Consider the following 288,358-nt stretch of genomic DNA (forward strand, 5'->3'; position numbering starts at 1 on the left):
GAGAGGTCTCAAGATCAACACATTCAAATCTAACAATTCAGGGACGGAACACCAAATTAAAGACCTCATAAGATGTAACAGTAAAGGGGTCATATACATAGTCCAATGCAGCTGTGGACTGCAATATGTAGGTCAGACTTCAAGGTTATTGAGAGACAGAATAAGAGAACACATTTTACAAGTTGAACACGGGAATACAGAAACCGCCATGTACAGACATTTCACCATTCACCATAGTAGTAACCTCAAAGATCTAAGTTACTATGGGATACAATTGGTGAAACCCAATTGGAGAGGTGGTGATTATGAGAAAAAACTACTTATAACAGAATCCAAATGGATCTATGAACTGGACTGTCTTTACCCAAAGGGCCTCAATAATAAACAAGACCTGTCCCACCTACTAAATCTGAAATAAATGAAATTATTAAACTGGATATAACAGACTTTGGATACATCATCATACCCCTATAAGATAAAAACATCCATCCCTACCTGGATACTTCTCCTATTAGCCGGTTCCTGTCAGTTTCCACTTAGTCTCTTTATAATTACCAATCAGACATATATCACAAGATATATCATATGGAAATTTAACACACCTTCACCCAATAGTTACTGGGTCACTAATATGAATATACATAAGGGACTAACCACACCTCTAGAAACATCAGCTAGGAGATGGGCTACTTTTGAACCAATCCCTTTTATTTATGCCCACATGCACAATTTTTACTCATTTTTATTAATTTTTATAAACTTTTATCAATTTTTATCAATTTTTATTGATGTTTTGATTTTCCCTTCCATATCTGTATCTCTTCCTGTCTAGCAGTCTGGAATTATGGACAACAGCCTAAAAATTTTTTTTTTATTTTTTTAAATCTTTTTATATGTCTAGGAAGATATATTATAGACACATCCTGATATACTCTACAAGGGACAATACACGTCAACTGTTTTATGACACACCTCCATTACCCACTTTTGGCGATATATTAATACTACTTTAAGGTCACACTCAGAATGGGGTTCTTTATATCAGAGTCATAAGTCCCTCAGAGAGGCACTAGCTGTACTTCGAATAAGATTCCCAATTAACCAGTATATAAAAATAGTTTTCATTATCTTCCCGATATACATTTTTGATAGACCAAAATTATCTAAAGTCTCTAATTTCTGATTACCCCTCTTGGTATATGTACTCCCTCCCCTTAAGCCAAAGTTTTAATGGCCCATATTTGGGAAGTTTTTAAAGTTTTTAACTTTTTAACATATGGTCGCAAATTACTGATATTCCTTTATTCACATTTTCATAGGTTACATATAGACTGATTCTCTATATCTACATATCCATTTTATATATATACATTTTCACATTTTGTTTTAACATATGATAGCATATTATCCATCACAGGCTATAGTGAGATCATAAGCTCGCAGTAGTATATTATCCCTTCAAGCGATTACCCATATCGCATTCAAAATGGAATTATCACTCCCGGACCTTGTAACACTCCTATTCCGGTTAACCTATTGCCCTTCTAACCTCCAACCCTCTAATCACCAAAATCATTCCGGATGCATCAACAGCATGACTACATCCGGTTTCTACCCCCACTTCCGGTATCGGCGAAACCAATAGACTTCCGGTTTCGGCCCAGTTCCGGTTTAGCGCTGACACTGCACTTCCGGTTTCATAGATATTAGCGGTAAGGATTTGATATGACACCTAATGGCCACAAATGGATTTAGGAATAAGGACACAGGAAACCAACGATTTATATTTATATTTATAGTGACATCTATATATTAGCATTAATTATAGGAACACAATAGTAATGCAAAGAACATTTAAGAGATATTAGGGCACATCCCCATATCCGGTTACAGCAACCACTTCCGGTTCATGGGGTCACCCTTTTTGGCGCAATTTTCTGCAAATTTGGCGCCATTATGTACAGATACTTTAGGTATAAAATTAGCATCCTCACCTACCATATATCAGTCTGTAAAAAGGCCCTATTGGTGGGCCGAAACGCGTTGGCATATATGGTGAGCTATATTCCTATTATCTAGAGTTTATTGTAAACAATACTGCTCTATGTTGTACCTTTTCTTTTTTTCACAGATTATGGAGTTATTTGAATATTATTGATTTTATCTACATTGGTCATCATCTATTACTGATTTTTACTTTTTCTCACTTTTTTCTTTTTTGGTATTTTTATTAATTTTTTTATTGTTTTATATTTTTATAATCCTTCGCACTTTCCACCATCTTGGAGTTGATCACAGCGTAGTTTTTTTTGCTTCAGTTTTGTTTTATTTTTTTCTCATCTTGGAGGATTCACCTCCCCCTTTTTTTGGATTAGTTGGATCACCTATTTTGGAACACTAGAAACATTTTGACTTATTTTGGATCACTTTAATTTGGAAGACTAGGAACCACTTACCCTTTCTTTTTCTAATTGTACACACAGACCTCACTTACACTGTTTTGAGTTTTTTTGGATTCCATTTTTTCTTTGGATTTCACTGATTGGATTATCACATAACATCTCTTTTTTGGACACATAATATAATATATTTTTTCTTGACACTATACATTATTTATTGTGCCCCAAGGGCCATACCACAGACAATTTTGCTCATAATCATACTTGTTTTTATGTTCTGAAATTTACCTATATTTTTTCTTGTATTTTATCTTGTTTCTCATTGCCTGTATTTTACCATAACTCAATTGGATTTTGTATCAGCTTATATTGTATATTGTTTTTTAGCTTATATTGTGTATTGTTTTTTAGCCAGTACTATGGATCCATGTACTTTGTTTTAATTTGTTCTAATTTGTGCTATTGATTGTTGTTGCTTTATGCACTATTAAATATATCGGACATTACAATTTTAATTAATTCTAGCACCATTGCTGTTAGACTTTTTATCAAATTGAATTCTTCTTGACCTGGCCTTTATTTTAGGCGCTCCTTATACTTCTCACTGGTCTGTTAATATCTTATCTATGGGTAACTAGAGACCCATTGTCTATAGGAGCTTAGGTTCTCAAGTTAGCGCTGTTAGATTGTCACCTTCTGATCTAGCTAACTAGTTCCACCAATCATATTTCTTGTAACAGTATTGAAAAAAATTGTAAATCATAACTTTTTTGACTGTGAATCTTCAGTCTCCTAGTGCCATTGAATTGCAGTTGCCTGCCTGCCAGCCTGTGTGCCAGGCCCACTTGCCAACTAGTTACACCAATCATATTTGTTGTAACAGTATTGTTAATATTTAAAATAAAAAATTGTTAGATTGTGAATCATCAATTTGCTAGTGCCATTGAATTGCAGTTTCCTCCTGCCTGCCAGCGTGTGTACCAGGCCCACTAGCCAAGTAGTGCCACCAATCATATTTCTTGTAACAGTATTGAAAAAAAATTAAATCATAACTTTTTTGACTGTGAATCTTCAGTCATCGCGCCGCTCATATACAAACAAGTGTATACAATCAGCAATCATTATGAACACGCTACCATTGGACATATTGCACTATAAATCTCCCAAACAACATGGCCAAAGCATCCCTTGTGAATGACATTGTATCAAATCACTTCTGTGTGTTTGCATACCTTGTTACTCCTTGTGTGTTTGCTCTGCTGTTTGGCTTTGTGCTTCTTAGCTTGGCAAATATGGATGAGGCGGCGTTGCACCAGCAGCTCTTGTGAGCTACTGGTGCAATGCTGAATACCGAGAGCGAATTTCTCTCCGCATTCAGCGAGGTCTTGCGGACCTGATCCGCAATTTCGGATCAGGTCCTCAAGACCTTTGTTAAATTGGCCTCAGAGTGTGTGTAGTTTGTGCAGATAGTAGGTTACTGTATAACTTCTATTGTGTGTATGTAGTGTGTGCAGATAGTAGGTTACTGTATAACTCACATTGTGTGTGTGTAGTGTGTGCAGATAGTAGGTTACTGTATAACTCACATTGTGTGTGTGTGTAGTGTGTGTAGATAGTAGGTTACTGTATAACTCACATTGTGTGTGTGTGTAGTGTGTGTAGATAGTAGGTTACTGTATAACTCACATTGTGTGTGTGTGTGTGTAGTGTGTGCAGATAGTAGGTTACTGTATAACTTACATTGTGTGTGTAGTGTGTGCAGATAGTAGGTTACTGTATAACTCACATTGTGTGTATGTGTAGTGTGTGCAGATAGTAGGTTACTGTATAACTCACATTGTGTGTGTAGTGTGTGCAGATAGTAGGTTACTGTATAACTCACATTGTGTGTGTAGTGTGTGCAGATAGTAGGTTACTGTATAACTCACATTGTGTGTGTGTAGTGTGTGCCGAAAATAGGTTACTGTATAACTCACATTGTGTCTGTGTGTAGTGTGTGCAGATAGTAGGTTACTGTATAACTCACATTGTGTGTGTGTGCAGATAGTAGGTTACTGTATAACTCACATTGTGTCTGTGTGTAGTGTGTGCAGATAGTAGGTTACTGTATAACTCACATTGTGTGTGTGTGTAGTGTGTGCATATAGTAGGTTACTGTATAACTCACATTGTGTGTGTGTGTGTAGTGTGTGCAGATAGTAGGTTACTGTATAACTCACATTGTGTGTGTGTGCAGATAGTAGGTTACTGTATAACTCACATTGTGTGTGTGTGTAGTGTGTGCCAATAGTAGGTTACTGTATAACTCACATTGTGTGTGTGTAGTGTGTGCAGATAGTAGGTTACTGTACAACTCACATTGTGTGTGCAGATAGTAGGTTACTGTATAACTCACATTGTGTGCAAATAGTAGGTTACTGTATAACTCACATTATGTGTGTAGTGTGTGCAGATAGTAGGTTACTGTATAACTCACATTGTGTGTGTAGTGTGTGCAGATAGTAGGTTACTGTATAACTCACATTGTGTATGTGTCTAGTGTGTGCAGATAGTAGGTTACTGTATAACTCACATTGTGTATGTGTCTAGTGTGTGCAGATAGTAGGTTACTGTATAACTCACATTGTGTGTGTGTGTAGTGTGTGCAGATAGTAGGTTACTGTATAACTCACATTGTGTATGTGTGTAGTGTGTGCAGATAGTAGGTTACTGTATAACTCACATTGTGTGTGTGCATATAGTAGGTTACTGTATAACTCACATTGTGTGTGTGTGTAGTGTGTGCATATAGTAGGTTACTGTATAACTCACATTGTGTTTGTGTGTACTGTGTGCAGATAGTAGTTTACTGTATAACTCACATTGTGTGTGTGTAGTGTATGCAGATAGTAGGTTACTGTATAACTCACATTGTGTGTGTGTGTGTAATGTGTGTGCTGATAGTAGGTTACTGTATAACTCACATTGTGTGTGTAGTGTGTATAGATAGTAGGTTACTGTATAACTCACATTGTGTGTGTGTGTTTGTAGTGTGTGCAGATAGTAGATTACTGTATAACTCACATTGTTTGTGTGTGTAGTGTGTGCAGATAGTAGATTACTGTATAACTCACATTGTGTGTGTGTGTGTAGTGTGTGCAGATAGTAGGTTACTGTATAACTCACCTTGTGTGTGTGTGTAGTGTGTGCAGATAGTAGGTTACTGTATAACTCACCTTGTGTGTGTGTGTAGTGTGTGCAGATAGTAGGTTACTGTATAACTCACATTGTGTGTGTAGTGTGTGCAGATAGTAGGTTACTGTATAACTCACATTGTGTGTGTGTAGTGTGTGCAGATAGTAGGTTACTGTATAACTCACATTGTATGTGTGTGTGTGTAGTGTGTGCCAATAGTAGGTTACTGTATAACTCACATAGTGTGTGCAGATAGTAGGTTACTGTATAACTCACATTGTGTGTGTGTGTAGTGTGTGCAGATAGTAGGTTACTGTATAACTCGCATTGTGTGCAGATAGTAGGTTACTGTATAACTCCCATTGTGTGTGTAGTGTGTGCAGATAGTAGGTTACTGTATAACTCACATTGTGTGTGTGTGTGTGTGTGTAATGTGTGCAGATGCAATGCTGAATACAGAGAGTGAATTTCTCTCCGCATTCAGCGAGGTCTTGCGGACCTGATCCGCAATTTCGGATCAGGTCCTCAAGACCTTTGTTAAATTGGAGTGTGTGTAGTTTGTGCAGATAGTAGGTTACTTTATAACTTACATTGTGTGTGTGGTAATGTGTGTGCAGAGATTAGGTTATTTTATAACTTCTATTGTGTGTGTGTAGTGTGTGCAGATAGTAGGTTACTGTATAACTCACATTGTGTGTGTGTAGATAGTAAGTTACTGTATAACTCACATTGTGTGTGTGTGTGTAGTGTGTGCAGATAGTAGGTTACTGTATAACTCATATTGTGTGTGTGTGTGTAGTATATGCAGATAGTAGGTTGCTGTATAACTCACATTGTGTGTGTGTGTGTAGTGTGTGCAGACATTAGGTTACTGTATTACTCACATTGTGTGTGTGTAGATAGTAGGTTACTGTATAACTCACATTGTGTGTGTGTGTGTGTAGTGTGTGCAGATAGTAGGTTACTGTAACTCACATTGTGTGTGTGTATAGTGTGTGCAGATAGTGGGTTACTGTATAACTCACATTGTGTGTGTAGTGTGTGCAGATAGTAGGTTACTGTATAACTCACATTGTGTGTGTGTAGTTTGTGCAGATAGTAGGTTACTTTATAACTTACATTGTGTGTGTGGTAATGTGTGTGCAGAGATTAGGTTACTTTATAACTTCTATTGTGTGTGTGTAGTGTGTGCAGATAGTAGGTTACTGTATAACTCACATTGTGTGTGTGTGTGTTGTGTGTGCAGATAGTAGGTTACTGTATAACTCACATTGTGTGCGTGTGTGTGTAGTATATGCAGATAGTAGGTTGCTGTATAACTCACATTGGGTGTGTGTATAGTGTGTGCAGACATTAGGTTACTGTATTACTCACATTGTGTGTGTGTAGTGTGTGCAGATAGTAGATTACTGTACAACTCACATTGTGTGTGTGTAGATAGTAGGTTACTGTATAACTCACATTGTGTGTGTGTGTAGTGTGTGCAGATAGTAGGTTACTGTGTAACTCACATTGTGTGTGTGCAGATAGTGAGTTACTGTATAACTCACATTGTGTGTGTAGTGTGTGCAGATAGTAGGTTACTGTATAACTCACATTGTGTGTGTATAGTGTGTGCAGACATTACGTTACTGTATAACTCACATTGTGTGTGTGTGTAGTGTGTGCAGATAGTAGATTACTGTATAACTCACATTGTGTGTGTGTGAGTGTAGTGTGTGCAGATAGTAGGTTACTGTATAACTCACATTGTGTGTGTGTAGTGTGTGCAGATAGTAGGTTACTGTATAACTCACATTGTGTATGTTTGTAGTGTGTGCAGATAGTAGGTTACTGTATAACTCACATTGTGTGTGTATAGTGTGTGCAGATAGTAGGTTACTGTACAACTCACATTGTGTGTGCAGATAGTAGGTTACTGTATAACTCACATTGTGTGCAAATAGTAGGTTACTGTATAACTCACATTATGTGTGTAGTGTGTGCAGATAGTAGGTTACTGTATAACTCACATTGTGTGTGTAGTGTGTGCAGATAGTAGGTTACTGTATAACTCACATTGTGTATGTGTCTAGTGTGTGCAGATAGTAGGTTACTGTATAACTCACATTGTGTATGTGTCTAGTGTGTGCAGATAGTAGGTTACTGTATAACTCACATTGTGTATGTGTGTAGTGTGTGCAGATAGTAGGTTACTGTATAACTCACATTGTGTGTGTGCATATAGTAGGTTACTGTATAACTCACATTGTGTGTGTGTGTAGTGTGTGCATATAGTAGGTTACTGTATAACTCACATTGTGTTTGTGTGTACTGTGTGCAGATAGTAGTTTACTGTATAACTCACATTGTGTGTGTGTAGTGTATGCAGATAGTAGGTTACTGTATAACTCACATTGTGTGTGTGTGTGTAATGTGTGTGCTGATAGTAGGTTACTGTATAACTCACATTGTGTGTGTAGTGTGTATAGCTAGTAGGTTACTGTATAACTCACGTAGTGTGTGCAGATAGTAGATTACTGTATAACTCACATTGTTTGTGTGTGTAGTGTGTGCAGATAGTAGATTACTGTATAACTCACATTGTGTGTAGTGTGTGCAGATAGTAGGTTACTGTATAACTCACCTTGTGTGTGTGTGTAGTGTGTGCAGATAGTAGGTTACTGTATAACTCACCTTGTGTGTGTGTGTAGTGTGTGCAGATAGTAGGTTACTGTATAACTCACATTGTGTGTGTAGTGTGTGCAGATAGTAGGTTACTGTATAACTCACATTGTGTGTGTGTAGTGTGTGCAGATAGTAGGTTACTGTATAACTCACATTGTATGTGTGTGTGTGTAGTGTGTGCCAATAGTAGGTTACTGTATAACTCACATTGTGTGTGTGTGTAGTGTGTGCAGATAGTAGGTTACTGTATAACTCACATTGTGTGTGTGTGTAGTGTGTGCAGATAGTAGGTTACTGTATAACTCGCATTGTGTGCAGATAGTAGGTTACTGTATAACTCCCATTGTGTGTGTAGTGTGTGCAGATAGTAGGTTACTGTATAACTCACATTGTGTGTGTGTGTGTGTGTGTAATGTGTGCAGATGCAATGCTGAATACAGAGAGTGAATTTCTCTCCGCATTCAGCGAGGTCTTGCGGACCTGATCCGCAATTTCGGATCAGGTCCTCAAGACCTTTGTTAAATTGGAGTGTGTGTAGTTTGTGCAGATAGTAGGTTACTTTATAACTTACATTGTGTGTGTGGTAATGTGTGTGCAGAGATTAGGTTATTTTATAACTTCTATTGTGTGTGTGTAGTGTGTGCAGATAGTAGGTTACTGTATAACTCACATTGTGTGTGTGTAGATAGTAAGTTACTGTATAACTCACATTGTGTGTGTGTGTAGTGTGTGCAGATAGTAGGTTACTGTATAACTCATATTGTGTGTGTGTGTGTAGTATATGCAGATAGTAGGTTGCTGTATAACTCACATTGTGTGTGTGTGTAGTGTGTGCAGACATTAGGTTACTGTATTACTCACATTGTGTGTGTGTAGATAGTAGGTTACTGTATAACTCACATTGTGTGTGTGTGTGTGTGTGTAGTGTGTGCAGATAGTAGGTTACTGTGTAACTCACATTGTGTGTGTGTATAGTGTGTGCAGATAGTGGGTTACTGTATAACTCACATTGTGTGTGTAGTGTGTGCAGATAGTAGGTTACTGTATAACTCACATTGTGTGTGTGTAGTTTGTGCAGATAGTAGGTTACTTTATAACTTACATTGTGTGTGTGGTAATGTGTGTGCAGAGATTAGGTTACTTTATAACTTCTATTGTGTGTGTGTAGTGTGTGCAGATAGTAGGTTACTGTATAACTCACATTGTGTGTGTGTGTGTAGTGTGTGCAGATAGTAGGTTACTGTATAACTCACATTGTGTGTGTGTGTAGTATATGCAGATAGTAGGTTGCTGTATAACTCACATTGGGTGTGTGTATAGTGTGTGCAGACATTAGGTTACTGTATTACTCACATTGTGTGTGTGTAGTGTGTGCAGATAGTAGATTACTGTACAACTCACATTGTGTGTGTGTAGATAGTAGGTTACTGTATAACTCACATTGTGTGTGTGTTTAGTGTGTGCAGATAGTAGGTTACTGTGTAACTCACATTGTGTGTGTGCAGATAGTGAGTTACTGTATAACTCACATTGTGTGTGTAGTGTGTGCAGATAGTAGGTTACTGTATAACTCACATTGTGTGTGTATAGTGTGTGCAGACATTACGTTACTGTATAACTCACATTGTGTGTGTGTGTAGTGTGTGCAGATAGTAGATTACTGTATAACTCACATTGTGTGTGTGTGAGTGTAGTGTGTGCAGATAGTAGGTTACTGTATAACTCACATTGTGTGTGTGTAGTGTGTGCAGATAGTAGGTTACTGTATAACTCACATTGTGTATGTTTGTAGTGTGTGCAGATAGTAGGTTACTGTATAACTCACATTGTGTGTGTATAGTGTGTGCAGATAGTAGGTTACTGTAAAAATCACATTGGGTATAGTTTGTGCAGATAGTGGGTTACTGTATAACTCACATTGTGTGTGTGTGTGTAGTGTGTGCAGATATTAAGTAGGTTACTGTATAACTCATATTGTGTGTGTGTGTGTAGTGTGTGCAGACAGTAGGTTACTGTATAACTCACATTGTGTGTGTAGTGTGTGCAGATAGTAGGTTACTGTATAACTCACATTGTGTGTGTAGTGTGTGCAGATAGTAGGTTACTGTATAACTCACATTGTGTGTGTGTGTAGTGTGTGCAGATAGTAGGTTACTGTATAACTCACATTGCGTGTGTGTGTGTGTCGTGTGTGCAGATAGTAGGTTACTGTATAACTCACATTGTGTGTGTAGTGTGTGCCGATAGTAGATTACTGTATAACTCACATTGTGTGTGTGTAGATAGTAAGTTACTGTATAACTCACATTGTGTGTGTGTGTAGTGTGTGCAGATAGTAGGTTACTGTATAACTCATATTGTGTGCGTGTAGTATATGCAGATAGTAGGTTGCTGTATAACTCACATTGTGTGTGTGTATAGTGTGTGCAGACATTAGGTTACTGTATTACTCACATTGTGTGTAGTGTGTGCAGATAGTAGGTTACTGTGTAACTCACATTGTGTGTGTGTGTATAGTGTGTGCAGATAGTGGGTTACTGTATAACTCACATTGTGTGTGTGTATAGTGTGTGCAGACATTACGTTACTGTATTACTCACATTGTGTGTGTGTGTAGTGTGTGCAGATAGTAGGTTACTGTATAACTCACATTGTGTGTGTGTGAGTGTAGTGTGTGCAGATAGTAGGTTACTGTATAACTCACATTGTGTGTGTAGTGTGTGCAGATAGTAGGTTACTGTATAACTCACATTGTGTGTGTGTGTGTGTGTGTAGTGTGTGCAGATAGTAGGTTACTGTATAACTCATATTGTGTGTGTGTGTAGTATATGCAGATAGTAGGTTGCTGTATAACTCACATTGTGTGTGTGTATAGTGTGTGCAGACATTAGGTTACTGTATCACTCACATTGTGTGTGTGTGTGTAGTGTGTGCAGATAGTAGATTACTGTATAACTCACATTGTGTGTGTGTAGATAGTAGGTTACTGTATAACTCACATTGTGTGTGTGTGTGTGTGTAGTGTGTGCAGATAGTAGGTTACTGTGTAACTCACATTGTGTGTGTGTATAGTGTGTGCAGATAGTGGGTTACTGTATAACTCACATTGTGTGTGTAGTGTGTGCAGATAGTAGGTTACTGTATAACTCACATTGTGTGTGTGTGTGTATAGTGTGTGCAGACATTACGTTACTGTATTACTCACATTGTGTGTGTGTGTGTGTAGTGTGTGCAGATAGTAGGTTACTGTATAACTCACATTGTGTGTGTGTGAGTGTAGTGTGTGTGCAGATAGTAGGTTTCTGTATAACTCACATTGTGTGTGTGTGTAGTGTGTGCAGATAGTAGGTTACTGTATAACTCACATTGTGTGTGTGTGTAGTGTGTGCAGATAGTAGATTACTGTATAACTCACATTGTGTATGTTTGTAGTGTGTGCAGATAGTAGGTTACTGTATAACTCAGATTGTGTGTGTGTATAGTGTGTGCAGATAGTAGGTTACTGTATAACTCACATTGTGTGTGTAGTGTGTGCAGATAGTAGGTTACTGTATAACTCACATTGTGTGTGTGTGTAGTGTGTGCAGACAGTGAGGTTACTGTATAACTCACATTGTGTGTGTAGTGTGTGCAGATAGTAGGTTACTGTATAACTCACATTGTGTGTGTGTGTGTGTGCAGATATTAAGTAGGTTACTGTATAACTCATATTGTGTGTGTGTGTGTGTGTGTAGTGTGTGCAGACAGTAGGTTACTGTATAACTCACATTGTGTGTGTGTATAGTGTGTGCAGACATTACGTTACTGTATTACTCACATTGTGTGTGTGTGTGTAGTGTGTGCAGATAGTAGGTTACTGTATAACTCACATTGTGTGTGTAGTGTGTGCAGATAGTAGGTTACTGTATAACTCACATTGTGTGTGTGTGTGTGTGTAGTGTGTGCAGATAGTAGGTTACTGTATAACTCATATTGTGTGTGTAGTATATGCAGATAGTAGGTTGCTGTATAACTCACATTGTGTGTGTGTATAGTGTGTGCAGACATTAGGTTACTGTATCACTCACATTGTGTGTGTGTGTGTAGTGTGTGCAGATAGTAGATTACTGTATAACTCACATTGTGTGTGTGTAGATAGTAGGTTACTGTATAACTCACATTGTGTGTGTGTGTAGTGTGTGCAGATAGTAGGTTACTGTGTAACTCACATTGTGTGTGTGTATAGTGTGTGCAGATAGTGGGTTACTGTATAACTCACATTGTGTGTGTAGTGTGTGCAGATAGTAGGTTACTGTATAACTCACATTGTGTGTGTGTATAGTGTGTGCAGACATTACGTTACTGTATTACTCACATTGTGTGTGTGTAGTGTGTGCAGATAGTAGGTTACTGTATAACTCACATTGTGTGTGTGTGAGTGTAGTGTGTGTGTAGTGTGTGCAGATAGTAGGTTTCTGTATAACTCACATTGTGTGTGTGTGTAGTGTGTGCAGATAGTAGGTTACTGTATAACTCACATTGTGTGTGTGTGTGTAGTGTGTGCAGATAGTAGGTTACTGTATAACTCACATTGTGTGTGTAGTGTGTGCAGATAGTAGGTTACTGTATAACTCACATTGTGTGTGTATAGTGTGTGCAGATAGTAGGTTACTGTATAACTCACATTGTGTGTGTAGTGTGTGCAGATAGTAGGTTACTGTATAACTCACATTGTGTGTGTGTGTGTAGTGTGTGCAGACAGTGAGGTTACTGTATAACTCACATTGTGTGTGTAGTGTGTGCAGATAGTAGGTTACTGTATAACTCACATTGTGTGTGTAGTGTGTGCAGATAGTAGGTTACTGTATAACTCACATTGTGTGTGTGTGTGTGTAGTGTGTGCAGATAGTAAGTAGGTTACTGTATAACTCACATTGTGTGTGTGTGTAGACAGTAGGTTACTGTATAACTCACATTGTGTGTGCGTGTAGTGTGTACAGATAGTAGGTTACTGTATAACTCACATTGTGTGTGTGTGTGTGTGCAGATAGTAGGTTACTGTATAACTCACATTGCGTGTGTGTAGATAGTAGGTTACTGTATAACTCACATTGTGTGTGTGTGTGTGTGTCGTGTGTGCAGATAGTAGGTTACTGTATAACTCACATTGTGTGTGTGTGTGTGTGTAGTGTGTGCCGATAGTAGGTTACTGTATAACTCACATTGTGTGTGCGTAGTGTGTGCAGATAGTAGGTTACTGTATAACTCACATTGTGTGTGTGTAGTGTGTGCAGATAGTAGGTTACTGTATAACTCACATTGTGTGTGTGTAGATAGTAAGTTACTGTATAACTCACATTGTGTGTGTGTGTAGTGTGTGCAGATAGTAGGTTACTGTATAACTCATATTGTGTGCGTGTGTGTGTAGTATATGCAGATAGTAGGTTGCTGTATAACTCACATTGTGTGTGTGTATAGTGTGTGCAGACATTAGGTTACTGTATTACTCACATTGTGTGTGTGTGTAGTGTGTGCAGATAGTAGATTACTGTATAACTCACATTGTGTGTGTGTAGATAGTAGGTTACTGTATAACTCACATTGTGTGTGTGTAGTGTGTGCAGATAGTAGGTTACTGTGTAACTCACATTGTGTGTGTATAGTGTGTGCAGATAGTGGGTAACTGTATAACTCACATTGTGTGTGTAGTGTGTGCAGATAGTAGGTTACTGTATAACTCACATTGTGTGTGTGTATAGTGTGTGCAGACATTACGTTACTGTATTACTCACATTGTGTGTGTGTGTAGTGTGTTCAGATAGTAGGTTACTGTATAACTCACATTGTGTGTGTGTGTGAGTGTAGTGTGTGCAGATAGTAGGTTACTGTATAACTCACATTGTGTGTGTGTGTGTGTGTAGTGTGTGCAGATAGTAGGTTACTGTATAACTCACATTGTGTGTGTGTGCAGTGTGTGCAGATAGTAGGTTACTGTATAACTCATATTGTGTGTGTGTGTGTGTAGTATATGCAGATAGTAGGTTGCTGTATAACTCACATTGTGTGTGTGTATAGTGTGTGCAGACATTACGTTACTGTATTACTCACATTGTGTGTGTGTGTAGTGTGTTCAGATAGTAGGTTACTGTATAACTCACATTGTGTGTGAGTGTAGTGTGTGCAGATAGTAGGTTACTGTATAACTCACATTGTGTGTGTGTGTGTGTGTGTAGTGTGTGCAGATAGTAGATTACTGTATAACTCACATTGTGTGTGTAGTGTGTGCAGATAGTAGGTTACTGTATAACTCACATTGTGTGTGTAGTGTGTGCAGATAGTAGGCTACTGTATAACTCACATTGTGTGTGTAGTGTGTGCAGATAGTAGGTTACTGTATAACTCACATTGTGTGTGTGTGTAGTGTGTGCAGATAGTAAGTAGGTTACTGTATAACTCACATTGTGTGTGTGTGTAGACAGTAGGTTACTGTATAACTCACATTGTGTGTGCGTGTAGTGTGTACAGATAGTAGGTTACTGTATAACTCACATTGTGTGTGTGTGTGTGCAGATAGTAGGTTACTGTATACCTCACATTGCGTGTGTGTCGTGTGTGCAGATAGTAGGTTACTGTATAACTCACATTGTGTGTGTGTGTGTGTGTGCCGATAGTAGGTTACTGTATAACTCACATTGTGTGTGTGTAGTGTGTGCAGATAGTAGGTTACTGTATAACTCACATTGTGTGTGTGTGTAGATAGTAAGTTACTGTATAACTCACATTGTGTGTGTGTGTAGTGTGTGCAGATAGTAGGTTACTGTATAACTCATATTGTGTGCGTGTGTGTGTAGTATATGCAGATAGTAGGTTGCTGTATAACTCACATTGTGTGTGTGCAGACATTAGGTTACTGTATTACTCACATTGTGTGTGTGTAGTGTGTGCAGATAGTAGATTACTGTATAACTCACAATGTGTGTGTGTGTATAGTGTGTGCAGATAGTGGGTTACTGTATAACTCACATTGTGTGTGTGTAGTGTGTGCAGATAGTAGGTTACTGTATAACTCACATTGTGTGTGTGTATAGTATGTGCAGACATTACGTTACTGTATTACTCACATTGTGTGTGTGTGTAGTGTGTGCAGATAGTAGGTTACTGTATAACTCACATTGTGTGTGTGTGAGTGTAGTGTGTGCAGATAGTAGGTTACTGTATAACTCACATTGTGTGTGTGTAGTGTGTGCAGATAGTAGGTTACTGTATAACTCACATTGTGTGTGTGTAGTGTATGCAGATAGTAGGTTACTGTATAACTCATATTGTGTGTGTGTGTAGTATATGCAGATAGTAGGTTGCTGTATAACTCACATTGTGTGTGTGTATAGTGTGTGCAGACATTAGGTTACTGTATCACTCACATTGTGTGTGTGTGTAGTGTGTGCAGATAGTAGATTACTGTATAACTCACATTGTGTGTGTGTAGATAGTAGGTTACTGTATAACTCACATTGTGTGTGTGTGTAGTGTGTGCAGATAGTAGGTTACTGTGTAACTCACATTGTGTGTGTGTATAGTGTGTGCAGATAGTGGGTTACTGTATAACTCACATTGTGTGTGTAGTGTGTGCAGACATTACGTTACTGTATTACTCACATTGTGTGTGTGTGTGTAGTGTGTGCAGATAGTAGGTTACTGTATAACTCACATTGTGTGTGTGTGAGTGTAGTGTGTGTGTAGTGTGTGCAGATAGTAGGTTTCTGTATAACTCACATTGTGTGTGTGTGTGTAGTGTGTGCAGATAGTAGGTTACTGTATAACTCACATTGTGTGTGTGTGTAGTGTGTGCAGATAGTAGATTACTGTATAACTCACATTGTGTATGTTTGTAGTGTGTGCAGATAGTAGGTTACTGTAAAAATCACATTGGGTATAGTTTGTGCAGATAGTGGGTTACTGTATAACTCACATTGTGTGTGTGTGTAGTGTGTGCAGATATTAAGTAGGTTACTGTATAACTCACATTGTGTGTGTAGTGTGTGCAGACAGTAGGTTACTGTATAACTCACATTGTGTGTGTAGTGTGTGCAGATAGTAGGTTACTGTATAACTCACATTGTGTGTGTGTGTAGTGTGTGCAGATAGTAAGTAGGTTACTGTATAACTCACATTGTGTGTGTGTAGACAGTAGGTTACTGTATAACTCACATTGTGTGTGCGTGTAGTGTGTACAGATAGTAGGTTACTGTATAACTCACATTGTGTGTGTGTGTGTGTGTGTGCAGATAGTAGGTTACTGTATAACTCATATTGTGTGTGCGTAGTGTGTGCATATAGTAGGTTACTGTATAACTCACATTGTGTGTGTGTAGTGTGTGCAGATAGTAGGTTACTGTATAACTCACATTGTGTGTGTGTAGATAGTAAGTTACTGTATAACTCACATTGTGTGTGTGTGTAGTGTGTGCAGATAGTAGGTTACTGTATAACTCATATTGTGTGCGTGTGTGTGTAGTATATGCAGATAGTAGGTTGCTGTATAACTCACATTGTGTGTGTGTATAGTGTGTGCAGACATTAGGTTACTGTATTACTCACATTGTGTGTAGTGTGTGCAGATAGTAGATTACTGTATAACTCACATTGTGTGTGCAGATAGTGGGTTACTGTATAACTCACATTGTGTGTGTAGTGTGTGCAGATAGTAGGTTACTGTATAACTCACATTGTGTGTGTGTATAGTGTGTGCAGACATTACGTTACTGTATTACTCACATTGTGTGTGTGTGTGTGTAGTGTGTGCAGATAGTAGGTTACTGTATAACTCACATTGTGTGTGTGTGAGTGTAGTGTGTGCAGATAGTAGGTTACTGTATAACTCACATTGTGTGTGTGTGTGTAGTGTGTGCAGATAGTAGGTTACTGTATAACTCACATTGTGTGTGTGTAGTGTGTGCAGATAGTAGGTTACTGTATAACTCACATTGTGTGTGTGTGTGTGTAGTGTGTGCAGATAGTAGGTTACTGTATAACTCATATTGTGTGTGTGTGTAGTATATGCAGATAGTAGGTTGCTGTATAACTCACATTGTGTGTGTGTATAGTGTGTGCAGACATTAGGTTACTGTATCACTCACATTGTGTGTGTAGTGTGTGCAGATAGTAGATTACTGTATAACTCACATTGTGTGTGTGTAGATAGTAGGTTACTGTATAACTCACATTGTGTGTGTGTAGTGTGTGCAGATAGTAGGTTACTGTGTAACTCACATTGTGTGTGTGTAGTGTGTGCAGATAGTGGGTTACTGTATAACTCACATTGTGTGTGTAGTGTGTGCAGGTAGTAGGTTACTGTATAACTCACATTGTGTGTGTGTGTGTGTATAGTGTGTGCAGACATTACGTTACTGTATTACTCACATTGTGTGCAGATAGTAGGTTACTGTATAACTCACATTGTGTGTGTGTGAGTGTAGTGTGTGTGTAGTGTGTGCAGATAGTAGGTTTCTGTATAACTCACATTGTGTGTGTGTGTAGTGTGTGCAGATAGTAGGTTACTGTATTACTCACATTGTGTGTGTGTGTAGTGTGTGCAGATAGTAGGTTACTGTATAACTCACATTGTGTGTGTGTGTGTAGTGTGTGCAGATAGTAGATTTCTGTATAACTCACATTGTGTATGTTTGTAGTGTGTGCAGATAGTAGGTTACTGTATAACTCACATTGTGTGTGTGTGTGTAGTGTGTGCAGATAGTAGATTACTGTATAACTCACATTGTGTATGTTTGTAGTGTGTGCAGATAGTAGGTTACTGTATAACTCACATTGTGTGTGTGTGTAGTGTGTGCAGATAGTAGATTACTGTATAACTCACATTGTGTATGTTTGTAGTGTGTGCAGATAGTAGGTTACTGTATAACTCACATTGTGTGTGTATAGTGTGTGCAGATAGTAGGTTACTGTAAAAATCACATTGGGTATAGTTTGTGCAGATAGTGGGTTACTGTATAACTCACATTGTGTGTGTGTGTAGTGTGTGCAGACAGTGAGGTTACTGTATAACTCACATTGTGTGTGTAGTGTGTGCAGATAGTAGGTTACTGTATAACTCACATTGTGTGTGTAGTGTGTGCAGATAGTAGGTTACTGTATAACTCTGTGTGTGTGTAGTGTGTGCAGATGGTAAGTAGGTTACTGTATAACTCACATTGTGTGTGTGTGTAGACAGTAGGTTACTGTATAACTCACATTGTGTGTGTGTGCAGATAGTAGGTTACTGTATAACTCACATTGCGTGTGTCGTGTGTGCAGATAGTAGGTTACTGTATAACTCACATTGTGTGTGTGTGTGTGTAGTGTGTGCCGATAGTAGGTTACTGTATAACTCACATTGTGTGTGCGTAGTGTGTGCAGATAGTAGGTTACTGTATAACTCACATTGTGTGTGTGTGTAGTGTGTGCAGATAGTAGGTTACTGTATAACTCACATTGTGTGTGTGTAGATAGTAAGTTACTGTATAACTCACATTGTGTGTGTGTGTAGTGTGTGCAGATAGTAGGTTACTGTATAACTCATATTGTGTGCGTGTGTGTGTAGTATATGCAGATAGTAGGTTGCTGTATAACTCACATTGTGTGTGTGTATAGTGTGTGCAGACATTAGGTTACTGTATTACTCACATTGTGTGTGTGTGTGTAGTGTGTGCAGATAGTAGATTACTGTATAACTCACAATGTGTGTGTGTAGATAGTAGGTTACTGTATAACTCACATTGTGTGTGTGTAGTGTGTGCAGATAGTAGGTTACTGTGTAACTCACATTGTGTGTGTGTGTGTATAGTGTGTGCAGATAGTGGGTTACTGTATAACTCACATTGTGTGTGTAGTGTGTGCAGATAGTAGGTTACTGTATAACTCACATTGTGTGTGTGTATAGTGTGTGCAGACATTACGTTACTGTATTACTCACATTGTGTGTGTGTGTAGTGTGTTCAGATAGTAGGTTACTGTATAACTCACATTGTGTGTGTGTGAGTGTAGTGTGTGCAGATAGTAGGTTACTGTATAACTCACATTGTGTGTGTGTGTGTGTGTGTAGTGTGTGCAGATAGTAGGTTACTGTATAACTCATATTGTGTGCGTGTGTGTGTGTAGTATATGCAGATAGTAGGTTGCTGTATAACTCACATTGTGTGTGTGCAGACATTAGGTTACTGTATCACTCACATTGTGTGTGTGTGTGCAGATAGTAGATTACTGTATAACTCACATTGTGTGTGTAGTGTGTGCAGATAGTAGGTTACTGTATAACTCACATTGTGTGTGTAGTGTGTGTGCAGATAGTAGTTTACTGTATAACTCACATTGTGTGTGTAGTGTGTGCAGATAGTAAGTAGGTTACTGTATAACTCACATTGTGTGTGTGTGTAGACAGTAGGTTACTGTATAACTCACATTGTGTGTGCGTGTAGTGTGTACAGATAGTAGGTTACTGTATAACTCACATTGTGTGTGTGTGTGTGTAGATAGTAGGTTACTGTATAACTCAGATTGCGTGTGTGTCGTGTGTGCAGATAGTAGGTTACTGTATAACTCACATTGTGTGTGTGTGTGTAGTGTGTGCCGATAGTAGGTTACTGTATAACTCACATTGTGTGTGCGTAGTGTGTGCAGATAGTAGGTTACTGTATAACTCACATTGTGTGTGTGTAGTGTGTGCAGATAGTAGGTTACTGTATAACTCACATTGTGTGTGTGTAGATAGTAGGTTACTGTATAACTCACATTGTGTGTGTGTGTGTAGTGTGTGCCGATAGTAGGTTACTGTATAACTCACATTGTGTGTGCGTAGTGTGTGCAGATAGTAGGTTACTGTATAACTCACATTGTGTGTGTGTAGTGTGTGCAGATAGTAGGTTACTGTATAACTCATATTGTGTGTGTGTGTAGTATATGCAGATAGTAGGTTGCTGTATAACTCACATTGTGTGTGTGTATAGTGTGTGCAGACATTAGGTTACTGTATTACTCACATTGTGTGTGTGTGTAGATAGTAGGTTACTGTATAACTCACATTGTGTGTGTAGTGTGTGCAGATAGTAGGTTACTGTGTAACTCACATTGTGTGTGTGTGTATAGTGTGTGCAGATAGTGGGTTACTGTATAACTCACATTGTGTGTGTAGTGTGTGCAGATAGTAGGTTACTGTATAACTCACATTGTGTGTGTGTGTATAGTATGTGCAGACATTACGTTACTGTATTACTCACATTGTGTGTGTGTGTAGTGTGTGCAGATAGTAGGTTACTGTATAACTCACATTGTGTGTGTGTGAGTGTAGTGTGTGCAGATAGTAGGTTACTGTATAACTCACATTGTGTGTGTGTAGTGTGTGCAGATAGTAGGTTACTGTATAACTCACATTGTGTGTGTGTGTAGTGTGTGCAGATAGTAGGTTACTGTATAACTCATATTGTGTGTGTGTGTGTAGTATATGCAGATAGTAGGTTGCTGTATAACTCACATTGTGTGTGTGTGTATAGTGTGTGCAGACAGTAGGTTACTGTATAACTCACATTGTGTGTGTGTGTGTGTGTAGTGTGTGCAGACAGTAGGTTACTGTATAACTCACATTGTGTGTGTGTGTGTAGTGTGTGCAGATAGTAGGTTACTGTATCACTCACATTGTGTGTGTGTGTAGTGTGTGCAGATAGTAGATTACTGTATAACTCACATTGTGTGTGTGTAGATAGTAGGTTACTGTATAACTCACATTGTGTGTGTGTGTGTAGTGTGTGCAGATAGTAGGTTACTGTGTAACTCACATTGTGTGTGTGTGTATAGTGTGTGCAGATAGTGGGTTACTGTATAACTCACATTGTGTGTGTAGTGTGTGCAGATAATAGGTTACTGTATAACTCACATTGTGTGTGTGTGTGTATAGTGTGTGCAGACATTACGTTACTGTATTACTCACATTGTGTGTGTGTGTAGTGTGTGCAGATAGTAGGTTACTGTATAACTCACATTGTGTGTGTGTAGTGTGTGCAGATAGTAGGTTTCTGTATAACTCACATTGTGTGTGTGTGTGTGTGTAGTGTGTGCAGATAGTAGATTACTGTATAACTCACATTGTGTATGTTTTTAGTGTGTGCAGATAGTAGGTTACTGTATAACTCACATTGTGTGTGTATAGTGTGTGCAGATAGTAGGTTACTGTAAAAATCACATTGGGTATAGTTTGTGCAGATAGTGGGTTACTGTATAACTCACATTGTGTGTGTGTGTGTGTAGTGTGTGCAGATATTAAGTAGGTTACTGTATAACTCACATTGTGTGTGTGTGTGTGTGTGTGCAGACAGTAGGTTACTGTATAACTCACATTGTGTGTGTAGTGTGTGCAGATAGTAAGTAGGTTACTGTATAACTCACATTGTGTGTGTGTGTAGACAGTAGGTTACTGTATAACTCACATTGTGTGTGTGTGTGTGTGCAGATAGTAGGTTACTGTATAACTCATATTGTGTGTGTGTCGTGTGTGCAGATAGTAGGTTACTGTATAACTCACATTGTATGTGTGTGTAGTGTGTGCCGATAGTAGGTTACTGTGTAACTCACATTGTGTGTGCGTAGTGTGTGCATATAGTAGGTTACTGTATAACTCACATTGTGTGTGTGTAGTGTGTGCAGATAGTAGGTTACTGTATAACTCACATTGTGTGTGTGTAGATAGTAAGTTACTGTATAACTCACATTGTGTGTGTGTGTAGTGTGTGCAGATAGTAGGTTACTGTATAACTCATATTGTGTGCGTGTGTGTGTAGTATATGCAGATAGTAGGTTGCTGTATAACTCACATTGTGTGTGTGTGTGTATAGTGTGTGCAGACATTAGGTTACTGTGTTACTCACATTGTGTGTGTGTAGTGTGTGCAGATAGTAGATTACTGTATAACTCACATTGTGTGTGTGTAGATAGTAGGTTACTGAATAACTCACATTGTGTGTGTGTATAGTGTGTGCAGATAGTGGGTTACTGTATAACTCACATTGTGTGTGTGTGTGTGTGTGTAGTGTGTGCAGATAGTAGGTTACTGTGTAACTCACATTGTGTGTGTGTGTGTGTGTGTATAGTGTGTGCAGATAGTGGGTTACTGTATAACTCACATTGTGTGTGTAGTGTGTGCAGATAGTAGGTTACTGTATAACTCACAGTGTGTGTGTATAGTGTGTGCAGACATTACGTTACTGTATTACTCACATTGTGTGTGTGTGTAGTGTGTGCAGATAGTAGGTTACTGTATAACTCACATTGTGTGTGTGTGTGTAGTGTGTGCAGATAGTAGGTTACTGTATAACTCACATTGTGTGTAGTGTGTGCAGATAGTAGATTACTGTATAACTCACATTGTGTATGTTTGTAGTGTGTGCAGATAGTAGGTTACTGTATAACTCACATTGTGTGTGTATAGTGTGTGCAGATAGTAGGTTACTGTAAAAATCACATTGGGTATAGTTTGTGCAGATATTGACATTGTGTGTGTGTGTGTAGTGTGTGCAGATAGTAAGTAGGTTACTGTATAACTCACATTGTGTGTGTGTGTAGTGTGTGCAGACAGTAGGTTACTGTATAACTCACACAGTGTGTGTAGTGTGTGCAGACATTAGGTTACTGTATTACTCACATTGTGTGTGTGTGTAGTGTGTGCAGATAGTAGATTACTGTATAACTCACATTGTGTGTGTGTAGATAGTAGGTTACTGTATAACTCACATTGTGTGTGTGTGTGTAGTGTGTGCAGATAGTAGGTTACTGTGTAACTCACATTGTGTGTGTGTATAGTGTGTGCAGATAGTGGGTTACTGTATAACTCACATTGTGTGTGTAGTGTGTGCAGATAATAGGTTACTGTATAACTCACATTGTGTGTGTGTGTGTGTATAGTGTGTGCAGACATTACGTTACTGTATTACTCACATTGTGTGTGTGTGTGTGTAGTGTGTGCAGATAGTAGGTTACTGTATAACTCACATTGTGTGTGTGTGAGTGTAGTGTGTGTGTAGTGTGTGCAGATAGTAGGTTTCTGTATAACTCACATTGTGTGTGTGTGTGTGTAGTGTGTGCAGATAGTAGGTTACTGTATAACTCACATTGTGTGTGTGTGTGTAGTGTGTGCAGATAGTAGATTACTGTATAACTCACATTGTGTATGTTTGTAGTGTGTGCAGATAGTAGGTTACTGTATAACTCACATTGTGTGTAGTGTGTGCAGATAGTAGGTTACTGTATAACTCACATTGTGTGTAGTGTGTGCAGATAGTAGGTTACTGTATAACTCACATTGTGTGTAGTGTGTGCAGATAGTAGGTTACTGTATAACTCACATTGTGTATGTTTGTAGTGTGTGCAGATAGTAGGTTACTGTATAACTCACATTGTGTGTGTATAGTGTGTGCAGATAGTAGGTTACTGTAAAAATCACATTGGGTATAGTTTGTGCAGATATTGACATTGTGTGTGTGTGTGTAGTGTGTGCAGATAGTAAGTAGGTTACTGTATAACTCACATTGTGTGTGTGTGTGTAGTGTGTGCAGACAGTAGGTTACTGTATAACTCACACAGTGTGTGTAGTGTGTGCAGATAGTAGGTTACTGTATAACTCACATTGTGTGTGTAGTGTGTGCAGATAGTAGGTTACTGTATAACTCACATTGTGTGTGTGTGTGTAGTGTGTGCAGATAGTAATTAGGTTACTGTATAACTCACATTGTGTGTGTGTGTGTGTGTAGACAGTAGGTTACTGTATAACTCACATTGTGTGTGCGTGTAGTGTGTACAGATAGTAGGTTACTGTATAACTCACATTGTGTGTGTGTGTGTGTGCAGATAGTAGGTTACTGTATAACTCACATTGTGTGTATGTGTAGTGTGCAGATAGTAGGTTACTGTATAACTCACATTGTGTCTGTGTGTAGTGTGTGCAGATAGTAGGTTACTGTATAACTCACATTGTATGTGTGTGTGTGTAGTGTGTGCCGATAGTAGGTTACTGTATAACTCACATTATGTGCAGATAGTAGGTTACTGTATAACTCACATTGTGTGTGTAGTGTGTGCAGATAGTAGGTTACTGTATAACTCACATTGTGTGTGTGTGTGTGTAGTGTGTGCAGATAGTAGGTTATTGTATAACTCACATTGTGTGTGTGTGTGTGTAGTGTGTGCAGATAGTAGGTTATTGTATAACTCACATTGTGTGTGTGTGTAGTGTGTGCAGATAGTAGGTTACTGTATAACTCACATTGTGTATGTGTGTAATGTGTGCAGTTGCAATGCTGAATACAGAGAGCGAATTTCTCTCCGCATTCAGCAAGGTCTTGCGGACCTGATCCGCAATTCCGGATCAGGTCCTCAAGACCTTTGTTAAATTGGCCTCAGAGTGTGTGTGTAGTTTGTGCAGATAGTAGGTTACTTTATAACTTACATTCTGCTAGATTTAGAGTTTTGTCGGTAACGACCCGCGTAGCTAACGCTGGGTTTTTTCCCCCCGCACCTTTTAAGTACCGCTGGTATTTAGAGTTCACAGAATGGCTGCGTTAGGCTCCAAAAAGGGAGCGTAGAGCATAATTTACCGCCACTGCAACTCAATACCAGAGGTGCTTACGGACGCGGCCAGCTTCAAAAACGTGCTCGTGCACGATTCCCCCATAGGAAACAATGGGGCAGTTTGAGCTGAAAAAAAACCTAACACCTGCAAAAAAGCAGCGTTCATCTCCTAACGCAGCCCAATTGTTTCCTATGGGGAAACACTTCCTATGTCTGCACCTAACACCCTAACATGTACCCCGAGTCTAAACACCCCTAACCTTACACTTATAAACCCCTAATCTGCCGCCCACGCTATCGCTGACACCTGCATATTTTTTTTAACCCCTAATCTGCCGCTCCGTACACCGCCGCAACCTACATTATACCTATGTACCCCTAATCTGCTGCCCCTAACACCGCCGACCCCTATATTATATTTATTAACCTCTAATCTGCCTCCCACAACGTCGCCGCCAGCTACCTACAATAATTAACCCCTAATCTGCCGACCGGACCTCACCGCTACTATAATAAAGTTTTTAACCCCTAATCTGCCTCACTCCCGCCTCAATAACCCTATAATAAATAGTATTAACCCCTAATCTGCCGACCGGACCCCACCGCTACTCTAATAAATTTATTAACCCCTAAAGCTAAGTCTAACCCTAACACTAACACCCCCATAAGTTAAATATAATTTCTTCTGTTATGTGTGATCAGTCCACGGGTCATCATTACTTCTGGGATATTATCTGCTCCCCTACAGGAAGTGCAAGAGGATTCACCCAGCAGAGTTGCTATATAGCTCCTCCCCTCTACGTCACCTCCAGTCATTCTCTTGCACCCAAAGACTAGATAGGAGGTGTGAGAGGACTATGGTGATTATACTTAGTTTTTATAACTTCAATCAAAAGTTTGTTATTTTACAATAGCACCGGAGCGTGTTATTACTTCTCTGGCAGAGTTTGAAGAAGAATCTACCAGAGTTTTTCTTATGATTTTAACCGGAGTAGTTAAGATCATATTGCTGTTTCTCGGCCATCTGAGGGAGGTAAAAGCTTCAGATCAGGGGACAGCGGGCAGTTGAATCTGCATTGAGGTATGTAGCAGTTTTTATTTTCTGAATGGAATTGATGAGAAAATCCTGCTATACCGTTATAATGACATGTATGTATACTCTACACTTCAGTATTCTGGGGATGGTATTTCACCGGAATTACTCTGTAAAAGTACATTAAATCTTTTAATAGGTATTTAATTCATGTTAAACGTTTTTGCTGGAATGTAGAATCGTTTGCATTTCTGAGGTACTGAGTGAATAAATATTTGGGCATTATTTTTCCACTTGGCAGTTTGCTTGTTTTGATTATGACAGTTTCGTTTCTCTCTCACTGCTGTGTGTGAGGGGGAGGGGCCGTTTTTGGCGCTCTTTGCTACGCATCAAAAAATTTCCAGTCAGTTACACTTGTAATTTCTGCATGATCCGGTTCATCTCTAACAGAACTCAGGGGTCTTCAAACTTCTTTGAAGGGAGGTAGATTCTCTCAGCAGAGCTGTGAGATTTATGTAGTGACTGTGTTTTAAAACGTTGCTCTGTGATTTTTATGTTTAAAATTTAATTAGTGTTGCTTTACTAATGGGAACAAACCTTTGCTAACAAGTTGTGTTGTTTTTAAAGAGTGATGCTATAACTGTTTTTCAGTTCATTATTTCAACTGTCATTTAATCGTTTAGTGCTTCTTTGAGGCACAGTACGTTTTTGTTAAATAAGATTGTAACCAAGTTGCATGTTTATTGCTAGTGTGTTAAACATGTCTGATTCAGAGGAAGATACCTGTGTCATTTGTTCCAATGCCAAGGTGGAGCCCAATAGAAATTTATGTACTAACTGTATTGATGCTACTTTAAATAAAAGCCAATCTGTACAAATTGAACAAATTTCACCAAACAGCGAGGGGAGAGTTATGCCGTCTAACTCGCCTCACGTGTCAGTACCTGCGTCTCCCGCCCGGGAGGTGCGTGATATTATGGCGCCTAGTACATCTGGGCAGCCATTACAGATAACATTACAAGATATGGCTACTGTTATGACTGAAGTTTTGGCTAAGTTACCAGAACTAAGAGGCAAGCGTGATCACTCTGGGGTGAGAACAGAGTGCGCTGATAATTCTAGGGCCATGTCTGATACTGCGTCACAGCTTGCAGAGCATGAGGACGGAGAGCTTCATTCTGTAGGTGACGGTTCTGATCCAAGCAGATGGGATTCAGATATTTCAAAATTTAAATTGGAAAACCTCCGTGTATTACTAGGGGAGGTCTTAGCGGCTCTTAACGATTGTAACACTGTTGCAATACCTGAGAAAATGTGTAGGTTGGATAAATACTTTGCGGTACCGGCGAGTACTGACGTTTTTCCTATACCTAAGAGATTAACTGAAATTGTTACTAAGGAGTGGGATAGACCCGGTGTGCCGTTCTCACCCCCTCCAATATTTAGAAAGATGTTTCCAATAGACGCCACCACACGGGACTTATGGCAAACGGTCCCTAAGGTGGAGGGAGCAGTTTCTACTTTAGCTAAGCGCACCACTATCCCGGTGGAGGATAGCTGTGCTTTTTCAGATCCTATGGATAAAAAATTAGAGGGTTACCTTAAGAAAATGTTTGTTCAACAAGGTTTTATATTGCAACCCCTTGCATGCATCGCGCCAATTACGGCTGCGGCAGCATTTTGGATTGAGTCTCTGGAAGAGAACCTTAGTTCCGCTACGCTGGACGACATTACGGACAGGCTTAGAGTCCTTAAACTAGCTAATTCATTCATTTCGGAGGCCGTAGTACATTTAACCAAACTTACGGCTAAGAATTCAGGATTCGCCATTCAGGCACGTAGGGCGCTGTGGCTAAAATCCTGGTCGGCTGATGTAACTTCTAAGTCCAAATTACTTAATATACCTTTCAAGGGGCAAACTTTATTTGGGCCCGGTTTGAAAGAAATTATCGCTGACATTACAGGAGGTAAGGGCCACGCTCTACCTCAAGACAAAGCCAAAGCTAAGGCTAGACAGTCTAATTTTCGTCCCTTTCGGAATTTCAAAGCAGGTGCAGCATCAACTTCCACTGCACCAAAACAGGAAGGAGCTGTTGCTCGTTACAGGCAAGGCTGGAAACCTAACCAGTCCTGGAATAAGGGCAAGCAGGCCAGAAAACCTGCTGCTGCCCCTAAGACAGCATGAACCGAGGGCCCCCGATCCGGGACCGGATCTAGTGGGGGGCAGACTCTCTCTCTTCGCCCAGGCTTGGGCAAGAGATGTCCAGGATCCCTGGGCGCTAGAGATCATATCTCAGGGATACCTTCTAGACTTCAAATTATCTCCCCCACGAGGGAGATTTCATCTGTCAAGGTTGTCAACAAACCAGATAAAGAAAGACGCGTTTCTACGCTGTGTACAAGATCTATTATTAATGGGAGTGATCCATCCGGTTCCGCGGTCGGAACAAGGACAAGGGTTTTACTCAAACCTGTTTGTGGTTCCCAAAAAAGAGGGAACTTTCAGGCCAATCTTGGATTTAAAGATCCTAAACAAATTCCTAAGAGTTCCATCGTTCAAAATGGAAACTATTCGGACAATCTTACCCATGATCCAAAAGGGTCAGTACATGACCACAGTGGATTTAAAGGATGCTTACCTTCACATACCGATTCACAAAGATCATTACCGATATCTAAGGTTTGCCTTCTTAGACAGGCATTACCAGTTTGTAGCCCTTCCATTCGGATTGGCTACGGCTCCAAGAATCTTCACAAAGGTTCTGGGTGCCCTTCTCGCGGTTCTGAGACCGCGAGGAATTTCGGTAGCTCCGTACCTAGACGACATTCTGATACAAGCTTCAAGCTTTCAAACTGCCAAGTCTCATACAGAGTTAGTTCTGGCATTTCTAAGGTCGCATGGATGGAAAGTGAACGAAAAGAAGAGTTCTCTCTTGCCTCTCACAAGGGTTCCATTCTTGGGGACTCTTATAGATTCTGTAGAAATGAAGATTTATCTGACAGAAGACAGATTAACAAAGCTTCTAAATGCATGCCGTGTCCTTCATTCCATTCAACTCCCGTCAGTAGCTCAATGCATGGAGGTGATCGGCTTAATGGTAGCAGCAATGGACATAGTACCCTTTGCACGCCTACATCTCAGACCGCTGCAATTGTGCATGCTGAGTCAGTGGAATGGGGATTACTCAGATTTGTCCCCCACTCTGAATCTGGATCAAGAGACCAGAAACTCTCTTCTATGGTGGCTTTCTCGGCCACATCTGTCCAGGGGGATGCCGTTCAGCAGGCCGGACTGGACAATTGTAACAACAGACGCCAGCCTTCTAGGTTGGGGCGCTGTCTGGAATTCTCTGAAGGCTCAGGGACAATGGAGTCAGGAGGAAAGTCTCCTGCCAATAAACATTCTGGAATTGAGAGCAGTTCTCAATGCCCTTCTAGCTTGGCCCCAGTTAAAGACTCGGGGGTTCATCAGGTTTCAGTCGGACAACATCACGACTGTAGCTTACATCAACCATCAGGGAGGGACAAGAAGCTCCCTAGCAATGATAGAAGTATCAAAGATAATTCGCTGGGCAGAGTCTCACTCTTGCCACCTGTCAGCAATCCACATCCCGGGAGTGGAGAACTGGGAGGCGGATTTCTTGAGTCGCCAGACTCTTCATCCGGGGGAGTGGGAACTTCATCCGGAGGTCTTTGCCCAAATACTTCGACGTTGGGGCATACCAGAGATAGATCTCATGGCGTCTCGCCAGAACGCCAAACTTCCTCGCTACGGATCCAGATCCAGGGATCCGGGAGCGGTTCTGATAGATGCTTTGACAGCACCTTGGAACTTCAGGATGGCTTATGTGTTTCCACCCTTCCCGCTGCTTCCTCGATTGATTGCCAAAATCAAACAGGAGAGAGCATCAGTGATTCTAATAGCGCCTGCATGGCCGCGCAGGACTTGGTATGCAGATCTAGTGGACATGTCATCCTGTCCGCCGTGGTCTCTACCTCTAAGACAGGACCTTCTGATTCAGGGTCCATTCAAACATCAAAGTCTAACTTCTCTGAAGCTGACTGCTTGGAAATTGAACGCTTGATTTTATCAAAACGTGGGTTTTCTGAGTCGGTTATTGATACCCTGATACAGGCTAGGAAGCCTGTTACCAGAAAGATTTACCATAAAATATGGCGTAAATACCTATACTGGTGTGAATCCAAAGATTACTCCTGGAGTAAGGTTAGGATTCCTAGGATATTGTCTTTTCTACAAGAAGGTTTAGAAAAGGGTTTATCGGCTAGCTCATTAAAGGGACAGATCTCAGCTCTGTCCATCTTGTTACACAGGCGTCTGTCAGAAAATTCAGACATCCAGGCCTTTTGTCAGGCTTTAGCTAGGATCAAGCCTGTGTTTAAAACTGTTGCTCCGCCATGGAGTTTAAACTTAGTTCTTAACGTTTTACAGGGTGTTCCGTTTGAACCCCTTCATTCCATTGATATAAGATTGTTATCTTGGAAAGTTCTATTTTTAATGGCTATTTCCTCGGCTCGAAGAGTCTCTGAGTTATCAGCCCTACATTGTGATTCTCCTTATCTGATCTTTCACTCAGACAAGGTAGTTCTGCGTACTAAACCTGGGTTCTTACCTAAGGTTGTCTCTAACAGGAATATCAATCAAGAGATTGTTGTTCCATCCTTGTGTCCAAATCCTTCTTCAAAGAAGGAACGTCTTCTACACAATCTGGATGTAGTTCGTGCCCTCAAGTTCTACTTGCAGGCAACTAAAGATTTTCGCCAAACTTCTTCCCTGTTTGTCGTTTATTCTGGGCAGAGGAGAGGTCAAAAAGCTTCTGCTACCTCTCTCTCTTTTTGGCTTCGTAGCATAATACGTTTAGCCTATGAGACTGCTGGACAGCAGCCTCCTGAAAGAATTACAGCTCATTCCACTAGAGCTGTGGCTTCCACTTGGGCCTTTAAGAATGAGGCCTCTGTTGAACAGATTTGCAAGGCTGCAACTTGGTCTTCGCTTCATACTTTTTCCAAATTTTACAAATTTGACACTTTTGCTTCTTCGGAGGCTATTTTTGGGAGAAAGGTTCTTCAGGCAGTGGTTCCTTCTGTATAATGAGCCTGCCTATCCCTCCCGTCATCCGTGTACTTTTGCTTTGGTATTGGTATCCCAGAAGTAATGATGACCCGTGGACTGATCACACATAACAGAAGAAAACATAATTTATGCTTACCTGATAAATTCCTTTCTTCTGTTGTGTGATCAGTCCACGGCCCGCCCTGTTTTTTAAGGCAGGTACATATTTTTTAAATTATAATTCAGTCACCACTACACCCTTGGCTTCTCCTTTCTCGTTGGTCTTTGGTCGAATGACTGGAGGTGACGTAGAGGGGAGGAGCTATATAGCAACTCTGCTGGGTGAATCCTCTTGCACTTCCTGTAGGGGAGCAGATAATATCCCAGAAGTAATGATGACCCGTGGACTGATCACACAACAGAAGAAAGGAATTTATCAGGTAAGCATAAATTATGTTTTTTATCTAACGAAATAAATTAACTCTTATTAAATAAATTATTCCTAATTAAAGCTAAATACTTACCTGTAAAATAAACCCTAATATAGCTATATAAATTATAATTATATTGTAGCTATTTTAGGATTAATATTTATTTTACAGGCAACTTTGTATTTATTTTAACCAGGTACAATAGCTATTAAATAGTTATTTACTATTTAATAGCTACCTAGATAAATAATTACAAAACTATCTGTAAAATAAATCCTAACCTAAGTTACAATTAGACCTAACACTACACTATCAATAAATTAATTAAATAAACTACCTACAATTATCTAAAATTAAACCTAACACTACACTATCAATAAATAAATTACATACAAATCCCTACAAATAAATACAAATAAATACACTAACTAAAGTACAAAAAATAAAAAAGAACTGTTACAAAAAATAAAATTTTTTTTTTCAAACATTAGAAAAATATTACAACAATTTTAAGCTAATTACACCTACTCTAAGCCCCCTAATAAAATAACAAAGCCCCCCAAAATAAAAAAAAATGCCCTACCCTATTCTAAAATAAAAGTAGAAAAGCTCTTTTACCTTACCAGCCCTTAAAAGGGCCTTTTGTGGGGCATGCCCCAAAGAATTCAGCTCTTTTGCCTGTAAAAAAAACATACAATACCCCCCCCCAACATTACAACCCACCACCCACATACCCCTAATCTAACCCAAACCCCCCTTAAATAATCCTAACACTAAGCCCCTGAAGATCTTCCTACCTTATCTTCACCACGCCGGGTATCACCAATCTGTCCAGGCTCCGAAGTCTTCATCCAAGCCCAAGCGGGGGCTGAAGATGTCCATGATCCGGCTGAAGTCTTGGCCCAAGCGGGGGCTGAAGAGGTCCATGATCCGGATGAAGTCTTCTATCAAGCGGCATCTTCAATCTTCTTTCTTCTGGATCCATCTTCATCCCGCCGACGCGGTACATCCATCCTGGCCGACGACTTCCCGACGAATGACGGTTCCTTTAAGGGACGTCATCCAAGATGGCGTCCCTCGAATTCCGATTGGCTGATAGGATTCTATCAGCCAATCGGAATTAAGGTAGGAGAAATCTGATTGGCTGATTTAATCAGCCAATCAGATTGAGCTCGCATTCTTTTGGCTGTTCCGATCAGCCAATAGAATGCAAGCTCAATCCGATTGGCTGATTGGATCAGCCAATCGGATTGAACTTGAATCTGATTGGCTGATTCCATCAGCCAAGCAGATTTTTCCTACCTTAATTCCAATTAGCTGATAGAATCCTATCAGCCAATCGTAATTCGAGGGACGCCATCTTGGATGACGTCCCTTAAAGGAACCTTCATTCTGTGTTAGGACGTCGGAAGAAGAGGATGGATCCGCGCCGGAGGTCTTGAAGATGGAGCCGCTCGTCGTCAGATGGATGAAGATAGAAGATGCCGCTTGGATGAAGATGTTTGCCGGTCCGGATCTCCTCTTCTGCCCGGATAGGATGAAGACTTCAGGACCCTCTGGAGGACCGATCGGTGATACCCGGCGTGGTGAAGATAAGGTAGGAAGATCTTCAGGGGCTTAGTGTTAGGTTTATTTAAGGGGGGTTTGGGTTAGATTAGGGGTATGTGGGTGGTGGGTTGTAATGTTGGGGGGGGGTATTGTATGTTTATTTTACAGGCAAAAGAGCTGTTTTCTTTGGGGCATGCCCCGCAAAAAGGCCCTTTTAAGGGCTGGTAAGGTAAACAAGCTTTTCTATTTGTATTTTAGAATAGGGTAGGGCATTTTTTTATTTTGGGGGGCTTTGTTATTTTATTAGGGGGCTTAGAGTAGGTGTAATTAGCTTAAAATTGTTGTAATATATTTCTAATGTTTGTAAATTATTTTTTATTTTTTGTAACAGTTATTTTTTTATTTTTTGTACTTTAGTTAGTTTATTTAATTGTAGATAATTGTAGGTATTTAATTTAATTTATTTATTGATAGTGTAGTGTTAGGTTTAATTGTAACTTAGGTTAGGATTTATTTTAAAGGTAATTTTGTAATTATTTTAACTAGGTAGCTATTAAATAGTTATTAACTATTTAATAGCTATTGTACCTGGTAAAAATAAATACAAAGTTGCCTGTAAAATAAATATTAATCCTAAAATAGCTACAATATAATTATAATTTATATTGTTGCTATATTAGGGTTTATTTTACAGGTAAGTATTTAGCTTTAATTAGGATTAATTTATTTAATAAGAGTTAATTTATTTTGTTAGATAAAAATTATATTTAATTTAGGGGGGTGTTAGTGTTAGGGTTAGACTTAGCTTTAGGGGTTAATAAATTTAATAGAGTAGCGGTGAGTTCCGGTCAGCAGATTAGGGGTTAATACTTGAAGTTAGGTGTCGGTGATGTTAGGGAGGGCAGATTAGGGGGTTAATACTATTTATTATAGGGTTAGTGAGGCGGATTAGGGGTTAATAACTTTATTATAGTAGCGGTGAGGTCCGGTCGGCAGATTAGGGGTTAATAATTGTAGGTAAGGTAGCAGCGACGTTGGGGGCGGCAGATTAGGGGTTAATAAATATAATATAGGGGTCGGCGGTGTTAGGGGCAGCAGATTAGGGGTACATAAGTATAACGTAGGTGGCGGCGGTGTGCGGTCGGCAGATTAGGGGTTAATAAAATGTATTAGAGTGGCGGCGATGTAGGGGGGCCTTGGTTTAGGGGTACATAGGTAGTTTATGGGTGTTAGTGTACTTTAGAGCACAGTAGTTAAGAGCTTTATGAACCGGCGTTAGCCTAGAAAGCTCTTGACTCCTGGCTTTTCTCTGCGGCTGGAGTTTTGTCGTTAGATTTCTAACGCTCACTTCAGCCAAGACTCTAAATACCAGCGTTAGAAAGATCCCATTGAAAAGATAGCATACGCAAATGGCGTAGGGGGATCTGCGGTATGGAAACGTCGCGGCTGGAAAGTGAGCGTTAGACCCTTACCTACACGACTCTAAATACCAGCGGTAGCCCAAAACCAGCGTTAGGAGCCTCTAACGCTGGTTTTGACGGCTAACGCCAAACTCTAAATCTAGGTGATTGTGTGTGTGGTAATGTGTGTGCAGAGATTAGGTTACTTTATAACTTCTATTGTGTGTGTGTAGTGTGTGCAGATAGTAGGTTACTGTATAACTCACATTGTGTGTGTGTGTAGATAGTAAGTTACTGTATAACTCACATTGTGTGTGTAGTGTGTGCAGATAGTAGGTTACTGTATAACTCATATTGTGTGTGTGTGTGTAGTGTGTGCAGATAGTAGGTTACTGTATAACTCACATTGTGTGTGTGTGTGTATAGTGTGTGCAGACATTAGGTTACTGTATTACTCACATTGTTTGTGTGTGTAGTGTGTGCAGATAGTAGGTTACTGTATAACTCACATTGTGTGTGTGTGTGTGTGTGTGTGTATAGTGTGTGCAGATAGTAGTAGGTTACTGTATTACTTACATTGTGTGTGTGTGTAGTGTGTGCAGATAGTAGATTACTGTATAACTCACATTGTGTGTGTGTGTGTGTGTGTAGATAGTAGGTTACTGTATAACTCACATTGTGTGTGTGTATAGTGTGTGCAGATAGTAGGTTACTGTGTAACTCACATTGTGTGTGTGTATAGTGTGTGCAGATAGTAGGTTACTGTATAACTCACATTGTGTGTGTAGTGTGTGCAGATAGTAGGTTACTGTATAACTCACATTGTGTGTGTGTATAGTGTGTGCAGACATTAGGTTACTGTATTACTCACATTGTGTGTGTGTGTGTGTAGTGTGTGCAGATAGTAGGTTACTATATAACTCACATTGTGTGTGTGTGTGTGTGTGTGTAGTGTGTGCAGATAATAGGTTACTGTATAAATCACATTGTGTGTGTGTGTGTGTGCAGATAGTATGTTACTGTATAACTCACATTGTGTGTGTGTGTGTGTAGTGTGTGCAGATAGTAGGTTACTGTATAACTCACATTGTGTGTGTGTGTAGTGTGTGCAGATAGTAGGTTACTGTATTACTCACACTGTGTGTGTGTAGATAGTAGGTTACTGTATAACTCACATTGTGTGTGTGTGTGTGTAGTGTGTGCAGATAGTAGGTTACTGTATAACTCACATTGTGTGTGTGTGTAGTGTGTGCAGATAGTAGGTTACTGTATAACTCACATTGTGTGTGTGTGTGTGTGTAGTGTGTGCAGATAGTAGGTTACTGTATAATTCACATTGTGTATGTGTGTAGTGTGTGCAGATAGTAGGTCAATGTATAACTCACATTGTGTGTGTATAGTGAGTGCAGATAGTATGTTACTGTATAAATCACATTGGGTATAGTGTGTGCAGATAGTGGGTTACTGTATAACTCACATTGTGTGTGTGTGTGTAGTGTGTGCAGATAGTAAGTAGGTTACTGTATAACTCACATTGTGTGTGTAGTGTGTGCAGATAGTAAGTAGGTTACTGTATAACTCACATTGTGTGTAGTGTGGGCAGATAGTAGGTTACTGTATAACTCACATTGTGTGTGTGTGTGTAGTGTGTGCAGATAGTAGGTTACTGTATAACTCACATTGTGTGTGTGTATAGTGTGTGCAGATAGTAGGTTACTGTATAACTCACATTGTATGTGTGTGTGTGTAGTGTGTGCAGATAGTAGGTTACTGTATAACTCACATTGTGTGTGTAGTGTGTGCAGATAGTAGGTTACTGTATAACTCACATTGTGTGCAGATAGTAGGTTACTGTATAACTCACATTGTGTGTGTAGTGTGTAGTGTGTGCAGATAGTAGGTTACTGTATAACTCACATTGTGTGTGTGTGTGTAGTGTGTGCAGATAGTAGGTTACTGTATAACTCACATTGTGTGTGTGCAGATAGTAGGTTACTGTATAACTCACATTGTGTGTGTGTGTAGTGTGTGCAGATTGTAGGTTACTGTATAACTCACATTGTGTTTGTGTGTAGTGTGTGCAGATAGTAGGTTACTGTATAACTCACATTGTGTGTGTGTAGTGTGTGCAGATATAAGGTTACTGTATAACTCACATTGTGTGTGTGTGTGTAGTATGTGCAGATAGTAGGTTACTGTATAACTCACATTGTGTGTGTGCAGATAGTAGGTTACTGTATAACTCACACAATGTGAGTTATGCAGTATCCTATATGCACACACTACACACACAAACACAATGTGAGTTATATAGTGTGTAATGTGTCTGTTTGTGTGTGTAGGGTATGTCGTGTGTGTATGGTGTGTAGTGTGTTTGTGTGTGTAGGGTGTGTGTGTAATTAGTATGTTGTGTGTGTGTGTGTGTGCATAGTGTGTGTGTGTAATTAGTATGTAGTGTGTGTGTTGTGTGTGTGTTTGTGCAGTGTGTGTGTAGTGTGTGTTTGTAATTAGTATGTAGTGTGTGTGTGTAGTGTGTGTAGTGTGTGTGTGTAATTAGTATGTAGTGTGTGCAGTGTGTGTATGCAGTGTGTGTGTAGTGTGTGTGTAGTGTGCAGTGTGTGTGTGTGTGTGTGTGTGTAGTTTGTGTGTGTAGTGTGTGTGTGTAATTAGTATGTAGTGTGTGTGCAGTGTTTGTGTAATTAGTATGTAGTGTGTGTGTGTGTGTAGTGTTAATAATAAGCTGAACTATATTTTGTGACTATTGGTCTTTCTGTATGAAGTCACTGAGGTCATGTGTTGTGCTGTCGCTATTTCTCTGTCACCTGGTTGGCAGCCGCACTCAGCACATCACATTATTAATATAAATGTCAGTGATCTGAGCTGGGAAGCAGCTTTGTTTGTTGTGTGACAAGCACAGATAGCAGTTGACAGCTCCCGGAGCTGCAAGCTCCTTGTTCAGTGATGTCACCTCGTACTGTCATGTCCTGTGTCACTCACCTGTCCTGCTGCTTCTTTAACCCATCACTTCCTGAACCCCAGAATGAGATAAAGTGATACAAGGAAGACATGTATAGGTTTGTCACTGTATAACATTGTGTATTAGTGGCACTTTGTGGGGTAAACAGTTAACCCTGCTCTTTCCCCCACTCATATCAATGCGAATTCCCTATTATCCTGTATCTGGGGGCAGGGGTCAAGTTGAACAGAGAACAGAAACGCTTCAGTAAACACTGCTGTTAGGATTTGCTGGAGTGCAGTCTGGTTTGAGAGATAGTGAGATCCTCTAGTAATGGGCAGTACCACTTTCTACAATACACTAATTGCAAGCCTGTCAGCGGTCCTGCTTTGTGATCACCCCGCACTGTGTGTAACACATGGTGCTTACATCTCTGTATGGCTTGCTCTGGGGTTATTTAGCTCCCCTTAGCAGAAATAGGACTATTGCACTTTACATGGGTGAGACTCTGTGACAGAGGAGGAGTCTGGCGTTGCTGTCAGACAGAGGTCTCAGCCCGCCCTGGAAAGGAATGAGGGGTGAGGAAGGAGGGTGTGAGGAACTGAAGCTAAGCTGGCTATGCACCATGTGAGTTTAAAACAAAGTATGGACACCCTGCATTTTGACATTAAACAACAGCCATTCATGTGTGTCTAGTTTAGTTATTTTAAAGTTGTTTTAAAAAAGGTCAATGTTTCACCAAAGAAAAAATGTGCTCATCAAGCAGGGAAGAGTCATGTCCTTCCAGCTTCCTCTATGATTGGAATTCCTTTAAGTTCTTCCAGAGATAGCTGGGATGAGGTTTGCAAGGGAAATACATGTATACACACAAAAGAAAATGATCCTTGCAATTAAAGGTGTTTGTGAAACATCTTGTAGAAGGATAAGCCCAATTACTTTATTTTATACACTTATAATATGTGCAGTCTGCTTATCTGTGTTGATGTCTGTACATCTATGAATTTATGGTCAGCAGGCCAAATTCTCTGCAGAATGCTGACCTGTGCAAGATAAAGGGGCCTATTTATGAAAGGTCTTGCGGACCTGATCTGACAGTGCGGATCAGGTCCGCAAGACCTCGCTGAATGCGGAGAGCAATACGCTCTCCGTATTCAGCATTGCACCAGCAGCTCACAAGAGCTGCTGGTGCAACGCCACCCCCTACTGACTCGTGGCCAATCGGCCGCCAGCAGGGAGGTGTCAATCAACCCGATCGTATTTGATCGGGTTGAATTGCGACAATGCCTGTCCGCCTCATCAGAGCAGGCGGACAGGGTTATGGAGCAGCGGTCTTTAGACCGCTGCTCCATAACTTGTGTTTCTGGCGAGTCTGAAGACTCGCCAGAATCACGGCCCTTCAAGCTCCATACGGAGCTTGATAAATGGGCCTCAAAGTATTTACTGCATATTCAACCTCACCAGTTTCATCCCAAAGAGCAAGGTGATCTGTTTTGCTTTCAATGTTACTGTGCCATCCTGCCTCCTGATTCCTCTGCCAGTGTTACTTGCTTCACATTTACATGGCATACGTGTTAAAGGTAAAAAAAAATGACACTCAGACGCCTTGGGACTATAATTTTACTTTAAATCACATTATCCTTGATTCCTACTGAGCCAGGGAGAGCCAGGGAGCAACATAAAAATTTCTAATGCTTACATTTTTCAAATGGGTTGTTAGCGGCATTAACAATGTACCAGTTACCTCATCATCCCCGTTAAACACCTGTCCTTCCTCTGTCTGCTCCTGCACAGTTGCCTCTTTCCCCGTCCCCTTGCCCTGCTTGGCATAAATTTTTCTGACTATTTTTAATATTCATTTTTCACCTTCCCCTTTAACATCCTCATCCTCCGAGTCTAATTCAGATGAGCTGTCTGACAAATTATTGCTTATACACATTATTTTCTTACCTTGTTCTGCCCCCCATGTCTTGTCCTTCTCCGATGCCTCTGCTTGCCCTTTTGCTGCTGCCTCCTTCCTCGGCCAATCCGCCCCTGCTGCTGGACTGCTCACTCCTCCACAGTTGCTGGCCGTCGTCCCTTCCTACGTTCTCCTTGCTTGATCCAAATGCCCCTCTTGCATTGTTTTGTTCTTCAAAGGTAATACATTGATATTAGCATTTGTCAAATTCTTATTGGTTGCTAATTCCTGTGCTTCGTCCCCTCTTTCTCTCCCTAACATTGTTCCCTGTCCTTTATCCCTTTCCTTGATCCCCCCTCCCTGCTTCACCCACTTCCTCCCCCTCCTCCTCTTCTATTAGCCTGTCTCTATTGCCCTCTGTTTCCCTAATTATTTTACCGCTTTTTGCCTCCCTCCCCTGCCCCTGCTCTTTTCTGTGGCCTGCTGTCCTCCAACCCCCATATCTAAATATCTCTATACTGCTGGGATCTCCGTAATCCCTTGTCCCGCATTCTGCATCTCTGCCCCTTTCAAGTTTCCTACCATTCCTGGCCCCGCGCTGCCCCCCCACCCAACTGGTTCTCCTTGGGCTTGTTGCCAGTACATGCTTTTTTATTTTGTTAGGGGTATTAGATTAGGTGTAATTAGTTTAAAAATCTTAAAATTATTTTATTTTCTGTAATTTAGTGTTTGTTTGTTTTGTACTTAATTTTATTTAATTGTAGTTAATTTAGGGATTTAATTTAATTATAGTGTAGTGTTAGGTGTAATTGTAACATAGGTTAGGTTTTATTTTACAGGTAAATTTGTATTTATTTTAGCTAGGTATTTATTAAATAGTTAATAACTATTTAATAACTATTCTACCTAGTTAAAATAAATACAAAGTTGCCTGTAAAATAAAAATAATCCCTAAGCTAGCTACAATGTAACTATTAGTTATATTGTATCTAATTTAGGGTTTATTTTATAGGTAAGTATTTAGTTTTAAATAGGAATAATTTATTTAATGCTATGAATATTTATTTAGATTTATTTAAATTATATTTAAGTTAGGGGGTGTTAGGGTTAGACTTAGGTTTAGGGGGTTAATAAATTTAATATAGTGGCGGCGGTGTAGGGGGGGGGGGCAGATTAGGGGTTAATAAATTTAATATAGTGGCGGCAGAGTAGGGGGGCAGAGTAGGGGGGCAGATTAGGGTTTAATAAATATAATGTAGGTGGCAGCGGTGTAGGGGGGGAAGATTAGGGGTTAATAAATTTAATATAGTGGCGGCGGGGTAGGTGGGGGGCAGATTAGGGGTTAATAAATATAATGTAGGTGGCGGTGGGCTCCGGGAGCAACAGTTTAGGGGTTAAACACTTTATTTAGTTGCGGCGGGGTCCGTGAGTGGCGGTTTAGGGGTTAAACACTTTATTTAGCTGCAGCGGGGTCCAGGAGCAGCGGTATAGGGGGTAAACAGTTTAGTATAGTGTGGATGTTTAGTGACAGGGTACCAATAAAGCTGGGAAAAAGCCGAAGAGCAGCGAGATCGATGACAGTTAACAACAGTCCGCTGCTCATCGCACCAGGGCCGGCCTTTGGGTGTGGCGGCGAGGCGGTCACCTCGGGCCCCGCACTTAGGGGGGCCCCGCAGGTTCAAACACAAACATTTTGTATTTTATTATTTTTTATAAAAAAAAAAATTGTGCGCTGATTTTTTTTTTTTTGGCGCCATTTTTTATTTTTTTTCGGCGCAATTTATTTCACAATGCAATCCCCGTGCCGGCGGGAAAGTTCAGTGAGGGCGGTCTTAATCAGAGCTGAAGCATAGGAGGAGGAGTGACAGGCAGCAGGCACTGGGAGGGAACAGGCCGGGAACAGGCAGAGAGGTACCGGGGGGCGAGTGGTGTGTAATGTATCAATCAGCACTGTGCATATAATCAGCCCCGACCCAGTACCATTACACTGTCACACCGCTTATACCACTAACAAACCTCCTACGGTCCTACCGCTACCTGCACCAGACATTCTTCCTCATCTGCAGAATGGATTGCCTTGCCTGCTTAGATAAAGGTACCAACCTCCTAAGGTAAAATGCTGCATTTTACATGGGGAGGGTTGGTACCTTTATCTAAGCAGGCAAGGCAATCCATTCTGCAGATGAGGAAGAATGTCTGGGCAGGTAGGAACTCTCCAAGGTGCTGAACTGTAGCCTGAAACTGGACATCTCTAATGCTGCTTTTAGAAAGTACTGTAATATTCGTAACTAGTCGTGAATATTATATTCATTAACTTTAATTTACTGAGACCAAAACGAGGAACAATTAATTTCCTCTGAGCCCAGGTAAAATACCAGCCAGTGCTGATCGTTATATTGCAGCCCCGCATTATTTCAATTTAAGCGCATGTTTCATTGGATTATATCTTAAGTGGTTTAAGCAACATTAACTAACATTTCTAGCACATACTCTGCAGGGATCATTTTTTATTGTATTTGTAAAGTTACAAATACAATAAAAAATGATGTGTGTGTGTGTGGGGGGGGGCTGTGTGTGTGTGGGGGGGGCTGTGTGTGTGTGGGGGGGGCTGTGTGTGTGTGGGGGGGGCTGTGTGTGTGGGCTGTGTGTGTGGGCTGTGTGTGTGGGCTGTGTGTGTGTGTGTGGGCGGGGGGCTGTGTGTGTGTGTGGGGGGGGCTGTGTGTGTGTGTGGGGGGGGCTGTGTGTGTGTGTGTGTGGGGGGCTGTGTGTGTGTGGGGGGGGGGGCTGTGTGTGTGGGGGCTGTGTGTGTGGGGGCTCTGTGTGTGGAGGGGGGCTCTGTGTGTTAACACCTGTATATGTATATCTGTGTACCTATGTATAGAAGTGTATCTGTGTGTGGCATCTCTGTAATGTTGTTATCATAATAAAAGCCATAAAAAATAAGGTGGGGGAGGGGTTAGGGGTGGGGATTGGGCGTGGTTAGGGCGGGGATAAAGGGGGCCCCATTTTTCAATCCTGCCTTGGGCCCCACAATGGCTAGGGCCGGCCCTGCATCGCCCCATACTTTTGGAGAGCGAATTCAGGTCTGCGGCAGCGATGTTAGGCGATCTTAGGCGAACGTATTGGTGCTGTCGAATGCAGGTAAGTTGACGGCTTAATAAATAGATGCCACAATGTGAGATATACAGTAACCTACTATCTGCACACACTACACACACAATGTGAGTTATACAGTAACCTACTATCTGCACACACTACACAAACACACAATGTGAGTTATCCAGTAACCTACTATCTGCACACACTACACAAACACACAATGTGAGTTATACAGTAACCTACTATCTGCACACACTACACAAACACACACAATGTGAGTTATACAGTAGCCTACTACCTGCACACACTACACACACACACAATGTGAGTTATACAGTAACCTACTATCTGCACACACTACACACACACACAATGTGAGTTATACAGTAACCTACTATCTGCACACACTACACACACACAATGTGAGTTATACAGTAACCTACTATCTGCACACACTACACACACACAATGTGAGTTATACAGTAACCTACTATCTGCACACACTACACACACACACAATGTGAGTGATACAGTAACCTGCTATCTGCACACACTATACACACACACACACAATGTGAGTTATACAGTAACCTACTATCTGCACACACTACACACACAATGTGAGTTATACAGTCACCTACTATCTGCACACACTACACACACACAATGTGAGTTATACAGTCACCTACTATCTGCACACACTACACACACAATGTGAGTTATACAGTAGCCTACTACCTGCACACACTACACACACACACAATGTGAGTTATACAGTAACCTACTACCTGCACACACTACACACACACACAATGTGAGTTATACAGTAGCCTACTACCTGCACACACTACACACACACACAATGTGAGTTATACAGTAACCTACTATCTGCACACACTACACACACAATGTGAGTTATACAGTAACCTACTATCTGCACACACTACACACACACAGTGTGAGTTATACAATAACCTACTATCTGCACACACTACACACACACACAGTGTGAGTTATACAGTAACCTACTATCTGCACACACTACACACACAATGTGAGTTATACAGTAACCTATTATCTGCACACACTACACACACACACACAATGTGAGTTATACAGCAGTGATGTGCAGTCACTAGAGGCAGGTGAGGCAGTGCTTCACCTCTCATATGGGCAAAAATATATATTTTTGTTAATGGCTTTAAAAAACAAATTGCAATTTTTTTTTCCTCAGCATTTTTTTTCACAGCTACATGTTGTGCAATGGAGAGGCACAAGCAGGTCTGCCCACCATTACACAACATGCTGTACCACCTACTGGATGAAAGTGGTTAAGATCATTGCATGGCCCATTAACTGCTTATTTGAGGCAGTCCTATTTGGGCTGACCCAATCCAGTGAGAGGCATTAGTAAGTGGAACTTAGGGTTGGTGCTGGATATTAAATCATATAAAACAAAAACGGAAAAAAACAACTTTCATTTATTTTGTTGCTGTCCTGTGAAGCTGCAAGCTTTGCTAAAGTGAAAAAGAGAGCTCTGTTCTTCCCCTCTAAGTGCAGTGGAATGTGCCACTGTCACTTCCTGAATCCTTACAGAGCAGGAAGAGAAGAGATGCAGACTTGAAGTGTTTTAGCCACATTTTATTAAAGTAAGTGCTGCAAGCGCCCCACCATCTTTAAATTTCACCAGCCCCCACTGGATCAAGACATTTTTATATTTACTGAATAATGAAAGAATCTATAAGCATAATTTGCAGCATTAAAGTAAAAAGTATGTTTTAAACATATTTTAATGGGCATGGATTTCTAGATCTCATAATCAGAGCAAGCATTGTGTTATCTGGCAAGAGTTTCTGTTACAATCCTTTTAGACTTAAATCAGATGTTTACTAAGTTGACCAGTTTTCCAAGACACCATTTAAAGGGACATGAAACCCATATGTTTTCTTTCATGATTTAGAAAGAGCATGCAATTTTAAATAACTTTCCAATTTACATCTAATATCTAATTTTCTTCATTCTTTTTATATCCTTTGTTGAAAATCATATCTAAATATGCTCAGTAGCTGCTGATTGGTGGCTGCACATAGATACCTCATGTGATTGGCTCACCCATGTGCATTGCTATTTCTTCAACAAAGGATATCTAAAGAATGAAGGCGTATCCTAGCCACTGCCTCACCAGCCTCTGATGTCACTGCACGTCACTGTTATACAGTAACCTACTATCTGCACACACTACACACACACAATGTGAGTTATACAGTAACCTACTATCTGCACACACTACACACACAATGTGAGTTATACAGTAACCTATTATCTGCACACACTACACACACAATGTGAGTTATACAGTAACCTACTATCTGCACACACTACACACACACACACAATGTGAGTTATACAGTAACCTACTATCTGCACACACTACACACACACACAATGTGAGTTATACAGTAACCTACTATCTGCACACACTACACACACAATGTGAGTTATACAGTAACCTACTATATGCACACACTACACACACACACACAATGTGAGTTATACAGTAACCTACTATCTACACACACTACACACACACACACACACACAATGTGAGTTATACAGTAACCTACTATCTGCACACACTACACACACACACAATGTGAGTTATACAATAACCTACTATCTGCACACACCACACACACACAATGTGAGTAATACAGTAACCTACTATCTGCACACACTACACACACAATGTGAGTTATACAGTAACCTACTATCTGCACACACTAAACACACAATGTGAGTTATACAGTAACCTACTATCTGCACACACTACACACACACACAATGTGAGTTATACAGTAACCTACTATCTGCACATACTACACACACACAATGTGCGTTATACAGTAACCTACTATCTGCACACACTACACACACACACAATGTGAGTAATACAGTAACCTACTATCTGCACACACTACACACACAATGTGAGTTATACAGTAACCTACTATCTGCACACACTACACACACAACGTGAGTTATACAGTAACCTACTATCTGCACACACTACACACACAATGTGAGTTATACAGTAACCTACTATCTGCACACACTACACACACACACAATGTGAGTTATACAGTAACCTACTATCTGCACATACTACACACACACAATGTGCGTTATACAGTAACCTACTATCTGCACAAACTACACACACAATGTGAGTTATACAGTAACCTACTATCTGCACACACTACACACACACACACACAATGTGAGTTATACAGTAACCTACTTACTATCTGTACACACACACACAATGTGAGTTATACAGTAACCTACTATCTGCACACACTACACACACACATACAATGTGAGTTAGACAGTAACCTACTATCTGCACACACTACACACACACACAATGTGAGTTATACAGTAACCTACTATCTGCACACACTACACACACACACAATGTGAGTTATACAGTAACCTACTATCTGCACCCACTACACACACACACACACACACAATGTGAGTTATACAGTAACCTAATATCTGCACACACTACACACACACACACACAATGTGAGTTATACAGTAACCTACTATCTGCACACACTACACACACAATGTGAGTTATACAGTAACCTACTATCTGCACACACTACACAATCCATTTAAACACTTGAAACCTTGTAAATGCCCTAATGTCATTCCAAAAATAGAGCAGGATCATGTTGGGTGACCTTGTGATTGTGCACAGACAGTGCTGATACACACGCTGAACGTTTTTTGTAACAATCATTTTGCATGGTATGTCGACTGCATGCATTAATATTAGTGTGTGTGTGTGTGGGGGGGGCTGTGTGTGTGTGTGGGGGGGGCTGTGTGTGTGGGGGGGGGCTGTGTGTGTGTGGGGGGGCTGTGTGTGGGGGGGGCTGTGTGTGTGTGGGCTGTGTGTAAAGGCTCATGAGTTGTTCTCAATTGAGCCTATACTTGTCAAAAACCTCAAAGTCGCTCATGTTCCCCAAGGTGGGCCTCATCCTGTGAACACGAGGACCTCTGATCAGACGTTTCCTACGCCTCTCTTGGAGACGCCGAGCCCATCTGATTCTGTTGTACAAAACTTGTCCAACAGCACCTACACAAGCTAACTGCGGATCATCCATATTTGCCAAGTCAAGCAGCACAAAGCCAAACAGCAGAGCAAACGCACAAGGAGTAACAAGCTATGCAAACACACAAAAGCAATTTAATACAATGTCAATCACCAGGGACGCTTTGGCCATGTTGTTTGGGGGATTTATAGTGCAAAATGTCCAATAGTAGCGTGTTCATAATGATTGCTGATTGTATCCACTTGATTGTATGTGAGCGGCGCAAATGCTTTCAAAGTGGGCGTTTTTTTAGGTGTTTGCTGAAATTTTGTTTCCCCCCAATAAATCGTAATGTGAAAGTGTAAAAAGTAACATATAGAGTGCATCTTCCTGATGTTTGTTCATATGCGTAACAAATACTTATTAAACGCGATGTTATAGTAAAAACCACACGTCCACGCTAACATGATGGAAAGTGCATACTTGTGTATAATGTGTGCATAGACATGGCATAGAATCTGATCGATCAATGTTGTTGCAATATTGTTTCAAAATGACAAACTAACGGGTGACATCTGTAATATTCTATGTATAAGTGATTGGCGAGATGTCAATATTTTACACGTCCGATTAAAATCGCAATAATAATGAAGATCTTCAGGCTGACATCTATAATATTCTATATATAAGTGATTGGCGAGATGTCAATATTTTACGCGTCCGATTAAAATCGCAATAATAATGAAGATCTTCAGGCTGACATCTATAATATTCTATATATAAGTGATTGGCGAGATGTCAATATTTTACGCGTCCGATTAAAATCGCAATAATAATGAAGATCTTCAGGCTGACATCTATAATATTCTATATATAAGTGATTGGCTAGATGTCAATATTTTACGCGTCCCATTGAAATCTCAATAATAATGAAGATCTTCTAACCTCTCGTCTACGTATATGTAATATTGAGTGAGAAACTGCTGAAAGGGGCGGTACAGTCCTAATGCTGTAATCTGTATGGTTGAAGCTTCAAATGATGTCATCATATTAGCAACATGCCTGTCTAGTTTGCAAATCTTAGTTGTGTTGTTGTATTTTGCAACATTCTTATTGTGTGATGATTAAAAAGATAAATGTGTGCTCTGCTGTTGTGTGATATGTGTAATGTACATATACTGTACGTATATATTGTGATTCTCTTCCAGATATGTTCATTTATATAAAGCAGTATAGCATTGTTGTTCCTTCCCAAAAAAGCGACAACTCTATTTTCTACTGATAACTTATTATTCTACAGAATTCCTAATGTTATATTATGTTTAAATCATGATGTTATAGTGACAGTAAAGCCATAATTTCTTTCCTGATTCAGAGAGAGAATCCAATGTTAACCAACCTTCCAATGTACTTGTATGATATAAATGTGTTCATTGTTTCTATATTGTTTGTTGAATAAAGAGCAATGCACGTGTGACGCAATGTCAAAAGGCATGTATGTGCAGACATCATTCATCATCTGGTGAGCCTATCTAGATATGCTGTTCTTCCAAGCATATGACTTGAATACATGAAATGCTATATTATTAGACGTAAATGAGAGAAGTGTTTAAAATGGCCTACTGTTTGTGAATAATGAAATCTTAAAAAGTATTTTTTGTGTCCGTTTAAATATGATTTAATTCTTGAAACCAATTTTGTATTATTGATGATCGAATTGATGTTGATTTATAGTTGATGTAAAGTAATTTCGTAAAAGATTTTGATGTTGTAGTGATGTTCACACAAGTAAAAGCCATAACTCCATTGTGAAATAGTCTATTTCTTGATCTATTTGTCATAGCGGGACCAACGCAAGAATGAATGAATTAGCGCCACAATTGTAACACTGCTACTACAAGTTTTAAAGGCGAAAAATCTGTCTTGCGGTAGTGAAATCTGCCGGTCACGTGCACGAGCACGTATTCCAATGGAGGCTAGAAATTTCCTTGAAAAAAACTTCCAACACTTGTGTTGAGTGTAAAGTGAGTGTTTTCATGTCCTTCTGTGAAAAAGTAGCTAAATCGTGTTGATTTCCTGTTTAAAATTTGTTTTGTGTACGTAATGTGCTGTATATTGTTTGTATGTATCTAATTGTGTATGTATGTGATGATATTTGTACGTAATGTGCTGTATATTGTTTGTATGTATCTTATTGTGTATGTATGTGATGATATTTGTACGTAATGTGCTGTATATTGTTTGTATGCATCTAATTGTGTATGTATGTGATGTTATTTGTACGTAATGTGCTGTATATTGTTTGTATGTATCTACTTGTGTATGTATGTGATGTTATTTGTATGTAATGTGCTGTATATTGTTTGTATGCATCTAATTGTGTATGTATGTGATGTTATTTGTATGTAATGTGCTGTATATTGTTTGTATGTATCTAATTGTGTATGTATGTGATGATATTTATACGTAATGTGCTGTATATTGTTTGTATGTATCTAATTGTGTATGTATGTGATGTTATTTGTACGTAATGTGCTGTATATTGTTTGTATGTATCTAATTATGTATGTATGTGATGATATTTGTACGTAATGTGCTGTATATTGTCTGTATGTATCTAATTGTGTATGTATGTGATGTTATTTGTACGTAATGTGCTGTATATTGTTTGTATGTATCTAATTGTGTATGTATGTGATGATATTTGTACGTAATGTGCTGTATATTGTCTGTATGTATCTAATTGTGTATGTATGTGATGATATTTGTAGGTAGATGTAGCTAAATGAGTGTATGGTCACGGATGTCTATGTAAGTCAATGTGAAAAAAATACATTCTGAAAAAAATAAAAATTGTCGAGTGTTTGTATGAGTGTTTGTATGAGTGTTTGTATGAGTGTAAGTGTACTTTGTCTAATATTTTTTTATTCGGTTTGTTTTTGTTAACAATCTATCAATAACTACTGGTCTGGGAGAGCATTGTGTATTTGAGCGTAGATGGTGATTTTAGTGGCGCTACATAAACTTGTAATAGCAGCGGTAGGGAAAATGAGGCGTTATGGCCCGTAACGATGCTATTTGAGTCATAACGCAAAACTCGTAATCTAGCTGTATGTTAGTTGCGATGTGGGGGGATGGTGGTTTAGTGGTTAATACATTTTTATTGTTATTTGTGATGTGGGGGGATGGCGGTTTAGAGGTTTATACATTTTATTGTTATTTGTGATGTGGGGGATGGCGGTTTAGTGGTTAATACATTTTATTGTTAGTTGTGAAGTGGGGGAATGGCGGTTTAGTGGTTAATACATTTTATTGTTAGTTGTGATGTGGGGGGATGGCGGTTTAGAGGTTAATACATTTTATTGTTAGTTGTGATGTGGGGGGATGGCGGTTCAGTGGTTAATACATTTTGTTAGTTGTGATGTGGGGGGATGGCAGTTTAGTGGTTAATACATTTTATTGTTGCGATGTGGGGGGATGGCGGTTTAGTGGTTAATACATTTTATTGTTGCGATGTTGGGGGATGGCGGTTTAGGGGTTAATAACTTTAATAGATACTTTGCGATATGGGGGTTGGTGGATTAGGGGTTAATACATTTATTGCGTTGGGGGGATGGCGGTTGAGAGGTAGATATTGCGCATGCGTTAGATGCTTGCTTATATCATAACAGTGAGCAACGGGTAAAATATACGTGCCGCACTTGTATGTGGCACCGAATATGTGATCGAGTGTAAGTGTAGTGTAAGGTCGGGTTACCATATTAACAAGAAATCCGGCATCGGGTGGAAGCTTTAACACAACTCTAACTTACACTTACATGAAAAGGGCGACTGCACGCAATGTGCTTAATATTTTAATGGAAACCTGGTACTAAAATGGAGCCGTAAATTACTTTTAGCTGCCAGGAACTTCGGGTAGCTTACAGCTCAATTTTTAATGGCTTAATGGAAACGAGCCCATGGTCAGTTGTATCAATTTGGGGAGGAAGTGTTTTAGTCGGTTAACTAATATCTTAGAGATGATCTTCAAGTCTTGGTTGATTAATGAGATAGATCTGTAATTTTGGTGATATTTGGGGGTTTTCCCCAGGTTTTGGGATCACTACTATTTGACCTGTAGCAAGTCAGGTGGTATTGTCCACCCCTGCATAACATAATTGCAGAATTTCTTTATATGTGGTATTAGGATATTTCTAAATAATTTATAGTATTCACCTAGACATCCATCAGGGCCTGCTGCTTTTCCAGGTTTTAACTCCTTAATGGCCAATATTACCTCATTTGTGGATATTTCTGCATTTAAGATGTCCAAATCCTCCTCTGTTAAGATAGGTAACTTTACTTCTGTAAGGAATTTATCTAGTAAATTTGTATTATGTGGTATGTGGTTAACTTTAAGACTGTCATACAGTAAGCTATAATACCGTGCAAGACTATCTACTATCTCTTGTGGGTGTGATTGGTGTGATGTAGTTGTGCCATCTAGTTTGTATATGGAGGGGATCACCATTGATTTAATTGTATTCCTAATTTTATGTGTTAGGTTTTTGTCTGGCTTATTGGCATAAATTAAATATTGTGCTTTCAATTTTTGGGCTGCTCGTTCGCTTAATGGCCTCTATTTAACAAAGTCTGGTGGACCTGATCCGACAGTGCGGATGAGGTCCACCAGACCTTGCTGAATACGTAGAGCAATACGCTCTCCATATTCAGCATTGCACCAGCAGCTCACAAGAGCTGCTGGTGCAACACCGTCCCCTGCAGACTCTCCGCCAATCGGCCGCCAGCAGGGGGGTGTCAATCAACCTGATCGTACTCGGGTTGAATTCCGGCGATGTCTGTCTTCCTGCTCAGAGCAGGCGGACAGGTTATGGAGCAGCGGTCTTTGTGACCGCTGCTTCATAACTGCTGTTTCTGGCTAGCCTGCAGGCTCGCCGGAAACACGGGGCATCAAGCTCCATTCGGAGCTTAATAGATAGGCCCCATTATGTTGTCTAATAATGTAACTTTTTTGTGTTAAAGTTTGATAGGTGACATTAGAAAGGGTCCTCTTGATGAAGACTTCCGGAGGGAGGAGCTAGGAGGAGCATGCGAATATGGCGTGCTGCTCGATAGAGCTCATCCAAGATCATCCCAGGGTCAATGTCCGTTGCTGGAGGTAACAACTAGAAGCCTCCCTAGGGCACCAACCCCTGAGTTTATGGGGTTTGACCTGGAAGTCAACAGGAGCCCCAATTGGTTCACCCGCCAGAGTCACAGCTGACTTTACCATAGGCCTCTGAACAGTAGTCTATGCTATATGGACCAGCTAACAGAGGTTGAGAACTGACCAGTTTTAGCAGAAGGAACGTCAGCAACCGGGTGTGCTAAGTGGGAACAGTATCCTAACAGACGGCTGGGTGAGAGCTGAGAAGCTGAGGAGTCGAAAGTGGTTCGCCCGTGGGAGCCGTAGCTGTAGTTTCCGTTCTCGCACCTAAACACCTGGAGGTGGAACCGATCGGGAGTCATCAGCTGCTCGTCTGCTGTGAGCTACAGCCGTAGCTCAACACAAGTGTCTGAACAGTATACACTAGCACGTTATACTTGCCGCTAGACACAGAAACGGATAGGCTGCAGGAGGAGAGGAAAGGAGAGTGTATCCTCATCTGGAGTGTGACTCGCACCTGAGAGCCAAGGGCCAGGGGTGTTTAATTCACGGCCTAGACAGAGAGCCTGTGGACAAAGCGGAGGAGTTGCAGAGATAACCGCAAGTACTGTCTAGTGTTATATTGCACTTCAAGGTGTCTAAAAATTGTTCATTTATGAAAAGATAAAAAGTGCAACATCCAACTTGTATGTCCCTCACGTACAGCAATTTTGCAGCATCAGTTTAAAGAAAGTACTGGTCCTATAAAAGGTGTTGCTATGTAATGTATACCTAAACCTGAGTGTGCCAGCTACAGAGGATTGTTCATTTCTTATCTGTCTTTTTTGCCTGATACTTTTTCCTCTAAAAACTTAGGCCCTGAACTAAGCCTTCAATAAACTTGATAAAGTATTCGTATATGCCCAGTGCAGTTTGTTATTAATTATATTCTCATACCAATTGCCTGGTTACAGTTAGGCTACTAATACACTAGAAGATCTTAAGAGTAATAGCTGTGAAAATAGAAAAAGTGCACTTCGACTGCTAACATTTCGGCTAAATTACGAGTTTTTGTCAGTAATGGTGTGCGGTGTTAACGAGCATTTTTTCTCACTGCTCACTTAAGAAAACGCTGGTATTACAGGTCTTTGTAAACCCGGCGTTAGCCGCAAAAAAATTAAGCGGAGAGCAAAATTTAGCTCCACATCTCACCGCAATACCAGCGCTGCTTACGGTAGCGGTGAGCTGGCAAAACGTGCTCATGCACGATTTCCCCATAGGAATCAATGGGGCAGATTCGGCTGCAAAAAAACCTAACACCTGCAAAAAAGCAGCGTTCAGCTCCTAACGCAGCCCCATTGATTCCTATGGGGAAACACAATTTATGTCTACACCTAACACCCTAACATTAACCCCGAGTCTAAACACCCCTAATATTACACTTATTAACCCCTAATCTGCCGCCCCCGACATTGTCGCCACCTGCATAATATTATTAACCCCTAATCTGCCGCTCCGGACACCGCCGCCACCTACATTATACTTATGAACCCCTAATCTGTCGCCCCCAACATCGCAGACACCTACATTATAGTTATTAACCCCTATTCTGCTGCCCCCAATGTCGTCGCAACCTACCTACAATTATTAACCCCTAATCTGCCGCCCCAATGTCGCTGCCACTATAATAAAGTTATTAACCCCTAAATCTAAGTCTAACCCTAACACCCCCTAACTTAAATATAATTTAAATACATCTAAATAAATATTGCTATCATTAAATAAATTATTCCTATTTAAAACAAAGGCAACTTTGTATTTATTTATTTTTTTTATTTTCTTATTGAGGTTCAAGGCGAAGCATACATGAAACATAGAACCAAAAATATAATAACATATTAACTTCATATGATATAAATCCAGAAATACATAACATATCTCAAAAGGACTCTCTAGTAATATAATACACAGATAGAATGCCTAATATTCTTGAGCGCCTCCCGAATGATATAAGAGGCCACTCTTGGACCTCAAACATGTGTATAAGGAAATATATGGGAGACTATTGTTGACAATGGGAACCACTTTTGGGTCTCCAGGGAAGAACCTCATTTTTCAATTTTAAGAACTCACTCTTAGATCTCAAATACCAGTATAGTATGATGTATAAAGATCAGGTAAAAGTGGATTACACAACAGTAAAATAAAATGGACATCCTCGTCTATAAAAATCTAAACTGCAGAGGTATATACTGTTAAAGGCTCATATTTTTATTGCTCTACATTGCTATGGAAAAGCAGGTAAATACGTTTATGGGACATAGAGGTATACGTCAGAGTGCTCTTAAGAGAAACTAGGTCAAAGCATAATTAAGTTTTAGCCTCTCAGATAGGAGTAGAGGTATGGGTGTGATAGGGATTTAAGTATTTTGCAGGGTGGATAAGTACTGCTGCAGTTAGCTAGGACAAGAACTTGACGCCCAACAAATAGGCGTACTCAGAACACAATTAGTCAGCAATAGGTATTCTACATCCATAGTACATGTATATAGTTTTACTAATATTAGAATACATAGCCTAAGCTTAAACAAGTTTGAACTCCCTAACTTGATACTTAACATCTTGTGAACCTATAAGCTAATAAGGGTCTAAAGTAATATGGGGTCCTAAGAGCATAAAGCTGGTAATCAGAGTGCTAGCCATGACTTCCGCCTCGGCCGCCGGCATGGACATGGCAACTGTTTTCATTAACATAACATCAGCTCTATAAGTAGGGTATATGATTGACTAACATTAGATGAGCTCGGTGGTCATGACTCCTATAGGGAGTTTGTACAGATTAAGCTTTGTTGACTCAATAACTAAAACAACTGAGATAACTTAACCCAGGCTAAAAGAATATAACAATCACACTAAACCAATATAACAAGGCAACTCCCATAAGCAGCACATTCAACATTTCCAGTGATCATAACCTGGTTATGGGGATAAAATGCATTGACCAAGCTCCTAGTGAGATTTACTGATATCACCAAGTCCACAGCCCCAGAGCTAGCTGGGTATACGATATCAGTCCAATGATGGGGCATCATTTACCCAATTCCAGATCTCTCCTGAAAGATGAGATGGGTGGGAAAAGTGCAACAGATAGAGGCTTCATATGTTGGAACAATCAACTGTCCCCTCCCTGTCCCATCAGTCATTTGTATTAGCGCTCGGGATGAAGTTTTTATTAAGTAATATCCAGCTTGTGAAGGGACAAGTCCCAGTGAGATTAGCGATGGCTGTGATGCGTCTCTGATAGTTACAAGAGAGACTCCGGCAAAGGTGTTTGTAAGACAAAACAGATTGGTATCAATTGACAACATGGAGGGGGAGCAGCCCGCAGATGTAAGGTTACAGCACACAAGGTCCCGTCTCAATATTGGCAATCTCGGCCGCCGCTCCGCCACACCAAGACTCCGATTCCTCTAAATCAGTCCCAAGAGCCGTCAGAGGTTCAATGCAGGTGGGTGATGGGCACTCGGGCCCTGAAGCGCCCCCACTCCCCTCACAAAGAATGAATGGCTCCGTAGTGGTAGACTGTTTTGTGACACGATCACCACCGCCATTGAGCTCACCCTGCAGAGTCGCATCAAAATCAATTAGGTATGTCGCTAACAGGCTACGTAGGTCCTCAAGGAAAGCTTTAGCGATCTCCATATTGAGCATTTGAGGATGGTATATAGCAAGTAGAGTTGTGTAATCCTACATATAGGAGAGTCTTGCAGTGCATCAAGCTTTAGGTGTATTCAGTAAGAATTGAATACTGCGTAACGACGAGGGCAGAAGCGCCTCGCTGGGGGGTGTAATGGAGGCCTCAGCCTAACAAGTTGCTCCGGGCACTGTTACCATCAGCTAATTCCATAATGTTGTTCTCATCAAGTGGTGGCACTTTAGCGGATCAGTAGTCTATTAGTATGGTTCGAAAATGAGTGAGTTAAAGGTTGTTATTGTATAAAAACGATTGGAAGGCTGGAGCAGTAAGCAGATGTGCGACTAGTCATGGCCGCTGCCCGGAAGTTCCCCCACTTTGTATTTATTTTAACTAGGTGCAATAGTTATTAAATAGTTATTAACTATTTAATAACTTCCTAGTTAAAATAAATACAAATATACCTGTAAATAAAACCTAACCTAAGTTAAAATTACACCTAACACTACACTATAATTAAATAAATTACATAAATTAACTACAATTAATTACAATTAAATAAAATAAATTAAATTACAAAAAAACCAAACACTAAATTACAGAAAATAATAAAGAAATTACAAGATTTTTAAACTAATTACACCTAATCTAATCCCCCTAATAAAATAAAAAAGCCCCCCAAAATAAAAAAAATCCCTACCCTACACTAAATTACAAATAGCCCTTAAAAGGGCTTTTTGTGGGGCATTGCCCCAAAGTTATCAGCTCTTTTACCTGTAAAAAAAAAAATACAATACCCCCCCAACATTACAACCCACCACCCACACACCCAACCCTACTCTAAAACCCACCCAATCCCCCCTTAATAAAACATAACACTACCCCCTTGAAGATCACCCTACCTTGAGACGTCTTCACCCAACCGGGCAGAAGTGGTCCTCCAGATGGTCCAAAGTCTTCATCCTATCCAGGCAGAAGAGGTCCTCCAGACAGCCAGAAGTCTTCACCCAGGCAGCATTTTCTATCTTCATCCATCCAGAGCGGAGCGGGTCCATCTTCAAGACATTCGACGCGGAGCATTCTCTTCGTTCGATGGCAACTGGAACAATGACGGGTCCTTTAAATGACGTCATCCAAGATAGCGTCCATTCAATTCCGATTGGCTGATAGAATTCTATCAGCCATTCGGAATTAAGGTAGAAAAAATCCTATTGGCTGATACAATCAGCCAATAGGATTGAGCTTGCATTCTATTGGCTGTTTCAATCAGCCAATAGTATGCAAACTCAATCCTATTGGCTGTTCTAATCAGCCAATAGGATTGAATTTCAATCCTATTGGCTGATTGGATCAGCCAATAGGATTTTTTCTACCTTAATTCCGATTGGCTGATAGAATTCTATCAGCCAATCGGAATTGAAGGGACGCCATCTTGGATGACGTCATTTAAAGGACCCGTCATTGTTCCAGTCGCCATCGAACGAAGAGGATGCTCCGCGTCGGATGTCTTGAAGATGGACCCACTCCGCTCCGGATGGATGAAGATAGAAGATGCCGTCTGGACGAAGACTTCTGGCCATCTGGAGGACCTCTTCTGCCTGGTTTGGATGAAGACTTCGGACCGTCTGGAGGACCACTTCTGCACGGTTGGGTGAAGACGTCTCAAGGTAGGGTGATCTTCAAGGGGGTAGTGTTAGGTTTTATTAAGGGGGATTGGGTGGGTTTTAGAGTAGGGTTGGGTGTGTATGTTGGGGGGGTATTGTATTTTTTTTTACAGGTAAAAGAGCTGATTACTTTGGGGCAATGCCCCGCAAAAATCCCTATTAAGGGCTATTTGTAATTTGTGTAGGGTAGGGATTTTTTTTATTTTGGGGGGCATTTTTATTTTATTAGGGGGATTAGATTAGGTGTAATTAGTTTAAACAAATTGTAATTATTTTATTATTTTCTGTAATTTAGTGTTTGTTTTTTTCGTAATTTAGTTTATTTAATTTAATTGTAATTAATTGTAGTTAATTTAGGTAATTTAATTATAGTGTAGTGTTAGGTGTAATTGTAACTTAGGTTAGGTTTTATTTTACAGGTATATTTGTATTTATTTTAACTAGGAAGTTATTAAATAGTTAATAACTATTTAATAACTATTGCACCTAGTTAAAATAAATACAAAGTTGCCTGTAAAATAAAAATAAATCCTAAGATGGCTACAATGTAACTATTAGTTATATTGTAGATATCTTAGGGTTTATTTTATAGGTAAGTATTTAGTTTTAAATAGTAATAATTTATTTAATACTAGTAATTTTATTTAGATTTATTTAAATTATATTTTTTAGGGGGTGTTAGGGTTAGGGTTAGACTTAGATTTAGGGGTAAATAACTTTATTATAGTGGTGGCGACATTGGGGGCGGCAGATTAGGGGTTAATAATTGTAGGTAGGTGTCGGCGATGTTAGGGACAGCAGATTAGGGGTTAATAAAATGTAACTATTGTTTGCAAGGCGGGAGTGCGGCGGTTTAGGGGTTAATATATTTATTAAAGTGGCGGCGATATCCGGTCGGCAGATTAGGGGTTAAAAAAATGTATTTAAGTGTTTGCGATGTGGGGGGGGGCTTGGTTTAGGGGTTAATAGGTAGTTTATGGGTGTTAGTGTACTTTTTAGCACTTTAGTTAAGAGTTTTATGTTACGGCGTTAGCCCATAAAACTCTTAACTACTAACTTTTAAATGCGGTAGGAGTCTTGACAGGAGAGGGTGTACCGCTCACTTTTTCCAAGACTCGTAATACCGGCATTAGAAAAATCCCATTGAAAAGATAGGATACGCAATTTACATAAGTAAATTTGCGGTATGCTCGAGTCGCGGAAAAAAAGTGAGCGGTACACTTGTACCTGCCAGACTCGTAATACCAGTGGGCGTTAAAAAGCAGGGTTGGGACCTCTCAACGCTGCTTTTTAAGGCTAACGCAAGACTCGTAATCTAGGCGATTGTATTTTACTTTTACTTTCCTGCTTTATGTTATATGTAATATTGATATAAGGTCAAGAAAGACCAAGTGGTTAAAGTGTTTAAAGTTGCAATTTAGAGGGCTAGAAAAAAATACTATATGCCAATTTTGAGGACTACAAAGTAAAGTAGATGCAGGGTTTATTTTTTTTCAAATAAGTTGTTCAGGGCAGTGGGCTTAATATGGTATATATGTTCTGACTGTTAAACAGTAAATTAAGTGCAGTTCTGCTAGATAGCCTAGTTCTTTACAAATGAGCCATTTTTTGATAAGATGAATTTGTGAAGGGAAATGTGTCTGTATTTTGGCTTATGTTCTTGAAGTTTATCCCCTCTAAAGTATATACGCAGATTAAATCTAGAAGTGAACATAATACAGTTATATAAGAACTTCAGGATTTATATATGTATTAAAAGCAATTAAGAGTAAGCTTTATGGGCACAGTATATGAGTTACTTGCATGTGGAGTACCTGAAGGTATAGTCAGTACCAATCATGCATTTCAGAGAAACATAGGTTAGGATTTACAAAGCAAGAGGTAATAAAGTCAATCCTGAAACTAGTATAATTACTAATTATGTCTGATAGATACTGTGGCCTCTAGTTATCAAGCCGTCAACCTCAAATATGCTGGATTTCCGCAGCGTATTTGTGGTGAGGCTGATTCGCTGTAGTTATCAAGCACTACAGCCCGGCAAAAGTAGAATATAGTGACGTAAGCAACGATCCGCCGGACTCAGTCCGACACAGATCGATTCTTACGTCACTCCAGATGTTCCGAACGCAATTCCGGCACAATCTGACTACTTTTGGGAGTTATCAAAAAACTAGCAGGTACACTCGGCACTTTTCTGGCCCAGCGTACCTGGTTTTCAATCCGCCGCCATGGAGGTGGCGGATCCCATAGGAATCAATGGGAGTCTGACCATAGCGAAAGCTTATGTTCGCTGCTGCCCGACATCCTATTGATTCCTATGGGAAGTGTGTACACCTAACACCCTAACATGTACCCTAAGTCTAAACACCCCTAATCTGCCCCCCTACACCGCCGCCACATATATTAAACATGTTAACCCCTAAACCACCGCTCCCAGACCCCGCCACAACTATAATAAATATGTTAACCCCTAAACCGCCGCTCCCGGACCCCGCCGCAACTATAATAAGTATGTTAACCCCTAAACCGCCGCTCCCGGACCCCGCCGCCACCTACATAATACCTATTAACCCCTATCCTGCCCCCCCTACACCGCCAACACCTATATTAAATTTATTAACCCCTATCCTGCCCCCCCTACACCGCCGCCACCTATATTAAATTTATTAACCCCTATCCTGCCCCCCCTACACCGCCGCCACTATAATAAAATTATTAACCCCTAAACCTAAGTCTAACTCTAACCCTAACACCCCCCTAACTGAAATATTAATTAAATACATCTAAATAAATATTATTCTTATTAACTAAATTAATCCTATTTAAAACTAAATACTTACCTTTAATATAAACCCTAATATAGCTACAATCTAACTAATAATTATATTTTAGGATTTATTTTTATTTTACAGGCAAATTTCAATTTATTTTAACTAGATACAAAAGCTATTAAATAGTTATTAACTATTTAATAGCTACCTAGTTAAAATAAAGACAAATTTACCATTAAAATAAAAACTAACCTAAGTTACAATTACGCCTAACACTACACTATCATTAACTAAATTATTCCTATTTAAAACTAAATACTTACCTGTAAAATAAACCCTAATATAGCTACAATGTAATTAATAATTACATTGTAGCTAATTTAGGATTTATATTTATTTTACAGGTAACTTTGTATTTATTTTAACTAGGTAGAATAGTTATTAAATAGTTATTAACTATTTAATAACTACCTAGCTAAAAGAAATACAAAATTACCTGTAAAATATATCCTAACCTAAGTTACAATTAAACCTAACACTACACTATCATTAAATAAATTTAATCAATTAACTACAAATACCTACAATTAAATACAATTAAATAAACTAACTAAAGTACAAAAAATAAAAAAATAAAAATTGCAAAAAATAAAAAAATATTACAAGATTTTTAAGCTAATTACACCTAATCTAAGTCCCCTAATAAAATAACAAAGCCCCCCAAAATAAAAAAAATGCCCTACCCTATTCTAAATTACAAAAGTTAACAGCTTTATTACCAGCCCTTAAAAGGGCCTTTTGCGGGGCATGCCTCAAAGTAATCAGCTCTTTTGCATGTAAAAAAAATACAACCCCCCCAACATTAAAACCCACCACCCACATACCCCTACTCTAACCCACCCAAACCCCCCTTAAAAAAAAACTAACACTAACCCCCTGAAGATCTCCCTACCTTGAGTCGTCTTCAGCCAGCCGACCACCGATGGAACAGAAGAGGACATCCACAGCGGCCAAAGTCATCATCCAAGGGGTGCTGAAGAGGTCTTCCATCTGATAGAAGTCTTAATCCATGCGGCATCTTCAATCTTTATCCATCCGGAGCGGAGCCTTCTTCAAACGAGCCAAAGCGGAGCCATCCTCTTCCAACGACGCCTACCCGACGAATGAATATTCCTTTAAGTGACGTCATCCAAGATGGCGTCCCTCGAATTCCGATTGGCTGATAGGATTCTATCAGCCAATCGGAATTAAGGTAGGAAAAATCTGATTGGCTGATGCAATCAGCCAGTCAGATTGAGCTCGCATTCTATTGGCTGATCGGAACAGCCAATAGAATGCAAGCTCAATCTGATTGGCTGATTGGATCAGCCAATCGGATTGAACTTGAATCTGATTGGCTGATTGCATCAGTCAATCAGATTTTTCCTAAATTAATTAGGGTTTATTTTACAGGTAAGTATTTAGTTTTAAATAGGAATAATTTAGTTAATGATAGTGTAGTGTTAGGTGTAATTGTAACTTAGGTTAGTTTTTATTTTAATGGTAAATTTGTCTTTATTTTAACTAGGTAGCTATTAAATAGTTAATAACTATTTAATAACTATTGTACCTAGTTAAAATAAATTGAAATTTGCCTGTAAAATAAAAATAAATCCTAAAATAGCTACAATATAATATTTAGTTCAATTGTAGCTATATTAGGGTTTATTTTAAAGGTAAGTATTTAGTTTTAACTAGGAATAATTTAGTTAATAAGAGTAATTTTATATAGATTTATTTAATTAATATTTAAGTTAGGGGTGTGTTAGGGTTAGGGTTAGAATTAGGTTTAGGGGTGAATAATTTTATTATAGGTTGCGGCGGTATAGGGGGGCAGGATAGGGGTTAAAAAATTAAATATAGGTGGCGATGGTGTAGGGGGGGCAGATTAGGGGTTAATAAGTTTAATATAGGTGGCGGCGGGGTCCGGGAGCGGCAGTTTAGGGGTTAAACAATTTATTTAGTTGCGGCGAGATCCGGGATCCGTAGGATAGGGGTTAATACATTTATTATGGGTGGCGGCGGTATGGGGGGGGCAGGATAGGGGTTAATAGGTATAATGTAGGTGGCGGCGGGGTCCGGGAGCGGCGGTTCAGGGGTTAATACATTTATTATAGTTGCGGCAGGGTCTAGGAGTGGCGGTTTAGGGGTTAATAACTTTATTTAGTTGCAGGGGGCTCCGGGGGCGCTGGTATAGGGGGTAGAACAGTATAGTATAGTGTGAGTGCTTAATAACAGGGGTATTAATAAAGCTGTAGAAAAGCCGAAGAGCAGCGAGATTGATGTGTGATAACTATCACAGTCCGCTGCTCATCGCCCTGTACTTGGGGCGCGGCTTTTGGACAGCTTTTTTAATAACTTTGGCGAGCGTATTCAGGTCCGCGGCCGCCATGTGAGGCGAGCTTAGGCGGGCGTATTGGGCCGGCGAATGCAAGCAAATTACAGAGCTTGATAACTAGAGGCCTGTGTCTTTGCTAGCTGGGTGCAAATAAATCTTATAGATCGGGTCATGGTCATTTAATTTTCATGATAACACAGATATATTTCTTTATTAGATCTTAGGATCTCACATACACATCCCTACACTCCCCCTCCTATTATGTATTACTTATTTAAAACAATACACCCACTCTCTTGTTTAAATTAGTAGATATAATTCACATATATTTTGTTCACATGGAAAGGTTTCTTTCCAACACTAATATCACTTCTCAGACCATGCCTCCGAAAAGCAAGGATAAGAAGCGCTGACTGTCTGAGGCACTAAGTGAGACACAGAATGAAGGGGTAATCACGAAAGCAGATATGCAACTAATGGTGAACCAACTCTCAGATATCTTCTTACCCCAATTTGATTCCCTGAAAAATGAAATGTTTATTGGCAGAAGTTAGACAATTTGCTAGTAGATTAACAGAGGCAGAGGATAGAATATCAGTATTGGAGGATACGCTCAATAATCAATTAGAGATAGTAACAACACTAGACAAAAAAAACTACTAAATGCTAGAATAGATGATCTGGAAGATTGTTCCAGACGAAATAATGTTAAGATTATAGGCATTCTAGAAGCAGAGGAATTTAAAGACATACTACTACGCTTTGCTGCATTCACACTACCTCAGATGCTAGGGGTTGAGCAACAGATTCTCCCATTAAAGATAGAAATAGCCCACAGAATGGGCCCTCCTAGGGGCAGTGCCACTGGAAAAAACCTTAATACACCAATTATGGTCAGATTTTTAGATTTTCAAGATAAGATAAATATTTTGCGATTATATAGGAAAAAGGAAAATCTGACAGTGGGGGAAAGCAGAATCCGGCTTTTTCAAGACTATTCTAGCGACACTGCCGCTAGGAGAAAGGAAATGGCCCCATATTGTACTAAACTAATACAAATGGGTTATAAAGCCAGGCTCCTACATCCTGCAAAAATTGTGATTCAAGAAGAGGAGGGTTCCATTAAGTTGGGTAATGTAACAGAAGCTAAGGATTTTTTTAATACAAAAAAAATAGCACAAGAGTGAGTTTTAGTACATAAATAAAATGAGTATAAGAAAGATACCTGAAATAAGAAGTTGTAACATAATATAATGACAGGTGATGGACAATTTCGATTGAAAGGAGTTTGTTTTCCTTTTTTTTTTTTTTTTCTTTCTCTTCCCTCTCACCCCTGTCTCCGTCTCCCCTCTCCACACATAATTAATTAGAAAGCACTAGTAAAGAATAATATTAGATGCCTCTCCTGGAACGTGGGTGGCATCACCTCCCCAATTAAAAGGAAGTTAATAGTAAGACAACTTGGGAAACTTAAACCTGACATAGCCTTCATACAGGAAACCCATCTAAAAATGGAAGAAGTGATTAAACTTAAAAGTAAATGGGTTGGGGAGGTGATAGCCACCCATTGCTCCAGGAGAAAGAAGGGAGTAGCGATATTAATAAATAAAAAAATGGCATATAATATCATAAAAACTGATATAGACCCGGATGAAAGGTGGTTGATAGTAGAATTACAGGTTAACGGAACTAAGTTCATTTTATGCAATGTTTACGGTCCCAATAAAACAGATGCAAATTTTTGGAACAACCTAATTTTCCGCTCATCTGCATATATTGGACAAAAGGTAATATTGGCAGGGGATTTTAATTTAATACCCACCAAATTAGATAAATTCAGCCCCAAAGAAGTTGCTTTCTCTAAACAAAAGGCTAAAATATTCAAACAAATATGTAAAACTCTTAAGTTGCACAATATATGGCGTACACAACATCCTGATATCAAAATGTTTACCTGTGATTCAAAAGCTTTTAGTTCTCTTTCTAGGATTGATTTTTTTTTTAATATCAAATTTACTCTTTAATCTAGAAATAAAAACCAAAATACATGATATAAGTATCTCCGATCATGCGATCATAGCATTAGATATAGGCTTAAGATCAAGCCCAAGAAATGGAGGGGCAGACTTTTTCTTCCTCAAATTTCTAGAAAATAATGTGGAGTTTTGTAATTGGTTGATACAAAAATGGAGGGATTTTAACGTATTTAACAAATCTTACAGAGAAAAAGTTGAGATTTTTTGGGAATCGGCTAAAGCCTGGTTTAGAGGCGAGATTAAAGCATATATGATAGTTAAAAAAAAGGTAAAGGCTAGTGAGATCCAGCTGTCTAGTCAGGTACGGAATGTATACCGTAAATATACGAATGAGCCTAGTAAAAATGTATGGGATAAAAATAAACAAGCAAAACTTGACAGAGATTTGTTCATTAAACAGAAAAGTGTGTGGGAGGAGCTGAAATTGAATGCAATTCATAAAGGTCACCATGGCAAATCAGCAAAATTTTTAGCTAGATTAGACAAAGGTAGAAAAAATAAATTATACAATAGAAGCCCTGGTAAGTGAGCAAAACAGATATACAGACCTCTCTAAGATCAAAGAGATCTTTCTGAAATACTATCAAGAGCTCTATAAATCTGTAGATGTGGATATAAATAATAAATGTGCCTTCTGGCATGGAGTGAAACCACCTAAAGTTCCACAAGATCTTATAAATGACCTAAACAGTCCTATTAATAGAGAGGAAGTGATAGAAGCGATAGATCATGCTAAAGGCAATAAAGCTCCGGGTCCAGATCAGATCCCTGTAGAACTGTATAAAATCTTAAAAACAGAGATAGTGGACACTTTAATTTGTTTAACTATTATTATATTAATGCACATAAAATGTCCAAATATTATGCAGCATCCATTATAATGCTAATATTAAAAAAAGATAAAAATCCCCTAGAGCCAGGGTCTTATAGACTCATGTCTTTGCTGAACACAGACTATAAGCTAATAACATATTATTGCTAACAGATTAAAGCTGTGTCTTAGTCATGTTATTCATACAGATCAACCTGGTTTCATGACCGGAAGGTCCGCTATTAAAAATATGCGTAAAGTTACACTTGTTCTGGAATATTATAGGGATTTATTAGATGGGAAAGCTCAGATCAAACAAGACATGGCATTGATTGCGGTGGATGCTGAAAAAGCTTTCGATTCAATAATATGGGACCACTTATACACATCCCTAGAAAAGTTCAGATTCACCGGACATTTTATTCAGTTTATCAGGATAATATACGATTATCCAAGCTCGTCTATACTGATTAATGGTAGCCAGACAGATAACTTTGCACTGAATAGGGGAACTAGGCAGGGTTGTCCACTCTCGCCTTTATTGTTTAACATTTCTATAGAACCCCTGGCTATTATGCTACGGGAAGAGCTTAAAGGTATATGCCTAGGAGATTGTAATATATCCCTACTATTATATGTAGATGATTTGTTGCTTTTTCTAGAAAATACCAAAAAGAACATACTTAAGGCACTAAATATTATGAAGACATTTGGTTCTTTTTCAGGGTACAAAGTTAATAATAGTAAATCGGAAATATTATGGATCCACAAAAATAGGAATAGTATTAAGGAGTGTCCATTTAAAGAAACTCTATCCATCAAATATTTAGGAATACATTTACATGTAGACCCAAAACAATGGTATAGGTTGAATTTTACTCAGTTTTTTAGAAAAGCTGCTCTGAAGTTCGAGAGATGGAAAACTTTCCCTATATCCCTCTCAGCTAAGGTCCTAATTATTAAAACTATTTTATTTCCGCAACAAATGTATATTATACAGAATGTCCCTCTATTTATACATAATCAAGACATTACATTTTTTTATAAAGAGTGCACTATATTTTTATGGGGTAAGAGGAGACATATGTTGTCCATAGCAATATTAACATGCAATTTAGAAGACGGAGGACTAGTCCTTCCTGACATTAAAAAATACAATATAGCGGGGGGCAGAGCGTGGCCCCGCAGGGAGATGGCTGCTTTAATCCTGCCTCCTAAGCCTTACACCTGATGCTAACTTAATAACAGGGCAGAATTTATCCCAAATCTTGGGTACTACCTCAGGAGCATAACACAAATAACCCAAAACAAATTTAGTAGCCTCTGTGGGATCTGCTGTGGGGTGCGCCATCGATTGAGACTGAGGCCTAAACGGCCCAGCTACACCTCTGATACTGAGCAGCGCCGTGTTCTCCTAAAACGCGACCACTTTGGACATCACTCCCAAAAACAGCAATCTGACTTTCTGGCTATAGGGGAGAGTATAGTTCAGCTGTTAGGGCTCGGATTATACATGACCCGGGAAGAACTTACCCACTAGCTACCACAGGCCTTTGCTGATACTCCAAAGGAGTCCCATGATGCATAGACGCTGATCCTCGGTAAGAGAAGTGCTCTCTGAACACAAATAATAACAGAGAAGATAAGAGTGAGTGGAGAAAGGGGGTCATCTTATGAAATAAGACTGCCACAAAACTGCCATACTCATAGAGAGCTTAGCTGGACGGAGTAGAAAAGATCCGGCCTGTGTTGCTTAGACGCACCTTTCTTTTTTTGACTGGGTGCTGAAAAAGATTCTCCTCCTTGCCCTGACCCAATTAACATTTGGCCAATATTGTAAAGAAAAGCACCTGGGGGCTGCTGCATCTTAGGTCATATGGTGTAGGCAGATACAAGGCAGAGGATTATGGTCGGAGAGGTTCCAAAGAATAAAACCCATGCTAAAATACCCATGACCTCATAAAATAGATAAAGGAGGATTGAAGCCTGAACGGAGTTTGGCATATAAAAAAGTATTTATCCTCACTCCCAATATGTCTAACGGAAAAAATAATAAGGGGAAAAAGGCCCTAAAAGCGCAAACCTTACCAGCTATCTCAAACCGGTCATGACTGGGCCTGACATAATGCACATTGAGGCTTCACCCATTAACCCTCTGCAGCCCACAACGGAATCCAATTCTGACTCACAACTACAAGAACCTCTTACCAGAGGGGACCTTAATGTTATCTCCTCAAAGCAGACATTAATGCTGTACTGACAGAAATGAGATCATTATTTGGAGAACTGAAAAAAGACTTCCACCAGGTCAACCAACAAGTTCAAACTCTAGAAAAAAAACAGGAGACCCTGCTAAAACAAGTAACATCTAACTCTCAACGCATGTATGATCAAGAGGGAGACATACAGTTTCTGTTGTCCGGGGTAGAGGACCTGGACAACAGAGGAAGACGGAACAACCTGCTAATTAGGGGGGTCCCAGAGACGGTTGGCAACACTGCTCTGGGGGGCCACTTACAAGCCCTATTTCTTCTGTTATGTGCGATCAGTCCACGGGTCATCATTACTTCTGGGATATAACTCCTCCCCAACAGGAAATGCAAGAGGATTCACCCAGCAGAGCTGATATAGCTCCTCCCCTCTACGTCAGTCCCAGTCATTCTCTTGCACCCAACGACTAGATAGGATGTGTGAGAGGACTATGGTGATTATACTTAGTTTTTATGACTTCAATCAAAAGTTTGTTATTTTACAATAGCACCGGAGCGTGTTATTACTTCTCTGGCAGAGTTTGAAGAAGAATCTACCAGAGTTTATTACTATGATTTTAACCGGAGTAGTTAAGATCATATTGCTGTTCTCGGCCATCTGAGGGAGGTAAAGGCTTCAGATCAGGGGACAGCGGGCAGATGAATCTGCATTGAGGTATGTAGCAGTTTTTATTTTCTGAATGGAATTGATGAAAAAATCCTGCTATACCGTTATAATGACATGTATGTATACACTTCAGTATTCTGGGAATGGTTTTTCACCGGAACTACTCTGTTAAAGGTCACTAATCCTTTTAATAAATATTGTCATGTTAAACGTTTTTGCTGGAATGTAGAATCGTTTACATTGCTGAGGTACTGAGTAAATAAATGTTTGGGCATTATTTTCCACTTGGCAGTTGTCTGCTTTAAATTGTGACAGTTTCGTTTCTCCTCACTGCTGTGTGTGAGAGGGAGGGGCCGTTTTGGCGCCCTTTTGCTACGCATCAAAAAATTCCAGTCAGCTACTATTATATTTCCTGCATGATCCGGTTCACTGACAGATCTCAGGGGTCTTCAAACTTCTTTGAAGGGAGGTACATTCTCTCAGCAGAGCTGTGAGAATTGTTATTGACTGTGAATAAAAACGTTACTCTATAATTTTTTATGTCAAATTTAGTTATTTACTAATGGGAACAAACCTTTGCTAAAAGTTGTGTTATTTTAAACTTGATGCTATAACTGTTTCAGTTCATTATCTCAACTGTCATTTAATCGTTAAAGTACCTCTTTGAGGCACAGTACGTTTTTGCTAAAAAAGATTATAACCAGGTTGCAAGTTATTGCTAGTGTGTTAAACATGTCTGACTCAGAGAATATCTGTGTCATTTGTTCCAATGCCAAGGTGGAGCCCAATAGAAATTTATGTACTAACTGTATTGATGCTACTTTAAATAAAAGTCAATTTGTACAATGTGAACAAATTTCACCAAACTGCGAGGGAAGAGTTATGCCGACTAACTCGCCTCACGCGGCAGTACCTGCATCTCCCGCCCGGGAGGTGAGTGATATTATGGCGCCTAATACATCTGGGCGGCCATTACAGATAACATTACATGATATGGCTACTGTTATGACTGAAGTTTTGTCTAAATTACCAGAACTAAGAGGCAAGCGTGATCACTCTGGGGTGAGAACAGAGTGCGCTGACAATACTAGGGCCATGTCTGATACTGCGTCACAGCTTGCAGAGCATGAGGACGGAGAGCTTCATTCTGTGGGTGACGGTTCTGATCCAAACAGATTGGATTCAGATATTTTAAATTTAAATTGGAGAACCTCCGTGCATTACTAGGGGAGGTCTTAGCAGCTCTCAATGATTGTAACACCGTTGCAATACCAGAGAAAATGTGTAGGTTGGATAAATACTTTGCGGTACCGGCGAGTACTGACGTTTTTCCTATACCTAAGAGATTAACTGAAATTGTTACTAAGGAGTGGGATAGACCCGGTGTGCCGTTCTCACCCCCTCCAATATTTAGAAAGATGTTTCCAATAGACGCCACTACTCGGGACTTATGGCAAACGGTCCCTAAGGTGGAGGGAGCAGTTTCTACTTTAGCTAAGCGTACCACTATCCCGGTGGAGGATAGCTGTGCTTTTTCAGATCCAATGGATAAAAAATTAGAGGGTTACCTTAAGAAAATGTTTGTTCAACAAGGTTTTATATTGCAACCCCTTGCATGTATCGCGCCGATTACGGCTGCGGCAGCATTTTGGATTGAGTCTCTGGAAGAGAACCTTAGTTCGTCTACGCTAGACGACATTATGGACAGGCTTAGAGTCCTTAAACTAGCCAATTCATTCATTTCGGAGGCCGTAGTACATTTAACTAAACTTACGGCTAAGAACTCTGGATTCGCCATACAGGCACGTAGAGCACTGTGGCTAAAATCCTGGTCAGCTGATGTTACTTCTAAGTCTAAATTACTTAATATACCTTTCAAGGGGCAGTCTTTATTTGGGCCCGGGTTGAAAGAAATTATCGCTGACATTACAGGAGGTAAGGGCCACGCCCTACCTCAAGACAAAGCCAAAGCTAAGGCTAGACAGTCTAATTTTCGTTCCTTTCGGAATTTTAAACCTGGAGCAGCGTCAACCTCCACTGCACCAAAACAGGAAGGAGCTGTTGCTCGTTACAGACAAGGCTGGAAACCTAACCAGTCCTGGAATAAGGGCAAACAGACCAGGAAACCTGCTGCTGCCCCAAAGACAGCATGAACCGAGAGCCCCCGATCCGAGACCGGATCTAGTGGGGGGCAGACTTTCTCTCTTCGCTCAGGCCTGGGCAAGAGATGTTCAGGATCCCTGGGCGCTGGAGATCATATCTCAGGGATACCTTCTAGACTTCAAATTATCTCCCCCAAAAGGGAGATTTCATCTGTCAAGGTTGTCAACAAACCAGATAAAGAAAGAAGCGTTTCTACGCTGTGTACAAGATCTGTTATCAATGGGAGTGATCCATCCAGTTCCGCGGTCGGAACAAGGACAAGGGTTCTACTCAAACCTGTTTGTGGTTCCCAAAAAAGAGGGAACTTTCAGGCCAATCTTAGATTTAAAGATTCTAAACAAATTCCTAAGAGTTCCATCGTTCAAAATGGAAACTATTCGGACAATCTTACCTATGATCCAAAAGGGTCAGTACATGACCACAGTGGATTTAAAAGATGCTTACCTTCACATACCGATTCACAAAGATCATCAACGGTATCTACGGTTTGCCTTCCTAGACAGGCACTACCAGTTTGTAGCTCTTCCATTCGGATTGGCTACGGCCCCAAGAATCTTCACAAAGGTTCTGGGCGCCCTTCTGGCGGTACTAAGACCGCGAGGGATTTCGGTAGCTCCGTACCTAGACGACATTCTAATACAAGCTTCAAGCTTTCAAACTGCCAAGTCTCATACAGAGTTAGTTCTGGCATTTCTAAGGTCGCATGGATGGAAAGTGAACGAAAAGAAAAGTTCTCTTTTTCCTCTCACAAGAGTTCCATTCTTGGGGACTCTTATAGATTCTGTAGAAATGAAGATTTACCTGACAGAAGACAGGTTAACAAGGCTTCAGGATGCATGCCGTGTCCTTCATTCCATTCAACACCCGTCAGTGGCTCAATGCATGGAGGTGATCGGCTTAATGGTAGCGGCAATGGACATAGTACCTTTTGCACGCCTACACCTCAGACCGCTGCAATTGTGCATGCTAAGTCAGTGGAATGGGGATTACTCAGATTTGTCCCCTACCCTGAATCTGAATCAAGAGACCAGAAATTCTCTTCTATGGTGGCTTTATCGGCCACACCTGTCCAGGGGGATGCCATTCAGCAGGCCAGACTGGACAATCGTAACAACAGACGCCAGCCTATTAGGTTGGGGCGCTGTCTGGAATTCTCTGAAGACTCAGGGATTATGGAATCAGGAGGAGAGTCTCCTTCCAATAAACATTCTGGAATTGAGGGCAGTTCTCAATGCCCTTCTAGCTTGGCCCCAATTAACAACTCAGGGGTTCATCAGGTTTCAGTCGGACAATATCACGACTGTAGCTTACATCAACCATCAGGGAGGGACAAGAAGCTCCCTAGCAATGATGGAAGTATCAAAGATAATTCGCTGGGCAGAGTCTCACTCTTGCCACCTGTCAGCAATCCACATCCCGGGAGTGGAGAACTGGGAGGCGGATTTCTTGAGTCGCCAGACTTTTCATCCGGGAGAGTGGGAACTTCATCCGGAGATTTTTGCCCAAATACTTCGACGTTGGGGCAAACCAGAGATAGATCTCATGGCGTCTCGCCAGAACGCCAAACTTCCTCACTACGGGTCCAGATCCAGGGATCCGGAAGCGGTTCTGATAGATGCTTTGACAGCACCTTGGAACTTCGGGATGGCTTATGTGTTTCCACCCTTCCCGCTGCTTCCTCGATTGATTGCGAAAATCAAACAAGAGAGAGCATCTGTGATTCTAATAGCGCCTGCATGGTCACGCAGGACTTGGTATGCAGATCTAGTGGACATGTCATCCTGTCCGCCTTGGTCTCTACCTCTGAGACAGGACCTTCTGATACAGGGTCCATTCAAACATCAAAATCTAACTTCTCTGAAACTGACTGCTTGGAAATTGAACGCTTGATTTTATCAAAGCGTGGTTTTTCTGAGTCGGTTATTGATACCCTGATCCAGGCTAGGAAGCCTGTTACCAGAAAGATTTACCATAAAATATGGCGCAAATACCTATACTGGTGCGAATCCAAACGTTACTCCTGGAGTAAGGTTAGGATCCCTAGGATATTGTCCTTTCTACAAGAAGGTCTAGAAAAGGGTTTATCGGCTAGTTCATTAAAGGGACAGATTTCAGCTCTGTCCATCTTGTTGCACAGGCGTCTGTCAGAAAATCCAGACGTCCAGGCTTTTTGTCAAGCTTTAGCTAGGATCAAGCCTGTGTTTAAAGCCGTTGCTCCGCCATGGAGTTTAAACTTAGTTCTTAACGTTTTACAAGGTGTTCCATTTGAACCCCTTCATTCCATTGATATAAAATTGTTATCGTGGAAAGTTCTATTTTTAATGGCTATTTCCTCGGCTCGAAGAGTCTCTGAGTTATCAGCCCTACATTGTGATTCTCCTTATCTGATCTTTCACTCAGACAAGGTAGTTCTGCGTACTAAACCTGGGTTCTTACCTAAGGTAGTTACTAACAGGAATATCAATCAAGAGATTGTTGTTCCATCCTTGTGTCCAAATCCTTCTTCAAAGAAGGAACGTCTTCTACACAATCTGGATGTAGTTCGTGCCCTCAAGTTCTACTTGCAGGCAACTAAAAATTTTCGCCAAACTTCTTCCTTGTTTGTCGTTTATTCTGGACAGAGGAGAGGTCAAAAAGCTTCTGCTACCTCTCTCTCTTTCTGGCTTCGTAGCATAATACGTTTAGCCTATGAGACTGCTGGACAGCAGCCTCCTGAAAGAATTACAGCTCACTCCACTAGAGCTGTGGCTTCCACTTGGGCCTTTAAGAATGAGGCCTCTGTTGAACAGATTGCAAGGCTGCAACTTGGTCTTCGCTTCATACTTTTTCCAAATTTTACAAATTTGACACTTTTGCTTCTTCGGAGGCTATTTTTGGGAGAAAGGTTCTTCAGGCAGTGGTTCCTTCTATATAATGAGCCTGCCTATCCCTCCCGTCATCCGTGTACTTTTGCTTTGGTATTGGTATCCCAGAAGTAATGATGACCCGTGGACTGATCGCACATAACAGAAGAAAACATAATTTATGCTTACCTGATAAATTCCTTTCTTCTGTTGTGCGATCAGTCCACGGCCCGCCCTGTTTTTTAAGGCAGGTAAATATTTTTTAAATTATACTCCAGTCACCACTTCACCCTTGGTTACTCCTTTCTCGTTGATTCTTGGTCGAATGACTGGGACTGACGTAGAGGGGAGGAGCTATATCAGCTCTGCTGGGTGAATCCTCTTGCATTTCCTGTTGGGGAGGAGTTATATCCCAGAAGTAATGATGACCCGTGGACTGATCGCACAACAGAAGAAAGGAATTTATCAGGTAAGCATAAATTATGTTTTTGCACAATAAAGGGCACACCAAAGTCACCTGATATACTGATGGAAAGAACCCACCATGCCCTCCGACCGAGGCCCTCCCCAAAGCACCCCCAAGAGACATTATAATTAAATTTTTAAGCTACAAAGATAAGGACACTATATTTCAGAAAGATTGAGCCATTAAGGATCTGACTCATGCAGGAATTCCTATACAGGTCTTTTCGGACCTGAGCCCACTCACTTTGCAGAAGAGGAGAAACCTTCGATTCATTACCAGTGAACTCCAGACACACAAGATTCAATATAAATGGGGCTTCCCGGTGTGCATAATAGCCACCCGAAATGGAAAACAAGCAGTATACAGAACTCAGCCAGACCTACCTGAATTTTGTAGGATTTTGGAGATAGACATCCCATCCCCTGCCAGGGATGATATCCCTCAGCAGGACCAAAACATACAAGAAGACATCCCTACTAAGTGACTGCTATATATTGGATAGACTTTTTACTTTCCTTTAATGCTATTTCACTGGTCCCCTCACAGGAACCAGATAAGTATTGAATGCTTACTGACAAACTTGTTTATTTCCATGTAAAATGTTTTTTTTATTTAACACTAAGTTTATTGAGGGTTTGTTTGATGGGTGACACCTATGACTCATACTTACTGTATGAGGAGCTAACTCAGGGCTTAGCGTAGCTCCTTGTCGATACCTAGCTATAGTCTATGTGGCTGGAGGGAAATTATAACACATCCAAGAGATTTTGTAAGACTAACACACAGGACCACATCTACATCCACGTAGGCGGCTACGTCAGAAAAAGCGCTGATCAGAACATCAAACACCAGCTTTTGCAATGTACATAGAACACCCAACATTAGCTGGGGATTCTACAAGATGTAGAACTATGTGGGTTAACATTCGGCTATCTTAGCACGTTGCCACACACTTGCATATCTCACCAGCCAAGGTCACGGATTATAGCTTTTACCATAAACAATACTCTCACTCAAAGCTACCTGTAGTTGCCATGTGTGCTTAAAATGTTAAATTATAGCACTCAAATTACACACAGGGAGCCCGCCATTAGCTAGGAAACCTATAGACATAGGAAAATGAGGGCTTATATTTAGGTTTAATCACACGTTGAAGTGCACTTACATATCTCAAGGGCTGGGGATAGGTATGGCAACCCTCTTCATTGTTAAGGTTTATGATTAGAGTTATATGTTATTGTTGAATATGTTGAATATGTATTGATGGTTTAGTCTAAGTTATGCTCTTTGCACTTGAGAGATTCCCAAGGCACCTCTCAGGACCCGACTAGCTCGGGCGCAGACTACTGTCTATTATACTACACTTTTGTTTCTACCAACTGCATCAGGTGTTGGGATACTGATCCCACACTTTTATATTCTTTTTCACCTTCTTTCATTTGACTGCAGCTGAACAAGTTGCACTCTGCTATGATTTAACTAAATTATATCTGCACTAGATACTGTCGCCAAGCTTGAGCGACATTGTACATACCACACTTTACTATTAATAGAAGACTACTAGTCTCGGCACTAGAGACTAGATCTCATCTCAGTCACTTTTCTCTCTTGCTTTTCCTTTACTTTCTCTTTTTAACCCCCACTCTTCCTCCCTACCCCTTCTACTGTCCCCCTACCTCTTCTTACCCCTCCCCCCCCTTTTTTTTTCTCTCCTCCCTCTCTCCCTCCATCATACAAATATGCCTACACACTGTGAGCACAATCTGTCATTGATGACTATAAATGCAAAAGGCCTTAATATTCCTGAAAAAAGAACTCATTTGATCAGGGATGCCACTTGGACACACTGTGACATAATATTTTTGCAAGAAACCCATTTTAAAAGAGGTAAAGAACCTAACTGGACCAACTCCAAATTCCCGATCTCATACTTTGCATCTGGCACCACAAAAAAAACGGGGTGGGAATTCTGATTAAGCACTCTGCTCCCTTCTCCCTAGCACACATAGAGAAGGACCCTGAGGGACAATATTTAATAATTGTGGCCACCTTACACAACAGAATGGTCACCCTAGTCAACGCTTATTTCCCAAACCAACAGCAAAACAAATTTATGACTATACTCACTAATAAAATATTGGAACTTTGTAAGGGGGCGCTGATTTTGGGAGGGGATTTTAATTTTCCCCTTGATCCTGTATTGGATACGTCTAGGACAATAGCCTCTATCCCAAAAAAAAATTATTAAACAATGTAATTCTAGACTTGAAGAGCTAGCAGTTCATGATACATGGCGCACCCTATACCCCACCAGACGGGAATATACATTTTTCTCACATCCACATGATTTGTTCACAAGAATTGACTACATATTCACAGACCAATCTACTTTAGCTTGGATCACGAGCACTCAGACACTTCCCATGACGTGGTCTGATCATGCCCCAGTTATTTGTAAAATTAAATAGCCCACCGTACCGGACCAACCTTTTATATGGAGATTTGATGACTTCATGATTAATAATCAAGTAATAAAAACCCAAATAGAGAACACGCTTTTAGAAAATGTTCAAAATAATGACTGCAGAGAGTTACCGGAACATGTAGTGTGGGAGGCACACAAGTGCATCCTTAGGGGTGAATTAATCAAACGGAAGGCCTTACAATCCAAACAAGTAAGAATTAAATATACATCCCTTCTCCCTAAAATACACTATCTAGAAATTAAACATAAAAAAACGCCCGCAGACACCCCAGTTAGGTTAGAGCTTCAACTGGCCAGGAAGGAGATACAAGATCTCCATTCAGCAGAACACCAGAAAATGGCCTTAAAATTACAGCAGAAATATTTTGAATTTGGAGATAAACCCGGCAAACTCTTGGTGAGAGCCAATAAGAGGAAGCAATTAAAGTCCCATGTTCACTCGATTATAAACCGAAACAATCAAACATGCACAGAAAGCCCAGCAATCGCGGAAGTGCTGAGATCGTATTACCATGACCTGTATAACCTACAAGACAGAGTAAACCTCTCAGGAAAAAAAGATAAAGCTCTGTCCCTGTCTGATATTTTCATGCTTTATGCCTTTAAGTAAGGGTTGGACTTTGTTTTCTCTCTAGCCTATAAAATGTCAACCCTCCCTTTTAGCAAATTGCTTGGTAATTTGTTACGTTGCTCTGATTTACTCAGCAGTTCTCTTTTGCCTCGCCTTCACTGGGAAGTGAAGTTACTCATTCCTAGGATTTCCAAAATACTTGTCGTCTAAATCAAAGTGAACTTACTCCTTTATCTCTGGAGTTTATGCTCTCAAGTTGTCCCGTCTGCAAGGGGTAATTCTGACCACAGTATTGACTCGCTGTATGCCTCGCCTGGAATCCTCTCTCAGCTGTTAATTACGTAACGGCTCTCTGCTGTCAGTGCGAACCAGCTCATACTACGCTATTACCGCTCCATTCCACGCCAAACATTTAGTAAGTACCGGTCTTACTGTCTCTCCTTTTGCTAACCAGGCACTACTGTGATATATCTCGATTCTCACATTTGTTATGTCTTACTTCAGACTTGCCAGCTCACGTACTCCTGTAATTATTGTTTCACCTATTTCTCGCAACTTATGTGAGTACCTTGTTACAGTTCTGTTCTTTGTGTGACAATTGTTACCTATTAATCAGTAAGTGGCCAGGGGTTTTTTTGTTAAATAGCATATCATACCACCTTAAGTTACTGTTTATACATTAATGCTTGTAACAAACTACTGCATATTCCTCAGTAATATACAGGAACTGTTTAAAGCTACACAATATAAGCTATATCTCAGTAGAAATTGAATATATTATCTCTTTCTATTTTCTGCAAAACAGATCCATTCCAAAAACTCTGTCATTATATACTGTATTAAATGAAAAAGAATTACAGTTTTTGAAACAGCACACCCCCATCACACCCATATTTTACTATTTACTAAAAATCCATAAATCCCTAATTAAACCCCCCGGTAGACCCATAATCTCTGGAATCAATTCCCTCACATCGAACCTCTCCCAGTATGTTGATATGTTCCTACAACCTTTTGTGAGGAAACTTCCTACATATCTTAAAGACTCAACTGACTTTCTGAATAGTCTCAAAGAAATAGATGGGGAGGAGAATTTACTACTAGTAACTTGCGATGTAAGTTCCTTGTATACGAATATCCAACATATCTTTAATTAATTAAAGAAGCATTGATTAATGCTAAATCATGTGATAGAGAGGGCCTACTATTTAACCTCTTAAGGACATATGACGGAATTTTTCCGTCATAAAACAATTGAGCAAACTGAAAGCTGTGTCCTTAAAAGGTTAAAAATAAACAAGCTCCCCGAAAACAAGAGACATTAAACGACACTGTATTCATCACTCAATATAATTCAGATTTTAGAATCATTAAAAAAATTATTCACAAACATTGGCATTATGTTCAAAAAGATCCCTTTCTAAGTGAAATTACACAATCAAAGCCACAAATCATATATCAAAAATCAAAAAATCTCAAATCCATATTATCTCCCAGTGAATTCAACAAGGGAAATCTGAATAAAGATGTATTAGGTAATACCCTTGAAGGTTTTTATCCGTGTCACAAATGCAAGGCGTGCAAGTTTAGTAATAGATGTAAACTGGTGGAATCAACCAATTCAGATTTTAAATAAAAAATTAGGGACATCATCAAATGTACAGATACGAATGTGGTCTACCTAATCCAATGTCCCTGTAAGAGACAATATTTAGGTCAAATGGGACAACCCCTAAGGGATAGAATAAGACAGCATTTAAATAATATAGAAAGAGGATTTGAAGACCATCTATTGTCTCTCCACTTTAAGAAAGCCCACAATCAAGATACAAAAGGATTGTTATTTTGGGGACTTAGGAAAATAATCTCCAAGAGAGGTGGCAATCTTACACTTAAACTTTTACAGATTGAAGTAGAATTTATTGTAAATTTCACTTCCCTTACCCCAGGAGGGCTTAATGCGGAATTAGATCTTAATCCTTTAACTATTGTTATGAAATATTTGTCTATTCCCCTATTACCATATGGACCTTTTAAATGGACTTGGTTATATAAGGGAACATTTTTAATACATTTTTTTATATATGATTCTCTTATATGAATCTTTATATTATTTTTTTATATTAATTCTTTCTATATATGATCATTTTTTCATATTCTATATGTACAAATTTTTCATACCCTTTTCTATATGAATGTTTATATGAATTTTTTAGATGAACTCTTAATGATAATTTTTAATATGGTTTTTTGAATATGGATTTTTAACGTGAATTTCCCATAAGTTTTTTTCATTAACATTTTTAATCCATTTTTAACATTTTCCCCCTTTTTTTATTTAAATCATATCCCTTATTAGAGAACCCTTTATTAATTTTATTAATTGGTTATGTATCACCTTTGGCTATTAGGATATATTTGTATAATAAATGCAGAATAATGCTACTACCCTAGGAATATAGTGTGATTTAGATAGGAGGACTGAATATCATTTAAACTCAGATATATATATATATATATATATATATATATATATATATATATATATATATATATATATATATATATATATCTATTAGTTGTATACCAAGTTACTCCCTCTGTTATTAGTATAGTTATAATTAGGTATAAACATTCTAAGAAACAGACCTTTAAGACCCAGCTGTATCATACGGGTCCTAAATATGGGGATTTGGAACCATTTAAAAGGAACATTTCTACTCAACTGAAAACATCTTGATAAAGGCACTACTGGTGCTTAAACACGTATAAAGGAGATTTTTGTGGAGTCATCAAACTTTTCCAACTGACAAACCAACCTCAAAGACCCGGATGACTCGTAACCGGGAGGATTAAGGAAACGACATTCAAACCTCATATACAGAAAAGCTAGCGCTAAACATACGGACTGAGGCTGTTAAAAGCAGTGAAGCAGCTGTGAGTACTTCCACCAATGCTGGTCAGGGAACACAGCCAGTTAAGTCAGTCTAACAGCAGAAGTACCGGTCTTACTGTCTCTCCTTTTGCTAACCAGGCACTACTGTGATATATCTCGATTCTCACATTTGTTATGTCTTACTTCAGACTTGCCAGCTCACGTACTCCTGTAATTATTGTTTCCCCTTTTTCTCGCAACTTATGTGAGTACCTTGTTACAGTTCTGTTCTTTGTGTGACAATTGTTACCTATTAATCAGTAAGTGGCCAGGGTTTTTTTTGTTAAATAACATATCATACCACCTTAAGTTACTGTTTATACATTAATGCTTGTAACAAACTACTGCATATTCCTCAGTAATATACAGGAACTGTTTAAAGCTACACAATATAAGCTATATCTCAGTATAGAAATTGAATATATTATCTCTTCCTATTTTCTGCAAAAACAGATCGATTCCAAAAACTCTGTCATTACAGATATTGACTTGTATCTAAATTCTCTGACACTCCCGTCATTGTCCCAGGAGGAGAGGGAGGAACTAGACGCGTGTATCTCAACAGAAGAAGTAGATAATACTATAGATAATCTACCGGTTGGTAAAAGCCCTGGCCCGGATGGTTTTAGTGCCAAATATTACAAATTGTTCAAAACCATTCTGTCACCAAACCTAGCTTCACTGTTTAATACGATAGGGGACACACAGGGATTTCCCCCTTCTATGCTCTTGGCGCACATCACTACTATCCCAAAACCTGGGAAACCGGCAGACCATCCGTAGAACTTTAGGCCAATATCCCTCCTCAATGTGGACTTAAAATTTTTTGCAAAAATACTCTTGTCCAGATTGAACAAATTTTTGCCACAACTAATATCCCCCGATCAGGTGGGATTTGTCCCTGGCCAGAAGAAGGGAATAGATTTAAAAAAAAAAAAAAACAAGGAGGAAAAATGTTTAGAAAAGGGATAGGTGAATTGTCTAATATTTTCTCTGCTTTTGCCAAAGAAGGTACTTTTGTGTTGTATGGTATAAAGTTTAAAGTGTGTCTCCATAACCCAATGTTATTTTGTGTTGTCCTTCCTTCTTAACACATCCTGCGTGGTGTGAAGTATCTATTTCTGATGTTTTTGTACCTATTGTTGGATATATATACAAAAAAAGAAAGGGTCTTCTTATGTTCTTTCTCTAGTTGGTTGATATCAGTCCATAACTGTGTTGTCTTTTTACATACGATTGTCTGATAGACTGCTTTTTCTCTAATTAAGAGTCCTTTAATATAAGTTTTGTAGTATCAATGTTAATATTCCAACACTCCCTCATAGCTTTTAGCATATTGTCTTTAATAGTCAGTTTGGCCAGCAAGAGCGGATCATAGGTCCACATTTTAGAGGGGTCCCATATAAGGGGCCTCTCAGTTCCGTTAGCACTATCAAATGGTCAGACCAGACACAGCTATGAGGCCCATTTATCAAGCCGAATGGAGCTTGAGGGCCCGTGTTTCTGGCGAGCCTGCAAGCTCGCCAGAAACAGCAATTATGAAGCAGCGGTCTAAAGACCGCTGCTCCATAACCCTGTCTGCCTGCTCTGATACCATATCAAATCCAATACCATAACCTGGCTCAAATATATATATATATAATCTAGTTTTGAGTAGCTCTTGTGAGCTGTTGAGTAGTTTAGTCTCTAGTGTTTCCATATAATGTTGTCCAGGAATCTAAAATATTGAGTGATGATAAGTTGTCACCAATATCCTTAATTGCTCTATTATGGCGAAGTTGAGGAGTGTTTAGTTTTTTGTTGGCATAAGGTAAATTGGGAGTCATGGAGAAATTAAAATCTCCTGCAAGAAATATACATATCTGAGACCATGTAATCAGCAGGTGGGTAACATGTCGAAAAATCTGTCTTGTTTGTCATTGGGATCATAGATATTACATAATAAAACCTCAGTGCTCGGTATTCAGCGTTTAACTATTAAGTATCTGGCACTTGTTGGTGTGAGATAGAAATTGTGAGGTAGGAGACTTCCGGCTGGGGGCGGAGCGAACAGATAGCTTGCAGGTAACTGCCGTCAGCTTTGTCTCTCCAATATAGGAACAAAGTTACTCTCCAGCCTACCGAGGGGTGCCTTGCCCTAGAACCACCCTCTAGGGCTGGCACAGGATCTTAAGGATCGCAGAGGAGAAGTCTCTACAAGGCATAAATTGCCCTTTTGCTAAGTGCACTCCTGTACACCCTCCATTCATGGGGGGCAATACGAAGCTGCCTGAATTATCCTGAAACAGTTAGTGGCTCTCTAATACAGATGAAGCACCCAGGAGAGGACCTTAAACAAAGAGGAATCGCACCAGGCTTTAACACGAGCTATAATGCTCCCACTTAATTGCTGAAGTAGCGTTGTTTGAAGTGTCCACGGACATGCTATACTAGTCTAAAGAACCTATATACAAGAGACTGGTGGCGGCAGTAAAAGTGGAAGGTTTGGTAAAGCCCACGGCCCTCCAGATATCCACCTCTGAAAACAACGCCCTCCTACATCAGAGAAAATACTGTTTCAGTCCGGGAACTAGGCTGCTGGGTGAAGAAGGTGCGAGCCCGGCTTTTTACTCCAACCCAGTCAGGACCTGCTGTTACACCCCTCCATACTGGCAGTGTGGTTCGTGGGGCTGTGAGTCCGGTTAGGTGGTATCCCGGCCGGAGGTAGCTGAATCCCAGTGGTGGGGCTATTTGGAGCTTCTTGTGATTTACTATAACGCTCCCAACAGAATTTGCTATGACCCACAAGTGAAACCCCTTGCCAGCCTGAGAAGTACCCCTGAAAGCAATCTCCTACCTTATGGGAGAAAGCACTGATGCAGTGCGGGAGCTCAGCTGGTGTGAGAAGAAGGTGTGAGACCGGCATTGTCATCCTGCTCCAATTTGATTAGGACCGGCGAACACGCCTCCCATTCTGATAGTACGGTTTGTGGGACTGTGAGCACGGCAGCTTGAAACTCTGGCTGGTGATGTCCGTTTCCTAGTATTAGGGCAATTACAGCTTTGGGGGTGCGATATCGCTACAGTTTGGAAATTCGCTTTCTGTTTAAGGCATACTTAGGTGTGGTAAACACCGTGAATCTTGGAAGAGGTTCCATCAGAGTTGCGGACTGGACTATTCGAAAAGGAAACGGGAGGCCGGCAGTAACCCTCTGCCCCGAGAGGGTAATTCTATAGAGATTTATGCTCCCTTGGTGACAACACGGCCTTGTGTGCCTATTTGAATATCAGAAATTTTGGCAGGAGCCACAAACTTTTTCACCTTCTCGAGTACATCGGTGGTGGTACCGTAAGTGATCCCGGTAAAGTCCTTAAGGGAATCTTTTTGTTAAACTGTCGCTATACGTTCATATAAAGGAGCAATTAGATCCTATATTTTAGTGGGGCATCTACAAGTATATTTCTATCGATGATAAGTATGACAGGATTGTTCTGAAGTTGGGACTTATTATGGACAAATATATTTTTGTATTTTTCTGACAAAATGCGATATATCTGTTTGCTGGTTTAATGCTTTTTTTGGTTTGCAGGTGCTGAGAAAATAGAAAGCTTGTTTAAATTACGTGCTGGTTTGGGGATAAAACCGCTTTATTAGACTGGATTAGTCTAGGAGTTGGCCCAATTAAGTAGGTGAAATGGGGAGTAGGAGTTGAGGTGTACAATAAGCAGCACATTGTTATGAAATTATGGTTTTCAATCATCGTACTAAGTATAGGATTTTAAATAGAGAATGCTAGTTAATCCATAGAGAACGGATAGTATCTCTGTTATGACATACATAAAGTAAGAAGTTAAGGGATACTGGTGTTAAATCAATGTCCTTTAAATTATATCACAAACTGACCATTATTGATGCGCATCAGGTAGTATTACAAACATAATCTTTGGTATCTTAGATACTTATTATTTACGTAAATTATTTAGGGGTATTAAAGATTTAATGTTAGTCTGTATGCTCAAGATACTATATAATCGCTATACACTGTAAGGTATTTAACCCCCGCTTATATCACCTGTCTGTATAACTGGCATAAAACGCAAGGAAAGAGAGGGAGGGGGCAGGTCTGACTGGAAGATATTCAGAAGGAGTTAAGGATGATAACGTACAACAGAGTATCTGGATATAAGTGTTTCAAATAAGTATCTATCCTCAATTGACAAGCTCTAAACATGTTTCAAATTATTGAAATTATTGAATTTAATTTCAAAGTGTAATTAGGGGTACTATGTCTTAAGAAACTTAAAGGTTAGGCCAGAGCCTCCTACTTTAAAAACTTAAAAAAACGCGTTGAGCGGTACTATTAGGTAGAACCGCAATGTTTGTTCTTTTTATGTAGGTGTTTATTCTTTTCTCACACGATACACAGGGTCTAAATTTAGATACACTTTTTTTTCTTTTCTTTTTGTTGTTTCACCATTAAAAACTTCACCTCACTTGATAACTTTTTGCTGTATATTGACAGTAGTCACTTTTTTTTTTTCTCTCTCACGCACGGACACATAGTCTTTCATTATCTTTGGGGCTTATTATTATTATAATCTAAAATCACTATATATTACTAGTACTTACACATTAATTCACAACCTTATTGTGGTGAATGGATAGATTTATCTCGCACCAGAAAGGTTCTTACCTAAAATGCAGCTGAAGCAAAAAGATAAGCGAGGCAACACTAAAAACACAGAAGTGCCTTTTGATACCTCACAAGACCGTGGGGCAACTAACTTCTGCTTTAACGATATGACAGAATTAGCTGCGGAAGTGGTCAAATTGATGACACCGCACTTGGATTTAATTAAACAAGAAATAAGGGCAGACATATCTAATTTGACGGATGAGATTAGGCAATTCACAGTTAGAATGGAGGAGGTGGAGTCAAGGGTGTCTGATGTTGAGGACAAATTAAACAGCTACATCTGGCTCAGCTACATCTGCTCAGGGTAAGGCCATTTCCCAGTTACAAGATCGGATTGAGGACCTAGAGGACAGGTCGAGGCGTAACAATTTGCGGGTTATTGGCCTACCTGAATCAGTAGAATTTCAAGATTTGTTGCTCTTTGTTTCGGTTACCCTGCCTCAGGCGCTCTTGATACCCCTTCCTCCTACGCCATTCTTGATCGAGAGAGCACATAGAATGGGTCCATTTAGAGAAAGCAATACTTTGCTTAAACCAAGACTCATCATTTTTAAATTTGTGAACTTTCAGGATAAGGTGTTATACCTGAAACACTATAGGAAACTTAACTCCCTATATATTGATACACACAAAATTTTGATCTTTCAAGACTTCTCCACAGAGACTTCGGCTAAGAGAAGAGAGATGTCTCCTTTTTTTTCTAAATTTTTGAAAGCAGAGTGCAGTGTTAGACTGGTGTATCCGGCTAAACTCTTAGTTGACAAGGCAGGTACCTCAAACGTATTAAATAATAGTAGCGAAGCAAGAGCTTTGTGTAAATAGATGGGTATCCGATGATTATGTATCACGCAGTAGGCAGGATTTAATGGTGTACCGTTATTTTCTGATAATAGTTTGGAGTATGGTGATATTTTTAAGGATCTATATTTGTTCAGGAATGTGAAATTGTTTTTCACTGTGGAAAAGATAATAAATATATCCTTTTTTTTTTTTTTTTCCTTGCCTCCTCTCTTCTTTCCTTCTCCTCCTCTCCCTGTCCCAAGCTATCTAGGGATGTTGTGCAGATTGGGAGAGTTAGACACATTACGCTATAAGGCAGATGTCGGATATTCTTAAATTGGCCTCCTGGAATGTAGGGGGCATAACGTCCCCAATAAAAAGGAAAGCGATAATTAAACATCTGGCGAAAATGAAACCAGACATAGCTTTTCTCCAGGAGATACATTTAAAAGTATCTGAAATTCCGAAACTACAGACCAAGTGGGTGGGTGAAGTAGTTGCTGCCCCATATAATGCACGGAAGAGAGGAGTGGCGATCCTCTTCAGTAAAAACATAGAATACAAAATAGAATCTTCGGTTATAGATCCGGAAGGTCGATTTATAATTATAGAATTAACGTATAATAAAATACAATATGTGCTGTGTAATATATATGGACCAAATAAAGTGGATAAGGAGTTCTGGGATAAGATGATAGTAAACTTACATAAATTAACAGGCCAAAATCTGATAGTTGTGGGGGACTTTAATTTAATAGCGGACCCTATCCTGGAAAGAGCTAATAGATCTCCTAGGTTTATACGGGATAGGAAAACTCATACTTTACAGAAAATATGCTCACAATTGGGTTTAATAGATATTTGGCGCACACAGAACCGGGATTTGAGATCGTATACTTGCTTATCGAAGGTCCAACATTCCTTGTCCAGGATAGACTTTTTTTTATTGCGGAGCCCCTGATTGGGTTAGAGTGGAGAGCGGACATTGGAGACATACTAATTTTGGATCACGCAGTGATTACTTTAGTAGTTAACGCTTCTAGGTCGGGAACTTCGGCCAATCAGACCATTTTTTTCCCCAAATATTTGCTGAATAATACCAAATTTCATAATTGGTTGGATAATCAGTGGAGAGAGTATTACAAGTTCAATAATGCCTATAAAGATAGACCTGAAGTGTTTTGGGAAGCAGCGAAAGCTGTCTTGAGGGAAAATTAAGGCATATATGTGTAAGCTTAAAAGAAAAACTAGACTACAGGAATTCCAGTTGTCTAATCAAGTAAAGAATACATACAGAGCATATGTGGGGGATCGGACTACTGATAATTGGCGGAAATACATAAACGCCAAATCCGCATTTGATGTATTTATTAAACAAAAGACCACATTAGAGGCCCAAAGACAAAAAGCCATTTATGGCGGTTTCGCTGGTAGATCGGCGAAATTCTTGGCCAGACTAACTAAAGCTACTAATAGAAATAGTATAACAGCTATTAGAACAAATAATGAAAGATATACTAACAACACTGATATCACCAAAGTCTTCTATATTTTTTTTAGTGAGCTCTATAGAGTAGAAAAACAAGAGGTAGATAAAGAGTCAATCTTTTGGGATAAAATTGAGGTTCCTAAAATTTCCACTGAAATACTGGCAGAGATCAATGGCCCTATTACGACAGAGGAGATTCTTACTGCTATTGTGGCAGCTAAAACTAACAAGGCAGCGGGTCCAGACTGCCTTCCTATTAAGTTTTATAGGATTCTTCAACAGCAGATAGCTCCATCGCTAGTGGAATTATTTAATTTCTATTTTATTAAGAATAATAAATGCTCCCCCTATTTTGCAGCTGCAGTAATATTCTTAATACCTAAAAAAAATAAAGACCTAGAACTCCCAGATTCATATAGGCCTATCTCCGTATTAAACATGGATTATAAGTTATTAACATCTATCTTAGCAAAAAGATTGAGGCCGCATCTAGGTCAAATAATTCATGAAAACCAATCAGGTTTCATGGCTGGGAGGAATCCAGCTAAAAATATACGTAAGATTATGACTTTATTAGACTTCTTTTGGAATAAATTTAGAAGATCGAAACAGAAAGACATGACTGATTTAGCTCTATTAACAGAAACAGGGGGACAGAAACTGGTATTATTAATGTATGCAGATGATATACTGTTATGTTTGAGTAGTATAAAGAAGAGCCTCCCTCTTGTTTTGGATATGATTGAAACTTTTGGTTTAATTTCGGGATATAAAATTAATTTGGCAAAATCTGAGCTTTTATGGTTAAACAAAAAAGATTAAGGCTTCAAGCATCCTTTTAGTGAAGCTTCCCGAATAACTTATTTAGGTATTAATCTTAGTTCAAATCCAGACAACTGGTATAATTTGAATTTTACCAAATTTTTTTAGACTGCAGAGAAAAAATGGAAGACTGGGTAAAGCTTCCCATCTCTCTAACCACTAGAGTCATGCTTATAAAAACCATTCTCTTCCCAAAGTTATTCTATCTTATACAGAATGTTCCAGTACCTATTCATAAAGCAGATATAAATAAATCTAATAAGGCATGTTCCAAATTTCGTTGGAAAGGAGCAAAAGCTTGTATCTCGGTTTCTAGCCTTATGAATAGTAAAGAAGCAGCAGGGCTTACTCTCCCTAATATACACCTCTATAGTGTGGCAGCACGGGTTAAGATCGCAGTGGATTGGTTAACAGAACAAGAACAAGTTGCCGCTGTGGCCTGGGAGGCTTCAGTGACAGCACCTTTTCGCTTAGATGCTATTTTACACTGCCCAATTACCGCTCTTCCCTCGACAATTTTTTCATTGATTACCTTTAGATATATAATTACAGCATGGCAAGAATTTTGTATGGTAGTGGGTTGTTCTCCACATGTTTCTAAATATCTACCTATTACAGGTAACCCAATTTTTCCACCAGGGTTGTCAGATGAAGTCTTCAGAAAATGGTCTTCTAAGGGCATGGTATTTGTCAACCAATTGGTAGATTCAGATTTAATTCCTGTAACCTTTTGGGAATTAAGCTACCAATTCGGGTTTTCGAATAAAGATTTTTATGCTTATTTACAACTAAGGCATCTTGTGTTTGAATTAAAGCAAAGATATGGGGCGGATTGGTCACTACGTGAGTTACAAATGAGGATTAATATCTTTCAAAGGGGGTTATGCTCCATTGCTCCGTTCTACTCTCTTCTCAATCAGGGGCCCTCTGCAGAGCAAGTTGATTACATAATTGCAAAATGGAGTAAGTTTTTTCCAGAGATAGATAGTCAAGTCATAGTGAATGCCTTTAAAATAACATAGAAAAATTGGGTTCTGACCACATGGAGAGAACATATAGTGCAAAGGAGAATCCCCATATGTAGGCTATATCATGTTTCCTCAATATTGTCGTGATAGGTTTTAATGCACTTCGTCTCTGAAGAGTTCGGAGACAGAGGTCTTGAAAAAATTGTATAATGTTTCCTTGGAACTTGAACGTAGGGTTCTTTTTAGCAGCTAATATCTCATATCTATCTCTAGATGTCAACAGGGAGGTGTGTCATCTTTCGGTTTTGGCCTGAGGGCCCGATGTGCCCTCTCTATTTGAATTTCTGTATTTTCAGCTTCACCTTTAACTGTGCGAAACAGCTGTTGCAGTTAATCAGATAGGTCTTTGGATAAGATGGGATCTCTGGGATCCCTTTAAGGTGGATATTACTACCCTGTTGTGTTTGCCATGTGCTGCTGGCAGCCATTTTACTCACCTCTCTTCCTGTCTTGGTGCATTGTGGGGGATGCTGCTCATTGCCTGCACTTCCTTTTATGGCCAGACTGCTGTGCATCATCCATGTGAGACAGGATGTGGTCTCAGAATTGTGATGTCATCACTTATTATTTAAAGGGTCTCTGTTCAGTATGCTTTGCCCTTGTGTTGTCTCAGACCTGTTTGTGAGAGTTCCTGTGTTTTACCTGGCTGCCTGACTGGTTCCTGATCCCTGGCTTGTTCCTGACTCCTGACTGCTGTTTTCCTTGTTCCTGATTCCGGCTCGTCTAACTATTCGCTTTGGCTCCTGACTCGGCTCGTCTGACTACCAGCTCTGGTTTTGACTCCTGGCTTGTTATTTGACTTGTGGACTTTTTATTATTTTTTGCTATTAATAAAGGTGTGATTATTTTTGCACTTCTCGTCTCAGTCTGATTCCTGGCACCCTGACATTACGCAAGGGCCATGAATCCTGATGGTGCTAATAATCCACCTTTACCTGCCATCATTTCCAGGATGGATGAACAGGATCACCGCTTGGATCAATTTGCACTAGCCCTGCAAACCCTGCTGACTCGCACTGCACATTTGGACCAAAGTGTCCTGCAAGTTATGGCTGCTCCTGTTTCCGCTGCTGCATCTATGCCTACCAGGAGCATGTCCGGTTCTGCACCTCTACCTCAGCGATATGGAGGAGATCCTATTCAGTGCAGAGGGTTTTTGAACCAGGTGGGCATTTACTTTGAGATGTTACCTCAGGCGTTTCCCTCTGACAGAGCTAAGGTTGGATTTCTCATCTCGTTACTCTCTGACACAGCTCTTGCCTGGGCTAATCCCTTGTGGGAGACTAATAAACCTGTGATTTCAAATTACCCTGAATTTGTGGCCTCCTTTCGAAGGGTATTTGATGTTCCGGCTCGCTCCTCCTCTGCTGCTAAACGACTCATGTCCATTCAGCAAGGTACAAGATCTGTTGCTCAGTATGCTATTGAGTTCTGTACGCTTGCCGCAGAGGTAGGTTGGAACAATGAAGCCCTTGTTGCCGCCTTCTTTCATGGGCTCTCTGATGCGATCAGAGACAAAGTAGCTGCCAGAGATTTACCAGAGGATCTCGAGGCATTGGTGTCTTTTTTTTATCCTAATTGACATCAGACTCAGAGAGAGGCCCTCTTTCAAGGAGCGCTTGCGGAAGCCTCCTGTTCCATTGTCTCCTACGTGTTCGTTCCCACCCATGCCTCCCTCTCCTCCCATGCCTCCTGGTCCCGAGTCACCAGGTACTGCTGCGGCGATGCAGCTGGGATTCACGCATCTCTCCACGGCGGAGAGGGCCTTTAGGAGGAGGGAGGGGCTCTGCCACTATTGTGGGTTACAGGGCCACCTTTTGAAGTCTTGTCCTACACGGCCGGGAAACGCTCACACCTAAGGTCCTGTCGGGGGCAGACCTTGGGTGGTTTATCCTCGTCCCCGGAACCACTTAAGGAGAAACCTTTGGTCACGGTTGTCCTTTCCTGGGTGGACTCCTCCATAGTCACCCAGGCTCTTGTTGACTCCGGTGCTGCGGGCTATTTCATTGACAGTGCTTTTGTATCAAAGCATTCCATTCCTGTTTTGCCTCGATCCGTTCCGCTTGCTATTGAGGCCATTGATGGCAGGCCCCTTCAGCCCACACTCGTTACTCACGAAACTGCTCCGTTGTCCATGGCTGTTGGGGCTCTCCATTTTGAAACCCTCCAGTTCCAGGTGATAAAATCTCTGCATTTTCCTGTTGTTCTGGGTTATCCCTGGCTCCAAAAGCACAATCCCAGTCTCGACTGGCGCAGGTCCGAAATTTTGTCATGGTCCCCGCAATGTATTTCCACTTATCTTGGGAAACCAGTTAAAGTCTTGTGCACTTCTTCAGTATCTCAATTGCCAGAGGAGTACCGAGAGTTCCTAGACGTGTTTGACAAGGTGCGTGCCGGTACGTTGCCTCCTCACTGGTCTTACGATTGTGCCATAGACCTGCAACCCGGAGCCATTCCTCCTCAGGGCTGGGTGTACCCTCTGTCTGTTGCAGAGAATTGTGCTATGGAGGAGTATGTTGCCGATGCTCTGTTGCAGGGATCATCCGCAAATCCTGCTCTCCTGCAGGGGCTGGCTTCTTCTTTGTGAAGAAAAAGGGTGGCGAATTAAGACCATGTATCGATTATAGGGGTCTTAATTGTCTTACCATTAAGAATGCTTACCCTATTCCGCTTATCACGGAACTCTTTGACCACCTTAAGGGAGCTACGGTCTTTACTAAACTTGATTTGAGAGGAGCGTACAATCTCGTTAGGATTAAGGAGGGCCACGAATGGAAAACAGCATTTAACACCAGGAGCGGGCATTATGAGTATCTTGTAATGCCCTTTGGCCTATGTAATGCTCCTGCTGTTTTCCAGGAATTTATTAATGATGTCCTACGAGATATGTTGCAACAGTGTGTTGTGGTGTACTTAGACAACATCCTCATACACTCACCCACACTTGAGGCTCATCGTTCTGATGTTACACGGGTACTTCAGAGACTACGTGAGAACGGCCTGTTTTGTAAACTAGAGAAATGTGAGTTCCATCAGACTAAAGTAACCTTCCTAGGTTATGTTATCTCCGTTGCAGGGTTCTCCATGGATCCTGACAAGTTATCTGCAGTTCTGCAGTGGCCTTGCCCAGTTGGTCTTCGGTCTATTCAACGTTTTTTGGGGTTCGCCAATTACTATAGAAAGTTTATTAAAAACTTTTCTTCCTTGGTCAAACCTAACACAGACATGACCCGTAAAGAGAATGATCCACTCCATTGGTCACCTACTGCCATTAAGGCCTTTGATAGTCTTAAGACTGCCTTTGCTGCCGCTCCAGTTCTGGCTCATCCTAACCCTGTCCTGCCTTTTGTTCTTGAGGTCGATGCGTCTGAGACTGGAGTAGGTGCCCTCTTGTCTGAATGTCCTACGCATCTGTGTGGTTTCTTCTCTAGGAAATTGTCTCCAGCGGAGTGCAATTATGAAATTGGCGACAGGGAATTACTGGCTATAATTTTGGCACTTAAGGAATGGAGGCATCTTCTCGAGGGTACTAGCGTGCCAGTGCTCATTCTTACTGACCACAATAATTTAACTTATCTTTCTGAAGCAAAACGTTTGTCACCCCGACAGGCCAGATGGGTGCTATTTTTGTCTCGGTTTAATTATGTGGTCTCCTACCTGCCTGGTAGTAAGAATGTTAGGGCTGATGCCCTCTCTCGACAATTTTCGCCTCTGTCCAAGGAGGAGTCTGTACCTACTCCTATTATACCTCCTAACCATATTTTGGCTACCATACATACTAATTTGACTTCTCCCTTGGGAGAGGAGATCCTGGCTGCACAAACCAATTCACCTCCTGAGAAACCTAGTGGTAAGTGTTTTGTTCCTGAGAATCTTCAAACTAAACTTTTGCACACTTACCACTATCCTAAAGTCGCAGGTCACCCAGGCAAGAACCAAATGATTTGGTCTGTCACTCGACAATTCTGGTGGCCAGATCTTCGTTCTGATGTTGCTGCGTATGTTGCCTCCTGCTCAGTTTGTGAACAGAATAAGACTCCTCGACATCTTCCTGTGGGTCTTCTTCAACTTATTGCTAATGGTGAGCGTCCTTGGACACATCTTTCCATGGACTTCATTGTCGAGCTCCCTGTTTCCAATGGCAATACTGTTATCCTTATGGTGGTTGACCGTTTTTCTAAAATGTCACATTGCATTCCCTTGAAGAAGCTGCCTACCCCTCAGGAGCTTGCTTCAATTTTTTCCCGGGACCGGGAGGTCTTCCGTTTACATGGGTTACCCAAGGAGATAGTGTCGGACCGGGGTAGCCAGTTTGTCTCCAGATTTTGGCGTTCCTTTTGTGCTAAAATGGGGATCCAGCTTTCCTTCTCCTCGGCATATCACCCTCAATCCAATGGGGCTGCGGAACGGTCTAATTAAGCTCTGGAACAGTTCTTCCGTTGCTATGTCTCAGATCACCACAATAATTGGTCTGAACTGTTACCTTGGGCAGAGTTTGCTCGTAATAGTGCTATTAATGCTTCCTCCAAGTTATCCCCGTTCATGGCGAATTATGGGTTTCAACCATCCTTGTTGCCCGATTCATTCATGTCTCAGGGTATTCCGGCTTTGGAGGAGCATCTCTGGCAACTCCGTTCCATGTGGGTGCAGATTAACGATTGCCTTCATCGTTCTATGCAGCGCCAAAAGTTCCAGGCTGATCGTAGGCGTCTCCCTGCACCTTTCTACCAGGTTTGTGAGAGAGTTTGGCTGTCCTCCCACAACTTGAACCTTCGTGTGCCTTCCAATAAATTGGCTCCCCGTTATGTTGGTCCTTTTTGAATACTCCGACGGGTTAATCATGTGGCTTATGCTCTTGACCTTCCTCCTGCTATGCGCATCTCCAATGTTTTTCATGTCTCCCTCTTGAAACAATTGGTTTGTAATCGGTTTACCACTGTGTTGCCTCGTCCCCATCCTATCCTTGTTGACAACCAGGTCAGCAGCATTATTGACTCTCGTATGTCCAGGGGCCGTGTACAGTACTTGGTTCACTGGAGGGGCTATGGTCCGGAGGAGCGTTCTTGGGTTCCCTCCTCTGATGTTCATACTCCATGCCCGTTTCCCCAATAAGCCTTTTCTCCTCCCGCGGGGGAGGGGTCGTTGAGGGGAGGGTACTGTCAGGGTTTTTTCCCTGTTGTGTTTGCCATGTGCTGCTGGCAGCCATTTTACTCACCTCTCTTCCTGTCTTGGTGCATTGTGGGGGATGATGCTCATTGCTTGCACTTCCCTGGCTTGTTCCTGACTCTGCTGTTTTCCTTGTTCCTGATTCCGGCTCGTCTGACTATTCGCTTTGGCTCCTGACTCAGCTCGTCTGACTACCAGCTCTGGTTTTGACTCCTGGCTTGTTATTTGACTTGTGGACTTTTTATTATTTTTTGCTATTAATAAAGGTGTGATTATTTTTGCACTTCTCGTCTCAGTCTGATTCATGGCACCCTGACAGTTCCAAATCTTCCATATCTTCCTGACTCTTTAAGTCTTGTGATTTATCTATATGAGCCAGTTTGAAGTACATGTTGACAGATGTTGATTTGGCGCTTCTGTCCATTTTCCCTATCTTTCTGGCGGACATATTGTACGGTTAATAACAATGATTTGTGGGAACTCAATTAAGAGCTATACTATGTGGATTTGTTGAATTATAACCTGCAATATAGATAGATCTGAAAAGTATATTTCTCTCCAAATATATATATTTCAAGCGGTGGTGGTCACTCTTTTTTAAAATATTTTATTTATTTGAAGGCATGCAGTGAAAAGGAACATTTCAACAAGATTTAACATGCTTTTAAAAAGGAAGACTTAGATGATATCCCAGTTAGTTCTGGGACTCTAGTTATACTAACAATACAACAAATATCCCCTGTCTTACTATGGATAGACATTGAGGTGTATAAATTAGTGTTTATTACCTCTACAACATCTCACTGTTTAAAATACTCCTCTATGCCCACATTTTCCAGTTTTGTTACCTACAATCCACCACTTCCTCCATTGTAGTCTCTCCCCTCCCTTCCCCAGCCGGGTAAGGAGTGAGGAACACAACAGTCAACAAATGATATCAACAGTCCTGCTGACATCTCTGACGACTTACCACCACCTCTCCGGTTCTGAAGGTCAGCTCCCCAGGGCACCAGTGACCAAGCAAAACATAACTCTAGCTTGGTATCATGATGCCCCTACCCCCTATCAAAGTTGAGGTTCCATTCCCCCCTTAGTTGTGCCTCTAGGATGTAGTTCGTGTTTCTGAGTGGGAATAATATCTGGATTTGTTGTGTTGTAGTTAGTGTTTTGTTATATTTTCCCCATTTCTTCATAAAGTGCGTGGACCTGTTTTGCAGATCTCCCAGAGCATCAGCCTGTTCGTAGACCATCTGCTGGTGTATCTCTCCTTTAAGATGGGCAAGACCGGGTGACTCACCCCTCAACCAGTATTTTAGGATAAGCTTCCTAGCCTGTAAGACTATAATATGTAAGGTTACCCTGACTTCACGGGGTTGGCCATGGTAAACCAAAAAGACTATATCCTGAGGCGAGAGAGACAAAGTAGTGTCAAACACCCTACTTGCCCAGAAGGCCAGCATACCCCAGAATCTATACAATTTTGGGCTGGACCAGATCATATGCAAAAGATCCGCTCTTGGCGCTGCATACTTTGGGCAATTACCTGCTGAATTCAGGTCCCAAACTTTATACAGCTTAGGTGTAATGAATGCCTGATTGAGGAGTTTAATGTGTGCCTCCCTGATAGCTGACGCCAGAGAGGATTTCCTGACCATCTGTATGCTATTCTGTATTAATGGGACTGGGATTTCCGTATTCAAGGAATCTGACCACCGTTCACTAATTCTCTTTAGCTGAGTGTTGTTGTCCTCCCTTCCCAGCACTCTATAGATTGGTGATATGGAAGTATTAACTTGTTGAAAAGAAGAGGTCATTGTATAAATAGGGCTATCTATCCCTGGCATGTCTCCCGTCGCATGCAAAGAGACTATGTAGTGTTTTATTTGTAAATAAGCAAAGTGATGCGAACGCGGAATATTATAGAGCAATTGTAGGTTTACAAATGTATATACCGTTTTGCCGTCGGGCTCCAGAAGTTTCGAAACAGAGTCAATACCCCTATCTCCCCACTCCCTAAAGGTTTTAGAGGTAAGGCCCGGGACAAAGTTGGGATTTCCCTGTATTGGTAGAAACTTCGTTAATTCATTTTTAATATTAAGTTTTTTGCATATTTTCCTCCAGGCATAACGTGGCTGTTGCATGAGGGGATATTTAGCCAAGAGTTTATCTGCTTGTACTGCATTTAAGTGAGGTAAGGCATGAAGGGCCCATGGTATTATAGCCTGTTTCTCCAGTCCAGAAATCATGAAGCTCTGCCTACCCGTGAGCCAATCCAATACATATTTTGCCTGAACTGCCCAGGCATATTGTTCCAGATTCGGAACCGCCAACCCTCCCGCTTCAGTTGAGTTAAACATCTTTTGCCTCCTAATTCTATGGTTTTTATTAGCCCATATAAAGCTAAAAATTAAAGAATTCCAGAATTTTAAGTCACTTCTGTTCAAGACATAAGGTATCTTTTGTAGGAGGTGGAAGAGAATCATCTTTATAAGTCCAATTCTGCCTGACACCGAAAGCGGGAGCTTGGCCAAGTGTTTCACTAGGTCCTGCGCCTCTTTCTTCAAAGGGGTATAATTAGCCTCATACCACAAATGTGGATCCGCCGAGAGTTTAATGCCCAGGTATTTGAAGGTTTTTTGTACTATCTTAAAATTAAATTGTGTGACACATTCAGCCTTGTGTGGAGTCAGCCAGACCAATTCTGATTTGTCCGTATTAACCCTATATCCCGATACTTTCCCAAAATCTGTTAGAATGGACATTACCTTATTAACATTCTCTGCTGGGTTAGACATGTACAATAACATGTCGTCAGCGAAGAGAGCCAGATGTCTAGTTTCCTGACCTATTTTAAGTCCTTCAGTTTCCCTCCTAATCTTAATGGCCAGGGGTTTGAGCGCTATATTGAACAAGAGGGGAGACAGGGGACACCCCTGTCTCGTTCCTCTTTCAAGGGTAAATGGTTTTGAGGGTATTTTGTTTACTATAATCGACGCTGCCAGGGAAGCATAAATGGCTCTTAAACCTATTGCAAAGTTGCCTGTTATGCCAAGCTTGGTAAGTGTGAAAAAGAGATGGTCCCATAGGATCAAATCGAAATCTTTTTCTGCGTCTACAAGTAGAACGCAGGCTTCTATTGGAATCTGATCTCTATCTAAGTTTTTATCATTCCAAAAGTGTGTCATCACAAACTGTAGAGTACGCAGGTTAGTAACCGCAGACCTACCTTTCACAAACCCTGTTTGGTCGGGATGAATGATACTGGGAAGAGTGACCGCTAGCCTATTTGCCATCATTTTAGTGAATAATTTGTAGTCCACATTCATCAACGAAATGGGATGATATGACGCTGTGCTAAGGGGATCTATGTCCGGTTTCGGGATCAGGCAGACATTTGCTTCTGTATATCTGGAAGAAAGGTTAACTTCACCTATCAGAATACCATTAAAGAGTTTAGTTAGTATCACTATAACTTCTTCTGTGAGGATCTTATAGAATTCAGATGGCAAACCATCTGGGCCTGGCGTTTTTTACAGAGGGGCCTTCCCAATAGTTTTAGATATTTCCTGAGCATCAATGGGGGCATTTAGTGAGCCTAGCTGTTGATCAGTCAATGCTGAGAGCTCCAAGGAGGACCAGAAATTCTCTCTGTCAGAGTCAAGAACTACCTTCCCTTTGTATAGTTTAGTGTAGCAGTCCCTAAAAGCTTCCTGAATGTCTTCCTTAGCTGTAAGAATTCTCTGTCCCTGCTTAATAGCTAAGATAGGAGTTATGGGTTTTGTAAGTTTGGTAATTCTGGCCAATAGTCGACCCGTCTTATTGCTGTGTCTGTAAAATTTTGCATGATTTATGTTCAAGTCTCTTTCTGCGTTTTGTGCTAGGGTAGTGTCTCTCTGAAATTTGATTTCTTTGTATGTATCTTTGTTTGAGTTCGAGGGGTGCCTAAGATATTTATTCCTTGCATTAAGGAGTTGTTTAAGGAGCATTTCCTCTCTAAGCTTCTTTTTCCTCCTAACTCCCGCTACGTATGACATTATAGCACCTCTGAGGACTGCCTTACATGTCTCCCAGTAAAGAATGGGGTTCCCCAAATGCTGTTGATTAGTGATTTTAAACGTCAGCCACACCCCAAGGAGGTAGTTCTTAAAGTTTGTATCTCGATATAGATATTTTGTGAATGACCATGTGCCTGGGGGGATCCCTCCCTGTCCCACCCTTCATTTCAACACAATCGGGACGTGATCTGATAAAAGTGGGGCTTCTATTTTAGTATCCTCAATTCTAGAGTGTAGGACAGCCGAGACTAGAAATAGGTCTATTCGTGAGTGCGTGTCTTTAGCTGGTGTAGTGCAGGTAAAGTTCCTAACCTCTGGGTTCATTTGCCTCCAGATGTCTACTAAGGAAAGGGTGCCAGCAAACCTCAACAACACAAGGGAATCTCTTTTCAAGTTTCTATACGAGCCAGTGTGTTTTTGAATTAGCGTGGGATTTTTATATCTGTCCGCCGGGACCTTTGGGGCTATGTTTAAAGTCTCCTCCTACAATAAGAGGAGCATCTGCCATACGAAGAAGTTTAACTCTTAAGGAGCTCCAAAATTCAGCCTTATGTGTGTGGGGTCCGTATACTCCTCCCACAATCAGCGGGGTTCCCTCCACTTTAATTTTGAGTAGGACATACCGCCCCTCTGGGTCTAATACCGTGTGTGTGATTTGATATTTGAGATTTTTCCGGAAGAGGAAAGCTACCCCCCTCGCCCTACTTGCCTCGTATTGGGTAAAAACCACTTCCCCCACCCAACCCTGTTTAAGTTTTAGGTGTTCAGCAGGTTTCAGGTGAGTTTCTTCCAAAATGGCAATATCCGCCATTTTGGAATTGAGGTATTTCAGAATAGCCTTTCGTTTAATGGGGGACGTAATTCCCCCCACATTCCATGAGATAACACGAATACTCATATTAAGACTAAACCCTGACAATAACTCAGGCCTTATAGTATTCTGTGAAACTGAGATGAGCCCCTGGAAGCGTGTGATGTTATGTGTACTAGACTGGTAATTTACTAAAATCTGAAAAATAAATTTACTGTACTTACCATCTGGCACCCCGGGGAAGACCAACAGAACCTTTTCACTCTTTGCTAAAGACTCAGAAGACTCCGAAAAATTGGAAAGAAGAAGCCAAAAGGAGATCAACACTTGTATCAACATTAGTGGTGTCTTGAGTATACTCCTTGGAGAAACAGACAAATTATGTGGCAACTTGTAGAAGAAAACACAACTGTACTATGCATTCAAATACAAAACTATAAAAATAATTAAAAACTGTAGAAATACTTCAAAGAACTCTTCAAGAAAAGAACCCCCCCCCCCCCCCACACACACACACACTTTCAAAAGGATATATGTCCTGTACTACAACTCAAGCAGTATTTAAGATATTTAAATAGTGTTCTCAGTCCAGGTAAGTAGATAATCCAGTCCCATCAAAATTTCCAGAATGTGTAACATCATCCTCTGTGGGCCTTGATTTTCAAGTTTCTTCATCGTTTGCTATAGGATTCTCCTCTCTCTGTGCTGCCTGATGCTGAGCTTCTGATTGTAGGAAGATCTGTAGTTGCTTCGGTGAATCGAATAACTTTGGCCCCTTTCTTGTCTGCAGCTTCAGACGGGCTAGATAAAGCAATGAGACCATTTCTCCCTTTTCAAGAAGATCCTTGCAGTACGGGGAAAATTCACGTCTCTTCTTTGCGACATCCACAGAGTAGTCTTGGAGCAAAAGGATCTTCTTCCCTTCATAGGAAAGACCTTGGTTCTGCCTGTAAGCTTTTAGCAGAGCAGTTTTGTCCTTGAAACAAAGGTATTTAATCATGATCCCTTCGCTGTTGCGGTCCTATTCTGTGGGCCCTCTCCACTATACAAGGGATTTGAGCCTGTGGGAGATGCAGCAGTTCTGGCAGAATCCTTTGCGCAAAGTCCACTAGATCAGAGCCCGGGACTGACTCTGGGACCCCTACTACCCTGACATTGTTTCTCCGTGACCTATTCTCTAGGTCATCTATTTTCTCCTGGAGCGCCTTATTTTGCTTTTGCAGAGATAGTATGCCTGAAGAAGATTCTCTTTGCTGCACTTCAGTGTCAGCCACTCTCTGTTCTACCCTATTTAGCCTTGCTGAGAAAGTTTTAAATTCAGAGGTAAGAGAGTTGAGCCCCGTTTGCAGTTGCTCAATTTTCAGGAGAAATAAGGCAGAGAGCTGAAAGACAATAGGGTGTGTGTCTTGAGGTGAACTTTCAGACGCCTCTGTTGGCTCGGACTGTGACCCCGGCGCCTCTGCTTGCTGTTTGAGTCTCCTCTCTTGTTGCCTCTGTTTAGACATGGTGACTGTTTTTTTTCTGAAAATAGTAATAGAAAATGTTACCGGACTGTCTTTTAATACATTAGATAGGGCAATAAACAGTGTACAAGAAAGCAGTGATACAATGAGTCATGCCACTGATAAAATTGCGTGAAGCCTTATCCAGTATGAAACAAACTGTGTAATCCTGTATTAACTGCTGCACGCTGAAATAAGATCAATCTTCATTTACCCCTTACATATGCAAGATACTTTATTTCGGTCAGTAATCAACCTAGAGCAATCAACAGTGTATATGTAGATAAAACTCACTTGTATCCAGTAGCGGTTGTACTCCACAGAAAAGTTTCAGGTAAACCAGCGATGATCCTAATCCTCCATCGAGTGCAATGCAACAATGCAGACACTGAGAAATTCAAACAGCGTCCTGGCTTGCGATCCAAGGTGCGGTAAGGGCTCCCCTATGCTGCCCTCTTCAAACAAACAAATGTAAGATACAAAATTTATGACACCATTGCGGATGGCATTAACCCATAAAGTGATAACAGATAGGCTGGTGAGATATGATTAAAACATCCACTTTATTGGTATATTGTAGATAAAAAGTAGCAAGGCACAGTACACACAGACCTGAATTTACTGCTGACGTGTTTCCTGCCACATTCAGCACTTCATCAGTCTCTGTTTCTCCTTCCCCCATATCGTGGTGTATAGATGTTCCTCTCACAAGAGGTTCCTGTATTTTGTGCCCTACGCAGAAGTGCATTTCCGAATAACACGGGGAGCCTTGTGTTGCTGTACTCACTGCATATCTGTTTTGGTGCCTTGTATGTCCTGTACAAAAGCTTTTCTAGGATTTCAGCTGACAAATCAGCTGCAAGTCAAGTGGATGCTCAGAAGCGCAGGAGCTGGCCGTGTGGTGTTGTTTGCTCGGTGGTCCGATCACGTGATCAGTACTGCTGTTTCTTGTTACAGTATTTCGGATCTTCAAAATACTGTTATCGCCCAAAACCTTCAATCTCTAGGGTCGCCTGGCTCACATGTCACCGCTGTATATCTTTTTTTGTGCCGGTCAGTGACAGTTTATATTACCATTAACTGTGCATCGGTCAGAACTCTCTAGCTATGTGGCCATCTCGGGGCATCTTCCCCCTCCACCAATTTCAGCTCTTTTAGATTGCTAAGTTTCCGCATAGTCAAATTTTTGTTCAGGCTTACGTCAGGATTAAAGGGACAGTCTACACCAGAATTTTTATTGTTTTAAAAGATAGATAACCCCTTTATTACCCATTCCCCAGTTTTGCATAACCAACACAGTTATAATAATATACTTTTAACCTCTGTGATTATCTTGTATCTAAGCCTCTGCAAACTGCCCCTTTTTTCAGTTCTTTTGACAGACTTGCAGTCTAGCCAATTATTGCCTGCTCCCAGATAACTTCTCGTGCACGAGCACAGTGTTATCTATATGAAATACGTGAACTAACACCCTCTAGTGATGAAAAACTGTTAAAATGCAATCTGAAAGAGGTGGGCTTCAAGGTTTAAGAAATTAGCATATGAACCTCCTAGGTTAAGCTTTCAACTAAGAATACCAAGAGAACAAAGCAAAATTGGTGATAAAAGTAAATTGGAAATTTGGCCTAGACTGTCCCTTTAAGCCAATGATTAAACCAATTTCTCTTCCATGGAATCTTAATTTTGTTTTAAGAGCTTTGCAGGGTCCTCCTATGCATGATTGGGATATTCAACTTTTGTCTTGGAAGGTTCTGTTTCTTTTGATCATTTCTTCTGCTAGAACAGTTTGTGAATTGTCTGTTTTTTGTTGTTTATCTTGTTGTTCAACAGGATAAGGCAGTTTTGAGAACTAATTATGATTTTGTTTTGCCTAAAGTCGTTTCTTCTGACAATATCAATTGGAAGATAAGGCTTATTTGGATGTGGGACAGTCTCCTCCTAAATGTATTACTGCCCAGTCTACTAGGTGTCAGGAATATGTCTTCCAATCATTTATGGAATTACACTTCCCCTTTAAATATTGTCACATGACCAGATTACCATATATAAGGGTCATTCACCATCTTACCTTTGCTAGGTAATTTGATTCATTTGGATAATCTATCTGATGTCTCTCAGCGCTCTCCTAGCCTGCCCTGTTAACTCAGGATTCACAGTAGTTACTCTAACTTACAGTACTCTTCTAATTCTGGCTTCAGACTTACAGGCAAACTCTATCCCGGGTTGGATCCATTACACTCACAGCAACGGACTTACTGTTACTGCAGTTCCTAAAGACACAGCCTCCTGGAACACGCTCGTTGCGTGTGATGTCACTACTCAAGCCGAAAACAATTCAGCAGAGCAGCAGACCTAGTACGGCACAGACCTACAAACTTTGTACGGTAAAGTGTAAATCTTTTACCATCCACTATACACATTGTGTGCGTACACCGTGTGCCAAGTTCTCTCCTGAACTATCCTTTGCTTACTGCTTGTTCTTGCTACGCAGCTGCATATCCAATTACCTGTACTGACGATATTAATTGCTATGCTTGCAAAGACTGTGTGTCTTCCTATGACGCTTAAGCCTCTACTGTAGTGTTTTTCTCATAAGTCAATACTCATCCAGTTGCTACTGCTACTTTCTCCTTTTATATGCAAGATCAATCTCAAGGATATAACTTACTTATATTACTCTACTAGTATATCCAAAACATAAACCTTCACCTGGAGTTTATTCAAGTCCTATGTCCTGACTACCATAATCTGTGTATATATATATATATATATATATACAAAACACGGAAGGGAACTGCACTCTCATACCGGACCGGGTACACATCCTATGACCCTGCAACATGCTCAGCCCTGGGTGCCACTGGCACTCACAGGAAGCTGTGCTGTCCCCAGAGCCACAAGCAGTTAACCCCAGACAGGTCTGGGTGCAAGAACCATAGGGAAAATTACAAAACAAATTAATACAACACACAGAGAAAACCCAGCACTCACTTACAAGCTCTCAGCTAAGATTTAAAAGCAAAAATGGAAAGGTTAGTCACCGCATCTGGCCAAATGGGACAAGCTCAGGTACCACGTCAAGGTCCTTTCCAATACCTGAGACCCTAAAACAGCCACACAATGCAAGCTTTCAAATCCAAACAAACTGAAAACAAGGGAAGGGTGCACAGGAATATGTAATGACCCCAGACATATACAAAACACGGAAGGGAACTGCACTCTCATACCGGACCGGGTACACATCCCATCACCCTGCAACATGCTCAGCCCTGGATGCCACTGGCACTCACAGGAAGCTGTGCTGTCCCCAGAGCCACAAGCAGTTAACCCCAGACAGGTCTGGGTGTAAGAACCATAGGGAAAATTACAAAACAAATTAATACAACACACAGAGAAAACCCAGCACTCACTTTCAAGCTCTCAGCTAAGATTTAAAAGCAAAAATGGAAAGGTTAGTCACCGCATCTGGCCAAATGGGACAAGCTCAGGTACCACGTCAAGGTCCTTTCCAATACCTGAGACCCTAAAACAGCCACACAATGCAAGCTTTCAAATCCAAACAAACTGAAAACAAGGGAAGGGTGCACAGGAATATGTAATGACACTAGACATATACAAAACACGGAAGGGAACTGCACTCTCATACCGGACCGGGTACACATCCCATGACCCTGCAACATGCTCAGCCCTGGGTGCCACTGGCACTCACAGGAAGCTGTGCTGTCCCCAGAGCCACAAGCAGTTAACCCCAGACAGGTCTGGGGGCAAGAACCATAGGGAAAATTACAAAACAAATTAATACAACACACAGAGAAAACCCAGCACTCACTTACAAGCTCTCAGCTAAGATTTAAAAGCAAAAATGGAAAGGTTAGTCACCGCATCTGGCCAAATGGGACAAGCTCAGGTACCACGTCAAGGTCCTTTCCAATACCTGAGACCCTAAAACAGCCACACAATGCAAGCTTTAAAATCCAAACAAACTGAAAACAGTAAATAAATAAAGTGAAAGAAAGCACTCACAGGACTTCTTACTAGTGGGTTAACCAAAAGGCAACTTAACTTTAATTTGACGTTTCGAGGTTCAAACTGACCCCTTCCTCAAAATAAACAAAAGTGACAAATACACAGAGTTATATACTGTGAACAATACTGAAGGGGACAGTACCCGACACACTGATACAGTTTCCACTCCAAATACCCCTAATTATACTGAGCATACACGTGGGCAATATAGAAGCCCCCATTTTTTAGGGGTTACCACGAGGTCAAGGGGAAACATCCCAGGCCCCACATCAGGAGGGCGAAATATAAGACGCAGACCTCCACGCAGGGGACATTAGATAACATTGTGATTAATTTAAGTTCACATACCCTCACTACAGCAGAAAATAAACTTTTAAACAAAGGTCTATCATTCATTCCCAGTTAAAAAATTTGAAAATAAATATCTATGGTCAGATCTGAATACGTCCATTATTTTTTATAAACGTTTTTATAAACGTTACATAGATGACGTTATTCTCATTTGGAGAGGGGGTAGAGACACACTTATTACATGGTTTGACAAACTAAACAGTACAGATACAACAGTTAGGTTCAAAATTAACATTGAGGAACAGGACTTGCACTTTTTAGATCTTTCCATATTTATTTGTGGTAATAAACTGGGTACTAAGCTATATTCCAAACTCACAGACCGTAATTCTCTTTTGAGGGCTGAGAGCTGCCATCCTCCCTCATTAAGGGCATTGTTAAATCTCAATTCTTGAGAACGGCCAGAAATAACTCAGACAAGGTAGTGGGGGCCTCCCAGTTGGAAGAGATGAAGGATAAATTCCTCAACAGAGGATATGGGAGACGAATGCTGGACGGCATTTTGGAGGAGGTAACGAATACAGATATTTCCGAGAAAAAGGGAGGAAGTGAAGACCCTAGGACACCATTGATTATGAGCACTACGTTCGCTCCAAATAACAAAAGGGTAGGTAGCATACTAAACAAACATTGGACTATCTTATCATCAGATCAAAAAACTACCCTTCACTCAGTTTGTTAGATCCATGGTGGGTTACAGAAGAAACACTAACCTCAGAGATCTCCTAGTAAAATCAGACCCCGAAAGCCAGTTATGCAGTTCCACAAAAATCTCGAAATAAGGGATGTTTCCGATGTCTGGGGTGCATCACCTGTAATGCCATGATCACAACAAGAACTTTCCACCATCCACACAATAACAAAGTTTACAATATACATCATTCAATTACGTGTACCACTACACATGTAGTGTACCTCTTGGTGTGCCCATGTTCTGCTTTCTACGTGGATAAGACCCAGGGCACCGTGAGAGAGAGGATGGCTAACCATCATCTGGCCATCAGGCAGGCCTTTGATAACGGACAGTCCGAACAACCAGTGGCACAACACTGTCTTGCTGAAGGTCACTCTGTTGCATCCATAAGGATCATACTTATTGATCACATTCCGAAGTTGGAGAGAGGGGGTGATAGAAACAAACTGTTGCTCAAACGTGAAGCAGAATGGATCTATCAACTGGGAACCATACACCCAGGAGGACTGAACTCAGTTCCAGATTTCAAGGTCGTGATCTAAGTGATGGCACCAGAAACCTACTAGGGTGCGGGAGCTGGGTAGGGTTGTGTACATGTGGTGTGAGGGCGGTCATACACCGTTGGGTGCAGACATCCTTCTTGGGCAACATGTTATTGGAGTATTGAGCAGGGTGCCATGAGAGTGGGCCTGGCCCATACTCCTACCACCCCTATTCCAAGGCGAGTCACTCGCTAGTTCGGTGCCCACTAGTAGCCCTGATCTATATAGGATCCACTGGATCTCTCCCAGGACGATATGTGAAATTATGTACACAATATCCAGTAACATATTTAAAGTGGTGCCTGTTATTAGGGCACACTGACATCTGATTCCATTGGGAATAGAGATGAGATTTCTATAATGCAAGTTATACTTTTCATGTGCATTTGATTTTGTTTCTTTGTTAGATGTGGATTTTATAGATGTGGAACACATTTATTGGATTTGGAATTTATTCCCTTCTGTCATTTTCTTATAACATATTCAGGCCAAAGTATGCTTTGAAGTTTAAGCCAGAAAGATTTGACATATTATTTATACACCATACTACAATAGTGTAACATATATTTATTTAGGTTGCACGGTTTTTGTGATTTATTGTTTTTAAGACACATGTCTCTCAGTGGTGATGGTTGGCATCTATGCAATTATTAGTATCCCAAGCCATGATACTGAGAGACATATATAATCAATATTGAAGGGCTATATAAAGGGTCTAAAGTATATCTAATAACCTTCACTTCACTGACACATTATGACAACATATTTTCCTTATGCACAAATTTTAGCTGTTTTAGATTTATCTTTGTATGACGATATTTATTAAGTATAGTGATTGAATAGCTGCATTTGTACAGCATATCGCAACCAAGTAGGATTTATGTGTACACCAAGCTGTATTTATTTGACAGTAAGTACTATATACACTGTTGTGTTGACATCATTGGTTGCTAAGCAATCACTATAGATGCAGCCACTTCCGGTTTGGCGATATAACAAGAGGTGACCTTACTGGACGCCCACCTACCCACGTTGCATAACATATTGAGTCACAGGGTTAGCAACACAAGGGTCCGGTAGATGTAACAAATATTGTGCATAAATGTGCCACTCGATGCATTCGCCAAAGTCACTTCCGGTCTTTTGAGACGCATATGCGTTCCACTTACCCTTAGTGCCACGGACAGATAGATACAAAGCAAGTAAGATATACTATATTTACACAAAACCAAGAGAGGTGTAAGTTGCACTAAAGCAAATACAAATGTTTAATTTATAAGCCCTAAAGCTGTCTTCTTTGTTATAAACAGCAGTAAAGAGATGATTTATTTTTCACAATACCGGAAATGGAATCTACCTCCGGTTTTCGACATGCACAGTGTGCGTTCCACTCACACACTTCACAATACACTATAGGACACAGGTGTCATTTGTAAGTATTGTTATTTGATTATTGTTCACAGTATATAACTCTGTGTATTTGTCACTTTTGTTTATTCTGAGGAAGGGGTCAGTTTGAACCTCGAAACGTCAAATTAAAGTTAAGTTGCCTTTTGGTTAACCCACTAGTAAGAAGTCCTGTGAGTGCTTTCTTTCACTTTATTTATTTGGTACATGTTAGCACCCAGGCTGGTGTCATATATTAAATATATATAATGTCAAATAGCCGGTGTCCCAGCACTCCATCCTATGTGTCCAAATAGTGACCTGGTTGCAATCCTCAAATTTCAGATACACAACGTAGTAATAAAGGAGGGCACTCACAGGATTTGAAATAGTCAGTAAGAATTTTTTAATGTGTGTACATCAAGCGTTATGCGTGAAATGTCATGGTTGACGTTTCGGCTCTTACAATGAGCCTTCTTCAAGACTAATTTTAAATCTTAATACGGCTAACCAGCCGTGCTCCCGACGGAGAATGAAAAACACACACACACATATATATATATATCAGATAGGCCAGCACTCTCGTATAATCAATCAACTACTCAGGGTGCTTCCAAAATAGTGTATAATCAATAAAGAACGGATGCACTCTTCAGGATTTTTAAACTGGTCACTTTTTTATTCCAACTGAATAAAGAAGTGACCAATTTAAAAATCCTGGAGAGTGCATCCGTTCTTTATTGATTTTATATATATATATTTCAAATTTGTGGCAAGAGTCCATGAGCTTGTTACTGATGGGATATACATTCCAACCTGGAGGAGGCAAAGTTTCCCAAACCCCAAATGCCTATAAATATGCCTCCCACCTAACTCATACCTCAGTTTAAAAACCTTGCTTCTTTAGGAAGTGGTGAATCACGATGTGCTTGATTCTTCAGTGATAGGCGCTTCTAAGCATATTGAAGCCCAGTTCCTCTCTAAGTGCAGTGTTTGTCTGAGGGATGTGAGGGAGTATTGCCTGATGATACCATGTTGTCACCTATGGGAAATCTTTTCATGAGCCTCTCTGTAAATTTGGTTGCAGGGATTCATTTGCTGCTTCCCTTTACAGATTGACTTTATTTTACTCTACCATTACCTCTGCTGATATGTTTCAGTACTGGTTTGGCTGTCTGCTATATACTCTTGTACCATTACATCAGCTGATACGTTTCAGTACTGGTTTAGCTGTCTGCTATATACTCTTGTACCATTACCTCTGCTGATATGTTTCAGTACTGGTTTAGCTGTCTGCTATATACTCTAGTACCATTACCTCTGCTGATATGTTTCAGTACTGGTTTAGCTGTCTGCTATATACTCTTGTACCATTACCTCTGCTGATACGTTTCAGTACTGGTTTAGCTGTCTGCTATATACTCTTGTACCATTACCTCTGCTGATATGTTTCAGTACTGGTTTAGCTGTCTGCTATATACTCTTGTACCATTACCTCTGCTGATATGATTCAGTACTGGTTTAGCTGTCTGCTATATACTCTTGTACCATTACATCAGCTGATACGTTTCAGTACTGGTTTAGCTGTCTGCTATATACTCTTGTACCATTACCTCTGCTGATACGTTTCAGTACTGGTTTAGCTGTCTGCTACATACTCTTGTACCATTACCTCTGCTGATATGTTTCAGTACTGGTTTAGCTGTCTGCTATATACTCTTGTACCATTACCTCTGCTGATATGTTTCAGTACTGGTTTAGCTGTCTGCTATATACTCTTGTACCATTACCTCTGCTGATATGTTTCAGTACTGGTTTAGCTGTCTGCTATATACTCTTGTACCATTACCTCTGCTGATATGTTTCAGTACTGGTTTAGCTGTCTGCTATATACTCTTGTACCATTACCTCTGCTGTTATGTTTCAGTACTGGTTTAGCTGTCTGCTATATACTCTTGTACCATTACCTCTGCTGATACGTTTCAGTACTGGTTTAGCTGTCTGCTATATACTCTTGTACCATTACCTCTGCTGATATGTTTCAGTACTGGTTTAGCTGTCTGCTATATACTCTTGTACCATTACCTCTGCTGATATGTTTCAGTACTGGTTTAGCTGTCTGCTATATACTCTTGTACCATTACCTCTGCTGATATGTTTCAGTACTGGTTTAGCTGTCTGCTATATACTCTTGTACCATTACCTCTGCTGTTATGTTTCAGTACTGGTTTAGCTGTCTGCTATATACTCTTGTACTATTACCTCTGCTGATATGTTTCAGTACTGGTTTAGCTGTCTGCTATATACTCTTGTACCATTACCTCTGCTGTTATGTTTCAGCACTGGTTTAGCTGTCTGCTATATACTCTTGTACCATTACCTCTGCTGATATGTTTCAGTACTGGTTTAGCTGTCTGCTATATACTCTTGTACCATTACCTCTACTGATATGATTCAGTACTGGTTTAGCTGTCTGCTACATACTCTTGTACCATTACCTCTGCTGATACTTTTCAGTACTGGTTTAGCTGTCTGCTATATACTCTTGTACCATTACCTCTGCTGATATGTTTCAGTACTGATTTAGCTGTCTGCTATATACTCTTGTACCATTACCTCTGCTGATATGTTTCAGTACTGATTTAGCTGTCTGCTATATACTCTTGTACCATTACCTCTGCTGTTATGTTTCAGTACTGGTTTGGCTGTCTGCTATATGTGGATGGGTGTCTTATGGTATGTATATATCTATTTGTTTAACCCCTTAACGGCCGAGGACGTGCAGGGTACGTCCTCTAAAAAAAAAGTCAGTAAACGACCAAGGACGTACCCTGCACGTCCTCGGTGTGGAAAGCAGCTGGAAATGATCCTGCTCACTTCCAGTTGCTTTCCGGTTATTGCAGTGATGCCTTGATATCGAGGCATCCTGCAATAACCTTTTTTAGCCATCCGATGCAGAGAGAGCCACTCTGTGGCCCTCTCTGCACCGGACATCAATGGCTATCTTCGTTGGTGGGTGGGAGCTGGTGTGGGAGGCGGGTGGCGGCCATCGATGGCCCTGGTGATGTGGAGGGGGCGGGATCATGGGCGGGGATGACCGGGGAGGCGGAGGCGGGCGCGTGCACGGGGAGGGAGCGGGTGGGAACCGCTACACTACGGAAAAATTAATATTAAAAGTGGGTAAAAAACAAACATCAGTTAGGGGGTGGGGGTTGGTCTGTGGGGGGAGCTACACTATAGAAAAAAACATAAAAACTAATAATATTTTTTTTGCAAACTGGGTACCCAAGATGGCCCCCAATAAGGCAGAGGGGGAGGGTTAGAGAGCTGTTTTGGGGGGGATCAGGGAGGTTGGGGCTAAGGGGGGGATCCTACACAGCAGCATATGTAAATATGCTAAAAAATAATTAAAAAAAATCAAAAATACCTTTTTATTTTATTACTGGCAGACTTTCTGACAGACAATTGTGGGGTGGGGGAGGGAAGGGAGCTGTTTGGGAGGGATCAGGGGGTGTGATGTGTCAGGTGGGAGGCTGATCTCTACACTAAAGCTAAAATTAACCCTGCAAGCTCCCTACAAACTACCTAATTAACCCCTTCACTGCTAGCCATAATAAATGTGTGATGCACAGCAGCATTTAGCGGCCTTCTAATTACCAAAAAGCAATGCCAAAGCCATATATGTCTGCTATTTCTGAACAAAGGGGATCCTAGAGAATCATTTACAACCATTTGTGCCATAATTGCACAAGCTGTTTGTAAATAATTTCAGTGAGAAACCTAAAATTGTGAGAAATGTAACGTCTTTTTTTAATTTGATCGCATTTGGTGGTGAAATGGTGGCATGAAATATACCAAAATTGGCCTAGATCAATACTTGGGGTTCTCTACTACACTGCACTAAAGCTAAAATTAACCCTAGAAGCTCCCTACATGCTCCCTAATTAACCCCTTCACTGCTGGGCATAATACACGTGTGGTGCGCAGTGGCATTTAGCAGCCTTCTAATTACCAAAAAGCAAAGCCAAAGCCATATATGTCTGCTATTTCTTAACAAAGGGGATCTCAGAGAAGCATTTACAACCATTTATGCCATAATTGCATAAGTTGTTTGTAAATAATTTCAGTGAGAAACCTAAAGTTTGTGAAAAAATTTGTGAAAAAGTGAACAACTTTTTTTATTTGATCGCATTTGGCGGTGAAATGGTGGCATGAAATATACCAAAATGGGCCTAGATCAATACTTTGGGATGTCTACTAAAAAAAAATATATACATGTCAAGGGATATTCAAGAATTCCTGAAAGATATTAGTGTTCCAATGTAACTAGCGCTAATCTTGAAAAAAAGTGGTTTGGAAATAGCAAAGTGCTACTTGTATTTAAGGCCCTATAACTTGCAAAAAAAGCAAAGAACATGTAACCATTGGGTATTTCTAAACTCAGGACAAAATTTAGAAACTTTTTAGCATGGGTGTTTTTTGGTGGTTGTAGATGTGTAACAGATTTTGGGGATCAAAGTTAGATAAAGTGTGTTTTTTTCCAATTTTTCCTCATATTTTATATATATTTTTTATAGTAAATTATAAGATATGATAAAAATAATGGTATCTTTTGAAAGTCCATTTAATGGCAAGACGGTAAAAACGGTATATAATATGTGTGGGTACAGTAAATGAGTAAGAGAAAAATTACAGCTAAACACAAACACCGCAAAAATGTAAAAATAGCCTTGATCCCAAACGGACAGAAAATGGAAAAGTGCTGTGGTCATTAAGGGGTTAAAAGGACACTCTCAGCTATGGAAGGCACTTTAATTTGTAAAGTTCTTAATGTATATATATATATAATACAAAATAGAGTGCACTCCCACTTAAGTGGCAGCTACCAGGGTGCAAGCGAATATTGAATACAGGATTGAAAAGGCAAATGTCTAATTGTTCACCACTTCCCACACTAGAGGCAGGGTAGTGAATAGACATGGGATGCCCATATCACCAATATCCCAGCATAGTGTTGATCATCTAGTGCAGTGCTTTCCAAACTGTGTGTCGGGACACACTAGTGTGTCGGCAGCAGTGTGTAGGTGTGTCCCTGCTTCAGCACAAATTTTTTTAATTTTTTATTTTTTTTATTTTTTGGTTTCTGACTTTCTGCCTGCCTGCTACGCATATCACATGGTTGACACGTGATTGATACCTAGGGGGTCACAGATCAACTTAACCTATTGGCACAGCTCTGTGGGAACTGAAACTATTCCCATTGGCGGCACATTGGCTCCTGACTGCACTTGTAGTCTCCTTAATTGGCTCGTGACTGCACGTGTAGTCAGTGAGTGGGACAGCAGTGTGTTTGCAGTGCGGGCAGTAGTCAGTAGGGCTCGCGGAGCTCTGAGGGCGGCAGCTTAAACGCTGAGCTGAAGTCAGATGTCAGTGGAGTTTTTTTTGCAGCTAGCTCCCAGTAGTGCATTTCTGCTCCTGCTCTTGGTATATGGATAGGAAGTGGAAGCTTAAAAATGCTTGATGATAAAATGCGAGTGTCTTTATCTAATATTCCACCAAATATTCAGAAACTGTATTCATCCCATCAACCTCATACATCCCATTAAAATTGTAAGTAGCTATTGGTGTTATTAAACTTTTTTTTAATTCTTGCACATACTTACTGTTACTTGTAAATACATTTCATTATTATATCATTTATGTATTTGTCTGTATCTCTTAAAACAAGTTAGTTTAACCTCCTGTTTGCTAGTACAACTGCATTACTGTGTCGCGAAATGATGTAGGTCTAAAAAGTGTGTCACCAACATGAAAAGTTTGGAAAGCTCTGATCTAGTGGATCCTCACAAACCATAATCTCAGCTAGTGCATAGATATAATCTCCTAGGGTATAGAGATGTCATACATGATGGTGAACTAACTAATTTGTAACTATACAAAGTTAAAAACTGTGACACCAGATCGATTTTTGACAAGGACAACAATTGGTCCTCCACTTGGAACGATACCAAAACCATAAATTACAGAAAACATTGCCGATCCAACTGATGATTCAGGCCATTGGGGTACAGGGTTTCCAGTTTGTAGATCCATTTGAGTTCAATTTGTAGTAAACACTGATCTCTATCCCCTCCCTCTTCAGGGGTGGCACGTGGTCAATCAGAATGAACCTCAAATCGCTGACTGTATGTTTCAGTTTCATGAAGTTAAATGGTAACTTTAGTGCCAATTAATTGTACCTAGTAGCCTTAGTGTGGTGACTCCTAGCTGTCTCCAATGTGAATATAAAGAATGTGTATGAATAACCAAGGCGCCTATCCTAATGGAGACAAAGGTACTTCTAGTAAAAACGTTTATTCAAGCATATAAACACCTAATAACAAATTCATGGATCCAGCTAAAAACACTTTACAAATACAAAAATAATACAATAGGAAATAAATGCAATCCTGGATATACAATTAAAATGTACAATAACAATACAGTGAAAATGTATTGTATAAAAACTGGAATAAAAACTGGAATAGTCCTTGAGATATAAGTCCTCAGCAAAAAGATCTTCTACTTAATTGGGTGAATGTCCGTGACTCAAATAGTGGTGACCTCTGATTCCAATTGGTGATAGACAAGTGCTAAAAAATATATTTTTTACCACTTATATATTTTTTATCACTTATATATTTTTTACCACTTGTCTATCACCTATTGGAATAGGTGGTGGTTTCTAGTTAAGCCTCTGCCTAACACCCTAACATGAACCCCAAGTCTAAACACCTCTAATCTTACACGTATTACCCCTAATCTGCAGCCCTAGACAACGCCGACACCTACATTATATTTATTAACCCCTAATCTGCCGCTCCGGACATCGCCGCTACCTACATTATATTTATTAACCCCTAATCTGCTGCCCCCAACATCGCCGACACCTACATTATATTTATTAACCCCTAATCTCCCTCCACCAATGTCGCCGCTACCTACCTACATTTATTAACCCCTAATCTGCCACACCAACGTCGCAGCCACTATTCTAAATTTATTAACCCCTTAACCTAAGTCTAACCCTAAACCTAACACCCCCTAACTTAAATATAATTAAAATAAATCTAAATAAAATTCCTAACATTAACTAAATTATTCCTATTTAAAACTAAATACTTACCTATAAAATAAACCCTAAGCTAGCTACAATATAACTAATAGTTACATTGTATCTAGCTTAGGGTTTATTTTTATTTTACAGGCAAGTTTTTGTATTTATTTTAACTAGGTAGAATAGTTACTAAATAGTTATTAACTATTTAATAACTACCTAGCTAAAATAAATACAAATTTACCTGTAAAATAAAACCTAACCTAAGTTACACTAACACCTAACACTACACTACAATTAAATAAATTCCCTACATTAAATACAATTAAATAAATTAAATTAAATTAAATTTGCTAAATCACAAAAACAAACAAACACTAAATTACAGAAAATAAAAAACAAATTACAAGATCTTTAAACTAATTACACCTAATCTAATAGCCCTATCAAAATAAAAAAATGCCCCCCCAAAATAAATAAAAAAAAAAAAACAAGCCTAAACTAAACTATCAATAGCCCTTAAAAGGGTCTTTTGCGTGGTATTGCCCCAAATAAATCAGCTCTTTTACCTGTAAAACCCCCCCAACAGTAAAACCCACCACCCACACAACCAACCCCCCAAATAAAAGCCTAACTAAAAAAAACTAAGCTCCCCATTGCCCTAAAAAGGGCATTTGGATGGGCATTGCCCTTAAAAGGGCATTTAGCTCAATTGCTGCCCAAAGCCCTAACCTAAAAATAAAACCCACACAATACACCCTTAAAAAATCCTAACACTAACCCCCGAAGATTCACTTACCGGGAGAAGTCTTCATCCAAGCGACAAGATGTCCTCAAGGAAGCCGGCAGAAGTGGTCCTCCAGACGGGCAGAAGTCTTCATCCAGACGGCATCTTCTTTCTTCATCCTTCCAATGCGGAGCGGCTCCATCTTCAAGACATCCGGCGCGGAGCATCCTCTTCAATCGATGTCTTCTTCGGAATCAGCCAATAGAATGTGAGCTCAATCCTTCTGGCTGATTGGATCAGCCAATAGGATTGAAGGTCAATCCTATTGGTTGATTGCATCAGCCAATAGGATTTTTTCTACCTTAATTCCGATTGGCTGATAGAAATCTATCAGCCAATCGGAATCTAAGGGACGCCATCTTGGATGACGTCACTTAAAGGTACATTCATTCCGAAGAAGCCGTCATTTGAAGAGGATGCTTCGCGCCGGATGTCTTGAAGATGGAGCCGCTCCGCGTCGGAAGGATGAAGATAGAAGAGGCCGTCTGGATGAAGACTTCTGCCTGTCTGGAGGACCACTTCTGCCCGTCTGGAGGACCACTTCTGCCAGCTTCGTTGAGGACATCTTGCCGCTTGGATGAAGACTTCTCCCGGTAAGTGAATCTTCAGGGGTTAGTGTTAGGATTTTTTAAGGGTGTATTGGGTGGGTTTTATTTTTAGGTTAGGGCTTTGGGCAGCAATAAAGCTAAATGCCCTTTTAAGGGCAATGCCCATCCAAATGCCCTTTTTAGGGCAATGGGGAGCTTATGTTTTTTTAGTTAGGCTTTTATTTGGGGGGTTGGTTGTGTAGGTGGTGGGTTTTACTGTTGGGGGGGGTTGTTTGTATTTCTTTGTCAGGTAAAAGAGCTGATTTCTTTGGTGCAATGCCCCGCAAAAGGCCCTTTTAAGGGCTATTGATAGTTTAGTTTAGGCTTGGTTTTTTTTTATTTTGGGGGGGCTTTTTTATTTTGATAGGGCTATTAGATTAGGTGTAATTAGTTTAAAGATCTTGTAATTAGTTTTATATTTTTATGTAATTTAGTGGGGGGATTTTTGTGATTTAGCTAATTTAATTTATTTAATTGTATTTAATGTAGGGAATTAATTTAATTGTAGTGCAGTGCTATTGTAACATAGGTTAGGTTTTATTTTACAGGTCAATTTGTATTTATTTTAGCTAGGTAGTTATTAAATAGTTAAAATAAATACAAACTTGCCTGTAAAATAAAAAATAAACCCTAAGCTAGATACATTGTAACTATTAGTTATATTGTAGCTAGCTTAGGGTTTATTTTAAAGGTAAGTATTTCGTTTTAAATAGGAATAATTTAGTTAATGATAGTAATTTTATTTATATTTATTTAGGGTTAGGGTTTGACTTAGGTTTAAAGGGTTAATAAATTTAGAATAGTGGCGGCGAAGTTTGGGACGGCAGATTAGGGGTTAATAAATGTAGTAGGTGGCAGCAATGTTGGGGCAGCAGATTAGGGGTTAATAAATATAATGTAGGTTGCGGCAATGTTAGGGGTGACAGATTAGGGGTTAATAAGTATAATGTAGGTGGCGGCGATGTCCGGAGCAGAAGATTAGGGGTTAATAAGTATAATGTAGGTGGCGGCAATGTTAGGGGTGTCAGATTAGGGGTTAATAATATTTAACTAGTGTTTGCGATGCGGGAGTGCTGCGGTTTAGGGGTTAATATGTTTATTCTAGTGGTGGCGATGTCCGGAGCGGCAGAGTAGGGATTAAAAATTGTATTATAGTGTTTGCGATGCGGGAGGGCCTAGGTTTAGGGGTTAATAGATAGTTTATGGGTGGTTAGTGTACTTTTTAGCACTTTAGTTATGAGTTTTATGCTACAGCTTTGTTATGTAAAACTCATAACTAAAACTTTACGTAAGTCGGTTTGCGATAAGGCCAAAAAAGTGTGCAGTGCCCCTAAACCTGCAAGACTCATAATGCAAGCGGAGGGTAGTGAAAAAGCAGCGTTAGGACCTGTTAACACTGCTTTTTCAGTTTACCGCGAAACTCGTAATCTAGGTGTAAATTATCCAGAACAATAACATTATTCCTATTCTAATACCACCCCCCAAACCCACAAAATAAAAATAAAGTTAAACCTTATCTACCCATTGCCCTGAAAAGGGCATTTGTATGGGCATTGCCCTTAAAAGGGCATTCAGCTCTTTTGCTGCCTAAAAAATAAAAAAATGACTATTCTAAAAAAAAAAAAACACCCCAAAAAGAGAAAAAAACATTAAACAAAATAACAAACAAATTATACAAAAAAAAAACTCACTCCAAAATAAAAGAACCCTAATCTATAATAAACTACCAATAGCCCGTAAAAGGGCCTTTTGTAGGGCATTGCCCTAAAGAAATCATCTCTTTTGCTACAAAATGAAAATAAACACCCTCTAACCCCCCAACCCCCAAACCCACAAAATAATAAACCTAACTAAAAAAAAACTAATCTACCCATTGCCCTGAAAAGGGCATTTGTATGGGCATTGCCCTTAAAAGGACATTCAGCTATTTTACTTCCCTTAAAAGGGCATTCAGCTCTTTTAAGATTGCCCAATAGCCCTAATCTAAAAATAAAGCCACCCCAAAAAAAAACTTAAAAACAAACAAACACTAACCCCTCTTTAGGTACAGTTGCTGAAGTCCAGCTTGAATGATCATCATCCCAGTGGCTCCATCTTCATCCATTGAGGGACCGGCATCTTCTTCATCCCTGCGGAAGCGGAGCGGTCGATGTGCAGAGGCGGAGGTCCATCTTCATCCATCGAGGGACCGGCATCTTCTTCATCCCTGCGGAGGCGGAGGTCCATCGATCCGACGTGGAGGTCCTCTTCATGCGATTGTCTGCCGCACACTGAGGATTCAAATGCAAGGTACCCCTTTTATACTGGGGTTACCATTGCATTCCTTTTAGCTGAAAATTTTAAATCAGCCAATAGGAATTAGAGCTGCTTAAATCCTATTGGCTGATTTAAACAGTCAATAGGATTTAAGCAGCTCTAATTCCTATTGGCTGATTTCAATTTTTCAGCCAATAGGAATGCAATGGTTGCTACTGTATTACCATCTCAGTCTAGTGCAAAAGGTATTCCTGCAGAAATTAAAGATTTTATTGCTGCAGCCATAGAGACGGCTATAACTGCTATTCCACCTTCAAATAAATGTAAAATGACTTTACAAAGTTTTCGTAAGTCTAGTGAATTTTGTACTGCCTGACAGCATACTAATATATCTTCTACTGATGGGGGTTCCTCTGATTTAGGGGATCCTACATCAGAAAATGAAATGTATCATTCTTTTTTATTTAAAATTGAACATATTTGCTCTCTTTTGATGGAATTGTTATTTACTTTGGGTATTGAGGAGCTTAAACCTCCTGATGATAAAGCTAGTAATCATATAAATTCTGTATTTAAAACTACTGTTACTACACCTGAAGTTTTTCCTATTCCAGACGCTATCTCTAATGTGATTGCTAAAGAATGGTATAAACCTAGTACTTCTTTTAGGTTTAAACAAAATGTATTCATTATCTGTTGCTAATCTAGATCTTTGGGAAACATTCCCTAAGGTTGATGGAGCTATTTCCACTCTTGCTAAACGTACTACCATTCATATTGAAGACAGTACTTCTTTTAAAGACCCTCTAGAAAGAAAGCTTGAATCTTATCTTAGAAGGGCATATACATACTGAATATATTCTTAGACCAGTTATTTCTATGGCTGATGTAACTGATGCATCTGCTTTTTGATTGGACAGTTTAGCTCAGCAGTTGTCTTCAGATCCTGAATTATCTAACATTATCCTTTTACTTCAACACACAAATCATTTTCTTTGCGATGCAGTTTTTGAGCTTGGAGTACAACTTAATATCTAGGTTTATGAGGGAAATTGGTCTAAAATTCGATGGGATTTTTACCGGGTTTGGGAATAGGTATAATAGAGGCTTCAAGAAATTCCCTAAGTATATGGCCTCCTTCTACAATTTTATTGAAAAAAATTCTGCAAGGGTACTATAAGTAAGGGACTTAGTTTTTTTATAGAAGGTCCTGGTAAAACCATCCGGACCCGGGCTTTATTGCTCTGTATTTGTTTCAGTACCAACATGATTTCTTCCAAGGAAAAAGACTGAGTCAAAGTTGTCCCATCCTCTTCTGAAAGGGTAGGCAAATTTAGTCCCCTAAGAAAATCAGAGATTTCTGACTGTGATATTTCCATCAGTAGTTAACTATTTGTAATGTCGTATAATTTGGCATAATACGAGGCAAATAGTTTCCCTATATCTGCAGGTGTATATGCTGTTTGTCCTCAATGAGTAAGGGATGGAATTCTAGCGGTTGCAGCTCTGTCTGAGTTTTTTTGCCAAGAGGGAGTTAGCTTTATTACTTTTAGAGTACAATAGTTGTCTGAAACGTAATGCTGCCTCTTGTACTCTCTCCATCTCACTTGCCTTTAATGCGATCTATGAGACGGACTATCTCTGCTGTTAAGGCTGGAGTTGGATTATTTTTATTAAGTCTAGTCACTTGTCTTTAATCAAAAGCTAGTTTACCTAGGGGTGTCCCTCGTTCCTTCCTCAGACTTGCTACTTTTCCAATGCAGAAACTTTGAACACAGGACCTAAGGGCTGCCCATCTAATTTGATGAGACATCGTGTTTGTTGGATTATTTTGAGATAAATTTGAGATTATTTTTGAGATAATCTGTAACCATCTCTTGGATGGAGTTTAAGAATGTTGGATCAGACCATAAATAATGAGGGAATTTCCACATTGGCCTATCTGAGAGTGTAGTGTGTCCTGGAATAGAGCTAGAAACAGCATCATGGGCTAACCATGTACAAGGGATGATCTTTGCGGCTCGTATTTCGTTTGCTTCAATCATCTACAAAGAAATGATCGAAGCATGATTAAGAATGGTGAGTCGGGGAAAAGTACGTAAAGCCCTTCTTAGTGGGGTGGAGGGACTGCCACACGTCAAAGAGCTGATATTGATAAGTGAGATCCCTTTAGAGGCTGAAGTCTTAGTAAAGGCGTCAATACCTCCAGGTTTCGAAGTACATTTGTCTAGGGTGGGTTCCCAAATTAAATTGAAATCCCCTCCTAGGATTAACGTACCTTGTTTAAGTTTATCAATTAGAGAGTAAACCTTCCGTATATATTTCAATTGGCCTTGGTTGTGGCGTACACATTGGCGAGGGTGAATAAGGTATTGTTTAGTTTACAAACAAGTATGAGGTATCGTCCCTCTGTGTCTTGTTATAGATGAATGGGCTGGAATAAAATATTTTTACTAATTAAGATGGCTACTCCTCTACTTTTCACAGTGTATGAAGAGGTAAATAGTGTAGGGAAATAATGGGACTTTAGTCTGATTTGGTCACCGTTAATCCAATGAGTTTCCTGTAGGAACGCGATTTCTGTTTTAAAATATTTAAGATAATTTGTGAGTAAACTATGTTTTGTTTGTGAGTTTAAGCCCCTAGTATTGAGGGTGGTAAATGTAATGTTAGTAACATAAGTCATGGTGGCAGGAGGATTGTGCAAGAAGTAGGGTTAGTAGTAATGGGGGAAATTATATTCTGATAGTAAATGGATGAGAGAGGATTGGTTAAAAGGATTGATTAGAGGAGGAGATAAAAAAAAATAAAAAAAATATATATTTAAAATTAGAGGGGAATAGGTTAATTCAGTTACAACTAGTCAATGAAGGTATTGGATCTTATATTTATGCCACCCTATAACTAAATGCAAATAAGAACCATTTCCTTATTTAAACAATATCGGCTAGATTTAGAGTTTTGCGGCTAAAGGGTTGCGTTAGCTACGCGTGTTTTTTCCCCCCCGCACCTTTTAAATAACGCTGGTATTGAGAGTTCTCTGAAGGGCTGCGTTAGGCTCCAAAAAGGGAGCGTACAGGCATATTTACCGCCACTTCAACTCTCAATACCAGCGTTCCTTACGGTAGCGGCTAGCTGGAAAAACATGCTCGTGCACAATTCCCCCATAGGAAACAATGGGGCAGTTTGGGCTGAAAAAAAAACCTAACACCTGCAAAAAAGCAGCGTTCAGCTCCTAACGCAGCCCCATTGTTTCCTATGGGGAAACAGTTTCTAAGTCTGCACCTAACACTCTAACATGTATCCCGAGTCTAAACAACCCTAACCTTACACTTATTAACCCCTAATCTGCCGCCCCCGCTATCGCTGACCCCTGCATTTTATTATTAACCCCTAATCTGCCGCTCCGGACACCGCCGCAACCTACATTATACCTATATACCCCTAATCTGCTGCCCACAACATCACCGACCCCTATATTATATTTATTAACCCCTAATCTGCTACCCCAACGTCGCCGCTACCTTACCTACACTTATTAACCCCTAATCTGCCGACCGGACCTCGCCGCCACTATAATAAATGTATTAACCCCTAAACCACCACACTCCCGCCTCGCAAACCCTATAATAAATAGTATTAACCCCTAATCTGCCCTCCCTAACATCTGCGACACCTAACTTCAAGTATTAACCCCTAATCTGCCAACCGGACCTCGCCGCTATTTTAATAAATGTATTAACTCCTAAAGCTAAGTCTAACCCTAACCCTAACACCCCCCTAAGTTAAATATAATTTTATTCTAACGAAATAAATTAAATCTTATTAAAAAAAATTATCCTATTTAAAACTAAATACTTACCTGTAAAATAAACCCTAATATAGCTACAATATAACTAATAATTACATTGTAGCTATTTTAGGATTTATATTTATTTTACAGGCAACTTTGTATTTATTTTAATTAGGTGCAATAGCTATTAAATAGTTATTTACTATTTAATAGCTACCTAGTTAAAATAATTACAAAATTACCTGTAAAATAAATCCTAACCTAAGTTACAATTAAACCTAACACTACACTATCAATAAATTAATTAACTAAACTACCTACAATTACCTACAATTAAATCAACTAAACTAAATTACAAAAAAAACAAACACTAAATTACAAAAAAAAAAAGATTACAAGAATTTTAAACTAATTACACCTACTCTAAACCCCCTAAAAATAACAAAGCCCCCCAAAATAAAAAAATGCCCTACCCTATTCTAAAATAAAAAGTTAACAGCTCTATTACCTTACCAGCCCTTAAAAGGGCTTTTTGCGGGGCATGCCCCAAAGAAATCAGCTCTTTTGCCTGTAAAAAAACATACAATACCCCCCCAACATTACAACCCACCACCCACATACCCCTACTCTAACCCAAACCCCCCCCTTAAAAAACCTAACACTAAGCCCCTGAAGATCTTCCTACCTTGTCTTCACCTAGCCGGGTACCATCCGATCCATCCAGAAGAGGGTCCGAAGTCTTCATCCTATCCGGCCAGAAGAGGTCCTCCAGAGGGTCCAAAGTTTTCATCCAGGCGGCATCTTCTATCTTCTTCCATCCGGAGCGGAGCGGGTCCATCTTGAAGCAGCCGGCGCGGATCCATCCTCTTCTTCCGCCGTCCTAACACCGAATGAAGGTTCCTTTAAATGACGTCATCCAAGATGGCGTCCCTCGAATTCCGATTGGCTGATACGATTCTATCAGCCAATCGGAATTAAGGTAGGAAAAATCTGATTGGCTGATTGAATCAGCCAATCAGATTCAAGTTCAATCGGATTGGCTGATCCAATCAGCCAATCAGATTGAGCTCACATTCTATTAGCTGATCGGAACAGAACGCGAGCTCAATCTGATTGGCTGATTGGATCAGCCAATCCGATTGAACTTGAATCTGATTGGCTGATTCAATCAGCCAATCAGATTTTTCCTACCTTAATTCCGATTGGCTGATAGAATCCTATCAGCCAATCGGAATTCGAGGGACGCCATCTTGGATGACATCATTTAAAGGAACCTTCATTCGGTGTTAGGACGGCGGAAGAAGAGGATGGATCTGCGCCGGCTGCTTCAAGATGGACCCGCTCCACTCCGGATGTTAGGGTTAGGGTTAGACTTAGCTTTAGGGGTTAATACATTTATTAGCGTAGCGGCGAGGTCCGGTCGGCAGATTAGGGGTTAATACTTGAAGTTAGGTGTCGCAGATGTTAGGGAGGGCAGATTAGGGGTTAATACTATTTATTATAGGGTTTGCGAGGCGGGAGTGAGGCGGTTTAGGGGTTAATACATTTATTATAGTGGCGGTGAGGTCCGGTCGGCAGATTAGGGGTTAATAAGTGTAGGTAAGGTAGCGGCGACATTGGGGGGGGCAGATTAGGGGTTAATAAATATTATGTAGGTGTCAGCGATGTTAGGGGCAGCAGATTAGGGGTTCATAGGGATAATGTAGGTGGCGGCGGTGTGCGGTCGGCAGATTAGGGGTTAAAAAAATTTATTAGAGTGGCGGCGATGTGGGGGGACCTCGGTTTAGGGGAACATAGGTAGTTTATGGGTGTTAGTGTACTTTAGAGCACAGTAATTAAGAGCTTTATAAACCGGCGTTAGCCCAGAAAGCTCTTAACTCCTGACTTTTTTCTGCGGCTGGAGTCTTGTCGGTAGAGGGTGTACCGCTCCCTTCAGCCAAGACTCTAAATACCGGCGTTAGGAAGATCCCATTGAAAAGATAGGATATGCAATTGGCGTAAGGGGATCTGCAGTATGGAAAAGTCGCGGTTGAAAAGTGAGCGTTAGACCCTTTCCTGACTGACTCTAAATACCAGCGGGCGGTAAAAAGCAGCGTTAGGACCCCTTAACGATGGTTTTGATGGCTAACGGAGAACTCTAAATCTAGGCGTATTTTAGGTGTGCAATCTAATTTGTGTTTTCAGCATTAAGGTATATAGGTATTTGTAATGTGAAAGGTTTCTATATTATATATTTTCCTAAGCTTACTAAGTAAGCTCTGTGGGGGGGCTGTTTAGTTAAATCAAAGGGGTGTAGAATTAGCGGAAATGTGTAGAGGAGCTAAAAGTTAGGAGAGATATCCCTCCAGGAGACTTTTAGGAACATGTTAGTTATAAATGTATGGGGAGAAGTATAGAACTTAATGTGGAGACCGGAAGGAGGAGAGAGAAGGAGAAAAAAAAAATACATAAAAGTGAAAAAAAAAAATATGAACCCCTTAATGGACAGGAGATAGGTCTAATCTCCCTCCTGGGGTGTGTCCTCCGTCCAGTCTCAACATAATGTAGGGGATCTAGTTAGTTTTGTGGTAGGAGAACTGTCTATATCAAGTTCTCCTTTTGTAATCCTAGAATTAAAATAGAGGTGAGTTTGGGGACAAAGGTGTAATACGTTATAAATCAGAATAGAGTTAGTACAGCTTAAAACATTGCAAGAAAGTAAGAAAACCATAAACAATATATTAACAGTAAACATTGAATAAACATATAACATTAACATTTTGTCTAATTGTAAAATCCTTTGGGGTGCTACTAGTGGATGTATATGAGTGAGAATTGTGATTGTATTGGTTGTAGCATATGGTATAGGGGTCTAGTTTCACGTTGTTGGAGTGTAAACCCTAGGCAGTGTTGTGAAGCTGCAAGTTTTTTTGCCTAATAAGATGTTGATGGGCCATATGAAAAGAGGGTATCAGCCCAGATTATTAAGTATAATAAGACTCAAGGGAGTTTTCTTATATTGTAGACTAGAGTGTTATACCTGATAGTATAGTATGTGGAAAAAACTCTGATATAAGACCAGGACTTCCATTTAACTACATTCATACTGGGGTAAGCAAGTATATGTAGGGTATGTGAAAGAGTATATTCCTTTTCAGGTGAATGTTGTTGGAATAAGAAGGTTTTTCTTATTGCAAAAAGAACAAGAATACCATAAACAATATATTTAACAGTAAACATTGAATAACAATATAAAAATAACATTTATCTTATTGAAAAATCTTTTGGAGTACAACTGGTCAAGGTATATGAGTCAATGGTATGATTGTTTGTAGCATATGGTATAGGGGTCTAGTTTCCCCTTGTTAGAGTATAAACCCTCAATAGTGTCGATAAACTGCAAGTTTTCTTGCCCCATATTAGAAAATATAGTGAAATAGTGGATACGAGGAAGACAGTGAATCAATGTGTCATTAGTGGAAAGGATAACAAGCCGTGAATCTGTCTCCTCTTTTAGATATTTAGGTGAGAAAAACATAGAAAAACATGTGTATAGCGTGGTAGGTAGATTGTAATATGTTAATGATCCATGTGGGAAAGGGGCATTAGTCCAGATTATTGAGTGCAATAAGACTCAAGAAGGCTAGAGTGCGTGACGTAGAGTATGTGGGAGAATCTCTAATATAGGACCAGGACTTCTAATTACCTACCTCCACATTATGGTAATCAGGTATGTGTAGGTTATATATAAGAGCATATGGCTCTGTAGGTGAATAATGTCGTATAAGGATATCTCATGTTGGTACTGAAGTAAAAGTAGGGTGACCCGATTGCCGCTTTAAACAGGGACACATATGAAAAATACACGTCAGGGCTGTTTTCAGGGCTGTTTAAAGAAATGTTTTGTGTAAGAACCCTGACATATGTATTTTTCATATGTGTTCCTTTTTAAAGCAGCAATATTGTCACCCTAAGTAAAAGATATCATTGAAAATGATTTAGTCTAAAAGATTTTCACATAGCAAGTTTTAAGTGGGTAGAAAACTGTAAATAACAAATAGTTAGAATCAGTAGTCAGTAATTGAAACCACAGAGTCCCACCTGAATGGAAAAACAAAATAGAAGGATTAAACAAATATATACTTCATGTTAAAATATATGTTACTGTAAGTAAAATGTCCAAATTGAGATGGGGATCAAGGGAGTCCAATGGAAAAGAAGGGTCTCTTTTTTTTCTTTTTTTCTTCTCTCTCCTCCTTTTCTTAGAGTCTACCCTCATTCGTGAGATCTTCCTCTAGATTTTGTCTTTTGGGTGGTTGGGGTCTCTGAGGAAGTGGATTTCAATCTCTTTCTGTGGGACTCAGTCTATCTCGTCTTGGAAATATAGAATCACGATTGTCTCTTTGGATCCATTGAAGAAGAACTTGGGGGCTGGGTGGGTTTCGAGAACCAGTGGAGCCTTGTGGCATGATAGTTGTGTATTAGGCCCAATCAGGGCAAGCAGCGAGCGTCAGGTCCCCTCTCAGGGTCTATTGTCCCCACTGGACAAAGTCGATGGAAGGGAAGTGGATATGACCCGCTCTAGATAAATAGGGTGGGAAAGGAGGAGAGGGGAACCTAGCAACTCACACCTTGGATGTAGATATTCAAAGCAGAAGTCCCTTGTGGAGTGTAAACACCCAAAGCACCATGAAACTCAAATATGTCAGAGTCTTAGAGCAGCAACAAAATATGATTACATTTCTGCAAACTTTGGTGAGATAAATCTAGTGACTCGTGGCGCTAGATTATGCTAAAGTTACTTTTTTTGTACATATTGAGGACTAATTAGGCCTACTTTAAAGAGCTAAAATATGTAGGTATACAAGCGCTAAAAAATCTGGGGAAATCCTCCAGGGATATACAAGTTTTCTGTTTGGTACTCTATTTTGGTTTTCTTAAAGGGACACTGAACACAATTTTTTTTTCTTTCATGATTTAGATAGAGCATGACATTTTAAGCAACTTTCTAATTTACTCCTATTATCAAGTTTTCTTCGTTCTCTTGCTATGTTTATTTTAAAAGCAGGAATTTAAATCTTAGCAGCCAGCCCATTTTAGGTTTAGAATCATGGACAGTGCTTGCTTATTGGAGACTTACATTTACCCACCAATAAGCAAGCATAACCCAGGTTCTCAACCAAAAATAGGCCGGCTCCTATGCATCACATTCCTGCTTTTTAAATAAAGATAGAAAGAGAATGAAGAAAATTGATAATAGGAGTAAATTAGAAAGTTGCTTAAAATGGCATGCTTTATCTGAATAATGAAAGAAAAAAATTGGGTTTAGTGCCCCTTTAATATTGGCACAAATACAGATATTCCAACCCCAAAATGGTTAAAAATTGGTTAAAAAATGGTCAAACAAACGTGGTAATATAAAATATATATTTAATTTGGATGCGATGTTAAAAAGTATAGTAAAGTATAATATATACTATGCAATAAAAAGATTTGGATGTCCAATCTAAAATAGTACTCGAATCATCATCAAGGTGGAAAGAGAATATTCACAAATCTCAATTCCTAAGGATACGAAAGAACTGCTCTAGGCTATTAGAAGAACAGGCAAATATTTTAAGAAAAAAGTTTTATGATAGAGGGTATGATAACAAAATCATAGAACAAGCATAAAAGAACACAAAGAAAGAAAGAGCCTACTTGAACAAAGACAATAATGAGAAAGCTGATGTCGAACCGAGTATCAAGGTCCCTTTTCTCACTAACTACAACGGACTGCATAACAAAATGGAATGAATATTTAAAAAACACTGGCACCTAATTAGAGAGAACCCCATTATAGGAGACAGAATAACCATCAACCCTGTTTTATATATAAAAGATCCCAAAACCTGAAAATGCTGCTAGCCCCGAGCGAGTTCATAACTAAAGATAAAGACAATAAGCAATTCGATCTGAAAGGGAAAGAAATAAATGGTTTCTTCCCCTGCTTTTGTTGCAGATCTTGCCACTACAGTAGAAAAGTCAAAAGATTTACTTCAAGCCAAACCGGGGAAGCCTTTGATACCATACGATGCACAGATAGAGGGGTTATTTACCTAATTGAATGCAGTTGCAAAAAACAGTACTTGGGGGAAACCTCAAGGACCCTTAGAGATCAAACACGGGAGCATTTGTGCATCATAGGGAAAAAAGAAACACATCTGTACAAACATTTGTCTAAAGTCCACAACAATAGACTTAAAGATCTGACGTTCTGGGGGATAGAAAAAGTAAAACCAGAATGGAGGGGAGGAAACTTTGTAAGAAAACTATTAAGAACAGAAGCAGAACTAATATATAGGATGAAAACTTTACACCCCCTAGGTTTGAACTCCGAAATAGATGTCACTCCGTTTATATATGACTAAGGTATAAACAACTAAGTCCCCTCATGTGACAATAACATTTTGTAACAAATAGTATATACAAAGCATTGTGCCTTTTTCTACTTTTTTCCACTTTTTAACTGTTTTTTACTGTTATAAAATTGTCAAACATGGTTGATATAAATGTATCTAGGAATGTATGTTTATATAGGACTACAACTTCCTAAACGGTGCCTAAATTATATGGTAAATGGACATTAATAACACCTGAAGGTAAACAACTCCTCTTTTCTATCAATTAACCAATGGAAGCTGAGGAGGATGTATAAAGGAAGGATTTCATACATCTTGAAAAAGCCCTGTGAAAGGGCGAAACCGGTCGATAGTGTGAATTGTTATTGCAATTGTGGTTATAGATACACCTGAAGAGACCCCTACATGTGCAAAGAAGCAGAGGTTGATACCACCCTTAGAATGAGACAAGAGGTGTTTTTGGGCATTAAAACTTCTAAACAAAACAGAGGAATCACTGATTCTGACAAGCAGGCTTTTTAAACTGCCAGAGAGGAACAGGCAAAAGGACACCAAAGTTACTTTGAAGACTCCGTTAACACATACTTATAAAGTGTGTTAGAAACTTGGGATCTACATGATAATCTCAGTGGGGTACTAGGTCAACCCACAGGAAATCAGACACCTAACCTACAAAACCTACGGAACATACAGCTGTAAAAGAATATGGAGACTTCTGCCGAAATACTGAGTCACGTGGGACACAAGCCACACCCACTGACGTAAGACGCCACTCGAGCAGACAGGAGACCTTACCTTTTACTTTCCGTGGAAAAAGAGGATTTAGAGCCGAGAAAACAGACGAATTAAGGTAAGCGTCAAGCCACTATTAGAAACACTATACTGAATACATAAAGCTACCAGCGGAGGCCAAATACACAGAGGGTTGAGACATTTGGTTATATTCGGGTGCCGCCTAGCATCCCGTTGCATACTTGAGACTGTCTTTCTAAACCACCAACTGTATTTTAGTTGCTTTGTTAGCATTTTATTGTATTACATTTGATACGATTTGAAAATGGCTTATTGAATTGCACTGATATGATTCGAGTACTATTTTAGATTGGACGTCCAAATCTTTTTATTGCATAGTATATATTATACTTTACTATACTTTTTAACATCGCATCCAAATTAAATATATATTTTATATTACCACGTTTGTTTGACCATTTTTTAACCATTTTGGGGTTGGAATATCTGTATTTGCTCAAATATTAAGATAACAAAAATAGAGTACGAAATAGAATAATTGTATATCCCTGGAGGATTCCCCCAGCTTTTTTAGCGCTTGTATACCTACCTTTTGTACTTACTTTGAACTCTGGGATTTTTGTTAGAGGGAATCCCATTATAGCAAGCAGAGGGGTGAGGGTCCTAGCACAGGTCTAAGCCCTTTTCTTACACACTACTTTAAAGAGCTGCCACTCTCCAAGGAGGTTCAATTCAGTGGGCAACAGTTGGACTCAGTAGCCTTGATTATCAAGAGTGTTTTGCTCTTTTTGAGTCTGCAGGTATGTTAGACTTTAATAGCAGTGTCTCTTCTCCTCTTAGTAAGGTGTAGTAAACCCCAGTAATGTTAAGAATATTTGCAGGGTATGAGATGACGCACTTAGGTCTTGAGTGTCACATCTACTTCACCACTTCTAGTTCTATTCATACACGGTAGCACTGAACCATCCTTAGGCTATTTGTGAATATCTTCACTTTTCACTAGTCTGGTGTATGGGATTCAACCCTTATTATAGTCCTGCAATGGTTTGGGCCCTATTATAATCGTGTCAGTCACTACTGAGGTCTTAGCTCGTGTGTGTCATGAGATCTTCTTACCTAAGGACTAGCTGTAATGCTGTAGCCGCTGGATTCGCAAGCAGGAAATGGTTAGGCCTGCGGCGTTAGGGTAATCGTCATTTCTAAGGTACCTCGTAGCATTGGCTGTGCAGTCTAGAAATGGAGCCGGAGCTGGTTAGGTAATATCTCCTCTGCACCTTCGGTAATTGTGAGTTGTCGCTTGCTTACAAGTCCGATGTTTGGCAAGCCCGATGGTGTGACGTTCTGGATCATGGGGTAATTATCCGCTATGCAGGTGAAGTGTACACCGCCGGGATGGGCCGCAGCCTGTTCAGATCCTGTGAGCTCTTTACCGGAGTCGACTGTAAGTAGAGCTAGTATCTCTGAAGTCTGAGTTGTTGTGGTGGGTACTTGGCTTAAAGGTATCACCCAGCTGTCGATCTGGTAACAAGGCTGTTTTCGGCTTGCTGCTGATCTCTCCACGTAGTTGGTGACTGTCGAGTCTGATGTATGTGTTGGTGGTTAGCCGATTTAATGTTCGGCAGATCTTATAGTTGCAGAGGATCTCCAGACAACTGATCATAGGAACACTAGCATAATAAGCTAATTTAAGCCAGAAAAGTTTACATTATTAGGATTTATAGATGGAGCTCATATGAGACACGTCTGCTTGCTCTGACGGTTAGCGCCATCCCCCAACTAGAAGAGCTTTATGACTTAAATCTTCGTATGCTGACGGTGTCTAAAACAAGATTACTGTCTCTCTATCTTAAGGGAAAAATCTTTTTGGTTCTCAATTGGATTCTATTATCTCCAATATTACTGGGGGAAAGGGAGTTTTTCTTCCCCAAGACAAAAAAAATCTATGGGAAAAGTTTTCGTTTTTGTTCCTTTCATCAGAATAGGGAACAGAAAACTGCTCCCTCCCCTAAAGCCTCTGGCTCTAATTGGAGACCATCTCCAAATTAGAATAAATCCAAGCCTTATTAGAAACCGAATCCAGCCCCTAAGCCTGCATGAAGGTGCGACCCCCAATCCAGTTCTTCTGGTGGGGGCAGACTAAAACTATTTCAAGAATTTTGGGCAGACTGTCCAAAATCAGGAGATTCTGAATATTATTTCTCAGAGGTATCGAATTGGATTCAGAATAAGACCTCCCAAGGGAAGATTCTTTATCACCCATGTACCAAAAAAAACAGTAAAGGCCCAAGCATTTCTGAAATGTGTTTCAGATCTAGAACTCTTGGGGGTAATCATCTTAGTTCCTCTACAGGACAAGGGTTAGGGATATTCAAATCTTTTCATTGTTCCAAGATTAGGAAAAACATTTCAGACCAATTTTAGATCTGAAAACTTTAAATCGATTTGTAAGAGTCCCAACTTTTAAGATGGTGACTATAAGGACTATTCTGCCTTTTGTTCAGCAAGGTCACTTTATGTCCACAATAGACTTACAGGATGCTTACCTTCACATCCCAATCCACCCAAATCATTATCTATTTCTGAGATTCTCTTTTTTAGACAAGCATTACAAATTTGTCGCTCTTCCATTTGGCCTTGCAACAGCTCCAAGAATATTCTCAGTGCCCTTCTATCTGTATTCAGAAAGCAGGGTATTGCAGTGTTTCCTTATTTGAACAATATCTGGGCACTAGCTAAATCTTTTCATTTAGAAGAATCTCACACAAAACAACTATTGTTGTTTCTTTAAAGACATGGTTGGAAGATCAATTTACCAAAGAGTTTCTTGATTCCTCAGACAAAGGTCACCTTTTTAGGTTTCCAGATAGATTCAGTGTCCATGACTCTATCCCTAACAGACAAGAGACAATTGAAATTAGTTTCAGCTTATCTAAACCTTCAGTTTCTATCATTGCCTTCAGTGGCCATGTGCATGTTGCACCAATGGTGCATGGATTACACTCGGATATTACAACTGATATTCCTAAATCCCAATTCTCAACGCTCTCTAACTTGTTGGTTAAACCACCACTTTATTCTTCAAGTGGCCTTCTTTGTTCCTCCTACCTGGTCTGTGGTCACCACAGGTGCAAGTCTTACAGGTTGGGGAGCTGTCTGGGGGTCACTGACAGCACAGGGTGTTTGGAATCCTCAAGGGGTGAGGTTATCAACCAATATATTGGAATTCAGAGTTTTTTAGGCATGGCCTCTATTAAAGAGAGAACCTTTAATTTGTTTTCAAGCAGACAATATCACAACAGTGGCATATGTCAATCATCAAGGGGGGACTCGCAGTCCTCTAGCAATGAAAGAAGTATCTCAAATACTTTCTTGGGCAGAATCCATCTCTTGTCTTATCACTGCGATTCATATCCCAGGTGTAGACAACTGGGAAGTGGATTATCACAGCCGTCAATCTCTACATCTGGGGGAGTGGTCTCTCCATCCAAATGTGTTCTATCAAATTGTACAGATGTGGGTCCTTTAAGAATAGAATAGATCTGATGGCCTCTCGTCTGAAAAATAAACTTCCCAGGTACCTTTCTAGGTCAGGGGATCCTCAGGCAGAAATAATGGATGCTCTAGCAGTACCCTGGTTTCACCAGTCTGCTTACATTTTTCCCCCTCTGGTTCTACTTCCAAGAGTGATCTCAAAGATCATCATTGAACAATCTTTTGTGTCTCTGATAGCGCCAGCGTGGCTTCACAGGATTTGGTATGCAGACCTTGTCCAAATGTCCAGTTGCCATCCTTGGCCTCTTCCTCTAAGACCAGACTTCGTATCTCAAGGCCCGTTCTTCCATCCAGATCGCAAATCTCTACATTTGATGGCATGGAAATTGAACGTTTAGTCCTCAGTCATAGAGGTTTCTTTGACTCTGTGATTAACACTATGATTCAGGCTTGCAATCCTGTTTCAAGGAAACCCTACCACAAGGTTTGGAAAACCTATATATCATGGTGCTCTTCACATGATTTTTCCTGGCATTCTTTTTGCATTCCTAGGATTCTTCAGTTTCTTCAGGATGATTTAGACAAAGGTTTGTCTGCCAATACCTGGAAAGGACAAATCTCTGCTCTTCTGTTTTATTTCACAGAACAATTGCTAATCTTCCTGATATTCACTGTTTTGTCCAGGCTTTAATTAGAATTAAACCTGTTATTAAATCTATTTGTCCTCCTTCGAATTTTAAATTGGTTTTAAAGATTTTGCAAGCTCCTCCTTTTGAGCCTATGCACTCTTTGGACATTTAACTTCCTTGGAAAGTGTTGTTTCTATTGGTCATCTCTTCTGCTAGAAGAGTCTCTGTCTGCTCTCTCTTGGGAGTTTTCTTATAAAGCTGTTTTGCAGACTTCTTTCAAATTTTAGCCTAAAGTTGTGAATTCTAACGACATTAATAGGGAAATCATTGTTCCTTCTTTGTGTCCTAATTCTAAGAATAATATTGAAAGATCTTTACACTCATTGGATGTAGTAAGAGCTTTGAAATACTGTGCGGCCATTGCTGCGCTACTTACCCCCTTCACTGTGCTTAGGTTCTGATGCCGTCTCTAACAGCATCAGAACGAACGAGGCTCCCATTGGAGCCTATAAAGTGCTCTCTCATGAGTACAATGTTTCCTAGCAATGTGAACGCAAGCTCGTGGTCGCATTGCAGTTAACTTGTAATTCTAGCGCACATTAGAGTGCGCTGGTATTACTCAGTGGAGCGATATCGCTTGCACGCAATCAATATTTAGCGCTCCACTTGTAATCTTGCCCATAGTGGGTATTTGTGATATTTCTGACAGAAAACAGGTTAAAAGGTTTGTTGAATACATGTTTCATTGCTACTATATTTGAAGCTCTAAACAGTTTATTGCTAATAGAAATGACAGCAAAATGATTATTCTAATTGATTATTTTTTGTATTTATTTATCTAAACTGCCCTTGTGATTCATTAGTTCCTGTTATAAAGGCACAATAAGTACTAAACTTCTGCTGGAAGGATCTATGATTATTAATTTAATAAAATATGTGCAATGAGATGAGTTGTATTACTATAAAGTGATCAGACTGGTTAACAAGAAATTAAATACAATTTTCACAGATAACAATTATCAGCAATTAAAAGTTTTACATTTATCAGTTGTCTTAACAGAATGGTAATAGGGTGGTCTTGAGAATTTGTAACTGAAAATTATAGAAGAAAAGAAGTTTTTTTTTAAAAAACAATAATTTTACAAAATCGTTCTATTTTTGTTTAGTTTTATTAATTTTAATTTTTTTAGAAACACAGCTTGGTAAGTATTAAAATATCTATGCTAAATAAGGTTTAAATATATTTTTTCAAAAAATGACATCACTAGTGACATCACCTAAAAATATAATTTCTCTGATCTGTAGGATGATGTCATGGGTTATGTCACTACTGGTGTCTTTGATGATATCATAGGTGATGTCACTAGTAAGGTCATTGATGTTGTCATCAACAGTATCATGTGTGATGTAATCAGTTATGTCATTGATGATGTCATGCAAAGAACCCAGGATGGGGGCAGATTAAGTTTGGAATTTCCTTGCTTTTTAACATTTGATTTACAACTTAAACTTGAGGCATTAATGTAATTATTTTGCCAATGAATAAATATAAATTATTAATAATTAAGGGGAGGTGAAAAGTGAGTTTATATAGACAAAATGTAGGGAGAAAATCTCATTGTGCAGCTCATTAGCAAATCTAGACAAGTAAGAAGCCTTACAGAGTTAAGTCGAAGAAGTTTCACCAAAAAGTATGCACATATTTAGCACTTTTGTCTCCCCTTATATTGAATACATCATTGTGCGGGGGGTAGAAAACCTACTCTATAATTAAAACATAGCTTTTATTCAGATGTGTGACGTTAAAGACACAAATGAGATTCTGAGATGCGCTATCAGGATGTTATTTCTGCATCACTGGTGAGCGAATGATACCTATAGCGGATTACCAAGTGGAGTATTTGATGGTGTATGTAAACTAATATACTCTGGGGGGAGTGACAATCGACACTGGGCCAATCAGAGTTGGAATATCAGGGTGTTGAGGAGTGGCAGCAACCACTGGGATTCTCTATACCAGATGTTTAATAACTATACGCTGGCATAAATAGCTAATATGTAAAATGCGAGAGTTATTTTTGTTACCAGTTAGGTATAATATCAACCTGTAAGGTGTATAGTTTCAGGTAGAAATAAGTATCGGTGAGGGATAAATATTGGGTTCCTATGTTGTGTCAGTAGAATAAGTCTGACCTAATAAAGGGTTAATAGATATAATTGCGATAGGCAGATTGCTATTGCTCACATAAAGTGAGTATATAATATTAGAAAAGCCTAGTGAATATATAAATCAACCTTTTGTTAATCCGCTATTGCCCTAGTACACCTGTGGGTGTATTATGTTATAGAAAGCTTCCAATGAAATTAGAAGCTGATACCAAAATCAACTTTTTAGTAATCCGGTGTTAGTCCTATACAGTTCTGACAGGGTTAATAATACTAGGAATGCCTGCAGAAAAATAATCACTGCTTAAATGGTAATTCCGGTTTGGTTTATATTGGCGTTTTATTTGTGGTTGTATAGTTAAACCTCAGCCATTCAAATCTCTATGTTCTCAGCGTGTCCTAGATATTGTTGTAATATTGCTGCACAGTGACAGAGTGTGTATCACTAATGGTTAGTACACAACACACAATATGTGGAGCTAATAAATGAGTGAATAGATCTGTCTTTGTTACTCCAGTGATACTTCTGATGTTGTTGTAATATTGCTGCACAGTGACAGAGTGTGTATCACTAATGGTTAGTACACAACACTATACAAACACACACAATATGCAGAGCTAACAAATGAGTGAATAGATCTGTCTTTGTTACTCCAGTGATACTTCTGATGTTGTTGTAATATTGCTGCACAGTGACAGTGTGTATCACTAATGGTTAGTACACAACACACAATATGTGGAGCTACTAAATGAGTGAATAGATCTGTCTTTGTTACTCCAGTGACACTTCTGATGTTGTTGTAATATTGCTTTACAGTGACAGAGTGTGTATCACTAATGGTTAGTACACAACACACAATATGCAGAGCTAATAAATGAGTGAATAGATCTGTCTTTGTTACTCCAGTGATACTTCTGATGTTGTTGTAATATTGCTGCACAGTGACAGAGTGTGTATCACTAATGGTTAGTACACAACACTATACAAACACACACAATATGCAGAGCTAACAAATGAGTGAATAGATCTGTCTTTGTTACTCCAGTGATACTTCTGATGTTGTTGTAATATTGCTGCACAGTGACAGTGTGTATCACTAATGGTTAGTACACAACACACAATATGTGGAGCTACTAAATGAGTGAATAGATCTGTCTTTGTTACTCCAGTGATACTTCTGATATTGTTGTAATATTGCTGCACAGTGACAGAGTGTGTATCACTAGTGGTTAGTACACAACACACAATATGTGGAGCTAATAAATGAGTGAATAGATCTGTCTTTGTTACTCCAGTGATACTTCTGATATTGTTGTAATATTGCTGCACAGTGACAGAGTGTGTATCACTAATGGTTAGTACACAACACTATACAAACACACACAATATGCAGAGCTAACAAATGAGTGAATAGATCTGTCTTTGTTACTCCAGTGATACTTCTGATGTTGTTGTAATATTGCTGCACAGTGACAGTGTGTATCACTAATGGTTAGTACACAACACACAATATGTGGAGCTACTAAATGAGTGAATAGATCTGTCTTTGTTACTCCAGTGATACTTCTGATATTGTTGTAATATTGCTGCACAGTGACAGAGTGTGTATCACTAATGGTTAGTACACAACACTATACAAACCCACACAATATGCGGAGCTAATAAATTAGTGAATAGATCTGTCTTTGTTACTCCAGTGATACTTCTTGTCAGAGTATATGAATATTATGATGAATATTACATATGTGTACATATATATATATATATATATATATATATGTATATTTTATACACTGTATATGTTAGATGAGAACTCAGGATTAATTAAACATGAGTTTGTTGAACACAGCTTCTAATACACGTCTATCAGGATTGACGATCAGTAGAGCCTTTTTGAAACACAAACATTTCTTTTCTAAAGGAAATAGCTCAGTGACCCTATTCATTTGACTATATATGCAGATTTTTATAACCTCAGAACATTTGGTGAGGTGAGAAAAGAATGTGTTCAAGGACCCCTTTGGAATTTGACACGTGTGATACAACAGTTCTATCTCACTGAATCTCTATTTGAAGACTTACTGCAAAAACCCCTCTTGGGGGAAGGTGACACAAATAAAATCAAATACTCATCTGCACTTCTGGCTAAACAGGAAATATGCTGTTTTAAAGACTCTTACAACTCCTCATGGATTGACCCCATGTGATCTACATAGACAGGATTCACTTGGAATACAGTACAATACTGAATTAAAAATAAGCTATTATTCACATGTAAATGCCAGAATACTGATAAAATTATAATGCATTTTAAGCTAATAATTAGCAGTGTTAAATTACCTTAATATAATAAAATGTTAATAATATAACATATTTGGTATCAGAATAATCAGAAAAAATAACCTAATATTAACCATCTGTAATTGGGGTTATATATGATTAATGCAGAGAGTGTGATCTGATTAAATAACCATTTTATAAAAAAAAAAATTAACTTGCTTAAAAATGTCAGAAATGCTGTATTGTATTGCTATGTTGTACTGTATGCTGCCACCTGGTGTTATGTTGCGAGAACTACAGCCAGAAGGTTCTTTCTGGCTGTTAAAAATGAAATTTCCAAGGGCCAATCCGATTTAGACTTCCCAGATAACCAATGGGAAGGTCAGCTCCCGTAGTGCCACCCACATGATGTCATCAATGATTATATAATGGGAGTGTTGAATGCACAAGGGAGAGTTGTCTGTAACTTGTTGAAAATTAGTGATCTGATTTTGGCTGCGATATACCTGAAAAAAAAAAAAAAGTTCACTTCAGCAAGGAGCTTAAAACTTATCCTTGATTTGTGCAAAAACCTTCTTTCAAATGAGATGACCTAAAGACCGCTACGAATTGGTTCAAAATTGGTGAAGTATATTGTATTTTAAATTGGTAGTTATAAGCCTAGGTATTGTTCAAATCTGTGTCTGAATTGACCAAGTAACTCATCTATGCAAGTTCTGATATTGTCAGTTAATTTTGTATTAGGATAAATTGCAGTTAAATAGCAGAATATATATATTATCCTATTGTTTTATAAACACTGTTTAGAATTGTATTGCTTGGATGTTAAAGGTTTTTAGTCCCATTGTGTTAAATAAATAAAAGGCTGAATTGTGAAGGTATATTTTTCTGGGTTTTGTAAGAAGGATAGCATATCTTAAGAGTTGATTTTAACGCATATAAATTTTATTTAGTTTCCTTTTATTGCAAATATAGTTCAATATGTTCATGGATATTAACTAAATAAAAGAATTCAGGTATTTATATTAATTGTATGGTCTAGTAGATGCATGGTTAATTAGGGTTTCTATTTCTTTGTATTGTGTTTATAACCCTGCCATAAACTTATATATATTATTTGGATAGCACTGCTAAGATTTTCATAAATATACTGACATAATAATTGGAGGCACTTTTTCTGAGATTTATTAATATTCCATCATAATTGATATAATATATTTGTAAGTAAATAGAAATTATTATAAAAGAGAAAAAAAAATAATTCATATTTCGATATTAATATTTTGAAGATATAATTTTTTTTTTTTGAAAAGTTGAAATATTAATTTTCATATTTCGAGATTGACATTAATATCTTGAAATATTATTAAAGATTAATTTTGAAAAATTAATAAAAATATTAATTTTTCATATTTCAAAATTAATCAAAAATATTAATTTTTCATATTTTCAAAGTTAATCAAAAATATTAATTTTTCATATTTCGGAATATTAATTTTTTTCATATTTCAAAATTAATTAATATATTTTTTTTTTGAAATATAAAATTTTTCTCTCTTTTTATTGGCAAAAATTGTATTAGCATTTTATTTAAATAAATACTAAACCAATACAATAATGTCTGTAGCCAGAAGTGACTCATTTAATTCTATACATAGCAATGAAATTGGTCCCATTACAATACCCATTACTAAAGGTCAGGTCCTTAAGAAAGATATCTTAAGTTACATTAAAGGGAAGTTAAATATTGCTGGTGAATTAAATGATTTTGTGGATATGCTTGAAACTAGGGCTAAAAATATTACCGTTAATAATAATATGTGGAATGAAGAGAATGAATTCTTCCAGGAATTATTAATGATTAATCAATGCAAAGATCCCAAAAAGCGAGAAAAACTAATACTAAAATCTTGGCCCCTTCTAATATGCATAATTGACGAAATGTCGTTTTGTGTCACAGACAAACGATTGCAAATACAGGAGCTAGAAAATAGTATTCGTTCCTCGCGCAGACGCGAAGAGGGTTTAAAAATAGCCAAAAATAAAATGGATGAATTTGCCCAAAACCTAGCCACCTTAGATAAGCACAATATGGACTTAATCGCGCAGATACAAGATTTAAATAAACAGCTTGCGCAAAGCCAGAGAGAATTAAGCGATTTAAAAAGGTCATATCGCCATAATGAAAACCCCTATATTAGCAATGAGAATAATACAGATAATGCTAACTCCTTTAGCGAACGCGTCAGGGACGAGGTACGAAAATATATAGAACAACATAGACAAATGACCCCTAACGGGTCAGAAGTAGATTTCCCAAATAGACAATCCCCTCAGGATGTAAATCCAGAGGACAGCTGTAGCGCAGCTGATGCAGGGGAGGGAAACTCTAACAGAGAATCCCAAAATAAGTCTGATAAAGTCTATGATTCACATAAAATACTCACCTTTGTACAACGCGCAGTACCTATATTCTCCAATAAGGGAACAACATCTGTAATTGATCATTTACAGGCTTTTGAAAATGCGTTAGCTATAATGAATGTTACAAGTGAGAAATTGAAAATTGAATTTCTGCCTTGGGTATTTGACAGTAAGCATCACAAATTCTTTGCTTCACTAAAGGATATGAATATTCATTCCTGGAATGGGGTAAAACAACAATGCAGAAAAGAATTCGGGCAATATCGCACTAAAACTGCCGCGAAAATAGCGGTATATGGTTTAAAGTGTCGTGCGAATCAGAGTCCAGTCGAATTCCTTTCTGTATTGAAAAATGCGTACAGTATGGCTGAAGATAATCCCAGATTTGATGGCTCAGAATTTGTAAATTTATTTTTTGAAGCATTGCCTACACCCATCAAAATTAACTTAGCTAGAGATTTTGATGAGGACTGCTCATTGGAATGGCTGATCAAAGAGAGTACAAAATTATACTCTATTCAGCAGTCCAGTGAGCAGAGGGTTAAAAAGGAATCAAAACCCAAAATTGTAGCAGAAACTAGGGTGTCACCTAAACCCCTCAATTTGGAGTCTAACAAGAGAACTTATGCAGAGGTGGCCAGTCAAAACAGGCCATCTCCACAGAGGTTTAATTCTGCCCCTCCCCCTACACAGGTTGAGGCGCAGGGAGACTATAACCAAAGTGGGGGACATAATCAGGTGAATAATTACTCACAAAGAGAATACTCACCGAATAATTGGTATCCGCGCAAGGGTAGATACAATAGACGGCGAAGATATTCTCAGGGTAACCAGACACCCCAGGTATATAATGCTCCCCAAAGTACTAACGCTGAACAAGCTGAACCCCAGGGGCAACCACGCCAGAATAGAAATAGTGGCCCTGATTCTGAGGGAACCCAATGGTCCAGGAATCAGTACAATGGGGCACCAAGAGATAGGCCCAGGGGTAGAGGTAATTTGTACAATCAGGTAGATATGCTGTTTACCCAATTAAATCGGTTGAGTGAACAAATCGCTAATATGAGTCAAAAATCTACGGCTCAGCAACCGAACAATACTTTTTTAGGGGTACAGCCAGTGGTCAGCAGTGGACCACAGGCACAGTCATAAATACTGCAGTATCACCTGAAGGGGAGGGGAGAGATATACAAAATGTAGTAATAAATATCAATGATACTAATTATGTTATCTCCCCACAGACCGGAAACGGACAAATTAGCTGTGACAATGAGCGACATCAGCCGGAAAAAGTTAACAAATCTCTTCCTTTGCAGCTCTCTCTTAACCTTGTTTCCACAGATGCAGTACAAAAGAATCCAGCCGACCCTGTCATAGAGGAAACAGGTAGGTATGAAGCTTCTTCTGCATCGGAAAGCATGGCAAACTCAGGTAATACGTGGCGAAGCCCACAAATGTATGAGAATGCAAATTTTATGTGTGAAATGATAGAAACTGCAGGAAGATATTATGTACTAGTTGAGCTGCAAGATTCAGTCTCCAACCCTATCAGGGGATTAATTGACACTGGGTCACAGGCAACTATCCTATCCCACAGATACTACACACAGCTAAATGAGCTAACACCCCACAAACCTAAAATAAAAGAATTTGACGGTTCTCTAATAGGTGTTGGGGGTGACTCCCTAAAAGTTTACGGTACTGCCTGGTTAAAATTTAAATTGGGGAACAGGGTCATAAGACACCCTGTCATTATAGTGGATCTACCAACTGATCGTTTAATTATTGGTAGTGATCTCCTGAAACGATTAAGCACCATAATTGATTGCATAAATAATGTAATTTGGTCGCAAGTTAAACGGCCTATCAATTATGAAAAATCTGGTATATCTCACGCCCGACATAGCTGTCACGTGGTGGAAGAGAAACCAGATGCTGTGGAGATTCATTTCAGGAATAACTCTGCACCTGAAATCACTATTCTACAAATAGACGATCAGACTCCTTTTAGTGGCTCTGATGGTAATACTTTTAAAATTTCGCCTGGAAAGATAGCGAATATTTCCCTAGATGGCGATGTATTAACCATATCACTCCACAAGGGGGATCATAAAATCCCTAAGGGGGGAGGCCACACTCAATACCTCACAGGGATTGAGAGAGTTAAAGAGGATCTATTTATCCTTATACAAGTGCATGACCTTGGTAAAACCGAGTATGCTAAAATAAACTTAAAACAGGAAGCTAGCTATATAAGCGAAGGTTTATTAGCGCAGATAGCTGAACCTAAAGTGATTAAATATCTTTCTCCCCAAGACCACAGTGTCAGCAACCTGGATGACAGGTCTGAAAGCTATAACATCACCGCTAAGTGCTTATTATCTATCTCTATAGGAAATAAGTCAGTGAAGCACCTGTTTTTAGTTTTAAATACTCCCCATAATCAAATATACATTGGCAATGATATCTTACATAGATATGCCATACAAATAGATTTGATTAATTCTTGCCTCTGGAGCAGGTTAAAGGGGGACCCTGAAGTATTTCAGGATGAAAATGCAGCCCTGAAATCAAACCAGCAATTGCCATATGCTGTGAATATGCAGGTATCTAGCGATGTCATAATTCCTGCTGGGGCTGATAAATTTCTTTTACCCTTACAGGTAAAGAGAGGTCAGAAATTAAAAACTTCTGAAACACTGATTTGCCTCTCCCATAGAATACAAAATCTGGGTGTCTCAGTAACCTACACTCCTATGGTGAATATTGGAACTGTTCCAATAAATATTATTGTGCATAACATGACCCCACAGGATATAACATTATCCAAGGGAACTACCATAGGATATGCACTGGAATCAAGTTATTACACTTTTGGATTCCAGAATAATGTAATTGGGCTAATACCTGAAGGATACCTAACTGAAGAACAATTAATAGAACAATCCTTTGCATCTATGCCAGAGGGTCTATTTAATATTCAGTCTATTTATCCCTTCAGCTCAGAGGAAGGCATCTGTAAAATTGAAGAAGCCTCTCTAGTGTTTGATCAGCCAATCAAACAGCAAGATTACCCCAATACCCAGAGTCATGGGAGCAATGTAAATTATAATCAAGGGGATCTCACCTCTAGACTGGAAGAAGCCTATGAAATAGGACAGCCTGAAATCTTTCCAGGATTTCAGCAAATAGTCGAAGAGCAAATATCCTTAGCTAATGGCTGTTCCAGCGATGATGAACGCCAACAGCTGCGAGAACTCCTGATGGAGTACAAGGATATTTTTGCTAAGGATTCTTATGACTGTGGTACTACAGACTTGCACATTGCAAGAATACAAACAGATCCCGATGCACCACCTGTATTTGTCAAACAATACAGACTTCCCTTAGCCTCATATGATTCTCTTGCAGAGATCATAAGGAATTTGGAAGAAAGAGGTATTATCAGACAGGTGCACAGCTCTTATAATAATCCTATTCTAGGTGTCCTTAAGCCCAATGGACAATGGCGTTTGTGTGCTGACTTAAGACAGCTAAACAAACGAGTATACATGTCTGGCTGGCCTGTACCATACATTGACCAGTGCCTAGCACAAATGCAGGGATCCAAAATATTCACTGCCATTGATTGTGCACAGGGATATTGGACCATAAAGGTACATGAAGAGGACCAATATAAGCTAGCATTCTCCTTCCAAAAGGTTCAGTATGCATTCCAGAGACTTCCATTTGGATACATAAATTCTGGACATGAATTTGCTGTATTCATGCATAAGGCTATGCCTGACGCACTGGAAAGGGGGACCTTATCTTATGTTGATGATGTTTTAATCAAAAGCACAGACTTTGAAAAACACATCGCAGAGCTTAAACACGTCCTCAGCCAACTTAAAAGGGCAGGTGTCAAATTATCCCTGCAAAAAGCTCAATGGTGCCGCACTCGTGTAAACTTCTTGGGACATGAAGTTACTTCTGACGGATTAAATCCCCAGAAGAAAAAGGTAGAAGCGATAGTGAATTCTAAAAACCCAACTAACTTAAAGGAATTGAGATCATTCCTGGGTATGACAAATTATTCTCGCAAATTCATTGATAATTATGCGGAATTAACTAAACCACTACTACTTCTTCTGAAGAAAGATGTGAAATGGCACTGGAGTGAGTCTCAAGAGACAGCCATCAGAGAGCTGAAGAGAAAACTCACTCAAGCACCTTGCTTAGTGTACCCTGAAGGTGGTAAACCTTTCTACTTAGAAACAGGGTACACAGATGTAAGCATGAGTGCTGTGTTATACCAAAAGCATGATAATTTGAACAAAGCCATTGCTTATGCGAGCAAAAATCTATCCCCAGTAGAAATAAAGTTTAACGATTGCGAAAAAGCCCTCTTATCTACTGTATGGGCTCTACAAAATTTCCGCAGCTATATACAGGGCGAGAAAATTATTGTAGAAACGGCCCACCAGCCTTTGCTATATTTGCAAAGTGAGAGAATAAGAGATGGGAATTTGTCTAATAGCCGCATAACAGCGTGGACTCTTTCCTTACAAGGCTGGCCCTTAGAAATTCGCTACAAGCAGAATAAAAAGAATCCAGTCGCGCAAGGGCTTGCTGAGCTCCACGACTGTACTGCTAGAGATCCTGGGGAAGAATTATCAGAAGATGATTTTCTGGAAGAACAATTGCTTTCCCCATATAAAATGTACAATGAGGACCATTGTCAAACATTACCTTGGGTATATGTTGATGGTTGTTCTTACCATGCCACTATTGATAATGAGCGCAGATTAGTCGCTGGCATTGGTATAACTGGGGCAAACGGATTCTCAAATATATCTGTAGGTTTCAACATTGGACCAAGATCCAGTCAAGTTGCAGAACTAACTGCTGTTTTCAAAACCATTGAAATGGCTATTGAACATGGTATTCATGAATTTGTGATCATAACTGACTCAAATTATGTGCGTGACAGTTTTGTTGAATACCTGCCAACTTGGAAAAGAAATGGCATGCAGAAAAGCAATAACAAACCAGTCAAGCATGGCAAATTGTTCTGCGAGATTGATAATCTGGTAGTATCCAATGATTTAACCATACACTGGAAAAAGACCAAGGGTCATTCCAGAGTTTTAGGTCCTGATAAGGAAGGCAATGACCTTGCGGACTCATTAGCCAAACAAGGAGCCATAACTGGAGAACTCCTTAATATTGAACACTTAATGGGTGCAATTCAGGTAGAAGCCATTACCAGAAACCAGGCAAAACAACAGAGTGAGCCTAACTTGGTACAATGGAGTCAGGATTCTCCTAGTGAGGACCTGATCACTAGTCAAAAAGAAGACCCCATTGTAGGCATCTTCTATAAACACATAGAAGATCCTGAAAGCAACCCCATCTCAAAAGATGATTATATTGGCAAAGAAGATCTGAGAATCTTAATAAAATCTAAATCACAATTCAAATTACAGGATGGTTTGTTAATTAGAACCTCCAAAACTGGCATCCAACAGTGGGTAGTACCCACCAAGTTCAGAGGTCTAATGCTTCAACATGCCCATGATGCTCCCACATCTGGTCATCGCGGTGCCAAACTCACGTACGAAATATTGCGTGACTACGCTTTTTGGCCACACATGTTGAAAGATGTTCAAACCTACTGTCAAGGGTGTTTAATCTGTCCACAGTTCCAACCCACTGCACCAACGCATAGAGCGCCATTGCAGAAAAGGGGGATGGTAATGCCATGGTCAGATATACAAATTGATTTTATTGGTCCGGTAACAAGGTCATCAAGAGGTAACAAGTACATGTTAACAGTGACATGCCTGTTCACTAAATGGGTAGAGTGCATTAGTGCACCTAACAATAGTGCTGAAACATGTGCAGCATTGCTCATCAACCATGTATTTTCCAGATTTGGTCTGCCCCAAAGAATCGAGTCAGATCGGGGGACCCACTTCACTAGCGAAGTGATGACAAAAATGTGGAAAATACTAGGGGTTAAAAGAAAGCTCCATATTGCTTATAGAGCTGCCTCAAGTGGTGGTGTAGAGCGTTACAACCAATCCATTGTTAAAATCCTCAAAAAGTTTGTGAGTGAAACAGGTAAAGACTGGGATATAAAACTACCTCTAGTCTTAATGGCATTAAGAGCAACTCCAAGTAGTGCTACCAAGATGTCACCTTTTGAGCTGATGACTGGTAGAAGAATGGTTCTACCTCAGCATCTGCTGTACCGTACATCAGACCAAAATTTGATAAACGCTGCCAATACACATCAATATGTGGAAAACTTAAGAAAGCACCTGCAATATGCCTTTGCATTTGCTCAAAGGAATTTAGAAAGAGCCGCAACTGCCACTAAAACCTATTATGATCTCAAAACATCCAAAAAGGAATATGAAATAAATGATAAAGTTTATCTTTATAACTTTGGAAGAGATCAGGTTAGGGAGAAGAAATTTCTTCCCTCATGGAAAGGTCCTTTTGTCATTACTGACAAAATATCTCCAGTGGCCTATAAAATACGGATCCCCAAAAATGAAGGTTTCATAGATAAATGGGTACATATAAATCAACTGCGGGCATGTCATCCCAGGTCCCAACTACAAGTCATAGAGGGAGAATGAAGTGTCATATCCCCAAATGCACTAAAGACATACTGTAATTTAAAGATGCCTAACTGATAAACATGAAAGCTCAAAATAACAAACTTTCTTCATAAGAGACTGTCTATGAGGTATACGGTTGATCCTCATCAAATACCACTGACTTTAAGCCAATTCAAATACATGTGTCCTACATCTATTTGAAGTTGGAAGGGGGATTTATGTCAGAGTATATGAATATTATGATGAATATTACATATGTGTACATATATATATATATATATATATATATATGTATATTTTATACACTGTATATGTTAGATGAGAACTCAGGATTAATTAAACATGAGTTTGTTGAACACAGCTTCTAATACACGTCTATCAGGATTGACGATCAGTAGAGCCTTTTTGAAACACAAACATTTCTTTTCTAAAGGAAATAGCTCAGTGACCCTATTCATTTGACTATATATGCAGATTTTTATAACCTCAGAACATTTGGTGAGGTGAGAAAAGAATGTGTTCAAGGACCCCTTTGGAATTTGACACGTGTGATACAACAGTTCTATCTCACTGAATCTCTATTTGAAGACTTACTGCAAAAACCCCTCTTGGGGGAAGGTGACACAAATAAAATCAAATACTCATCTGCACTTCTGGCTAAACAGGAAATATGCTGTTTTAAAGACTCTTACAACTCCTCATGGATTGACCCCATGTGATCTACATAGACAGGATTCACTTGGAATACAGTACAATACTGAATTAAAAATAAGCTATTATTCACATGTAAATGCCAGAATACTGATAAAATTATAATGCATTTTAAGCTAATAATTAGCAGTGTTAAATTACCTTAATATAATAAAATGTTAATAATATAACATATTTGGTATCAGAATAATCAGAAAAAATAACCTAATATTAACCATCTGTAATTGGGGTTATATATGATTAATGCAGAGAGTGTGATCTGATTAAATAACCATTTTATAAAAAAAAAAATTAACTTGCTTAAAAATGTCAGAAATGCTGTATTGTATTGCTATGTTGTACTGTATGCTGCCACCTGGTGTTATGTTGCGAGAACTACAGCCAGAAGGTTCTTTCTGGCTGTTAAAAATGAAATTTCCAAGGGCCAATCCGATTTAGACTTCCCAGATAACCAATGGGAAGGTCAGCTCCCGTAGTGCCACCCACATGATGTCATCAATGATTATATAATGGGAGTGTTGAATGCACAAGGGAGAGTTGTCTGTAACTTGTTGAAAATTAGTGATCTGATTTTGGCTGCGATATACCTGAAAAAAAAAAAAAAGTTCACTTCAGCAAGGAGCTTAAAACTTATCCTTGATTTGTGCAAAAACCTTCTTTCAAATGAGATGACCTAAAGACCGCTACGAATTGGTTCAAAATTGGTGAAGTATATTGTATTTTAAATTGGTAGTTATAAGCCTAGGTATTGTTCAAATCTGTGTCTGAATTGACCAAGTAACTCATCTATGCAAGTTCTGATATTGTCAGTTAATTTTGTATTAGGATAAATTGCAGTTAAATAGCAGAATATATATATTATCCTATTGTTTTATAAACACTGTTTAGAATTGTATTGCTTGGATGTTAAAGGTTTTTAGTCCCATTGTGTTAAATAAATAAAAGGCTGAATTGTGAAGGTATATTTTTCTGGGTTTTGTAAGAAGGATAGCATATCTTAAGAGTTGATTTTAACGCATATAAATTTTATTTAGTTTCCTTTTATTGCAAATATAGTTCAATATGTTCATGGATATTAACTAAATAAAAGAATTCAGGTATTTATATTAATTGTATGGTCTAGTAGATGCATGGTTAATTAGGGTTTCTATTTCTTTGTATTGTGTTTATAACCCTGCCATAAACTTATATATATTATTTGGATAGCACTGCTAAGATTTTCATAAATATACTGACATTCTGATGTTGTTGTAATATTGCTGCACAGTGACAGAGTGTGTATCACTAATGGTTAGTACACAACACACAATATGTGGAGCTAATAAATGAGTGAATAGATCTGTCTTTGTTACTCCAGTGATACTTCTGATGTTGTTGTAATATTGCTGCACAGTGACAGAGTGTGTATCACTAATGGTTAGTACACAACACACAATATGCAGAGCTAATAAATGAGTGAATAGATCTGTCTTTGTTACTCCAGTGATACTTCTGATATTGTTGTAATATTGCTGCACAGTGACAGAGTGTGTATCACTAATGGTTAGTACACAACACACAATATGCGGAGCTAATAAATTAGTGAATAGATCTGTCTTTGTTACTCCAGTGATACTTCTGATGTTGTTGTAATATTGCTGCACAGTGACAGAGTGTGTATCACTAATGGTTAGTACACAACACACAATATGTGGAGCTAATAAATGAGTGAATAGATCTGTCTTTGTTACTCCAGTGATACTTCTGATGTTGTTGTAATATTGCTGCACAGTGACAGAGTGTGTATCACTAATGGTTAGTACACAACACACAATATGTGGAGCTAATAAATGAGTGAATAGATCTGTCTTTGTTACTCCAGTGATACTTCTGATATTGTTGTAATATTGCTGCACAGTGACAGAGTGTGTATCACTAATGGTTAGTACACAACACTATACAAACCCACACAATATGCGGAGCTAATAAATTAGTGAATAGATCTGTCTTTGTTACTCCAGTGATACTTCTGATGTTGTTGTAATATTGCTGCACAGTGACAGAGTGTGTATCACTAATGGTTAGTACACAACACACAATATGTGGAGCTAATAAATGAGTGAATAGATCTGTCTTTGTTACTCCAGTGATACTTCTGATATTGTTGTAATATTGCTGCACAGTGACAGAGTGTGTATCACTAATGGTTAGTACACAACACACAATATGTGGAGCTAATAAATGAGTGAATAGATCTGTCTTTGTTACTCCAGTGATACTTCTGATATTGTTGTAATATTGCTGCACAGTGACAGAGTGTGTATCACTAATGGTTAGTACACAACACTATACAAACCCACACAATATGCAGAGCTAATAAATGAGTGAATAGATCTGTCTTTGTTACTCCAGTGATACTTCTGATATTGTTGTAATATTGCTGCACAGTGACAGAGTGTGTATCACTAATGGTTAGTACACAACACTATACAAACCCACACAATATGCAGAGCTAATAAATGAGTGAATAGATCTGTCTTTGTTACTCCAGTGATACTTCTGATGTTGTTGTAATATTGCTGCATAGTGACAGAGTGTGTATCACTAATGGTTAGTACACAACACACAATATGTGGAGCTAATAAATGAGTGAATAGATCTGTCTTTGTTACTCCAGTGATACTTCTGATATTGTTGTAATATTGCTGCACAGTGACAGAGTGTGTATCACTAATGGTTAGTACACAACACACAATATGTGGAGCTAATAAATGAGTGAATAGATCTGTCTTTGTTACTCCAGTGATACTTCTGATATTGTTGTAATATTGCTGCACAGTGACAGAGTGTGTATCACTAATGGTTAGTACACAACACTATACAAACCCACACAATATGCGGAGCTAATAAATTAGTGAATAGATCTGTCTTTGTTACTCCAGTGATACTTCTGATGTTGTTGTAATATTGCTGCACAGTGACAGAGTGTGTATCACTAATGGTTAGTACACAACACACAATATGTGGAGCTAATAAATGAGTGAATAGATCTGTCTTTGTTACTCCAGTGATACTTCTGATATTGTTGTAATATTGCTGCACAGTGACAGAGTGTGTATCACTAATGGTTAGTACACAACACACAATATGCGGATCTAATAAATGAGTGAATAGATCTGTCTTTGTTACTCCAGTGATACTTCTGATGTTGTTGTAATATTGCTGCACAGTGACAGAGTGTGTATCACTAATGGTTAGTACACAACACTATACAAACCCACACAATATGCAGAGCTGACAAATGAGTGAATAGATCTGTCTTTGTTACTCCAGTGATACTTCTGATGTTGTTGTAATATTGCTGCACAGTGACAGTGTGTATCACTAATGGTTAGTACACAACACACAATATGTGGAGCTACTAAATGAGTGAATAGATCTGTCTTTGTTACTCCAGTGATACTTCTGATATTGTTGTAATATTGCTGCACAGTGACAGAGTGTGTATCACTAATGGTTAGTACACAACACTATACAAACCCACACAATATGCGGAGCTAATAAATTAGTGAATAGATCTGTCTTTGTTACTCCAGTGATACTTCTGATGTTGTTGTAATATTGCTGCACAGTGACAGAGTGTGTATCACTAATGGTTAGTACACAACACACAATATGTGGAGCTAATAAATGAGTGAATAGATCTGTCTTTGTTACTCCAGTGATACTTCTGATATTGTTGTAATATTGCTGCACAGTGACAGAGTGTGTATCACTAATGGTTAGTACACAACACTATACAAACCCACACAATATGTGGAGCTAATAAATTAGTGAATAGATCTGTCTTTGTTACTCCAGTGGTACTTCTGATGTTGTTGTAATATTGCTGCACAGTGACAGAGTGTGTATCACTAATGGTTAGTACACAACACACAATATGTGGAGCTAATAAATGAGTGAATAGATCTGTCTTTGTTACTCCAGTGATACTTCTGATATTGTTGTAATATTGCTGCACAGTGACAGAGTGTGTATCACTAATGGTTAGTACACAACACTATACAAACACACACAATATGCAGAGCTAACAAATGAGTGAATAGATCTGTCTTTGTTACTCCAGTGATACTTCTGATGTTGTTGTAATATTGCTGCACAGTGACAGAGTGTGTATCACTAATGGTTAGTACACAACACACAATATGTGGAGCTAATAAATGAGTGAATAGATCTGTCTTTGTTACTCCAGTGATACTTCTGATATTGTTGTAATATTGCTGCACAGTGACAGAGTGTGTATCACTAATTGTTAGTACACAACACACAATATGTGGAGCTAATAAATGAGTGAATAGATCTGTCTTTGTTACTCCAGTGATACTTCTGATATTGTTGTAATATTGCTGCACAGTGACAGAGTGTGTATCACTAATGGTTAGTACACAATACTATACAAACCCACACAATATGCAGAGCTAATACATGAGTGAATAGATCTGTCTTTGTTACTCCAGTGATACTTCTGATGTTGTTGTAATATTGCTGCACAGTGACAGAGTGTGTATCACTAATGGTTAGTACACAACACTATACAAACCCACACAATATGCAGAGCTAATAAATGAGTGAATAGATCTGTCTTTGTTACTCCAGTGATACTTCTGATGGTGTTGTAATATTGCTGCACAGTGACAGAATGTGTATCACTAATGGTTAGTACACAACACACAATATGCGGAGCTAATAAATGAGTGAATAGATCTGTCTTTGTTACTCCAGTGATACTTCTGATGTTGTTGTAATATTGCTGCACAGTGACAGAGTGTGCATTACTAATGGTTAGTACACAACACACAATATGCAGAGCTAATAAATGAATGAATAGATCTGTCTTTGTTACTCCAGTGATACTTCTGATATTGTTGTAATATTGCTGCACAGTGACAGAGTGTGTATCACTAATGGTTAGTACACAACACACAATATGTGGAGCTAATAAATGAGTGAATAGATCTGTCTTTGTTACTCCAGTGATACGTCTGATATTGCTATAATATTGCTGCACAGTGACAGAGTGTGTATCACTAATGGTTAGTACACAACACTATACAAACCCACACAATATGCAGAGCTAATAAATGAGTGAATAGATCTGTCTTTGTTACTCCAGTGATACTTCTGATGTTGTTGTAATATTGCTGCACAGTGACAGAGTGTGTATCACTAATGGTTAGTACACAACACACAATATGTGGAGCTAATAAATGAGTGAATAGATCTGTCTTTGTTACTCCAGTGATACTTCTGATATTGCTATAATATTGCTGCACAGTGACAGAGTGTGTATCACTAATGGTTAGTACACAACACTATACAAATCCACACAATATGTGGAGCTAATAAATGAGTGAATAGATCTGTCTTTGTTACTCCAGTGATACTTCTGATGTTGTTGTAATATTGCTGCGCAGTGACAGAGTGTGTATCACTAATGGTTAGTACACAACACTATACAAACCCACACAATATGCAGAGCTAATAAATTAGTGAATAGATCTGTCTTTGTTACTCCAGTGATACTTCTGATGTTGTTGTAATATTGCTGCGCAGTGACAGAGTGTGTATCACTAATGGTTAGTACACAACACACAATATGTGGAGCTAATAAATGAGTGAATAGATCTGTGCTTGTTACTCCAGTGATAGTTCTGATGTTGTTGTAATATTGCTGCACAGTGACAGAGTGTGTATCACTAATGGTTAGTACACAACACACAATATGTGGAGCTAATAAATGAGTGAATAGATCTGTCTTTGTTACTCCAGTGATACTTCTGATATTGTTGTAATATTGCTGCACAGTGACAGAGTGTGTATCACTAATGGTTAGTACACAACACTATACAAACAAACACAATATGCAGAGCTAACAAATGAGTGAATAGATCTGTCTTTGTTACTCCAGTGATACTTCTGATGTTGTTGTAATATTGCTGCACAGTGACAGAGTGTGCATCACTAATGGTTAGTACACAACACACAATATGCAGAGCTAATAAATGAATGAATAGATCTGTCTTTGTTACTCCAGTGATACTTCTGATATTGTTGTAATATTGCTGCACAGTGACAGAGTGTGTATCACTAATGGTTAGTACACAACACACAATATGTGGAGCTAATAAATGAGTGAATAGATCTGTCTTTGTTACTCCAGTGATACGTCTGATATTGCTATAATATTGCTGCACAGTGACAGAGTGTGTATCACTAATGGTTAGTACACAACACTATACAAACCCACACAATATGCAGAGCTAATAAATGAGTGAATAGATCTGTCTTTGTTACTCCAGTGATACTTCTGATGTTGTTGTAATATTGCTGCATAGTGACAGAGTGTGTATCACTAATGGTTAGTACACAACACACAATATGTGGAGCTAATAAATGAGTGAATAGATCTGTCTTTGTTACTCCAGTGATACTTCTGATATTGTTGTAATATTGCTGCACAGTGACAGAGTGTGTATCACTAATGGTTAGTACACAACACTATACAAACCCACACAATATGCGAAGCTAATAAATTAGTGAATAGATCTGTCTTTGTTACTCCAGTGATACTTCTGATGTTGTTGTAATATTGCTGCACAGTGACAGAGTGTGTATCACTAATGGTTAGTACACAACACACAATATGTGGAACTAATAAATGAGTGAATAGATCTGTCTTTGTTACTCCAGTGATACTTCTGATATTGTTGTAATATTGCTGCACAGTGACAGAGTGTGTATCACTAATGGTTAGTACACAACACACAATATGTGGAGCTAATAAATGAGTGAATAGATCTGTCTTTGTTACTCCAGTGATACTTCTGATATTGTTGTAATATTGCTGCACAGTGACAGAGTGTGTATCACTAATGGTTAGTACACAACACTATACAAACACACACAATATGCAGAGCTGACAAATGAGTGAATAGATCTGTCTTTGTTACTCCAGTGATACTTCTGATGTTGTTGTAATATTGCTGCACAGTGACAGTGTGTATCACTAATGGTTAGTACACAACACACAATATGTGGAGCTACTAAATGAGTGAATAGATCTGTCTTTGTTACTCCAGTGATACTTCTGATATTGTTGTAATATTGCTGCACAGTGACAGAGTGTGTATCACTAATGGTTAGTACACAACACTATACAAACCCACACAATATGCGGAGCTAATAAATTAGTGAATACCTGTAGATCTGTCTTTGTTACTCCAGTGATACTTCTGATGTTGTTGTAATATTGCTGCACAGTGACAGAGTGTGTATCACTAATGGTTAGTACACAACACACAATATGTGGAGCTAATAAATGAGTGAATAGATCTGTCTTTGTTACTCCAGTGATACTTCTGATATTGTTGTAATATTGCTGCACAGTGACAGAGTGTGTATCACTAATGGTTAGTGCACAACACACAATATGCGGATCTCATAAATGAGTGAATAGATCTGTCTTTGTTACTCCAGTGATACTTCTGATGTTGTTGTAATATTGCTGCGCAGTGACAGAGTGTGTATCACTAATGGTTAGTACACAACACTATACAAACCCACACAATATGTGGAGCTAATAAATGAGTGAATAGATCTGTCTTTGTTACTCCAGTGATACTACTGATGTTGTTGTAATATTGCTGCACAGTGACAGAGTGTGTATCACTAATGGTTAGTACACAACACACAATATGTGGAGCTAATAAATGAGTGAATAGATCTGTCTTTGTTACTCCAGTGATACTTCTGATATTGTTGTAATATTGCTGCACAGTGACAGAGTGTGTATCACTAATGGTTAGTACACAACACTATACAAACACACACAATATGCAGAGCTAACAAATGAGTGAATAGATCTGTCTTTGTTACTCCAGTGATACTTCTGATGTTGTTGTAATATTGCTGCACAGTGACAGAGTGTGTATCACTAATGGTTAGTACACAACACACAATATGTGGAGCTAATAAATGAGTGAATAGATCTGTCTTTGTTACTCCAGTGATACTTCTGATATTGTTGTAATATTGCTGCACAGTGACAGAGTGTGTATCACTAATTGTTAGTACACAACACACAATATGTGGAGCTAATAAATGAGTGAATAGATCTGTCTTTGTTACTCCAGTGATACTTCTGATATTGTTGTAATATTGCTGCACACTGACAGAGTGTGTATCACTAATGGTTAGTACACAATACTATACAAACCCACACAATATGCAGAGCTAATAAATGAGTGAATAGATCTGTCTTTGTTACTCCAGTGATACTTCTGATGTTGTTGTAATATTGCTGCACAGTGACAGAGTGTGTATCACTAATGGCTAGTACACAACACACAATATGCAGAGCTAATAAATGAGTGAATAGATCTGTCTTTGTTGCTCCAGTGATACTTCTGATGTTGTTGTAATATTGCTGCGCAGTGACAGAGTGTGTATCACTAATGGTTAGTACACAACACACAATATGCGGAGCTAATAAATGAATGAATAGATCTGTCTTTGTTACTCCAGTGATACTTCTGATGTTGTTGTAATATTGCTGCACAGTGACAGAATGTGTATCACTAATGGTTAGTACACAACACACAATATGCGGAGCTAATAAATGAGTGAATAGATCTGTCTTTGTTACTCCAGTGATACTTCTGATGTTGTTGTAATATTGCTGCACAGTGACAGAGTGTGCATTACTAATGGTTAGTACACAACACACAATATGCAGAGCTAATAAATGAATGAATAGATCTGTCTTTGTTACTCCAGTGATACTTCTGATATTGTTGTAATATTGCTGCACAGTGACAGAGTGTGTATCACTAATGGTTAGTACACAACACACAATATGTGGAGCTAATAAATGAGTGAATAGATCTGTCTTTGTTACTCCAGTGATACGTCTGATATTGCTATAATATTGCTGCACAGTGACAGAGTGTGTATCACTAATGGTTAGTACACAACACACAATATGCGGAGCTAATAAATGAGTGAATAGATCTGTCTTTGTTACTCCAGTGATACTTCTGATGTTGTTGTAATATTGCTGCACAGTGACAGAGTGTGTATCACTAATGGTTAGTACACAACACACAATATGTGGAGCTAATAAATGAGTGAATAGATCTGTCTTTGTTACTCCAGTGATACTTCTGATGGTGTTGTAATATTGCTGCACAGTGACAGAATGTGTATCACTAATGGTTAGTACACAACACACAATATGCGGAGCTAATAAATGAGTGAATAGATCTGTCTTTGTTACTCCAGTGATACTTCTGATGTTGTTGTAATATTGCTGCACAGTGACAGAGTGTGTATCACTAATGGTTAGTACACAACACACAATATGCAGAGCTAATAAATGAATGAATAGATCTGTCTTTGTTACTCCAGTGATACTTCTGATGTTGTAATATTGCTGCACAGTGACAGAGTGTGTATCACTAATGGTTAGTACACAACACACAATATGTGGAGCTAATAAATGAGTGAATAGATCTGTCTTTGTTACTCCAGTGATACTTCTGATGTTGTTGTAATATTGCTGCACAGTGACAGAGTGTGTATCACTAATGGTTAGTACACAACACACAATATGTGGAGCTAATAAATGAGTGAATAGATCTGTCTTTGTTACTCCAGTGATACTTCTGATATTGTTGTAATATTGCTGCACAGTGACAGAGTGTGTATCACTAATGGTTAGTACACAACACACAATATGTGGAGCTAATAAATGAGTGAATAGATCTGTCTTTGTTACTCCAGTGATACTTCTGATATTGTTGTAATATTGCTGCACACTGACAGAGTGTGTATCACTAATGGTTAGTACACAATACTATACAAACCCACACAATATGCAGAGCTAATAAATGAGTGAATAGATCTGTCTTTGTTACTCCAGTGATACTTCTGATATTGCTATAATATTGCTGCACAGTGACAGAGTGTGTATCACTAATGGTTAGTACACAACACTATACAAACCCACACAATATGTGGAGCTAATAAATGAGTGAATAGATCTGTCTTTGTTACTCCAGTGATACTTCTGATGTTGTTGTAATATTGCTGCGCAGTGACAGAGTGTGTATCACTAATGGTTAGTACACAACACACAATATGTGGAGCTAATAAATTAGTGAATAGATCTGTCTTTGTTACTCCAGTGATACTTCTGATATTGTTGTAATATTGCTGCACAGTGACAGAGTGTGTATCACTAATGGTTAGTACACAACACTATACAAACCCACACAATATGCGGAGCTAATAAATGAGTGAATAGATCTGTCTTTGTTACTCCAGTGATACTTCTGATGTTGTTGTAATATTGCTGCACAGTGACAGAGTGTGTATCACTAATGGTTAGTACACAACACACAATATGCAGAGCTAATAAATTAGTGAATAGATCTGTCTTTGTTACTCCAGTGATACTTCTGATGTTGTTGTAATATTGCTGCGCAGTGACAGAGTGTGTATCACTAATGGTTAGTACACAACACACAATATGCAGAGCTAATAAATGAGTGAATAGATCTGTCTTTGTTACTCCAGTGATACTTCTGATGTTGCTATAATATTGCTGCGCAGTAACAGAGTGTGTATCACTAATGGTTAGTACACGACACACAATATGCAGAGCTAATAAATGAGTGAATAGATCTGTCTTTGTTACTCCAGTGATACTTCTGATATTGTTATAATATTGCTGCACAGTGACAGAGTGTGTATCACTAATGGTTAGTACACAACACACAATATGCAGAGCTAATAAATGAGTGAATAGATCTGTCTTTGTTACTCCAGTGATACTTCTGATGTTGCTATAATATTGCTGCGCAGTAACAGAGTGTGTATCACTAATGGTTAGTACACAACACACAATATGTGGAGCTAATAAATGAGTGAATAGATCTGTGCTTGTTACTCCAGTGATAGTTCTGATGTTGTTGTAATATTGCTGCACAGTGACAGAGTGTGTATCACTAATGGTTAGTACACAACACACAATATGTGGAGCTACTAAATGAGTGAATAGATCTGTCTTTGTTGCTCCAGTGATACTTCTGATGTTGTTGTAATATTGCTGCACAGTGACAGAGTGTGTATCACTAATGGTTAGTACACAACACTATACAAACCCACACAATATGCGGAGCTAATAAATTAGTGAATACCTGTAGATCTGTCTTTGTTACTCCAGTGATACTTCTGATGTTGTTGTAATATTGCTGCACAGTGACAGAGTGTGTATCACTAATGGTTAGTACACAACACACAATATGTGGAGCTAATAAATGAGTGAATAGATCTGTCTTTGTTACTCCAGTGATACTTCTGATATTGTTGTAATATTGCTGCACAGTGACAGAGTGTGTATCACTAATGGTTAGTGCACAACACACAATATGCGGATCTCATAAATGAGTGAATAGATCTGTCTTTGTTACTCCAGTGATACTTCTGATGTTGTTGTAATATTGCTGCGCAGTGACAGAGTGTGTATCACTAATGGTTAGTACACAACACTATACAAACCCACACAATATGTGGAGCTAATAAATGAGTGAATAGATCTGTCTTTGTTACTCCAGTGATACTACTGATGTTGTTGTAATATTGCTGCACAGTGACAGAGTGTGTATCACTAATGGTTAGTACACAACACACAATATGTGGAGCTAATAAATGAGTGAATAGATCTGTCTTTGTTACTCCAGTGATACTTCTGATATTGTTGTAATATTGCTGCACAGTGACAGAGTGTGTATCACTAATGGTTAGTACACAACACTATACAAACACACACAATATGCAGAGCTAACAAATGAGTGAATAGATCTGTCTTTGTTACTCCAGTGATACTTCTGATGTTGTTGTAATATTGCTGCACAGTGACAGAGTGTGTATCACTAATGGTTAGTACACAACACACAATATGTGGAGCTAATAAATGAGTGAATAGATCTGTCTTTGTTACTCCAGTGATACTTCTGATATTGTTGTAATATTGCTGCACAGTGACAGAGTGTGTATCACTAATTGTTAGTACACAACACACAATATGTGGAGCTAATAAATGAGTGAATAGATCTGTCTTTGTTACTCCAGTGATACTTCTGATATTGTTGTAATATTGCTGCACACTGACAGAGTGTGTATCACTAATGGTTAGTACACAATACTATACAAACCCACACAATATGCAGAGCTAATAAATGAGTGAATAGATCTGTCTTTGTTACTCCAGTGATACTTCTGATGTTGTTGTAATATTGCTGCACAGTGACAGAGTGTGTATCACTAATGGCTAGTACACAACACACAATATGCAGAGCTAATAAATGAGTGAATAGATCTGTCTTTGTTGCTCCAGTGATACTTCTGATGTTGTTGTAATATTGCTGCGCAGTGACAGAGTGTGTATCACTAATGGTTAGTACACAACACACAATATGCGGAGCTAATAAATGAATGAATAGATCTGTCTTTGTTACTCCAGTGATACTTCTGATGTTGTTGTAATATTGCTGCACAGTGACAGAATGTGTATCACTAATGGTTAGTACACAACACACAATATGCGGAGCTAATAAATGAGTGAATAGATCTGTCTTTGTTACTCCAGTGATACTTCTGATGTTGTTGTAATATTGCTGCACAGTGACAGAGTGTGCATTACTAATGGTTAGTACACAACACACAATATGCAGAGCTAATAAATGAATGAATAGATCTGTCTTTGTTACTCCAGTGATACTTCTGATATTGTTGTAATATTGCTGCACAGTGACAGAGTGTGTATCACTAATGGTTAGTACACAACACACAATATGTGGAGCTAATAAATGAGTGAATAGATCTGTCTTTGTTACTCCAGTGATACGTCTGATATTGCTATAATATTGCTGCACAGTGACAGAGTGTGTATCACTAATGGTTAGTACACAACACACAATATGCGGAGCTAATAAATGAGTGAATAGATCTGTCTTTGTTACTCCAGTGATACTTCTGATGTTGTTGTAATATTGCTGCACAGTGACAGAGTGTGTATCACTAATGGTTAGTACACAACACACAATATGTGGAGCTAATAAATGAGTGAATAGATCTGTCTTTGTTACTCCAGTGATACTTCTGATGGTGTTGTAATATTGCTGCACAGTGACAGAATGTGTATCACTAATGGTTAGTACACAACACACAATATGCGGAGCTAATAAATGAGTGAATAGATCTGTCTTTGTTACTCCAGTGATACTTCTGATGTTGTTGTAATATTGCTGCACAGTGACAGAGTGTGTATCACTAATGGTTAGTACACAACACACAATATGCAGAGCTAATAAATGAATGAATAGATCTGTCTTTGTTACTCCAGTGATACTTCTGATGTTGTAATATTGCTGCACAGTGACAGAGTGTGTATCACTAATGGTTAGTACACAACACACAATATGTGGAGCTAATAAATGAGTGAATAGATCTGTCTTTGTTACTCCAGTGATACTTCTGATGTTGTTGTAATATTGCTGCACAGTGACAGAGTGTGTATCACTAATGGTTAGTACACAACACACAATATGTGGAGCTAATAAATGAGTGAATAGATCTGTCTTTGTTACTCCAGTGATACTTCTGATATTGTTGTAATATTGCTGCACAGTGACAGAGTGTGTATCACTAATGGTTAGTACACAACACACAATATGTGGAGCTAATAAATGAGTGAATAGATCTGTCTTTGTTACTCCAGTGATACTTCTGATATTGTTGTAATATTGCTGCACACTGACAGAGTGTGTATCACTAATGGTTAGTACACAATACTATACAAACCCACACAATATGCAGAGCTAATAAATGAGTGAATAGATCTGTCTTTGTTACTCCAGTGATACTTCTGATATTGCTATAATATTGCTGCACAGTGACAGAGTGTGTATCACTAATGGTTAGTACACAACACTATACAAACCCACACAATATGTGGAGCTAATAAATGAGTGAATAGATCTGTCTTTGTTACTCCAGTGATACTTCTGATGTTGTTGTAATATTGCTGCGCAGTGACAGAGTGTGTATCACTAATGGTTAGTACACAACACACAATATGTGGAGCTAATAAATTAGTGAATAGATCTGTCTTTGTTACTCCAGTGATACTTCTGATATTGTTGTAATATTGCTGCACAGTGACAGAGTGTGTATCACTAATGGTTAGTACACAACACTATACAAACCCACACAATATGCGGAGCTAATAAATGAGTGAATAGATCTGTCTTTGTTACTCCAGTGATACTTCTGATGTTGTTGTAATATTGCTGCACAGTGACAGAGTGTGTATCACTAATGGTTAGTACACAACACACAATATGCAGAGCTAATAAATTAGTGAATAGATCTGTCTTTGTTACTCCAGTGATACTTCTGATGTTGTTGTAATATTGCTGCGCAGTGACAGAGTGTGTATCACTAATGGTTAGTACACAACACACAATATGCAGAGCTAATAAATGAGTGAATAGATCTGTCTTTGTTACTCCAGTGATACTTCTGATGTTGCTATAATATTGCTGCGCAGTAACAGAGTGTGTATCACTAATGGTTAGTACACGACACACAATATGCAGAGCTAATAAATGAGTGAATAGATCTGTCTTTGTTACTCCAGTGATACTTCTGATATTGTTATAATATTGCTGCACAGTGACAGAGTGTGTATCACTAATGGTTAGTACACAACACACAATATGCAGAGCTAATAAATGAGTGAATAGATCTGTCTTTGTTACTCCAGTGATACTTCTGATGTTGCTATAATATTGCTGCGCAGTAACAGAGTGTGTATCACTAATGGTTAGTACACAACACACAATATGTGGAGCTAATAAATGAGTGAATAGATCTGTGCTTGTTACTCCAGTGATAGTTCTGATGTTGTTGTAATATTGCTGCACAGTGACAGAGTGTGTATCACTAATGGTTAGTACACAACACACAATATGTGGAGCTAATAAATGAGTGAATAGATCTGTCTTTGTTGCTCCAGTGATACTTCTGATGTTGTTGTAATATTGCTGCACAGTGACAGAGTGTGTATCACTAATGGTTAGTACACAACACACAATATGCAGAGCTAATAAATTAGTGAATAGATCTGTCTTTGTTACTCCAGTGATACTTCTGATGTTGTTGTAATATTGCTGCGCAGTGACAGAGTGTGTATCACTAATGGTTAGTACACAACACACAATATGCAGAGCTAATAAATGAGTGAATAGATCTGTCTTTGTTACTCCAGTGATACTTCTGATGTTGTTGTAATATTGCTGCACAGTGACAGAGTGTGTATCACTAATGGTTAGTACACAACACACAATATGTGGAGCTAATAAATGAGTGAATAGATCTGTGCTTGTTACTCCAGTGATAGTTCTGATGTTGTTGTAATATTGCTGCACAGTGACAGAGTGTGTATCACTAATGGTTAGTACACAACACTATACAAACCCACACAATATGCAGAGCTAATAAATGAGTGAATAGATCTGTCTTTGTTACTCCAGTGATACTTCTGATGTTGTGGGTGCCTCCGTATAAACTATCACTAATCCAGTGGTTGTTCCGGTTATTTTATATTAGAGTATTGTGAATAGGGGTATAGTATAGCTATATGTCTGCCCTATACAGCAGATTGTTCCACGGTTAACTGTTACATACACCTTAGCTTGAGTAGCTACATTTAGGCTATATAGTAAGGTATATTCCCATATGGATCCACAGAGTGCATATCTTAAAAAAGGTTTATCTTAATCAAAATTAGCATCGAGTCTCATTGCATTGATTAAAAAGTGCAAGCGTGTTTTCCATCTAACAACCCTCCCTAGTATTATTAACCCTGTCAGAACTGTATAACACCGGATTAATAAAAGGTTGATTCATATATTCACTAGGCTTTTCTAATATTATATACTCACTTTATGTAGGCAATAGCAATTCCCTTTGCAGTAACTGCACAATATTGTCAAACAACTATATCTATTAACCCTTTATTAGGTCAGACTTATTCTACTGACACAACATAGGAACCCAATATTTATCCCTCACCGATACTTATTTCTACCTGAAACTATACACCTTACAGGTTGATATTATACCTATAAATGGGAAGCTCACCAAATCTAAAGGCCCCTAATACAATTGTTTTAATATAAATAATATTTTCTATTATATATTAGTCAGATTGTCTGATTCTAATCAATTAGGTTTTGCTAATAATAATTGAAAATAGGGGGGTGCTAACTGTCTGAAATGAATAAAGGTAATGAGGAAAGAAAAGTGACAGTATACTAGCACTCTTGTGGATGCCAATAATTACATATAAATATATGACATGGAGGGCCACCTGTATTAGGAATCTAATAAAACATAACTTTTATTAAGATAAATTAATTAAAAAATAATAATATATACATATGAATGCATAGTGTGTGCTTTAAACAGATTAAGAAAATTGTATATGGGCGACAATTGTCCACTTGAAGCACTATCAATTTATACGCAATCTATTATACTGCAACTCACACAGTTCAGTGCAAACTCAAAGTCTACAAATCCCCTTTGTAGATAATTGTTTATGCAATTCTGGGCGACTTTGAGTTTGCACTGAACTGTGTGAGTTGCAGTATAATAGATTGCGTATAAATTGATAGTGCTTCAAGTGGACAATTGTCGCCCATATACAATTTTCTTAATCTGTTTAAAGCACACACTATGCATTCATATGTATATATTATTGTTTTTTAATTCATTTATCTTAATAAAAGTTATGTTTTATTAGATTCCTTATACAGGTGGCCCTCCATGTCATATATTTATATGTAATTATTGGCATCCACAAGAGTGCTAGTATACTGTCACTTTTCTTTCCTCATTACCTTGATATTATACCTAATAATATATATAGAGAATCCCAGTGGTTGCTGCCACTCCTCAACACCCTGATATTCCAACTCTGATTGGCCCAGTGTTGATTGTCACTCCCCCCAGAGTATATTAGTTTACATACACCATCAAATACTCCACTTGGTAATCCGCTATAGGTATCATTCGATCACCAGTGATGCAGAAATAACATCCTGATAGCGCATCTCAGAATCTCATTTGTGTCTTTAACGTCACACATCTGTTTTAAATGAAGCAATAAAAGCTATGTTTTAATTATAGACTAGGTTTTCTACCCCCCGCACAATGATGTATTCAATATAAGTGGAGACAAAAGTGCTAAATATGTGCATACGTTTTGGTGAAATTTCTTTGACTTAACTCTGTAAATTTTGGGGGCGGAGCCTACTTCCAAAGCGGCAAGACGCATCTTGACGAAGCTCCAGGAAAATTACAGTTTTTCACTAAAATTCATTACAATAAACCTTCAGTATTTTATACCACTGAGATAACTATTGTGCTAAGAGGGAATAAATCCTATGAGCGGATGTTCTGATCGTGTTTGGCCTATGCTCTTTAGGACAGCTGCGTTGCAGACTTTATCACAGGAATGGAGGACATTTTGCCATCTGAAGCACTTGAGTCGTGGGTTAACCACAAGAAAACAAGTCCTGTTTAGGGAAAGCAACACAGGTCTGGGGCCGCCGTACAAAACCCCTCCTCCGATCTCCGGGGTTACAATATCCTGCTACAAGTGGGAGTCTAAAGTGATAATCGCATTGATGCAAAATGGACCCCGATGCAAACATGGAGGCACAGAACCTCAAAGTAACTTTGATAAAGCTGTTGGAGGAACATTTTGCAAAGCTCTATCGACTGATCAGCGGATGTTTTAACAAAGAGTATGCCTTACCTGAGCAGGAAGATGCTGAACCCCCTGTTTCTCAGCGGAGTATAGGGCGAGCTGCTGATAACGACTTCCCGGTTCTTGAATCTATTGTGCTGAGAGATACATGCGGCGAGATCAAGTGTGACGTTGCCACACTGCAAAGAACGGATTCAGCGGCCGTATCGGATGCTTCCCTTCCACCAAGCCTCAAGCAGGCCCCAGCTATTACCTTCGGGTCTCCGACCAAGCCTAGGCAAGTAAGTGAAGCAGAGATTCTCAAGACACGTGGTCCTATCCATCATACTAAGATCCCTCCACAGATGTCAGGAGCTGTCCTCCGCAGAGATAGGGATGTCAAGCTGAATAGGGCCAAATATGAGGGCGTGAACATTAAATTCAGCTCAGGTCCTCATCAGACCACAGTCTGGGATATTAGTAGGGACAATAAAAGACACTTTGGCTCTTTCAGTTTCCTATGCTGCTGAAAAACCGGTATAGGATGAGTACTTAACAAGGACACCTGCAGCAAAATCATATCCCACTAGAGACTGATTGCGCTGACGGCAGCTGAGCCTGATATTTGGGTGACTGCTATTAACGATGTGGGCTAAGTACACGATTTTCCCCTTTTTCTTTTTTTTTTGCTCAGACACAAAGCTTAAGAAAACATTGCATAATTTCAGATATTGTTGTGGAACTCTCTGTGCTTACAATTACACATTCACATAGAATTTCTATTGAAGCCTGCATAATCTGAAGTTCATACCCCTTTGTTTTGTGAGATATATTATGAGGGTAAATTACTAAACCGTGAGTTTCACACTAATATGATCTAAATATATTAAGCATTTCTGTCACACTATCCGGTAGTTACTTGCTATTACTGTCTCCTAGAGTTAATCATTAACAAAGCTAGTTATACCATAAGTTTGTTATTAGTACTGCATTTGCTTAATTCATTGTTGTTACAGAGTAAAATGTATTGTTTATTTCAATGACCGTTAAGACGAGCGTTAATAGTAGCTTTTCACTATTTAAAATGGGTCTCTAACTTTAAGTTTACTTAAAAGGATAGTAAGCCCAACATTTTTCTTTCATGATTCAGATAGAGCAACAATTTTAAGCTTTCTAATTTACTCCTATTATAAATGTTTCTTCGTTCTCTTGCTATCTTTATTTGAAAAAGCAGGAATGTTAAAGTGATGGTAAATTTTAGACTATGGGGCCCATTCATCCATGTGGGCCGGCATAAGATTGTAATAGAAGCATTACTATATGCACTAATTTAACCCTTTCACAGATGGATTTAAAAAAAAGGTACACATATACTTTTTTTTAATGGGAAAGATTACATTTATGGCATTTGATTATATAAAGTTTACTATCACTTTAAATGTGTTACATTATATTCCTTGCTAAATATGGGATGGCCGGCGGTGGCCGAGACAGCACAATGCACTTCGCCTTGGTCAAATATGTTAGGCATCCTATTGCTCTAGCTTGATGGGACTCTGGCTTAGTATTTTAAGATAGATGCCACTGATATCTTACACTAATAGACCCTCTATCACCCTTAATATCAGCCACAATAACTAATTGTACTTTCTTCTACTTAATATCTAGCCCGTTGATCTTATGGAAAGATTTCCTTTTTGTCCTCCAATTTTACCTTTACCAGAAATGTTACTGCTAAAAGCCTTTACAATAGTCCCCACCACTGCCTAATGGTTCTTATAATATAGTTTAGCTATAGTAGGTCACTGGTTTGAGGGTATGCTCCCCACTTCAATAATGGTTTACTTATGTTTTAATTAATATTAGAACTCCGGGATGTAACATATGGTCCTATTCTTCTGGGTGTTTCTATGGTTTAGCATATTGGTTCCACTAGAACTCCTTTAGACTCCCACCCCCCTTTATATACTCCCCATATATTATAGTTGCGCAATATGATCTACTATACATTTGTTAGTTTGTCATAAGCTAAGATGTCTGTTTGTTTTTATTCTTGAGTTATTTACCTATTGAGCTATAAACAGACCCAAACACGGTCTACTATTTCCTACCTTCTAACAATTATTTTTACAGGCGGTCAAGGGTCCAAGAGTGACCGAACATAATACAAAGTGAAGGTTTCTTTAAAAGAAAAATCCTGAGGTTCTGCACAATAGTCCATGTTATGATAAAGCAAGCGCTCCTGTGTAACTATATTTATACAACGTGTACTGCATTGTAAGGTTTCTATACTCTGTATGTTTAAGAACCTCAATAACAATATATAAAACAATGCACGAGCACTCTAGCCTGAATGCACACTATAATATAAACTATATAGGGCATCCCCACATTATCTGTGTAGTGCTATTGCCACCCGTTGTTTGTACATAAAAGTAAGAAGCCTTATTTACCATAGAACAGTCATTTTCCACCAGTGTGCCGTGAGAGATCCTCAGGTGTGCCGCGGCAGACTGACAACAGTGTGACATTTTTTATAAATTGTTGCTCATTTTTGTTTTTTACTCTGGGACATTTTTTTATTTTGAATGAGATGATCAGTCGTGGCGAACATTGCGTAGGAATGCAGCCTTCCCCCCCTACCACAGCACACAGCTACCCATGCAATACATTCTCAGGTCTCTGTAACCTTGTGTCTGTCAATGGCTCCTCCTGCAGGCACCGACCCGCATTAAATGACTGCACGGCTTTCATTTAATGCGGGCAGAGAGTCTCTGTGCGGTGCCTGCAGGAGGAGCCATTGACAGACATAAGGTTACAGAGACCTGAGAATATATTGCCTTTGCACGAAGACTCAAATACAAAAGCCACCGATAATAATTCAGCGCCTTCCTTTACTTCTACGAGCGCTCCCATAACAACTGCAGCCTTTTCCGATCCAAAGTTCAAAACAAAGTTATCCTCCGCCTGCTCTCGGTGAGCTGCACTAGCAACTCTCGCGAGACCCCTGACTGACTGTGCTAGATGCCGAGCAGCGGGAGGAGGGTGGTGTGTTGTTACCATGGTGACAGCTTATAGGTACTGTCTGGTCTAAAACGAGTAGTGATGACAGTGCTGCAGCAGGGCCAGAGCCTGCTTTGATGCAGGTATTTGGCAAACTAAGCGACTGCATTGCTATTGTGTGATCTGAGTGCATGTTGCATGACATTAAAGATGTGTCTGCAAGAATGTTGGTGACAAAGGGTCGCCAGGGGTCAAAACCAGAGATCCCATCTAAAATCTGTTGTTGACATGTGACTTGTCGAGAAACTACAGTAAAAGGAGAACTGATGTTTGACAAAGAGCCAAAGCACATGAACAGATTGTAGGCTTCCCTTAGACTGAGTGGGTAAAAATAAAGGGTTGGGCAACCACTGGCTGGAGCAGGGTAGTTGCAACCCATAAACTAAACAGCAGTGGCCATGCAGGCCCCTTTAACCCACATACAAAATTTGTCTGTGGCTTAAAGGGGCCTGCATAGCCACTGGTGTTTAGCTTATGGGGTGCAACTACCCTGCTCCATCCAGTGGTTGCCCCAACCCTTGATTTTCACCCTCTTGTCTGTGGCTTAAAGGGGCCTTCATGGCCAATTGTGTTTAGCTTATGGTGTGCAACTACCCTGCTCCAGCCAGTGGTTGCCCCCACCCTTGATTTTCACCCACTTGTCTGTGGCTTAAAGGGGCCTTCATGGCCACTTGTGTTTAGCTTATGGGGTGCAACTACCCTGCTCCATCCAGTGGTTGCCCCCACCCTTGATTTTCACCCACTCTGCCCATTATAAGGGAAACTCCTACAATCTGCTCATGTGCTTTGGCTCTTTGCTGACTTGGTTTTGGGAGCTTGGAGTTGGCTTTGTGTTGAGGATCAGTCCCTACCCTGGGCACAACTGCCCCCTGCAGGATGAGGCGCTCAGGATCCTGGGGTATCTGGTATGTCTTGAGTGTAGTCCTGTCCCTGCAAGGTAAATGCTGGATTTTATTTAACTTTGCACATTTAATGACATTTCTGTTACTAGACTCTGTGTAGTTAAATGTTGTGTCCTTTAGATGTGAAATGTAATTCAGGATTTTAGAATATTGTTATATTCCTAATGTAAAGTATTCATCATATACCAGAACTGCAGTCTGCTAGCCTTTCTTTGTCTCTGATTCTGATTTTCCTGGCACGTGCACAGTGTACCAGTCATGCACTTGTTGCTGTTTTGTTGTTGTTCTCAGTGATATTTTGATTATCTAGCTTTGGCAATACAGTTGTAGTGACTGTTATGCTAATAAAGATTAATTGAATTGAATTGACTAAAATTTACTAAATTGTCATATATATATATAATGTGTGATTTTGTAAAATTTTGGGATGGTGGTGTGCCGCAGGATTTTTAATGTAAAAAAATGTGCCACAGCAAATAAAAAGGTTGAAAATCACTGCCATAGAAGACCTACAGATACACTGTTTCCAATGCAGCTAAGGATTCTGGGTAAGACATACAAATGAGGTTCACAATGACTCACTTTTTACTTCAGTCAGCTTATACGCAGATGCCCTGTAAGCCATAGCATTGCTGAATACACAGGTTTTAAGCTTAGCCAGGGTTAGTACAGTGATTCAGAACCATCCCAGGACAGCTGTTTCAGGGTTTATAACACTCATCAGCTGGGAGTAGGTTGAGTCACTTCGGGTGAAGTTGATTTCCTTGTGAAAAACAACAGCTTCTAAAATTATGGTTAGGAGAAAAGGGAGTTAAAAATCCTCCACTAAGCACAAAATGTAGAGAGAAACTCATTGTGCAGCCCATTAACAAATCTAGACCAGTCAGAGGACTTGTTTTTCCCATAGGAGACCTCTGGATACACTTTTTCCAATGCTGAAGTAAAAAAGTAAATCATTGTGAACCTCATTTGCATATCTTACCCAGAATCCTTTGCACCATTGGAAATAGTGTATCTAGAGGTCTTCTGTGGGAAAACAAGCCTTCTGACGGGTCTAGATTTGTTACTGGGGTACACAAGGAGTTCTTCTCTCTCTCTTTCTTTCTCTCATATTTGTTCTGTTTCCCAGGAGTAATGGATTGTGGACTCCACCTGTATGAAAGAAAATATAATTTATGTTTACCTGATAAATTAATTTCTTTTTTGGTGGTGAGAGGCCATGACACCCCATCCGTTTTGTTTTGTATTTTTTTCTGGTGGCAGTTTAAGTATGCATCTCTTTTTTCCCTGATACTTTTTTTATTTTATTTAATCCTACCTTTCTGTCTATATGTCAGACTTGTTTCCACTAAGGTGGGAGGATTTTAAGGGCTCTTGGAGTTTTGGGAATCTTTGACTCCTCCTAGTGGCCAGGAATGTAATTCCCAGGAGTAATGGATCATGGACTCTCACCACTATGAAAGAAATTAATTGATCAGGTAAGCATAAATTATATTTTTAATTTGTGACTGTCTCACAGTGTCAGTGAGAGAGTGGATTCATTGGGCTGTCTATGCAGTTCTCTCTCAGCTCTCACAATATCCACTAAGCCTTTTACCCCTGCAGTTCTCACTGATTTATCTCACTTTTACTGTGTTGGAGAGGTTGTAGTCACAATACACTAAATAAATTGATATTATGGACATAAAACTAGAAGCTAAAGTGCTAAAGCTGCTGCAAATAGATAGTTTTTATCAGTACAGGCTGCTCCAATGTTAATCCCTCAATCCTGCATCTCAGAGAGCCTCATTAACTGCAAGAGTATTAGTTAATAATCATTTATCATCATACTGTAAATAGAGAAGCCCCTCCCCTTTATTAAGCACCACCCACGACAAATATTACAGCATAAATACCAGAGCTGCAATTAGAGGTATCAGTGTCTGGTTGCTGAGCTCACAGTTCTGTAACAAGGTGAGTTATCATAAGGCAGCTAGAGGCATCAGTGACTGATGATTTACTGGTTTATGCCAGGGGGTCACAGACTGAGATTAGGGGTGATGGGTAAACACAAAGGAGGGGCACAACTTTATAATGGGACAGAGCCTAGAACTAGAGGTGCTGGGTGGGGGAAAGATCTTTATCTGGGAAGAAAGGGTTAAAGCCTTATACTGGGGGTAACAGCCTTATACTGGGGGTAACAGCCTTATACTGAGTGTCACAAACTTATACTGAATGTTGCAGCCTTATACTGAGTGTCGCAGCCTTATACAGAGTGTCACGGCCTTATACTGAGTGTCACAGCCTTATACTGAGTGTCACAGCCTTATACTGAGTGTCACAGCCTTATACCGAGTGTCACAGCCTTATACTGAGTGTCACAGCCTTATACTGAGTGTCACAGCCTTTTACTGAGTGTCACAGCCTTTTACTGAGTGTCACAGCCTTATACCGAGTGTCACAGCCTTATACTGGGGGTCACAGCCATATACTGAATGTTGCAGCCTTATACTGAGTGTCGCAGCCTTATACAGAGTGTCACAACCTTATACTGAGTGTCACAGCCTTATACTGAATGTATAAGGCTCGCTGACTCCCCCACTGTCTCCTTACTTCTGCCCACCTTATATTGCATGTTACAGCCTTGTACTAGGGGTCGCAATCTTATACTGGTGGTTACAGCAATATACTGAGGTCACAACCCTATTTATACTGGGTGTGACAGTTTCATCTGGAGACCAAATCCTTCTATGGGGGTCATAGCCTTATACTGGCAACACAGTCTTGTACTGGGGGTCACAGCCTTATACTGAGGGTCACAGCCTTATACGGGGGGGGGGTCAAGGCCTTGTACTGTCTCACCTTCCTGTACACACGTGTCATGTTCTGTGAATTCTTGTTTATTAACTGATCATTTCTCCATTACTATTTTCCATTTTTCAGTTTCACTTCCAGCTCTGATAATGAGACTGTGGTTCTGTCTAAGTTTCCTCATCGCCCTGTGCCTGGAGCATTTTCCAGGAACCCTGGCAGCTGAAAGGTAACTGCCCCCTGACTCCCCCACTGACTCGTTACTTCTGCCCACTGACAGGTTATTGCTCACTGACCTCCCCACTGTCTCCTTACTTCTGCCCACTGACAGGTAACTGTCCGCTGACCCACCACACTGTCTCCTTACTTCTACCCACTGTCAGGTAATTTCCTCCCGACTCCCCACTGTCTTCCTACTTCTGCCCACTGACTAGTAACTGCTCCCTGAACCCTCCCTGTCTCCTTACTGCTGCCCCCTGTCCCCCCACTGTCTCCTTACTTCTGCCCTATGACAGATAATTGCCCCCTGACCCACTCACTGTCTCCTTACTTCTGCCAACTGACAAATAATTGCCCCCTGACCCACCCCACAGTCTCCTTACTTCTGCTGTCTGACATGTAACTTTCCCCTGATCCACCCACAGTCTACTTACTCCTGCTGTTTGACAGGTAACTGCCCCCTGACCCACCCATTGTCTGTGTCAGTATCAGCCTCTAGTGTATATATTAGTATTACAGTATTATCTCATATTGTAACAAACAGATGTTACTAGTGTATATATTAGTATTACAGTATTATCTCATATAGTAACAATCAGAGGTTGATAGTGTATATATTAGTATTACAGTATTATCTCATATTGTAACAAACAGATGTTACTAGTGTATATATTAGTATTACAGTATTATCTCATATTGTAACAAACAGATGTTACTAGTGTATATATTAGTATTACAGTATTATCTCATATTGTAACAATCAGATGTTAGTAGTGTATATATTAGTATTACAGTATTATCTCATATAGTAACAATCACATGTTACCAGTGTATATATTAGTATTGCAGTATTATCTCATATTGTAACAATCACATGTTACTAATGTATATATTATTATTACAGTATTATCTCATGTTGTAACAATCAGATGTTACTAGTGTATATATTATTATTACAGTATTATCTCATATTGTAACAATCACATGTTACTAGTGTATATATTATTATTACAGTATTATCTCATGTTTTAACAATCAGATGTTACTAGTGTATATATTAATATTACAGTATTATCTCATGTTGTAACAATCAGATGTTACTAGTGTATATATAAGTATTACTGTATTATCTTATATTGTAACAATCACATGTTACTAGTGTATATATTAGTATTATAGTGTTATCTCATATTGTAATAATCAGATGTTACTAGTGTATATATTAGTATTACAGTATTATCTCATATTGTAACAATCACATGTTACTAGTGTATATAATATTATTATTACAGTATTATCTCATGTTTTAACAATCAGATGTTACTAGTGTATATATTAATATTACAGTATTATCTCATGTTGTAACAATCAGATGTTACTAGTGTATATATAAGTATTACTGTATTATCTTATATTGTAACAATCAGATGTTAGTAGTGTATATATTATTATTACTGTATTATCTCATATGGTAACAATCAGATGTTACTAGTATATATATATATATATATATATATATATATATATATATATATATATATCTATATATATATATATATATATATCTTAGTATTAGTTTATTATCTTATATTGTAATAATCAGATGTTATTAGTGTATATATTAGTATTACAGTATTATCTCATTATATAACAATTAGATGTTACTAGTGTATATATTAGTATTACAGAATTATCTCATATTGTAACAATCAGATGTTACTAGTGTATATATTAGTATTACAGTATTATCTCATAGTGTAACCATCAGATGTTAGTAGTGTATAAATTAGTATTATAGTATTATCTCATAGTGTAACCATCAGATGTTAGTAATGTATATATTAGTATAACAGTATTATCTCATATTATAATAATCAGATATTAGTATTGTATATATTAGTATTACAGTATTATCTCATATTGTAACAATCAGATGTTACTATTGTATATATTAGTATTACAGTATTATCTCATATTGCAGTGATTTTCAACCTTTTTTTTGCCGTGGCACACTTTTTTACATTAAAAAATACATTTTACAAAATCACACATTGTAGCCTAATACAGGATATATACAGTATATATATATATACACACACTGTACTGTGCTGTCATGCCATGCCTCCTACAAACTATACATGACATATTGATATTCATTCACAAAAAATCGTAATGATTGTCTGTGAATGAATGTCAATGTCATGGTTGTAAATGATGCCTGATGAGCCTGTCACATACCTCCCAATATTTCAAAATTTGAAAGAGGGACACCCCGCACTTTTGTCAGTCTGCCCCGGCACACCTGAGGATCTCTCACGGCACACTAGTGTGCCACGGCACACTGGTTGAAAAACACTGTCATATTGTAACAATCAGATGTTACTAGTGTATATATTAGTACTACAGTATTCTCTCATATTGTAACAATCAGATGTTACTAGTGTATATATTAGTATTACAGTATTCTCTCATATTGTAACAATCAGATGTTACTAGTGTATATATTAGTATTACAGTATTATCTTATATTGTAACAATCAGATGTTACTAGTGTATATATTAGTATTACAGTATTCTCTCATAGTGTAACAATCAGATGTTACTAGTGTATATATTAGTACTACAGTATTCTCTCATATTGTAACAATCAGATGTTACTAGTGTATATATTAGTATTACAGTATTCTCTCATAGTGTAACAATCAGATGTTACTAGTGTATATATTAGTACTACAGTATTCTCTCATATTGTAACAATCAGATGTTACTAGTGTATATATTAGTACTACAGTATTCTCTCATAGTGTAACAATCAGAAGTTACTAGTGTATATATTAGTACTACAGTATTCTCTCATAGTGTAACAATCAGAAGTTACTAGTGTATATATTAGTATTACAGTATTATCTCATATCGTAACAATCAGATGTTACTATAGTATATATTAGTATTACAGTATTATATCTTATTGTAACAATCAGATGTTACTAGTGTATATATTAGTATTACAGTATTATCTCATATTGTAACAATAAGATGTTACTAGTGTATATATTAGTATTACAGTATTGTCTCATATAGCAACAATCAGAAGTTACTTGTGTATATATTAGTATTATAGAATTATCTGAAATTATAACAATCAGATGTTACTAGTGTATATATTAGTATTATAGTATTAACTCATATTGCAACAATCAGATGTTACTAGTGTATATATTAGTATTACAGTGTTATCTCACATTGTAACAATCAGATGTTATTAGTGTATATATTAGTATTACAGTATAATTTCATATTGTACAAATCAGATGTTAGTAGTGTATATAAAAGTATTACAGTGTTATCTCATATTGTAACAATCAGATGTTACTAGTATATATATTAGTATTACAGTGTTATCTCATATTGTAACAATCAGATGTTACTATTGTATATATTAGTATTACAGTATTATCTCATATTGTAACAATCAGATGTTACTAGTGTATATATTAGTATTACAGTATTATCTCATATCGTAACAATCAAATGTTACTAGTGTATATATTAGTATTACAGTATTATATCTTATTGTAACAATCAGATGTTACTAGTGTATATATTAGTATTACAGTATTATCTCATATTGTAACAATCAGATGCTACTAGTGTATATATTAGTATTATAATGTATTACAGTATTATCTCACATTGTAAGAATTAGATGTTACTAGTGTATATATTAGTATTACAGTATTATATCTTATTGTAACAATCAGATGTTACCAGTGTACATATTAGTATTACAGTATTATCTCATATTGTAACAATCAGATGCTACTAGTGTATATATTAGTATTATAATGTATTACAGTATTATCTCGCATTGTAACAATCAGATGTTACTAGTGTATATATTAGTATTACAGTGTTATCTCATATTGTAACCATCAGATGTTACTAGTGTATATATTAGTATTACAGTATTATCTCATATTGTAACAATCAGATGTTACTAGTGTATAGACATGTGCATGGCGAAAAAATTCGGTTTGGTTCGGATCGATTCGGAATTTTTCAAAGTTCGGTTCGGATCGATTAAAAAAATTTCGAATCGTTTCGTTTCGGATTCATTCGGATTCGAAGAAATTCGGCTGGATTCGGTTCGATTCGGTTCGATTCAGTTCGTAAATTCGCCAATTTGGTAAGTGTTAGGTGTGATTAGACTAGTATTATACTGTATATTAGGTGTTAACCTAACATACTGTATAATACTAGTGTAATCCAATGGCCATCCGAATTTACGAATCGATTCGATTCGATTCGGAAAATTCGGCAAAATTTGAATTCGGAAAATTCGGCAAAATTTGAATTCGGAAAATTCGGCAAAATTTGAATTCGGAAATTCGGTTCGATCCGAATCGCCGAATTTGCCGAATTTCCGAATCGCACATGTCTACTAGTGTATATATTAGTATTATAGTATTATCTCATATTGTAACAAATATATGTTACTAGTGTATATATTAGTATTACAGTATTCTCTCATATTGTAACAATCAGATGTTAGTAATGTATATATTAGTATTACAGTATTATTTTATATTGTAACAATCAGATGTTACTAGTGTATATATTAGTATTATAGTGTTATCTCATATTGTAACAATCAGATGTTACTATTGTATATATTAGTATTATAGCATTATCTCATATTCTAACAATCAGATGTTACTAGTGTATATATTAGTATTACAGTAGTATCCCATATTTTAACAATCAGATGTTACTAGTGTATATATTAGTATTACAGTATTATCTCATATTGTAACAATCAGATGATACAAGTGTATATATTAGTATTACAGTATTATCTCATATTGTAACAATCAGATGTTACTAGTGTATATATTAGTATTACAGTATTCTCATAATGTAACAGTCAGATGTTACTAGTGTACATATTAGTATTATAGTATTATCTCATATTGTAACAATCAGATGTTACTAGTGTATGTATTAATATTACAGTAGTATCCCATATTGTAACAATCAGATGTTACTAGTGTATATATTAGTATTACAGTATTATCTCATATTGTAACAATCAGATGTTACTAGTGTATATATTAGTATTACAGTATTATCTCATATTGTAACAATCAGATGTTACTACTGTATATATTAGTACTACAGTATTCTCTCATATTGTAACAATTAGATGTTACTAGTGTATATATTAGTATTACAGTATCTCATATTGTAACAATCAGAAGTTACTAGTGTATATATTAGTAATACAGTATTATCTCATATCGTAACAATCAGATGTTACTAGTGTATATATTAGTATTACAGTATTATATCGTATTGTAACAATCAGATGTTACTAGTGTATATATTAGTATTATAGTGTTATCTCATATTGTAACAATCAGATGTTACTAGTGTATATATTAGTATTACAGTATTATCTCATATTGTAATAATCAGATGTTACTAGTGTATATATTAGTATTATAGTGTTATCTCATATTGTAACAATCAGATGTTACTAGTGTATATATTAGTATTACAGTATTATCTCATATTGTAATAATCAGATGTTACTAGTGTATATATTAGTATTATAGTGTTATCTCATATTGTAACAATCAGATGTTACTAGTGTATATATTAGTATTACAGTATTATCTCATATTGTAATAATCAGATGTTACTAGTGTATATATTAGTATTATAGTGTTATCTCATATTGTAACAATCAGATGTTACTAGTGTATATATTTGTTACAATATGAGATAATACTGTAATACTAATATATACACTACTAACATCTGATTGTTACAATATGAGATAATACTGTAATACTAATATATACACTAGTATTATCTGATTGTTACAATATGAGATAATACTGTAATACTAATATATACACTAGTAACATCTAATTGTTACAATATGAGATAATACTGTAATACTAATATATACACTAGTAACATCTGATTGCTACAATATGAGATAATACTGCAATACTAATATATACACTAGTAACATCTGATTGTTACAATATGAGATAACACTGTAATACTAATATATACACCAGTAACTTCTGAGTGTTACAATATGAGATAATACTGTAATACTAATATATACATTAGTAACATCTGATTGTTACAATAAAATATAACACTGTAATACTAATATATACACTAGTAACATCTGATTGTTACAATATGAGATAATACTGCAATACTATCAGATGTTACTAGTGTATATATTAGTATTACAGTGTTATATTTTATTGTAACAATCAGATGTTACTAATGTATATATTAGTATTACAGTATTATCTCATATTGTAACACTCAGAAGTTACTGGTGTATATATTAGTATTACAGTGTTATCTCATATTGTAACAATCAGATGTTACTAGTGTATATATTAGTATTACAGTATTATCTCATATTGTAACAATTAGATGTTACTAGTGTATATATTAGTATTACAGTATTATCTCATATTGTAACAATCAGATAATACTAGTGTATATATTAGTATTACAGTATTATCTCATATTGTAACAATCAGATGTTAGTAGTGTATATATTAGTATTACAGTATTATCTCATATTGTAACAATCAGATGTTAGTAGTGAATATATTAGTATTACAGTATTATCTCATATTGTAACAATCAGATGTTACTAGTGTATATATTAGTATTACAGTATTATCTCATATTGTAACAAGTTAGTAGTGTATTTAGTTTCTCTTTTCTACACTATTGTAAGAACATTTTATCCTCTCCCTCAAAAGGAATAATCGTGACTACCCCATAAGAACCCACTTACATGGCCATCATATACCAAGGTATACCACCGGTTTCCGGCTGGGTGAACACGGTTTAAGGTAAGGTGATCTTCAAGGGGGTAGTGTTATTATTATTATTATCGGTTATTTGTAGAGCACCAACAGATTCCGCAGCGCTATAAGCAAAGGGGGAGTACAACAAAACAATTATAGGGATCAAATGGGTAGAGGGCCCTGCCAAGAGTTGCACTGTTGTAGTCAGCTCTTATGAAGGTGATCTACAAACAGCTGGACTTTAGGCTTACATGCTAAGGGGGTTCAGGGGATAGCAGTGGAGGAGAGGAACTGGTATTAGGAAAGGTTAGCGTAGGTTGTATGCATCCCTGAACAGTAGAGTCTTTAGGGAGCACTTGAAGCTTTTAAAACTAGAAGAGAGTCTTGTGGAGCGAGGCAGAGAGTTCCACAAGATGGGAGCCAGTCTGGAGAAGTCCTGTAAATGGGAGTGTGATGAGGTGACAAGAGAGGAGGAGAGTAGGAGGTCATGAGCAGAGCGAAGGGGACGGGAGGGAGAGTATCTGGAGACAAGGTCTGAGATGTAGGGGGGAGCAGTGCAGTTGAGGGCTTTGTATGTCAGAGTGAGAGTTTTGTGTTTGATCCTAGAGGCAAGAGGAAGCCAGTGAAGGGATTGGCAGAGAGGCGCAGCAGATGAAGAGCGACTTGTAAGGAAGATGAGTCTGGCAGAGGCATTCATTATGGATTGTAAAGGAGCTAGGCGGCAGGTGGGGAGACCAGAGAGGACAGGGTTGCAGTAATCAAGGCGGGAAATAATGAGAGAGTGGATTAAAATCTTAGTTGTGTCTTGTGTAAGGAAGTGTCTAATTTTAGAGATGTTTTTAAGGTGGAAGCAGCAGGCTTTAGCCAAGGACTGAATGTGAGGAGTGAAGGAAAGATCTGAGTCAAATGTGACCCCGAGACATCGGGCATGCGGGGTAGGGGTAATGATGGAGTTGTCGACAGTTATAGAGATATTGGGGGTGGAGATTTTGGAAGAAGGGGGGAAAATGAGGAGCTCAGTTTTGGAGAGATTTAGCTTGAGGTAGTGAGAGGACATCCAGGAAGAGATGTGAGAAAGACAGTTAGTGACACGGGTTAGCAAGGACGGAGATAGGTCTGGTGCAGAGAAGTAGATTTGAGTGTCATCGGCATACAAATTATATTGGAAACCGTGGGACTTAATTAGGGTACCTAGTGATGATGTATAGATTGAGAAGAGAAGGGGACCGAGGACAGAGCCTTGCAGTACTCCGACAGAAAGTGGTGACGGTGCAGAGGAGGCCCCAGAGAAGGCTACACTGAAGATACGGTTTGATAGGTAGGAAGAGAGCCATGAAAGGGCTGTGTCACAGATGCCGAAGGATTGGAGGGTTTGGAGCAAAAGAGGGTGGTCGACAGTGTCAAAGGCTGCGGACAGATCAAGGAGGATAAGCAGAGAGAAGTGGCCTTTTGATTTAGCTGTAAGTAGGTCGTTGGTGACCTTAACAATATCTGTCTCTTTGGAGTGATAGGGACGAAATCCAGATTGCAGTGGGTCAAGAAGGGAGTTTAACGTAAAGAAATGGGATAGGCATGCATATACTAGTTTTTTGAGAAGCTTTGAAGCAAGAGGGAGGAGGGAAATAGGGCGGTAGTTGGATGGGGAGGTAGGATCAAGGGAAGGTTTTTTGAGGATAGGTGTGACCAGTGCATGTTTCATCGATGAGGGAAATGTACCAGTGCTGAGGGAGAGGTTGAAAATGTGTGTTAGTATAGGGGTAAGGGTAGCAGAGAGGAGGGGAGTAGCTGTGAGGGGATAGGGTCAAGGGGACAGGTAGTGAGGTGAGAGCGCAGTATAAGTGCCGAAACTTCTTCCTCAGTAACAGGGGAGAATGAACTAAGTTTCAGGTTATGAGGGTTGTGGTTGAGTTAGAGCATTTGAGGGGGGGAGAGAATGAAATTATGTTGAGAGCTGATTTCATGTCTGATGGAGTTAATTTTGTTAGTGAAGTGACTGGCAAAGTCTTGAGCTGACAGAAAAGTTGTATTAGGAAGTGGGGGAGGGCGGAGGAGAGTATTGAAAGTGGAGAACAGACATTTTGGGTTTGAAGAAAGATTAGAGATAAGAGTAGAGAAGTAGTGTTGCTTGTGGAGATTAAGGGCAGAGTAGTAGGAGTTCAAGATGAATTTGTAATGAAAAAAATCAGCTGAACTCCGTGATTTTCTCCAATGCCGTTCAGCAGTACGGGAACATCTGCGTAGGTACCGTGTCAGAGGAGTATGCCAGGGCTGGGGATGAGTGTGTGATTTCCGAGCAGTGGTAAGAGGGGCGAGATTGTCAAGGATGGATATAAGGGTGGAATTATAGTGGCAGATAGATTGTTCAGGGCAGGAAAAGGAGGAGAAGGATGAGAGGAGCGGTTTAAGGGAATTAGCAAGTTGTTGCTGATCTAAAGACATAATGCTTCTGTGAAGTTTGGTGTGAGGAGTAGAAGGTGGGAGAGTTGTAGGAAGGGATGATATGTTGCAGTTAAGGAGATGGTGGTCGGAAAGAGGAAAAGGGGAGTTTGAGAAGTTTGAGAGAGTGCATCGATAGCTAAAGATCAGGTCAAGAGAGTGACCGTCTTTGTGAGTGGGAGAATCAGTCCGTTGTGACAGACCGAAAGAGGAAGTGAGTTGCAGAAGTTGTTTAGCAGATGAGGCAGTGGGATTGTTAAGGGGGATGTTGAAGTTGCCAAGAATGAGGGCAGGGGTGTCTGAGGAAAGGAAATAGGATAGCCAGGCAGCCAAGTGATCTAGAAATTGAGTTGAGGAGCCAGGGGGCCGTATATGACTGCAACACGTACAGAGAGAGGGGAGAATAAGCAAATCATGTCCGTTTCAAATGAGGGAAAAGTGAGGGAAGAGATAGGATGTATTTGTTGAAAGTTGCAACGAGAGGAAAGTAAAATACCTACACCACCTCCTTGTCTATTACCAGACCTAGGAGTGTGGCTGAAGTGGAGACCCCCATGTGACAGAGCAGCAGTGGATGCTGTGTCTAGGGGAGAGAGCCAGGTTTCTGTTAGGGCCAGAAGGTTGAGGGAGCGGGAGATAAAGAGGTCATGTATAGAAGTGAGCTTGTTGCAAACAGAGCGAGAGTTCCAGAGTGCACAAGTGAAAGGGGTAGTGGCTTTAGATGCAAGAGGAATGTGAGTAAGGTGTGCAGAGTTTTGTTTTCTGAGTCTATGGGATGGTACACATGGATGTGCACGGTTTGTCAGTGGTTGGGGGGATCGTATGGGTTTTAGAGTAGAAGTGTGTGGGTTGTAATGTTGGGGGGGTCTCGTATTTTTTTTTACAGGTAAAAAAGCTGATTACTTTGGGGCAATGCCCCGCAAAAAGCCCTTTTAAAGGCTAGTAAAAGAGCTGATTACTTTTGTAATTTAGTTTAGGATAGGGAATTTTATTATTTTGGGGGGCTTTTTTATTTTATTAGGGGGCTTAGATTAGGTGTAAGTAGATTAAAATTCTTGTAATATTTTTTTATTTTTTTTTAATTTAGTGTTTGTTTTTTTTGTAATATAGTTTAGTTTATTTAATTGTATTTTAGTTTAGATCATTGTAGTTCATTTATTTAATTAATTTATTGATAGTGTAGTGTTAGGTGTATTTGTAACTTAGGTTAGGATTTATTTTACAGGTAATTTTGAAATTATTTTAACTAGGTAGCTATTAAATAGTTATTAACTATTTAATAGCTATTGTACCTAGCTAAAATAAATACAAAGTTGCCTGTAAAATAAATATAAATCCTAAAATAGCTACAATGTAACTATTAGTTATATTGTAGCTATCTTATGGTTTATTTTATAGGTAAGTATTTATTTTTAAATAGGAATAATTTATTTAATTATAGTAAATTTATTTAGTTTTATTTAAATTATATTTAATTTAGGGGGGTGTTAGGGTTAGATTTAGGTTTAGGGGTTAATAACTTTATTATAGTAGCGGCGACGTTGGGGGCGGGAGATTAGGGGTTAATAATTGTAGGTAGGTTGCGGCGATGTTAGGGAGGGCAGATTAGGGGTTAATAAAATTTATTATAGTGTTTGCGAGGCGGGAGTGCGGGAGTGCGGCAGATCAGGGGTTAATACATTTATTATAGTGGCGGCGACGTCCGGTCGGCAGATTAGGGGTTAATAAGTATAGGTAGGTGGCGGCGACGTTGGGTGCGGCAGATTAGGGGTTAATAAATATAATATAGGTGTCGGCGATGTTGGGGGCAGCAGATTAGGGGTTCATAGGGATAATGTAGGTGGCGGCGGTGTCCAGAACGGCAGATTAGGGGTTAATAGTATAATGCAGGTGTCAGCGATAGTGCGGGCGGCAGATTAGGGGTTAATAAGTGTAAGATTATGGGTGTTTAGACTCGGGGTTCATGTTAGGGTGTTAGCTGTAGACTTAGAAAGTGTTTCCCCATAGGAAACAATGGGGCTGCGTTAGGAGCTGAACGCTGCTTTTTTTGCCAGCCAGCTCAGCCCCATTGTATCCTATGGGGAAATCGTGCACAAGCACGTTTTTCCAGCTTACCACTACCGTAAGCAACGCTGGTATTGAGGGTTGAAGTGGAGCTAAATTTGGCTCAACGCTCACTTTTCTGAGGCTAACGCAGCCATTCAGAAAACTCGTAATGCCAGCGTTGGCTTAAGGGAGCACTGGAAAAAAAGGCTCGTTAGCCCCACAAGTTTTTACCGACAAAACTCGTAATCTAGGCGATAGAAAGGACATTAGGAGAGGCTTCTCTTTGTCTGGTCTAATATACTAGTGTATATATTAGCATTACAGTATTATCTCATATTGTAAGAATCAGATGTTACTAGTGTATATATTAGTATTACAGTATTATCTCATATTGTAACAATCAGATGTTACTAGTGTATATATTAGTATTACAGTATTATCTCATGTTTTAACAATCAGATGTTACTAGTGTATATAGTAGTATTACAGTATTAATTCATATTGTAACAATCAGAAGTTACTAGTGTATATATTAGTATTACAGTATTTTCTCATATTGTAACGATCAGGAGTTACAAGTGTATATATTAGTATTACAGTATTATCTCATGTTGTAACAATCAGATGTTACTAGTGTATATATTAGTATTACAGTATTAATTCATATTGTAACAATCAGGAGTTACTAGTGTATATATTAGTATTACAGTATTATCTCATGTTGTAACAATCAGATGTTACTAGTGTATATATTAGTATTATAGTATTAATTCATATTGTAACAATCAGATGTTACTAGTGAATATTTTAGTATTACAGTATTATCTCATATTGTAACAATCAGATGTTACTAGTGTATATATTAGTATTACCGTGTTATCTCATATTGTAACAATCATTGGCGGGATTACATACACGGCGCACTCCTAATCCGCCATTAACCCACAACGCAATAAACCTATTAAACTATTAACCCCTAATCCGCCAAACCCACACAACGCAATAATGCTAATAAATCTATTAACCCCTAAACTGCCAAAGCCCACAATGCAAATAACTAATCACTAAGCTCCCTAACACCCCTAAATTAACCCCATTACATAAATTAAAATAAAACTAAATTACAATTTAAATTAAAAAAATAGCATTACTTTAAAAATAAAAAAAATAAGTTTAAATTAAGCTAAAATTACAGAAAATAAAAAAGTCTAACATTACAGAAAATAAAAAACTAACGGCTTGATTACGAGTTGTGCGTTAAGGTAAAAAAGCAGCGTTAACAGGTTCTAATGCTGCTTTTTTACGCCTGCTGCTATTACGAGTCTCGAAGGTTTAGGGTCACCGCACACTTTTTTGGCCTTACCGCAAAACGACTTACGTAAACTTTGTAAAGTCTTTTTTCTATGGGACTTCCATAGCGCCGGTATTACGAGTCTGTCCTGGGAGGCCAAAAAGTGAGCGGTACAGCCTACCCCGTCAAGAGTCCTAACGCATTATAAAGTCAGTAGTTATGAGTTTTACACTACAACGCCGTAACATAAAACTTATAACTAAAGTGCTAAAAAGTACACCAACACCCATAAACTACCTATTAACCCCTAAACCGAGGCCCTCCTACATTGCAAACACTTAAATTAAATTTTTAACCCCTAATCTGCTGCTCCGGACACTGCCGCCACCTACATTATATTTATTAACCCCTAATCTGCTGCCCCCACTATCACCGACACATACATTATATTTATTAACCCCTAAACTGCCAACCCCAATGTCGCTGCAATCTACCTACACTTATTAACCCCTAATCTGCCGCCCACAACGTCGCCGCCACTATAATAAACATATTAACCCCTAAACCGCCGCCCCTAACATCGCCGCCACCTACCTACATTTATTAACCCCTAATCTGCCGCCCCAACATCACCGCCACTATACTAAATGTATTAACCCCTAAACCTAAGTCTAACCCTAATCCTAACACCCTTTAACTTAAATATAATTTAAATAAATCTAAATAAAAATTACTATTAGCACCTAAATAATTCCTATTTAAAACTAAATACTTACCTATAAAATAAACCCTAAGCTAGCTACAATATAACTGATAGTTACATTGTATCTAGCTTAGGTTTTATTTTTATTTCACAGGTAAGTTTGTATTTATTTTAACTAGGAAGAATAGTTATTAAATAGTTATTAACTATTTAATAACTACCTAGCTAAAATAAAGACAAAAGTACCTGTAAAACAAAACATAACCTAAGTTACAATAACACCTAACACTACACTATAATTAAATAAATTAACTAAATTAACAACAATTAAATAAACTATATTAAATTAGCTAAAGTACAAAAAAAAAACCCACTAAATTACAGAAAATAATTAAACAAGATATTTAAACTAATTACACTTAATCTAATAGCCCTATCAAAATAAAAAAAGCCCCCCCAAAAATAAAGAAACCCTAGCCTAAACTAAACTACCAATAGCCCTTAAAAGGGCCTTTTGCGGGGCATTGCCCCAAAGTAATCAGCTCTTTTACCTGTAAAAAAAAAAATACAAACAACCCCCCCAAAGTAAAACCCACCACCCACACAACCAACCCCCCAAATAAAATACTATCTAAAAAAACCTAAGCTCCCCATTGCCCTGAAAAGGGCATTTGGATGCGCATTGCCCTTAAAAGGGCGGTTAGCTCTTTTGCGGCCCAAACCCTATCCTAAAAATAAAACCCACCCAATACACCCTTAAAAAAACCTAACCTTAACCCCCTGAAGATCAACTTACAGTTCTGAAGACCAGACATCCATCCTCAAGGAAGCGGCAGAAGTCTTCATCCAACCGGGCCGAAGTCCTCAACGAAGCTGGAAGAAGTCTTCATCCAAGCCGGGCGAAGTGGTCCTCCAGACGGGCAGAAGTCTTCATCCAGACGGGCAGAAGTCTTCATCCAGACTGCATCTTCTATCTTCATCCATCCGGCGCGGAGCGGGTCCATCTTCAAGACATCCGACACGGAGCATCCTCTTCATCCGACGACTACCCGACAAATGAAGGCCCCTTTAAGTGATGTCATCCAAGATGGAATCCCTTAGATTCCGATTGGCTGATAGAATTATATCAGCCAATCGGAATTAAGGTATAAAAAATCCTATTGGCTGATGCAATCAGCCAATAGGATTGAAGTTCAATCCTATTGGCTGATCCAATCAACCAATAGGATTGAGCTTGCATTCTATTGGCTGTTCCAATCAGCCAATAGAATGCAAGCTCAATCCTATTGGGTGATTGAATCAACCAATAGGATTAAACTTCAATCCTATTGGCTGATTGCATCAGCCAATAGGATTTGTTCTACCTTAATTCTGATTGGCTGATAGAATTCTATCAGCCAATCTGAATCTAAGGGACGCCATCTTTGATGACGGCACTTAAAGGAACCTTCATTCATCGGGTAGTCGTCGGATGTCTTGTAGATGGACCCGATCCGCGCCGGATGGATGAAGATAGAAGATGCCGTCTGGATGAAGACTTTTGCCCATCTGGAGGACCACTTCGTCCGGCTTGGATGAAGACTACTCCCGGCTTCGTTGAGGACTTCGGCCCGGTTGGATGAAGACTTCTGCTGCTTCCTTGAGGATGGAGGTTCGGTCTTCAGAACTGTAAGTCGATCTTCAGGGGGTTAGTGTTAAGTTTTTCTAAGGGTGTATTGGGTGGGTTTTATTTTTAGGTTAGGGTTTGGGCCGCAAAAGAGCTAACTGCCCTTTTAAGGACAATGCCCATCCAAATGCCCTTTTCAGGGCAATAGGGAGCTTAGGTTTTTTTAGATAGTATTTTATTTGGGAGGTTGGTTGTGTGGGTGGTGGGTTTTACTGTTTGGGGGGTTGTTTGTATTTTTTTTTACAGGTAAAAGAGCTGATTACTTTGGGGCAATGGTGGGTAGTTTAGTTTAGGCTGGAGGGGGTATTTTGGGGGGCTATTAGATTAGGTGTAATTAGTTTAAACATCTTGTAATTTGTTTATTATTTTCTGTAATTTAGTGTTTTGTTTTGTTTTGTACTTTAGCTAATTTAATTTAATTTATTTAATTATAGTGTAGTGTTAAGTGTTATTGTAACTTACGTTAGATTTTATTTTACAGGTACTTTTGTATTTATTTTAGCTAGGTAGTTATTAAATAGTTAATAACTATTTAATAACTATTCTACTTAGTTAAAATAAATACAAACTTGCCTGTAAAATAAAAATAAACCCTAAGCTAGATACAATGCAACTATTAGTTATATTGTAGCTATCTTAGGGTTTATTTTATAGGTAAGTATTTAGTTTTAAATAGGAATAATTTAGTTAATGATAGGAATATTTAGTTAAATTTATTTTAATTATATTTAAGATAGGGGGTGTTAGGGTTAGGGTTAGACTTTGGTTTAGGGGTTAATACATTTAGTATAGTGGCGGCAGTGACGTGCGGTGACCTCAGATGCTGGTGAGGCACTGGCTGTGATACCCCCAAGAAACACACACATATATATATATATATAGTACCTTATCTAACTGTTAACCTAAGGACTAAGGGATTCAAAGATTTTTCGGTAAGGTACTACTTTTCTGATCTTATGTGTCAGTGTGCCATGTGGATTAATTTTGAATCCCTTAATCATTAGGTTAATTATTAGATAAGGTACTAGTACTATTCTGATCTTATGTGTCAGTGTGCCATGTGGATTAATTTTGAATCCCTTAATCATTAGGTTAATTATTAGATAAGGTACTAGTACTATTCTGATGTCTCTCAGTGGGCCATGTGGATTAATTTTGAATCCCTTAATCATTAGGTTAACCATTAGATAAGGTACTAGTACTATTCTGATGTCTCTCAGTGGGCCATGTGGATTAATTTTGAATCCCTTAATCATTAGGTTAACCATTAGATAAGGTACTAGTACTATTCTGATGTCTCTCAGTGGGCCATGTGGATTAATTTTGAAATTTGATCAATTCAAAATTAAATTAATCCACATGGTACACTGACACATCAGATCAGAAATGATTAGTCCACAGTTAGGTTAAATAAGGTTAGACGTGCCTGGCTGCTTCAAATTTTTATGACATGCAATTGCAGACATGCACAGAGTGCGAGTGTACACTATATAGTTGTTGCACAAAAAAAAATAAACTTTTTGGTCACTGACCAAGGTAAAGGAGACGAGTGCTCATTGCTCAGAGTAATTCAAGTAGTTAGTAACCAACCAAACCGTTATGACGCTATCCCATCCCCTGACCCTCAGTAACATACAGGCTTCTGGCTTATATTTTATTTTTTACAAAGTTGTACAACAATAATCATGTCTAAGTACCTGCCAGAGTGCCACTGTGCCAAATAACTTTTTGAAAAGTGTGAGAAAATTAAAGTTAGCAGCTCCTGGCAGCCTGGCTGCTTCAAATTTTCATGCACAGCTCAAGCACAGCCAAAGAGCACAATTTAGGTAAGTTAGTAGCCATGTGCTGCTAACCTTAATTTTCTCCCTCTTTTCAAAACAATATTTGGCACAGGGGCACTAGCCTGGCAGCAGCAGACAAGATTATTGTTGTACAACTGTGTTTGTAAAAAATATGAGCCTGTCATGTTACTGAGGGTCAGCAGGGAAAGGCTGGGATTATGGGATAAGAATGTGGCTCTTGGATGCCAGTGAGAAGGAGAGCTGAAGTGCATACCTGCTCAAATAAATATTCTAGTTGCTATCAAACACATTACAACTTCTACTACAGTCAGTCACAGATCAGTCATGGTTAGCTAAATTTAATATAAGCACCCCACCATTATTTCACTTTGCAATGAAAATCTAAAGGAAATGCAACCTGAATTACTGTGTACATGTAATTTCATTATCAGAAGCAAGAACACCATGTGACTAAAATGTTTAGTCCAGTTACAGAACCACAGTAAAGTCTGGGTTGAACACAACACACTGCACAGTAAATTAAATTAAAAGTATATTAATCTCTAAAAAGTACTATAACAGTCATAGAGTACTCTAACTGTAATAATAATTAATTGTATTGTAAGCCCTGCCAAACCCCATTATATTGATACGTTGCAACTTGAAATGCAGTCAAGAAATGGTTAATTATCAGAATCACAGGAATTATCATCATAAAATTACTATATTATAAACGTTATGTCATGGATGGTAAATTTTATGATTATAATTCCTGTGATTCTGAATTAATTAACCATTTCTTGACTGCATTGCAAGTTGCAACTTATCAATATAATGGGGTTTGGCAGGGCTTACAATACAATTAATTATTATTACAGTTAGAGTACTCTATGACTGTTATAGTACTTTTTAGAGATTAATATACTTTTAAATTAATTTACTGTGCAGTGTGTTGTGTTCAACCCAGACTTTACTGTGGTTCTGTAACTGGACTAAACATTTTAGTCACATGGTGTTCTTGCTTCTGATATTGAAATTACATGTACACAGTAATTCAGATTGCATTTCCTTTAGACTTTTTTCATTGCATAGTGAAATAATGGTGGGGTGCTTATATTAAATGTAGCTAAGCTGACCCTAAAGCCTTTATCTTGATCCTTAGAAAAAAAAAGTCCCTCAGGGAAAATATATAGTAGATATAAATATCACCAGTGAGACTGGGCTTATTTAACCTCACAGCATTAACCATTTTATACAATGCAGACTATGTATCACATATATAATCATTTATACTGTACATCTGTACCTGTGGTTATCTCTGCAGCCTATATAAATATCACCAGTGAGACTGGGCTTATTTAACCTCACAGCATTAACCATTTTATACAATGCAGCCTCTGTATGACATATATAATAATGTGTACTGTACATCTGTACCTGTGGTTATCTCTGCAGCCTATATAAATATCACCAGTGAGACTGGGCTTATTTAACCTCACAGCATTAACCATTTTATACAATGCAGCCTCTGTATGACATATATAATAATGTGTACTGTACATCTGTACCTGTGGTTATCTCTGCAGCCTATATAAATATCACCAGTGAGACTGGGCTTATTTAACCTCACAGCATTAACCATTTTATACAATGCAGACTATGTATCACATATATAATCATTTATACTGTACATCTGTACCTGTGGTTATCTCTGCAGCCTATATAAATATCACCAGTGAGACTGGGCTTATTTAACCTCACAGCATTAACCATTTTATACAATGCAGCCTCTGTATGACATATAAAATAATGTGTACTGTACATCTGTACCTGTGGTTATCTCTGCAGCCTATATAAATATCACCAGTGAGACTGGGCTTATTTAACCTCACAGCATTAACCATTTTATACAATGCAGATGACAGAGCAACCTCTGTATGACAGGAATTTTAAACAAATGTCTGCTCTTAGATGACATAATAAAATAGCCGTCTCCCTTATTATTTTCATAAGTTGTGTAAAGCAATCTAAAAAATAAAGCTATTACACCCTGTCCCTAATTACAATTAGTTTCTAAGAATAAATCATCAGTAGTTTTGCCTTGTTTTGCTTATGAGCCTGATATATATATTATGACTACATGTGGGCCTCACATATGCAGGAGGATAGTGCTTAGCATAAAGGGACGTGCTGGCTTGCTGTTCTCATCAGTACGTGGCCGTACCACTATGTGAGGCTTATTCTACCTTTAGATTTGGGTGTAGCACAGTGCAAGCCTTGCTTGTACATGTACTGTCTGTAAAAAATAATGGCTTTATATATAGATACTGAGTGCTTTACTAGCAATGATAAGGAAAAAAAACAGCTTTCAGTGATACAAAAGCAAAGCTAAATCAAACACTGCAAAGAAAAAAAAACTACTACTGCATGATAAGCCACATCTCACATGATTTTTTTTTCCTTTCATTCTAAAATACAAACTTGTGAGCGTTTCATCTCGGAGCTTGAACAAATACCCTCTATTTTAATTGTAACTAACAATGTGTTTATTCATTAATCACCATTATTTTATCAAAATACTCAAAAAGGAACAATGCCTACAGGACATTAATTTCACAATATGCAAACACAAATACTGCTGCCTCAAATAAGTTAAAAAAACAAAACAAAGCAACAAACAAAAAACCCACACCTTTAGATTTAGTTTGACAAGCTTTGTTACTAATTATTATTATTATTCACTGCAGCTTTTTGTTTTTTTATTATAAATCATGAAGCACATTTCCTTTTCATCAGTGGATATGATCTAGATAATGTTTAGTGGGGGGGGGGTATCTGTAGGATAGTGATGTACACAAAAAGATGTATAACAGCGATTAAACTCTAGCATCAAAATGTGGCTTTGCAATAGATGCGTAGAGTGTTTCTGTCACTGTAAGCTGTGTATTCTCTTCTGTCACTGTAAACTGTGTATTCTCTTCTGTCACTGTAAGCTGTGTATTCTCTTCTGTCACTGTAAACTGTGTATTCTCTTCTGTCACTGTAAGCTGTGTATTCTCTTCTGTCACTGTAAACTGTGTATTCTCTTCTGTCACTGTAAGCTGTGTATTGTCTTCTGTCACTGTAAGCTGTGTATTGTCTTCTGTCACTGTAAGCTGTGTATTGTCTTCTGTCACTGTAAACTGTGTATTCTCTTCTGTCACTGTAAGCTGTGTATTCTCTTCTGTCACTGTAAACTGTGTATTCTCTTCTGTCACTGTAAGCTGTGTATTGTCTTCTGTCACTGTAAGCTGTGTATTGTCTTCTGTCACTGTAAACTGTGTATTCTCTTCTGTCACTGTAAGCTGTGTATTCTCTTCTGTCACTGTACGCTGTGTATTCTCTTCTGTCACTGTAAGCTGTGTAGTCTCTTCTGTCACTGTAAGCTGTGTATTGTCTTCTGTCACTGTAAGCTGTGTATTCTCTTCTGTCACTGTAAGCTGTGTATTCTCTTCTGTCACTGTAAGCTGTGTATTCTCTTCTGTCACTGTAAGCTGTGTATTCTCTTCTGTCACTGTAAGCTGTGTATTCTCTTCTGTCACTGTAAGCTGTGTATTCTCTTCTGTCACTGTAAGCTGTGTATTCTCTTCTGTCACTGTAAGCTGTGTATTCTCTTCTGTCACTGTAAGCGGTGTAGTCTCTTCTGTCACTGTAAGCTGTGTATTCTCTTCTGTCACTGTAAGCTGTGTATTCTCTTCTGTCACTGTAAGCTGTGTATTGTCTTCTGTCACTGTAAGCTGTGTATTCTCTTCTGTCACTGTAAGCTGTGTATTGTCTTCTGTCACTGTAAGCTGTGTATTCTCTTCTGTCACTGTAAGCTGTGTATTCTCTTCTGTCACTGTAAGCTGTGTATTCTCTTCTGTCACTGTAAGCTGTGTATTCTCTTCTGTCACTGTAAGCTGTGTATTCTCTTCTGTCACTGTAAGCTGTGTATTCTCTTCTGTCACTGTAAGCTGTGTATTCTCTTCTGTCACTGTAAGCTGTGTATTCTCTTCTGTCACTGTAAGCTGTGTATTCTCTTCTGTCACTGTAAGCTGTGTATTCTCTTCTGTCACTGTAAGCTGTGTATTCTCTTCTGTCACTGTAAGCTGTGTATTGTCTTCTGTCACTGTAAGCTGTGTATTGTCTTCTGTCACTGTAAACTGTGTATTGTCTTCTGTCACTGTAAGCTGTGTATTGTCTTCTGTCACTGTAAGCTGTGTATTGTCTTCTGTCACTGTAAACTGTGTATTCTCTTCTGTCACTGTAAGCTGTGTATTCTCTTCTGTCACTGTACGCTGTGTATTCTCTTCTGTCACTGTAAGCTGTGTATTCTCTTCTGTCACTGTAAGCTGTGTATTCTCTTCTGTCACTGTAAGCTGTGTATTCTCTTCTGTCACTGTAAGCTGTGTATTCTCTTCTGTCACTGTAAGCTGTGTATTCTCTTCTGTCACTGTAAGCTGTGTATTCTCTTCTGTCACTGTAAGCTGTGTATTCTCTTCTGTCACTGTAATCTGTGTATTCTCTTCTGTCACTGTAAGCTGTGTATTCTCTTCTGTCACTGTAAGCTGTGTATTCTCTTCTGTCACTGTAAGCGGTGTAGTCTCTTCTGTCACTGTAAGCTGTGTATTCTCTTCTGTCACTGTAAGCTGTGTATTCTCTTCTGTCACTGTAAGCTGTGTATTCTCTTCTGTCACTGTAAGCTGTGTATTGTCTTCTGTCACTGTAAGCTGTGTATTCTCTTCTGTCACTGTAAGCTGTGTATTCTCTTCTGTCACTGTAAGCTGTGTATTCTCTTCTGTCACTGTAAGCTGTGTAGTCTCTTCTGTCACTGTAAGCTGTGTAGTCTCTTCTGTCACTGTAAGCTGTGTATTGTCTTCTGTCACTGTAAGCTGTGTATTCTCTTCTGTCACTGTAAGCTGTGTATTCTCTTCTGTCACTGTAAGCTGTGTATTCTCTTCTGTCACTGTAAGCTGTGTATTCTCTTCTGTCACTGTAAGCTGTGTATTCTCTTCTGTCACTGTAAACTGTGTATTGTCTTCTCTCACTGTAAGCTGTGTATTATCTTCTGTCACTGTAAACTGTCTGTCACTGTAAGCTGTGTATTCTCTTCTGTCACTGTAAACTGTGTATTCTCTTCTGTCACTGTAAGCTGTGTATTCTCTTCTGTCACTGTAAGCTGTGTATTGTCTTCTGTCACTGTAAGCTGTGTATTCTCTTCTGTCACTGTAAGCTGTGTATTCTCTTCTGTCACTGTAAGCTGTGTATTCTCTTCTGTCACTGTAAGCTGTGTAGTCTCTTCTGTCACTGTAAGCTGTGTAGTCTCTTCTGTCACTGTAAGCTGTGTATTCTCTTCTGTCACTGTAAGCTGTGTATTCTCTTCTGTCACTGTAAGCTGTGTATTCTCTTCTGTCACTGTAAGCTGTGTATTCTCTTCTGTCACTGTAAGCTGTGTATTCTCTTCTGTCACTGTAAGCTGTGTATTCTCTTCTGTCACTGTAAACTGTGTATTGTCTTCTGTCACTGTAAGCTGTGTATTGTCTTCTGTCACTGTAAGCTGTGTATTCTCTTCTGTCACTGTAAGCTGTGTATGACTCCTGCATTAATTGCTGCATTACTACAGTCAGCCAAGCACACACATTTCTCCTCCTCCGGCTCCTTCTCAGCTCTCTCATGCTCTCTACTGATCCTAGAGTGCAGGCTACATCTATCAAGTTCTATCCAGGACACAACAAGCCCACAGGATATGAAATATTAGGTATTCATTCATACAGCCTATGCAGATAAGGGACTGTGTCTGACACTGTGTTCGTCTGATTTACCTGAGAGGTCGTCTCCGGCTTGCTCCTCCGTCCACGCCTCACGGTCCTCCACACACACAGCGGGACAGCAGCTGACAGCTTCTCCTAGCCACGGCACACACTAAATCCCAGCAGCTCAGCTCCAGCTCCTGTTCTGACTCTGTCTCTCTTCTTCCCGTCTGAACTTCAAGTCTGTGTCGGGTAGCGCGACGTCACTCAGCAGCAACCCAGCAGGCACGCCTCCCGGCAGTGCTGATGCTGATTGGCTGTGTGACCTAGCTCCATCATGGAGGCGGTTTTGAGAACCGCCTCCATTAGAGCATGCATGGGGCCCGGCAAGTCACCACTGGGTGGCACTAAAGTGAAACTATATTCAGATCCATGTTGCGCAATTTATGGAGGGCAGCGGACCGGCTCACTGCCTCCTAATTGCGCAACATGAATGCTGAATTTAATTTGGCAGCGCAAGCGCACTAGCGCAGTATAAAATATGATGTGGGTAATCGCGGGGGGGTGGGGGTGGCTCAAAAAAAAAAATACAAAAACATATTTTTATTTTTTAAATAAACATTATTTTAAATCTTTCTTCTGTGATTGGACAGGGGAGGCACAGCCTCCCCTATCTCCTATTACTGCACGTCACTGAGTGGCGGCAACATTGGGGGCGGCAGATTAGGGGTTAATAAATATAATGTAGGTGTCGGCGATGTTGGGGGCAGCAGATTAGGGGTTCATAAGTATAATGTAGGTGGCGGCAGTGTCTGGAGCAGTTTATTAGGGGTTAATAAATATAATGTAGGTGTCGGCGATGTTCGGAGCGGCAGATTAGGGGTTAATAAATGTAAGATTAGGGGTCAAAAATCGGTTAAAAAACAAAGCGCAACCAGATTCAAGTGCAGGTGTATAACATATGACACATCACGCCTTTAAGTTGCACTTACAGTGTTGACGAATTTATTGTGCACTACAACATATCCAAAGTTACAAGATCGAGATGTGAAAAAACACAGTCTGCATAGGAACAACGGCTCTTTCTTTCCTCCGAGTGAGTCTCTGAATGCAGTACTCACTACGTGTGTAATGGTGTCTTTCGCGGGCTTCTGTATTTGCGGCGTGGATTGCAATAGCCGTGCTTGAAAAAAGCATACACAATGTTCTTACTGCAAAAGACTACGGATCCTCAAACAGCTCACAATTGGCCTCAACACTTTTCAACCGCCAGGGTGCGGTCTTTTTCAAGAGGTGATATATCTTTGATCACCATGGTCCATCTTATATAGCGATCAGTCCTTTCTTATTGGTCGGAAATGATTCCCTTGCTTTATTTTACACTTTGATCTGTAAATAACTAAAATTTGACTAAAAACACAATAAATTTAATAAAAAAATATTGTGACGCTTGGAAAACATCATCAAAATACATACAAAAGCTAAAAACATACATCCTGGAAAAAACAATTGATATACAGTCTATATACACCATTGAATATATTGCTGGTGACGGTTTTAAAAGATTAGAAGTCTGAACTAATATATCTCAAAGTGGGCTATTAGATTTTTTATAACATATCGAATTAGGCATACAAATGGATTTTTTGGAGAATACATGAATATACAGAAAGCGTGTTATGTTAAAAGTACATAAATAAAAATTAAAATAAAAACTGATTTATATACAAAACATTACGGCGTATTTTTTATATATTCTTTGATACCCAAATTATAATACAAAACCAATTGATTGTAATAATATACATTATGATGGAAACTAAACAGTAATAAAATATTACAATGTAAAATATGAACTTAATTGGTTTTGTCACTGAGAACTCTTTTCTAGTGATACAGGAGTAGTTTTACATAAAGACAGCCACATCTAGATCTACATTGAGACCCCTTGGACACAGACAATTAAGTTTCTGTATCCAGTAGGTCTCTCGTTTGCGGAGGACAAGTAGTCTATTTTGTTCATTAGGGGGGATCCAATCAATGACTTGAATCTTAAGAGATCTGGAATCCCCACCATGAACATCTCTATAGTGAAGTGGAACACTATGGTTATCAATTTTATTTTTAATGTTATTTAGGTGTTCCGTAAATCTACGCCTGATCTTCCTTTTGGTGCAACCCACATACATAAGGTCACACCCACAAGTTAGCAGGTAGACCACATGTGTGAAATCGCAAGTACAACGACTTTGGATTTGAAACTCCCGGGTGTTGTCACTATTGGGGAAACTGGATTCATTCTTAACATGCTTACACATTCCACAATTTCGTTTCCCACACTTATAGGTACCCTTTTTCAGACTTAACCAGTTACTCCTGATAGACGTTGTTGTTTCTTTTTTAATAGATTGTAATTTACTAGGGGCTAATAAATTCTTTACATTTCGTCCTTTCTTAAAGGTAATCAATGGGTTATTTGTCATTGATGGTGCTAATAGACTATCTGATTTTTAAATCCCCCAGTGCTTCTTAAAAACATCCTTTATAATTCTGTGTCCCTCATTGAAAGTTGTAATAAATCTAATCTGGTCTTTACTCTGTCTATTCTGTTGTTTCTGGTTCCTATATGTCTTGTGGTCTCGTTCTTTCCTTAACAATTAATCCCTAGTTTGTTCCAATGCCTTTAATCTTGACTTTTCTATTATTTTGGGGTCATATCTCTTTTCATTAAATTTATTTGCCAGAATATCTGCCTCCTTGTTGAAATCTCCTATAGACGTGCAATTTCTTCTGAGTCTAAGAAATTGACTATATGGTATATTGTTTTTCCACTTTTGTGGATGGGCACTTCTATAGTCAATAAAACTGTTCCTCTCTGTTGGTTTTCTAAAGTTTGACACTGCTGTTTTATTTTCATCATTTACAAAGAGTCGAAGATCTAGAAAATCAATCTCAGTTCTGGAATGGTTCTCAGTAAATTTCATGTTGTAATCATTGTTATTAATGTATTCAATGAATTCATTGACTACACTGAGATCACCCTCCCATAAAATTATCACATCGTCCATATATCTCTGATATTTAACTATATTATTACTAAAACAATGTGGTTTCCAAATATATTCATTCTCGAAGGTGTGCATATACAGATTCGCTTATGATGGAGCAAAGGTGGTACCCATCGCGGTACCTCTGATCTGTCTGTAATACACACCTTTGAAAATGAAATAGTTGTGTTCCAATATGAATTGTATACACTCCAATATGAATTCTTGATGTGCAATTGGAAATCCCCATTTGGCCAATTCTATTTTGACCGATCTTATTCCTTTGTCATGCGGTATCGACGTATATAATGCCGATACATCGCATCTTTCCAGTCAATCCCTTCAAATAATCTAATAGCATGTGTGGTGTCCTTCAGGTAAGCCCTTGTGTTTTTCACAATATTCTGTAGATAGTAGTCAATGTACTTAGATACTTTATCTGTCCCCTTTATCTCTGTGCAGTTGATCATTTTTCTGGACTATTTAGTCCCTTTGCGTTGATTGTGATCAGTGAAAGAGTTCTGGTCTGTGTCATATTGGCCCTTCCTTTAACACTAAGTGGCTAATGATATTCTTTACCGTGTGGCTATGAGTAAGTAATGTACCAGTGTCAAATGAAAAGCAGTGTGACAACCCACAAATTAACTGTTCCCAGTTGCCTTATATCGTCAATACAATAAATAAATACAATTCAGATAGATAACGTAACAATGAGGGAAGCATCCCAAACCAACTTGCTCTTTAGAAATAACACTTTTAAAACATATGCATTTATACGACCTGTAATACAGTGTGTAAGGAAAAAGTCCAGTCTCCGGGTATCACCCAGTTCACTTTTTAGGCATTGTCCTTTTCAATCTCCCAAGGGCCAATTGCTCCATGTTGCTGTTCTGTGTCTTCTCCCATTGGGGCTATTGTTGGTGATAGATCTCTGCTTGGGTGTGTGCTTATGGATGTCCCCATTAGCGGTCTGGGATCTTTTCGATTAATCCTGAGATGCAGTGCTTTGCAAAAGTGTTGAAGGTCCTCTGCACACTTATACACCACTGTGACGTCTCCTCTTGAGGCAATTATGCTCACTGGGAAGCCCCATCTGTACGCAATGTTTTGGTCTCTCAGTGCAGATGTTATGTGCTGTAGCTCTCTCCTCTTTTGCAGGGTAGCTGGACTTAGGTCCGCGAAAATCTGTATCCGTGCTCCTGCGTGCGTGAAATTTGGTTTCTGCCGGGAGCATTTCAAAATCTCTTCCCTGTCTTTGAAAAATTGTAGTTTAAGTATCACGTCCCTTGGAGGGGCTTTAGGGGGTGGTTTGGCCCTTAGCGCCCTGTGTGCTCTCTCAATTGCAATCTCAGGTGCGTTATTGTCTCCCTTTACTGTCCTAAAGAGTGCCTGTAGGTAACCTTCCAAAGCTGCTGGGAGTATCGTTTCAGAAATTCCCCTAATGCGGAGATTGTTTCGTCTCCCTCTATTGTCCAAATCCTCCCCTTTTTCTAATAAATGGTGTATTGTGGCATATTGATCATAAACTATCTTTTGACAGATGCTGGACATTGTTGCATGTAGTGTTATGGCTCTCTTCCAGAATTGACACACTCTGTCACTTTCAGAATATCTTTTCTCATATCGCCATACCACCTCTGTCAACATTTCTTTTATGCCTTCTTTCGTGCATAAAAGTTTTAAGTCCCCTTTTGTCAGGTTTGAAGAATTTGAAGTGTGTCCAGTCTGAAAATGAGGTGTTGGCTCTGATTGTGTGCACTCAACTTGTCCTGTATTACGTGTTGGTTGCAGGGTATCCATCTGTTTTAGGTATTGCTGCATTGTTTTAGATCCAGATGGGGCCTCTGGTTTGTTAGATCTTTTCCCTGGCATTGGGCTCTGTAGTGATAGAGACGTTGTAGGGCCCTGTACTTTTACTTGCTTTTATTCACATACGCACCAGCGTCTGTATCTGTATGCTGCCAGGCCCTTACAAGGAAGATTACGTGTCTGCTGCTTTGTTTGAGGTTTTAAACATAGCCTGTAATGCCCTATGTTTATTAAGGTAGGCTGCCTTAAAATTATGTGGGTCTATCTCTGTGCTGGGCTGTGTGCCAACGGGCTGTCTCCACGTGGGTGCTTATTGCAGCGTGAGTGCTTTAGATGCGCCCTGTCTGTAACGTACCTCCGTGGAGTCTAATGACTCTGTCCCCGGTTCTCCTGCTGCAGCTCTTGTTGTTTCATATGATCGCTGCTCCGCATACTCTTTGGGAATGTAATTGCGCTGAGGGTATATTTTAAATGGCGTGGTCCCTCCGGCTGCAATCTGTGGGTCTCTGCTGTGGCGCAAAAGCTGCACCTGTAGTCGGCTTGTTCCTCGCCACTCCGATACTCCCCAATCTTGTCACAGTGCTATGGGGGTTGATGGCACTCTCAGTGGTGGGTCCTTAATAGGTTTTATTGGTCGTTTTTGTCCGAGCAAGTGGAAGGGGCCTAGGAGCTGTGTTAATGTGCGGCCATCTCTCCAAGCAACCAAGCTCCGCCCCAGCACTGGGGGATTTTAAAATCAGATAGTCTATTAGCACCATCATTGACAAATAACCCATTGATTACCGTTAAAAAAGGAAGAAATTTCAAGAATTTATTAGCCCCTAGTAAATTAAAATCTATTAAAAAAGAAACAACAACGTCTATCAGGAGTAACTGGTTAAGTCTGAAAAAGGGTACCTATAAGTGTGGGAAACAAAATTGTGGAATGTGTAAGCATGTTAAGAATGAATCCAGTTTCCCCAATAGTGACAACACCCAGGAGTTTCAAATCCAGAGTGGTTGTACTTACGATTTCACACATGTGGTCTACCTGACAACTTGTGGGTGTGACCTTATGTATGTGGGTCGCACCAAAAGGAAGATCAGGCGTAGATTCACGGAACACCTAAATAACATTAAAAATAAAATTGATAACCATAGTGTTCCACTTCACTATAGAGATGTTCATGGTGGGGATTCCAGATCTCTTAAGATTCAAGTCATTGATTGGATCCCCCCTAATGAACAAAATAGACTACTTGTCCTCCGCAAACGAGAGACCTACTGGATACAGAAACTTAATTGTCTGTGTCCAAGGGGTCTCAATGTAGATCTAGATGTGGCTGCCTTTATGTAAAACTATTCCTGTATCACTAGAAAAGAGTTCTCAGTGACAAAACCAATTGAGTTTATATTTTACATTGTAATATTTTATTACTGTTTAGTTTCCATCATAATGTATATTATAACAATCAATTGGTTTTGTATTATAATTTGGGTATAAAAGAATATATAAAAAATACCCCGTAATGTTTTGTATATAAATCAGTTTTTATTTTAATTTTTATTTATGTACTTTTAACATAACACGCTTTCTGTATATTCATGTATTCTCCAAAAAATACATTTGTATGCCTAATTCGATATGTTATAAAAATCTAATGGCCCACTTTGAGATATATTAGTTCAGATTTCTAATCTTTTAAAACCGTCACCAGCAATATATTCAATGGTGTATATAGACTGTATATCAATTGTTTTTTCCAGGATGTATGATTTTAGCTTTTGTATGTATTTTGAGGATGTTTTCCAAGCGTCATTTTTTAATATTTTTTTATTAAATTTATTGTTGTGTTTTTAGTAAAATTTTAGTTATTTACAGATCAAAGTGTAAAATAAAGCAAGGGAATAATTTCCGACCAATAAGAAAGGACTGATCGCTATATAAGATGGACTTTGGTGATCAAAGATATATCACCTCTTGAAAAATACAGCACGCTGGCGGTTGAAATGCGTTGAGGCCAATTGTGAGCTGTTTGAGGATTCGTAGTCTTTTGCAGTAAGGACATTGTGTATGCTTTTTTCAAGCACGGCTATTGCAATCCACGTAATCCAAGTACGGAAGCCCGCGAAAGACACCATTATACACGTAGTGAGTACTGCATTCGGAGACTCGCTCGGAGGAAAGAAAGAGCCGTTGTTCCTATGCGGACTGTGTTTTTTCACATCTCGATCTTGTAAATTTGGATATGTTGCAGTGCACAATAAATTCGTCAACACTGTAAGTGCAACTTAACAGTGTGATGTGTCATATGTTATACACCTGCACTTGAATCTGGTTGCGCTTTGTTTTTTAACAGATTTTTGGATTCTATCATACTCCGGGGCGGCACTTAGGACACCACCGGTAAACAGCAGCACCAGGTCTTGTAAACATTTATATTTATACTTATACTTATTTAAGGGCACTCAGACCTTTGCGGTTTGAAGTGTGTGTCATTTTTTGCATAATTGTTGTATGCTTTGAGCGTTTTATGTAATTTTGATACCATAGGAAATTGTGAGAGTGTTTATTATAAAGTTTGAATTTTAATCTATTGCATTTTTATATTAATAATTTTAGATTGTACTTTTAAGTGCCATTTGAAACAGTTTATATACAGCCAATACAAATATTAAACAATCATCAGTTATAGTGATAGATTTTTTTCCTGTTTGGAAGTAAGCGCTGTTTAATTATTTTTTTACTTGTAAGATTAGGGGTGTTTAGACTCGGGGTTCATGTTAGGGTGTTAGGTGTAGACATAACTTTTATTTCTCCATAGGAATCAATGGGGCTGCGTTACTGAATTTTACGCTGCTTTTTGGCAGGTGTTAGACTTTTTCTCAGCCAGCTCTCCTCGTTGATTCCTATGGGGAAATCGTGCACGAGCACGTACGACCAGCTCACCGCTGACTTAAGCAGCGCTGCTATTGGAGTGTGGTAATGAGCAAAATTTTGCTCAACGCTCACTTCTTGCCTTTTAACGCCGGCTTTGTAAAAACCCGTAATACGGGCTGTAGGAAAGTGAGCGGTGAGAGAAAACTGCTCGTTAGCACCTCACAGCTCATAACACAAAACTCGTAATCTAGGTGTAAATTATCAAAAATAAAAAAATTATATCTAATCCCTATGAAAATAAAAAAGCCTCCCCCCCAAAATAAAAACACCTCCTAATCTAATACTAAACTACCAATAGCCCTTAAAAGGGCCTTTTGTATGGCATGCCCTAAGTTAAACAGCTATTTTCCTTAAACAAATACTATGTCCTCTCTCTAACAGTAAAATCCCCCACCCACCAAACCCCCCAAAATAAAAACTTAACACTAAAAAACCTAAACTACCCATTGCCCCTAAAGGGACATTTGTATGGGCATTCAGCTCTTTTAAGACTGCCCATAACCCTAATCTAAAAAATATTTTTATTTTTTTTAAAAAAGCCTTACTCTAACCCCCAGATAGGTACTCGCGGTTCCTGAAGTCCGGCGGTGAAGTTTTCTTCTAAGCGGCGACCTCTTCTATCTTCATCCAGGACCGCGGAACTGAAGACCGGTGATCACGGAACTGAAGACCGGCGACCGCAGAGCCATGGAGCGTGGAGGATCCTCTTCGTACGATCTCCGCTGTACACTGAATAGTAAATTCAAGGTACGCGATTAAAAATGGCATCACTTGAATTCCTATTGGCTGATTTGATTCTTCAAATTCAAATTATCCAATAGGATGAGAGCTATTGAAATCCTATTGGCTGTTCAAATCAGCCAATAGGATTTATGCAGCACTCATTCCTATTGGATGATTCGAATCAGCCAATAGAAATGAGAGCTGCTTAAATCCTATTTGCTGATTTGAACAGCCAATAGGATTTAAGCAGCTCTAATTCCTATAGGCTGATTTAATTTTTTCAGCCAATAGGAATGCAATGGTACCCCCAGTATAAAAGGGGTACCTTGCATTTGAATCCTCAGTATGTGGCGGACGATCGCATGATGAGGACCTCCACGTCGGATCAATGGGCCTCCGCAGGGATGAAGAAGATGCCGGTCCCTCGATGGACGAAGATGGAGCCACCTGGATGAAGATGGACCTCCGCACCATAACCACCGCAAAATTTGTCCGAAAAACGAATTTGCCCGAAACGAAACACACATGTCTAATTAGTATTACAGTATTATCTCATATTGTAACAAGCAGATGTTAGAAGTGTAAATTTTAGTATTACAGTATCTCATATTGTAACAATCAGGAGTTACTAGTGTATATATTTGTATTACAGTATTATCTCATATTGTACCAATCAGATATTACTAGTGTATATTTTAGTATTACAGTATTATCTCAAATTGTAACAATCATAGGTTACTAGTGTATATATAAGTATTACAGTATTATCTCATATTCTAACAATCAGATGTTAGTAGTGTATATATTAGTATTACAGTATTATCTCATATTGTAACAATCAGATGTTACTAGTGTATATATTAGTATTACAGTATTCTCTCATATTGTAACAATCAGATTCAGATGTTACTAGCGTATATATTAGTATTACAGTATTATCTCAAATTGTAACAATCAGATGTTACTAGTGTATATATTAGTATTACAGTATTATCTCATATTGTAACAATCAGAGGTTACTAGTGTATATATTAGTATTACAGTATTATCTCATATTGTAACAATCAGATGTTACTAGTGTATATATTAGTATTACAGTATTATATCTTATTGTAATAATCAGATCTTAGCAGTAGTGATGTTGCGAACCTAAAAATTTCGGTTCGCAAACGGCGGACTCGAACTTCCGCAACTGTTCGCGAACCGGCGAACCGGGCGAACCGCCATTGACTTCAATAGGCAGGCGAACTTTAAAACCAACAGGGACTCTTTCTGGCCACAATAGTGATGGAAAAGTTGTTTCAAGGGGACTAACACCTGGACTGTGGCATGCCGGAGGGGGATCCATGGCAAAACTCCCATGGAAAATTACATAGTTGATGCAGAGTCAGGTGATTTATGCCCTTTATGGCTTAAAACCAAACATTCCTAAATTGTTTAGAATAACATGCTTTAAAACATCAGGTATGATGTTGTATCGATCAGGTAGTGTAAGGGTTACGCCCGCTTCACAGTGACAGACCAAACTCCCCGTGTAATGCACCGCAAACAACCGCAAACAATCCATTTGCACAACCACAAGATAGATAGATTTGATTGATAGATACATAGATTACATAGATCAATAGATGCAATATACATTTGATAGGTACAAATTACATAGATCAATAGATGCAATATACATTTGATAGATACGAATTACATAGATCAATAGATGCAATATACATTTGATAGACATGAATTACATAGATCAATAGATGTAATATACATTTGATAGATACGATTGATAGTTAGATAGATTTGATAGATAAATAGATAGATTTGATAGATATATAATTTCCCAGACAGAGAATTACAAGACGTGCGGTCTGGGACCCATGGTAAGGTTACTTCCTTTTGCACAATCGAGTACAGGTTGGGGTCCGGGATTGCCTTTTGTGCAAAGAAATTGTGGCCGGGTACCTTCCACTGCGGTGTCCCCTATCAGGGGACGTGTATATGGCATGGATTTTAGGAATCGGGAGATGGAAAAAGATGCTTGGACACCCAGTACAGGTCGTTCTCCTTCAGCCTTTTTATACGAGGGTCCCCGACCCTCAACAGGCACGACAGCATGAAATACCCCATATGCCATGACTTCCTTTTGCACAATAGAGTACAGGTATGGCATCGATTTTAGGAACCTGGAGATAATTTTTAGGAACCGGGAGATGGAAAAAGATGCTTGGACACCCAGTACAGGTTGTTCTCCTTCAGCCTTTTTATACGAGGGTCCCCGACCCTCAAAAGGCACGACAGCATGAAAGACCCCAAATGCCATGACTTCCTTTTGCAGAATAGAGTACAGGTATGGCATCGATTTTAGGAACCCGGAGATAATTTTTAGGAACTGGGAGATGGAAAAAGATGCTTGGACACCCAGTACAGGTCGTTCTCCTTCAGCCTTTTTATACGAGGGTCCCCGACCCTCAACAGGCACGACAGCATGAAAAACCCCATATGCCATGACTTTCTTTTGCACAATCGAGTACAGGTATGGCATCGTTTTTAGGAACCCGGAGATAATTTTTAGGAACCGGGAGATGGAAAAAGATGCTTGGTCGGTCCTCCTACTTCAAATTTGGGGCACTGCGCGTGCAATCTACTGTGCCACCAGATATAAGTGGTGTGTTAAGTAGTACTATTCTTAGCAGTTTAATCCCTGTTATGTGCCTTTTTTTTTGTTTGGATTTTGAAGCCACAGTGCAGCACCAGAGGCCAGAAAAATTAGGCATGTACACATGCCTGAAAAATTAGGTATTGTTGCAGCCTCTGCTGAAGCAGCAGCCAGAAAAATTGATGTTTGTTTGACAGTTAGAAAGTGCCCTAAAACATTGCGGCTTGAACCCTAGTTGTTGGCGGATAAGTCACTCAAGTCATCCGGCATTCGAAGATAAAATACAGCAGCGTGTGGACCATTTTTAGCCCAAGGTAGCTCATCTCATCAGGCCTATTTTACTCTAATGTATCGCCCAATGTCAGTCCCTTCAGGATCCATCCCTCATTCATTTTAATAAAGGTGAGATAATCAAGACGTTTTTGACCTAGGCGACTTCTCTTCTCAGTGACAATACCTCCTGCTGCACTGAAGGTCCTTTCTGACAGGACACTTGAAGCGGGGCAGGCCAGAAGTTCGATTGCAAATTGGGATAGCTCAGGCCACAGATCAAGCCTGCACACCCAGTAGTCAAGGGCTTCATCGATCCTCAGAGTGTCGAGATCCGCAGTTAATGCGAGGTACTCTGCTACCTGTCAGTTGAGTCGTTCTCTGAGGCTGGATCCCGAAGGGCTGTGGCGATGCATAGGAGTTAAAAAGGTCCGCATGTCCTCCATCAACAACACATCTGGAAAGCGTCCTGTACTTGCCGCCGTGGGAGGAGGAGTGTTACTTTCATCTCTTCCCCTGTTAGATTCCCGTTGTGCTATGACATCACCCTTATACGCTGTGTAAAGCATACTTTTTAATTTATTTTTGAACTGCTCCATCCTTTCCGACTTGCGGGAATTCGGTAACATTTCAGTCACTTTATGCTTATACCGGGGGTCTAGTAGCGTGGACACCCAGTACAGTTCGTTCTCCTTCAGCTTTTTTATACGAGTGTCCCTCAACAGACACGACAGCATGAAAGACCCCATTTGCACAAGGTTGGATGCCGAGCTACTAATGTCCCGTTCCTCGTCCTCACTGATCTCACTGAAGGTATCTTCTTCCCCCCAGCTACGTACAACACCACGGGTACCAGATAGGTGACAACAACGAGCACCCTGGGATGCCTGTTGTGCTTGGTCTTCCTCCTCCTCCTCCTCCTCAAAGCCACATTCCTCCTCTGACTCCTCTTCCTCACAATCCTCTTCCTGCGTTGCTGCTAGTCCAGCAAGCGATGCTGATAAGGCTGTTTCTGGTGGTGATGGAGACCACAACTCTTCCTCTTCCTCTTCACGCTCATCTACGGCCTGATCCAGCACTCTTCGCAGGGCACGCTCCAGGAAGAAAACAAATGGTATGATGTCGCTGATGGTGCCTTCGGTGCGACTGACTAGGTTTGTCACCTCCTGAAAAGGATGCATGAGCCTACAGGCATTGCGCATGAGCGTCCAGTAACATGGCAAAAAATCCCCAGCTCCCCAGAGGCTGTCCTAGCACCCCGGTCATACAAATACTCGTTAACAGCTTTTTCTTGTTGGAGCAGGCGGTCGAACATTAGGAGTGTTGAATTCCAACGTGTCGGGCTGTCGCAAATCAAGCACCTCACTGGCAGGTTGTTTCGCCGCTGGATATCTGACAAGTGCGCCATGGCTGTGTAGGAATGCATGAAATGGCCACACACCTTCCTGGCCTGCTTCAGGATGTCCTGTAAGCCTGGGTACTTATGCACAAAGCGTTGTACAATCAGATTACACACATGTGCCATGCACGGCACATGTGTCAACTTGCCCAATTTCAATGCCACCACCAAATTACTTCCGTTGTCAGAAACCACTTTGCCAATCTCCAGTTGGTGCGGAGACAGCCACTGATCCACCTGTGCGTTCAGGGCGGACAGGAGTGCTGCTGCGGTGTGACTCTCTGCTTTCAGGCAAGTCAACCCCAAGACGGCGTGACACTGCCGTATCCGGGATGTCGAATAGTACCTGGGGAGCTGGGGGGGTGCCGTTGATGGGGAGCAAGACGCAGCAGCAGAAGAGGACTCAGCTGAGGAAGAGGTTATGGAAAAGGATGGAGTAGGAGGAGTAGAGGAGGTAGCAGCAGGCCTGCCTGCAAGTTGTGGCGGTGTCACCAACTCCTCTGCAGAGCCACGCATTCCATGCTTGTCAGCCGTCAGCAGGTTTACCCAATGCGCAGTGTAGGTGATATACCTGCCCTGACCATGCTTTGCAAACCAGCTATCAGTGGTCAGATGGACCCTTGCCCCAACACTGTGTGCCAGACATGCCATTACTTCCTTTCGCACAATCGAGTACAGGTTGGGGATTGCCTTTTGTGAAAAGAAATTTCGGCCGGGTACCTTCCACTGCGGTGTCCTAATAGATACAAATTTTTTGAACGCCCCAGACTCCACCAGCTTGTATGGTAAAAGCTGGAGGGCTAAGAGTTCAGACAAGCCAGCTGTCAGACGCCGGGCAAGGGGGTGACTTTGGGACATTGGCTTCTTACGCTCAAACATGTCCTTGACAGACACCTGACTGTGGGCAGATGAGCAGGAACTGCTACGGAAGAGAGACTGAGTGGCGGATGGTTGAGAGGGGGCAAGGAGTACAGCAGTGGTTGATGTGGCTGAAGATGCTGGACCAGGAGGAGGATGGCGGCTTTGAGTTTGTGTGCTGCTTCTACTCATGTGTTCATCCCATCGGTGTTTGTGATGTGAGATCATGTGCCTTCGCAAAGCAGTTGTACTTAGGTGGGTGTTGGACTTCCCACAACTCAGTTTCTTTTGGCACAGGTTGCAAATGGCATTGCTGTTGTCAGAGGCAGACACACAAAAAAATGCCACACTGCTGAGCTCTGCGATGACGGCATTCTGGTGGTGGCAACAGCATGCGTTGATTGGCGTGCTGTTTGGCTGACCCTGGGTGCCGATGCATGCTGTCTGAATGTGCCACTATCTCCTTGCGACGACCTCCCCCTGCTTCCAACTCGTCTCCTCCTCCTCCTCTCTGTCTCCCCATCTGAACTTTCCCCCTCTTCTTCTTCTCTTCTAGCGGGCACCCACGTGACATCCACGGATGCATCATCATCAACCGCTTCACTTGTATCTGACAAATCAACAAAGGAAGCAGCAGCGGGTACAACATCATCATCACACCGTACGTCCATGTCTGTAATGCTGCCTGACTGAGACATATCACTGTTATCTACATCCTCTGTCAATGATGGTTGCGCATCACTCATTTCTTCCAACTGATGTGTCAATAACTCCTCTGACAGATCAAGTGAAGTGGCTGTGGTGCTAGTGTTGGTGGTGGCGGCAGGCGGGCGAGTGGCACTGGTCACTTGAGAGGTGCCTGAAGCTATGCTGGAGGTGGATGGTGCGTCAAGGTTACGAGCGGAAGCTGTAGAAGATTGGGTGTCCTGTGTTATAAAGTCAACTATTTCATCAGAACTTTTCGTGTTCATGGTACGTGGCCTAACACTGGGCATTATTCTATGGCCAAAGGGAATCACAGCACCACGACCACGATGGCACCTGCGGGGTGGCCTGCTTCTGCCTGTCATTTTTTTTTTAAATGTAGACTTACACTACTATTAAACAAAATATGAGTGGTGCCACTGGGCAAGTGGGCACAGTATACGCTGTGAGCCTGACACAAAAAAAGCAGACTGATGTTTCACAGTCAAAATTTTTTTTTTTAATATTTACACTACTGTTACAACAAATATGAGTGGTGCCACTAACTTGGCGAGTGGGCCTGGCACACACGCTGGCCGGCAGGCAACTGAAATAAGATTACACTAGCAGACTGATGTTTCACAGTCAAAAAAGTTTTTTTTTAAATATTTACACTACTGTTATAACAAATATGATTGGTGCCACTAACTTGGCAAGTGGGCCTGGCACACACGCTGGCAGGCAGGCAACTGCAATTAGATTACACTAGCAGACTGATGTTTCACAGTCCAAAAAGTTTTTTTTTTTAAAAATATTTACACTACTGTTATAACAAATATGATTGGTGGCACTAGTTGGCAAGTGGGCCTGGCACACACGCTGGCAGGCAGGCAACTGCAATTAGATTACACTAGCAGACTGATGTTTCACAGTCAAAAAAGTTTTTTTTTAAAATATTTACACTACTGTTATAACAAATATGATTGGTGCCACTAACTTGGCAAGTGGACCTGGCACACACACTGGCAGGCAGGCAATTGCAATTAGATTACACTAGCAGACTGATGTTTCACAGTCAAAAAAGTTTTTTTTTTTTAAATATTTACACTACTGTTATAACAAATATAATTGGTGGCACTACTTGGCAAGTGGGCCTGGCACACACGCTGGCAGGCAGGCAACTGCAATTAGATTACACTAGCAGACTGATGTTTCACAGTCAAAAAAGTTTTTTTTTAAATATTTACACTACTGTTACAACAAATATGGGTGGTGCCACTAACTTGGCAAGTGGGCCTGGCACACACGCTGGCAGGTAGGCAACTGCAATTAGATTACACTAGCAGATTGATGTTTCACAGTCAAAAAAGTTTTTTTATTAAATATTTACACTACTGTTACAACAAATATGAGTGGTGCCACTAACTTGGCAAGTGGGTCTGGCACACACGCTGGCAGGCAGGCAACTGCAATTAGATTACACTAGCAGACTGATTTTTCACAGTCAAAAAAGTTTTTTTTTTAAATATTTACACTACTGTTATAACAAATATTATTGGTGGCACTAGTTGGCAAGTGGGCCTGGCACACACGCTGGCAGGCAGGCAACTGCAATTAGATTACACTAGCAGACTGATGTTTCACAGTCAAAAAAGTTTTTTTTTTAAATATTTACACTACTGTTATAACAAATATGATTGGTGGCACTTAGCAAGTGGGCCTGGCACACACGCTGGCAGGCAGGCAACTGCAATTAGATTACACTAGCAGACTGATGTTTCACAGTCAAAAAAGTTTTTTTTTTAAATATTTACACTACTGTTACAACAAATATGAGTGGTGCCACTAACTTGGCAAGTGGGCCTGGCACACACGCTGGCAGGCAGGCAACTGCAATTATATTACACTAGCAGACTGATGTTTCACAGTCAAAAAAGTTTTTTTTTTAAATATTTACACTACTGTTATAACAAATATGATTGGTGGCACTAGTTGGCAAGTGGGCCTGGCACACACGCTGGCAGGCAAGCAATTGCAATTAGATTACACTAGCAGACTGATGTTTCACATTAAAAAAAGGTTTTTTTTTAAATATTTACACTACTGTTACAACAAATATGAGTGGTGCCACTAACTTGGCAAGTGGGCCTGGCACACACGCTGGCAGGCAGGCAACTGCAATAAGATTACACTAGCAGACTGATGTTTCACAGTCAAAAAAGTTTTTTTTTTTAAATATTTACACTACTGTTATAACAAGGCCTGGCACACACGCTGGCAGGCAGGCAGGCAACTGCAATAAGATTACACTAGCAGACTGATGTTTCACAGTCAAAAAAGTTTTTTTTTAAAATATTTACACTACTGTTATAACAAATATGATTGGTGGCACTAGTTGGCAAGTGGGCCTGGCACACACGCTGGCAGGCAGGCAACTGCAATTAGATTACACTAGCAGACTGATGTAAAGTTTTTTATTTTAAATTTACACTAATGTTTCTGATGTAAAAGTTTTTTTTTTAAATTTACACTAATGTTACACCAGATATGACTGGGGGCACTGAGCAATTAGGCACAGTATATGCTGTGAGCCTGACACACGCTGACAGGCAGGCAAATGCAATTAGATTACAAAGAAAAAAAACAAACGACTGATGTTCTAACCCTAAAAAGGGCTTTATGGGATGCTGTCCTTACAGCAGAGATCAGATGAGTCCTTCAGGACTGTAGTGGACACTGAATACACTAGCCTAGCTATCAATTTCCCTATAAAATCAGCAGCACTATCCCTCCTCTCACTAAGAATGCAGGATCAGAATGAATCTAAAATGGCTGTTGCCCAGGAGCTGGGAGGGTCTGGGAGGGAGTGTCTACTGCTGATTGGCTGAAATGTGTCTGCAGACTGTGAGATACAGGGTCAAAGTTTACTCAATGATGACGAATAGGGGCGGATCGAACATCGCATATGTTCGCCCGTCGCGGCAAACGCGAACAAGCTATGATCGCCGGGAACTGTTCTCCGGCGAACTGTTCGCGACATCACTACTTAGCAGTGTATACAGGGAGTGCAGAATTATTAGGCAAATGAGTATTTTGACCACATCATCCTCTTTATGCATGTTGTCTTACTCCAAGTTGTATAGGCTCGAAAGCCTACTACCAATTAAGCATATTAGGTGATGTGCATCTCTGTAATGAGAAGGGGTGTGGTCTAATGACATCAACACCCTATATCAGGTGTGCATAATAATTAGGCAACTTCCTTTCCTTTGGCAAAATGGGTCAAAAGAAGGACTTGACAGTCTCAGAAAAGTCAAAAATAGTGAGATATCTTGCAGAGGGATGCAGCACTCTTAAAATTGCAAAGCTTCTGAAGCGTGATCATCGAACAATCAAGCGTTTCATTCAAAATAGTCAACAGGGTCGCAAGAAGCGTGTGGAAAAACCAAGGCACAAAATAACTGCCCATGAACTGAGAAAAGTCAAGCGTGCAGCTGCCAAGATGCCACTTGCCACCAGTTTGGCCATATTTCAGAGCTGCAACATCACTGGAGTGCCCAAAAGCACAAGGTGTGCAATACTCAGAGACATGGCCAAGGTAAGAAAGGCTGAAAGACGACCACCACTGAACAAGACACACAAGCTGAAACGTCAAGACTGGGCCAAGAAACATCTCAAGACTGATTTTTCTAAGGTTTTATGGACTGATGAAATGAGAGTGAGTCTTGATGGGCCAGATGGATGGGCCCGTGGCTGGATTGGTAAAGGGCAGAGAGCTCCAGTCCGACTCAGACGCCAGCAAGGTGGAGGTGGAGTACTGGTTTGGGCTGGTATCATCAAAGATGAGCTTGTGGGGCCTTTTCGGGTTGAGGATGGAGTCAAGCTCAACTCCCAGTCCTACTGCCAGTTTCTGGAAGACACCTTCTTCAAGCAGTGGTACAGGAAGAAGTCTGCATCCTTCAAGAAAAACATGATTTTCATGCAGGACAATGCTCCATCACACGCGTCCAAGTACTCCACAGCGTGGCTGGCAAGAAAGGGTATAAAAGAAGAAAATCTAATGACATGGCCTCCTTGTTCACCTGATCTGAACCCCATTGAGAACCTGTGGTCCATCATCAAATGTGAGATTTACAAGGAGGGAAAACAGTACACCTCTCTGAACAGTGTCTGGGAGGCTGTGGTTGCTGCTGCACGCAATGTTGATGGTGAACAGATCAAAACACTGACAGAATCCATGGATGGCAGGCTTTTGAGTGTCCTTGCAAAGAAAGGTGGCTATATTTGTCACTGATTTGTTTTTGTTTTGTTTTTGAATGTCAGAAATGTATATTTGTGAATGTTGAGATGTTATATTGGTTTCACTGGTAAAAATAAATAATTGAAATGGGTATATATTTGTTTTTTGTTAAGTTGCCTAATAATTATGCACAGTAATAGTCACCTGCACACACAGATATCCCCCTAAAATAGCTAAAACTAAAAACAAACTAAAAACTACTTCCAAAAATATTCAGCTTTGATATTAATGAGTTTTTTGGGTTCATTGAGAACATGGTTGTTGTTCAATAATAAAATTAATCCTCAAAAATACAACTTGCCTAATAATTCTGCACTCCCTGTATATTAGAATTATAGTATTATCTCATATTGTAATAATCAGATCTTAGCAGTGTATATATTAGTATTACATTATTATTTCATATTGTAACAATCAGATGTTACTAGTGTATATATTAGTATTACAGTATTATCTCATATTGTAACAATCAGATGTTACTAGTGTATATATTAGTATTACAGTATTATCTCATATTGTAACAATCAGATGTTACTAGTGTATATATTAGTATTATAGTGTTATCTCATATTTTAACAATCAAATGTTACTAGTGTATATATTAGTATTACTGTATTATCTTATATTATAATAATCAGATGTTACTAGTGTATATATTAGTATTACTGTATTATCTTATATTATAATAATCAGATGTTACTAGTGTATATATTAGTATTACTGTATTATCTTATATTATAATAATCAGATGTTACGAGTGTATATATTAGTATTACTGTATTATCTTATATTATAATAATCAGATGTTACTATTGTATATATTAGTATTATAGTGTTATCTCATAGTGTAACAATCAGATGTTACTAGTGTATAAATTAGTATTACAGTATTATCTTATATTGTAACAATCAGATGTTACTAGTGTATATATTAGTATTATAGTGTTATCTCATATTTTAACAATCAAATGTTACTAGTGTATATATTAGTATTACTGTATTATCTTATATTATAATAATCAGATGTTACTAGTGTATATATTAGTATTACTGTATTATCTTATATTATAATAATCAGATGTTACTAGTGTATATATTAGTATTACTGTATTATCTTATATTATAATAATCAGATGTTACGAGTGTATATATTAGTATTACTGTATTATCTTATATTATAATAATCAGATGTTACTATTGTATATATTAGTATTATAGTGTTATCTCATAGTGTAACAATCAGATGTTACTAGTGTATAAATTAGTATTACAGTATTATCTTATATTGTAACAATCAGATGTTACTAGTGTATATATTAGTATTATAGTGTTATCTCATAGTGTAACAATCAAATGTTACTAGTGTATAAATTAGTATTACAGTATTATCTCATATTGTAACCATCAGACGTTACTAGTGTATAAATTAGTATTACAGTGTTACAGTATTATCTCATATAGTAACAATAAGATATTAGTAGTGTATATATTAGTATTACAGTATTATCTCATATTGTAACAATCAGATGTTACTAGTGTATATATTTGTAATACAGTATTATTTCATATTGTAACAATCAGATGTTACTAGTGTATATATTAGTATTATAGTGTTATCTCATATTGTAACAATCAAATGTTACTAGTGTATTTATTAGTATTACAGTATTATCTCATATTGTAACAATCAGATGTTACTAGTGTATATATTAGTATTACAGTATTATCTCATATTGTAACAATCAGATGTTACTAGTGTATAAATTAGTATTACAGTGTTATCTCATATTGTAACAATCAGATGTTACTAATGTATATTAGTATTATAGTATTATCTCATATTGTAACAATCAGATGTTAGCAGTGTATATATTAGTATTACAGTGATATATTTTATTGTAACAATCAGATGTTACTAGTGTATATATTAGTATTATAGTATTATCTCATATTGTAACAATCAGATGTTACTAGTGTATATATTAGTATTACAGTATTATCTCATATTGTAACAATCAGATGTTACTAATGTATATATTAGTATTACAGTATTATCTTATATTGTAACAAGCAGATGTTACTAGTGTATATATTAGTATTATAGTGTTATCTCATATTGTAACAATCAGATGTTACTAGTGTATATATTAGTACTACAGTATTCTCTCATATTGTAACAATCAGATATTACTAGTGTATATATTAGTATTACAGTATTATCTCACATTGTAACAATCAGATGTTACTAGTGTATATATTAGTATTATAGTGTTATCTCATATTGTAACAATCAGATATTACTAGTGTATATATTAATATTATCTCATATTGTAACAATAAAGGGCGAGATTTACATATTTAAATAGTGTATATTTTAGTATTATAGTGTAACGCATGTAACGCAGTAGCCCATGTAGCGCAGTAGCGCATGTAACGCGGTAGCGCATGTAACGCAGTAGAGCATGTACCACAGTAGCACATGTAACACAGAAAAAGCAAAGTACTAATGGCACTGCTGAAATTTACAAATTAGGGTAGCCTATTATTCACTGGATATGTAGTAGAACATATACTTTGTGTATTAATCCAGGTTCAATATATTATAGAGTGGCTAAGGTGCTGTGTACTGGTACAATACGAAAAACAATATCAATCCTAGGATTGATAAGTTGTACACCTGAGTAGCACTCGTCCCCTAAAGTGGTTGTATATTGCGTTAAATTCAATTAGCTTGGGAAGAATCCCCAGTCAGGGAATACTCAGTAAGTATATGGTGATCATCAAGTTGTAAGTGGTATTTATACAGTTAATACCGCTCTTATGTCCACTATGGTGTTACTGTGTGTAGTCTATAGTACTATTAATGTGTAACCAAACTGATCTGTTATAGTGTCAGACCCACCAATGTTTGATATATCTTCACATATAACCAATAACTAGAATGTCACATATATATTCCTAAATTATTGGAGTTAAAGAGTTCGATGTGGTCAGAAGCACTTCTGATACCCGCGTATTTTGCAATTAATATTTGTTACAGCGAGTTGCATATAAACATTATTAAACTTGGGATAATCAGAAACAGTTCTGATACCACAATGTTTTATGATACGTATATATTGCGACACATAGCAAGTAAGAGTAGCTTGAAGTTATATTACGACGAGTGCACATGTAACACAGTAATGCATGTAACACAGTAGCACATGTAACACAGTAGCGCATGTAACACAGTAGCGCATGTAACACAGTAGCACATGTAACACAGTAGAGCATGTAACACAGTAGCACATGTAACACAGTAATGCATGTAACACAGTAATGCATGTAACACAGTAGCGCATGTAACACAGTAGAGCATGTAACACAGTAGAGCATGTAACACAGCAGAACATGTAACACAGTAGAGCATGTAACACAGTAGAGCATGTAACACAGTAGCGCATGTAACACAGTAGCGCATGTAACACAGTAGCACATGTAACACAGTAGCGCATGTAACACAGTAGCACATGTAACACAGTAGGGCATGTAACACAGTAGCGCATGTAACACAGTAGTGCATGTAACGGAGTGGCACATGTAACACAGTAGCGCATGTAACACAGTAGCGCATGTAACAAAGTAGCGCATGTAACACAGTAGCACATGTAACACCGTAGCGCATGTAACACCGTAGCGCATGTAACACAGTAGCACATGTAACACAGTAGAGCATGTAACACAGTAGAGCATGTAACACAGTAGCGCATGTAACACAGTAGCACATGTAACACAGTAGCGCATGTAACACAGTAGGGCATGTAACACAGTAGCGCATGTAACACAGTAGTGCATGTAACGGAGTGGCACATGTAACACAGTAGCGCATGTAACACAGTAGCGCATGTAACTCAGTAGCGCATGTAACACAGTAGCACATGTAACACAGTAGCGCATGTAACACCGTAGCGCATGTAACACAGTAGCACATGTAACACAGTAGAGCATGTAACACAGTAGAGCATGTAACACAGTAGCACATGTAACAGAGTAGAGCATGTAACACAGTAAAGCATGTAACTCAGTAGAGCATGTAACTCAGTAGAGCATGTAACACAGTAGCGCATGTAACACAGTAGCGCATGTAACACAGTAGCGCATGTAACACAGTAGAGCATGTAACACAGTAGCGCATGTAACACAGTAGCACATGTAACACAGTAGCACATGTAACACAGTAGAACATGTAACACAGTAGAGCATGTAACACAGTAGCGCATGTAACACAGTAGCGCATGTAACACAGTAGAGCATGTAACACAGTAGCGCATGTAACACAGTAGAACATGTAACTTTAGACTATTTTGACTCTAACATCATGACGTTACAGCTGCACATAATAATTGCACATAATTGGGTGAAGTTTAAATGAGCCTCTTCTGTCTTATGGAGACTCAGCAGCTGTTGTAGAACTTTACACAGAGCATAAATCTTCTACTTCTGTGTTTCACAGAAATGTTCCAGAGAGTGAAGAAAAAACTGAGCAGTTCCTGCGGGATTTGTCTGAGATCAGCCGCCTACAAAGAGTTCCAACGGGGTTCACCCCTTTCCGAGGAAAATTCCATAGCCAGTCCCTGCGGGATTTGTCTGAGATCAGCCGCCTACAAAGAGTTCCAACGGGGTTCACCCCTTTCCGAGGAAAATTCCATAGCCAGTCCCTGCGGGGTTTGTCTGAGACCAAGAGGTTACGAGCTACACACAATATGCATTGGCACCGCAAGCCCTGCAAACCGGGTTTGCTGTGTAAAAAATAGATTTGAAAGTAGCGTCCCCTGGTATAAATAAGCATTGTTATGTCACATGGTGTCACCTCTGTAATACCAGCTCTGACTGACATGGTTTATTAAACAGCAGATTTGTGCTCTCATATTTGTTATTGTGGTTTGTTGCACTTACTGTTTATACTCACCATATTGTCACGTTCCCTGTCCCCAAACCCAGCAGTGACAACATCTTACCTGGCCCTGGCTGCAATTTAAGCACCAGGAAATATAAATAGTGACCACTACAGCTTCCAATGCCCCTGTGGTAACGTACAATGTGCCCTACACGCTCCTGGACCTGGTTAGTAAACACTGACAATACATTGCACTATGCAAGAAGAAAGACCATAACCTTTCCCTATTGTACTGACCTTACACATCTGACCATGAGATGGACAAGAGCAGAAATAATCCACAGGCTACACAGGGAGGTACTAACATTAGTGCAGCAGATGGCACTAGGGACCAAGTGCTAGTGAGGACCAAAAGAGTCAGTCTATACATAGGTGTGTACCTGTGTTGTCTTATCAGTGTATAGATACTCACATCATTATACTGCACAGCATACTAATCAGTGTATAGCGACTCACATCATAATACTGCACAGCATACTCATCAGTGTATAGCTACTCACATCATAATACTGCACAGCATACTCATCAGTGTATAGCTACTCACATCATAATACTGCACAGCATACCCATCAGTGTATAGATACTCACATCATTATACTGCACAGCATACTCATCAGTGTATAGCTACTCACATCATAATACTGCACAGCATACTCATCAGTGTATAGATACTCACATCATAATACTGCACAGCAAACTCATCAGTGTATAGCTACTAACATCATAATACTGCACAGCATACTCATCAGTGTATAGCTACTCACATCATAATACTGCACAGCATACTCATCAGTGTATAGCTACTCAAATCATAATACTGCACAGCATACTCATCAGTGTATAGATAATCACATCACTATACTGCACAGCATACTCATCAGTGTATAGATACTCACATGATTATACTGCACAGCATACTCATCAGTGTATAGCTACTCCCATCATAATACTGCACAGCATACTCATCAGTGTATAGCTACTCACATCATAATACTGCACAGCATACCCATCAGTGTATAGATACTCACATCATTATACTGCACAGCATACTCATCAGTGTATAGCTACTCACATCATAATACTGCACAGCATACTCATCAGTGTATAGATACTCACATCATAATACTGCACAGCAAACTCATCAGTGTATAGCTACTAACATCATAATACTGCACAGCATACTCATCAGTGTATAGCTACTCACATCATAATACTGCACAGCATACTCATCAGTGTATAGCTACTCAAATCATAATACTGCACAGCATACTCATCAGTGTATAGATAATCACATCACTATACTGCACAGCATACTCATCAGTGTATAGATACTCACATGATTATACTGCACAGCATACTCATCAGTGTATAGCTACTCCCATCATAATACTGCACAGCATACTCATCAGTGTATAGCTACTCCCATCATAATACTGCACAGTATACTCATCAGTGTATAGATACTCACATCATTATACTGCACAGCATAGTCATCAGTGTATAGATACTCACATCATAATACTGCATAGCATACTCATCAGTGTATAGATACTCACATCATAAAACTGCACAGCATATGCATCAGTGTATAGCTACTCACATCATAATACTGCACAGCATACTCATTAGTGTATAGGTACTCACATCATTATACTGCACATCATACTCATCAGTGTATAGATACTCACATCATTATACTGCACAGCATACTTATCAGTGTATAGATACTCAATCATTATACTGCACAGCACTCTTATCAGTGTATAGATACTTACATCATAATACTTCACAGCATACTTATCAGTGTATAGATACTCACATCATTGTACTGCACAGCATACTCATCAGTGTATAGCTACTCACATCATTATATTGCACAGCATACTCATCAGTGTATAGATACTCACATCATTATACTGCACAGCATACTCATCAGTGTATAGATACTCACATCATTATACTGCACAGCATTCTCATCAGTGTATAGATACTCACATCATTATACTGCACAGCATACTCATCAGTGTATAGATACTTACATCATTATACTGCACAGCATACTCATCAATGTATAGATACTAACATCATTATACTACACAGCATACTCATCAGTTTATAGATACTCACATCATTATACAGCACAGCATACTCATCAGTGTATAGCTACTCCCATCATAATACTGCACAGTATACTCATCAGTGTATAGATACTCACATCATTATACTACACAGCATACTCATCAGTGTATAGATACTCACATCATTATACTGCACAGCATACTCATCAGTGTATAGCTACTCCCATCATAATACTGCACAGTATAATCATCAGTGTATAGATACTCACATCATTATACTGCACATCATACTCATCAGTGTATAGATACTCACATCATAATACTGCACAGCATACTCATCAGTGTATAGCTACTCACATCATAATACTGCACAGCATACTCATCAGTGTATAGATACTTACATCATAAAACTGCACAGCATATGCATCAGTGTATAGCTACTCACATCATAATACTGCACAGCATACTCATTAGTGTATAGGTACTCACATCATCATACTGCACATCATACTCATCAGTGTATAGATACTCACATCATTATACTGCACAGCATACTTATCAGTGTATAGATACTCAATCATTATACTGCACAGCACTCTTATCAGTGTATAGATACTTACATCATAATACTTCACAGCATACTTATCAGTGTATAGATACTCACATCATTGTACTGCACAGCATACTCATCAGTGTATAGCTACTCACATCATTATATTGCACAGCATAATCATCAGTGTATAGATACATCATTATACTGCACAGCATACTCGTCAGTGTATAGATACTCACATCATTATACTGCACAGCATACTCATCAGTGTATAGATACTCACATCATAATACTGCACAGCATACTCATTAGTGTATAGATACTCACATCATTATACTGCACAGCATACTCGTCAGTGTATAGATACTCACATCATTATACTGCACAGCATACTCATCAGTGTATAGCTACTCACTTCATAATACTGCACAGCATACTCATTAGTGTATAGATACTCACATCATTATACTGCACAGCATACTCATCAGTGTATAGATACTCACATCATAATACTGCACAGCATACTCATTAGTGTATAGATACTCACATCATTATACTGCACAGCATACTCTTTAGTGTATAGCTACTCACATCATAATACTGCACAGCATACTCATCAGTGTATAGCTACTAACATCATAATACTGCACAGCATACTCTTTAGTGTATAGCTACTCACATCATAATACTGCACAGCATACTCATCAGTGTATAGCTACTCACATCATAATACTGCACAGCATACTCATCAGTGTATAGCTACTCAAATCATAATACTGCACAGCATACTCATCAGTGTATAGCTACTCACATCATAATACTGCACAGCATACTCATCAGTGTATAGATACTCACATCATAAAACTGCACAGCATATGCATCAGTGTATAGCTACTCACATCATAATACTGCACAGCATACTCATTAGTGTATAGATACTCACATCATAATACTGCACAGCATACTTATCAGCGTATAGCTACTCACATCATAATACTGCACAGAATACTCATCAGTGTATAGATACTTACATCATTATACTGCACAGCATACTCATCAGTGTATAGATACTCAATCATTATACTGCACAGCACACTCATCAGTGTATAGATACTCACATCATTATACTGCACCGCATACTCATCAGTGTATAGATACTCACATCATTATACTGCACAGCATACTCATCAGTGTATAGATACTCACATCATAATACTGCACAGCATTCTCATCAGTGTATAGCTACTCACATCATAATACTGTACAGCAAACTCATCAGTGTATAGATACTCACATCATTATACTGCACAGCATACTCATCAGTGTATAGATACTCACATCATTATACTGCACAGCATACTCATCAGTGTATAGCTACTCACATCATAATACTGTACAGCAAACTCATCAGTGTATAGATACTCACATCATTATACTGCACAGCATACTCATCAGTGTATAGCTACTCACATCATAATACTGCACAGAATTCTCATCAGTGTATAGATAGTTACATCATTATACTGCACAGCATACTTCTCAGTGTATAGATACTCACATCATAATACTGCACAGCATACTAATCAGCGTATAGCTACTCACATCATAATACTGCACAGAATACTCATCAGTGTATAGATACTTACATCATTACACTGCACAGCATTCTCATCAGTGTATAGATACTTAATTATTATACTGCACAGCACACTCATCAGTGTATAGCTACTTACATCAAAATACTGCACAGCATACTTAGTGTATAGATACTCACATCATTGTATTGCACAGCATACTCATCAGTGTATAGCTACTCACATCATTATATTGCACAGCATACTCATCAGTGTATAGATACTCACATCATAATACTGCACAGCATTCTCATCAGTGTATAGATACTCACATCATTATACTGCACAGCATTCTCATCAGTGTATAGATACATCATTATACTGCACAGCATACGCGTCAGTGTATAGATACTCACATCATTATACTGCACAGCATACTCATCAGTGTATAGCTACTCACATCATAATACTGCACAGCATACTCATCAGTGTATAGCTACTCAAATCATAATACTGCACAGCATACTCATCAGTGTATAGATACTTACATCATTATACTGCACAGCATAATCATCAGTGTATAGATACATCATTATACTGCACAGCATACTTGTCAGTGTATAGCTACTCACAACATAATACAGCACAGCATACTCATCAGTGTATAGATACTCACATCATTTACTGCACAGCATACTCATCAGTGTATAGATACTCACATCATTATACTGCACAGCATACTCATCAGTGTATAGCTACTCACATCATAATACTGCACAGCATACTCATTAGTGTATAGATACTCACATCATTATACTGCACAGCATACTCATCAGTGTATAGATACTTACATCATTATACTGCACAGCATACTCATCAGTGTATAGCTACTCACATCATAATACTGCACAGCATACTCATTAGTGTATAGATACTCACATCATTATACTGCACAGCATACTCATCAGTGTATAGATACTTACATCATTATACTGCATAGCATACTCACTAGTGTATAGATACTCAATCATTATACTGCACAGCACACTCATCAGTGTATAGATACTCACATCATAATACTGCACAGCATACTTATCAGCGTATAGCTACTCACATCATAATACTGCACAGAATACTCATCAGTGTATAGATACTTACATCATTATACTGCACAGCATACTCATCAATTTATAGCTACTCACATCATAATGCTGCACAGCATACTCATCAGTGTATAGATACTCACATCATTATACTGCACAGCATACTCATCAGTGTATAGATACTCAATCATTATACTGCACAGCACACTCATCAGTGTATAGATACTCACATCATTATACTGCACAGCATTCTCATCAGTGTATAGCTACTCACATCATAATACTGCACAGAATACTCATCAGTGTATAGATACTCACATCATAATACTGCACAGCATACTAATCAGCCTATAGCTACTCACATCATAATACTGCACAGAATACTCATCAGTGTATAGATGCTTACATCATTACACTGCACAGCATCCTCATCAGTGTATATATACTCAATCATTATACTGCACAGCACACTCATCAGTGTATAGCTACTTACATCATAATACTGCACAGCATACTTAGTGTATAGATACTCACATCATTGTATTGCACAGCATACTCATCAGTGTATAGCTACTCACATCATTATACTGCACACCACACTCATCAGTGTATAGATACTCACATCATTATACTACACAGCATACTCATCAGTGTATAGATACTCACATTATTATACTGCACAGCATACTCATCAGTGTATAGATACTTACATCATTATACTGCACAGCATACTCATCAGTGTATAGATACTCGCATCATTATACTGCACAGCATACTCATCATTGTATAGATACTCACATTATTATACAGCAAAGCATACTCATCAGTGTATAGATACTCACATCATTATACTACACAGCATAATCATCAGTGTATAGATACTCACATCATTATATTGCACAGCATACTCATCAGTGTATAGATACTCACATCATTATACTACACAGCATACTCATCAGGGTATAGATACTCACATCATTATACTGCACTGCATACTCATCAGTGTATAGATACTCACATCATTATACTACACAGCATACTCATCAGGGTATAGATACTCACATCATTATACTGCACAGCATACTCATCAGTGTATAGATACTCACATCATTATACTACACAGCATACTCATCAGGGTATAGATACTCACATCATTATACTGCACAGCATACTCATCAGTGTATAGATACTCACATCATTATACTACACAGCATACTCATCAGTGTATAGATACTCACATCATTATACTGCACAGCATACTCATCAGTGTATAGATACTCACATCATTATACTGCACAGCATACTCATCAGTGTATAGATACTCACATCATTATACTGCACAGCATACTCATCAGTATATAGATACTCACATCATTATACTGCACAGCATACTCATCAGTGTATAGATACTCACATCATTATACTGCACAGCATACTCATCAGTGTATAGATACTCACATCATTATACTGCACAGCACACTCATCAGTGTATAGCTACTCACATCATAATACTGCACAGCATACTCATCAGTGTATAGATACTCACATCATTATACTGCACGGCATACTCATCAGTGTATAGATACTCACATCATTATACTGCACGGCATACTCATCAGTGTATAGATACTCACATCATTATACTGCACAGCATACTCATCAGTGTATAGATACTCACATCATTATACTGCACAGCATACTCATCAGTGTATAGATACTCACATCATTATACTGCACAGCATACTCATCAGTGTATAGATACTCACATCATTATACTGCACAGCATACTCATCAGTGTATAGATACTCACATCATTATACTGCACAGCATATTCATCAGTGTATAGATACTCACATCATTATACTACACAGCATATTCATCAGTGTATAGATACTCACATCATTATACTGCACAGCATATTCATCAGTGTATAGATACTCACATCATAATACTGCACAGCATACTCATCAGTGTATAGATACATCATTATACTGCACAGCATACTCATCAGTGTATAGATACATCATTATACTGCACAGCATACTCATCAGTGTATAGATACATCATTATACTGCACAGCATACTCATCAGTGTATAGATACTCACATCATTATACTGCACAGCGTACTCATCAGTGTATAGATACTCACATCATTATACTGCACAGCATACTCATCAGTGTATAGATACTCACATCATTATACTGCACAGCATACTTATCAGTGTATAGATACTCACATAATTATACTACACAGCATACTCATCAGTGTATAGATACTCACATCATTATACTGCACAGCATATTCATCAGTGTATAGCTACTCACATCATTATACTGCACAGCATACTCATCAGTGTATAGATACTTACATCATTATACTGCACAGCATACTTATCAATGTATAGATACTCACATCATTATACTGCACAGCACACTCATCAGTGTATAGATACTCACATCATTATACAGTGCAGCATAATCATCAGTGTATAGCTACTCACATCATTATACTGTACAGCTTACTCATCAGTGTATAGATACTCACATCATTATACTGCACAGCATACTTATCAGTGTATAGATACTTACATAATTATACTGCCCAGCATACTCATTAGTGTATAGATACTCACATCATTATACTACACAGCATACTCATCAGTGTATAGATACTCACATCATACTGCACAGCATACTCATCAGTGTATAGATACTCACATCATTATACAGTGCAGCATAATCATCAGTGTATAGCTACTCACATCATTATACTGTACAGCTTACTCATCAGTGTATAGATACTCACATCATTATACTGCACAGCATACTTATCAGTGTATAGATACTCACATCATTATACTGCACAGCATATTCATCAGTGTATAGCTACTCACATCATTATACTGCACAGCATACTCATCAGTGTATAGATACTTACATCATTATACTGCACAGCATACTTATCAATGTATAGATACTCACATCATTATACTGCACAGCACACTCATCAGTGTATAGATACTCACATCATAATACTGCACAGCAAACTCATCAGTGTATAGATACTCTCATCATTATACTACACAGCATACTCATCAATGTATAGATACATCATTATACTGCACAGCACACTCATCAGTGTATAGCTACTCACATCATTATACTGCACAGCATACTCATCAGTGTATAGCTACTCACATCATTATAGTGCACAGCATACTTCTCAGTGTATAGTTACTCACATCATTATACTGCACAGCATACTTCTCAGTGTATAGCTACTCACATCATAATACTGCACAGCATATTCATCAGTGTATAGATACCCACATCATTATACTGCACAGCATACTCATCAGTGTATAGCTACTCACATCATAATACTGCACAGCACACTCATCAGTGTATAGATACTCACACCATTATACTGCACAGCATACTCATCAGAGTATAGCTACTTACATCATAATGGTTTCAGGGTTTTATGGACTCCCTGTAGAGGTGCGCTCACGGAAGCAAATGTCTGATAAAAAGTCCAATCGAGTCCAATAAACGGCAGCTCTTCCAAATGTTTGGGGTACGATGAGCGAATCTAGATTGAAGGTAAGAAGGCGCCAGACATAGGGTAATATTGTTACAAACTGCAAACACGCTCAGGTAACATATAGATGGAATACTTACAAACGCAGCGGCACCAAATTGTGCCTAGCGAAGCAGACCGGGACCTCAACCGTCGCCCGGAAGACCAACCAATGGCGTGCACCAAACTCCCGCTGTCACGTGAGTGTTGAAGACAATCAACGATTCTTTGGGCTCACACACCTTCCTTTCAAACGTCCGATTTAAACAATAGAACCACAGTGTAGACAAACCAGGTGTCCCATACACTGCGGTTTCTGGATATTGATTGGTAATAGTGCTAGAGTGAAAGTATGACCCACTCCAAACGAGGTACAATAAAAACAATTTATTTAAAATGTTTTAAAATCAGCAACGCGTTTCTCGACCTCGCAGGGTCGTTTCATCAGGCTTTAACTTACATCATAATACAGCACAGCATGCTCATCAGTGTATAAATACTCACATCATTATACTGCACAGCATACTCATCAGTGTATAGCTACTCACATCATAATACTGCACAGCATACTCATTAGTGTATAAATACTCACATCCTTATACTGCACAACATACTCATCAGTGTATAGATACTTACATCATTATACTGCCCAGCATACTCATCAGTGTATAGATACTCAATCATTATACTGCACAGCACACTCATCAGTGTATAGATACTCACATCCTAATACTGCACAGCATACTTATCAGTGTATAGCTACTCACATCATTATACTGCACAGCATTTTCATCAGTGTATAGATACTCACATCATTATACTGCACAGAATATTCCTCAGTGTATAGATACTCACATCATTATACTGCACAGCATACTCATCAGTGTATAGATACTCACATCATTATACTGCACAGCATACTCATCAGTGTATAGATACTCACATAATAAAACTGCACAGCATATGCATCAGTGTATAGCTACTCACATCATAATACTGCACAGCATACTCATTAGTGTATAGGTACTCACATCATTATACTGCACATCATACTCATCAGTGCATAGATACTCACTCACATCATAATACTGCACAGCATACTCATCAGTGTATAGATACTCACATCATTATACTGCACAGCATACTTATCAGTGTATAGATACTCAATCATTATACTGCACAGCACTCTTATCAGTGTATAGATACTTACATCATAATACTTCACAGCATACTTATCAGTGTATAGATACTCACATCATTGTACTGCACAGCATACTCATCAGTGTATAGCTACTCACATCATTATATTGCACAGCATAATCATCAGTGTATAGATACATCATTATACTGCACAGCATACTCGTCAGTGTATAGATACTCAATCATTATACTGCACATCATACTCATCAGTGTATAGCTACTCACATCATTATACTGCACATCATACTCATCAGTGTATAGATACTCACATCATTATACTGCACATCATACTCATCAGTGTATAGATACTCACATCATTATACTGCACAGCATACTCATCAGTGTATAGCTACTCACATCATAATACTGCACAGCATACTCATCAGTCTATAGATACTCACATCATTATACTGCACAGCATACTCATCAGTGTATAGATACTTACATCATTATACTGCACAGCATACTCATCAGTGTATATATACTTACATCATTATACTGCCCAGCATACTCATCAGTGTATAGATACTTACATCATTATACTGCACAGCATACTCATCAGTGTATATATACTTACATCATTATACTGCACAGCATACTCATCAGTGTATAGCTACTCACATCATAATACTGCACAGCATACTCATTAGTGTATAGATACTCACATCATTATACTGCACAGCATACTCATCAGTGTATAGATACTTACATCATTATACTGCATAGCATACTCACTAGTGTATAGATACTCAATCATTATACTGCACAGCACACTCATCAGTGTATAGATACTCACATCATAATACTGCACAGCATACTTATCAGCGTATAGCTACTCACATCATAATACTGCACAGAATACTCATCAGTGTATAGATACTTACATCATTATACTGCACAGCATACTCATCAATGTATAGCTACTCACATCATAATGCTGCACAGCATACTCATCAGTGTATAGATACTCACATCATTATACTGCACTGCATACTCATCAGTGTATAGATACTCAATCATTATACTGCACAGCACACTCATCAGTGTATAGATACTCACATCATTATACTGCACAGCATTCTCATCAGTGTATAGCTACTCACATCATAATACTGCACAGAATACTCATCAGTGTATAGATAGTTACATCATTATACTGCACAGCATACTCATAAGTGTATAGATACTCACATCATAATACTGCACAGCATACTAATCAGCCTATAGCTACTCACATCATAATACTGCACAGAATACTCATCAGTGTATAGATGCTTACATCATTACACTGCACAGCATCCTCATCAGTGTATATATACTCAATCATTATACTGCACAGCACACTCATCAGTGTATAGCTACTTACATCATAATACTGCACAGCATACTTAGTGTATAGATACTCACATCATTGTATTGCACAGCATACTCATCAGTGTATAGCTACTCACATCATTATACTGCACACCACACTCATCAGTGTATAGATACTCACATCATTATACTACACAGCATACTCATCAGTGTATAGATACTCACATTATTATACTGCATAGCATACTCATCAGTGTATAGATACTTACATCATTATACTGCACAGCATACTCATCAGTGTATAGATACTCGCATCATTATACTGCATAGCATACTCATCATTGTATAGATACTCACATTATTATACAGCAAAGCATACTCATCAGTGTATAGATACTCACATCATTATACAGCACAGCATACTCATCAGTGTATAGATACTTACATCATTATACTGCACAGCATACTCATCAGTGTATAGATACTCACATCATTATACTAAACAGCATAATCATCAGTGTATAGATACTCACATCATTATACTGCACAGCATACTCATCAGTGTATAGATACTCACATCATTATACTACACAGCATACTCATCAGGGTATAGATACTCACATCATTATACTGCACTGCATACTCATCAGTGTATAGATACTCACATCATTATACTGCACAGCATACTCATCAGGGTATAGATACTCACATCATTATACTGCACAGCATACTCATCAGTGTATAGATACTCACATCATTATACTACACAGCATACTCATCAGGGTATAGATACTCACATCATTATACTGCACAGCATACTCATCAGTGTATAGATACTCACATCATTATACTACACAGCATACTCATCAGTGTATAGATACTCACATCATTATACTGCACAGCATACTCATCAGTGTATAGATACTCACATCATTATACTGCACAGCATACTCATCAGTGTATAGATACTCACATCATTATACTGCACAGCATACTCATCAGTATATAGATACTCACATCATTATACTGCACAGCATACTCATCAGTGTATAGATACTCACATCATTATACTGTACAGCATACTCATCAGTGTATAGATACTCACATCATTATACTGCACAGCACACTCATCAGTGTATAGCTACTCACATCATAATACTGCACAGCATACTCATCAGTGTATAGATACTCACATCATTATACAGCACAGCATACTCATCAGTGTATAGCTACTCACATCATTATACTGCACAGCATACTCATCAGTGTATAGATACTCACATCATTATACTGCACAGCATACTCATCAGTGTATAGCTACTCACATCATTATACTGCACAGCATACTCATCAGTGTATAGATACTCACATCATTATACAGCACAGCATACTCATCAGTGTATAGCTACTCAATCATTATACAGCACAGCATACTCATCAGTGTATAGATACTCACATCATTATACTGCACAGTATGTTCATCAGTGTATAGATACTCACATCATTATACTGCACAGCATACTCATCAGTGTATAGATACTTACATAATTATACTGCACAGCATACTCATCAGTGTATAGATACTCACATCATTATAGTGCACCGCATACTCATCAGTGTATAGATACTCACATCATTATACTGCACAGCATACTCATCAGTATATAGATACTCACATCATTATACTGCACAGCATACTCATCAGTGTATAGATACTCACATCATTATACTGTACAGCATACTCATCAGTGTATAGATACTCACATCATTATACTGCACAGCACACTCATCAGTGTATAGCTACTCACATCATAATACTGCACAGCATACTCATCAGTGTATAGATACTCACATCATTATACAGCACAGCATACTCATCAGTGTATAGCTACTCACATCATTATACTGCACAGCATACTCATCAGTGTATAGATACTCACATCATTATACTGCACAGCATACTCATCAGTGTATAGCTACTCACATCATTATACTGCACAGCATACTCATCAGTGTATAGATACTCACATCATTATACAGCACAGCATACTCATCAGTGTATAGCTACTCACATCATAATGCTGCACAGCATACTCATCAGTGTATAGATACTCACATCATTATACTGCACTGCATACTCATCAGTGTATAGATACTCAATCATTATACTGCACAGCACACTCATCAGTGTATAGATACTCACATCATTATACTGCACAGCATTCTCATCAGTGTATAGCTACTCACATCATAATACTGCACAGAATACTCATCAGTGTATAGATAGTTACATCATTATACTGCACAGCATACTCATAAGTGTATAGATACTCACATCATAATACTGCACAGCATACTAATCAGCCTATAGCTACTCACATCATAATACTGCACAGAATACTCATCAGTGTATAGATACTTACATCATTACACTGCACAGCATCCTCATCAGTGTATATATACTCAATCATTATACTGCACAGCACACTCATCAGTGTATAGCTACTTACATCATAATACTGCACAGCATACTTAGTGTATAGATACTCACATCATTGTATTGCACAGCATACTCATCAGTGTATAGCTACTCACATCATTATACTGCACACCACACTCATCAGTGTATAGATACTCACATCATTATACTACACAGCATACTCATCAGTGTATAGATACTCACATTATTATACTGCATAGCATACTCATCAGTGTATAGATACTTACATCATTATACTGCACAGCATACTCATCAGTGTATAGATACTCGCATCATTATACTGCATAGCATACTCATCATTGTATAGATACTCACATTATTATACAGCAAAGCATACTCATCAGTGTATAGATACTCACATCATTATACAGCACAGCATACTCATCAGTGTATAGATACTTACATCATTATACTGCACAGCATACTCATCAGTGTATAGATACTCACATCATTATACTAAACAGCATAATCATCAGTGTATAGATACTCACATCATTATACTGCACAGCATACTCATCAGTGTATAGATACTCACATCATTATACTACACAGCATACTCATCAGGGTATAGATACTCACATCATTATACTGCACAGCATACTCATCAGTGTATAGATACTCACATCATTATACTGCACAGCATACTCATCAGGGTATAGATACTCACATCATTATACTGCACAGCATACTCATCAGTGTATAGATACTCACATCATTATACTACACAGCATACTCATCAGGGTATAGATACTCACATCATTATACTGCACAGCATACTCATCAGTGTATAGATACTCACATCATTATACTACACAGCATACTCATCAGTGTATAGATACTCACATCATTATACTGCACAGCATACTCATCAGTGTATAGATACTCACATCATTATACTGCACAGCATACTCATCAGTGTATAGATACTCACATCATTATACTGCACAGCATACTCATCAGTATATAGATACTCACATCATTATACTGCACAGCATACTCATCAGTGTATAGATACTCACATCATTATACTGTACAGCATACTCATCAGTGTATAGATACTCACATCATTATACTGCACAGCACACTCATCAGTGTATAGCTACTCACATCATAATACTGCACAGCATACTCATCAGTGTATAGATACTCACATCATTATACAGCACAGCATACTCATCAGTGTATAGCTACTCACATCATTATACTGCACAGCATACTCATCAGTGTATAGATACTCACATCATTATACTGCACAGCATACTCATCAGTGTATAGCTACTCACATCATTATACTGCACAGCATACTCATCAGTGTATAGATACTCACATCATTATACAGCACAGCATACTCATCAGTGTATAGATACTTACATCATTATACTGCACAGCATACTCATCAGTGTATAGATACTCACATCATTATACTAAACAGCATAATCATCAGTGTATAGATACTCACATCATTATACTGCACAGCATACTCATCAGTGTATAGATACTCACATCATTATACTACACAGCATACTCATCAGGGTATAGATACTCACATCATTATACTGCACTGCATACTCATCAGTGTATAGATACTCACATCATTATACTGCACAGCATACTCATCAGGGTATAGATACTCACATCATTATACTGCACAGCATACTCATCAGTGTATAGATACTCACATCATTATACTACACAGCATACTCATCAGGGTATAGATACTCACATCATTATACTGCACAGCATACTCATCAGTGTATAGATACTCACATCATTATACTACACAGCATACTCATCAGTGTATAGATACTCACATCATTATACTGCACAGCATACTCATCAGTGTATAGATACTCACATCATTATACTGCACAGCATACTCATCAGTGTATAGATACTCACATCATTATACTGCACAGCATACTCATCAGTATATAGATACTCACATCATTATACTGCACAGCATACTCATCAGTGTATAGATACTCACATCATTATACTGTACAGCATACTCATCAGTGTATAGATACTCACATCATTATACTGCACAGCACACTCATCAGTGTATAGCTACTCACATCATAATACTGCACAGCATACTCATCAGTGTATAGATACTCACATCATTATACAGCACAGCATACTCATCAGTGTATAGCTACTCACATCATTATACTGCACAGCATACTCATCAGTGTATAGATACTCACATCATTATACTGCACAGCATACTCATCAGTGTATAGCTACTCACATCATTATACTGCACAGCATACTCATCAGTGTATAGATACTCACATCATTATACAGCACAGCATACTCATCAGTGTATAGCTACTCAATCATTATACAGCACAGCATACTCATCAGTGTATAGATACTCACATCATTATACTGCACAGTATGTTCATCAGTGTATAGATACTCACATCATTATACTGCACAGCATACTCATCAGTGTATAGATACTTACATAATTATACTGCACAGCATACTCATCAGTGTATAGGTACTCACATCATTATAGTGCACCGCATACTCATCAGTGTATAGATACTCACATCATTATACTGCACAGCATACTCATCAGTATATAGATACTCACATCATTATACTGCACAGCATACTCATCAGTGTATAGATACTCACATCATTATACTGTACAGCATACTCATCAGTGTATAGATACTCACATCATTATACTGCACAGCACACTCATCAGTGTATAGCTACTCACATCATAATACTGCACAGCATACTCATCAGTGTATAGATACTCACATCATTATACAGCACAGCATACTCATCAGTGTATAGCTACTCACATCATTATACTGCACAGCATACTCATCAGTGTATAGATACTCACATCATTATACAGCACAGCATACTCATCAGTGTATAGCTACTCAATCATTATACAGCACAGCATACTCATCAGTGTATAGATACTCACATCATTATACTGCACAGTATGTTCATCAGTGTATAGATACTCACATCATTATACTGCACAGTATACTCATCAGTGTATAGCTACTCACATCATTATACTGCACAGCATACTCATCAGTGTATAGATACTCACATCATTATACTGCACAGCATACTCATCAGTGTATAGATACTTACATAATTATACTGCCCAGCATACTCATCAGTGTATAGATACTTACATCATTATACTGCACCGCATACTCATCAGTGTATAGCTACTCACATCATTATAGTGCACAGCATACTCATCAGTGTATAGCTACTCACATCATTATACTGCACAGCATACTCATCAGTGTATAGATACTCACATTATTATACAGCACAGCATACTCATCAGTGTATAGCTACTCACATCATTATACTGCACAGCATACTCATCAGTGTATAGATACTCACATCATTATACTGCACAGCATACTCATCAGTGTATAGCTACTCACATCATTGTACTGCACAGCATACCCATCAGTGTATAGATACTCACATCATTATACTGCACAGCATACTCATCAGTGTATAGATACTCACATCATTATACTACACAGCATACTCATCAGTGTATAGATACTCACATCATTATACTACACAGCATACTCATCAGTGTATAGATACTTACATCATTATACTGCACAGCATACTCATCAGTGTATAGATACTCACATCATTATACTGCACAGCATACTCATCAGTGTATTGATACTCACATCATTATACTGCACAGCATACTCATCAGTGTATAGCTACTCACATCATTATACTGCACAGCATACTCATCAGTGTATAGATACTCACATCATTATACTGCACAGCATACTCATCAGTGTATAGATAATCACATCATTATACTGCACAGCACACTGATCAGTGTATATATACTCACATCATTATACTGCACAGCATACTCATCAGTGTATAGATACTCACATCATTATAGTGCACAACATACTCATTAGTGTATAGCTACTCACATCATTATACTGCACAGCATACTCATCAGTGTATAGATACTCACATCATTATACAGCACAGCATACTCATCAGTGTATAGCTACTCACATCATAATACTGCACAGCATACTCATCAGTGTATAGCTACTCACATCATTATACTGCACAGCATACTCATCAGTTTATAGATACTCACATCATTATACTGCACAGCATACTCATCAGTATATAGATACTCACATCATTATACTGCACAGCATACTCATCAGTGTATAGATACTCACATCATTATACTACACAACATACTCATCAGTGTATAGATACATCATTATACTGCACAGCATACTCATCAGTGCATAGATACTCACATCATTATACAGCACAGCATACTCATCAGTGTATAGATACTCACATCATTATACTGCACAGCATACTCATTAGTGTATAGATACTTACATCATTATACTGCACAGCATACTCATCAGTGTATAGATACTCACATCATTATACAGCACAGCATACTCATCACTGTATAGCTACTCACATCATAATACTGCACAGCATACTCATCAGTGTAAAGCTACTCACATCATTATACTGCACAGCATACTCATCAGTTTATAGATACTCACATCATTATACTGCACAGCATACTCATCAGTATATAGATACTCACATCATTATACTGCACAGCATACTCATCAGTGTATAGATACTCACATCATTATACTACACAACATACTCATCAGTGTATAGATACATCATTATACTGCACAGCATACTCATCAGTGCATAGATACTCACATCATTATACAGCACAGCATACTCATCAGTGTATAGATACTCACATCATTATACAGCACAGCATACTCATCAGTGTATAGATACTCACATCATTATACTGCACAGCATACTCATCAGTGTATAGATACTTACATCATTATACTGCACAGCATACTCATCAGTGTATAGATACTTACATCATTATACTGCACAGCATACTCATCAGTGTATAGATACATCATTATACTGCACAGCATACTCATCAGTGCATAGATACTCACATCATTATACAGCACAGCATACTCATCAGTGTATAGATACTCACATCATTATACTGCACAGCATACTCATCAGTGTATAGATACTCACATCATTATACAGTACAGCATACTCATCAGTGTATAGATACTTACATCATTATACAGCACAGCATACTCATCAGTATATAGATACTCACATCATTATACAGCACAGCATACTCATCAGTGTATAGATACTCACATCATTATACAGTACAGCATACTCATCAGTGTATAGATACTTACGTCATTATACTGCACAGCATACTCATCAGTGTATAGATACTTACATCATTATACTGCACAGCATACTCATCAGTGTATAGATACTCACATCATTATACTGCACAGCATACTCATCAGTGTATAGATACATCATTATACTGCACAGCATACTCATCAGTGTATAGATACTCACATCATTATACTGCACAGCACACTCATCAGTGTATAGATACTCACATCATTATACAGCACAGCATACTCATCACTGTATAGCTACTCACATCATTATACAGCACAGCATACTCATCAGTGTATAGATACTCACATCATTATACTGCACAGCATACTCATTAGTGTATAGATACTTACATCATTATACTGCACAGCATACTCATCAGTGTATAGATACTCACATCATTATACAGCACAGCATACTCATCACTGTATAGCTACTCACATCATAATACTGCACAGCATACTCATCAGTGTAAAGCTACTCACATCATTATACTGCACAGCATACTCATCAGTTTATAGATACTCACATCATTATACTGCACAGCATACTCATCAGTATATAGATACTCACATCATTATACTGCACAGCATACTCATCAGTGTATAGATACTCACATCATTATACTACACAACATACTCATCAGTGTATAGATACATCATTATACTGCACAGCATACTCATCAGTGCATAGATACTCACATCATTATACAGCACAGCATACTCATCAGTGTATAGATACTCACATCATTATACAGCACAGCATACTCATCAGTGTATAGATACTCACATCATTATACTGCACAGCATACTCATCAGTGTATAGATACTTACATCATTATACTGCACAGCATACTCATCAGTGTATAGATACTTACATCATTATACTGCACAGCATACTCATCAGTGTATAGATACATCATTATACTGCACAGCATACTCATCAGTGCATAGATACTCACATCATTATACAGCACATCATACTCATCAGTGTATAGATACTCACATCATTATACTGCACAGCATACTCATCAGTGTATAGCTACTCACATCATTATACAGTACAGCATACTCATCAGTGTATAGATACTTACATCATTATACAGCACAGCATACTCATCAGTATATAGATACTCACATCATTATACAGCACAGCATACTCATCAGTGTATAGATACTCACATCATTATACAGTACAGCATACTCATCAGTGTATAGATACTTACATCATTATACTGCACAGCATACTCATCAGTGTATAGATACTTACATCATTATACTGCACAGCATACTCATCAGTGTATAGATACTCACATCATTATACTGCACAGCATACTCATCAGTGTATAGATACATCATTATACTGCACAGCATACTCATCAGTGTATAGATACTCACATCATTATACTGCACAGCACACTCATCAGTGTATAGATACTCACATCATTATACAGCACAGCATACTCATCAGTGTGTAGATACTCACATCATTATACTGCACAGCATACTCATCAGTGTATAGATACTCACATCATTATACTGCACAGCATACTCATCAATGTGTAGATACTCACATCATTATACTGCACAGCATACTCATCAGTGTATAGATACTCACATCATTATACTGCACAGCATACTCATCAGTGTATAGATACTCACATCATTATACTGCACAGCATACTCATCAGTGTATAGATACTCACATCATTATACTGCACAGCATACTCATCAGTGTATAGATACTCACATCATTATACAGCACAGCATACTCATCAGTGTGTAGATACTCACATCATTATACTGCACAGCATACTCATCAGTGTATAGATACTCACATCATTATACTGCACAGCATACTCATCAGTGTATAGATACTTACATCATTAAACTGCCCAGCATACTCATCAGTGTATAGCTACTCACATCATTATACTGCACAGCATACTCATCAGTGTATAGATACTCAATCATTATACTGCACATCATACTCATCAGTGTATAGCTACTCACATCATTATACTGCACATCATACTCATCAGTGTATAGATACTCACATCATTATACTGCACATCATACTCATCAGTGTATAGATACTCACATCATTATACTGCACAGCATACTCATCAGTGTATAGCTACTCACATCATAATACTGCACAGCATACTCATCAGTCTATAGATACTCACATCATTATACTGCACAGCATACTCATCAGTGTATAGATACTTACATCATTATACTGCACAGCATACTCATCAGTGTATAGATACTCACATCATTATACTGCACAGCATACTCATCAGTGTATAGATACTCACATCATTATACTGCACATCATACTCATTAGTGTATAGCTACTTATATCATTATACTGCACAGCATACTCATCAGTGTATAGATACTCACATCATTATACTGCACATCATACTCATCAGTGTATAGATACTCACATCATTATACTGCACATCATACTCATCAGTGTATAGCTACTTATATCATTATACTGCACAGCATTCTCATCAGTGTATAGCTACTCACATCATTATACTGCACAGCATACTCATCAGTGTATAGATACTCACATCATTATACTGCACATCATACTCATCAGTGTATAGCTACTTATATCATTATACTGCACAGCATACTCATCAGTGTATAGATACTCACATCATTATACTGCACAGCGTTCCTTCTTTGAAGAAGGATTAGGACACAGTGACAGAACAACAATCTCCTGATTGATATTCTTATTAGATACCACCTTAGGAAGAAACTCAGGTTTGGTACGCAACACTGAAGTGAAAAAACAAGTACTGTGGGCGCCTTAAAGGGCAGGTAAAAAAAATATATGAGTTGATTCTGACCTAATACATATGAAAAAAATCTTTTAACAAATGATAGGTAAATGATCAAGAAAAAAACAATAGCCAATTGAAATGAATGTTAAGATATAATTTAATTAGACTTTACTAAACGTATTAAAAGAGTTGTAAGCAAAATAATTCATACAATGAGATAAATATAAAAAGGCAATACTAAATGTACATAAATAAATGCATAAAAACTTGTTTATATAAAATGAGTAATTCTCTGTAAGTGACCTATCTATGTAGAGAGAAGACCTCTAAAGACACTTCACAATACTTAGCCTCTGCTGCAGACAGGGTTAAGGAAGCAAAAAAGCAGTACTAATGAGAGAAAACCAATCCTGGTGATTTAAGCAAAATAACAATGAGCTGCAACAATGATGCTCAATTCAATTTCAAAGTTTTAGGATTGGTGTAAAACGGCAATCCTGCGCAGGTTATATATAGCCGTGAAGAAATAGTACCTTAATTTGTTCAGGAGCTCCAAGTGTTTTTGTAATCCAGTGTAGCGGTTATACCGCCAGCATGAAACAGCTCTGGGAACCCTCTGTGTGTGATGGGAAGAAAGCCGCCGAGCTCCTCTCCCCTGCAAACTCTGGAATTCCACCCTCAGCTGTGTGATGTCCGTTTGTTGCTTCAGTGTTTCCTGGAGTACGGTGTCCTTAGTGAGCCACAATAGTGTGAAGAAAGTAGTTCCGGCAACATTTCAGCTCTTAGCAGAGCCTTTGTCAAGCCTGTTACTTTCTTCTAAATGAGCTCCTTTTATAGCTCTGTCTGTAATGTTAATCCAAAGGGGCGGTTTATTGCAATTAGTGAGATCCTTAATAGCTGAACCACCCATGTATTTAGCATAAACAAGACAAAATATGTATGTTTAAAAACGGATGGTTAGTTAGAACTATTTGTATTGATAAGATACACATATCAAGAAGTGTGGGACTCTTTTTTTTCTCTAAGAAAAGGGTATATTTAATAGTACCTAATTTTTCAGAAGAGAATAAATGAAAGAGAACCTTAAAGTACCTATAGGTGTAAAAATAAAGTGCAAACTTCAGTGTTCTAATAATAAGGCAGCTTATACTAAAGGCATTCATAATGTGAAATAGAAAGGCAGAAGTCTTCTTCCAATTTCTGCCTGAGAGTAAAAACAGTACAACGTCGGTACCGTTTAAAAATAACAAACTTTTGATTGAAGGTAAAAACTACACTAAGTCACCACATCTCTCTTGATACTTCCTTTCTTGTCGAGCGCTGCAAGAGAATGACTGGGGGTGGCAGTTAGGGGAGGAGCTATATAGACAGCTCTGCTGTGGGTGTCCTCTTGCAGCTTCCTGTTAGGAAGGAGAATATCCCACAAGTAATGGATGAACCCGTGGACTGGATACACCTTTACAAGAGAAAAAGGGATAAAATCTTATGGAATGCTAAGGCTCAAACTGAGCCTGCTGCAAAAACCTTAAAACAAAGGAAAACCTCCAAGAAGAGCAACCGACTTCAACAGACCTGATACTAACCAGATTCTGACATAAAAATTACACGTCTGGCACATCCGCCAGACACTTGTGTGAAAAAGGATAACGCAGAAAACTGACCCTTCAGAGAACTGGCTGACAAACCGTCCTCCAGACCAACCTGGAGAAGGGCAAAAACCCCTAGAAATCCTGACCCTACTTCCAAGAGTAGTCCTTGGATCCACACCAATCAGGGAATTTACGCCTATGACCGAATCAGAAAAACCACGCTTTTTTTAACATAGAAAATATAAACAACCCAAATCAACTTTAAGTTTTTTTTTTTTGGGGGGGGGGGTTTAGCCAAAATTTAATATTAAATTATTTTTGCAAAATTCTTGTAAAAACAAAATATGTGAGTAAATATTTCAGTTGATAAGGATTTATCTATGTATATATAAAAGTCTCTTTTAAATATAAATAAACAGCCAATATACATGTATGTTATTATATTATTATATTTCTATTTCACATTATGAATGCCTTTAGTATAAGCTGCCTTATTATTAGAACACTGAAGTTTGCACTTTATTTTTACACCTATAGGTACTTTAAGGTTCTCTTTCATTTATTCTCTTCTGAAAAATTAGGTACTATTAAATATACCCTTTTCTTAGAGAAAAAAAGAGTCCCACACTTCTTGATATGTGTATCTTATCAATACAAATAGTTCTAACTAACCATCCGTTTTTAAACATACATATTTTGTCTTGTTTATGCTAAATACATGGGTGGTTCAGCTATTAAGGATCTCACTAATTGCAATAAACCGCCCCTTTGGATTAACATTACAGACAGAGCTATAAAAGGAGCTCATTTAGAAGAAAGTAACAGGCTTGACAAAGGCTCTGCTAAGAGCTGAAACGTTGCCGGAACTACTTTCTTCACACTATTGTGGCTCACTAAGGACACCGTACTCCAGGAAACACTGAAGCAACAAACGGACATCACACAGCTGAGGGTGGAATTCCAGAGTTTACAGGGGAGAGGAGCTCGGCGGCTTTCTTCCCATCACACACAGAGGGTTCCCAGAGCTGTTTCATGCTGGCGGTATAACCGCTACACTGGATTACAAAAACACTTGGAGCTCCTGAACAAATTAAGGTACTATTTCTTCACGGCTATATATAACCTGCGCAGGATTGCCGTTTTACACCAATCCTAAAACTTTGAAATTGAATTGAGCATCATTGTTGCAGCTCATTGTTATTTTGCTTAAATCACCAGGATTGGTTTTCTCTCATTAGTACTGCTTTTTTGCTTCCTTAACCCTGTCTGCAGCAGAGGCTAAGTATTGTGAAGTGTCTTTAGAGGTCTTCTCTCTACATAGATAGGTCACTTACAGAGAATTACTCATTTTATATAAACAAGTTTTTATGCATTTATTTATGTACATTTAGTATTGCCTTTTTATATTTATCTCATTGTATGAATTATTTCGCTTACAACTCTTTTAATACATTTAGTAAAGTCTAATTAAATTATATTTTAACATTCATTTCAATTGGCTGTGGGTTTTTTCTTGATCATTTACCTATCATTTGTTAAAAGATATTTTTTTTTAAAAATTCTTGATCATTTACCTATCATTTGTTAAAAGATTTTTTTCATATGTATTAGGTCAGAATCAACTCATATATTTTTTTGACCTGCCCTTTAAGGCGCCCACAGTACTTGTTTTTTCACTTCAATATTCCTTTTGCTAGTTTGTTGGGAACTAGTATCCATCTGTGGTGCTGGTCCTTGCTGTTGGATTTATAGCGCAAGAAGTTTAATCTTTTTTCCAATCTTGGTACGCAACACTACCTTATCTGCATGGAAGATCAGATAAGGGGAATCACACTGCAAAGCAGATAACTCTGAAACTCTTCGAGCCGAAGAGATAGCTACCAAGAACAGAACTTTCCAAGATAAAAGCTTGATATCTATAGAATGCAGAGGTTCAAACGGAACCCCTTGAAGAACTTTAAGAACTAAATTTAAACTCCATGACAGAGCAGGTTTAAACACAGGCTTGATTCTAACTAAAGCCTGACAAAACGCCTGAACGTCTGGAACATCCGCCAGACGCTTGTGCAAAATAATAGACAGAGCAGAAATCTGTCCCTTTAAGGAACTAGCTGACAATCCCTTCTCCAATCCTTCTTGGAGAAAAGACAATATCCTGGGAATCCTGACTTTACTCCATGAGTAACCCTTGGACCAATGAAGATATTTACACCATATCTTATGATAGATTTTCCTGGTGACAGGCTTTCGAGCCTGAATTAAGGTATCAATGACCGACTCGGAAAAACCACGCTTTGATAAAATCAAGCGTTCAATCTCCAAGCAGTCAGATGCAGAGAAATTAGATTTGGATGCTTGAAGGGACCTTGAAGTAGAAGGTCCTGCCTCAGCGGCAGAGTCCATGGTGGAAAGGATGACATGTCCACCATATCTGCGTACCAAGTCCTGCGTGGCCACGCAGGAGCTAGCAAAATCACAGAAGCTCTCTCCTGCTTGATCTTGGCAATCAACCGAGGGAGCAGAGGAAACGGTGGAAACACATAAGCCAGGCTGAAGGACCAGGGCGCTGCTAGAGCATCTACCAGCGCTGCCTGGGGGTCCCTTGACCTGGACCCGTAACAAGGAAGTTTGGCGTTCTGACGAGACGCCATGAGATCCAGTTCTGGTTTGCCCCATAGTTGAATCAGCTGGGCAAATACCTCCGGATGGAGCTCCCACTCCCCCGGATGAAAAGTCTTAGAAAATCCGCTTCCCAGTTCTCTACTTCTGGGATATGGATAGCTGAGAGATGGCAAGAGTGAACCTCTGCCCATAGAATTATCTTTGAAACCTCCAACATTGCCAGGGGGCTCCTTGTTCCCCCCTGATGGTTGATATAGGCTACAATCGTGATGTTGTCCGACTAAAATCTGATGAATCTGATGAACCTGACCGCAGCTAGCTGAGGCCAAGCCTGAAGAGCATTGAATATCGCTCTTAATTCCAGAATGTTTATTGGAAGGAGAGCCTCCTCCTGAGTCCACGAGCCCTGAGCCTTCAGGGAGTTCCAGACTGCACCCCAGCCCAGAAGGCTGGCATCTGTCGTTACTATAGTCCAATCTGGCCTGCGGAAGCTCATCCCCTTGGACAGATGGACCTGAGATAGCCACCAGAGAAGAGAATCCCTGGTTTCTTGATCCAGATTTAGTAGAGAGGACAAATCTGTGTAATCCCCATTCCACTGACTGAGCATGCAAAGTTGCAGCGGTCTGAGATGTAGGCGGGCAAACGGTACTATGTCCATTGCCGCTACCATTAAACCGATTACTTCCATACACTGAGCCACTGAAGGACGAGAAGTGGAATAAAGAACACGGCAAGAGTCTAGAAGTTTTGACAATCTGGCCTTCGTTAGGTAAATCTTCATTTCTACCGAATCTATCAGAGTCCCTAGGAATGAAACTTTTGTTAGAGGTGATAGAGAGCTCTTTTCTTCATTCACCTTCCACCCATGGGACCTCAGAAATGCCAGAACAATGTCCGTGTGGGACCTTGCAACTTGAAAAGTCGACGCCTGTATCAGAATGTCGTCTAAGTAAGGGGCTACTGCTATACCCCGTGGCCTTAGGACCTCTAGAAGGGACCCTAGAACCTTTGTAAAGATTCTTGGTGCCGTGGCCAACCCGAAGGGAAGAGCCACAAACTGGTAGTGCCTGTCTAGAAAGGTAAACCTGAGAAAACGATGATGATCTTTGTGTATCGGGATGTGAAGATAAGCATCCTTTAGGTCTACGGTAGTCATATATTGACCCTCCTGATCATAGGAAGGAAGGTTCGAATATTCTCCATCTTGAAGGATGGAACTCTGAGAAATTTGTTTAAGATCTTGAGATCTAAGATTGGTCTGAATGTTCCCTCTTTCTTGGGAACTACAAACAGATTTGAATAGAAGCCCTGACCCTGTTCCTCCTGCGGAACTGGGTGGATCACTCCCATAATTAGAAGGTCTTGAACACAATGTAAGAATGCCTCTCTTTTTATCTGGTTTGCAGATAAAAGCGAGGGATGAAATCTCCCTTTTGGGGGAGAGGTTTTTGAATTCCAGAAGATAACCCTTGGACACAATTTCCAATGCCCAGGGATCCTGGACATCTCTTGCCCAAGCCTGGGCAAAGAGAGAGAGTCTGCCCCCTACTAGATCCGTTTCCGGATCAGGGGCTGCTCCTTCATGCTGTCTTAGAGGCAGCAGCAGGCTTTTTGGCCTGTTTCCCCTTGTTCCAAGCCTGGTTAGGTCTCCAGACTGGCTTAGACTGGGCAAAAGTTCCCTCTTGTTTTGTGTTAGAGGAAGTTGAAGCTGCGCCACTCTTGAAGTTTCGAAAGGGCCGAAAACTAGACTGTTTGGTCCTTAATTTGTTGGACCTGTCTTGAGGAAGGGCGTGACCTTTTCCTCCAGTGATGTCAGAAATGATCTCCTTCAGTCCAGGCCCGAATAGGGTCTGTCCTTTGAAGGGAATGTTAAGAAGTTTAGACTTTGAAGTCACGTCAGCTGACCAGGATTTAAGCCATAGCGCCCTGCGCGCCTGAATAGCAAAACCTGAGTTTTTAGCCGTTAGCTTGGTTAAATGAACAACGGCATCAGAAACAAATGAATTGGCTAGCTTAAGGGCCCTAAGCTTGTCAATAATATCTTCCAACGGGGTTTCAACCCGTAGAGCCTACTCTAGGGACTCAAACCAGAAAGCCACGGCAGCAGTGACTGGGGCAATGCATGCAAGAGGCTGGAGAATAAAACCTTGTTGAATAAAAATTTTCTTAAGGTAACCCTCTAATTTTTTATCCATTGGATCTAGAAATGCACAACTGTCCTTGACAGGGATAGTGTTACGCTTAGCTAGAGTAGAAACTGCTCCCTCCACCTTAGGGACCGTCTGCCATAAGTCCCGTGTAGCGGCGTCTATAGGAAACATCTTTTTAAAAACAGTAGGGGGAGAGAACGGTACACCTGGTCTATCCCATTCCTTAGTAATAATTTCAGAAAACCTTTTAGGGATTGGAAAAACATCAGTGTAAGTAGGTACTGCATAGTATTTATCCAATCTACATAATTTCTCTGGGACTACAATAATATCACAGTCGTCCAGAGTTGCTAAAACCTCCCTGAGCAATACGCGGAGGTGTTCAAGCTTAAATGTAAATGTAGACATATCAGAATCAGATTGAAGTATCTTCCCTGAATCAGAAAATTCACCCACAGATTGAAGCTCCCCTGCTTCAGCTTCAGTATAATGTGAGGGTGTATCAGACATAGCTACTAAAGCGTCAGAGAGCTCTGTATTTATTCTAGTCCCAGAGCTGTCTCGCTTTCCTTGCAATCCTGGCAGTTTAGATAATACCTCTGTAAGGGTATGATTCATAACTGCCGCCATGTCTTGCAAGGTATACGCGATGGGCGCGCTAGATGTACTAGGCGTCCCCTGAGCGGGATTTATAGGATCTGACACGTGGGGAGAGTTAGACGGCATAACTTCCTCCTTGTCAATTTCTTCTGGTGATACATTTTTTAAAGCCAGAATATGGTCTTTGTAATCTATTGTAAAATCAGTGCATTTGGTAAACATTCTAAGAGGGGGTTCCACAATGGCTTCTAAACATAATGAACAATGAGTTTCCTCTATGTCAGACATGTTTAAACAGACTAGTAATGAGACCAGCAAGCTTGGAAAACACTTTAATAACTGTAAACAAGCAAAAAATAAAAATGGTACTGTGCCTTTAAGAGAAAAAAACAATCACAGAAACTGCAAAACAGTGAAAAAAGCAGTAAATCTTACGAAATTTGTACAGTGTGTATAATAGACTGAAATAGCATTGCACCCACTTGCAAATGGATGATTAACCCCTTAGTTTCAAAACCGGATCAAAAAAACGATATAAATGTTTTTAAACAGTCACACCAAACTGCCACAGCTCTACTGTGGCCCTACCTGCCCATACAACGACTTTGGAAGGCACAAAAACCCTTTAGATAGGTCCTAAATGTTCAGGGGACTCCTTCAGGGAAGCTGGATGTCTCAAACTGCAAAAACGAATGCGCAATTTAGGCGCGAAAATAGGCCCCTCCCAACCTGTACTCACAGTGAGAGGGCCTTAAAAAACTATCCCTAGGCAAAATCTAGTCAGCCATGTGGAAAAAACTGGGCCCCAGAATAAAGTTTTATCACCAATATGTAATAAACGTTCATACACCTTCAAGCAAACGTTATATCTATTCAGTAATGTGAGTAAATTAAAAAAAATATTACCCTTTACAGCAAGCATGATACCTTAAATAAATCCGGTATTGTCAGCAGTTTCTAGCATATCATTTCTCTAGAAAAATTTAAAACTGCACATACCTCAGAGCAGGAGACCCTGCACGCTATTCCCCCAGCTGAAGTTACCCATCTCTTCAGTTATGTGTGAGAACAGCAATGGATCTTAGTTACAACCTGCTAAGATCATCAAAGACCACAGGCAGACTCTTCTTCAACTTTCTGCCTGAGGCTAAAATAGTACAACTCCGGTACCATTTGAAAATAACAAACTTTTGATTGAAGATAAACTACATTAATGCACCACATCTCTCTAGCTACTTCCCTTGTCGAGAGCTGCAAGAGAATGACTGAGAGGTGGCAGTTAGGGGAGGAGCTATATAGACAGCTCTGCTGTGGGTGATCCTCTTGCAGCTTCCTGTTGGGAAGGAGAATATCCCACAAATAATGAATGAATCCGTGGACTGGATACACCTTACATGAGAAAAGGAAAGTCTGCCCCCCACTTTATGCACTACCAGACCAGGGGCGGACCCTTCATGCTGATTTAAACTCAGATGAAGGCTTCTTTGAATGCTTCCCCTTATTCCAAGGCTGATTGGATCTCCAAGAGGACTTGGACTGCTCTGGCTTGTAGGAGGAAGAGTAGGATTTTCATCCCTTGAAGTTACGAAAGGAATGAAAATTAGAATTTTGGGGACCTTAGGTCTATTCTTCTTGTCCTGAGGTAGAAAGGACCCCTTTCCACCTGTAATCTCAGAAATTATCTATGCTAGACCAGGACCAAAAAGGGTCTTACCCTTATAAGGTAATGACATGTCAGGTTCAGTCAAGTTCACTAAGTGTTTCAAATAAGAAATCATATTGTAAGAATAAGACCTCAGCTGCTGAGATAAATCTATAAATTTTAATATATACAGGTGTTATGTAGTAAGTGATTTATTGTTGCTTAACATGAATATCCACCAGGATAGTGTTAAACAGCATTTAATCAGGTAGCTGAGATTAGTTTTAGGTCAAATAGTGAGAAGCACTCTATAGCTGCCACATGTGTTTTAAAGAACACTAAATAGATTACAGCAGAGTATCTCACACAGTAACCTTTCTTGAAAATAAGTGTGCGCAAATTATACAACAATTAGACATGTCAGGTTGCAGTAGAAAAGGATCACAGCGTTATACTAGCTTGTTAGGCATATGATCATATCGTTTAACTAGTTATTTAAGCATGCTATAAATTGTGTAGCAATTTACATTGTCCCAGAAACATAAAACATTTAACTGCTGCTAATAGATAAAGCTCCGGTGTCAGGTATAAGAAGGTAGAGTGAAATACCTGGATGAGCTGACACCCTGTGTGGGCGAAGGAGGATCCGGTAGGAGAATTTCCCAAAACAGGCGAGTTGTTGTGCGGAGAGGAATAGAGAAGGCTGGAGCTCCGTTTAGTCTGTGGATGGCGTGTGACGTCACCGCGGAGTGATCTAGTGTAGATCCAGCAGGTGGTTTCAAAGGCTGCAGGTTGCTGAGAGGACTTGCGGTTAAGCTGCAGAAGTTTAGGCTTAGGCGAAGCAATACCGTTTAGCTACCAGAAGGTGGTAGAAAACAATCAATACCAAGCAATGAGGAAGGGAAAAGGCTGCAGTTATATAGGGTGAGAAAATAAAGGCTGATCCGGATTTAAAGGCACAGTAGCAATACTCAATTAGATGCCAATAGTGCTGACATGACATGAGCTTGGATTTGGAAGTAACATCAGCTGACCAAGATTTTAGCCACAGAGCCCTGCAAGCTAGAACAGCAAAGCTAGATATCTTAGCTCCCAGTCTAATTACTTGCATGTTGGCATCAGAGATAAAGGAATTGCCCATCTTAAGGGCCTTAATCCTATCTTGGATCTCTTCTAACAAAGTCTCCTCTATAATCAGCTCACACAAGGCATCACACCAATAAGATGTTGCGCTTGCAACTGTAGCAATACTAGCAGCAGGTTGCCATTGTAATCCCTGATCAACATACATCTTTAAATAAGCCTCAAGCTTTTTATCCATGGGATCCTTAAAAGAACAGCTATCCTCTATAGGAATCGTAGTTCTTTTGGCCAGAGTAGAAATAGCTCCTTTCACCTTAGGCAAAGTGCGCCATGAGTCCCGAATGGAGTCAGCAACAGGAAACATTTTCTTAAAAACGGGAGAAGGGTAAAAGGGAATCCCTGGTCTATCCCATTCCTGTGATATGATCTCAGACACACAGTCTGGAACAGGAAATACCTCCACAGAGGAAGGAACATCATAGTATTTATTAAGCTTAATAGATTTTTTTAGGGTTGACAGCGACAGAAGAGTCAGAGTCGTCCAAAGTAGCCAGTACCTAGTTTAAAAGTAAACTAAGGTGTTCAAGCTTAAATCTGAAGTTATAGACAAAAAATACCCAATGGAAGTAGTTTAACAACTCTTTAAGTGAGAAATATCCCAATAGTCTCACAATAAATACAAATATCAAGTTGAAAGAGTGCGCTATAAAGCTAACTACACCTAAAAAAAGATAGTATATAACTTGTTAGTCTGGGTGTGATTGTGTTATATTAATATATACACAACCTCACAAACAATGACTAATATAAGTAAATTTATTGTCTCACAATGTGATTTCATATAAACGTCATAGGGAGATGAAACTTAACAGTAATTAACTCTAAGGTGCACCAGATAAAATACTAATAGGCATTTACTACCATCTATCATAAAATCGTGGATGCACGTTGATATTTTGATAAAAATATTGTGCATTAATAATACACAGTAATATTACACAATTATAGTATACAGTAAAAAACAAACTGATGTATTTGACAACATATCGCAATATTGCATTGATAACAAGCATTATTATATATGTATTGCCCCTTTATGTTATATCCTCGTTTTTTGTTTCCAAGTCTCTTCGGGGAATTATTAGCGGCTTTGAGACGAAGGATTACTCTTTAAATAAAATGTCCTAAATGGAAGAATATATATCAAATACGTTTAAGTTCCAATGACCAATGGATTTCTACTCTCCGAAAGCTTATTTTATAGGGTGCTTTCACTGACTTGACCCTTACACACGTACCTCTTGTCAGTCTCGGCGTCCACACTGCCACTTCCGGGTTTCACTGACGAAGTGGTCACGTGTTTAGTTCCAGTCCAATTGGGTGGTCAGATTATCGGCATATGTAGCAGAATCCTCTGCAGTCAAATTGTTACAATACTTTCTTTGACAAAGCCTTTACAATGTTTCACTCAGAGCGCTCATGAGATTTGTACTTTACCAGGCATGGGTGAAGTATGAACAAAACGAATCCTTTCTTTGTTCCAAACAATTAACGTTTAGTAGACGGCAAACTCTTTTTTCTTTTAGTGCAATACAGGGCAACTCATCGACAGGTTTTAGCTACACAGCTTTTTTCAAGATGAATCTGTAATTGCACTTCCTCCTGATTTATAGTCCTTAATTAACGGGGCAATGGTATCTTCCTTTTTATTTAAAGGGGCAATTTAATTTATACACATTGGTTTGTGAAAATGCCTAACTTGTAGATCACTTTTTTTAAAATACATTGTTATAAGGATATAGATATTTATATGTAAATCCATTTATTAAGATGTTATAAATTCATCTGATTAATCAATGGTAATAAATTCATTTTAAAAGCCTAAAAGTATATAAACTTAGTATATATATTCATAAATTTATAAGGTGAGGTATATTTAATAAATCTTAGACATATCTATCTGTAATATATACATCTCAAGATAATTCATTTAGCTAAAAGGATTCAGATCTAAGTGTTTTAAAAATTAATTGTGCTTCTGCTCTTAAGAGTTTATTATTTATATCCCCCCCTCCAATCAGATTTAAAGGGACACTTAACCCAAATTTTTTCTTTCTTGATTCAGAAAGAGCATGCAATTTTAAGCAACTTTCTAATTTACTCCTATTATCAAATTTTCTTCATTCTCTTGGTATCTTTATTTGAAATGCAAAAATGTAAGTTTAGATGCCGGCCCATTTTTGGTGAACAACCTGGGTTGTTCTTGCTGATTGGTGGATAAATTCATCCACCAATGAACAAGTGCTTTCCAGGGTCTGAACCAAACAAATAGCTTAGATGCCTTCTTTTTCAAATAAAGATAGCAAGAGAACGAAGAAAAATTGATAATAGGAGTAAATTAGAAAGTTGATTAAAATTGCATGCTCTATCTGAATCGCGAAAGAAAAAATGTGGGTTCAGTGTCCCTTTAATACCGCAATATTGAAAACCTTTCATGTTTTGTCCATGTGCTTCTCTAAAGTGCTTAGAAAGAAGGTGAACCTCAAAACCGTGCTCGATATTAAGTAAGTGTTCCCATATTCTATCTCTTAATGGGCGAGAGGTCTCCCCCAAATATTGCCTAAAACAGGGACATTGAATTAAATAGACTACATTATTATCATTGCATCTTATCAAATCTTTAATTTTATATTCTTTTTGAGTGACTGTGGAAGTGACAATTTTAGTTTTTTTACTAAATTGGCAAGCTTTGCAATTAATGCATGGATAAAAACCCTCCAGTTTATTACCTGTGAGGTCTGTAATATGTTTACTGTTCTTTTTATGTTTAAAAGTGCTAGGAGGCTAGAATATTTTTTAAATTTCTGGCTTTTCTATATATAATTCTGGGTTTATCTGATAGTAATTCACCTATATATGGATCTCGTTGAAGTAAATGCCAATGTTTATTAAAAATACCTTTTAATTTCTTATGGTTGATATTATAGTCTGTTATAAATGGTAAATCTAACCTATCTTCATTTTTTGTAAGCTGTATTAGTCTCTGGTCTTTACTTTTATTTTGTAGAAGGAGCCCTCTTTCTTTTGATCTTGCTTCTGATTTGGCTTGGTTTATATGATCTTGCTTCTGATTTGGCTTGGTTTATATGATCTTACTTTTGATTTCATTTTTTGTATCTTCATTTTTTGTAAGCTGTATTAGTCTCTGGTCTTTACTTTTATTTTGTAGAAGGAGCCCTCTTTCTTTTGATCTTGCTTCTGATTTGGCTTGGTTTATATGATCTTGCTTCTGATTTGGCTTGGTTTATATGATCTTGCTTCTGATTTGGCTTGGTTTATATGATCTTGCTTCTGATTTGGCTTGGTTTATATGATCTTTCTTCTGATTTGGCTTGGTTTATATGATCTTGCTTCTGATTTGGCTTGGTTTATATGATCTTTCTTCTGATTTGGCTTGGTTTATATGATCTTGCTTCTGATTTGGCTTGGTTTATATGCTCTTGCTTCTGATTTGGCTTGGTTTATATGATCTTTCTTCTGATTTGGCTTGGTTTATATGATCTTGCTTCTGATTTGGCTTGGTTTATATGATCTTTCTTCTGATTTGGCTTGGTTTATATGATCTTGCTTCTGATTTGGCTTGGTTTATATGATCTTGCTTCTGATTTGGCTTGGTTTATATGCTCTTGCTTCTGATTTGGCTTGGTTTATATGATCTTGCTTCTGATTTGGCTTGGTTTATATGATCTTGCTTCTGATTTGGCTTGGTTTATATGCTCTTGCTTCTGATTTGGCTTGGTTTATATGATCTTGCTTCTGATTTGGATTGGTTTATATGCTCTTGCTTCTGATTTGGCTTGGTTTATATGATCTTGCTTCTGATTTGGCTTGGTTTATATGATCTTGCTTCTGATTTGGCTTGGTTTATATGATCTTGCTTCTGATTTGGCTTGGTTTATATGATCTTGCTTCTGATTTGGCTTGGTTTATATGATCTTGCTTCTGATTTGGCATGGTTTATATGATCTTTCTTCTGATTTGGCTTGGTTTATATGCTCTTGCTTCTGATTTGGCTTGGTTTATATGATCTTGCTTCTGATTTGGCTTGGTTTATATGCTCTTGCTTCTGATTTGGCTTGGTTTATATGCTCTTGCTTCTGATTTGGCTTGGTTTATATGATCTTGCTTCTGATTTGGCTTGGTTTATATGATCTTGCTTCTGATTTGGCTTGGTTTATATGCTCTTGCTTCTGATTTGGCTTGGTTTATATGATCTTGCTTCTGATTTGGCTTGGTTTATATGCTCTTGCTTCTGATTTGGTTTGGTTTATATGATCTTGCTTCTGATTTGGCTTGGTTTATATGATCTTGCTTCTGATTTGGCTTGGTTTATATGCTCTTGCTTATGATTTGGCTTGGTTTATATGATCTTGCTTCTGATTTGGCTTGGTTTATATGATCTTGGTTATATCCTCTCTTTTTGAATTTATTTTCTAATAGGGTAAGTAGTACTAATAGGGATATCTTGTCAAACTTAATTTGACAGGTACCACGCCCCTTTATATACAAACCCTGCCCCTTTATAGGCAAACCCCCCACCCCTTTATAGGCAGATCCCTGCCCACTCTCCTCCCAATATTTCCACCCTATCCGCCAACTATTTTCCATATTTCACACCCCCTTTTTGGCGTATTGCCTTCTTTTAAGAGCTTTTTAACATTTATTTTAATGTTATAATAATAAACAATATAATTTTATTTTAAATTGTGTTGTGTTAATGTTTTATGTATCGTTTAACTGCTATTTTGTAAGATTTCAATGCGATTAAACACAGAATTTATTTTCTTTTTTTAAAACGTTGAGTCATAAAGCAGAAAAAAAAAAAAAAAGTTTTATACAGAAAACAATAGTTGATAAAATGTTCAAAGTCAACCACGTTGAAGGATTAAAAAGTGATTTAGGTCTTTTCTTTGATGTCAGGTAACCTTGTGGTGTAGTTAGTCCCATGGTGGGTGTTGAAGGTAATGGTAAAATATGTTGCAGCAATGTCTCTGGTAAATGAGTAATATCCCTAATTTCCATTTTTAGATGTTCAAAATTATCCTTTTTTTCTAGCATTACCAACAACTGACAATGGAATATTCAGTTCAGCCATAGCTTTCATAAAAGACTCCCAACCTTGCGGTGTTTTGCGCGTGGTCACATTGTGACTTTGTGTAGCGCAACGTACTAAGTCTAGTATGTTTGAACCAATAAGTGTTTGGTTTTTGTAAACAAACTCCCCATTATCATTCCAATTAGTTATATGTTTGGATTGTGCCATTTTAGAAAGAAGTAATTCAGCATTTTTCTTAAACATGCACATTGTTAACAACTTCATGAAATATTCTATCACCTTTTTCAATAGATACACTACTTGTGTTATTATCAGTGTGAATAGGATCTCCTGTGGGCATTAAAAGGGTTAAAGTAGTATTCTCCTCTAGAATTTTGTTTAACAAACACCAGATATTTTTGCAATGCAGCATTGTACTTTTTAATTTTTACATCTTCAGGTAAATTAGAATTATTTAAGATATCAGCAATTTCATCACCCAAGCGTGGTGCAACTGTGTGACAAATATCTGTATCACCCTGTTGAGTATGTTTTAAATGGTCCACGTCCTGTTTTGGTACCAGGTACAGTTTTTTAGTATGCTCCATTAACAGTTAATTAAGAGACTTGTCAGTAGAGGTATAGCAAATCCTAAAAGCGGTGCTAAAAATCCACCAGATTGATTAACCAACATTTTTTTTTGCTAATCGATATTGTCCTATTACTAAGACTTTTTATAATTTTGCTCCACTTTTTTTTTTTTGTAAATATTTTTTATTGAGGTTTTATACAATAAACATAAGACATAGATCGCCTTTTGATAACAGAAAGTGATACAAATACTATTAATCAGCATATAATAGTTATACAATTCAGCATATATGGGCGGATGAAACCTCGATTTTTTAATACGTTAGCATAAGTGACTGGCCAATTGGTATAGCATCTAACTGGTGGTCAGATAGATAGCTCTTAAAGAGCTGCAACAATAGAAAGAGTGAATATATGTTATGGGGGGGGGGTGAGTTTCAGCGGGTAAGCACCGCTCTTGAAGTGAGGGGGGGTTTGGAGGGGAGGAGCCATATCATAATCACTTATATGTGATATCTTTACTTTGGAGTATTTTTGGGGACTGTATAACCAGTTAAAATATACAATTTAAATAAACCTTAATAGGCTAATGTCCAGTTATGTATGTGCGGCAGAGTGAAGGTGTATAATAGGGCGTATAAATGCCTAGTCTATAGTTGCAGCTATGTAGTCTCTGATATGGCTCAGTGGTTAGGAGAGTAGCATTAAACAATCAGTTTGTTGTTAAATAGTTAATAAGCTATGTCTATCAACTCAACTGAATGGAGCAATAGGAATAAGAAAACAATAGCATTGCACATTTTCAGAAAGCGTTATGCATGTAGACTAAACCTTAATAGCAATGGTAAATAGTACTATAGCCATGATATAGTTAATAAAATAAATTTAAGTTGATAAGTTGGCATGTCTATCATAACTCCATTGGCAAGCGATCTAACTTGGTGAAGTTTAGGCTTAAGTGGCTGCCTATTACTGGACGATGGCGCATTTAGCAAGGTGCTCAAAGCCAATGTTACCTATGTAGTCACGTGTCAGCGTTAGGACAAACAGCTTTAATAGAAATATAGCTCTGCAATATTATGTCTGACATTAGACAGGCCCATGACAAAGCACTATACACCTACCTCACCATTTATAAGCATATGTCCATGTAACTCATTCATTATTTCGTGACTTGAGATTGCGAAAAGCATACTCAAGGGGTAATACAATGCTATCAACGGCTATCAATAACTCAATGATAGGGTCTCATAGTATATTAACACAAAAGAACAGTGCAGTGCGGTGTGATAAAGAATGTAATCTGTTATCTTAGAACTGCAATCAATAGAACATCTAAGGAATATTAATCTTTCTATAAGAAACAGTAATAAAGGTAGATACTAGGACATCACATTAGCATAGGAAAACATCCAAAAACAGCCCCTAATATGTAATAGAGTTACAGACCAAAATATCCTATTTATATATAATACATCCATGAATTAGTAATGTCTCTTCAGTTAACAGAACAAGTTTATGAATGTATGGGTATTTATAAATCCCCCAGGTGTACTAGAGGAGCATCGTGTTAATGTGTGTGATAGAATAAGAGTAGTAGCAATAGCTTCACAAGTTTACTCGCACAGTCCGTGACCAGTGTTAAGCTAAGCACACAATGCAAACCTGCAATACTGAAATACATAATATAGACGATATTGAGAAAACCAAACATTGTTCCAAGGACCAGTAGTCAAGCTACTACAGGCAGCCCTTGTTAAAATTTAGAAATTGTAGAGAACTTCCTCAACCAAAGGGGATGGACATTATAAAAGGGACTGGTGAACATAAGTGGGCTAGTGACCTGTGACATAAACATTAAACACTGTACTTAACGTGTCCGCAAAAGTTATTGTCCTGAATCAAATATGTCCTTTGTAGCGAGTAGTTCTCTTGCTGCCGAGTTTATTAGGCCAGCAGTTCTGGCATAACTATGTACTGTATTACAGTTGTCCTGCCAAACAGTGTAGCATACTGCAAAAGTAAGGATATATCTCGGGCTGCCGGCCGTCATCATCAAATAAAATTACCCTATTTATGCTATTCTTAAAGAAGAAAATAAAACTGGATTCTGGGTCATGAAAAATGTAAATAACAGAATCTCATGAAGTCAACCTTCACCAATTAGCCGACTCCGACTCTATCGGCCCATCTGTAGGGGTGTCTCAGGAATGAGAGTCTCCAGCATCGCAGGTAAGGAAAAGAGAGCCGCTTGTAGAATGATCCTGCATGCGGTAGGTCTGGGCTCCCCATCGCGGCTACTAATGTGCAGGGCAGAAGCTGGGAAGGTACACTGTCAAGGATCAGACGTGGGGTCTCCACTATTATGAAGAAAGGCTTGAGCTTATTTAGCTGACGGACCTCTGTGTTCTGCAGGGTGTGTTCCGGTGAGGCTGCGATGCTCCTTGTAGATACTGTCTGTAAATGGTTCACACTTTTTACCCCACAGGATAAAGCGCACCTCCCGGCGGTCTTATCTGCTATGTCTCCTACAAAAGTATGGTGGAGTTCAGGCATCGCTCCGTGCTCTGTCACTCTTTGCCATTCTCTGTCATCCGTATTAGGTAGTGGCTGTTGAGCATATAGAGCTCTGAGAGGCGAACCTTGCTTACGGACTTTTGTCACTTCAGCGTGAGTATCTCTCTCACGCTGTAACTCATGAGACTTGGTTTTGGCAGTCTTGAGGAGAACTACTTGCATAGTCTGGGCCTGTAGTAAGACATCCTCTCTTTCCTCCATCTTGCTTGCATCGTCCTCTATCTGAGCACATGGCGCTCAAACTGTGAGTATAAGGTCAGTGTATTTAATCTGCATCTGCCCTGCAAATTCCGAGAGCAGAGCCCGTATTTCATCCATGTTTAGTGAGTATGTAGCTTTAATTGTGGTTGAAGTGAGAACAGGTCAGCTTCAATGTAAACAGGGTCGTGTAACTGGTCTTCAAAAGCGTGAAGTCTTCAAGTTTCACTTTAGAGTGCTCTTTAGTTGCGAGATAATCCTTGGCGTTCAGCATTCCATGATAGCAATTTTTTTGGTTATAAATATATATTTAAATTGGCCATGAGCCGGGAGCTCAAGAGAAACACGTCTGGCTTCCTCGGCTGCTGGCTCCGCCCCCCCAATTTTGCTCCACTTTTTAAGACGTCCTTTCTGCTTTGCTGTCAAGGGCAATCTACCTTTTAGAATGTTGAGTGCTATTTCACATATAGGGCCCGATCCGATATGCAGCATCGCCCGCAAAGCCGAATTTTGCGCGGGTTTGGTATCCTATATACGGCGTAACCTAGAAGTTACGCTCGTATATTTCTGCCTTTGCCCATAGTTTTTTGGGCCATAGACAGGTATACCAAACCCGCGCAGTTTTGTATCCATTATAGAGCGTAAGGACTTACGTGGCAAAAATGGAGAAATCTTACTCCATTTTCACCTTGCCACAAAATGCAGGCGTAGTAAGCCTTACGCTTTCTATTGGAGCCCTGTAACTCCCTAAACTAGCTACAAAATAAAACCTAACACCTAACGCATGCGCAATGTCTATCTATCTGTCAACTGCGATCCCCCGCCGCAATCCCTAATAAAGTTATTAACCCCTAAACCGCCGCTCCCAGACCCCGCCGCCACCTACATTAAATGTATAACCCCCTAATGTGATCCCCCTACACCGTCGCCACCTACATTACATACCCCATAATGTGAGCCCCTTACACCGCCGCCATCTACATTACATACCCCCTAATGTAAGCTCCTACCCCGCCGCCAGCTATATTAAAATTAACCCCTAATCTAATCCCCCTACCCCGCCACCAGCTATATTAAATTAATTAACCCCTAATCTAATCCCCCTACACCGCCGCCACCTATATTAAATTAATTAACCCCTAAAATACTAAACTATCCCTACCACTAAACCTAAGTCTAACCCTACAAAAAGCCCTGAAAAGGGCTTTTTTCGTGGCATTACCCCAAAGTAAACAGCTCTATTGCCAGCCCTTAAAAGGGCTTTTTGCGGGGCATGCCCCAAAGAAATCAGCTCTTTTACCAGCCCTTAAAAGGGCTTTTGGCGGGGCATTGTCACAAAGAAATCAGCTCTTTTGCCTATAATCTAAATCCCCCTATACCGCCGCCACCTATAATAAATGTATTACCCCCTAATCTAATCCCCCTACACCGCCGCCACCTGTATTAAATAGATTAACCCCTAATCTGACCCCCCTACACTGCCGCCAGTTATATTAACTATATTAACCCTAATTATATTAGGGTTAATATAGTTAATATCGTTATTATATTATATATATATTAACTATATTAACCCTAATTATATTAGGGTTAATATAGTTAATATTGTTATTATATTATATATATTAAGTATAATAACCCTATCTAACTCTAACACCCCTAACTAAATTCTTATTAAATTAAATCTAATTAATATTATTAATTAAAATATTCCTATTTAAATCTAAATACTTACCTATAAAATAAACCCTAAGATAGCTACAATGTAATTAATAATTACATTGTAGCTATTTTAGGGTTTATATTTATTTTACAGGTAACTTGGTATTTATTTTAACTAGGTACAATAGCTATTAAATAGTTAATAACTATTTAATAGCTACCTAGTTAAAATAATTACCAATTTACCTGTAAAATAAATCCTAACCTAAGTTACAAATACACCTACACTATTAATAAATTAAATAAACTACAAATATCTAAACTAAAATACAATTAAATAAACTAAACTAAATTACAAAAAAAACAAACCACTAAATTACAAAAAATAAAAAAAGATTACAAGAATTTTAAGCTAATTACACCTATTCTAAGCCCCCTAATAAAATAACAAAGCCCCCCAAAATAAAAAAATTTCCCTACCCTAATCTAAATTAAAAAAGTTAACAGCTCTATTACCTTACCAGTCCTTAAAAGGGCTTTTTGCGGGGCATGCCCCAAATAAATCAGCTCTTTTGCCTGTAAAAAAAAAACACAATACCACCCCCCAACATTACAACCCACCACCCACATACCCCTACTCTAACCTAAACCCCCCTTAAATAAACCTAACACTACCCCCCTGAAGATCTTCCTACCTTCTCTTCACCCAGCCGGGCCGTACTTTTCATCCGATCCAGGCGATGTCTTCAATCATGCGGCAGAGAAGAAGTCTTCCATCCGGGCGATGTCTTCATCCAAGCGGCAAAGAAGAAGTCTTCCATCCGGGCGATGTCTTCAATCAAGCGGCAGAGAAGAAGTCTTCCATCCGGGCGATGTCTTCAATCAAGCGGCAGAGCAGAAGTCTTCCATCCGGGCTATGTCTTCAATCAAGCGGCATCTTCAATCTTCTTTCTTCGCTCCTCCGACGCGGAACAGCCATCCGGCACGACAACTTCCCGACAAATGAGGTTCCTTTAAATGACGTCATCCAAGATGGCGTCCATCGAATTCCGATTGGCTGATAGGATTCTATAAGCCAATCAGATTCAAGTTTAATCCGATTGGCTGAACCAATCACTCGAACCAAAACTCATTCGTCGGGAAGTCGTCGTGAAGGATGGATGTTCCGCGTCGGAGGAGCGAAGAAAGAATATTGAAGATGCCGCTTGATTGAAGACATAGCTCGGATGGAAGACTTCTGCTCTGCCGCTTGATTGAAGACATCGCCCGGATGGAAGACTTCTTCTTTGCTGCTTGGATGAAGACATCGCCCGGATGGAAGACTTCTTCTCTGCCGCTTGATTGAAGACATCGCCCGGATCGGATGAAGAGTTTGGCCCGGCTGGGTGAAGACAAGGTAGGAAGATCTTCAGGGGGGTAGTGTTAGGTTTATTTAAGGGGGGTTTGGGTTAGATTAGGGGTATGTGGGTGGTGGGTTGTAATGTTGGGGGGGGTATTGTATGTTTTTTTTTTTACAGGCAAAAGAGCTGATTTCTTTGGGGCATGCCCCGCAAAAAGCCCTTTTAAGGGCTGGTAAGGTAATAGAGCTGTTAACTTTTTTAATTTAGATAAGGGAAATTTTTTTATTTTGGGGGGCTTTGTTATTTTATTAGGGGGCTTAGAATAGGTGTAATTAGCTTAAAATTCTTGTAATCTTTTTTTAGTTTTTGTAATTTAGTGGGGGGTTTTTTGTAATTTAGTTTAGTTTATTTAATTGTATTTTAGTTTAGATATTTGTAGTTTATTTAATTTATTGATAGTGTAGGTGTATTTGTAACTTAGGTTAGGATTTATTTTACAGGTAAATTGGTAATTATTTTAACTAGGTAGCTATTAAATAGTTATTAACTATTTAATAGATATTGTACCTAGTTAAAATAAATACCAAGTTACCTGTAAAATAAATATAAACCCTAAAATAGCTACAATGTAATTATTAATTGCATTGTAGCTATCTTAGGGTTTATTTTATAGGTAAGTATTTAGATTTAAATAGGAATATTTTAATTAATAATATTAATATTAATTAGATTTAATTTAATAAGAATTTAGTTAGGGATGTTAGAGTTAGAGAGGGTTTTATACTTAATATATATATAATATAATAACGATATTAACTATATTAACCCTAATATAATTAGGGTTAATACAGTTAATATATATATATATATATATATATAATATAATAACGATATTAACTATATTAACCCTAATATAATTAGGGTTAATATAGTTAATATAGCTGGCGGCGGTGTAGGGGGGTCAGATTAGGGGTTAATCTATTTAATATAGCTGGCGGCGGTGTAGGGGGATTAGATTAGGGGGTAATACATTTATTATAGGTGGCGGCGGTATAGGGGGATTTAGATTATAGGCAAAAGAGCTGATTTCTTTGTGACAATGCCCCGCCAAAAGCCCTTTTAAGGGCTGGTAAAAGAGCTGATTTCTTTGGGGCATGCCCCGCAAAAAGTCCTTTTAAGGGCTGGCAATAGAGCTGTTTACTTTGGGGTAATGCCACGCAAAAAGCCCTTTTCATGGCTATTTGTAGGGTTAGACTTAGGTTTTGTGGTAGGGATAGTTTAATATTTTAGGGGTTAATTAATTTAATATAGGTGGCGGCGGTGTAGGAGGATTAGATTAGGGGTTAATTAATTTAATATAGCTGGCGGCGGGGTAGGGGGATTAGATTAGGGGTTAATAATTTTAATATAGCTGGCGGCGGGGTAGGAGCTCACATTAGGGGGTAGGTAATATAGCTGGCGGCGGTATAGGGGCTCACATTAGGGGGTAGTGAATGTAGGTGGTGGCAGGGTAGGAACTCACATTAGGGGGTAGTTAATGTAGGTGGCGGCGGGGTCCGGGAGTGGTGGTTTAGGGGTTAATAACTTTATTAGGTGGCAGCGGGGTCCGGGAGCGGCGGTTTAGGGGTTAATGCATTTATTATTAGGAGAGTGAGGGGGGATAGCGGATAGAGGAGTATACATGTCGGGCTATGTTTGGGAGGCGTGTTAGACAGTACGGGTGATTTCATAACTTAGTCAGGTTTTGTAGGCGCCGGCAGTTTCTAAAGTGCCGTAAGTCACTGGCGACTCCAGAAGTTTGTACTTACGCAGATTTCTGGACATCGCTGGTTTATCCGACGGCGCCGTATATGGGATAGCTCAAGTTACGAGCTGAAACTACGGGCGGCGGGGGTTCCCTCGCTTGTGCCGCAAACTACGATCTATATCGGATCGCGCCCATGGCAGATATTAAGTCTGTAGAAGCACCACGTAACATTTGTAAAGCTTCCCAATTGCGGAATAGCCTGCTAGACATGTTTACACAGTCCTAATGTTTTAAGTTGAATGATGGATAAACAAAAAAAACTTTACTTTTTAGAGGGTGACTTTTTAAAAATGTATGCAACAGGTGTATCTGTTGGAAAGAGGCGTGTTCTTAACCTGAACTCATCAGGCATGGTGGCTCTTAAATCTACTAACAAATAACCATAAGGGATATGTGTGGCATCTTCAAAAGCTTCTAAAAAGTCATTAGATTTCCCAGGGTACATCTGTCGTGCTACAGTAGTAATTTGTAACTTATCTCTTGGGTTTTTAAAAAGCACCATATGTTTTGTGTTTAAAGTGATATTTCTGTTTTTTTTACCCTGACAAAAAAAACATTTTGTACACGATACTCAGATTCCTGTGGTGTACATATTTTGTAAATGTCTTCTCAATTTCAGAGCTGCCACTGGCAGCTTCCATCAAATCATCAACAATTGTTAGATTACATTTATCAGGTGGAAATAAATCGTTTGGAAGACCTTCTATAAATTTAATTTATGGGAAAGTATATAATAATTCATCATGCAATTTTTGCCAGCATTCATAAAAACACATAATATTATCAGGTTTGTGGGATAGAAGTGTGTCAGAATGGTGTAAAATTTGTTTTACAAAATAGCTTTTGCCTGAATTTGAAGGACCTGCTAAAATACAAGAAAAAGGGTGTTGCAAACGAGTGTCCATTGTTAGTGCTATATTAGTAGCCAAATGGTAGTGTCGTAAAATCGTGTGATAACTTTTATGTTTTCCTTAATGGAGGTGTCTCAATCTGCCAGTAGGGTTTGTTTCTGGTAATACACTGTTGCTCTACCACAAGTCTTTTTTGATTGTTCATGTTAGAATTTAAAGGGTAGTCCAACACCAAGTCTTTTAAGCTTGCCCTTTACTTTAAGGTTTGTTTTTCCATTGCTCAGTTTGTACCCATATGTCTTGGGGCCTGCAGAAAACATAATTTATGTAAGAATTTACCTGATAAATTAATTTCTTTCATATTGGCAAGAGTCCATGAGCTAGTGACGTATGTGTTTAAAAAGTAAAAAAGTAAAAAAGCATCAACAAAGGAATTGGAATAATTGTGCTTTATACAAAAAAATCATAACCACCATAAAAAGGGTGGGCCTCATGGACTCTTGCCACTATGAAAGAAATGAATTTATCAGGTACATTCTTACATAAATTATATTTTCTTTCATGTAATTGTCAAGAGTCCATGTGCTAGTGACGTATGGGATAGCAATACCCAAGATGTGGATCTCCATGCAAGAGTCACTAGAGAGGGAGGGATAAAAAATAAAGACAGCCAATTCCGCTAAAAAAAATGAATCCACAACCCAAATCATAAGTTTTAATCTTATAACGGAAAAGAAAAAAACCTGAAATTATAAGCAGAAAAATCAAACTGAAACAGCTGCCTGAAGAACTTTGCTACTAAAAACTGCTTCTGAAGAAGAAAAAAACATCAAAATGGTAGAATTTAGTAAATGTATGCAAAGAAGACCAAGTTGCTGCTTTGCAAATCTGATCAACTGAAGCATCATTCTTAAAAGCACAGGAAGTGGAAACTGACCTAGTAGAATGAGCTGTAATCCTCTAAGGTGGGGATTTACCTGACTCCAAATAAGCGTGATGAATCAAAAACTTTAACCAAGATGCTAAAGAAATGGCAGAAGCCTTCTGACCTTTCCTAGAACCAGAAAAGATACCAAATAGACTAGAAATCTTCCTGAAAACTTTAGTAGCTTCAACATAATATTTCAAAGCTCTCACCACATCCAAAGAATGTAAAGATCTTTCCAAAGAATTCTTAGGATGGGGACACAAAAAAGGGACAACAATTTCCCTGCTAATGTTGTTGGAATTCACAACTTTAGGTAAGAATTAAAATGAAGTCCGCAAAACTGCCTTATCCTGATGAAAAATCAGAAAAGGAGACTCACAAGAAAGAGCAGATAATTCAGAAACTCTTCTAGCAGAAGAGATGGCCAAAAGAAACAATACTTTCCAAGAAAGCAATTTAATGTCCAAAGAATGCATAGGCTCAAATGGAGGAGCCTGCAAAGCCTTCAAAACCAAATTAAGACTCCATGGAGGAGAGATTGATTTAATGACAGGCTTGATAGGAACCAAAGCCTGTACAAAACAATGAATATCAGGGAGTTTAGCAATTTTTCTGTGGAATAAAACAGAAAGAACAGAGATTTGTCCTTTCAAGGAACTTGCAGACAAACCCTTATCCAAACCATCCTGAAGAAACTGTAAAATTCTAGGAATTCTAAAAGAATGCCAAGAGAATTTATGAGAAGAACACCATGAAATGTAAGTCTTCCAAACTCGATAATAAATCTTTCTAGAAACAGATTTACGAGCCTGCAACATAGTATTAATCACTGGTCAGAGAAACCTCTATGACTAAGCACGAAGCGTTCAATTTCCATACCTTCAAATTTAATGATTTGAGATCCTGTTGCAAAAAACAGACCTTGAGATAGAAGGTCTGGCCTTAGTGGAAGTGGCCAAGGTTGGCAACTGGACATCCGAACAAGATCCACATACCAAAACCTGTAAGCCCATGCTGGAGCCACCAGCAGCACAAACGATTGCTCCATGATGATCTTGGAAATCACTCTTGGAAGAAGAACTAGAGGCTGAAAAATATAGGCAGGTTAATAACTCCAGGGAAGTGTCAATGCATCCACTGCTTCCGCCTGAGGATCCCTGGACCTGGACAGGTACCTGGGAAGTTTCTTGTTTAGATGAGATTCCATCAGATCTATTTCTGGAAGCCCCCACATCTGAACAATTTGAAAAAACACATCTGGGTGAAGAGACCACTCTCCCGGATGTAAAGTTTGACGACTGAGATAATCCGCTTCCCAATTGTCTATACCTGGGATATGGACCGCAGAAATTAGACAGGAGCTGGATTCTGCCCAAACAAGTATCCGGGATACTTCTTTCATAGCCTGAGGACTGTGAGTCCCACCCTGATGATTGACATACGCCACAGTTGTGACATTGTCTGTCTGAAAACAAATAAACGGCTCTCTCTTCAATAGAGGCCAAAACTGAAGAGCTCTGAGAATCGCACGGAGTTCCAAAATATTCATTGGTAATCTCGCCTCTTGAGATTTCCAAACCCCTTGTGCTGTCAGAGATCCCCAGACAGCTCCCCAACCTGAAAGACTTGCATCTGTTGTGATCACAGTCCAGGTTGGATGAACAAAAGAGCCCCCTTGAACTATACGATGGTGATCTAACCACCAAGTCAGAGATAGTCGAACATTGGGATTTAAGGATATTAATTGTGATATCCTTGTATAATCCCTGCACCACTGGTTCAGCATACAAAGCTGAAGAGGTCTCATGTGAAAACGAGCAAAGGGGATTGCGTCCGATGCTGCAGTCATGAGACCTAAAACCTCCATGCACATAGCTACTGAAGGGAATGACTGAGACTGAAGGTTCCGACAGGCTGCAAACAATTTCAGACGTCTCTTGTCTGTTAGAGACAAAGTCATGGATACTGAATCTATCTGGAAACCTAAAAAGGTTACCCTTGTCTGAGGAATCAAAGAACTTTTTGGTAAATTGATCCTCCAACCATGTTTTTGAAGAAACAACACTAGTTGATTTGTGTGAGATTCTGCAGAACGTAAAGACTGAGCAAGTACCAAGATATCGTTCAAATAAGGAAACACCACAATACCCCGCTCTCTGATTACAGAGAGTAGGGCACCGAGAACCTTTGAAAAAATCCTTGGAGCTTTTGCTAGGCCAAAAGGAAGAGCAACAAATTGGTAATGCTTGTCTAGAAAAGAGAATCTCAGCAACTGATAGTGATCTGGATGAATCAAAATATGAAGATATGCATCCTGTAAGTCTATTGTGGACATATAATGCCCTTGCTGAACAAAAGGCAGAATTAGTCCTTATAGTCACCATTTTGAATGTTGGTACTCTTACATAATGATGCAAGACTTTTAGATCCAGAACTGGTCTGAATGAATTTTCTTTCTTTGGGACAATGAAGAGATTTGAATAAAACCCCAGACCCTGTTCCTGAAAAGGAACCGGCACGATTACCCCAGATAACTCCAGGTCTGAAACACACTTTAGGAAAGCCTGTGCTTTCTCTGGGTTCACTGGAATGCGTGAGAGAAAGAAACTTCTCACAGGCGGGCTTACTCTGAAAACTATTCTGTACCCCTGAGAGACAATGTTCTGAATCCAATGATTTTGGACTGAATTTATCCAAACATCCTTGAAAAATTTTAATCTGCCCCCTACCAGCTGAGCTGGAATGAGGGCGGCACCTTCATGCAGACTTGGGGGCTGGTTTAGATCTCTTAAATGGCTTGGATTTATTCCAGATTGAGGAAGGCTTCCAATTAGAGACAGATTCCTTAGGGGAAGGATTAGGTTTCTGTTCCTTATTTTGTTGAAAGGAACGAAAACGGTTAGAAGCTTTAAGTTTACCCTTAGATTTTTTATCCTGAGGCAAAAAAAGCTCCCTTCCCCCCAGTGACAGTTGAAATTATAGAATCCAACTGAGAACCAAATAATTTATTACCTTGGAAAGAAAGAGACAGCAATGTCGATTTAGAAGTCATATCTGCATTCCAAGATTTAAGCCATAAAGCTCTTCTAGCTAAAATAGCTAAAGACATATATCTAACATCAATTCTGATGATATCAAAAATGGCATCACAAATGAAATTATTAGCATGTTGATATAATTATTTTTTTTAATTTTTTTATTGAGGTTGTGCGAAAACAATACAGCATATATGAGACATATCCTTGCAACAAACATAAGTAGTACATTTCAAGTTGACAACTTCTGCAGAGATGTAAAGATAGAGTTCTCCATATGAATAATCCTATAGTGAAAAAAAAACAAACAAACTGGAACCTCTTTTTCTTTTCACAAACTAAGATTAGGAATTTGAGTGGTCATGGTGGGATCTGTAGGCTTAGATTAGTTTGGTGATAAGTAATTGAAATGATAGCAAGAATGGAAAAATCATTTTGCGGTGTAAATAATATGGTAGAATATGTAACTACATTGCGCTAGATGTCCGCGCAGTCCTGTTGCACTAGGTATGAAAAACAAGGTCATCTTTATATTGGACTGCAAGGGTTGTTAGTAAAAAAAACTATAATTAGAGTGCGGCATAGGAAAGATAAGCCACGTAGTTAGCCCTCCTAGAGTAGGAGGTTCATTACAGGTGTGGGGGGGGGGGAGGTGGTGAGGTGAATATGATAAGTAGGATATGTAACTTAGGAACTAAAAGGCTAATTATGGGTTGAGGAGGAGGTAGTTGAGTAAATGTGATAGGCAGCAGATACTAAGTGAACAGGCTGTAGTGTCACAGGGCAGTATAGTCATATATATAATCTCATGAACATATTGGTTAACAGGGGAAAAATAAAGGTGTACTGGTTACATAGTAGGCTAATGGTATATTTGGCATAAAAGAGCCTGGTTCTGCATCCTACAAAACTAACATGGTTTAAGCAGCACAATCAGGATAGCAACCAAGCAGGACCAGCCCGCACCAGTAACAGGTAGAGGTAACTATATGTCGCCGCAAAGTAATGGCCACCACATCCTGTAATAAGTATTGCAAATTATGTTTCACGGAAATAATAACATACATACAGTGCGTCAACTGATGCGTTGGTACATAAAGAAAAATCCTAGAAATGCACACCATTCATTTTACCGCAACATATAAGCACATCCGTTGTGTCACATTCATGTATATTATTTTAGAGCTAGACCTTACAGTTTCTGGTTTTTCTCTAAATTAAGAAGCAGTAAAGCAGAATAGAAGGCACAAGCAATTACTTCTGTCACACAAAGTATTAACATGAAGGATTTGAGCATGTAGTAAAACGCCATGTAAATAAGATAATCGTAATATAAGGCATACGGTATATATTGAGTTAGAGAGGCAAAGTGAGCCAACAGAATGCTGTATGTTAACTAGTTGTTGATTGCAATGTAAAATGGTCTACCTTTTAGTATAGGTTAGTAGTTAATTAAATCTTTTACTGTCACGAAATAGAAATAACACCATAATATAAATTATAGCTATTGATTAGGCATTATAGTGAAAATAGGGTGTATGGTTGTTCCACAAGTTTGTAGCTTTTATGCTCTGCTATCCAGGCATGGGCCCTATGCCCAGACAACAGGCAACGCATTTACATGTATAGGTGAGTTATTCCAAATAGATGCCCACTCAACCTCCCCAAACTACTTGAATAATATTTTTAACGCCAATTGTGCTAGTATAGGCAGTATTAAAAAGATGCAACTCTCCAGAATAATAACGTATGTATTTGCCATGGCTGTTAAAAACAAAGAAGTAACTAGTGAGGTGGTAGTCTAGTCCTAATCAAATAAGCATGGAAGTACATAGGGATAGTATTAAATCCAAATTCTATTAATATCTCTATGGGTGCAAATAGACTGTAAGCAATTTCAACCCAAAAACTGGATCATATAGATAAAATAGGATGGCCTTGCAGTAGAGAGGCAGTCACATTTTTACGAGCACTAGAATTAACATGCATTTTTGTCTCGACAGAGGTTAATTCAGTTATGAAACAGGCATTTTTTAACTAATATACATTAGAACAGAGCTCAGTGTGTCAACAAAATACACAGGAACAAACTCAATACTAGTATACAGTATTCGTGTCCAGATGCGATAGGCGCAGATGAAAACCAGGCATCTTTAAGAAGGCGTTGCCAACGGTGTTAACATAAAACTGAAGGAGAAGGGCTGAAAGATATACTTTGCGAGGAAGTGACTTGTTTTTACTCCCTGCATGAGTAATAATCTATGCTAGTGTAACAGCAAACATTGAAAACGTAAAATTAGAATGTTGGGTCATGAGTTCTATGAAATAAAGTGTCCTCCATGCTCAGTTCAACATTCTGTGGGCATTAAGGCAATTCTAGGATTCCACTACTCACCACCCTGCTCTGGACATAGTTTAACCCACACCAAGTCTCAGAAAAGAAGTATGAGTTTCAAAGCATAGCCGACAGACCCATACCCTGGTAGCGTATAATCCGTTGAGAGAGCTGTTTCCACAGTAGTTAGGGACTGTCTCTGTCTGCGAGTTATTCCGAGTGTAGGTATAGAGCAAAACTTGTTTTTTACATTTTAGAAATGTCTTCTTGTTGCCTTTCCCAAATGAGATTCAAAGCTCTCCGTATTTAAAGTGGATTGCTTTGAGGTAGGGTACAGGGTTCTGTAGTGTGGCCGATCAAATAAGCTAAAGTGTTCCCTGCAGGCTGGTTGTGGACCATCTAGGTGTTGGGGGTATGTGAGAGAGGTTGTAGTAGCCAGGCTTCCTTGGTACACAGGTTGATCCTTTGTAGCCTCCCTCACCTCTAAATAGTTGTCCACTACATCTGCCTGTTGCCTTGTCTGAGTAAGAGAAGTTACCATGTCCATGGCAGTTTCTAAAATATTTGCAGCCTTATCAGATACAGTTCCGTCTCGCTGTTGTGTTGCACTACAGCTATTTCCCCAAGCTGCCTCTAGATCTCTATCTAGTTTTGAGAAGTGCGCCATTAAAATATCGCTGATCGCTTCTATGAGACTACATTCTTTAGGCTCCATTTTGTAAATACATGATGTAGTTACCTCTTTAGGTATAGGAGGACAACGTATCAGCGTACTTTCTCCGTTTACTGTCGGCAATGTGTTACTGCTTGGTAACCCGGTTCCCCGGGGAGGATTGTATGCCGCAGCCATCTTTCCATAGATCATGTACCTCGTTAGAGACCAGGTTAGCCAAATAACATTGAGAAGGCCTGATTTTTAGAAAAATGACGACTCCCACTTCGCGTAGTATACCAAGTTTTCCTGTTGACTCCTTAAGTTAAGCCGGGGTATTTCTGCAGTATACAGGAATCTGTTTAAGGCTTAGGCGGCTTTTCGATTGAGAGATGCTAAGTTTAGTTTCTGAAACAGCGTGTGCATTTGCTATGCAGAGTTAAGATGTAGGTGATAGATGTGATCCCCATAGAACCATCATGAATCATTGCCAATTAAGGGATTATGTAAGATCGTAGGTACTTTTGAGCTTAATTGAGTCCTGAAAATAGCAATTAATCCCCAATAGTAGGTTTTGGGATCAGGAGCTCAGGACGAACACGTCTTGTCTCTTCTACTGCTGGCTCCGCCCCCATGTTGAATTAATTTTTTTTGTATATAATTTTTTATTGAGGTAATAATTTGGCATATAAACACAAAGTTGCAGCAGTATACAATAAAAATCCTTAAATTTGCTTTTAACAGGGTACAATGTGTAGGTTGCATATTAACAATCATTATACTGGATCTCAGTTGCACTATGCATAGCAAAGAAAATAAAATATAATCGCCTGCTGCAAGAATAAGAGAAATAAACAACATTTCAAGAAAATGCCAATAAAAGTCTGGAACCTTCTTATTTATCTAAGAGGCCACTCTTGGACCTCAGGACAAAAATATTAAGCAACTATAGCAGAAGGTAACCCCAAAAATAAGATGCCTCTCATGGGCCACATACTAAAAACCTCAGATTTTATTATTATTGCACTATATATTGTAAGCTTAAAGTAATTTAGTAGTTAGTTTTTTATTTTTACAAGATGGCCATAGTGAGAATATCATTTTGCGTTATAACTAGCATTGTAGAGTATGTAAATATAGTTGAGGTGCGGCACAGAGAAGATAGGCCGCGTAGCTAATCCTCCTACAAAAGGAGGCTTATTATGGAGGGGGTGGGGGGGGAGGTGGAGAAGTGAATATAATAAATGGAATATATAGCTTAGGAACTGTGCAGCTCATTGTGGGTTAAGGGAGAGCTACTAGAAAAATGCAATAATTAGCAAGTGCTAAGTAGGCAGGCTGTAGTGTTACAGGGCGACAAGGTCATATATAATCAGCTATTAATGGGTAGTAAGCTGCAGAGAGATTCTAACCTGCTGGCAAAAGCTAATTCTAAACAGCAGCAAAGAAACTATAGAGAATCATGGTAAATTAAACCTTTGTAAAAGAGTTATAAAAGTGAATTCTTACAGGAGTCACAGATTAAGGGGATCACAAACATTAGGATTTCGATCTTTAGAGACAAAATTCGCTGTTAAAAAGGAGTACACCAACTAGCGTTTTTGAAGGCATAAATAAAACAACATCAACATGTCTTATATCATCTTAACTTCAAACATTCACATGTGGCTCATTAATATAGTCAGGCAAACAATGAGAAATAAGCATATTTTTTTTTAAAATGCTGACAATGAGGGTACATTTCAATGAGTACTTCTTGCATACAATAAACAAACTGGAGAGTAAGACTGTAAAACACTTATAGATAATAAAAAGGCTTGAAGGAAACATTGAGTGCAAATCAACTTATGAAGGACAGTCCTGAAATAAGCAAACATGCTGTCTTCGTGGTCAGAGTCACTCAAAAGTCCTCAGTAAGTGCAGTGATCGTGGTATAATTCAGGGCTGACCCTTAATGAAGGCAAATTGCTAATAAACAACATTTCTATATTACATTAAACACCACTAGTGCAAGGCAGTTTGCCTATATCAGTCCATAAGCATATAATTATGCGGTGCAAAAACATAGATGTCCAAGTTATTAACAGAGTCTCTCCAAGACCAGCACACAAGCCATCCCAAAGTGCACTGGTATAGCTAAACAAAAGAATGTCACCCGCTCCAACAGGGTAGAATGAGTTGCAGCAGAAGGGTCAGAAGGGATAGCAGGAAGAAACAGTTTGATGGCAAGCACCCATATCAGGAACGAGTAGTAACAATCCGTGTCTCAAGTTGTAACCGTAGGTTCTGTATTAGAGTAAGGCAATTCCCAGGACCATGCTCTAAAGTAAGCCGACTATATGGGACCATATAAGATGGGTCCGGGTATAACCAACTCCCGATCTCACATTCCTGGTCTCCTAACCAATGCCCTTAGGGTGCAAAGCTTCTATACTTGGCTGAAGAGGCCACTCAAGGGGACAATCTGGAGGGTTGCCCCTCTCGTCGGTACCTGCAGTAAGATTAACAGGTGTGGGCTCACTCATTTTGTCGGTTGCAGTATCAAGCAGAAGAAGAGCTCTCCACGCATGACAGCCAGCTGCAAACGCCATCTGCCTCTTAGCTGTAAGTGTGTTCGGGAGTGAGGCGCAGTCCGCTCCGGGGTCTGGCTCAGCTAGCATGGCAGGGCAATCTTCCATTGCAGCCTCCGCAATCTCACCCCCCACACAAACAGCTCTGTCTTTTTGGCTGCATAGAGGAGACTCGGCATAGGGAGAAAGTTCAGGCGGGGAACACAAGGGCCCAAAAGTTAGTGATACGGTATAAATACCCTGATCCAAGACAATGTTATCAGCAGTCAGGATAGGGGTAACAGATATAAGTGGGCTTATTCCAGCACAGCACTCCTCTAGAGCCAATTCCATCCTCTCATAGTGCTTATGTAGGAGCTGCGCCACAGCCCACTCCCAAACTCTACGGGCCTCCATCTTGATCATAATTTTAGAAGAATTCTCTTGCTCAAGTATGTCCACTTGCACGGTTGCTTGGATCCTCAATATTAGTAGGGAACATGAAGGCTCCTTATAGCCCTAAAAGTCAACATTATAAGGGTAAATAAACACTTTAAGGCTAGTTAAGGCCAGGAGCTATACACAAGTGCGTCCGTCTCCCTCTGCAGTTGGCTCCGCCCCCCCATGTTGAATTAATTTAACAATGCTATACACATTATGATCTGATATTTGTTGTGCTAAAGTTTCCAACCAAAAAGTTGAAGCAGCTGCAACATCAGCCAAAGAAATAGCAGGCCTAACAAGATGACCTGAACATAAATAAGCTTTCCTTAGATAAGATTCAAGCTTCCTATCTAAAGGATCTTTAAAAGAAGTACTATCTTCCGTAGGAATAGTAGTACGTTTAGCAAGAGTAGAGATGGCCCCATCAACGTTGGGGATCTTTTCCCAAAACTCCAATCTATCAGTAGGCAAAGGATACAATTTTTTAAGCCTTGAAGAAGGAGTAAAAGAAGTACCCAGTCTATTCCATTCCTTAGAAATCATATCTGAAATAGCATCAGGAACTGGAAAAACCTCTGGAATAACTGCATGAGGTTTATCAACCAAATTTAAACGTTTACTAGTTTTAGTATCAAGAGGACTAGTCTCCTCCATATCTAATGCAATCAACACTTCTTTTAATAAAGAATGAATATACTCCATTTTAAATAAATAAGAGGATTTGTCAGTGTCAATATCTGAGGCAGGATCCTCTGAATCAGACAGATCCTCATCAGAGATAGATAAATCAGTATGTTGAACTTGTCGGTCATTAGAAAATTCATCAACTCTATAAGAAGTTTTAAAAGACCTTTTACATTTATTAGAAGGCGGAATGGCAGACAAAGCCTTCTGAATGGAATCAGAAATAAATTCTCTTAAATTTACAGGAATATCCTGAGCATTAGATGTTTATGGACCAGCAACAGATAATGAACTACTACTGATGGAAACATTCTCTGCATGTAAAAGTTTATCATGACAACTATTACAAACCACAGCTGGAGGAACAGTTACCACAAGTTTAAAACAAATGCACTTAGCTTTGGTAGAACCGATATCAGGCAGCAGGATTCCAGTAGTAGATTCTGAGACAGGATCAGATTGAGACATCTTGCAGTATGTAAAAGAAAAAACAACATATAAAGCAAAATTATCAATTTCCTTATATGACAGTTTCAGGAATGGGAAAAAATGCAAACAGAATAGGCCTCTGACATAGAAAAAAACACCAGAGGCAAAAGGAATGAGGTTTTCAATAATGAAAAAATGTTTGGTGCCAAGTATGACGCACCACAAACTGGAGAAAAAAAATTTGGCGCCAAAACCTTGTGAAAGACTCTGCACCAACTAAGACGCCGGAAATGACGAATTTTCATCAACAAACGTAATTTTCGTGCCAAAAAAATCTCGCGCCAAGAATGACGCAATAAATTATAGCATTTTGCGCTCTCGCGAGCCTAATACAGCCCACAATTTAGAAAAAGAGTCAATTTGAAATCCTCAGGTAAGAATTTGTTTTTTTAATGCATTTCCCAGATATGAAACGGACAGTCTGCAAAAAGGAAATATACTGATAAACCTGAATCATGGCAAATATAAGTACAAACATATATTTATATATAAAGTGCCAAACCATAGCTGAGAGTTTTCTTAAATAAATGAGACATACTTACCAAAAGACACCCATCCACATATAGCAGATAGCCAAACCAGTACTGAAACAGAAATCAGTAGAGGTAATGGTATATAAGAGTATATCGTCGATCTGAAAAGGGAGGTAGGAGATGAATCTCTACGACCGATAACAGAGAACCTATGAAATAGATCCCCATTAGGAAGACCATTGCATTTAATAGGTGATACTCCCTTCACATCCCTCTTACATTCACTGTACTCTGAGAGGAACCGGGCTTCAAAATGCTGAGAAGCGCATATCAACATAGAAATCTAGCACAAACTTACTTCACCACCTTTTTGTAAAACTGAATTGTGGGTGTGGTGAGGGGTGTATTTGTAGGCATTTTGAGGTTTGGGAAACTTTGCCCCTCCTGGTAGGATTGTATATCCCATATGTCACTAGCTCATGGACTCTTGCCAATTACATGAAAGAAAAGCATAATTTATGCTTACCTGATAAATTTATTTCTCTTGTGGTGTATCCAGTCCACGGATCATCCATTACTTGTGGGATATTCTCCTTCTCAACAGGAAGTTGCAAGAGGATCACCCATAGCAGAGCTGCTATATAGCTCCTCCCCTAACTGCCATATCCAGTCATTCGACCGAAAACAAGTAGAGAAAGGAGAAACCATAGGGTGCAGTGGTGACTGTAGTTTAAAATTAAAAAATACCTGCCTTAAAATGACAGGGTGGGCCGTGGACTGGATACACCACAAGAGAAATAAATTTATCAGGTAAGCATAAATTATGTTTTCTCTTGTAAGGTGTATCCAGTCCACGGATCATCCATTACTTGTGGGATACCAATACCAAAGCTAAAGTACACGGATGAAGGGAGGGACAAGGCAGGTACTTAAACGGAAGGTACCACTGCCTGTAAAACCTTTCTCCCAAAAATAGCCTCTGAAGAAGCAAAAGTATCAAATTTGTAGAATTTTGAAAAAGTATGAAGCGAAGACCAAGTCGCCGCCTTGCAAATCTGTTCAACAGAAGCCTCATTTTTAAAGGCCCATGTGGAAGCCACAGCTCTAGTAGAATGAGCTGTAATCCTTTCTGGAGGCTGCTGGCCAGCAGTCTCATAGGCTAAGCGGATTATGCTTCTTAGCCAAAAAGAAAGAGAGGTTGCCGAAGCCTTTTGACCTCTCCTCTGTCCAGCGTAAACAACAAACAAATCAGATGTTTGACGAAAATCTTTAGTAGCTTGTAAGTAAAACTTTAAAGCACGAACCACGTCCAGATTGTGTAATAGACGTTCCTTCTTCGAAGAAGAAGGATTAGGACACAAAGACGGAACAACAATCTCTTGATTGATATTCTTATTAGATACCACCTTAGGTAAAAACCCAGGTTTGGTACGCAGAACTACCTTATCTGCATGGAAGATCAGATAAGGAGAATCACATTGTAAGGCAGATAACTCGGAAATTCTACGAGCCGAGGAAATAGCTACCAAAAAAAGAACTTTCCAAGATAAAAGTTTGATATCTATGGAATGAAGAGGTTCAAACGGAACCCCCTGAAGAACTTTAAGAACCAAATTTAAGCTCCAAGGTGGAGCAACAGGTTTAAACACAAGCTTGATTCTAACTAAAGCCTGACAAAATGCCTGAACGTCTGGGACATCCGCCAGACGCTTGTGCAAAAGAATAGATAGTGCAGAAATCTGTCCCTTTAAGGAACTAGCTGACAATCCTTTCTCCAATCCTTCTTGCAGAAAAGATAATATCCTGGGAATCCTGACTTTACTCCACGAGTAGCCCTTGGATTCACACCAATAAAGATATTTACGCCATATCTTATGATAGATTTTCCTGGTGACAGGCTTTCGTGCCTGAATTAAGGTATCAATGACTGACTCGGAGAAACCACGCTTTGATAAAATCAAGCGTTCAATCTCCAGGCAGTCAGCCTCAGAGAAATTAGATTTGGATGGTTGAAAGGACCTTGAAGTAGAAGGTCCTGTCTCAGCGGCAGAGTCCATGGTGGAAAGGATGACATGTCCATCAGATCTGCATACCAAGTCCTGCGTGGCCACGCAGGCGCTATCAAGATCACCAATGCTCTCTCCTGCTTGATTTTGGCAATCAGACGAGGGAGCAGAGGAAACACATAAGCCAGGTTGAAGGACCAAGGCGCTGCTAGAGCATCTATCAGCGTTGCCTTGGGGTCCCTGGACCTGGATCCGTAACAAGGAAGCTTGGCGTTCTGGTGAGACGCCATGAGATCCAGTTCTGGTTTGCCCCAACGATGAACCAAATGTGCAAACACCTCCGGATGGAGTTCCCACTCCCCCGGATGAAAAGTCTGTCAACTTAGAAAATCCGCCTCCCAGTTCTCTACACCTGGGATATGGATAGCTGATAGGTGGTAAGAGTGAATCTCCACCCAGCGAATTATCTTTGAGACTTCTAACATCGCTAGGGAACTCCTTGTTCCCCCTTGATGGTTGATGTAAGCCACAGTCGTGATGTTGTCCGACTGAAATCTGATGAACCTCATTGTCGCTAGCTGAGGTCAAGCCTGAAGAGCATTGAATATCGCTCTTAGTTCCAGAATGTTTATTGGAAGGAGTGACTCCTCCTGAGTCCACGATCCCTGAGCCTTCAGGGAGTTCCAGACTGCACCCCAACCTAGAAGGCTGGCATCTGTCATTACAATTGTCCAATCTGGCCTGCGAAAGGTCATACCTTTGGAAAGATGGACCCGAGATAGCCACCAGAGAAGAGAATCCCTGCTCTTGATCCAGATTTAGTAGAGGGGACAAATCTGTGTAATCCCCATTCCACTGACTGAGCATGCAGAGTTGCAGCGGTCTGAGATGTAGGCGTGCAAACGGCACTATGTCCATTGCCGCTACCATTAAGCCGATTACTTCCATGCACTGAGCCACCGAAGGGCGAGGAATGGAATAAAGAACATGGCAGGAATTTAGAAGTATTGATAACCTGGACTCCGTCAGGTAAATTTTCATTTCTACAGAATCTATCAGAGTCCCTAGGAAGGAAACTCTTGTGAGGGGGGATAGAGAACTCTTTTCCTCGTTCACCTTCCACCCATGCGACCTCAGAAATGCCAACACTATGTCCGTATGAGACTTGGCAATTTGGAAGTTTGACGCATGAATCAGGATGTCGTCTAAATAAGGGGCCACTGCTATGCCCCGCGGCCTTAGGACCTCCAGAAGCGACCCCAGAACCTTCGTAAAAATTCTTGGGGCTGTAGCTAACTCAAAGGGAAGAGCTACAAACTGGTAATGCCTGTCTAGGAAGGCAAACCTGAGAAACCGATGATGATCTTTGTGTATCGGAATGTGAAGATAAGCATCCTTTAAATCCACTGTAGTCATGTATTGACCCTCCTGGATCATAGGTAGGATGGTACGAATAGTCTCCATCTTGAATGATGGAACTCTGAGGAATTTGTTAAAGATCTTTAGATCCAAAATTGGTCTGAAGGTTCCCTCTTTTTTGGGAACCACAAACAGGTTTGAGTAAAATCCCTGTCCCTGTTCCTCCTTTGGAACTGGATGGATCACTCCCATAACTAGGAGGTCTTGTACACAGTGTAAGAATGCCTCTCTCTTTATCTGGTTTGCAGATAATTGTGAAAGGTGAAATCTCCCTTTTGGGGGGGAAGCCTTGAAGTCCAGAAGATATCCCTGGGATATAATTTCCAAAGCCCAGGGATCCTGGACATCTCTTGCCCACGCCTGGGCAAAGAGCGAAAGTCTGCCCCCTACTAGATCCGTTACCCCTACTAGATCCGTTACCGGATAGGGGGCCGTTCCTTCATGCTTTTTGGCCTGCTTACCTTTGTTCCAGGCCTGGTTAGGTCTCCAGACCATCTTGACGTGGACCCGTTGCTCAGTGTGCCTAGAGGGATATGGCTGCACCTCACTGACGAGGCCCACAATAGGCCGAAACGTACGTCTGGGGTTTTGCTGTTTCTCTTGTTCAGAGAGGGATTGCCTGGTATTTCGGTGCTGGACTGTACTGTGAAGTCAGGATCAGACTGATATGCTACAGGAAAGTTCTTCTCTGTGAAAGGCACATATTGAGCAAAAAGAGGCTGCTTCTAGGGTGGTAACTAGCCATAGAACAAGCTATTATGCTATTGTTTGTTCCCAGGTTGAGCGCTTCTCTCTTTTTATTTATGCAAATTATGACACTTAGGGAAGTCTCCCTAAGTGTGATGCGGGAATCCAGACGTGGACCCGTTGCTCAGTGTGCCTAGAGGGATATGGCTGCACCTCACTGACGAGGCCCACAATAGGCCGAAACGTACGTCTGGGGTTTTGCTGTTTCTCTCGTTCAGAGAGGGATTGCCTGGAATTTCGGGGCTGGACTGTACTGTGAAGTCAGGATCAGACTGATATGCTACAGGAAAGTTCTTCTCTGTGAAAGGCACATATTGAGCAAAAAGAGGCTGCTCCTTGGGTGGTAACTAGCCATAGAACAAGCTATTATGATATTGTTCGTTCCCAGGTTGAGCGCTTCTCTCTTTTTATTTATGCATATTTGCAGTCTCATACTTTGACTCCATGCTTGTAGGCTCAGCTTCTGACCTTTATCATGATGTAGCGCTAGTAAAACACCATCAATTCTTTTATAAAATGTGTTTCCAAAATTCTCTATGATGGCCCATATCTCCTCCATGGCTATACAGTGCAACGTTGAAGAACAAATGAAATCAGGGTCTTAATAGAAAAGTAAAACTCCTCCATGTTAAACATATGTTAGACAGATATATTTAAAGTATCTATGTAAGGATAATTGTGTGTATGTGTGTATATACAGTATATATATATATATATATATATATATATATATATATATATATATATATATATATATATATATATGTGTGTGCGTGTATATATATATATATATATATATATACTGTATATACACACATACACACAATTATCCTTACATAGATACTTTAAATATATCTGTCTAACATATGTTTAACATGGAGGAGTTTTACTTTTATATATATATATAAAAATATATACACATGTATATATAAAAATATATACACACACACATACCCCACATATCTTCACATCCCCATCTAAAATACTCTCCCCCCTTTCAGTGGTCTGTCTATATATATATATATATATATATATATATATATATATATATATATATATATATATGTGTTTGTGTGTGTGTATGTAAATATATATATATATTTATATATAAGCCCTATATATACCATATATATTTATAATATATGTAAATATATATATATATATAATATTACTTGGGGGGGGTGACACCATGAGTTACCGCACCGGGTGACACCAAGCCTAGTGACGCCACTGCAGAAGCTTCCTGTTTATCCCTGAGATGTAGTTTTCAAACAGATATTTTTATAATTTTCAAAATGCCAAATCTCATCCTTTTTCCACAGCTAATTGTATTTCAATTGTACACCATGTGCCAGTCACAGCACGTTGTTCATCACTATGATCACACTGTGTCACGCTGTTATTGGTGGCACAGGTCAAGCAAAGTGGGAACATGAGCTTACCATTTCATTTTAAAGGTAGGACTGGGAAAAATAATCCTCTAGGTGGAAGCATTTTTACTTTAGCCAAACCAAAATAAAAAATTGATGTTCCTGAAATTCTCATAAATAATTATTGGGTGCCCTACACGGTAAGCTTTTGTCTTGTTGACATAGGGGTACAAACTTCAAAAAGTCATAGTAGTGGATACTTTCACCAGGAGCTGTTTTGTGGTACAGTTTAATCGCATTTGTGCGACCACCGTAAAGTGCATCTCTGGGGTCCAAAGGCTGCGGGGAACTCGTTTTTAATAATAAAAGCTTGCAGCTCTTTGTCTTTGGTTAGCATATCCAACCACTCGTGTTCCCAGAGTACTCTGATCTTAAATCCGCACGACTGTAAAAAAAAGTTTTTTAACAATGTATTTATTATACAGATGACTGTATGTGGAGTCTATTACCTCATTTGTATCATTTTCATTGTAACAAACATGGCAGCCATGGTAAAAACAACCTTGAAATTCAAAAGCTGTAGGAACATTGTTTATTACAGCATAGCCATCCAAGCAGTATTTACCTACCCTTCGCTCACCACCGCGTAAAGCATGTTGTATTGCAATACCCTCCTTATGTGCAACATACATCAACCACTGAATGGCTGGTGTAGAGTAGCGTTTTTGCGTTTTGTGATAATTATCACCAGGGAGCATTGCAATAGTGTGATTAGGTAAGAATTTGAATCTATACATAGCCATACACACTGACGCTAATGTGGTGAGTTGAAACGGGTCAATACAGTTTATGTCTTCAATCAACTCCCCATTTTTGTTGAATTTGATTGTTTCTGTCCAAGTCATGTCCATTACGCTTTCTCTAAAACACGCACATGCAGGTCTTAAAACCTCAACATCTTGTTTACAGTAGATTTTAGGAGCAGTCTGAAAGTCAGATGTCTCATGCTTATTCTCTTCAAATTCAGCTTTCTCATCGGGCATCAACACTCAACACCATAGTGGTCTACACAGGGCATAGGCCCTACATAGATTTGATTTTGGATTGTGTTAAAAAAATGAGGAAAATGGCCTTTAGATTCTTTAAAACCTAGGGCTTTTGGCAGTTTGCTGAGTTTCATTGGTAGAAAATTTAGAGAATCTAAAAAACGAATGTTTAAGTCAGGCACTGTGACACAGAAGAGTTTACCACCTTGCGCCAACAACTTAATTGTTACTTTCTCTTTAATTAGCTGTTGAACCACTAAATAGGAATGTTATGTGCTATAAATGTAACAGACTGGAATTTCGTTGTAACAAAATGGTTCACAAAATCCTTCAGACAATCAGATACCTAAAACTCCCATGACTTTGAATCATCTAGCTTTTTAGCATAAACTTAATTAGGTATATGAAAACCCGTTTCCTGCATACATTCAAAATCATAAACAATGTAATCTGTCTCTTTTTTTGGTGGTTTGTATGGCGTCATGTAACAGAGATGTGTGTCAAAAAATGTCAATTTCATCATGGCATATGCTAACATATGCACAACACACGTCACAATACACTTTGGTATGACACTCTATCTTACCCTCTTGTGCTAAAGCATTATTCAAAGCCAAACACTCAACTGAGCGAAACAACAACTAAGGCATCTACATATTTCAGCTTTAACCTCAACACAATTCTGTCTGTGACATGTTCTGCAAAAATATTTACACGAGTGACTATTCTTGTGGTGAAAAAAAGAATGGCAATACTGACAAAAATAATCATGACCTATAAAAGCTTTGATGTTTTTAATGCCGTAATAGTGCTCATTGTGATGCAAAACAAACAGCACTTTATCCTTACAGGGTCCATCAGTATAAAAATACTGCCAAGAACCCTGATTATGATAAAGTATTTTAATAGTGACATTCAAGAGCTTTTCAAAAGCCTGAATGTCACTAAAATTAACAAGATGTTCATCGGGTATGCACAGTGTTTTGTGCATCTCTCTGACTTGTACTATTAGTTCTGAATCAGTAATGTCACATTATTCATCTAAAAGGGCTTTGAGACTAGCAGCCAAACACAAGTTAGACTCATAGTTGTTAAAATTAAACAGCCAATGTCTTTTTGTGTTTATGAGTGAACTATATGTAGTTGACCGTATATATTCCTACGTTTCATAACGCCAACAGCCCTGTTTCTAAGAATAATGATCACGAGTCTTAAACACCCACTACCTATACACTCGGCATTGCTTTGCAACAAACCAGAAACATTGTTTAAAAAAGACATCACCTTCAAATCTTAACTGAACTAGGTCACCAGGTCTTACTTCAGATTGCACGCCCTGTACTGCTGATTCAAACGATCTTAATGTATCTAGGTTTACAAACCTGAAATGCTCATAATACATAACAGCACCACAACGATTAATGTTTCTTTGGTACCCATCTATGCGTTCTAAAATGCCAGGTGGATCACTTTGATGCTGTTCAGCATTATGTTAAAGCTCTGGCTCAGGGGGTGATTGGCAATCTACAGTTTCTGATTGGTGGGGTAATTGTGTCTCTGATACAGGGTTTGTGTCCTGAGATACATGATACATATCTGAGTTTTGCTGCATATTTAGTGCTTGGTTACCCAGCTCTCTGGATAACACGCTATGTCGTAGTCAGGCAACACACCGTAATATCTTTATTGCTTTTCTGACAGCTCTATTTCTATACTGTCTTCTTAGTGACCATCGTCGCCCCCTACCATGTCGAATCCCCCTTCCAACCATGTCTAGTCAATTGGTCATGGGTGTCGGTTGAAAATATAGATTACTGGTCTTTAGAATACTGGTGATAGTCTCTAGAAGATTGTTAATGGTAATGTCTTTTTGAATGATAACTGCTTCTAAGCTCTCACACCTTGAACTACATATCCGTGGAACCCCTAAGCTTAAACATGTGTTGTTTTTTACTGTGTTTGTGATATCCTTCAGTGGAACAACAGGTTTTAAGATATTAACAGAATTTTGGAGTACGGTTTTTTTTTGTATTTTGAGCATTATTCTCACCACTAGTGTTTCTTTTAATACCTGATATATTAGTTGTGTTTGTGTGGTGTGTTTTCTGTCCCAAACTTGGTAATTGTACAGAATTCAAAGAGTTTTTTTGATTGTTAGAGAATCCCTTGGCTCTGCAATGAGTGGATACTGCTGTGGGTGACCTTTCATCATCCTCAATGGTGGTTATGACATCTTCTACAGTAGATTTTCTGGAAGCCACAGATGAAATGGGTTGTGATTGTTTACTTCTGGAACGTGATGAGACTAGTGGAAAAAGATATAATTGTAAAGTACTGTGCTTTTAATTCTAAGTTAATACAAAATAACAAGGCAGCATGTAACAATTTGAACTCACCAATCATACGCCTAGATTTAGAGTTTTGCGTTAGCCGACAAAACCAGCGTATAGGGCTTCTAACGCTAGTTTTTACCGCCCTCCGGTATTTAGAGTTTACTTACCGACACTCAAAAATCTCCGAACGCACAAATCTCTACCGACAGCTCAGACCCTGTAGTTAACATCTACCGACAAAATAAACATCCACGAATCACAAAACAAATATTACACAAAGTACACTTACACTCATACAAACACTACACTATATTTATTTTTCAGATTTAATATTTTTTCATCAAAATAGAAAGGATCAAAGTTGCGAGATCTCGGGTGTTAGAAAAAAAAACAACACAAATCCATTTTGCCATTGACTTACATTGACAGACGGGAAAAGACACTCATATAGCTACATCTAACTAATAATATTATCACATACATACACTCATCGATGCATACAAACAATATACACCACATTACATACACAAACAAGTTTTTTTTTACAAAATGAACACGATTTAGCTACTTTTTAACAAGACCATGACGTCACTCACTTTACGCTCAAAACCAGTCTTGGATTTTATTTACACACAAATTTTGAGCCTCCATTGACTTCTATGGGGAAGACGTGCTCGTGCACACGACAGACAGATTTCCCTAACGCACGCAAAAAGCGTAGACAAAAAAACTCCAAATACCAGCGCTAGAAATCGGGAAAAAAACCATGCTTTTCTGCGTTAGACCCAGCTATGACAAATAGATCAAGAAATGCCTATTTCCCTATGGTGGACTTATGGATTTTACTTATTGAATATTCACAACAGCATTAAATTGTTTGATACTTTTACATTACATCAACTACAAATCAACATCACTAGTAACAAACATTTACAACAATTACATCACATTTAAACGGACACAAAAATAATTTAAACATTTCAGGATTCACAAACAGTAGACAATGGGAAACACCTCTCATTTACCTTTATTATTGCATTTCATTTATTCAACTCATATGCTTGCAGCAACAGCATATCTACATAGGCTTAACACATGATCACTCATTGATGCACATACATTACTTTTAACATTCACTCATACATGTGCATTCAAATGATGGGGGAAAAACACATTACATTCTCTCTAGGAATCACAAAACAGAACATATGGATTTTAATGTACTTTTAACATCATGATTCGATCACAATAAACCATTAGGAATTACGTACAATAACAACATCATTACAACAGATTACAGCTGTCACTTTATGGGAAGGAACAACAATGCTAGACTGCTTTAGAGAAGTCAGCATATGTGGGACACAATCACAATATATACGTATATGTACATAACATGCATCACGCAACCACAAAGCACACATTTATATTTTATTCAGCACACAATAACAATGTAGTACAATACAACAACACAATGAGGATTTCAGAACTACATAGGCAGGTTAATAATATGATGACGTCATTAGAAGATTCAACCATACACATCACAGCTTTACGACTGTACCGCCCCTTTCAGAAATTTACCACTCAATACTACAATACTACATATACGTAAACAACAGTTTGGAACATCATTATTAGGGCGATTTGAATGGGACAATTAATAAATATTGTCAGCTCGCAAATCACTTATATATATAATACTACAGATGACAGCCGGAAGTTCTTCAGTATTAGTGCGATTTGAATGGGACGCATACAATATTTACATCTCGGCAATCACTTATATATACAATACTACAGATGACAGCCGGAAGTTATTCAGTATTAGTGCGATTTGAATGGAACGGGTACAATATTGAGATTTCGACAATCACTTATATATACAATACTACAGATGGCAGACGGGAAGTGCTTCAGTATTAGTGCGATTTGAATGGGACGCATACAATATTGACAGCTCGGCAATCACTTATATATACAATACTACAGATGACAGCCGGAAGTTCTTCAGTATTAGTGCGATTTTAATGGGACGCATACAATATTGACAGCTCGCTAATCACTTATATATACAATACTACAGATGGCAGATGTTACTTTATCGTTTACAAACAATATTGCAGCAACATTGATCGATCATATTCTATGCACATTATACACAACTATGCACTTTCATTCATGTTAGCCTGGACGTGTGCTTTTTACTATAAGATTGCGTTTAATAAATATTTATTACGCATATGATCAAACATTACAAACATGCACTGCATGTGTGATATTTTACACTTTCACATTGAGATTCATTGGGGGAAAACAACATTTCAGCAAACACCTAAAAAACGCCCACTTTGAAAGCATTCGCGCCGCTCACATACAAACAAGTGAATACAATTAGCAATCATTACAAACTCACTACCATTGGACTAATTGTACTATAAATCCCCCAAACAACATGGCCAAAGCATCCATGGTGATCCACATCATATCAATTTGCATACCCTGTTACTCCTTGCTCTGCTGTTTGGAAATATGGATGATGATGATATGGTAGACGCTGCTGGTGCTGCTATTGGCGAACTAGCGGTTGATAGCATCAGGCAGCCTCGGCGACTCAGACTGAGACGAAGGGGTCGTCTGGTTCGAGGTCCTCGTGTCTACAGGGTGAGACCCACCTTGGAAAACATGAGCGACTTTGAGGTTTATGATAAGTATCAGCTCAATCGCGAACAGCTCATTGGCCTTTACGATCTTCTTAAACCTCATTTGGAGCCACGTATAAGAATAAGGACTGCTGTTCCCGGCATGACTAAGATGCTAAGTTGTCTTTACGTCCTGGCCTCCGGGAGTTTTCAATCAGGAGAGATGTACATGCATGGCCTGGCTCAAGGTACATTCTCTGGGGTGTTTGATAACTTTCTGGACGCCATGGTACGTATCAGTAAGCACTACATAGGATTCCCACAAAATGATGGTGATTGGAGGCGCCTGAAGCGGGAATTCTTTGATATTGCTGAATTGCCCAATGTCTTGGGAGCCATTGATTGTACCCACATTGCGCTGCGTGCTCCAATTGATGACTTGCCCTTCCGAAATCGCAAACATTTTCATAGCCTCAACGTGCAGTATGTTTGTGACGCACGGATGAGGATTATGCAGGTGTGTGCGAATTTTGGAGGGGCTAGTCATGATGCCCGCATCCTCTCTCTGTCCACCCTGTGGCGGCAGTTTGAGGAAAGACAAATGCCCCCTGGGTATCTCGTTGGTGAGTATTTGTGCACAACATGGTTAATTAGTTAGACAATTGCCACTGTAGTCTTAAAATGTTAGCGTAATGTTCAGCTATAGGATGCAATTTAACCATTTATTTATATTTCCGCAAATGTCTACTTTTAGTTTAAAACAGATATGTAGCATGTCTTACCTTAAATGCTCAGATAGAGAATGCAATGTAACCTTTTAGTTTGTATTTTACACAAGGTCTGGTTTATGCAAAATACGCATATGTAGCATGTCTTAGCTGAAATGGGAAGATAGCAAATGCAATTTAACCATGTCATTGTCTCTTTACACAAATGTCTAGTTTTAGTTCAAAACAGATATGTAGCATGTCTTACCTTAAATGCTCAGATAGAGAATGCAATGTAACCATTTAGTTTGTATTTTACACAAGGTCTGGTTTATGCAAAATACGCATATGTAGCATGTCTTAGCTGAAATGGGAAGATAGAGAATAAGATTGAACTAGATTATTCTTTTAAAAAATAAACATTTGTTAGTGGATTATCGTGTACACAAACATTTTTTGGAATATAAATACAATTTTGAGGATTCAGTTTGAATTATGTTCTGTTCATAATTTATAGGTGATTCTGGGTACATGAGCCGGCCTTGGCTTATTACTCCCTTACGTAGCCCTACTGGTGTGGCTCAGGAGCGCTACAATAGGGCACATAAGAGAACCAGGGCTGTGGTCGAAAGAATGTTTGGACTCCTCAAAATGAGATTCCGGTGCCTTGACAGGTCGGGAGGAGCCCTCCAGTACAGTCCAAAGAAGGTGGCTAAGATCGTTATAGCCTGTAGTGTCCTGCATAATATTGCACAGCGGGCTGGGATGCTGCAGGCCGTCCAGGCGCCCCGACGCCTCCTCCTTGATGAGGTGGATGAGCCTGTTTTAGAGGGGCCATTCCGGGACGAGGGGCTCAATGTCAGAGCAGACATCATCAACCGCCACTTTAGACGGTAAATAATAGAGGTTGGAGTATTGTCAATAGATGTGAACTCTAGAGAAATGACAAGTAGAGAATTGTGCAAACATGTTCGGATTGCTCTGGTCATTGGGTCCTGTATCGAGTCTTTGCCACCTGGTTTTTAAAGAGAACATCAGCTGGTAAGTATAAATGTATGGACTGTTGCTGGCATGAATTGTACACAAATACATCATATGGCATACATTTTCCAAACTAGTATTTAGTTTACACATTACTTAAAATGTAAATACTCAGAAAGGGATCCTCTAGCATAACTATCCTCTAGCATGACTATGGTTCAAAGTCACACATTAGAGGTTCGTTCTGCTCAATATGACTCATCTTCACACTTGATTGATAGAACA

At 38.9% G+C, this 288,358-nt stretch overlaps 1 protein-coding gene across 1 annotated transcript; it reads left to right on the forward strand.

The window, feature by feature from the left end:
• The first annotated feature begins 1,683 nt into the window (after positions 1–1,683).
• LOC128662533 (kininogen-2-like) lies at positions 1,684–217,419 on the forward strand. The gene is made up of 4 exons (XM_053716314.1): positions 1,684–1,712; positions 171,216–171,312; positions 178,106–178,198; positions 217,006–217,419. Exons 2-4 carry the CDS (start codon positions 171,236–171,238, stop codon positions 217,304–217,306), a joined length of 471 nt encoding a protein of 156 aa, XP_053572289.1. The 5' UTR covers positions 1,684–1,712; positions 171,216–171,235; the 3' UTR covers positions 217,307–217,419.
• Positions 217,420–288,358: the final 70,939 nt, after the last annotated feature.

This window comes from Bombina bombina, chromosome 6 (genome assembly GCF_027579735.1).
Source record: "Bombina bombina isolate aBomBom1 chromosome 6, aBomBom1.pri, whole genome shotgun sequence".
NCBI classification, from domain to species: Eukaryota; Metazoa; Chordata; class Amphibia; order Anura; family Bombinatoridae; genus Bombina; species Bombina bombina.

What these genes read in the sequence shown, in the direction of transcription:
- LOC128662533 (XM_053716314.1), top strand. Translation starts at nt 171,236, where the DNA reads ATGAGACTGTGGTTCTGTCTAAGTTTCCTCATCGCCCTGTGCCTGGAG. An exon ending in GGAACCCTGGCAGCTGAAAG is followed by an intron (nt 171,313 to 178,105) that starts GTAACTGCCCCC and finishes CTCCCTCAAAAG; the next exon opens with GAATAATCGTGACTACCCCA. An exon ending in CTGGGTGAACACGGTTTAAG is followed by an intron (nt 178,199 to 217,005) that starts GTAAGGTGATCT and finishes TGTGTTTCACAG; the next exon opens with AAATGTTCCAGAGAGTGAAG.